At 37.7% G+C, this 288,358-nt stretch overlaps 2 protein-coding genes, 1 long non-coding RNA gene and 1 other non-coding gene across 5 annotated transcripts; 2 read left to right on the top strand and 2 right to left on the bottom strand.

Annotated features, from left to right (window-relative positions):
- The first annotated feature begins 4,913 nt into the window (after positions 1-4,913).
- SLC38A11 (solute carrier family 38 member 11) lies at positions 4,914-53,073 on the top strand. Of its 2 annotated transcripts, XM_040972045.1 has the most exons (12): positions 4,914-4,961; positions 5,428-5,542; positions 6,902-6,976; positions 12,126-12,260; positions 13,314-13,379; positions 16,565-16,671; positions 18,992-19,071; positions 36,458-36,528; positions 37,155-37,316; positions 40,082-40,194; positions 42,945-43,076; positions 52,732-53,073. In XM_040972045.1, the coding sequence occupies exons 1-12, from the start codon at positions 4,914-4,916 to the stop codon at positions 53,023-53,025; spliced, it is 1,398 nt and encodes a 465-aa protein (XP_040827979.1). In that variant the 3' UTR covers positions 53,026-53,073. The 2 variants fall into 2 exon arrangements, with proteins under 2 accessions (XP_040827979.1, XP_040827980.1); XM_040972046.1 differs by lacking the exons at positions 4,914-4,961; positions 5,428-5,542; positions 13,314-13,379 and having other exon boundaries at positions 6,916-6,976; positions 52,732-53,025.
- Positions 53,074-105,307: 52,234 nt separating this feature from the next.
- COBLL1 (cordon-bleu WH2 repeat protein like 1) lies at positions 105,308-239,242 on the top strand. The gene is made up of 16 exons (XM_040971998.1): positions 105,308-105,393; positions 106,081-106,149; positions 179,502-179,690; positions 190,828-191,029; positions 195,221-195,449; positions 196,181-196,219; positions 201,972-202,069; positions 202,179-202,415; positions 215,826-215,973; positions 216,387-216,461; positions 217,571-217,696; positions 222,783-223,017; positions 224,034-224,128; positions 228,836-230,397; positions 232,572-232,748; positions 238,089-239,242. Exons 1-16 carry the CDS (start codon positions 105,308-105,310, stop codon positions 238,173-238,175), a joined length of 3,654 nt encoding a protein of 1,217 aa, XP_040827932.1. The 3' UTR covers positions 238,176-239,242.
- LOC121150982 lies at positions 210,296-210,484 on the bottom strand. The gene has a single exon (XR_005883080.1). It is a non-coding gene; the product is annotated as a U2 spliceosomal RNA (small nuclear RNA).
- Positions 239,243-250,895: 11,653 nt separating the features above from the next.
- Positions 250,896-252,764, bottom strand: LOC121150874. The gene is made up of 2 exons (XR_005883036.1): positions 252,706-252,764; positions 250,896-251,661 (listed from the first exon to the last, which is right to left on the bottom strand). It is a non-coding gene; the product is annotated as an uncharacterized LOC121150874 (long non-coding RNA).
- Positions 252,765-288,358: the final 35,594 nt, after the last annotated feature.

Genomic DNA, 288,358 nt, shown 5'->3' with positions numbered 1-288,358 from the left:
AAAGGCACTCCAATTCCCCATGGTCTCCTTCTGCTAGTCAATCTTTAGCTCATTCCTCAGTGCTCCATTCACCCTGACTTCACACTAGAAATGTCACCAATTACTCTAAAAATGGTTACAATATGAAAGCATAAAGCAGTAATAATACAAAACCATGAAAATAAAAGATTAATTAGAAAGTAACATATAGAAGTTACCCACTAAAATTATTTTATAAGATAATCTGTAAAAAGAAAGGTCTGGTTCATCTTAAACTTTGCAAATTAGTGATCTAAATTTGCAAACTAGTAATCTATTTGTTATGATAACTATGCCAATTCCTCAATACTGTGGAAAATATATTTTAAAAAAATAATAAAAACGAAAATGACATCTTCTAAAATCCCCTTCCCAAGACTGAGGAAAAAGTGACTTCCTCATGGACATGAGTTGAAAGCTACTGTCTGTATTCTCACCCCAACTTGAACATAAATGTTAGAAAAGAATCGGTTTACTTCCTAAGTGTAGATGTCTGCCAGAGCCTTGATAACTCTCTTGGTAGTCCACTCTTGAAATATACCTACCTAGTGAATGAAAGTGACATTCCTGCACGTTTGGAATGTCGTCTACATAATTACATATGCCTATAAAAAGCTTAGATTAGAGCTCACTATATTACTGAAAGCCTGATTATCATGGCCCCTGTCTGGGCTTAAGACAGACTCAATAAAATTGTTTTTGTACATGTGAATATGCACTTATCCAACAAACAAAACACTATATAATCCAACTAAACTGCAGGGTTCTGAAATGTTAACTGTGTTTAGTACCGCATGGGAAGATTGGTAGTGATTCTATGTGTTTCTTTTTTGAGTTTTCTAATTAAGACTATCATAGCTTTGAAGTTACACTATATAATGACATTTTTACATTGAAAGAAAGATCCTTAGACTATCGTGGACAGTAGGTTCAGAAAAATACTTAAAAATATGAATAGAAGGGCCCGGCGCGGTGGCGCAAGTGGTTAAGGTCCTCGCCTTGCACGCACGGGATCCCATATGGGCGCCGGTTCTATCCTAGCAGCCCCGCTTCCCTTCCAGCTCCCTGCCTGTGGCCTGGGAAAGCAGTCGAGGACGGCCCAGAGCTTTGGGACCCTGCACCCGCGTGGGAGACCTGGAAGAGGCGCCTGGCTTCGGATCGTCATAGCATTGGCCGTTGCGCTCACTTGGGGAGTGAATCATCGGAGGGAAGATCTTCCTCTCTGTCTCTCCTCTCTGTATATCTGCCTTTCCAATAAATAAAAACATAATAAAAATAAATCTTTTAAAAATATATATATGAATAGAAGATCTGACCCTAGTTATCTCTTACTGTGTAACAACTAACCTCAAAACCTGAAGTCCTAGAAAAATAATAAGCATATTTTGTCCCACATTTTTGGTAGATCTAGATTTTAGGAGCAATTTTGTTCTGTGGTACTCACTCAAGATTTTCCATGAGGTTGGGGTTAAGATGTTGTCAGGGCTGTAGTCATCTGATATCCTGTGCGTGGTGGGATGTTCCCCTCTGCATATATCTGACTCACAAGACAGTGGCAGGAGGCCCTGGAGCATTGTCATGTGGAGTTCTGCATTGGCAAGTCGAATTTTCTCATCCATGACATTCGGCTCCTTCCAGAGTCAGTGATCAGAACGCAAGGCAGAAAGCATATTAAAGTGTATGGTTTAGGATCATATGTTGTTATTCCACAATATATTATACCTTTTAAAGAAAATAATATTTCTTTTTAACAATGTTGATATTGAGAGGCATGCACATTTATGTAGGCCTATAATTAGAATGGGGGTGTTTAGGTATAGAGGGAGGTGGATGAGACAAAAATTTCGTTTTTTGGCTTTTTTTTTCTCCTGTGTGCATAGGGGTGAAAGGGGAGGAGGCCACTCCTTGTCCTCAAACTGTATCAGCACCTGGGGATGGGGGATGGTCATTGGATGAGGCCTTGGGGACCCCAGCATGGGGAAGAGTGTTCTGAGGGTAATACCTGAATGCTTTTGATCTTTTGATAGTTTGCACAAGTTGTTGTTGGTTTCATCGCTTCAGGGTTGAGAAAATCTTCCCAAGGTCTATTAATTCAAAGTCCACTTCAGTGCATCCATAGACCCAGGAACATGCTGAAACTGTCCAACCTTTGTGCTTTCCATCCTCGGATGAGGCAGTTGACATACCCTATAGCACTAGATGAACTGGCTGTCTTGTCCCCCATTATGCACCTGGACATACTGCCCATTGCACAGGCATGAGCATCTGAGGAGGCCCAGTTGCTCTCCAAGGTCAGACTACAAATCTTATGATTTTCCCTGTGACCAGAGTCTAGCGGTCTAGTCAAAGAGTCCCCCCAGAAACCTCATCTGAGGTGACCCCAGACTTACGCCTATATGCATCACCAGTACAGGGTAAGGTTTGGTTTGTCACCTGCACCAACCAACATACATACCCATGGATGCAGCTGCCTGATCAGTTCCATCCTAGCCCCGTATCATGAACCAACAGGTGTTACAGCTCAGCCCAGCTAGCCTACCTCATACCCAGTTCTCACACATACCAACAGGTGCCTAGTTGGGGCAACCTCCAATAATCACTGCCTAGGGCTGCTTCATCCCCCAGTTTTTTGCATGTGCCAGGCTTTGCTGTAGCCTAGCATGGCCCAGCCTATATCCCATCTTGCTCTTGTGCACACATGTGGATGCTGCAGCTTAGCTCAGATTGACCTGCCCTCAAACCTGGCCGTTACATGTGCTTCTATTTTGTCCAGCCTGACCCACACCCAACCCTGTTTCTTTTATTCACCAGCTATAGGTAAAACCTAGAAGAGAAGTGCCCATAGATCCTCTACCAGGCATTTTCTCTGCCTTAATTCTTGTATCTGCACAGGGGTATTGACATGACCCCCAATCCTGGCATTTGCTAGCTGGTGCTGTAGCCTAGTCCAGCTGGCTCACACCTGTTCTGGCTTTTATGTGCACCAAGTAGGTATGGCAGCATAGATGAACCTGATCCAATCCTTAGACCACCTGCCTATAGTCCCAGCTTTCATGCTTAACAGTGGAAGCAGCAGACAAGCAATGGAATCCAAGAATTCCCCGATCAGGCCAGCTCCCAGCCTTGAGTCTCACGTGTGCCAATGGGTTCTATGACCCAGTCTGAGATGGCCTGTGCCCACTTTCAGACGTCAGCAGGTGCTACAGCCTGGCTCAGCCCAACTCTCAGTCTCAGATCTCACCAGCAAGTATAGCAACATAACCTATCCTGGCCCACCCCAGCCCTTATGTGAACTAATGGGTGTTGCAGTTCAACTTTACCTGACCTGCACCTGGTCCTGGCTCTCACTTTTGGCAGTGTGTCTTGTAGACTGACCTTGCCTGATCTGCACTCAGACCTAGCTCATAAACATTCTAACAGGTGCTATAGACCAGCCTAGTCTAACCTGCTTCCAGCCCTGGTTCTTGCACTCACCAATGAGAACCTTGGATCTCATGTGTGCCAGCAGGGGTAGTGACCCTGCTTGGCAAGGTCTGCACTTAGTCCCACCTCTTGCATGTGTCAATGTAGGGCTACAGCTTGACCCTACTTGGGCCCAGTTCCTGCAAGTGTCAGATGGGTTCCTTTCAGATGAGTTCTGTGGTCCAGCCTGGCTTGACCTGCTTTTTGCATAACCCAGGGGGTGGCACCCAGAGGTGAGCCCACAACTCCCCTACAGAATCTTTTCTCAGACTCATCTCTTTCACATTCTGGTAGGAGTTGCAGCCCAGCCTTATATAGCCCACCCCATGCTCCAACACTTGCAAGTGAGTACTGTGGCCTCACCCAGCCAGACATGCCCCACCCCCCAGCCCAGCTTTCTTGTGATCCAGCAGGCACAATTCCAGGGAGGTCCCCTGCAGCCCTTATCAGACTTTGAGTGTGTGTTCCAGTTCCTGATCCCAGCTTCCTGCTCAAGTAAGACCTAGGAGGCAGTGGTGACTGTACAAGGAATTGGGTTTTTGCCATCTTGTGGGTGGCGTGGTTTGAGTTGGGAGTTCCTAGCTTCAGCCCCACCAAAACCAGGGAGTCTGGATGACAGTTCTGTCTGTCTCTCTACTTGTCACTGTCTGCGTCACAAATACAAAAAATTTTAGTTGCAAGTTCATGGAAAATATGACATTAAAGATAAATTTGACTGGATGGAAAAAAAGCTTGAAACCCAGGCAGAAATTTTAATTAATATGTGCTACCAGGGAACTCAAAGTACTCTATACTTTTACCAAATTTACTAACATCCAAGGAAAGTAAGATGAGGGTCTTTTGCTGTTTATCTTCTTACAAGCACTCTGGGTCATTAAAAAGAAAAATCCTAAATGCCATAGCAGAAGTGTAGCAGGAAGGACAAGTTAAGCCAGGAGATGAGCTGAGGCTGCCGTGGGAATCTCACCTGGGCTCTGATGTCAGGGAAAGAATGCACTACACTGAGGCCCTCTTAACCCTTCCACAGGTTGGAAGGGGCACTGTGGATAGAACAAATTGTACTTGGCAGCGCTGGAGCTAAGCAGCTCTTCATGTTCTGAGCAAAGGGAGGTTGGGATGAAGGAGGGGGGGAAGGCGGGGGCAAAAAAAATGCGAGAGGCAGAGGCGGGGAGGGACAGAGGGCTGCCCAGGTCAGCAGACAGAGGAGAGTGCAACTGCCTGGACAAAATACGGTGGGAAGGAGCCCAAGGTGTTACTGCCCAGAGACCCCCCGGGCTGCAGCCTGCGCAGCCCAGGGAGGGGTCTGGGGGCTGCGGGCAGAACCTGGTCCCTCCAGCTTTCCCGCTGCCAGCGTCCAGCGTGGGCGAGGTAGTGGTAGAGGTTGGCGGAGAAGAACTGGGCGTGCTGCTGCCCTGGACCACCAAGCAGCAGCTATGGGCTACCAGGGACAGCTACCGGTCATTCCGGTCATTCCGCTGCAGGTAAACTGGCTAGGATAATCTCTGAGGCCACTTCCTTCTCCCTGGGAGCACATCTTGGTTTAGCACCGTGGGAAAGTTCTCCGGGAGGGAAAAAAGTTGTCTTGGTCTTTTTGTTTGCTTCCTTTTTTTTTTTTTTTTTTAGTTTGTCAGGCACTTCATAATGCAATCTACAAATTTCTTCAGATGGCACCTGGTGACTTCCTTTCTTAAATCCTGTCTGGGACTGTGTGTAACAGCAGGGCAACTGTAGTGTAGCCATTCTAAGATAGAGTTTGCTTTGAAAGAGCTGTGAAATTAGTAGCTATTACTGTTGTTCTTCTATTGTTATGTTTCTTGAAATATTATCCTTATTGACAATGTTTAATATTGCAAATAGTGTGTTAATACCCGGTATTGCATACTTGTCTGGCATTTTTCTAACCTATGAGTAATGTCTGTTTAATGTCTATTTCATCTATAAAACTAGAGAAATTTAGGTGATAGAGAGACCCTGGTTTCCAATCAAGAGAATAAAGGGAAAACTTACCAGTCTGCTGCTGTTTTTAATGTTGTCAACTCCATTATAGGTTCTGGTATAATAGGTAAGTGTTTTGTTTTAATTTTGAGTGAATATATAATTTTTGAGAAAAGTATGTTTGCTTGCATTCAGCATTTTTAAGGGAAAAAAAAAATCATAGTGAGAATGTTGGTAACTTTGTTCCCTAACAGCTTTCCGTGTTTCCCATAGTTACAGTCTGCCCTCGCCCGCTTTAAACTGAAGTTGAGGTTGTGATTCACACTCCACAGCTAAGAGCATTCACTGCGTGGGTAGATCAAAGTAGAGCAGCATATGGGAGGTGCTGAGATTTTTAGGCTGTATGGTCAATAGATAATGTTACTTAGTTTTGTTTTTTCTTTTGCCCAAATATACTTGGAATACCCTTAAATGACCTTAGAGAAAGAAGTGTAAGACCTCCAGATACCACTAATATTGCAGCAGCAAAATTAAATGTGAACATTTACCAATCTTGTGCAGATTGTGTCAATACAGTATTTCTTATGCATATTAATAGTGCTAAATTCTCAAATACAAACAGCATGATATACTAAACTTAAATATCTCTGATTCAGTAACGTCAATGTGTTAAGTACAAAAGCACATGATTTTTTTAAACAAAACATCGAATCATCAGAATGAAAAAAGAAATGCACAGCTCATGTTTTCCCCATGTATTAGAAACAAAACTTGTGAAAAAAAATTATTAAACGTGCATTGCTTTAGTTATCAATACAGATTTTTTTTTTCCAGTATTTTTTTGTTTCCATTATTCAAGAACATTCCCTCTTAGAAAAGGCAAAGACATTGAGAAATCACATTTGGTCATATTTTCATCTCAGTCATCACACACGTTGAGCTCCCTTTCACAAGCTGATGTGCTCCTGGATCTTGTATTTTGCGCATAGGTACACCTAGCTTTTCAATGAATTCGAAGCAGGTAAGGGCAAAAATTGGTTAGAGTCGGCCTCTGCTCAGAGAAGAACGCAGAGCTCCCCCTAGCTGTCGTTAGAACGAAGTGTCAGGTCTGGTCTGTGTTCCTTAAGTTTCTGCTTGGCTCAGTAGGAAGGGATGGGAGCCACCTCAACACATTCCAGGGTACATGTCACCTTCACCCTGACGGAACCTTTTGTGTGAACTAGCACCTACTTTTCACTTGCTGTTTTCTAATTTTTATTCCATCATCTCACCAACTTGCTCTCTGGACATATTCCTGAATGGATAACAATAGGCTGAAATATGTGTGAACGTTCTAACCTTTCAGTATTGTGCCATGTGTGTGACTTGTAACTGTCATGTAAACATGCAGATTTGCATAACCCACGATATAGATGAATTGGGAGGACACGTGTACTTTGACATGCTACTAATGCAAGGGATGGGGAATTTTATGCTTTCTTTCAAGGATTGCCTTATTCGATGAAGCAAGCTGGATTTCCTTTGGGAATACTACTTTTATTCTGGGTTTCATATGTTACAGGTAAAATGATATGTGACTCTTATTCCTGCAATTTTTATTGTGCCATGTCTACTCATACACACACACATACAGAGAAATAGAATTTACAAGTTAATTAAAAAGTGCATCAAAGAATCTTAAAGAATTTAAGTACTTATGTCTGATGAGATTTACTTGTTTTACTAATCCTTTAAAAAGATTAGGAAAAGTTGGAGAGCATCGTTGTTAAAAAGACTAAATCCTTTTCATGTGCCTTCACAGTTTAAGCAGAAAGTGGTGGGCGGGAATCACTGTAAGGGTAGATTAAGGCTGAGCAAAGCTTGTGCCATGACAGTGCAGATGGCAGGGCTTCGTGAGCAGGTGTCTGCAAACGAGTAAACTTTTCCTGCCATGTTTGTGCAGGTGGAGCTGAAAGCTGTACTTGTTAACCAGCAGGGTTCACTCCTCCCCACCTGGCCCCTGCCTGCCCACACTGCCAGCCTGCCACTGTCTTTCATTGCAGCCATAAGGTGCTTGTTTACCATGGCTTCTCTTTTTCTCCCATCATGCCTTATATAAATGCAGCTTTTTAAACTCAGTGATTTCCCTTCCTGCCATTCTCACCACCCATGCCCCGTCATCCACCACTTTGCTTAATGGCAAATACAGCATCTTTCCATACCCTGGGCAGGGAGGTGGTCACTGAGAGATATGGTCTACTCATTAACAGACACCATTATATAGCTCTGCTACCATGGTGACTGCTGTCCGTGGTCACACAGATGCTTTCTACATCCTAACACAGCAGCTGCCCCCACTCTGGAGGGATCTGTGAGGTTAGGATGTCCCTGTCCATTTCCTCACAGCTTGAGCCACTGGCTGAGCCAGCCTCTGGCTTCTCAGTGTGACCTGTGGGTGCACCAGAGCTTCCCTGGTGCACTGCTGGATGCAGTGAGCACCCCCTACAGAGGGCACCTCCTACAGAGGGCACCCCCTACAGAGGGCACCTCTGCTAAGCCCACCCTGTTCTTCCCCATCCTTTCCTCCCCTTCTCCTGGGAGCGTCCCACCCATAAATCGCTTTTCCAGAAGCTCTGGTTCAGCTCCGTTCTGGAGACCCAGATCAAGGTGCCATTCCTCATGAAATTTCAGGCTTGCCCAAGACCAGCCCATACCTGCTGTTTTGCCTCATAGTTAGGAAGAGACAAAATGTGAGGTAAACTCCAAACTGCCAGCTCCCTGCCACCCCACCCTTGAAAGCTGAGCTGCTTCTAGCCCCTGCAGCTCTTAATTCATGTGAGACTTCAGAACTAGAAGTTGCCTCTTTTCTTCAAAGATTTATTTTATTTTTATTGCAAAATCAGGTATATAGATAACAGGAGAAACAGAGAGGAAGATCTTGCATTCGATGATTTACTCCCCCAAGTGGCCACAACAGCGGGAGCTGCGCTGATCTGAACACAGGAGCCCAGCACCTCTTCCAGGTCTCCCACACGGGTGCAGCGTCCCAAGGCTTTTGGCCATCCTTGACTGCTTTCCCAGGTCGCAAGCAGGGAACTGGATGGGAAGCAGGGCCGCCGGATTTAGAATTGGTGCCCATACGGGATCCTGGCACATGCAAAGCGAGGACTTTAGCCAGTAGGTCATCATGCTGGGCCCCAGAATAAAATAAATTTGTTGTCCAAGCAAACATAAGGAACTAAAAGCAATTACCTCTGCTAAATAACATCAGCTGAGCTATGGATATTTAATAATTTGCATGCAATGTAATAATTGATCTTGGTAACTTGTGTTATACAACTAAATAAAAATTTTGATGTTTGCTATTGCCTAAATAATTAACAAATTCTTATTTTTCAGAGCAATGTATTTTGAACTTTTATAAAATACAAAAATACATGGTTTTTCTCTAAACTTTAATCACATTTTTGAAGCTGCTTGCCTCCTCATAGTGACACAAGTCCTCCTTGGACCTACTCCATAGTCAATAAGTTGCACCTCATCTGTCCTGCCTCTAGTTTCTGGATTTTCGAACCTATCGTTCTTCTGTAAGAGCTGCAGTTGTAAAACTTCAACCGTATCCTCTAACTCTTCCCCTGAAAACACGCTAACAGTTTCAAATGACCATGACAACAAGAACAGCAACAAATCATTGCATCCAAATTTTGTGTATGTTTTTCAGTATCCTCCAGTCAGTCATCCATGTGCTGAACAACTGGACCAGGTGCCAATAAGGCAAAGCAGAATGCTATCTAGTTCTTTATGAAACTCATAATGTAATGTGTCAGACAGATAAAAAGCATGTAATGGTAATATTTCTTGAAAAGCAAAAATAAATATAAAATATTAAAAAATAAATATTTGCGCATGAAGATGGTGACACTAGCAATGAACCTGGCCACAAAGGAGGAACATTCTAAAGGTAATGGATGTCTCTACTTAGTATTTATGGGAGGAAAAGATACGAATTAGCAAAGAAAATTAACAGTGTTCTAAGTAGATGAAAATGTAAAAATGTAAAAGTAAAACTGAGGCCAATTCGAGTGTTGGACTGATGATTATCAGTGAAAAGATGAAAATTAGAAAGATCTGCAAAAGGAAATAACGGAAATTTCATGTAATGGCAATCGTTGCGAATTCCTAAGACTGGCTGGAAATTGAGCGCAGCATATCTGTAACACTAAATCTTTATGAATTCATGAGGTAGGAATTCATATTGTACTTGTATGGAGAAAGTATTCATATCTTACTTATATGGATGGGGAAATTAACATCTTAGTAGGTTAAATGGCTCAAGCAAGGCTTGTATTTCCTGACAACAAAAGTGGAATTTTTGATTATGTTCATGGATTCTGGTGCCAGACTCTTCCATCACTAGCCCTTCTGGACACTTCCATCACCATCTCTGTGGGGAACAGCAATTTACTTTGCCTTCTCTGCCTCGCTTTATCTACTAAATATAGATAGTAAAAACATCCATCCATAGTTGTTGTCAAGATTAAGTGAGTTATATAACGCATTTGGAATGTTCTAAAAACATTTGAGGATATTTTGTAGTTATTATTGCCATTATCTGACTCTAAAAATAATATTTTTTATACAGCCAGAGTTAAAAATAAAATCACAAGCTCTTGTTTCTTTAACATGCCAGGCTTAAACATCATGATTTTCACACCACTCCTCAAAATTGATATTTCGTTACTTCATAGATAAAACTCAGTAAAGTGGAATCTTTTCTCAGGATCACACAGTAATAAATAGCTATTTCTACTGTCTGAAAAGGGTTTTATTTTTCTTCAAAGGCATTAGTGGGTCACCCCTGAATTTGAAGCCAAAGACATTATAAGATTTGTGCTATAGGCAGCACTTTGTGCAAGGGGAATACCCAGAATGTCTTGATACAGACGGGATGTCAAAAATAGCTTGGGAGACAGATGAATAATTGAGAGAACTGCCAAGAGGTCATTACAGTAATCTAGTCAAGAAACTCCAAAGCCCAATATATACAGTAATGCTGGTTGAGGATTAGAAATTAGAGAATATAGTTTAATATTTATGCTGTCATCATTAGTAGTTCTGATGACCAAAGGAATATAGAAAGTAATGGATAATGAGAAATCCAGGACTATTCTGAAGTTTCTGTTGATACTTTCTGTACCTTGGAGAAGTATGCAATTGGATTTTTAGAACAAATAGATGTTAAAATTTTTCACTTTAAAATTGAGATTTCTGCATACCCTCCTAAGTGAAATATTTATTAGACAGCTGGATTTATAAGTCTGGGATTTTGAAGAGATATAAGTTGGAGAAGTAAGTGTGGATTTGATTTAACAATTGAATGAAAATCGATATCATGATATAAGTGTTCCAAACAGCTGCCACTCAGGTTCAAGTGCCAGCTTAGGAAGGCTACTCTCCTTCCCTCCAGCCTCCTGCTAAGGTGTCCCAGGAAGCGGCAGAAGGTGGTTTAAGAGCCTTTGCTATCCATATGAGAGATCCAAGTTGAGTTTTAGGTTCCTGGCTTTGGCCTAGTCCAGCCCCAGCTGTTGCAGGTACTTGGAAAATAAACCAGTGGTTGAAAATCTCTCTGTTCATCTCAGCCCCTCTCTCTCTCTCGTTTCCTCTTACTGTCTCCCACCCCATCACTATATCTTTGAAATAAATAAATAGAAATACATTTTTCAAAGAAAGAAATTTGAGAGAGTGAAAATAGGGCATCATGAAGAAGGAGAACAAAAACATTCAAATGGGCAAGAAAACAAAAAACAAATAAACAAAGAGTAATACAAGTCCAAGATGAGCAGTGGAGGGGAGCAGCATAGGCAAAGGGAGTATAAATAGGAAAAATAAATTCTGAAAGAACAAATAATCGAAAAGTTCAGAGGGGACCACGTCAATTTTTTATCTTAGAGATATTGATGAAATTTAACTGGGAGTTTAACTGATGTGGGAGGAATCAAGGTGGAAACATTATAGCCATGGTTGTGCTTCCTGCTTTGCATTTTAATGCATGTACATATGATTCAAGGGAGAAATAGAAATTGCTGTTGTGGAAACACGAGAAAGATAAAAGAGAACAAGTGCAACGCTGTGCATTGCTGTGCGCCTATTATCACATCGGTGTCTATCAGTGTAAACAATTGAGTTAGGAAAAAAAAGAAAAGCTTTCAGTTACATAACCTGTGTGTTACATCTTCAATTTCAATTCTAAATTATTCTAAATTTCGAATGGAAAATCCTAAAATGTAAATTCCTGAAAAAAAAATCTTAGAGCACTCTGTTAATCATTTTTGTTCACTGAAATCCATTGAATTCTGAATGCGTGCATAGTTTTCTTTCTCACTCTTCACATATTAAATACCTCTGAGATATTTAACTATGTACATTGAGTCACTTTTTGACTGTAGGCATTGCTGTCTAGATTAGGAAAATGAGCAAGGACATGGCATTCTGACAATACTAGCTCACTAATTTCTGTCTGATGCAGTGCCTGGACTTGTAGGTTCTGTTTGCATCTTGACAGAAAGATATACAACTGAAGGTATTATACTTCCATGAAAATTGTATTATGATAGTATCAAATCTAGCTCTTTTTTGACTCTCCCCTTTTCTTAATGGTAATTCATTGAAAACATGAAAATCCTTTGCATTAAAAATATTCTGATATCTGCCGATTGTTTTGCTTGACACAGACTTCTCCCTCATTCTGTTGATAAAAGGGGGTACCCTCTCTGGAACAGACACTTACCAATCTTTGGTTAACAAGACCTTCGGCTTACCAGGATATCTCCTCCTTTCTATCCTGCAGTTTCTGTATCCTTTCATAGGTAAGATGATGAAGATACACACTGCAACGATTTTCCTAAACCTAGGCATTTCTGAATGAAATAGGTCTTTTTATTGTTTTTTTTTTTTTGATACAATTTAGTCAGTGGTGGTTTTAACAGTCATCAATTGTGAAAGGATATCAGCACTGAAACATTTTCCAAACTACATTTTTGCTTCTTTAAACATTTTCATCCTCCTTTTCTTCTCCTTTAGTTTTATTTTATAAACATTTTGCAAAGTAAAATGAAATGAAGAAAGAGGAGGATGGATGGCAAGGAGCAAGGATTTGTTTCATGTATTGTTAAATACATGAGACGCGTTTATTTAAATGAAATCACTTTTAAAAGCACTAAAAAGAAAATGAAGCTGAAAAGTATTATTACTGGGTTAATTTGGTGTTTTTTTCTTAAATGGTAAAAAAATGTACAATAGATTAAAAGTAAATGAAAGAAATATTATATGCATAATACATATTTTTAATGTAGGGATTTGTGGAAACCACGTATTTGGTCAAAATCCAATTTACAATTTGTTCCATACTAGTGAAGATGTTACTTAGCATTTCTTATATTGCTAAAATGTTAATAATCACCAATGACCAAATTCATCTCATTTTAAACTCAGTATTACCAAAGCTGTCATGAAGCCATGAGTTCTAACATCTTCACAAAACCTTAAAAATGTATTTCAGCTTAAAAAAGATAAATAAAAAGAAACCCTATGTTTCTGGAGAGGCTATTGTCCTATTGTTATTTTTCACTTTAGGTACTACATGTGTTCCTGAAAATGTGTTTGGAAACTAAACTTTACCTACAAAATTAATTGTATTTTAAATCCTAACCCAAACTCACTATTCAAAGTATTCTGGAGTAAAACTATTTATAATGTTAAAATGTTAAATATAAATTGGTATATGATATTATTAGTTATAATATATATTTGATATCCTATGAATATGTTAACATTTAGGAAGTAATAACATTACTTTGAGAATATTGAGGATGAAATATGTTATAGCTTGCTATTAACTATTATTTTAATTATATTTTTAGCTATGATAAGCTACAACATAATAGCTGGAGATACTTTGGGCAAAGTTTTTCAAAGAATCCCAGGAGGTAAGTAAAATAGAAAATTTGAGGAATTAAATATATTTATTTTACATGATTCTAGGTTTAAAAAACATTTTTCTTATTTATTATTTGAAAAGCTAAATGACAGAGAGCAATAAACAGAAAGACAGAAAGAGAGAGAGAGAGAGAGAGAGAGAGAGTGTATGTGTGTGTATGTGTGTTTGCATGTGTCTCTATCCAAGAACTGAGTCCTCAAACTGATGCAACAGCTAGGACCAGACATGAACGGCAGGGCCCCAAGCTTGTGGGCCATCTTTTGCGCCTTTCCAGTGGAGTATAAGGAACTTAGGCCAGCACTCTCATATGTGATGTGATATGTCCCAAGTGGCAGCTTAACTTGCTGTGCCAGAACACTAGCACCTAAATGTAATAAATGCAGCCATGATAGTTTACACGGAAAGAATATTTGAAAGTGGAAGAATTTTGTTACTTCAGATATCTTGCAATATCCCTGATCCAAATTACTGATTTACTTTTATATGTGAATTAACTTTGTGTCAGCTGCTGGAAAAAAATGTTAATATTATTCAAACACAGAGAAATTTTGTTTCAAAGTCCTTATGCTTCATATCACCAGCTCTATGTAGTTACGTTTTTCATGTACTACTTATACTTAATAAATTCTTACATAAGCAAGCTACTTTCCCCATTACTTTCTTCAAGTACCCTTTAACACACAAAAAGTAACTTTTTAGAATGTGTTACTATTATGTGTATTATTACGATAAAGGCATGTAGTAGTGCAATCACAGCCACATTCAAAATATAGAATAATCCTATTATTCCCTCGGATTTTCTGCATTCCCTCTTTGTAGTCAGGCATTCCCTCATCTCCAGCCTGTGGGAACCACTAATCTGATTCTCTCCACCCTGTAGTTGCGCTTTTTCCAGAATGCCTTGTAAGTGACGTCATACAGTGGGTAGATTTTGAGTCTGGATTCTTTCACTTAGCAGATGTATTTGAGATTCATCCATGTCTGTGGGTGTTTTTGGAGCTTGCTCTTTTATTGCTGAGAATTTTCACATGTTGAGGATGTACCACAGTTATCTGTACTCCAGTGGAGGGACAAAAGCATCTATAAACATCCTCAAGCTGAAATCTTCAACGTGGGCTGCAACCCTACTCCCTGCTGTATCGTGGTTATTAAAGTAATTCAGAGATAATGTATCACTTCTATTTCTTAAAGAAAGATTTTGAAATTATTTTAAAAGGCAGGATGTCAGAAGGAAATGGAGGAGGAGAGGAAAGGAGGTGAGAAAAGAGGGAGAGAGAGTGAGAGAGAAACAGAAAGAGTGAATATCTTCCATTAGTTTGTCCATTCCACCAGATGCCTGCAATAGCCAAGGTTACATCATGCCAAAAGGGGCCAGAAACCGCCACCTAAGTCTTCGGAGGTAATGGGAACCCAAACATTTGGACCATCACCCATTGTCTCCCACGTGCAATAGTAGGTTCCCAGTACGTTAATGGGAATCACAGAGCACCCAGAACTCAAACATGGTTACCTGTCCTGGGATGGGAATGTCACATGTGACAGCTTAACCACAGCCACCCCAATTCACTGTGACCTAACCACTAAAGTTGAGAATGTTGATGCAACAACCCCTTTTCTCTTAGTGCTTGAATCTTTCATTTTAGTGACAATCCAGGCACTGATGGGACACTGGTTTAAGTGTTGCAGGTGGCTTAACCCACTGTTCCACAATGCCAACCCCAAAGGGACAACTTCTTCCATTTCTCTTAGATAACCACAGCATTTATTCTTACTTCTGGGTAAGTATTTATTGATACTTCTGGGTCTAGATTATCCTTTAAGGGAACAGAGGAAGGCAGGAGCAGAGAAACTGGTTAGAAGTTGTGTGTTGGAAAAACATGTGTCTACTCAGTTCCACAACACCATCAACAAAGGTGACTCTGTCCTCCACATCAAGCAAGCAATGAAGTGTGCAGGAAATTCCAATTAGGTACCCTCTATTCCTGCTCCAGTTAACACTACATGTAGAAGGCCACAACTCACGCAGGTCAAAGGCTCAGTCCTCAACGCCCCCTCCTCATCCCCACCTTAGATGCCTGTCAAATGCCCCAAGTTAATTGGCCTATGCTTTGGATCCCACCCATAAATCACAGTTCCCACAACCCCTCAGGTGAATTAGATCAATCTCTTTGAGCAGCTCAGAGAACTCAGGAATCACGTGTTACATTTACCAGCTTGTTATAAGCAACATCACAGAGGACAGAGATGAAGAGAGGTGACACATGGGCGAAGGAGCACAGGGTTTCCATGTCCTCTCTGGGCACATCGTCCTCCAGGAACAGTTCTCAGCTGGTCAGAAGCTCTCAGAATCCTGTTTTAACTGATAGATATCCATGTGATGCTTAAATATAGGTATACACTGTATAAGCTTTGAATCAGGGTAAACATATCTCCAAAAACATTTATTATTTCCTGATGAAGAAAATATTCCAAATCTTTTCTTCAACCACTGTTTGACCAAAGAATGTAGTACATTAGATAATGCTACCGCACCATGCAATAAAATGCCAGAATTTCTTTCTCCTATTTAGTTGTAACTTAGCATGCATTGTCCTCCATTCCCTATCCCTGCCTCTCACTTTTTGTTCCATATTTCAAAAACATCATTGCTTAGATGGAATTGCTAATTGAGTGAATGAGCAAACCCAACAAACCTCTCTGTGCAGGTTCTTCTTGGCCTTTCTGTGTAATTTTCCTTTCCCACAGAAAAGGGGCAAGCCCACTCTGGAATGAGAAAGTCCTTATGATCTACTATCAGACAAAGTGATCAGAAAATTCCATTACAGCCATCTAAAATAAGACGACTAGAGAGTCTCTGACCTATTCTTGGGAGGCAGTTATAAGACAGAAACTACGGTTAAAAACTAAAATACACTTACAATATCACATGGACCGTTACAATAGTAAGAATGTAAAATATCACAACATCTTTCAAAATATAATTTCATTTTAAGTGACTTCTTCATTATATTTTTGTGATTTATTTTTATTTTTCATGGTTTAATGAAGTTTAACTCAAAATCATAGTCATCCAGGTAGTATGTGCTATTTAAGTGGTTTTATGATTAAATGCCTGAAATCGACATGTTATTTATACCTGTAAGTACTTAATAAATAATATTTATTGTGTTTCAGTTGATCCTGAAAACTGGTTTATTGGTCGCCACTTCATTATTATACTTTCCACAGTTACATTTATTTTGCCTTTGTCCTTGTACCGAGATATAGCAAAGCTTGGAAAGGTATGTTTATATTTTTAAAGATAGATAGCTACCACTTTTATGATATGTGTTCATTTTGTTGATCTACCATCTATTTGACAAAGTTCTTAACAATAGCAGTTTTCTTTAGTAAACTTATGATTGTGTCAGAGTAAGCTGGTTAAATCATTAGTTTCTTCAGGGGAGGGATGGGTATGCAGTTAACAATCATAAACTAAACATGCTCTTCTTCTGTTTTCCCATTAAGATAGATACCTTTATTGTTGTCAAACAACACAAGTTAAACTGGAATTTTCAAGGGTTTATTTATTTGTTTGTTTGTTTTTGGAAAGCCAGAGGGAGGGAAGAAGACACACACACACACACACACACACACACACACACACACGAGATAGAGAGAGCTCTTCATTCACTGGTTCGATCCCCAAATGGCCAGAATGGCCAGAACTGGATCAATTCGTAGCCAGAAGCCAGAAACTTCTTACTGTTGGTCCAGGGACACAGCACCAGTCATCCTCTGCTGGTTTCTTAGACACATTAATAGAGAACGAGATCCAAAGTGAAACTGCCAGGATGCAAAAACTAGAGCCTGCATGAGGCACCAGTTCCACAGGCAGTGTCTTTTTAAAAAATTTTTAATTTTTTAATTTTTTTTATTGCCCAGGGGGCATACATGGTAGTGTAATGAGTTAAGCCACTGCCTGCAATGTCAGCATCCCATATGGCTGCTCTGCTTCTGATCCAGCCCACAGGCAGTATCTTTACGTGCTAGACCACTACACAATCCCATAATTTGGAATTTTTAATTCAGTCATTTTATATGTTAACATGTTGACTGGTAAGTTTAACGTTTGGTCAGTATCTGTTTCTCATTGCTAAAGATAAATAATGAATTCTTTATAACAAAATCAAAATAATTAGTCAATTCATGACAGAAATTCATTTACACAGATAAACCTTTATCTGCCTGCATTTTATTCTCTTACTCTGAAGATGTGCTTGTATTTTGCGCAAATTACTGTTGGTGTTGATCTACATGACGCCAAGCATTCTGATGAAAAAAACTTAAAGCTGTTTACGTTCTGCTTCAATACTGCTCTTTGAAACTTTGAGCAAGCTCAATTTTTCCTCCTCCTGTGACATTTGATGTGCTTAGTTCTGAAGTCTCTTCTAGGTAGAAGTGTGAATAGAGGCAATATTCTAGAGCATTCCTTCCCTAACAGCCACCCAGAAATGATCAAGAGTGTACCAGAAGGGACAATTGATGAATTATCTGAATGAATCAACTGACTTTTAATTTGCATGATCAATGGTAGACATAAATACCATTCATATGTTCAGAGAACAGAAAATGAGGTATTCATGAAACAAAGTCCTATAATATTAATACCTGATTTTTAAAAATACCCCTTAAAATAAAAAAACTGCATTACCCAAAGGAGTCTCCCAACAGGGAAACAGAATAGTTGAGAACCTTGACCTAAAGTCAAGCTGCTTACATTTCAGTTCCTTTTGTGTCTCGGTGGAGCTGTGTGTCTTTGCGCATGTTACTTAATCTCTCTGTTCCTTGGGTGACTACAAACTTCTAATACAAACTTCTTTCTGTTTAAAGATTAGCAACTTAGAAAACAATTCTAATGGAAATCACATGCTGCAAAAATGATAATATGATATTATTTTTTCTTATTAGTGAAAAAAATCTAAAATGTGGTTAGCCACTGGAAAATTAAGCATAGAAACAGTGATTTTACTTTAACCAGGTGAAGTAGTGACAGAAGAGAAAGGAAAGAAAAAATAAGCCGAAAAGCACAAACCAAAGGGCAAAACCACAAAAACAAAACGAAACACCGCAGACCAATCAAGGTAGCAAGCTAGCAAGCGAGCAGCCACGGAGTTAAAGCAGAGGCACATCCCCCAGATGTGAATGGGGGGAGGTATCTGTACTGTGTGGCAGGGGAGAAGGTAAGCTAAAGACAGAAGCATAAGTAGTTGCCAACATAGAAAAAGCACAAGTTAACACTAAGACAGGACCTGAAGACAAGCAAGACATGATTTCACTTTCACTTTTGTAAACTGAAAGTCTTTTGTATTTGACACGGGGAAAATGCTTAGATTCAAATCTCAAGATTATAATTGTTATATTTCACATTTGCTCACCCTCTGGCAGAGGGGGCAAGACGAAGAAGTTGTATGTCTGAGATCATTAACTACTAAGAACAACTGCATATTTGGATACAGGAAATCTATGTGAAAATTCACCTACGTAAAAGAAAAAACTCCTATTATTATCAATAAAGTAATGCTTTCTAAACTGACAATAATTTTACATATTCTTTTGCAGATCTCCTTTATTTCTACAGTTTTAACAACTATGATCGTTGGAATTGTGATGACAAGGGTAGTTTCGCTGGGTCCATACATGTAAGTGTCTGTTGGTGCTATTGTTTTAAAATTTAACACATTTAACTTTTGTTGTTACATTTGTTGCTCTTTGGTTTATCATAGATATTTATATGACATAGAATAAATGTCATATGTTGTTGTATAAATGTCAAAATATAAAGCAGTACTTCAGGGACACCATTCATCTTTAGTATTTCAAAAAATGAGTGAAATAAATACAAACAAGATAATTGTACTTATACATTTTTCAGTTGCATCTTGCAAAGCTCATGGCATTATACCAAGTGTGTATCATCATTTTAATAAGCAGTCCTAAGTACTAACATAAGCAAGGGGTTTTGAACAGTGAAAAACAAGAGCATAATAGAAGTATGCATTCCAAGGAAGAAATTATTTGTGACAAAGTTTATCAATTTAGGCTGAAATGAAGGTAAAGTAATGTAATATTTTCTCTTAAAAACGGAATGTTGCCACATTGCAGTCCACCTTTACTCTCCTCTATGATTATATTTTTAAAATAATCTTGTGCTTAAATCATCCATCATTTCTTAGCCAGTGCTCATGGCGGTGTTAATTTATTTTTAATGTTATTATTTGGCCAAGTAAAATGTTGACAAAATTGGCTCCCTCAATTTTGAAAATATGGCTCATTCTGGGAATGTAAAACTGCAGGTTCTGTTAATCTGAATTACACAATGTGTATGCTTTATTTATAGAATGAATTCACTATGTATGTAATGGGGACTTTATGCTAATAGCTCTAAGAAAACGTATAAAATGTGTCTGCAATACAAAATTGTCTCCTGAATAGATAAATAGAGTAGCTGGGAGTTTCCATTAAATCTTAATTATTTCTTCAATACTAAATAAGAATTAAAAAATTAATTTGCTACAATGTCTGGCACAAACAATGTGATTTTTTTTTTTTTTTTTGATGAATGGTATCTGCGAATGAAAGCAGAAAGGAACCCTAGTGAATAGTTTTATGTGTTGGTGCAATCTTCTGGGTAGTTGATGATTTCCTGTTGATTGGTAATTATTCTTCAATGCTACTTCATTTTCTACTGTACAGGCTTATGAGAAACTCCTTATTTCACCAGGAAAAAAAAATGCAAGCATTTCAGAATTTTGTTTGGTAATGCAGGATCTCTTGTCTAATTGCATTTGATGAATCTTCTCTTTGAAGCAACAAATGCCTATTTTTAGAAGACTTAAATTTTTAAAGTATGCATAACTTCAATGTTCAAGATAATTTTTCTCTCTAAATAATGTAACCTTGATTCTTAGTTGTATTACTGTGTGGATCAACCAACAGGAATCTCTGTTCTGCTAGTTCTGCAGTCAAAGATCAGGATGCAGCGGGATCAAGGCCTTGTGTCAGTGTGGCAGAGGCAATGTTCCTGCTGCATGCTCATGTGGCAAAGAGAGAAAACAGGCTCCAGGTGTCTGCTCACACAAGGGCACTAGTCCTACTGACAGGACCCCGGCCGTAGGTTTTCTTCCAACTGTGATGGTCTCCCAAAGATCTCCCCTCTCAATAAGATAACTTTGAGAGCTAGAGTTTCAACATAGAAGTGTAGAGGGAAATAATTCAGGCCATACCTTTACTAACTCTGAATTGCACACGATTCATTTCAACATGTCTATTTATTCTTTAAGTTAGTAAGCTGAGTGTCTATTTCCAGGTACTGTGCTGCATCCTGAGAAGAAAATGGAAAGGAAGGTCATAAACCCATACCCACTGCATGCTGCTCGTGATCGTTACAGAAAAGGGGTTTATGAATGTGCACTTTAGAATGTGTGCATGTACTGAAATATCACATTAACATCCATGCATATGTATAAATTTACATGTCAGTTAAAAATGATTTTTAAGGATTTATTTATTTATTTATTTGGAAGGCAGAATTACAGAGAAAAGGACAGAGAACAATTTTGTGTTCACTGGCTCACTCTCCAAATGACTGCAGTGCCTGAGGGTGGGCCAGGCAGAAACCTGGAACCTGTAGCTTCCTCCAGGTTTCCCTTGTGTGTGGTGGGAGCCCAAACATTTGGCTCATCTTGCTTTTCCTAGGCCATTAGCAATGTCCTGAATTAGAACTAGAGCAGCTAGTACATAAACTTAAAAAAATATTTTAAAAGAATAGCAATAATGGAATTGAGAAGTCACAAATGAAAAATTGTATAACCACTGACATCAATAGATGATTTTAGTACTAAGGGGGTAAGAATAACATTGAAGAAGAAAAAGTGTAGAAAAGTAGGTTTGTAACTAGTACAGGAAAAACGTTGGAGTTTGATGCAGTTTAAAATCTGAATGCCACTTTCTAGCAAGAGTGTGATTGTGGATCAGTTATCTTCACCTGCCAAGGTCCTGGGTGATAACGCGATTTCACAGAATTGTGTTGTGTGAATATTACCTATGGCACTATATGATGATTTGGGCTGTGTGGTGATAGTATCAGGGGTAGATGCATATGTCCAAACTTTTCAAGATGTTAAATTACATGTGGAATATTTTTGTATATCAATTATATGCCTCCCCCTCAAAAAATTTTAAAAGGAAAAAGAAGGGATGGTATGCTGTGAAAAGTGTCAAGTAGAAGCTTGACAGGGGAATGGAGACAATGCCAAGGAAGGACACTCGATAGTCTGCCCAGATCAGCTAGGGCTTCCTCAAAGCAGAAGTGTGATCTTTATATTTTGACGGATGAATTTGAATTTTTCCAGATAAATAGAAGAGTTAAAGATCTTACAGGCCCAGTAGAGGCATATAAAAGCATGAAAAACCATATTCCATTCCAGTGATACTTACTTAGCTTCTGTTGTGCTGATGCTCTGTTCCACTCTAGTTTTTAAAAGCTGAATTAACAGTAATGGAAAGACAATCAGAATGTTAAATAGAAACCAAGAAACAATTTTTGCTAATACTTTGTGTTTGAGACAAAACTAAATTTTTTAGATTTATATATTTATTTGAGAGTTACAAAAGAGCAAGAAACGGAGAGAGATCTTCTATCTGCTGTGTCACTTCCAGATGTCCGCACCAGCCTGAGTGGAGCCAAGCCAAAGGCAGGCTCTTCATCTGGGTCACCCGCTTGGGTGACAGGGATCCATTCACATGGGCCGTGGTCCACTGCTTATCCTAGGTCATGAACAAAGAGCTGGAGCAGAAGTGGAACACCTGTACTAAATGCTGGTGCCACAGGTGATTGCTCTACCTGCTGCTGTGTCACGATGCTAGCCCCTCAAAATTATTTTAGCTAAAGCTTTTTTATTATTGCAAATAATTCTAGAAAAAAAATCATTTGGTTGCTACAAAAGATCTTATAGATCAATAAATGACTGATAAATGTAATATCATAAGGAAATCCTGTGGAGGAAAGGCAGCTAATGATAAAAGTAAGCAAATTCATCCACAATTCCATGAGGAGACGGGAGAAAAGCATTGAAAATACTACCTGAAATGTTAACAGACTTGTTCTAGGACATGCAGTGAATTCCATTCTTTAACAGTTGATCCTGTAAACCAGAATCTTGACTTAAACAGAGTAAAACCACCAGTACACGTTTTAAATGACACAACCTTTCCAAAATTGAGCCAGATTTTGTTATTTTAATGGCTGTTTTGTGATCAACTTGCATGATTCATGCCACACTTTTTCTTACATTTATAGTGTTTTTACGCATAAAATGTCATGTGTGATACTATGATGAAGACAGAGATTTCTGCTCTCAATGGGTACACAGCTTCGTGGAAAATAGAAAGCATACAGATGGTTATCGTATAGACTGCATGTCATGGGACAAAGGAAAGAGGAAGGGGAGTCCACTTCCTGGTGAAACTGCATGAACTGATTTTATGGCCAAAGCAATATTTATTTCTGTTGTAAGCAAAAATGTTGTCTATACTTACCTAACCTAATATAGTAGTAAAATAATATTTTATCTGAGCCTTTGAAGTTTTGCTACTAACATATTATTTACTTAACTCTCCCAATATTTACATGTTAAAGAAGCATGTTTTATTTTAATACAATGCCACTTTGATTTCTGTTTGAATACTGCAAACAACTTGTGTTTGTACTGAATTACAACCAGGCTAACCAGATCTGGTCCTCAGTAGTCAGCAGGGTAGCTAGTCAGGCTTCTTTCTGAAAATGTAGTAACCATAAACAATCAGGATCCATAAAGCATGAGAAAGTCAATACTTCATGTGTGATTTCTCTCCGTTTCTGGTTCAAATAAATGATCAGAAAATCTGTTGTTTTTCACCAGGCTTTTAAAGCAGTTTTTGAAAAAGATCTTTAAACTCACTAACAGAAACGACGAAGGCCTGTAATGGCTACTGGTATTGACCTTGTTACTATGGAAACACATTTTTAGTGGTTGTATTTTAAAAATTAAGCACAATTCAATTTCCTTTTCCATAAGTCACAGGGCCATAAATCCTGCTTTTTGATATTATTTCAGATATCTCACAGCCCAATGACCTTCAGTTCTTTTGGAAATTGGATTCGGTTTTCATTGTATTTTCCAACCTTTCGCTTCCTAAACCTGAGGTGGCAAGACAATCTAATTGTTTCCAGAAAGTGTGCAAGAATAAAAATATAATAACATAGTCCTTCCATTTTCCTAACTAGGATGAGAGCTTTTATTGCTATGAAAACCTTCATTCAGTTTCTCATTAAAACGCATGCTTTAGCCTTAGAACAAAAACAGTAACACTTTTCAAGTTTACAATTCTTTCTGCCTTCATATGCCTTCTCTTTTACAACATTTTGGTGAACATTACAGTATTCTAAGTGTAACTCCAGGAAGTGTGTCTACATTTTGAACAGGCATGTATGCATATAAATGTCCTTCCTCAAGAATCTCAGGACATTTTTGGATCCATTCCAACCCTGAAATTCTGCAGTTTAGTGCTTCATATTAAAAAGGATTGGAGGAGGTAAAAAAAAAAAGGATTAGAAGAAATGAGGTAGGGGGTAGGCAAAGAAAGAACACATAGTTGTGGGACGTTGTTGACCTCAGATCCCTAGCGTTTGTGGACATGTAAAAGACAATGACAACGTAACAGATAATCGAATTATGGGCAAGTGCCATGGAAACAGATCAAACATTCTTAGTTCAGACTGTGTAGGCACAAAATACTTCAGGGTAAGATAAAGTAATGATATGCTGCTTGGAAAAAAAAGTGCATAAGCATTAGGTGGGTCAAAGAGGAAGAGTGATGGTAGAGAAAGGCTGGACGGTACTGTTGGCAGAAATGCGTGAAGTCTATAGACGTGATGAACATGACAGCAGAAGAAGCTCTAAGAGAAAAGATGCAATGCCATGGGAGTGGGGAGCAAGCATATAAAAGTAAAGTTCTCCCCTTAATAACATTCTCAAAAACCCCCTCTTGTTCACATGTTACTCTTTAAAATATACTGTCATCATGACTTTTAATAGCTGTCATAATACCTACCTTGAAAAACTGCTGAAAATGGCACTGTACACACCTACTGCTTTGCCGCTCTAACAAAATACTGCAAGCTGCGCCATTTATAAGCAGCAGGAATTTACTTGTCATGGTTCTGGAGGCAGGCAGCCTGATCAAGGGACTGGCATGTGGTGTCTGGTAAGGGCTGATCTCCATAGTGGAGCCTTCAATTCAGCTTCTTGTGGAAAGGGCAAGTGCTATATCCTGACTGGATAAAAGGAATGAAAGAGCAAAAAAGAACCAAACACACCCTCTCTAACCCATTTATCCGAGAGCTATTTCCCATCCATGAGAGTCTGGCTCAATGGCATCCCAAAGATCCTATGTCTTAATCCTGTTGTACTACAGATCATTTCAATGAAATTTTGGAGGGATTCAAAAATCGATCCTAGCACCACCATCTCCCACTTCCCCACTGCCACCAGCTTAACGGCTTCTGTTTCGGAGAAGTAACTAGGGTTTTGTTGATTTTGAGCTGAATGTTTTTTACAGTATAACAAAAATGAGTGAAGAGTGTTTTTTAGAGATCAAGATAAAAGGCAAGTTTTATGTGCAAGGTAACAAATTTCAGATTATTTTTAATTACAACATAATAATTTACCTAAATGAAATAAAATTAGCATACGGGAGAGTTATTTGTAACTCTATGTTTGCTGCTGCTTAATTAATAATAGCTAAGTGTCTATCAGTTGATGACTGGATAAACAAAATGTGCTATATATTCCCTATAGAATACTATTCCTATTCAGCCACGAAAAGACAAATTCTGGTTAGTTTTTGTTGCTGTTGTTGTTTGTTTATTTGTTTGTTTTTGCAAAATGAAAGCAACTAGAAATCACTGTGTTTAGTAACATAAGCTAGTCCCTTCCTAGCATTCCATAAAAAAAATTTTTTTTTCTGAAATGTGACAGGTGACACGTAACACAAAAAGAAATTGTAGGATTAACTTTGGGATTACATTGTTGTTTTTGTCATGATTATATTTAAGTGGAAATGTGGTCCTGTGGTCTTTCTGCTTTGTTGGACACTGACATTACTGCCAAATTAAACCTGCAAATTTGGAACATATTATGTCTGTGCAAATATCATTAAAGAGATGGAAAAGAAGGAAGGATATTGAGAGAAATAGCAGGGGAGTGTGGAAGATGTGATTGTGTTCTTGGAACTGTACATATGGGATGCATAAAATCTGTTCTCTTTATATTAAAAAAGAAATTTCTTAAGCAGAAGTCATCATAGACTTGATGACTTTGATTTTGTTTTATTTATCAAAGATTTATTTTATTTATTTGAAAGACAAAGTGCCAGAAGGAGAGACAAAAATGAAAAAGAGGTCTTCCATCCACTGGTTCACTTTGCAAATAGCAAAGACCAGGCCAAAGCTACGAGGCAGGAGATCCACCTGCCTTTCACATTGGCGGCAGGGCCCCTGCATGCCCCACTTGCCCAGGCATATTATTAGCAGGAAGCTGGCCCATTGGCAGAACAGTAGGAGTCTTGAACAGGCTCTCTGATAAAGGATGTCATGTGTGCTTCGTGGCTTAAACCACTGAGTCACAACCCCGGCCCCCGAAACTCAGTTTTGCTTTCACAACTCAAGCAACAGTGTAAGGAAAGATGGACTGCAAATACCTGGGCAGAGTCTATCTTAGCAGTCCTTCAGTCAAAACAATAACTGAAACGATGTAAGGCAAGGTTTGTAGAAACTAGGAAAAGGGAAATTTGAATTCATTTTGGAAAACTCAACAAATCCACAAGCATTAGTGCGAGAAGGAGACATCCAGAGAGTAAGTGCTTGCTAGGCGATAAATGATGATGCCAAAGTTTTCAGCTTGAACAACTAGGCCAGCAAATAGTCCAGAACTCACCTCCAAAATGAATGAAATGAAAGATTGTGCTCATTCATTGGGCATCCATTAAATGCCCTCTGGGTTGGTCACTTTTCTAGGTTTGGGGGCCATAAAGATCAATAGCACATTCCTTTATGAAGCTGCCCTACAGCTTACTGAGGTTGAGATAGATAGAAATAATCATAAGAGAAAACATCAGTAGACTACCAGTAGTTGCAAAGGGCACTGTGGCAATGGAGAAGGAGGGCCTTACCTTCATTAAAATTGTTTACTAGGAAAGGCAAAAAAGCTAATGTGGAAAGTATACTTATAATTTTAACAGTTTGATATTATATAATCCATCAGGGAAAGAATGAGAGAAAAATGGTAAGTTATCTAGACTTGGGAGATTTACTAATATTCACAAATGCTGGAATTTCAACTCCAGGATTTGGGAAGATTTGTGTATAGATAAGATACTATAAGAATAGGAGAAAAAAAAAAAGGTAAAGACAAGAGCAACCCAAGCAAACTTTCAAGGGGAAATATTGATCTGGAAATCAAATCTGAAAGTTTATTTACATTTACTATAAACTTACACTATGTTTTATGTCTATTTTGTTGGAAAATAATATTTAAAAAAATCTAAAAACTCATAGTTATTACAAGTTTTGTTTTCCATTTGAAAGTCAAAGAGAGAAAGACCAACAGAGATCTTCTAGTTAGTGGTACCTGGGGAGTCAACCTAGGATTTCTATGTGGGTGTCAAGGCCCAGGACACGTAAGCCATCAATGATGCCTCCCAGTGTACATATAAGCAGGAAGGGGAAATTTGTAGTAGAGCCAAACTCATACCAACACATTCTATTACGGGAAGTAGTCACTCCAAACTGTAGAACATACTCTTGCCCTAACACACATACTCCTAACAAGTTCTTTATAACACAAAGATGAAATGCTACCTACCCCCATTTGTTTGGTGCCTATTACTTCAACTGAAATAAATAACATCAACTTTCAAAGAGTTGAACAAGGAATTGGAGTCAGCAGTAAAGAAAAGTAAGTCAAAGGAAGAACAAAGAGATGAGTGTCCCAAGTGGCAAAAGAGAAGTACTTGCAGGTTTTTTGGTGCTAATCTGTGCTAGTTTTTTGTATGACTCATATAAAAAATTGTGGTTTGGTTAAAAAAAAAGCAGCATAATGTTTCATTCAAATTTAAATCAAACTTGGGTTTTAAGAAGCAAATGTGTTTTAAAAATAGATTTGTTTAGTAGTTGGGATGATTCCCAAGTATTTTCCTAAGCAGCTTTATATATTTAAACCATTTTGTCTAAAGAATAGAGTTGAATCAGCTAAGCTGGAGTGGGAGGAAGTGGCTGAGAGATATTAGCAGATCCTGGAGCCTATACAGGACATGAGCAGATCCACCTATCCGTGATAGCAGTTGTGTTGTGTGACAGGAAATGAGGGGTCTTTGTGTGCCACCCAAAACTCTTACATGCCAGATGTGTCTGGGCTCAGAGATTACTATCTAAAGCGCTCACAGCAAACACGTAAGCTGTGCCTGGCTCACCAAATTAGAAGGTGCTCTGTTTAGCCAGAGTGCAGAGGAGAGGCATGTTGACCTTTGATCCTCCTGGAGTCCAAGTTCCAGAGTTCCTGGTTCAGAAGCAATCACTTGGAAGCTTTGTCTTCATGACTGTGAAGACCAGAGATGTATTTGATAGGAGTTGGGGCCTATCAGGATCAGGTAAATCTGTCTTAGTCCCTGAGAGCTTTGAGAAGGGTATCTGTGGAAGGCAAAAGCTAAAATAAGGTCTAGTTTTATTTTACTGATGCTTTGCTTCTTGGTAACCAAACTTGGAAATTGGTTGTTTGTACCTATACCATGTAATCAGTGGAATTCTCTCTGGTATAAATCAGAAAAAATTAGTTCTCCATTGCGTTCAAAGAAAATTATTCACAGACAATAGACTCTCAAGACTTTATAAATGTGAGGTCACTTAACCTTGCAAAAATAAAATGCAGCACCTATAAATAACACCTGAAAGTGAAATTCCAAATTTCCTGGTTTAGTAGCAAACCTTCTCTTTATAGAAAGGCGGTACTAAGTGTTCAGTAAACTAACTTAAATGTTGTCATACCTAGTATTTTAGCATGTCAGTAATAAAATATGTTCTTTCCCAGTCTTTCCCTGAAATTAAATACAAAAGGAAAACATTTCGCATTTGGAATACCAACCAAGTAATACTTATGGAATTGGGAAGTTCTATAGCAAGCAAGAATAATCCTTAAGTTGTGTGTGCATGTGCATAGATAGAAATTTTTTAAAATGTACCTTTCTCACCACGTCCACACCAGCAGTTGGTTAGTGAAGTTCTGAATGCAATTTAAAAAGCTTTTACTTTCAAATGATTAGTTCAGGATGCTGCCTGGTGATTAAATAACTGAGTAATTTGGTTCTTCATTCATTTGAAATGTCAAATATTGTAAGGTTAAATGCAAGAGTTCTTAGAAAAATATAGACGTACAACTATAGTTACACAGCTAAAGCAGCACTTGCAGAGCTTAGTTGGGAAGACTGATGGCTGAGTAAAAATGTAAACTGCAATGAGATGAGCAATGTCAAATTTTTTGAGGTTTTATAAAATTGTTTTATTTGCTTACTTGCAAGGCAGAGACACAAAAAGAGAAGGCAGGCAAACGAGCTGAGCTCCCGTTTGTGAGTTTACTCCCTAAGTCCCCAGAGTGCTGGATCTGAGCTGAGGTTGGAGCTCAAGCTGGAAGCTGAGAACTGAATTCAGCCCTACTCTGCCTCTGGGGTTTTGCAACAGTAGGAGGTTGAAATCTAGTGCTAAAGCTGTGAATCAAACCCGTGTACTTTGATTTGGGATATTTTAACCAGCATCTAAACAGTTTGGTCAAGCACCTACCCCATACAGTTAAATGGTAAAGATTGCTGTGATTATAAAAAGCAAAAATGAATAATTTTTTTCTGTCTTTAGCAACGAAATTGCGCTTATGTCGATTATCAAGATTAATTAGTTATTCATCTTTTTCTAGGTTTTATTGTGGTAACATATATATAAAACAATAAATAGACCATATTAATCCATTTTTGATGTATGATTTAGCAATATGAAAAACATTCTTGGGGAAGGTATTTGGTGCAGCAGTAACAATGCTTGGGGTCCCTGCATCCCATATCATAGTAACTGAGTACAAGTTTCAGCTCTGCTTCCAATTCCCAACTTTCTGCTAATGTAAATCCTAGGAGGCATAAGATGATGGCTCAAGCAGTTGGTTGGATCTCTGCCACTCACATTGGAGACCCAGATTGCTTCTGGGCCCCTGGCCTGGTGGATGTGGCCATCTGGGACATGCACTAACAGAGCCGCTCTCTCTCTCTCTCTCTTTTTCTCCCTCTCCTCTGTTCTCTCTCTCTCCTTTGCTGCCATCTGATCACTATCAAGGTTGGTGTTTTTGATTTTTTCCTTTATGGGACTTAGTTTCTTGTTTCTTTGTATGCTTCATTATTTTGTTCTGTTTTTATCAAGGTGTATATTAAAATCTAACAATGTGATAATGCTGTAAATCTGATTATCACTGTTTTCTGAGGACTGATTTTATTAAGCAGCATGTATGTGTGTTAGAAAGTCTCTGTGCCATGGATCAGCCAAAGGAGTAGTAGATTGAGGATCTCTTCAGGCCTTTTTCTGACCTTCTCTTTCTCTTTAGTGATATATGATGACCTTCTGATTGTCCCCATATATATATAGTTATGTTTGAAGGCCACATTTTCCAAAAAGATTTTATATACTTTTATTTATTGAAAAGGCAGAGAAGCCAAGAGAGAAAAAGAAATAATCCTCCTTCCATGCACCCAAATGCCCAAAATTGCCAGACCAGGCTGAAGTCAGAAGCCCAGAACTCCATCCATGCCTTCCACTTAGGTGACAGGAGTCCAAGCACTGAGTCCATCAGCAAGCACCTGCACCAAAGCAGAGGCAAGACACCACACAGACACTCCAATATGGGATCTATGTGAAAATGCCTCAAAACACTGAGCCACGAAGTCTCCCCTGAGTTTGCAATCTTTAATGCTGTCTCTCAAAAGGAAAAAAAAAACAGAATGAACAGGAGGGAGGAGTGCAGGCCTTGAGAATTCCTTGGACATTAGAGGAATAATGATTTATAGCAATGGAAGGAAGTGCAGCAGGAAGTTGGGATTCACCTTTGTTTCTGCAGCTTCAGGATCAGACACAGCAGTCTGACTGCAGGCCTCTGATATTAGGAGGGCGTGAACTTTTGGGGCCCAACTTGGTTTTCTCAAGCTGGATGGATGTTCCTCCTATAACATATGCATGGCTATCGGGGCCAGGTTACTAAATTGCACTAAGAAATTAAATAGACAAAATTAGCATCAGTTAATTTTTGTTTATCATCTGTTTCTTTGAGAGTCACAACTTTCAACAGACTCAAAGTGAGTTTTATCAAACTGATCCTGCCAATGCAATTGTTGCCTTAAAGACAGAGTTTTAGTGCATTCTACTCCACTACTTGCTCAAAATTTTTCATTTGTTTATTTCTTTTTTTTTATTAATAAAATTTATTTTGATATTCTTTACATACTTAGTTAGAGTAAGAAGGTTCAAGGGCTACAGGAAAGTGGATAATACTAGTATGTTTTCCATATTGTTACCTTCATGTTTAAAAGGGGGTATTAAGGGAGAAGGCCCACCCAATTTCCCACCCTCCCCAAGTCCCGGGCATTTGTTTATTTTGTATAAGGTGTCTTGCCAGGTTCAAAATTCATTTTTCCTCAAAAAAATTATAAACATTATGATTAAAATGAAGTTTTCATTTTTGTGCCTTTGTAAGATCTTCATACCAAATTAAAACGTGCTATTACTACAATCATAACATAGGAAAGGAGAAAGCAGAGGAGGTCTCATCTAACTTAACTATCCACTGTGTACCTTTTTCTTTATTTTCTTATTTAACCTTATGTCTGATATGTAACCAGAATTACAAATGTTGTCTCTGGTCTACAGAAGAGGAAAAGGCTGGTGTCCACTGATATACCTTCCCAAAGTCATCCAGCTAGTAAATCATGAAGTTAAGACTTAAACTCAGCCTGTCTCACTCAAAGCCCATTTCTCCTTAATTTTAGGATATTGTATTCCTTAACAAATTCTCATAGTTATGAGAAACATTGTCTTTCATTTTAAAAAATTAAGTTCTAGCTGTCATTTATTAATGATGTTAGCCCCTATTTGGTCTGTATTTAGCAAATAATCATGTTAAATAAAAGGAGAGCATGGAGGACAAATGAGGCTAAAGAGTTTTTCCATTCATCAGCAGGTGATGTCATTTGCTGAAGAGACAAGACTGACCGTGGTGTGCTAAAATCAGGTGTACTGTTTCTAATTACACACTGCAGTCATCCATGCTGATAAACACTGCTGGCTTCAGTGCTTTAGGGAAAAGGAATTCAACACCATATCTAACGCAAGAATTACCTGGATAGTAATTCATAATTGGGCGTTTCCTCTGAAGAAAACTCTCCTTATTTTGGCAATGGAAATGCTCATGAAGTTTTATGTTAATTCATGTTTGAATTTGAGTAGTCAAGAGAAAATCATTCTCCAGTAAAAAAAGTAATTTGTAAATTATTAAAAATATTTTTTAAAAGTAGAACCTATATTATAATTTGATGATTTATAGTAACTATGTTTTATTGGCTCATATCTTAAGATATTTGACTACTGTATAGTCTTTTTTCTTCCCTATACCTTTACTTCTAATTACAATTTCAATTGAATTCTCCTGGTTTGTTTTCCTTGTGCTTAATTTGTAAATTCAAAAATATTTAGCACTCTTTGTAAGCAGATTAAAAACATTTCTGTTTATCGTTAGATATGACCCCTGCATTCCTCTGCTTGTCATTTAGAAAGTACCAGTGGTAAACAATAGGCTGAAACAGATCAGCTCCACCAAAGAAACAAGAAATCTCTTTCACTAATTTCTTAAACTCTTTTAAGCCATTACAAGATAATCCTGTTTTCTGAAACAAAAATCACCTACATGATTCTTTTTAATATCTGCATTGTCCTTTGCAGTAGCTACTTGACACTAGTGGTTTTTAAAATTAGACAAAATTAGAAATTAATTTCCCAGTCATACCCTCCAAAATTTCAAATGCTCGACAGTCATGATTGGTTAGTGACAATCACATTGAACAGCAGAGACAGCAAACATCTCTGTGTTACAAATGGTACTATTATACAGGCTGTTCTAGATTATGATATGAAATAAACAACAACGCAATTGACCCCTGTCTTTGTCTGTTCTCCATGTCTTCTGTTCAGTGACCATTATGGGGGGTTACATTGTGGTGCACAAATATTTGTTAAACACTGAATAAACTAGATGACTAGAAAACATATATATCCAGTTTCAGCTGTAGACTGTTTAGGAAAATTCAAGTCTAAAATTTAGGCTCAATACAGAAAGATTTCATGTAGAAAACATTGTACATCACATTAAAATCAGGGAGAACACACTTGAACTTCATCTTTTTGAAATACTTTGTTTATTTGAGATTTGATTAGCAACAGCTATCATATTCAAAAGCTCATTATTTTTTTTACCAAAAGCAATTACATTTAAATTAGTTTGATTCATGCTGTTTAAGCCTTTGTACTGTTTTATGCACTGATATGTTGACAGAAAAAGATAGTATTGTAAATTATTACTCTGCCAAAAAGTTACATTCTCTATTATAACTTTCTGCCTTCCTTCCCTCATTATTTTATTCCACATATTTTCATTGTAACACATTAGCATATGAAATTTAGTTGCTCTGTGCCTCCCAATTCTAGGATTATACCATTTTTCACTCTTTTGATATATGTTATCAGCAATATGGCTTGACACTGAGGTGTTTTTCAATATAAAGTTAACATAAATAGTACAGCAGTGAACACCGTTATATAGTTCTCTGTGGACACGTGTGGCTCTCTAGCCTAGGCATCTATCTATGCATGCATTCATTTGCTAACAAGCTTTGTTGACCTTGCCTTTTACTAGTTATTACCAAATTCATTTCCAAATTGCTTTACAATTCCCCTGCCAATAATTCCTCATTGTTCTTTTCCAGTAATTTATCATTATTGATGTTGTTGGGTTAGTTGTGAAATAATTTTGTTTTTATTTAAATATCAAATCGTTAAAAAAAAAAAGTGAGCAGCTTGGTATATATTGCTTAGCTATTCCCTTCCCTAACCATTGTTATTTGAGCCAATTCAAAGTCAGGAGCCAGGAGTTTCTTCCAGGTATCACACATGAATGTAGGGTTCCAAGGACTTGGGCCATCCTCCACTGCTTTCCTAGGCCACAGACAGCGAGCCAGAGCAGCAGTGGAACAGCCAGAACTCAAACTGGAACCCATATGAGATGCAGCATTGCAGGCAGAGGATTAGTGTGCTAAGCCACCACACTGACACCTCCATAAACCTTTTAAAGTACTTTTGCTATATATTTTGGAGACAGTGTTATTGAACACCCTTCAGCCTTTGGTTACAGTATTTTCAACTTCAATCATGAATATGTAATTTACTGTAGAATTTTGGTGGATGTTCCATTCAGATTAAAGTACTTCTATTTTATTAATAGCTTGCTCAGTATTTTGATCATGTGCTTTCTGGTATTTTGTACTAGTCAAGCTTTTTTCTCCATTAACCTGTTAATCTGTTAAATTGCATCATATTGCTAAATGTAATATCATTAAACTATTTTAGCATTTATTGGAAAAATTCTTTTGTCATGCCTTTTTATCTTATAAATTGCTTCACTGCAGTTTGCTAGTACTGCATTTTACATTTGCACATTTATTTTCTGAGGTCAGAAGAGTCTATATCTTCATTTCTTTCCTCATTTGAGTGTCAAAGTTTTAGCAGTCTCAAAATACACCAGCAAACTTTTCTTCTTTTTTTCCCCTGTGGAACTGACTTTCTTGCAATTTGCTTTTCTCTTTGGAAAGTCATTTTTAGTTTCTCTTCCCTTTTCTCTCTATAGATTTGGACACATGTATTTCCTATGTTTACCATTTTTTCTGTTGTTTTCTGTTTAATAAAATTACCTTCACTAAAATGAACAGAGAAAATTCAAAATCATATCCTGTTATTGTTTCACACTCCAGGAATATACTTAAGATACCATACGGATAAGGGGAAAATTCAGGGAGAAAAATAAAGTAAAATTCTTACATTTTAATAATTATCCATGCCTGCAATGATGGACTTATGACTACTTACGAGGAACTATACTTTTGTAATAATTCAGGGGAATTCAGTGCAGGGTGGGGGGGATAAGGGAAATCCCAGAGCATACTGAATTGTATCATAAAATGTTAATAAAAAATGAAAAATAGAAAAGATGTAAGACACTGTCGCAGTCTATGCTGAAGGGAAGAAATCGATATTTCTCACATGCAAAAACCGAGACAGGCAGTTTTCAAATGCCCACAATTGCTAGCATTGCTTGTTCTAAACCATATTCTAGAAATCATGAACAAAATATGTAGGTTTTGCATATTATCATTGAAATTTAACAAGGTGTGTTGCTGGCTATTAACATTGACTGCAGTAAAAGTAGTCGAGCACCAGGTGGCAGCAGTTCCCACTGAAAACACTGCAAGTTGGGAGTAAATCATGTAGCAGGCCTTCCCAGCAAACTAGCATTTCTATAAAGTTACATTGTCTGTAACTATTCATTTCATATATGGCAAGAGAAATGACATGATGGATTTGTGTGTTTGGGAGGGGTATATATTTTTATGAAGAGGATGAGTGACAAACATGATGAGTGGATGGGTTTTCATCTTCTGCATTTCCCTGTGCTACTTAAAATATAGTGGTCCCTTCATGCTTCTCTAGAGTGCTTTTCTACCCCCTTCTCCTGGCTTCATGAATTCTTTTGGGATTCACTCTAACCCTTCCTTTCTACGGCATGCACCTTTAAACATTTGCCTACCTTCCATGAAATAGCAGATTACACTGCAAGATGATTGTGTACTATGTGATAGACTCCCCAAAATGTTACATGTTTTATCTTATTTAATCCATACAATAACTCAATGTATTATATTATCTCTTTTATAAATGCAGCAACTGGAACATAGGCAAGGGAAATAATTTGTCTAGGATCACACAGCTAATAAATGAAGTAGTCAGAAGAAAAACACAGGCTCCATGATCTTGGAGCTTGTGCTGATCGTATTTACCCATGGGAGTGTGAACCAGGCAGCCTAATCCCTGCCAATACTGGAAATATTAATCCTACTACGTTTCAATGGTTTCAGACTATTTGGAGTTGTGTTTCCAGAATTCCTGTGAGAAATGTGCGTACAGGTGGTTATATGAGACCACTAACAGTCACACACGGAATGATACATCCAAGTGAAAAGATCAAGAAAATGAATCTTGCCTTAGTTTTCTGTGCAGGACTGGTACATTAAGTTGCCACCCAGAATCGAGCTTTCCTCGTGTGTTATGTGGTGAAAGCAGTACTTAAATGTCATGTACTTTAATGAAAATTAAATTAGATGCAGCAGAATTCCCATAACATCCTCGTGGTTAGTTTCACGTCGTCCCCTTCCAATAACCTGTAGTACCAACTAAACTCCCCTTAGAAGGCTGAACGTGGGGTAACAATGGCGAGGGAGCAGAGCGCAACGTTAGAGCATTAACAGTTGTTGTGGCTGTCAACGAGTTCCTCACCTGGAGAATAACGAATGCATGTGTCCCCATGAAATTAACTAGCAAATAAATAAATTCACAAAATTGCACAATGGATCAATATTTTATATACATTAAAAAGAAAATATACAAGTATTTGATACGCATTTCAGAGGGCAAGGGTTAAGAAATAACAAGGATGTTCTCGGAAAATTCGCTTATGATTAAATTAGATCAATCAGACCCCTATTAATCCCTCACTTCAAGATATTCGATTTATATTGGTAACACCATGTCATATTTTCTGCTATGCTTATATTTGTTCAATAGTTTATCAAACTCTCTTCTAGACCCAAAACAGAAGATGCCTGGGTGTTCGCCAAGCCCAATGCTATTCAGGCTGTCGGGGTGATGTCTTTTGGTGAGTACACATGAAAGAGGGCTGTGTTTTACTTTGATAGCTGCATCACAGATGTCCTGTTTTAGGCGTCCAATTAGCAGCATATGATCCAGTCTATGGCAGTATATAACGAAGCCCAAGCTCTCTTCACTCATCACTGAAATTTGCTTTGATTTGAACAAATTTGTTTCTCATGTAGAGAACTTGTCAGAGAAATCTTATTTCTCAACTTGGAAGTCTAGCAAGTATTTTGGACTTTTTAAAAACCTTGCACACAAAATTTTATGAGGTCTCCAGAGCTGTAAAGCTACTTTGTGCTACAGATGGCAAAAAGACTTGAGTTAAAAATTATGATGCTCCTTATTCGTTTCCCTAAGATTAGAAGGGTGGTTAGGAAAAAGAAAATTGGAGAGAAGATCAGATTGATTTGGCTTATATCAAGAGTGACATAGCCTGATACGATAAAGGTTGTTATTCCCAGAATCTCTAAAGGAAAATATTTTCAGATGCATGAATAAACTAATATATTCAAACCCAAGTTCATTGACATTCTATAGTATTACACATATATTAATTCTCAGGATTACAAAAGGAAACCTAGTGCTTACTTTAACAATGATTTTTCCACTTTTTTTTTTATCATGCAGCATTTATTTGCCACCACAACTGCTTCTTAGTTTATGGTTCCTTGGAAGAACCCACAGTGGCTAAGTGGTCCCGCATTATCCATATGTCTGTCTTGGTGTCTGCATTTATCTGTATGCTCTTTGCGACATGTGGATACGTAACATTTACTGGCTTCACTCAAGGTAATGCAAGACTTAGTCATGTCATCCTTTGGTGCTCGTGTGAATTGGTGCAAGCATATTTATTATTATGCTCATTTTGGGTACTGGTACGCACAGTGTTACATGCCAAAGGGTCATGCTTACACCCATTCTCCTCTACACTCCTACTCCTCTGCTGTGGGTGCCAACTTTTGTCTTAGACTGCTAACTTCAGTTCCATGTTTTCTCCTTTCCGTTCACCTTTGAGCACACAAATTTTTGCTTTCTTCCCTTTTTCCCTAATGTAGTGTCACATTCAAAGCTTTCAAGTTCCTCCAATCTTCAAGGCTTACAATCTACTTGATTCTGATCCTCTTTTACATCTTTAACTCAGTCAACAAGTACAACTTTCTTGAAGTGTCCTGTTGAAGGACCTTCAACGTTATCATTACTGCAACTGCTCGTTGTTAAAATTATTTCTCCTTTGCTCTCTCTCTGACTCTCTCTCTTTTTCTCACTGCTGTCTCCCAACCCCACCTAGATAACTGATTCTGGCAAGTCGCCTGCCTTTCTCTCTCTCAACAAATTATCTGGGTGCTTTCATAAATTTCTCTCTAGTACATACCTTTTTTCTCATCTTCAGGTTGTTATCTGTAAGTCATTTCTACTTGAGCCATTCTTGCCTTGATCACAAAAACTTTCTGACAACACCAGCCCCATCCTTCTCTGCCTCAAATATAACCTCCTTCCTTGTACACACCTCTCCCCCCAGACTCAGCACCGAGAAGTCCCCTCTTCTATTTTGTTTCATTTGACCCGCAGTCATCTTTACAGGGTCATATTCAGGGTCAGGATAGTCTGACAGCTGGGCAAATGCTGTGATTCATGTATTTCACAGGTTGTGCAAAGCTAGTATCTTATTTGACCTTCAAATCCCCCTCTGAAAGCAAGTGGAATAACTAGTTCTTCCCTTCCTTAAAATGTGAGTAAGTGAAGTAACTGGCCCATACCGGTTGGCAACATGTTATGAAACAAGTCCAGTAACTTCCAAGTCCAGTTTTCCTTCCCTTCTCTCTCTGCTCTCTCAACCTGCTCAACCATAATCCACTTGAAGGTGACCCTCAGCCAGGTATTTCCCAGGAAGTGAAGAAAGTAGGCTTCACAGAGTGATGGCCAACACAATGCAAGGCCATCCAAAAGGCAATGCATACATGTGTCATTCGATTAGAGTAACAAAGTGACCCTGAATGTCCTGATAAGAATTGGCTTTGAAAATACTGCCGTGTATTGCTATTGCAACATAGCTTGCCATGATGAATGTCCCACAAATTCTTTTCTAGGAAGACCTTGGTTTGAATACATTTTCTGAAAAACATAAAAGTTTTTTTTTTCCTGCCACACTTTTCTGATTGTCTTTATGAGAGCAAATAATTCAAATACAGTCAAATCGTTATACAACAAAGTTGACACGTAGGTGTTTGATGATGTTCTTTTCTCCCGGCTATCAGTCCCAACACACACTCAAATTCAAGTTGGAAGCTGCCATGGTGACTCCTGGTCATTTCTTATTTGGCAAATCTGGCCCAAGGTATATGACTCCTCTTACAGTAAATTCAAGCTTACAAACCAGGAAGAATTCTAGATTCTTCTAGACAATGCTAGTGAATTTTGAACCTCCATCTCTTGGTGAAGGTTTGCAAACTGTGTGTCTTTCTGCCTCAGAGGGCTAGAACCTCTCCAATCAAGTTTGCAGCAACATGCTACCACTGCTGCTTTGTAGTGTTATCTTTTGATACCAAAAATGTACTGTGAATTTGTTATCAGTAAGTGGAGGAGGTGAAAAGATGAAGGTCATTTAGGGTATTTAGCTTTTTAATGTTGCAAAGTACAATGGTATTGTTTTGTTTCCTTTTTATATAAACAGTATAGTGGTGTGCCTTTGATCTACTTTTTTTTGGCCAGTTTAATTGAAAAATGTTCACTGCAGTTTTAAAGTCAAAGCATGTTTTTTCCAGAAATAAGCATGCTCAACTATTCACTTTCATCCGTGGTGTTTATTGACCCCTGCACCTTCATTAGTGTCCTGTACTGCTTCCTAGATATATGAAAATGTACAAACTCTAGATAAGAATTTGTACAAGTATGTGTGGCTCCATTTATATGCTCCATTAATTAGTTTGCAACTAATTAAATATAATGCTTTTGGGGGGAATTAGCAGAATATTCCCAGTTCTCAAATAGAGCCTATAACTTGGGCACCTCAGATGACATGAAAATGTCCTCGTTGTGGCCCATGATTAGCCGCTATAGCATGATATACAGGAAATCCAGCTCCCAGATGGACTGGTCAACTCTTCCTTTCAGGATTGTTCTTGAACTAAGAATAGTATTTCAAAAGGAAATTTGTTTATTTTAACAAGATATTTTTTTCTGATAATGAAGTCACTTACTTACCAGAAACAAAGACCAGAAGCAAATGTACAAAGCCAGTGTACAATAATATAAGATGTTGCTTCTGCTGCAGGAAGATAGTGAGCAAAGTATTTTTCAGAAGTTGATACAAACGTACCAAACACAATGAACATTTACCTTCATGTGGAATATCTACTGGTTTTCATGACAGTGAATAGCTACATAGTTACTGGATGCAAGAATTTATATTTAGATATCATAATCTGTTTTCTAAACTAAGTGAAAACCTATGTATGGTGCTTTGCTTGTATAACAAAAATACAACATTTCATTAGCTACATAGTTATCTCAAACATCTAGTATCTGTTAAATACATTTATTTTATTTTTCTCTAGGAGACTTATTTGAAAATTATTGCAGAAGTGATGACCTGGTGACATTTGGAAGGTTTTGTTATGGTATCACTGTCATCTTGACGTATCCAATTGAATGCTTTGTGACTAGAGAGGTAGGCAATGTGCTTTCCAGTACTCCACCCGGGTATTTGCTCTCCTCACTTCAATGTAGCGAGATGTGCAAATAATTCAACTCTACAGATTTATAAGTGAAGGAAAAGTGATACAATTAAAAAATTTTCCTTTTACTTATGTCAGTTTTAAAGATGAATGCATATTCATATATGTATAAGATTTTTTTTCACAATTTGGGTTCGGAAATTATGTTATGGTTCAAATTACCATAAGCACAGATGTTTATACAACTGCATCATGAATGAATGATAGCTGTCAACACTGCCCAGCTAAGAGTGCTGAATTTTTTAGATATTCTTAAAAAGAAATTAAAATATGAGCTTAAAACGTATTGTGAAAAATATTATCTTATTGTTCTTTTGTAAGTCAACGTGCATTAAAGATTAGACTGTAATTGGTTTTGCTATTTTTAAAAAGCTAAAATATCTTGTACTTTATCAAGAACCAAAGTGAAACCTAAGCCTTAACTTTAGTGGTTATATATTTCATTTATATAATTTACTTAAATATGGTAATAGAATTAAATCAACACTTGTATAACATACAATAACATAAACAATGACAGAAATATGTAATTTATTATATGTATGTATATTTAGCTACAAAATAAGCTTCAAATTATAGTCTATCTGGTTTTGCACAGGAAGACTAGCTGGAAGTGAGTAAATTTCTTTTTGTATGAAAGGAGATAACAAGGCTTGTCAGGAGCCTCTTCTGTCCTCAGCTGAGCATCCTCTGTCCCAGTCAGCAGTAAAACATGATCCTGTTTCACAGTGGTTCTTTCAGGAAACACTGAAAGGGCTTAGTCTCAGAATCTATGCCTCGGACTGTTTACGCAGGGCACCATGTGAATGAGTCTAATGTGTGAAGGGAAACGTCTACCACGCTTTAGATGCGCTAAGTAACGGTAGGCCCTTCAAGCCAGGCTAGTGCCTGCCTTCTGCCAGCACTGAGGAAAGAGAGACGCTCGGCAGAATGTGTGTTCTGTGCAGTCAGTGCTTCTGCTCGCTTACAAATGCCTGAGAACCACTGGCCTGACCACTGGCGACACTCTACCCAGGCTGTAGTGAAACACCGGCTGAACCAAGGGTAGTGTCAGAAGGCTGAGGGTTTAACGTCTAAGAGCCTTTCAGAAGAATGCAAACTACTGTCAGATGCAGGAAATGGTTTTAACTTCTGCCCAGCACTTTAGCTACAAAACGGATATCTAGATCAGCAGGAACAGATGGTGCACTCTCCGGTGGTTTCTGGTAAACTGCCTATGGGTAGTCTGAGTCACTTCACCTGCAGCCACTTCTGTCTGCAGCACTCGGAACCCGAGTCCCCTTCGCAGCTGCCGTGGCAGGAAGAAAGACCCAATCAAGACCGCTACTGGAGCAGCAGTCTGACACAGCAATATTCTATCTGCCTCACCCGTTCCGTTTCTGCTCTGTTTCTTCTTTCTACACACAGCAGCTGACATAAACATAATCAATATCATTCCTACACAAAGATAACCAGTTACATACAAGGCTGTCACAAAGGCTGTCTACCGCTAATATATTTCCCTCACTAGCTTCCTTCATGAAGTCACCTTTCACATATATGCATACCTATTGGAGGCATCTATCAGAAATAATTTAAATATGATGTTATAAGCACTAACAGTTATTAATATCACTATTACATTATTAACAGGTTTGTGTTAGTATCTGATGTTTGGCAAGTATGTGAGCATCACAGCCTATTAGCAGCCATGCTTTTCTTTGGATGCCCCAGCCTCTCACCTACTCCTAACCATGCCAGCTCTTGGCTGTTCTTTGAACAGCATCACCACTCTGTCCAAACCACGTTTTCCTTTGCTTTTAGTAAATACTACTCTTATTCATTCTCCTTTCTTCTCTTTCCCATTATTGTCTCATTTTGTAATTCTGGTCCAGATCTTACCTATTGTTTTTTAAAGCCCTACCTCAAGACAAGACAGGCCAAACACATTTCAGAAATTCTGTAAACCAGATTACTCTACGGGAGGCAGATCTAGATAACTAAAGCTTCTTTTGGTTCTACATGCTATTTGATCTTTTTTGTCCTGTCACAAACTGATCTCTGCTTCTTAGGATTGATTTTCTCTGAACAGGATGTTAATTCTGAGAGTCAGATGTTCATCTTCTAGACATTTCGTATTTGCAAATCATATCACAGTGTGAGACATACGACTTAGGTAACTGCTGATAGATTTCCAGATCTGAGGACTGGTGTGAAATGGCGATAAACTCACTTCCATTTTTGCCAAGGAAAAGTGAGAAAAAAATAGAATTCAATGTAACAAAAGGGATTTTGTTTACATGCTAGCAAAGGATATTACACAGCTAGTGTTATTAGAGGAAATGTGGTAACTCCTTCCTTAGAAGCCATTCAAATAATGTTAACAGCATGTGGACTTTGCTGGGCTCAGAGAAAAAAAGACTGTGGTAACTTCCCAAAGGCTTCCTGAATCTTGAGGAATGTATGCATTCAGACACTGGAATCCAGTATTCCTAGCATTTACTATGATTAAAGGAATATAATAATTCAACAAAAAGCATCAGTCTACTTATATACATGCATATGTGGAATACTTGGAAAAAGAATATTCATGGTGGTGAGGTCTGAGTATAATCTTTTTGGCATATGCTATTATGAAAAACTTTCTTACTAACCCGTGCATTCCTCTGACAGCTGCTCTCAAACCATTCTTTGTATTTTGCAGGTAGTTGCCAATGTGTTTTTTGGTGGGACTCTCTCCTCCGTTTTCCACATTGCTGTGACAGTGGTCATCATTATGGTAGCAATGGTGGTGTCATTGCTGATTGATTGCCTTGGGATAGTTTTAGAGCTCAATGTAAGTGTGTTTAAGGATTTACTTCCTTCATTCTGAAAAATCCCTTTAAAAACTGTGTATGACAAAGGTACCCTTTATAAAGCCTAGTGAAAATATTCTTATAATAGTAAGGGTTTTTTATTTTATTTTTATTGGAAAGTCAGATATAGAGAGAGGAGGAGAGACAGAAAGGAAGATCTTCCCTCCAATGGTTCACTCCCCAAGTTGCCGCAATGGCTGGAGCTGTGCCAATCTGAAGCCAGGAGCCAGGAATTTCCTCTAGGTCTCCCACAAGGGTGCAGAGTCCCAAGGTTTATGGGCATCCTCGACTTCTTTCCCAGGCCACAAGCAGGGAGCTGAATGGGAAGTGGAGCTGCTGGTATTAGAACGGCGCCCATATGGGAGCCCAGGCATGCAAGATGAGGACTTTAACCGCAATGCTATCATGCTGGACCCTACAATAGTAACTTTTTACAATAATGATACTATGCCACATGTAGGATTATACAGTTTTAAGGACATGGTTCTCAAGTCAAGACAATTTTGTTCTTTCCCCAGAGAACTTTAGCAGTGTCTAATGACTCCTTGGGCTGTTTCATTCAGGTAGACAGTACTATTGACTCTGTGAATTGAAGCCAAGGGGTACTGCTAAATCTTCCACAATCCACAGGATAGTCTCTCCCCAATTAAAAAAAAAAAATCTGATTTACAATACCAATAGTACTGAGCTTGAGAAACCTTGATGAAAGCATTTTTGCATATCTCATTAATATAACAGATCTATATGTATACATATATGTATAGAAATTATTGTAAATTAAATATATATGGCACGTATGCTGAGTGAAAATATGATTCATGATATTTACCAATATATGGGGGGGAAGTACTACATCCTATTACACATTCCCTTACTATGGACAAATTTCCTTTTTAAAAAAGATTTCTTTCAGTGGTAGAGAATGTCTGACCTGCTGGCCATACAAAGCCCACAGAATTATTTTGTATAATCCTGTCCAGGCAACTATGGGGGGATTCAAAACTCAGTATATCTGTAGCAGACTAATTTTTAAGTTGATAGTTTTGTATGGCCCACGAATGATGCTGCAGATATCCAAATGGCTCTTGGATTAAGAAGTTCCCTAGCCCTGCTAGGTCTTCCTTTTGTAGTTCTGCTACTACCAACTCAGTGTAGCTCTCATTATCATACATCTGAGTTAATCTGAAATTTCTGGCTTCATCTAACACACATTTGAGCCCTGCTTTCAATAAGTTAGCATCTTTTTCAAAAGAATCCACTTTCCTACCATAGCGAGTACAAATGCTTTTGTATCTACAGTCAGATTGCATGCCTCAAATGGGTGCTTATTTCCCGTTTACTTACTGAAGTGTACCTTCGGGACAGTTTATCTTGGATCTGTGAAAAAGTCATATCGAAGTTTTCTTATATCTTTTGCCTAATCTGTTTTTCTTTCCACTAATGATTATTTCCCTCAATTGTATCCAGATCTAACAAAGACTTCAAAGTCTACAGAAACTTCTAACTCATTTATTCATTAGCTATTTACTTACTGAATAATTATTCTGTGCAGCACAATGGAAGTATAATGGCCTCCCAAAATAAAGATCTCTATGCTTGGCTTTTTTTCTTTTTCTGCAAATGAACTTACAGTCCTATAATCATTAGTCAATGAAAGAGACAGAGGGAAGTGAATATACTTCCAAAAGATATTGTTGATAAAAAATGACATAATTAGAAACAGATTAAACTGGGAGAATAAAAGTTGGAAGAACTCATTAAGAATGAGTTCTTCATTCTATTTTTTTGAACTAGGATAAGTATCCCATTTGGCAAGATAAGAATGGAAGTGGATTCATCAATAGGAAGGCCATTAATTTTTTTCCTCCTAGTATTCTTATAAAATTTCTTATTAGAATTACATGCCATTTGTTATGTCTCGTTCCTGCACCACAGGGAGGACAGAATTTTTACAAGTGGGATCCCAAGCAGTCATTTACTTATTTCATGGAGTGCTGAAGCATAGCTGAAAGCATCCATGTGAGTGCTTTAGTTACTAAATCTATGGATATCATTCCTATTTGAAGTCCTAGACAGAAGCAGTGGGAGATCCAGTCAAGAACATACTAGTGAGCATGAATGGAAAATGGGGAATAGGCAGCTTTCTGAGAATTAAGTGGACTGGGGAAGTATATTTGCATAAATAGAAACCAAGTTTGCAAAGAGTAAGACAAGTATGAAAACTAACTACTCAATTTTAGCACTAGCAGGCTGATTCAACATCATATCCTATACCAACCTGGACTTGCGCAAATCGCTTGCTCCTACTTGAATGCACTAACATTTCAGTTATTTAGTATGTCTTTTTCAGCTCTTCTTAAGCTTACTTTACTAATCTGCATTATCTTTTTAGACAAGAATGTTTATACAACCATCTCCATTTTCCACAGTAGATTATTTCACAGTACTAAGAACACTAAAGTCAAATTATCATAGCATGGCAAGCAGTAATCTTCCAACTGTGCTGGGGAGTTGATAACATAATGGTTCTCAGATGTGTTTTTCTTATGAAATATTCCTTTCCAGATCACAAATTTATTTATTTACTTGCTTGTTCTTTTAATGTTGTAGGATTTTGTTAAAAGCAAAAACGCATATCAACTGCCTGAATACTCACTGCATCTTGATAGACTAAGTTACTTTTGTTTTAAGTTAACCAAGTACACATATATCACTCATAGATTTTTGTCAATTTATTACTTTCAGTAAAATTAATTGCTAATCTCTTTGACCAATACATAACAAAATTATCACTACCTAATCGTGTGAAATATCCTTCTTTGTATTTACAGGGAAAACTGTATTTAAGAGATAATCTAGACATTATACAATAATCAGAAAGAAATCTTTATGATTAGCTATTATAAAAGCAGGATCTGGGCCAGCTGTGGAATATTTTTACAAATATGAAACATAATTATAGATCTTTCAGTTTTTTATGCATCTGCTTACAAAGACATACATAAAAAACAATTTCAGAAGAGTAGTAAATTCTGTGATGATCTAATTATCTTTGACAATTACACTAGTTTTAAAGCATAAAGTAGGGATGAACAAAACCCAGTATTCCCATTTCCTTCCAACTCTCCGTGTTTTTCTCATCAACAGAAGTTGTTTGGTACGTACAATACTATGGTCAGGTCATTATTCATCTCCATTTTGTGTAGTCACTTACCATGTCGAATACCACAGGATCAGGTATCACTTTTTAGAAATAGAAAACACATCCTAGAACATCCAACACATTAGGAGTAGCTATTGCATGCTGTGTTCCACTTTGTAGTCCTAACGTGAATTAATATGTATTGCTGACACTGTGCCAGGTGTTTAATATATGTTATCTTCCTTGATCTATATTAGCTTTATAGAGAAAACAGGTATGGGGGATTAGATAGAGTTAACACTAAATATAAATGGAAGAATCAGGATGTGGGCGCAGTGATTTGAACCTGATAGCCTCCATTTTTAAGCATTATAACAAGCCTGAAACTTTCTAAGTATGAGATATTCAATTATGTAAAACAGTTATGCTTTTTTAAAGCTAAAAATAGTTATGCTTGGTTAAAGTTAAAAATCTGTGTATTGTCTTTATTCAGGAGAAAGGTGAAGAGTGACCCATAATACATTTCAATAGACTTTAACAAGGGCTTAAAATAAATACTAGGAGATAAACTGGAACTAAAAGCTTTTTTCTTAATAATTTTTGGTTAATACCTTTATCTAAGACAATAATTATAGTACTTTAGGAATTTGGTTCACAGCTTTCATTTGTTAAGTTTCATTGTCACATTTGTAATTTAGAAATTCTTTTTGTAAGATTCTGAATCATAATTAGGTGTGAGTTTTTTTAAGATTTATTGATTTATTTATTTATTTACTTATTTATTTATATTGGAAAGTCAGATGTACAGAGAGGAGGAGAGACAGAGAGGAAGATTCCCCATTTGATGATTCACTGCCCCCAAGCAGCCACAATGGCCAGAGCTGAGCCAATTCAAAGCCAGGAGTAATTAGCCTCCCCCAGGGCCTCCTACATGGATCCAGGGTTCCAAGGCCCTGAGCCATCCTCCACTGCTCTCCCAGGCAACAAATAAGGAGCTGGATGGGAAGCAGGACCGCCTGGACCAGAACTGATGCCCACAAGGGATCCTGGCGTGTGCAAGGCGAGGATTCCAGCCGCTAGTTCACTGCACCGGACCCAAATCACCTTATTTGGTATAATTAGATAATATAACATGTTATTTGATGCTCTTTTAGTTATTCACTAATACAAAAGCCCATTTGGAACTTTAATTCCCTTTTTTAAGTTGTGCTTTCAATAGACAACAATGAATAGACAGCAATATTTATTCAAAGGTAAATATAATCGCAGTTTTAGTTTTTATATTTTGTTCATATATATTTATTTGAAAGGCCGAGTGTTAAACAAATCTTTCCTTATTGGTTCACTTCGTATATGGTTTACTGCCTGAAAACCCTCAATGGAGTGACCTTAGCTACGTTGAAGTCAGGAGCCAAGAACTCATTTCATGTCTCCCACGAGTAGCAGGAACTCAGGTGCTTAAGCACTCAACAGTCTAAGCAGAGACCTCCTGAGCTGCAGGGAGTTTCATTCAAGGGATATTTCATTAGTCCAAGTTGATCATAAAGTGAAAGTTTAAAGGAAAAATAAGGACTCTTTCACTAGTTTTCATCTTCCTTGAATCATTTAAGAGATTTCTGTTCGTAAAAGGGGATTTATCTTCTTTTCTGCACTGCTTTGCCAACAAAATTCTTCAGCACCTTCTTTGCTTTCCATGTTATAAGCTGCAAAACAGTAGTGCTGACCTGCCTTTTTATTTTAAAAAAAAAAGTTATTTTTTATCTTTAACAAGTAGTTACAGCTCTATGTCTTGTCAAGCAATTTCAAAAATTATTCCAAAACCAAGGGTTTTCCCTCAGGCAGTTCTACATTAAGTAGATCAAGTAAGCCGCACTAATTGGTAGAGAATACATCAGAAGGAACAACACTGTCCGTTGGCTGAGGATCCTGAGCCCTAGCAAGAGCTGCAGGTGAAACTTTCCAATCACAAGTAAATACCAGATCTGTAGACAAGTTAATCAATATACCGGACCTCTTCCAGTAGAACCTTCAGCTATGTTATTCTCATTTCTAGTGTCTCAACTTAAGAATTGTATCATAAATAGAACGCCCGCTGCTTTGCACTGCCCAGCAAGTGAAGCTGAGTGAGTGCTAACAGCTTCTTGGAAGCATGCTGACACTTTTCATCTTGATAGCACCCTCTACTTTGCAGCTCCAGATGAATTAGCCTCAAATATTCATGTCTACTCAAAGAGATTACAGGCTCAAACAAATGTGCATGTTTGTATCTGAATTCCCCACCCCCCTACATCATTATTTCAAAGCAAAGGAATTTTCCCCCCCTTTCAAACATGGACTGAGTTCTACAGTATTTTCTGTACATGAAAAATATTGTCAATTCAAAGTATCATGAAAGAGCGTTATGAAGTCACATCCATAATTGATTCAGTATCAGCTGGCAAGTGGTATTTTCTTGATTGTGTGCTTTAAAGAGACTCAGTTGTACTCAGGTGCTGTGAATGGCAATATATTTTGGTATGTCTTGGTATTTCCTCTTATATCTATTACTATGGAAAATTTTACCATGCAGTGTATTCCACACTTCCTCAGACTTTTAGATAGTATCTGATTGTCTGACTTCAGAATGTTACCCTTAATTGCCATTTCTCTGAATTTTTATTTTTATGAAACATAAAGAGGTTATATTATAGGAATTTTAGTTGTAATACTTTGGTATTGAGATGTTACTTGAAATATATTAATAATGATATTGAGAAATATTATTTTAAAGGTGTAACCTTTTATTTTACGTAATACAAAATCAGTCGGCTGTAATTTTTTCAGCAAAGTCTGCCAAAATGAATTTTAAAAATCTTCTAAGCCATAGGAGATCAGCACATTAGACCGTTATCTCTGCTTTTACGTATATTTACAAACTTATATAATAACAATTTTTTAAAACAGAAAACATTTTGAGAAGGGAGGAGAGGAGAAGGGTGGGAAAAAAAGGAGAGGAGAAGGGAGGAGAGGAACTGCAAATGGCAATGAAGGAGCTGAGACTCAAACCTAGGCATCCTGCATGCGATGTGCTTGTCGCAATTCACATCTTAACTGCTGTGCCCACCTCTAACTACAGGCTCTAAAGGCTTATGCTATGGCTGAAGAATATATCATTTAGATACATCACATAACAGAAAAAAAGAGAAAGGCTACATGGTCATCACAACTAATCCAGAAAAATTATTTGAGCGAGTTTGGAATTCTTTCTTAATGGAAATGCCTCATGGAGGATGTTTAGCCAAGCAGTTGACACTTCAGTTACGACATCTGCATCCTGCATCAAGTACCTGGATCATCGACTTTCTTGCTATTGTAGATCCTGGGAAGCATTGTTAATATTTCAGTTAATTGGGTTTCCACCACCCACGTGTAAGTCTTAGATTAAATTTGTGACTCAGAGGAAGATGTGGGTTTTGGGAAGTGAACCAGGAGTGGAAGCCCTGTGTCTTTCTGCCTCTCAAATAGAAAAGAAAAAAAATTAAAGATTTATACACTTAAAAGATGAATAAGATGAAAGGAGACACAAATAAACAGAAAGATATCCTGTGTTTATGAATCATAAGAATTAACCTTCTTAAAATATCCCTATTATCTAAAAACAAACACAAATTCAACTTAATCCCTACTAAAATTGTAATGGCAGTCTTCATAGGAATATGAAAACAAATCCTGAAACTGGAATGGAATACAAAAATTCTGAATATCCAAAGGAATTCTGATCATGAAAACAAAGTTGGAGGCATCACACTTCCTCTTTTAAAATCGTACGAAGCTTTAGTAGTCAAATCAACATGGTATTGGCATAAAACAAGCATAGACCAATGATACACAATTTAGAGTACAGAAATACATCCAAACATATAGGGTCAAGAATGAAGACACAGTGGGAGAAAGAACAGCCTTTTCAGTACATGGCGCTGTACTGGATTTTCACAAGAAAATGATGAAATGGAACCCTTTTGTTATAGCATAAAACATACACACAATTCAAACTGTATTAAGTGACCTAATATAAGATTTAAAATAATAAAATTCCTAAAATAGAACATCGAAAGAAATCACTTTAATATATCCTTTTCAGTGGCTGTAAAAGCAAGATAATCAATAAATTGGGTTATAATAAACAAAATCACCTCTGCACAGCCAAGGAAACCACAAACAGAATGAAAAGGCAACTTATCTATTGCAAAAAAGTAGTTGTGAATCACACATCTGATTATGGTTTAATTTCTAAAATTTATGAAGAGCATTTACAACTCCACAGCAGAAAAACAGCCTGATTTTAAAATTCAGACCGGTTTGTGGCAGAGGTAAGCCAGCACCTGAATAAGAGCATCTTATACCTATGTGAGTTCCGGTCCTGTCTGCTCCACTTCCAATCCAGCACCATACATGTGCACCTGGGAAAGCAGTGGAAGGTGACCCACATGGTAGATCCAGTGAAACTCCTTGATCCTGGCTTTGTTCTAACCCCAGTCATTGCGACCATTTGGAGACTAAACCAGCAAACAAAAAATCTCTCTTTCTGCCTCTCTCCTTCTCCCCCTTCCTCTTTCTCTTCCTCTCTCCCTCTCTCTTTCCCTCCTACTTTCCTCCCTCCCCTCTTCCCATAACTCTACCTTTCAAATAAATCTTTTTTTTTTTATTGACTGTAGAGCTGAACATACATAAGAGTGGCAAGGTTAGTGATGTTGAGAAGATATTAATGAGGTTTTGGATAAAAGGGAATTTAAAGTCATTATTGGTAGGAATGCAAATTGGTACAAACATTATGGAAAACAGATGGAGGATCATAATAATTAAAAAAAAAAAAAAACTACCAAATGAGCCAGAAATCCCTACTCTGAATATATACCCAGAGGAAATGAAATTAAATCAACTTGTAAAAGTATCTTCATCCCTATGTTCATTGCAGCCAAGATATGAAAACAACTGAAATACTCATTGACAGAAAAATAAAGAAAAGGTGTCATGTATATGAAGATGCATATGAAGGATACTTCAGAAATTGAAAATGTGCCATATAAAAAGGTTCATGAAAATGAACTTCAAAATCTTTTGGAAATGTTCATTATCTTTTCACTTCATTTTAAAGTACCCTAAAATACAATAGTATATCAATTGCTTAATAATAGAAGAGCCTACCATTTTCCCCAGTATGGATGGATATATAAAATATTATTCTAAGTGAAATAAGCCAGAGAGAAAAAACGTATTACATGACATCACTTATATATGGGAGCTGTTTTAGAAATCACGTATACAAAGAAGCTAAAACGGTGGTTACCAGGGTACAAAGCAACAGAAAAATGAAAAAAAAAAATTGAATAGGGAAGAAATGGAGAAATGAAAACCATCAACGACAAAGAGCCAGTTGTGGGGCAGATACGTACAGAGGTCTCGTGTACAACAGGAGGACTACTTATATTTACTAAATCTGTATTTGAGGATTTTATTGTTGTTGTTACATGAGTAGGTTTTCACTGTTTTTGTCAAGGAAAAAGATAACTGTGAAATGATGTATTAATTTAATTCATTTTATAATCTATTATTTGTATCTTATAAGTTTCTAAAGACAATCATTTTATTCTGCTTTATTAATACAATATTTGTCAACATTTTGAATGTATTTTACTTACCTTATTCAATTCTCAACATAATTCACACTTAATGTAATTAGAAAAATGTAGTACTTAAAATGCCTTCACTTTTGACATGAAATTTACAAAGTCTCTAGTGAAAATTAGGCCTGTTCAAGGGGAAATTTTATTTTCTTCTGAAGTCAGTAACTCTAGGTATTTTTATTATGAATAACTCTATTATTCATTAGTTTCAATCTGACATCCCCTCTAAGACTGGATTTATCCCTTGTTAATGTGGGAGAGGATGGCTGAGTTACAATCCTCTAGATCTTCTGTCTATTTTCTAGGGCAATTACTATGTTTAGTTTTACTTGAAAGAAGATTTAGAAAGACTGTTTCATGACAAATGCCCTTAGGGTTATAGTATTCCTTTCCCACAGAGGACTGTATTCCTCCATAAAAGCTCAGATAAAGAGTGAAACAATATTCCCAGTAAAGTTTCCCAAAAGTTTTAACTTGTATCCAAGGGGTAATAACAGGATGTAAATAAAAACATGAGAAATTGCAATAGTTTGTCAAACACTAACCTTGCTGTCTGCTCTGTTTTCAATATTATTTTGTAGTTACCCTTGTCTTAAGTTTGATATACAGTTATACTATTTGACTTATCATTTGGAAATAATCTGTTGGTGAAGCAAATTCTATTTCGAAAACTTTCTTGGGATTATCTTTATTTTCTCAGTTTGACTCAATGGGACCTATCAAATTTGTAACAAATTCAATGAAACATACGTTTTGTAAATGTTTATGGAAACTGTTTAAAGAATGTCTCCATCCAGTAAAATTATCTTGTTTCTTGTTTCCAACATACAGGGTGTACTTTGTGCAGCTCCACTAATTTTTATCATTCCATCAGCCTGTTATCTGAAACTATCTGAAGAACCAAGGACACATTCAGATAAGATTATGTCCTGTCTCATGCTTCCCATGGGTGCTGTGGTCATGATTTTCGGGTTCATAATGGCTGTCACAAATTCTCAAGACTGTACCCATGGGCATGAACTGTTTTACTGCTTTCCTGACAATTTTTCCCTTACAAACATCTCAGATTCTCATTTACAACTGACAACACAACTTTCACTTTTAAATATCAGTAGCTTTCAGTGAATTGTTTGCTTTTAAAAACATGTCTTTTCTTAGATTTTTATACTACATCATGATATTCATTTGTTTTTATTGATATTATAAAATCATCACTTTGGCATTTTCCAAGACTTGGTTTTCTTTACTGTTGCAATATAGAAGAAGAAAAATATAATGCATTGTCCTTAAATTCTAATAAGTGTTTTGTTCAAAAAACTGTACTGTACTAAAGCTAATTGAAAAAGGAAAAGCAAGACCTTTAGCATTTGCTACTAATCCCCTCAAAGCATCATTCCTTTTACTTAATATGTCAGCAGCTTATTGTGTTTCAAAGTATGGAGGTGACAGTGAGTTGTGATTTGGGCTAAAAAACCTTTAGGGATTTTTTGAGGGAGGGGACAGTTTGAATTCTGTAGAACTGAACTGAAGAAAAACTGAAGCTGTTCAAAAGAATAAGTATCCCAAGAGCAAAGAGAAGCTGTCCATTATCATTTCAGGAGCATCCTTGTTTAGCAGGAAGTGGATCCCTGGAGAAATGAGCAGTCCTCTACACGTTAAGAGACATGAATAATAGACTAGACGTGCAGAGCACGCTGTATGGGGAATCAGAATTACTTCCCAACTCCTGATGCCATGGGACTATTATATGTAGTGCTGTTAAATAAATAATACAGGAGGAAACACACACACACACAAATTGTTCTCAGATGTGAGCCCAAGAGATCAGTTATGCATCAGATTCAGACCTGTTGAATTGGAAATGTTGATGGGAATTTTCTACCTGAAGCTGAATTTTGAGAAGACAAGGATGAGAGCCGCAGAGAGGCATTTTGTTCCCTTGAGAGTCCTCAGAGAGGAAGCTCTTGTTGACTAGATTCTTTGGAGGCAAACACTCTGAGTTTGTCGTGAAGGTTATTAGGAATCATAGTCCAGGGAGGAGAGCGAGGGAGGAAGGAGTGAAATTGCACTTCGGCTGATGAGGCTTCAGCCTTCCCCAAAGGCAGTCTACAGCAAATCAGATCCAATAAGAGCTGTCCCTATAAAGAGGAAAGAACTGGGCTTTAACATTATACCTCAGTTAGCCACAGAATGTGGGCATCTGGGGAAGGATGAGCGCTCCAGCTGGGCAGCTCTTTGCAGCTGAGCAAGCCCTAAAGCAACTGAGGCTGGAAGCTGTCTGCAGGGAGGTGGGGCCTCATGCTTCCTTGCAGAGGGAGAGGAGGTACAGCCATGTGCGCTTCAGATGCCCCCTGCTTTTCAAGAGGATGTCAGGTGGTCATGTCTAGAACAGCCTTTAAAAAGCGATAAAGGGAAATTTGTAACTATTTTGATGGCTTCTTTAGAATAAATATTTCCCATCATTCTATTTCTTGTCATTTCATTTATAGTTAAGATTAACTATTCATAGTACTATTTTAATTGTTGCTAAATAACAACAACAACAAAAAATCAGAAGCCGACTGAACACATACATGGTATGTTTTTGCAAAGCACAGGAAAGCAGATCCCACCAGGCAGGCATAAAATATAGTTCTACAATACTTAGAGTGGCGTGATGAGAGCTGAGTCATCGTATGACTCACACTGATAAAGTTCCGTTGATCACAGGAACCTGCATTCATTTTAGCAAGCAGAGCCATGTTTGTATAAAATATCATCTGAGCTACTAAATTCAATTACGCAATGTTGATTGTATAGCTTTTCCGTATGAAGCTGAAAACTTTTTTATGATTGATTTAGACTAATTTGCCCTATTTCTACATTGGTACATTGTTAGATGATAAAATGAAAAGAACATTTTCATTCCATATTAAGAAAAAGCCATGCATGCATTGCTGCTGACTGACAAATAGTGACTACATAGTTATTACAAAAATTCACAAGCGATGAGTTTTTCAAAAATGCAGAGAGAATATGTCAAGGATGATGTAATTTAGCCCTAATAATCCACTGTTTCATCTTTTTAGTGCTGTTTCAGACTTACAGCCTTGACTCTTAAAGCTGATGAAAAGTTCTTCCTAGAAATTGAATAAATCATTAATACCTAATAAATATTCTTTGGGGCAGTTGATTTTAGTCAACTGTGGAATAAAACTGCCTTTAGCCAATTATTTACTGCATTAGTTACCAAGATCTTTCAAATTACAATTGAATAAATGTTAGAAACCTCAGTTTTATGTTTTACAGGAATATTCATCTGTTTCTTTACTTTGGTACCACGTGAAACAGCACTAACCACCTGTCCCATCCTATTTCCTGTCTCAGTTTAAGTTTACACTGCACCTCACTCCTTCCCCGATACGTGCTGCCTCTGACAAAGCAACTGAGAGGCTTATAAACAGTGTTTGAAGCTGTTACCATGTTTAAACTTTTAAATTTCTCTTTTAAAAAAGGTCTTGATGGTGGAGCAAAAGTAGTTTTACATATAAATGCAGACATCTAGTAATACATTTCACTTAAGGACATAAATTGGATGTATCCGTGCAGTTCAGGAATTGGGTCCTTGAATCTTTCATCTCAACCCTAAATTGCATTAAATTCAGATATCAGAAAAGGTACACTGCCCTGTATGGACTATTTATAGTGTTGTTAAATAACCATAACTGCTTCTTATCTTTCCTAAAAGAAGTCTGAATTCAGGTTATATATCTAACAAAACCCCAGCTAATTCTCTGCTGGTCTCACATTATATACCTACCTACTTAAAGTTTTTTGTTTGCTTGTTTGTTTGTTTGTTTGTTTTCTTTTGGCAGGAGACAGGGTCAGGTAAGACTTCCTTCTGGTTTATTTGGTAAATCCCTGCTCAGGAAAGCAGTTGACAATTCATGTTCCTTGAGAAAGAATGTTTGCTACTTGGATCAGATATTGCCATGATGACAAAATGTAGTTCAAGCTTGGACCAGCAAGCGACCTTGAAGGAGGAACTACTCATAAACTCATTACTGACAGTCCTAGCATAATAAATTCATTGCAGCAACTGGATTAAGATATTTTCATAATTTTTTGCTTACTATAAAAAGTACTTAAAGAATTTTTCAGGGTTGGCACTGAGGTATAGTAAGTTAAGCCTCCACCTGCAGGGTCAGCATCTCAGACAGCTGTGCTGATTCATTTCCTGGCTGTTCTACATCCAATGTAGCTCTCTGCTTATGAACTGGGAAAGCAACAGAAAATGGCTCAAGTCCTTGGACCCCTGCACCCCTGGAAGAAGCTCTTGGCTCCTGATTTGGCTTAGCTTTGACTTTTGCAGCCATTTGAAGAGTGAACCAACTGATGGCAAACTCTCTCTGCTTCTCTCTATAAATCTGCCTTTAAAATAAAAATAAATAGATCTAATGAAAAAGGATTTTCCAAAACATGTAGAATAGATCTTAGACATTTTGAGGATATATCTTGACAGAAAAATGAGTATAATCATTCTCTGGCGTGGCGCTCCTTACACTGAAGCAGCTGTCAGAATCACCTGGAAATCTTGTTGAACCAGACTGATGAATCTCAACTCCAGATTTCTGACTCAGTGCCCTGAAGTGGAGCCAGAGAGTCTGCATTTCTGCAACACTGACGGGTGCTGCTGCTGCTGCTGCTGCTGCAGTGCACTCAGGAACCACATCTGAACAAACCCAGAAGTTGGACGTAAGAGAGGGCTAGGTGGGACCATCTGTTTAGAAGCTTGAACAAGATGAAGGCAGGGAAGAGAAGGAGAGTTAAGAACAAAGGGAAAAACAGATTATACCCTAAAGTCAACACAGCTGCAGGCCTGGTTCAGTGCTGGCCATCATGCAGGAAAGGATTGACTAAGCCTCACTGAGCCATCTTGAGATGGGAGAAAATACATCAATGCCTCAAAAGTATGCTGAGTTTCCAGGAAACATGAGTACACCGGGTTACAATGTTCTTGATAATATACAGATAGAAAAACATCAATGTGGCTGTCTTTTGTAAGATGATTTTATGTAATGTTTTCTCATAGACAATAAATATTAGCTATGTATTTAGTTGTGTCATTTTAGCCATTATTAAGTTATATTAATATGCTAATGTTTCATTTTAAAATAAACACCCCATATAGTATTTCCTTGATTCCTAACTCTCACCTGATATGTTCCTTAATCAGCGCACATGCAGACTAATGCCCTGACCTCTTTCTTGAACATTCTGCCTCAAGATAATGTGTATATCACTTCAAGAATTTTCTTTCTGAACAGATGTGTTGATAGCTTGATTCCTTAGGAACTTTCCAGAATTATTCAGGAGCTTAACATGGAACTTTCTTGTAGAAAGAGGTAGGAACTCCATTGCCTATATTCAAAGCTACGGTAAAAGGGCCTTATCATGCTATTCTTCCCATATAGCACATCATTGCAGGAAAGGGCCTTATATTTTTGCATAAGGAAAACACTTCTTTATACTAAAAATGGTCTGTGAATTTTTTGCCTCTTGTCCTGGGTTTTTGCCATTCTTTTGTCCAAAATGCCCGAACCTCCATTAAAATCCTGTTTACCAGTCTTCCCCATGTATCATCACAGAGCCCATCCTGTGTGTTAATTCTCCCATCTTTGAAATTCTGTAACTTGTGGTTGTACCATATAAAGGAGCCTTGCCTGCCAATCAGGCTACAGTTCCTTGAGGCCAGAATGTATCTTAAATTCTCTTTTTGTTCATATTAGTTCATGCGATAGTGCCCTGAAATGTATTACACACTTAATGATTTAACATAAAATCTATGTATAAAAAGAAAAAAAAAGATATAATGGCACTGGAAGCATGCAAATTACTTAGTTGGATTTTCCAGCTACAATAATTGTAATTTAGTGAAGATGCAATTTAACATTAAGCAATCATTTGTTCAGCAAGCTTTTGGAACATCAAACTGAGTTACTAGTTTTATGTATGATAGACTGAACTTTCAGATAAATTTTTAGAATATTCACAAAGCAACTCACGTACAAATCAACCAATACATATCTTCTCCCTTATTTCAATTGTTAGAGAAACATTTACTTATATCTTGATTATTGTTAATTCTTTGGGAGAAAAGACCATTTAATATTTAGCTTTATTTTGACAGTAGATGTTCCTATATCTTTTCAATTAATAAATAAAGATTTGACTTTATCTAATTTAGAGTTAACCACATTGAAATGCGTGATGTACCATAAAATGTACATTAGTCCCCTCTCTTAATATCATTTCTAAACAAAAAGTAAATCTTTAAATAAAACTAAGTCTATAGTCTAGGTACAGTTCTCTCATTGCTTGACCTTAGCAGACAACTGAGAAATATATTATAGTACCAAAAGGAAGAAGTGGTTCAGCACCAACTGGTCAACAACTGAAAAATGCAACAGGCAACATCTCAGCTGATCTCTGAAATTTGCAAGACTGAACATACTATTTCCAAGGCATGGTGGCAAACACATGTGTTTAAATTTTAGATTTTTGCTTTGCCTAAGGAGAGCAACTTCAGTTCCAGAACAGAGGCCCTGGTACATCCTTCTTAGGGTCATTTCCCAATATCTAACAACCTTATTGCTTGATTCTTTAGGTTCTAGAAGAGAAAATAACAAATATCTTCTTAAAAAAAAAAAGCTACTTTATCCCACAGAAGCAGATGTTGGATGATTTCTGACTTCCTGCACATAATTTTACATGATTATAAACTCTGAGAATTCTCTAAATTGTACCCTTTAACTACCATTCATTCCCTTATGTGAAAGATACAGATAAACCAGAAATTGAGTAATACAACTTTGGGCTTCATGGGGCCCATTTCTCAAAGCATTTCAAAATGACTACATCTTAAAACCTGTGAAAATAGACAAGGGAAGAAAAATATACCTACATGTTAAAAAAAAAAAATAAGGGAACTGTGGAGATTTTTTTATTCTGCTCAGTTGCACAATCTCAGTAAAGACACAAATCCTAGTGGAAAAGATAATCTGAACTGTCAATGAAGATATTTTAAAAAGAAAATTGGTAATTAAAAAATGTTAGCTTTAGGTGAGAAGTTTCTGCGGAATAAATAATTTTATTTCTGTAGGCTAAATGCCAGCTAAGGCCTCCCTGTCCCCCAGGTCATCTGGTTTAATTTCGTCTTAAACCCCATTCTTTAGCCTGGGCATACTCTCTAATTTCTGAAAGTTCTTCTGGCTTCTCACACTCCCCTTTGCTGTCATAAGTTGTTCTTTGGTTTTGTGTCTATAAAGCTCTAAAATACTCTATGTGAAACACAGACCTCCATTTTTCCATTATATTACACTCACCTCCAGGAGTGAAATATTTTATTGGTATTGCTGTCATCTATTAAATGTTTAGGGCAGTTACAAGGAGCATCACATCCCAGAACATGACCTTGCAAGTTTTCAGGCATCATTATCCCAGTCTGTCCTCTCCTCCTGTTTTCCACCAACTCTATATCAACATGTAGGTATTTCCCCTTGATTTCCTCTGGGAGGTACTAGGACTTCTCAACCTCACACTCAGAGACACTTTTTACCCTCCATTTTCTCTTTTACAAAACAAATTTTTTTCATAAAAAGCACAGTTTCTCATAAGAAAAGCCCAAGTGAAAGATGCCAGTAGATCTGTGTTCCTCCATCCTCTCACATATATCACTGGCTCGTGAGCTGAGTTTCTGGAGACTTCACTCTCCATGAAAAGAGAAGCCCAGATTTTCTGCTTTTCATAAAACTAGAACTTGGGTTCCTAGCATTAAATGGAAGCTGCCATATCCAGATGGGGAACTGAGGTTGACCAGTTCTCACTGTGACTTTCCCACAGCATGAAGCCACAAAGTATAAAGCTGTACTCCCACAGGATTCTACAACCACTGGCATCTTTCTGCATCACCCCCAGAAAGTTCTACAAACAACAGCTGTACATCTGCCTCCTTTGTTTGCCTTTTGGATAAATCTTGCCTTTCACAATTAGAGCAGGTCCAGCTGTGGTGGGTGGACAACCATCTCCTTTAGAAATAAAATGTCTGCTCATTCCTCCAACATTATCTATGGAATGAGTCTGAGGTTTTTCTTCAGCATTTCCTAAATATTCAAAGACATGTATTAACACTGCATGATCAGTGGCAGGCTAATACTGAGAAAGTGTGATTCTAAGACAGTGAGAAGTCTGCCCTCCATGACTTCTCCACCTTTCTAAACTTCAAGATCCTGCTAACATAAGATTCTGCTCAGGTATCTCTTCCCCCTGTGAAAGGTCCCGCAGCCTTTTTAAACCCATGGTAAATTCTCTTCCTCTGTAACCTACAGGTAAAGCTTTGAGAGAAGAATGAATACCCATTGCATGTTAGAATGTTCTAACAATTGGAACTGACCCATGATGGGAAGGACTGCTCTGCAACTTAATGAACCTTCTTGTGCCTGGAACAACCAAAACAGAGATTTCACAAACAGTTGTCGACAAAGTGGTTTGAAAAGTTCATGTGCAGGAAAACATTGAACTTGGTGATTTTAAAAACACCTTCCTTCAGTGTTCAGCTGCTAGTTTCTGCCTTGTGATTTATGTTGAAATAAAAGAGATCTGTTTTGAAACTTCTTTGTTATTTGCACATCTTTATTATAATGTATGAATATTCAATAGGTTTGGAGCATTGGTCATTCATTCCTTTACAGTGCTTACTCATGTTATGTAAAATAAGTGTTCAAAAAATACCTGTGGATTGGACCATGACAGATGATTTCGAAGGGTGGGTTAAAAAAGGGAAAAAGATAAGACAGAGATAATAAGGCAAACCCAGAACATCCTAAGGAAGTCCCAGATTTCCATAGTTCAGATTGCAAGCAAGGGTAACAATTCACTGGGACTTAGTGGGGCTCTTCAGCAGCCTAATTTATCCCTAACACTGAGCCTACATATGCAAATTATTGCTGCCAGTACAGACCAGATTGCAAAGTCATTTCTCATTTACTTTCTTTTCATCATATTCCTGCCCTCCTATTTCAGGGGAATATTATTATGAAATACCAAACTATTCAATCATAGTTACAAATAGATCCACAAATTACATATTTACCTTCTCTGATTGGAAGAAATACTGCAAGAGCACAAGAAAACCTACATATACACAAAGCAAAAAACACTGCATAGCCACAACTAAGCTCACAGGCATGCAATATCTGTTGGTGAATAAGAGCTGGGAAACAGTTCTGTTGCTTTACCCATGGATCAGTAACATTACCATTATCTGGAACATTATTGCCAGCTCGAAAGCCCTTTATTTCTTTTTCTTGCCTAATTACTCTAGCTAAGGACAATACCCTGTTGAATAAAAGTGTTGAATAGGGTATTGTTTCAGAACTTGAAAAGTTTTCAGACTTTATCCATTCAAAATGATTCTGGCTGCTATGTATGGCCTTTATTGTCTTGAGTTATAGTCCTACACTGACTTGATCCAAGATTTATGTCATGAAGGGGGGTTAGAATTTAATGAAATGCCTTTTCTACATCTAGACAGGTGATAATAAATTTTTGTGCTTCACTCTCTTGAAGTGCTGAATCACAATTATTGATTTGCATATGTTGAAACATTTTTGTGTCCGTGGGATGAATCCCATTGGATCATGGTGAATGATCTTTTTAGAGTGCTATTGGATTTGAATTACTAGAATTTTGTTGAGGATATTTGCATCTGTGTTAATCAAGATTATTGGCCTGTACTCATTTTTTTTGCAACATCTAATTTTTGTATGAAGGTACTTCTTGACATTTGTCATGAATTTGGAAGAGTTTCTTCCTCTTTTGTTTTCTGAAATATTTTAAGATGAATTGGTGTAAATACTTCATTAAATGGTGGAATTCAGCAACAAAGAATCTAGTCCGTGACTCTTTTTTGAAAGGCAGAGCAGATAAGGAGGAGGAGAGAGTGAGACAGAACAGGAGAGAGCGAGCGAGCGAGAGAGAGAGGCACAACAGAGAGGAATGAGATCTCCCATCTTCATCTGAATCCCTCCCCAAACGGCTGCCAACACACACATCAGGGGCCAGGAGACACAGGAGGCAGGAACTCCATCCTGGTCTGCCTAAATATCCAAATATTTTAGGCATTTGCTACTGTCTTCCCAGATGGAATAGCAGAAAGCTGCTGCTGAGTCGGACTCAACCAGGACTCAAATCATCACACTAATAAACAATGTCGGCTTCTTGAGTATTGGCTTAACCCTCTGTGCAACAAGGACAGCCCTCTTGGCTTTTCCTTGATGGATGTGAAGTTTTACATCACTTCTTCAATCTTAATATATAAAATTGTTATGTGTAAGTATTCTGTTTTCTCATGACTCACACTGGGTAAAGCATTTAAGTCCAATAATCTGCCCATTTTATTCCAGGTTATCAAATTTGTTGCCATGTGGTTGTTCATAGTAATATAATCATCCCTTATATTTATGTCTCCATTTTCATCTATAATTTTATGTATTTGAAACTTTGTTTTTCCTGATATCCTAGCTAAGGTTTTATTAATTCTGTTTATCTTTGTTAAATAATCACTTTCATCTTGTCAATGATTGCTTATATTGTTTTGGTCTTTGTGTCATTTATCTATGCTCTGAGTTTGGTATTTACTTCCTTTTACCATTTTTGAATATGATTTGTTATTTTCCACTTCCCTGAAGAAATTAATTGCTTGACCTTCTGCTGTGTTTGAAGTAAGAAGTGTTGATGAGTATAAACCTCTCTGATAGTGATGTATTTGTTGTAAACACATGGGGTTTAATAACTTCTATTTCCAATAATATACTGATTCTTGGTTATTCAAGGAAATACTACTTTTAACCTTAAGGCCTTCACTGTAAGAATGAGTCACAAAAAGGGATTTCCTTAAAAAAAAAAAAAAAAGAAAGAAAATGCTGGCATGGGTCAACCATTAACAATATAAAATCACCTTTATGTTGTAAGCAAAATGAGAACCAAAATTTGTATTTCATTTATTGCACCTGCCCTTCTGCCTCTGGGCTTTTATTTATTTATTTATTTTAGTATATTGATGGTATAATCCACTTAGGAATAATGTAAAGGCTTATTTTGGTACAAAAATTTTGGAATTCATGTATAGGAGCCTCTTCCGGGTCTCCCACACGGGTGCAGGTTCCAAAAGCTTTGGGCTGTCCTCGACTGCCTTCCCGGGCCACAGGCAGGGAGCTGGAAGGGAAGCAGGGCTGCCGGGATTAGAACTGGCGCCCATATGGGATCCCGGGCGTGCAAGGCGAGGACCTTTAACCACTTGCGCCACCGCGCCGGGCCCAAAAATAAACAAATTAAAAAAAAAAAAAAGAGGATTTTTTAAAATAAAAGTTGCCATGGATGGGACATCCCAAAGCCATGGAACTCTATCATAAAATAATAGAAAATTAATTTTTAAATGTTACTATGGATGCTTTGAGGAATCCAGGTTGAAGAGAACAAAAATGAGAGTGAGGAATGAACCCAGAGTCCTTTTGTATGAAGTAGATGGTGGTAGTTTAAAGTACTAGAAGGTAGATTGTATCTCTAATACATTTTGTTTTTATTTATTTTTAAACCTTTAATAGCATTATTTATTTACTTGGAATGCAGCGTTACAAAGAGAGGATAAATGGAGATTGGTTAGGAGGAAGGAGAGAGAGAGAGCTCTTTCATCTACTGGTTCACGTACCAGATGGCTGCAGTAGTCAGGGTGGGCCTGGTCACAGCCAGGAGTATCACCTGAGTCTCCCAAAGGGGTGCAGAGGCCCAACCCATGGGACATCTGCTGTTTTCCACGCTCACTATTTGACAGCTGAAAGGGAAGTGGACCAACTAAGAATTAAACTGATGCCTATAAGGGATGCTAGCATTATGGGTGGCAGTGTGCCACAAGCATGCCCAACATTTCATTTCAGAAGGGTTTATGCAAAGATCTGCTTTGTGGGAATCATCGTGCAGCAGAGATGACTGCTAAGACCTCACAAAATACCCCAACATCCAATCACTCTCTGTTTGTATAACAGTGTGTCTCTGTGCTAACTTCCCTGTACATCAACTTTTTCTTTCATAATATGTAATAAAAACAGGGCATGAAACTGTAATCAGAATTAAAAGTACTGGGAAATGCAAAGCTCTTGGAACAGAGTTTGCATATTAAAAGTATGAATAGATGCTAACCATTTTTTCTAATTTTCTGTTTTCTGTGTTGGAGTGACAGGGGGATAAATGAACGTCTTAAAAAATTTGCAGTAATCCTTTTAAAGTGCCATGTAAAAAGAATAAGAAAACAAGTTTATTTTGCCATACCAGTAAATATTGTCTATGATGAGCCAGTGTTTCCATTTATTGACTCTCGTCTGGCTGCATTATGAATGACTCCAGTCAGTACAATTCAGTTTAATTCGTGGTTGATTTCCACCCTGAACCAAAACTCAATAGCCTTCCAAGGACACAAACAGGGACTGCTTTTCCTTACATGGAGGAGTTGGTTGGCTCTTCCCCACTCTCCCTGTGTCTGAAAGAATCTCTAGCAGTACACATGTCTCCTTCATCTCTCCAGCTCCTGCCAGGAAATACTTTTGACTCCTTGCCTCCAGTAATCACTGGGCCACTGCCCATCTGGTACTAGCACCTGCCTGAATCAAGCTTCTGAATCCTGGAACCCAGACATTCATCTGCCATTCTCCCCGTCCAGAGGGAACTAGAACTTCCTGCAGCCTAATCTCAGGATTGTTTTTACAATCTCTGTTTTCCATCATTTGAGCAACCAGTTTCCTATATTTTAGTTGCTCTATCTGAAAGATTGAGAGTAATTTTCATTTATCAGCCTAAATATGAATGATGTTTATACAGTTACATTTGCATTGTTGATAATATTTATAGAGTTGATAAAATGGAACACCTGGCCAAAGATGTGAAGTCACAACTCAAAGCATCACACAAATATCTGAAGATGGGAAATCTTTTTGAGAGGCATAGCACACAATGGATGTTCAAAATAATTTTAAATGATGTTTTAACTTCCGTTATAAATGTAGTAGCTGCATCATTTAGAAAAAATTTGGGAGTGTTAATGTTTATGTTTATGACTTTTAGCATACATCTTGTGCACAGTTGTGTTTGAAGGTAGGTAGACAATGTAATATTTATGTTTAAGCCAACTAAATTTCACCTTGTTAGACCTGAGCCACTTCAGATTGTGTAAACACAGAATTAACATTAAATGTATGATACTAGATCTGGGCAGAGATGGGAAGGGGACACTGAGGAGCACTTAGTGAATACTTATTTGACCTCTTCTCCTACCAACAGTGGCAGGGACAGTTAATAAGGAGATACAAAGGGGATTTTTGTCTGGGATCTTTCTACAGGCCTGCAACAAGAAAAGACAGATGAAGAGAGAAAGATTTCTTCCGGGGCAGAAGACTATACCCCATAGAATACACTGAGACACTCAACTCCATTATTCTACTTTTATTCCTAAATAGTTCCTTTTCAAAGACACATCCCTTGAGATTTCCCTGCTTATCCAGGAGCACGAGCTCAGATTACACAGTGGCTGCCATCACAGCACGGTGTTACCTGGCTAGTCAAATCTTAGAAAATAGCTTACATTCTTCATTTTAACTGGTCCTTGCAAAGAACTCAGAAAACACAAACTAAATACTTAAGAATCACCCAATTTGAAAGAACTTGTCTCAAAAAATACAAAATATTCTGGAATTTGAAAGAATTAAAAATTTTAAAGTGTCCATTATTTAGCCACCTAATGTCTATTTTAATCAGCAATCATTATGAATGCAAGTATACAAATTATCTTTCTCAACTTTCTTTTTTTTTTAATTGTAATCTATTCTGTCACCTTAAGAGTCCAGGAAAGAATCAAATGAGTATCTTGTCCTCAATGAAAACAACTACTTTTGGTTTCACAAAGACTGCAGGTAGCCCTGCCTGCTGCAATAGACATTGAAAGGAGACTAAAGCAAACTCATTTTCCCATTGAAACAGAGAACTGGCAACTTTCTCTTAGTTAACTGAATTTTCCATAGCTTCTGCTTACAACAGCCTCAATCCTTTGAAGCCAAGGGCAAGTCCCATTTTAAAATGATGTAAAACCATGCTATACAAACTTGAAATCAGAATATGCTATAAAAATCTATCTTCACCTGGACTGAGCAGTAAAGTATCAAAAATTATAAACCTGGTTTACTCATATTGTTAATGGTCAGAAATAACATTTGGCCTTAAATGTTTTCCACTTTAATTCCTAAACAATTTCTCTTTCAAGACTTCAAAGACATATCTCTTGAGCTCTCTTCCTGCCCAGAAGTGTACAGCATTGTTTGTATGTTGTATATGAAAATATCAGGATGTTACCCACTTGAGTTTAGATCTTGCCAAAAATCAATTCTGCCAAATAATATACTCCACTGGAAAAGACTTTCTCATTTTAGCTTTCTTCCTTTCTCTTTTTCCACTCCTCCCCTCCACCTTACTTCTATTCCTTTCCCTTCTCATCTTCCTAATTCATGTTTCTTCATCGAACTGAAAACTAGCTCCTAAACGTCTTCAGGTTCTCATGTCCATTTAGACTGGCATGCCATTCCTTCTCCACAAAGCACCTTAAAAATATATCTACCCTCATTAGAAACCCCTTGAAATCTAGAATTCAACAGCACATCACACCATTACAGTGGTCCACTAAAAACCCATTATAATAGCTTAGCATCACCAGCAATTAACAAAAGTAACAACAGCAATATCATAGCAAAGAAAATTCATCAGCTATTGGAAACCAATGTAAAAAAGTTCAAAAATGTAATCTACCCACTAAGACTATAACCAGGTTTCTATTTGCAAAACAAATTTCTTTCAGGTTTATTGGGATAATGCAAATTTGTGTTATTCTGTAAAGTTTGGCAGTCCCTGAGAGAAAACTTTATATTTGCACAAACACAGGAATGAGGAAATAAAGGCCCAGGAGAAGAGGACTTATAATGCAATGGGGAAAGCTGGCTGGTGTTTTTCTGGGTTCCATGGTCTGTTTGGACTCTACGGCTTAGAGAAGCAAGGATATATAAAATGCTGCAAGACAATCTGGGCCTTTAACACTTGTAAATATTCTGTGTGTTTTCCTTCCATTGTATCATTCCCATTTCCTTTTTAAAAGATTTATCTTATTTTTATTGGAAAGGTAGAATTACAGAGTGAAGGAGAGGCAGAGAAGAATATTCCATCCTGCTGGTTCACTCCCCAAATGGCTACAATAGCTGGAACTGAGTGGATTCGAGGAGCTTAGAGCTTCGTATGGTGGGTACAGGGCCCCCAGCATGTAGACCATTGGCTTGACAAAGGCTATAAGACAGAGCTTTATCGAACTGAATTTACAGCAATATTGGCACACAAACACTTTTTCTTCTTTTTTAATTTTAACTGCTTCACATAAGGGGAATGAGATAATGTGGATTTTAGTTCAACACAGTAAGTGTCCCTTTGATTTTCTTTGTCCATGGAAGAAGAGAAGAATAAGATAGGAATAAGGATAGTACTAACGGCAGGATGACAAATGTTACCCCAGAAAGTGCCCCAAACTGTAGTTAGGACTTTGTCATTTAAGTCTCTTGGCTGATACTGTGTCATTAGGCCATATTTAAAAAGTCACGGTTTTAGTAACAACAACAAAAATTGCATTTTAGATTCATGATAATTAGGATGTGTCACATACTAGTTATTAGCTCTTTGCTTAAGGGAAAAATCAGCAATACTGATCTGTCAGTTGCCTAACCTGTGGGTATCTTCCTATCAAGCTCTCTCCATGAGAATGTTCAATGTGGGCTTGGAGTGTTAGGAATGCATAGTAAAGTATAGCTGGTATTATAACTGCTTGGTGAATTGGTTTATTAGGAGTCAAAGAGCCAAATTTCAACAGGTAATATTGGAAGGAGTATAATTGTATTTTTATTTTTTTATTTAAAAGACAGAGAAAGTGATAGAGATGCTTCCCATTTAATAGTTTGCTTCTCAGATGCTCACAGCTGCCACAGCTGGGATACCAAAAGCCAAGAGCAAGGAATTCAATCCAGGTCTTGCACAAGTGTGGCAGGGACTCAATTACTTGAAACATTTTATTTACTACTTTCCCAGGTTTACACAGGCAGAAAGCTGTAGCTCAGAGCAGTGGAGCCAGGACATGGAACCCAGGTATTCTGATAGGAGATATGGATTAAATACACACTGCAGGTCACTGCATTAAATGCCCACCAAGATGAATATAATTTTAGATTAAGGAAGCAACATAATAAAAACCTGGCATTAGGATAATTACATCAGATAACTTAGTGTGTGTTGAGGAAATTTTTCATTGGTTAGCAAGATTGTCATTCATGCGAAAGTTAGGTTGCAATCTGCAGATAAGATACACATTCGCAGTGAGATTAGAGAGGGTTAAAGAGGCCGTGTCAAAGAGCTGGGATGCCAATCAGCAGACAGCGTGGAACCATTGATGGTTTCAATGCCGAGGGAAACTAGAGCAAGGAGAAGGGCAGCAGCCAAATTTATATCCAAATACAGCACAACAAATGACTGAAGTATGCTAGTAGCAACAGAATTGAAAAGCAACACCAATGCTGCAGTGGCTTTTAAAAATATTAAATACAGAATGTGGCATCCATTAGAAAGTAAAAGATCAGGGAAAAGATGGCATCAAGGTAGGGAGCACAACTTTGAGTTAAATGTATTAGTGCCCAGGGTGGAGAATTGGGTGCAGAGGAAGAGAATCTCAAGGGAAAAAGAAAAAGATGCAAGGAAAGAGCAATTCAAAGGAGAAGAATGACAAACAACAACTAAGAAGCAAGATAGATGTTAATGTAAAATAAGATGTATAAAAGTGGCTATATTCTATGACATCCTTTAATCCATAGTAGGAATTTTCTCAAGCAAATTAGGAAATTTGTAATGCCTAGATGCCTAATCCTAGGCATGTACTAATCTCTGTGGGAGGCATGACTCACACAAATTTTGCAGCATGTATTTGCGGTTGTAACGATGTTAGTATAGAAAGTATGTAGATGAGTTTCTGAAGGAAAGTCCCAGTCCTTAGCTTTTCTGTTCTATTTAGGATGCAAAATTATTCATCTGGAAACATCTGAGCACAGTCTATCTTAGGGGCAGAGGGATGAGTTAACTTACCTCCTGGTATCTCTTTCACATTCTTATCCTGTCACCACGGGCTCTGGGCTTGGTTTCAGCAAATAACAGTCACCATGGAAATCCAGTGCTACAGCAGACTGGGGAATCATTGCTGGAATCAGGCACTTTGTCACTTAGAAAAGAACAGAGAGAAGGCACATAAGTGGTCTATTGACGAAGTTGTTTGCTTATCATTTTTAGCACAAGACATTTAAAACTAAACGGGAAGCACCTTGGAAAAATGATAAACCCGAATAGTCAAGCACTAACACAGTGCTTTTATCTCCATTTCTGAGGTTACGGTCATTGGTGTTTGGGCATTTTATGTATCTTTAAATTATGCATTCTTTTTTTTTAAAATCTTTTTTTTATTAACATTGTATTATGTGAAACAGTTTTATAAGCACTGGGGAGTCCCCCCGCCCCTCTCACACCCCTCCTCCCATAGTGGATTGCTCCATCTTGCTGCATAACCACAGTTCAAGTTCAGTTGAAATTCCTTCATTGTGAGCATGTACCTAGCATAAAGTCCAGCGTCTTATTGTCCAGATAAGTTCAGTGGCCTCTTGGGGAGACCTTCTCTGGTCTGAAGGTAGAGCTAACAGAGTAAAGTTCCGGTCAGTTAAAACCCCCAACAAAACATCAGCGTCGGTATACAATGTTATGGGATTAATTGGTATAGTGTTGAGTGAACAATATGTTAAAAAAAAAAAAAAAGTTCAATTCTTCCACACCTCTGGGTTTAGACAGTATCAGTGACAGGTTCAAAAAGTAACAATCAACCAAGCATAAATTACAGGTTAAATCCAGGCAAACATTAGATGTCTGACATAGTATTGAGTAGACAATATGTAAAAATTACATGTAAGTTCTTGATTACCTTCTACAACTATTTCAATGTCACCTCCTCAATTGAGGTGTGTAACGATTTTGGGGGGTGTTGCAGAGAAATCTCTCATACCTTGCTAATTGGCATTCTTATTTCTTCTCCTTTGAACCACCACTTTTTAAAAGATCTCAGTGGAAGCTCGATAGATACAATTATTTTCGTCAATGATTCAGTATAATTTCAAGGAAAATAATTCAGTAGAATGTTAGTTCACCACAGTATTTAATTTGGTACCTGTTTTGACGAAAGCATTTAATTAGTACTGATGTTAAAAAGGCACAGCTATAATATATTAAATTATCTCACATGCAGTATGTGACTCAGTCTAAATAGCTGAAGCACTCAAAGTATTTGCAAATAAATTTATATGAGAGAACTAAATGAAAGAAAATCTGTGCATCTCAATTTTTGAAATTTCATTGTATGTGATGATATAAGATTCCATTTGTTTATGTCACTTAAGCTAGAAACAGCACAAGTGTTAAATCTGGCACATAATGGCATCTAAAGCATTCTAACAGCAAAGGGTACTTGTGGTACATCTTCAAGTTGATAGGTATGTAGAACAAAACTAACCAATTTTCTTTCTTCCATCAAATCCATAGAAGCACCCTGCCAGTATCTGAATCTCATGCTGACGTTCCCAGCTGCTGAAATAATAATGCCTTCAATGTACATAGGACCTCCCTCATGGAATTCATTGGCATAAACACCAAAGAAGGGAGAAGGATATAGCTCTTATAATCTCCTTCCATTTTCCCACAACCACATATTTTATAGGCTTAAGAAGGAAAGGTGAAGTCAAGGTCACCTAGTTAGTGATTAAGTTTTCTACAGAGTCTAGTGTTCCATTTATTACCTTATCTTTATTAACTCAAATGTAACAGCTTATATTTTCAGTTTAAAATTTGTAAAGCACAAGTTACTTCTGGAACTTAGGTATTATGCCTTTCAAGCTGCTTACTTAATGAATGCATTTGCTCAGCACATAATGCCAACGTTTAAAAATTCATAGAACTGAGACTAGGTTGCTTTCATTAGCCCCCATTACAATCTCCTAAATTAAGTTACAAACTCAAGTGCAGCTGAAACTGCTGTGCAACGAGGTCTGCTATGACTAATGAAAAGCTTTCAATGTCTAATGCCCATCTCTGGAACATTCACCAGGAACTAATGAGGAGAGGCATTTTAATGTCAAAATTTAAGTATCTGGATTCTTTTTTAAGATAATTACAGTCTTGAGCTCAAAGAAGTGTGGGGTCCAATTATTCCTATTGCAGTTATCACTGATTTCAGTTAGTGTTACTGATTTTTAACTGTGTTACACCCCTTCTTCAGCATTATGACATTTAATTCTCCCTGAATCAGTGGAATAGAAGTAGCAATCTCAAAGTCACATGATGAAATCTCAATGTTATAAGATTTAACCTGATTTTGTTAATTGTCTCATTTAAAAAAAAAAAGGATTTCTTTATTTCTCTCCCTCTCTTTCTCTCTCTCTCTTTCTTTACAGGCAGATTTATAGGGAAGAGAGACAGGGAGAAATGTCTTACATCCACTGGTTCACTCTCTAAGCGGCTACAGTGACCAGAACTGAGCCAAGCTGCAGCTAGGAGCTTCTTTAAGTCTCCCATGAGGTTGTAGGGTTCCAAGGCTTTGGGCCATCCTCTACTATTTTCTCAGGCCACAAGCAGCAAGCTGGATGGGAAGTGTAGCAGCTGGGAACTAGAACAGGCACCAGTAGGATGAGGACCAGCCTGTTAAGCCACTGAACCAGACCCATTAATCTGATGTATATGTAACCTTTACAACGGCAGAGTGATAGTTAGCCTCATCTATCAGAATCAGTGATAAATTATATATAATAAAATGTAAAAACTTGCCATGGATTGGCTAATAACATTTTTTTCAAAGACTTATTCATTTTTATTGAAAGGCAGATTTACAGAGCATCTTTCACTCGCTGGTTCACTGCCCAAGTGGCCACAATGGCTGGAGCTAAACTCATCCAAAGGCAGGATCTATTTTACATTAAAATAGAAATAATGGTAGTATAAAAAAAAAAAAAACACTTTTATAAGATTTCTTTAAGATCTACCATTACTTATTCAATTGGATACTGGTCTTCATCAAACTGTAGTAAAAATCAATAATAATGATAATAATAATGAACATATATGTTTATAGACATATTACTTTAATACACCTTGTATTCTTATAAACATATTATCTACTAAATCTATGCACCAAGTTTGAGTTACAGATTATTATTCTTTTTAGAAACGAGGAAATTACAGAACAAAATGTTAAGAAAGTTTCCAAATTTTCACAGCCAACAAGTGAAAAGAAACCCAAACAAAGTTCTGCTGAATATGTGCCTTTTAATCCTGCATGCCCCTCCTCTCTATCACTGTACATTTTGGACTGTGATAGTCTAGTTCAATAACCTATGAGAAAGTATATCATTTTTCCAATTCACTGAATAAAAAGTTTAACAATTAAAAACAAAAAGACCTTAGTTTAGTGGGAACATAGACAATGACTATAAATAATTGAATGAAAAAATGGGCCATTTCATCCTTATGCAGTAAATTTTTAAGAAATCACAGATCATTAAAGCTATAGTAATAGAATACTCCTACTGGTTTGAAAAGTTATAAAACAAGATTCCACAACACTGTATTTACAACCACACTGATACACATAAGCATTTCTTTTTATTTTTTGTTTGTCTATTTTTAAATTTTAGCTCCCACAAAAAAGGGAAATAAGTCAATGTTTGCATTTCTGGATCTAGCCTATTTCACGCATCATGTCCTTTAGTTAAGTCCATTTTGCTGCAACTGGTAGAATTTCATTCCTTTTTAGCTGAGTAGTACTCCAGTGTGTTTATATATCACATCTTTAAATTCATTAATCTGATGATGGGTTTCTTGTTGATTTCAAATTTTGGCTATTGTGAACAGCAATACTGTAAACATGGGTGTGCAGGTATTTATTTGATTTGTTGTGTTTAATTCTTTTGAGTATATACCCACTAATGCTAGTTCATATAGTAAGTCTATTTTTAGTTTTTAAAGAAATCTCCATACTATTTTCCATAGTGGACACACTAATTCACAAGAGTATATAAGTGTTCCACTTTCTCTGTATCCTTACTAGCATTTGCTAATCTTTGTGCGTTCGATACTTTGGATTTTAGGTATTCTGACAGGGCTGAGGTGACATTTCATTGTGGATCTGATTTATATTATTCTAATGGCTAGTTATGTTGAGCATTATTTCATATAGTTGTTCAACATTTGTATTTCTTAGAAAAAAATCCTAAAATTCATATGCAATTACAAAAGACCAGGGATAGCCAGAACAATACTGAACAAGAAAAAAAAAATCAAGCTATTGGCATCACAATATCTGACTTCTAAGCATACCACAAAGCTGTAGTAATTAAAACAGGATGGTATTGACATGAACCCAATGCATAAATAAATGGAACAGAATAAGGAGCCCAGAAATTAATCCACATAGATGCAGTGAAGCTGATTTTCCACACACAAAAAATTCATTTATATATATATATATATATATGAATGACATTAGATCCTTACCTCTCTCCAAATGCAAAAATTAACTCCAAATGAATCATAACTCTAATATAGAAACCAAAACTGTTAAATTACTGGTAGAAAATACATGGAAAACTTCCCAAGGGAAATTGGTTATTTCCAAGGAAATGACTTCTTGGATAAAACCCACTTCACTCCCCAAAGCACAGGAAACAAAAAAAAAGCCATTCAAATGAGATTATATTAAACTCAGAAGCATTTTCACAGCAAAGAAAATTATAGAATAAAGGGAGCAGAATGGAAAAAAATACTTGCACATCACCTATCTGACAAAGGATTACCACTTAGAATATATTGATAGCTTAAGAAAAAAAAAAAAAACAGCCACAACAACAGTCGATCTAATTGGTAGATACATCATTTGATAGTTACATTTTTAAGTAAAAGTCTCAAATCAATAATCCTTAATTTAGTATTTGAAGAACGATATTTCACTCAATTTAGTTCAACAGATATTTATTGAGAGTCTGTCACATGCCAATCTTCTGGATGCTTACAGGAAATCATCTATTTTGGTGCTGCTGTAGACAAAAACATTCTTTGCCTAGATTTTGCATAATGCAGAAGCTACCGCACAAGCTTAGCTAAATCAGAGTTGCTTTTGCTTCTGTGGGCATGGGGAGAGTAAAGAAGAATCATGAAAAAAGCAGTTTTTGGATTCCATACTTTGGATACCACTCCAGTTGATAAGATCTTCTACCCCATGATTGCTTTGTGAAAAGCATTCCTGATTACTTGTGCAAGCTCAGCTACTATTCCTTTTTATGTTTCAAGTCTTCACATTTCATGCTGTTAAGCCTTTGAATTTGCTATTTTTCTCTGCCTGAAATGGCCTTCCCTGAGATAATCAATGACTAACTCCTCAAACACCTTAAGATTTTCTTAAGTCATTTTCTCACTAGGCCTTCTCTCACCAGCAGGAATAGCACAACTCTTTCATCATTCCAATTGTCCTACTCTGCTTCTTTCTGTGCTTTGGCATTTTTAATTTTCCATTATTGCCTTTGTCTCTCTTCTTATTTGTTTGCCTCTGTCGCTAGCACATAGGAACCTGCAACTGTGTCAAGCACGCAATTTATGCTCAGTACCATTTTGTTGAATAAAGAATAGCCAGATGGTTTCAAAGACGTTTGTTTGCCTCCAAAATAGGTTACGATGATTACAATAGATTTTGACCATTGATATTAAAATATGTTTTGAGATAAAAATATTTTTCAAATATTTTAGCTTCCATTAAGGACAGTGCTAAGCAAATTGGCTGATAAGGTTTTATTATAGACCGCAGGGGATAAGAAGCCCATGATCTGGCATCAGCAGAGAAAGTATCAGAAAGCCTTTCCCTTTCAGGAAATGTCATGGTGGGGAGGAAAAGGAGAGGCAGATATTGCTCCTTCATATGGCTACAGTCCTCAGGGTTAAAGCTGTTGAAGGGCAGAACATTAGGTTAAGAGCAGAGCCACAAGCTAAGCAGCTTTGGTCTCATGGCCTGAGACATGCCCTGGATTGTGGGTTAGCATGGAAACCAGCCTCCCACTAGCTCTAGGGAGGAGTAGGGAGACAGTGTTGAGGCATTGGAGACAAGCGGTTAAGCAGGCATTAAGACAGTGTTCACAGTTCTCCAAAGCCTGCCTGTGACATGAAAGTGATCCAGAGGTCCTTGCCTCTTTCAAGAGAGGACTGCTAGTAACTAAGACGACGTGGACGCCCACAGAAGTGGTTCCATGAAAGAAGTCAAAGTTCTTCTATAGTTAAGTGGGCACCCAGACTGAAGAGAGGGTGGATGACAACCAGAACAAATGAGGAATCTGTCTTACCAACAAGGATCAAGAAAGACTGTAAAGGAGAAACAATTAAGCTCTGACTTAGCAAGGATCAACAAACCACAATTTCCTAGCCATAGGAATATAATCACCAGAGAAAACACCCAAGGACTGACCACACTGACCACAAGTCACTGTTTATCACCATTTTGTGAAGCTAGGTTATAGACCAGCACAAAGACTGTCAGGAAGGAGGCTCTCACTGCTCTACTGAGAATCTTAAACTTCCCATGTGGACACTCAGCTATAAAGGTGGCAAGTACAGGACAAATATTCCCCCACAAAGAAATCAAATTATTTTAGTTAGAGGGAAACATTTTGCCTTGATTGGAACGTTGATGTGTAGAACCTGTCCCAATTAAGTCTACTGAATGGATAGAAGCCTCAACACCAATTTTGGTAGTTATAAATAAAAATCAACAAATTATTTGCATATCTGCATGATAATGAGCGAAGTTTCTATCCTACAACTTGAGAAAGCACCTTACTCTTTACCAACATAACCAATCCTGAATGAAAATTGCGTGACCCATCCAAAACCAAATCAACTACTAAATTCTTCACATTCTATTTCATAGCAATCATGAGAGGGAGAAAACAGAATTTCAGCTCTGTCCAGCATCTTAGGATGTACCATTATGCAAAAGATATTTAAATGGGAAAACAATGAGCATTTATGGTGATAAAAATGTTGGCTTTTCATGGTGGTTTCTTCCCTTAACTGAATTTCCCTGGGAATAATCAGTTAAATGTAATCTATATTAGGATCTGAATTTTTGCATTGATCACATAATAAAAATAAGAGCCTGTCCTTTGAAATAAAAATAAGGAGTTATATCCTGGTTTTTTTTTTTTTTTATATTCAGTGGCTGATTAGGAGGTTTCTTGCCTAAGCAATTAAACTAATGCCATAGCAATTATGTAAATTATAGCGTATAACCCTCGACTCACTTAGGAAAATCATGGTCTTGAAGATTTATTCACTTACCAAGACCAAATAGTCCATCCCTCTTCCAAGTGTTCTCTTTAAAATAAGACAGCTTTGAATGACTGAAGCCCATTGAAACATTAGAATTTGATCTAGATATTCCAGTTATTAAAGACACTATAACCACTTTCAACATGTACAAAAAATAAAAAGTATTTGATGAAGAATCCAAAGGAAAAACATATTTCATTGTTTTTTGATATGAAGTTTACTAAAAATGGTTGGATGTCTGCCCCATGAAAAATCATTTCTAAAAATACTAATTCTTACTGCTAATACTTCTCTCTTCTTCTGAATTTTACCATTTCCTACACTCAGTGATTTACTGCATTTTCTCTAATTCCTGTTCACACCTAGTTGTAGCTGCTCCTGAATGGTAGTGCTTCATACTTCTGCTACACTTAGAGGTTTTTTTTAAAATGGCTAAAAGTAAACTCAGTTATCAGAAATAGTAATAAGCTCACTGATTGCAAAATACTATTGTAAGTTTAGGATAAATAAGGAAGCAACAAAGAAATTTTATGTTCAGAGTAATGACTAATCAGTAGTAACTAATTATGTTTACAGAAATATAATTTTACCATTCATTTAGCATTACAGAAATTTCCAAGACTGAGTTAGTCATCAAATTTGAACAGAACACTTCCTTAAAATATAAAAACAAATGGTTTTTGAAAAGTTTAATAATCATTACTTTGTAGTAAATTCTCAAGCTTTAATCATAATATAGTTATTTGATCATAAAATAGTTATTTTAGTAAAGTGTGAAAAATATTTTTTTGTAAACTTTGACTATATATCTTTCTTAAAAATATTGAAAATGTGATTCATACTAATGTGAAATACATATGTCAGAGATTTACTTAGTTCACCAATGAGGGAAACAGAAGATGTTAAATCTAGTTTTAGGGAGATATCAAACTGACCAAACTGAAACTCAAAACTTCATTGTTTTAGGTAGGGATAAGATATTTTCCAAACCACTTAATCTTATAACAATAACAATAACAGGATCTCCAAGGATTACTTTTTTGAGACGAAGGCAAGCACATCCCACTTTATCTTCACATGTGAGTATGTTAATTAACCAGATATGCCTCTATTCTATGAACAGCATATCTACAATTATACAGAGCTGAGCAAACACTTAGACCAAGAAATTAACTTCAGTGAAAATTCCATGAAGCATTTCAAGTTAATTTTTTAATGACCCCTACAATTTCAGATTTTAGAAAATTCTTTTTATTATTTGTTTTATTTTGAGAAGAAACCAAACACAATCTCAACAAAGTTCACTTATAATATCAATACATTAGGGAAAATTTTTCTCTTCTCAAGGTCCCTAAAAAAAGATGAGGTCTCTGGCCTGCCAAGCAGTGCTGTTATTTACAGCATATAAACTCATGACCACATATCAGATCAATTTTCTGGGCTGGTTTTATCACTGTAGTTTTCACCTGTGTAGCATAACCTTTGTCCCTTCTCAGAGGACTTGTCAGAACTGATAATATGAGATTTCTTTTCATATATGGCACTTCCAGGAATGGCTGTGATTGTGCAATGTGTTTATAATTAGGTCCTGGAAAGGGGGGAGCAGGTTCTTGGTGAGAATGTTCAATTAACTGTTAGTCATAGCAAAAGGTGAAGACTCAGCAAAGTATGTTTTTCAGTTCTAAGGAAAAGATAGATTACTTAAAGCATACTTCATTTCAATTTGCACAAGTACTTGTAATTGTAAACTGAAGGCTACAACGGAGTTCTTTTAAAATGGAAAATATAGGCTTATCATATACCAGTCAAACGAAAAATTGAAAAAGAATATCAATACTTACAGTGTCTCATTTTTAAAATGATGCATTCATTTTTTAGTGGAAAGGCAAATATACAGAGAGAAGAAACCTTTCCAATTTAAAAAAGAAATCTAAAAAAGTAGTCTTGATTTTAGTACTATATAGCAGTTGTAAAAGTTGATTACTTTAAGGTCAACGTTCTATACTCACAAGTCTATGCCTTGAAACAGCAACAGTTAAGAGCACATTGTATGCTCCATATTTGTTTTTAATTGATACACAACAAATCACTACAATTTCAGCAGCCTGAAGCAGTATCTGTTGATTTTACAAAACTGTAGGTCAAAAGCCCTCACAGGTATCAGGCATTGGCTAAGTAACAATGTGTGATGCCAGTTTCCTCTATTGGAGTGCCTGGGTTTCATTCGTACTTCTGAGTCCATCTTCTTGCTCATGTAGACCCCAGCTGGTGACTGAAGAGTAGCAGCAGCAATGATGGCTGAAGTAACCGGATTTTTCCATCCTATGTCAGAGACTTAGATTGAGTCATCAGCTTCAGTTTCATGAGCTTAGAGTGCTCAACTAGAGTTAATACTCAGTGTCTCACTACATTGGGTTTTTGCCTGCAGGCTCCGAAGAAGCCCACTTTCAGATTCGCTTACACTGTTGAAGAATGCAGTTCCATGAGGCTGTGGAGCTGAACTCAACTGCTGGGCTCTCAACTGGAGTCCACTACTTTCTCTTGAAGGCCCCTTATATTCCTTCTCATGCAGCTCCCCTACATCTTCAAAACAGCACAGTAAACCAATCCTCAAATTTCAGCCATCCCTGGCTTTCTGCTACAAGTTAGAGAAATGATCTATTTTTAAAGATCTACTTTGGGGCCTGGCACAATATAGCCCAGCAGCTAAAAGTCCTCATAGTGCATGCACCAGGTTCTGTTATGGGTACGGGTTCTAATCCCAGCGGCCCTCCTTCCCATCCAGGTCCCTGCTTGTGGCCTGGGAAAGCAATTGAGGGTGACCCAAAGCCATGGGAACCTGCATCCACATGGGAGACCCAGAAGAAGCTACTGGCTTTGTATCAGTTCAGCTCAAGCTGTTGCAGCCACTTGGGGAATGAATTAGCGGATGGAAGATCTTCCTCTGACACCTTCTCTCTGTGTATTTGACTTTCCAATAAAAATTAATATAAATCTTAAAAAAAAAAAAGACCCTCCTCTGATTAATTAGATCCACTGAGGACAGTCTTCCTTTTTCTAAGATCAACTTATCAGTAGCTTAAGTTACAACTATAAAATGTCTTTTGTCTTCTAACAACATAATCACAGACCTGCTGTATCTTCATACTCACAAAGACCTGCGATATTTCATATTCACAGTCAAAGATCTGAAAATCTTATTCACAGTTGGTCATTGTAATCTTGATGTAGGGTTGGATGGTATTTTAGGATGCTGTCTGTCACACAGCCCTTACCACAAGCTCTGAGACTTTATAGCCTGAGTTTAGAGCAAAGCCTTCAGGTCATGAAGAAAGGAAAGGAGGAATCACATGGAGTTTTCTAGTTAACTTATTCTAATAATTAATAACATCAGGATGGAAAAGACAAAGTCTTCCATAGAGTATCACTCATAAATACTTCATATGGATCTTACTAATGTGTCAGTTAAGATAAAGAAAGAGATTATAGACAATGGAGATATTGACAATTCTGGGTCTCCCTGTTGAGTATGTTCAATGAAATGTCTATATTAATAGAATTTAAGTATAACTACTCACAGTATTTAAGGAAAGTATGGATTTTCTGAGATGTGCTAAGTATTCCAATACAGATTTTATAGTAGTATGGAGCTATTTAATACAGAACATAATAAGCAACTCAAATAGTATTGTGCAGTAGTTGGTTGTGCAGCCACCTGTGATGCTGCATTCATATGGGGCTGATCTGAATCCAGCGTTCTATTGCCCTTCCACGCCCTTGCTAATGTGCCTTGGAAAATATCAAATGATGGCCAACATATTGGGCCCCTGCAACTATATAGGAGTACAGGCTGAAGCTCCTAGTGCCTGGCTTCAGCATGGCTAAGCTCTATAGGAGGCCTTTTAGGGAGTCATCAGTAGACAGAAAATCTCACTTGCACGTGGTCTCTCTCCCTCTCTCTCTCTCTCTTACTCTGTGTGTAGGTGTAGCAGTATGTGTCTCTCTGCCTGCCTATTTGTCTCTATGTAACAATGACTTTGAAACAAATAAATCATAAGAAAAAAAGCAACACTTTACCTTTTAGAGCCAGACCTTAGGAAGGTAAAAATCAAGTTGTCAGAAGCTATTTGGTCACTTAAAGCAAGGGATCACAGAAACCTGAAAATAGTGACTGGTTTTGATTGTCTGCCAGTCATCAAAGTGTCAATAAAATACTTTAAATAAGACTGACATTGTTTAATTTTGTGTAATCAGGGCATGAAAATTCCCATTTTCTGAGTATTTTACACAAAGAATCAGTTTTCATCACTTCTGTTTCGCAGCAAACAAAATTTTGCAACTTTAACAGCAGTAATTAAATTCTAATTCTGATAAACAAAATACCTCACAGATGCTCATTCATAGTATCTTATTCAAAATATTACCAATTAACCTAAAGAACCTGAACAAAGCTTTCAAAAATATTACTCATGGAATTGCTTCTTTGCAGAACAACCACTGGGAGATAATAATAATAAACCAAAGTAACCAAAATTAACTTTCTACAAAACTTCTATGATTATCTATATCTAATCAAATGTTATATGTTATATTTTGTATTCTTTCATTATCTGGAAATATTAGACATGTTACATTAGGATAATATTTTTCCTCCTTTCCTATCCACTAACACATAGTGCATTATCTTGATTCACAATCACAGTTCTTGACTATAGCTCTGTTCTTAGCATAGTTTTAATCGTCAATGTTAGTTATAACCTTTATCAGAGTAACTAACTTCAACTAATTTGAGACACAGGTGATTGGGAAATTTTCATCATACCCAAGCATTTTAAAAGATCATCAAATATCTCAACCAATTATGATTCCCTGTACACATTCTTTTGCATTTTGATAAAGTAGCAAAAATAAATAAGCATGCTAGCCTGATCTCAAAATATAGATTTTCACTAATGAATAAAAACTATTGCCTAATCCTCAATTTACTATATTACCTAAAAAAATCTTCAGTTACTCTAGTAACTAATCAACTGAACTTAACACTAGTTTCAGATAATAAAAATCATAGAAATTATTATTCTAAATGTAATTTAAACATCTATTTTTATTTGAAAGTGAGGTTACTAAATTATGGGAGTTAATTATTGTTTTTTTAATGTCAAATATATTCATTAGTTGAGAGCATAATTGATATTTACTTTTTCAAATATTAAAATTATGTGATAATAATGTTAGCTTACCCCTAATTAGTAGACAGGACAAGAGGTTTAGTTTTCTCAAGAAACTATTCAACAATTCAGACTTTCAGTATAGTTAATAAATTTAAAGAGTCAAATACAGCACATTGAATATAAAACTATCTATCCATCACAGCACCTTGTATATCATAACTGTTTAGTATAAATACCTCTATAAGGCCAGTGTTGTCTGTAAACTGAATTTACAGCACAAATTGAAACACTCTGGAAATATTACACAAACCCAAATAGAAGTGCATTGATTTTGAGATTGGCAGACTGAATGGAGAGATAGATGGATTCTTCTCCTGTGACTACACGGTGATGATTTTGGTGATTATGGAGTAGATTTTCAGGGCTTTTGGTGTTGACTAGAGAATTTCTTCTTTGTGCTTGCCAAAAATTATACTTCACTGATATTAGTGGATACATATTTATGAAGTGGGGATTTGAACATGTGCAGGGACCTTTCCTTACTGCTTTATTAGCCAAATTATGACTCATGCATCCCTGGCCAGCAATTATTATTGATATGGTCAAATTCTACATGCTTCAGGCAGACTTCCTTAAAATCCACACCCATTCTGAAGCAGATACCTCTTGCTCTCCTGTCAGCCACACAATCTCTGACTTTACTCTGTCTTGTATTACATTTACTTATACTTATTGAAACACATTCCTGGGGTAATGGCAATAAGCCAGTTTAGTGCTGCAAATTCTTTTGCTTCGTCCGTCACAAATCTACTTGACACACATCGCTTTATTTCATCAATTCTATCTTCACGGTAAATTTTGGACAACAGTGTATGTCCTCAAAATGTGGGCTATAAAATCATGTCATTTTGCCAACACTACTTGAATAATAAGATTGTTGATTACCCTACTGCAAGTGGTTAATGCCTTTTATTGTTTTAAATAAAAAAAGACCACTTTTACTGGAATGTTTCACCTTGTGTTTCAATAAATACAAGCACTTCAAATATATTTTAAGGGCCTTTAAATATAATAGAACAGTATTTGTTCTCTTTAATATAGGGCATTTTGTACTCTGTGAAGTATGTGGAAGGAAAATACAACTATGAATTAAAAATGAGCTACACAGACAAGAGAATAAAGAACAGCAACAAAGGAAAACACTTCTTTTTAATAAGTAACCTATGCCAGAAGAGAAATTGCTGTGAATTTGTTGGTTTGCAAATTTTATTTAAAATGAACTTTAAAAAAAAAAACAGAGAATAGATGTTGTGAGCTAAGGAGTTGATTAGCATTTGTTAAGCTTAGCACCTGCAGGATATGGGCTTGAGTCTAGTGGCACCTGGTCTATCAGTCTCATTAGCATCCTATTGTTCTGCTAAGGGGCTTGGGGGGAAAAGTATATATGGCTGAATAAAGGGAGGCCTCAGAGACCTCTTCCACCATTACTGGTCTCCTATCGGTGTTTCATTCTCTGACCCTCGCCGTGTCCACATTTCTGGCTCTGCTGGCTGGTACAAATAGACTGTCACTAAATCTTTTTTTTTTCTCTTTTTATTTTTTAAGATCTATTTATTTTTATTGAAAAATTAGATTGAAAGGGAGAAGGAAAGACAGAGAAAGATCTTCCATCTTCTGGTGAAATCCCCAAATGGACACAATGGACAGAGTTGAGCCTGACATGCCTTGAAATCCCTGAGTTTCACCCTGGACTCAAATTGTATCCTCCATTGCTCCTTGGAAGGAAATAAACAAAACAAAACAAAAAAAATCTTTAAATCCTGACTTTTAATCATCTTCTGTGTGATGCCCAGTGCTACACATATCAATTTAACCCTTCTCTTAGTTGTGCAGTTTTCAACTTGAACTTTAAGATTCTAAGGAATTTCATGTTTATGACTTCTGATAATTTCAGTTCAGCTTAACTAAGATGTTTTGATAAACAATATGCATTTTGTTTCAATGAGGTCTGTAGGTAAGCATTTTTTTAATACTTGGGTAGTAGCAGACACAGAATCCTCATATTTATCTGAAGTCCAAATTAATAACATCAAAATTTATTCAAGCCTGAGAAATGAAAGGAAAAGAATTATTGCATTCTGTGCCTGTCATAATGGAGTTGTATCTAACAGGTCCGTGTAAAAGTGAGTGAAATCTACAGTAGAATTCCCTTTGTTTGACATGCCACTTATGGCTGAGTCAAATGCAGACTGTCAAGTTAGGCATGCAAAGAATTTGAGCAGAAGAAAAGTCCTAAGATTATGCTCTGAATACCTTACTTGAGCTACGTAGTTTATATCCAAGGTAGCAGTCTTATTCCGAAATCTTTTTTTTTTTTTAGTGTTTCTTCATATGCTCTTGAAATGATGTTCATTATCTTGCTATAAGTTCCTCATTAGCAAGTTAAGAAAGTTTATTCTTACCTTTTTTTAAAAAAAATGCCTGTTTGAGAAAAAAGATAGACCAAGGGTTCCTGACTGCTGATTCATTCCACAAGAGCCCACCATGGTTGGGGCCACGTGGTCTGGGTTGGATGAGGCCACAGCCAGCTACCCAACACTCAATGCAGGACTGGGTTGGATGAGGCCACAGCCAGGTACCCAACACTCAATGCAGGACTGGGTTGGATGAGGCCACAGTCAGCTACCCAACACTCATTGCAGGACTCTCACATGCGAAGCAGGAGTACAACTGCTTTCAGCCATCACTGCTGCCTTTGTGCACATTAGCACAATGCTGAAATTAGGAGTAACATGTATGCATCATAATTACTATACCAATTTCCCTCACATAAATGAATTATTTATTAGTTTTAAATTTTCTAGTTAATGAAATGCATGTTTTATTTATTGAAAATTATGCATTGATAGTTTGGAACACTTTCACACTGAGGTACCTAAAGAAGTTCAGCAGCAAGAATATAAAGCGTCGCAAATGCTCTGTTTAACCTCAGGCTTTTGGTTCCCTGGCTCTCTTGTCAACCCCAAGCAGTGCTGGAACTCTACCTTTGCTGACTCTTTTTTTAGTTTTGTTTGTTCAATGGTTTTCCATTACTGTGCTTCTGTTTTTGTTTTTGATTTTATTCCTTTTTTTTTTTTTTTTTTGGCAAAGTCTGCCAAACCATTCACATTTTGTCCTGTACATGATTTGTGTCATATCCCTTCTGAAAGATAGATGCAGGGCCCAGCGGCGTGGCCTAGTGGCTAGAGTCCTTGCCTTGAACACCTGGGATCCCATATGGGCGTCGGTTCTAATCCCAACAGCTCCACTTCCCATCCAGCTCCCTGCTTGTGGCCTGGGAAAGCAGTTGAGGAGGCCCAAAGGTTTGGGACCCTGCACCTGTGTGGGATACCCGGAAGAAGTTCTGGATCCTGGCTTCGGATTGGCATAGCATTGGCCATTGCGCGCTCACTTGGAGAGTGAACCATTGGATGGAAGATCTTCCTCTCTATCTCTCCTCCTCTCTGTATATCTGACTTTCCAATAAAAATAAATAAACCTTAAAAAAAAGAAAGATAGATGCAAAAAAATGATTGGATAGAAAATTATGAGGCACTTTCCAAGTAATTTAAAGAGCATCCTATATGTCTGTGTGTCTGGTTTGTGCCCTGCCAGTAAGCAGCTGAATGTCTGAGAATCTGGTCAGTCTGACAATCTCTGCCAAGTGGATGATGGTGATCTGTTCTCTTAGGTAAGAAACAGCAGAAAATCTTGTTTTGTTTCTCAAGACTGTGTGTTCACTTATCAGCTTTTCTACTTGTAAACTCAAGTTAATCACAAAAATGTCTTATTGCCCCTAGAAAACAGTCCTTAAGATCAAGGGCTTGTGAGATATCATGATTCTGTGTATAATTTCACTACAATAAAGACCAGAACTGGAGCTATCAACTTTCTGTATGTCTGTAATAGTGAAATGACTTGGCCTCTCATTGACTGATCTGGAATATTTTCATAGCTAAGGAAGGTATTACAATATTTGTCATGATGTCTCTTACAATAACAGATCTTGTTTTTATTGATTTATTAAGGATAAATGCCTATGGCTAAATGCTCAGAAAATAAAGGAAATGAAGTTATAAACCTTTAGAATAAATATATTTGAAGGATGTAAAAATACCATTTTCCCAGAAACTACTCAATTAGGATACCTTTTACATAATAATCAAGGTGAATTTATGAGTAAATTAGACTGGTTAGTCTTAGAAAATAACAACGTACCCTTTCCCCATATGGAGCATAATACAAGTATATCATTTATTTATTTGTTTGTTTATTTAGGATGTGGGTTTGCATTCTAAATAAACTAAAGTTTCTTAGCCAGGCTAAGCTATACTGCCCCCGATTTTCTCTGCCCTTTCTGGAAGCTTCTGGACAAGCAGACTGCATGAAGGCAGACACCAAGCTGCCGTTTTGGAGGCCAAACAAGACAAGCTACACACTTCTGTGCATCATATTCTCATGCTTACCCGAGTCTGCTAATACTCTTCACCTTCCTGGGTTGCCTACCTTCAAGAAAATACGGGCATCTGTCCTTCTCCAGCTTTTTAGTGTTCTTTATCCATTCCCACAGTCTGGGAGAGGTAAGCTTTTTGCACATTCTCTCCAGACAGCACATTGATTTAGTCACAGACTCTTCAAAGGATTTCTGTTGGTTTAGCAGTAAGGACAGGTGGTGTGCTTCTCCACTTGTTGAAACATATCCATTGATCTGGAGATCTAAGGCTTGTGTTTAAGATGCAGCCTCCTGTGTCACGAGGATCTAGGGATGACTCAGCATGAAGGCATACAGGTGTAGGATGTAACTGATTCTTTTCCTGTAAAGACAAGACATAAATGAATGAAGTTATGGATTGTGTGAGAATGAGAACTATTTGAATAAATACATATATCCTACAATAGTGAAATTACCTACAACATAAAATGATGCTCACATTTGTTAATTCAATGGGCACAAATTGATGCAGTAGGGAAACATAAAACATAATTAGAGCTCTGCCTTCCTGGTGCTTTCATTGAGCCAGGATGATACACATCAAACAATCATATTGTCTTGAAATATATAAGGAAACTTTCCAATGCTACTATGGAAACTACGGGGATGCTCTCCAAGGAAATGTTATTACATTTTGTTCAAAGAAATACTGTGATCCTTTTAGTAGATCTGTTGATCTCCTGATGTATTGGGAGTGAAGATGCTAAAATGTCTTTTTGGATTGCTGCATGATCTTGATAAAACCAATTTTAAAGAAAATGATGGTTACACATGCTCTTTGTCTACAAAAATGCTTCCTAAATAGTTTGAACTATTTGTTCAATATTGTCATATACAAAGTGATGTAACTGAACATTAATAGATTTAGAGACTGAAAACTGTAAGTATTATTGAAGAAAGAATCAGAAAACAAAGTGAGATATTTGAAGGAGAAATGCAGACATTGGTTTCAAAAGCTGGAAGTCTATGTTATTCAAAAAACAACATTTTACTGATAAAGGTGAAGCAGAAAACAGCAATGAATTAAATTTGAGCTTGTGAACTTCAATAATTAAAACAGAAAAATTAAAAATAATAACCTGTTTTACAATATAAGTTATAGACGAGTAATTAAGACACAGCCTCTGCTTTGTGACACATTTGGTGTCCAGGCAAGCATAATGCGGTAACTGCTATGGACAAGACAGAAATAGAGGAGAATATCATTGCTTAAGAAAAGTTGTAAATAGCAAATGACAAAAATGATGGCTGAGAATGTTTTAATGCAATTAACTGTTAAAGAGGGACCTGCTTTTACTGGCATATTCATCCTATGATCTTATCTACAGCACAAATAGCAAACAAAGTGACAGGAAAATTTCATTGCCACTGTTGCTATTCTGTCTGTTTTTGAAATATGCAGTGCTTAAAAAATCAGAAACATGAAAGATCTGTATTCTGAATTATGCCCTACTGTCTAAATGATTGCTTGATATTTGACAATCAGTTAAAATGTTCTTATGTAAAAGCTTACATAAAATTGGAAACTTTGATTAGTATTGCACAAGTTTCTTGCATACTTGAGAACTATAAATCTTTTAAATCTAACTCATGACTGTTAGTTCTTATGCAAAAAAGAGAAAAAAGAATACAGAAAACTCACCAAATATTATTGCATAATACCATTGAAAATGACATATACAAGGTGAATCCCTGCATTGAAGCATTCATAAATTTCACTGAGCATGTAAGAATCCTTGATAGCCCAATAGAGGACAAATGTGCTGTCTCCAACACACCCTCAAATCCATGGCTTGGACAGTTTACACTGAAGCGCATGAGGGAAGACATAAGAGAAACAGAGTGGGGTGAATTCTTGAGGGAACAGAGTTAGCTCACTTGTTCTTTATCTTAGAGTATGAATACTTCTGTATCACAAAGAGCCTAGTCTAAGAACATAGAAAGGGGCCAGAGACTTCAATAGGGCTTCAACTATAGTAGGGTTCATCCCTAATGCTGTTGTTAGGCTCATTTTATATTATTTGTATATATTGGAGTAGTAATTAACAACAACAACAACAACAACAACAAAAGTTGAGACATATGGGAGACCACATCATCTGGCAGGAGAGAGAAAATTGTGGTCTACTTGTTGTTTTTGCTGTATTGACTTATTGATCATTTCATCTTTGTATGCAACAATATAATTACACAGTCAGCTGGTCCTGAAAGAGGAGAAAAGTTATCTAAACTATATGTCAATTCATCGTGTTGTTGTTCCAGACATAGTGTAAAAAAAAATCAAAGTTTCAGATATGTACTTTCTTTCAAAACGTGACTGAGTGGCTAAACACCACAGATCATTGTTATAGTGAGGCCATTATTATCCCAACGTAAAACAGGACTAATGTTTGTATTACACTGGTTCAAAGAGTAAACATTACATGCATCAGAATTGGTCTGGTTTTCTTTTGTGATGTTCAAGTTCTGAATAATAACAATTATTCATAATTATGTTAAATACCAGTAATCATAATTTGACAGTTACAAAATAGTGGCAGTATGATTATGATTCATTTTCGTATTTATATTGCATACAGCAAGAATCTTTTGATGCAGGAGAATATTGAAGATGGCATGATTAGTGTCAGAAACATCTATACAAACTTACTACCTGCTTTAATTATAGTTTGCATCCTTGAGCTATACAGTTTTGCTTATTTATTCAACAGCAAGTATACAGCAATATAGGCAAAACTTTCTAAGTAGATAAATACCTCTTATGCTATAGCTCTACAAAAAAATTTATCATAAGCTTTCTCTCTTAAAGTACCTCTTTTATATATATATATAATGCATATATAACAATTTTTGACTAAGTTTTATGAAGTTTCTTAAGTGAATGTTTTGAAAAGAAAGCAGAGTTTAAAAGACTTTAAAACAAAGTTTAAAACTGCTAAGATTAAAGCTGCATATTTCCTTAATTGGGATAATAACAAAAAAGAAATACCTATATTTTAGTTGTATTAATGAAAAATCTTTGATTATAGCTATAAAATAAAATTATATATTTTTATAATTATTTTAGTCCAATATAAGACTAACGGGTGGAATTTGAGACATATCTTGGTAACAGAAGTCCAATAAAACCCCATCTTAAAAGAGGGTACGAAAGGATTCGGCGTTTCTCCAAAAAAAGTTCAGAAATTTGAGAGTAATTTACTACAACTAGCAATAACAGTTTGGGTAGTTTTTAATCTTACCTTGAAATTGTGTTTAGTAAAAAATGAGCAGCTAAGGGATGGCATTGTGGTTCAAAGGTTAAAGCTACTGCCTGCTAAACTGGCATCTAATCTGGGCACTAGTTTGTGTCCCAAATGCCTTACTTCCAATCCAGTTCCATGGTAATGGACTGGAAAAAGTGGTAGAAGATAGCTCTTAGGCACTTGCCACCCATATGGGACACCTGGATGATGGTCCTTTCCAGGATTGCACTAGGCCAGCAATGGCCATTATGGTCATCTGTACAGAGAATCAGCATATGGAAGATCTCTCCTTCTCTCTCTCGGTAACTCTGACTTTCATAGTAAACATTTTTTAATGGACAGCTAAAATTCATTTGACAGTATTAAGCCAAGAATTTTGTAATAACTGCTCACTTGCTAATAAGACATTGGAAAAGAACATCATTCTTATTACAAATTGTGTAGAAAATACAGTTGAAAGAGTTTTGAAGAGAAATAAAAAATGTAAGTGAAGGATCTATCCTTTGTTCATAAAGAGCCACAGTCTTCTTTTCTAGAATATGAAATGCTCTGAGTCAGCCTTTACTGTTCATAAAAAAAATTCATAATATCACCTAATAAGAACCAGTTATAGCACTGTGCTATCCTTCCTTATGTTGTGTGAGAAAAAGACATTAGTGGCTCAGCCTTATTATGCAAGAATACTTAAAGTGTTTTTACAATAGTAATTATAAGGCTTTTCATCAGTAAAATGAAGGTAATAATGTCAATCATACTGCTTTTGTGATTAGTAGAGATGATGTCTATAAATTACCTAGCACACCCTCTAGAACCCAGTAAATCTTAAATACTTGGTTAAAAATCATAATTCTCTTGATTTCTTTGCAGAGATAGAGATGCCTCAAGATGGTTTACTTGAAAACAATTCTAGAAAATAATCTAAAGAGAAAACAGTATGGAAACTTGTCACTTGTTTTTTGGCCATTTGATAACCAGGTTAAAAAAACCCTCAAACACAAAAAGTAGGTCCTGTTCTAAATTATACTATGCTGTTTAGTTGGATATCTGATATGCAATAATTAGTTAAAAAGTTCTTATATAAAAGTTCATGTAAGATTTTAAACTTTGATCACTATCTCACATGTTTCTTACACAATCAAGAACTATAAATCTTTCTAATCTAACCTAAGATTTGCAAAATACACAAACACATAAGAATTTTTTTTTTGAGTCTTGTGCCCTCGACACCAGCTGGCACCTTCTATTGTGGTTCATTTTTCATCTGTATTATTCACAATTGCATCAGAGCTTTCTGTCCCTACTTGCAGCTCTTTCAACTGCTGAACCAGACTTGCTCCCTGGTTAGGTTCTCTGAATGCAGCCATGATCTGCCAGCAGACAGCCAGCCAGGGAGAACAGGTATTAGTTCTTAAAAGGAATCTCCACCTAAAAAATGGACTGAATCTCCATGGAAAGTTCTTAAATGCAAATTACCCATTATTTCTCTAGGTTTTCAAATAAATAAGGCATTGATATTGAAAATTTAACAAAACTGAATCTGCTTTTCATCTCCTAAAGTTTTTCCTTGTATGAATCATACGCATATATGTATATATAAAATATAACTTGAATTTGAAATTAATGTATGCATATTACTGTTATCTTAGCCTTAAGGTAATTATAGTTTCCAGAGACAAAGATCTTTGCACAGTTTGCATGGTTAGTTTCTAATATACTTTGGGTAGTCAATGTGAATTGGTATGTTCAGAAGGTCATTTTTAGAGTATTTGTATTAGTAGCAATCAATGATATCCAGGGAGGAGAGGTAAAAATGGCAAATGTTTTAAGTGAAAGAGGGCCTGGCATTGAGATGCAGTGGGTTACACCACTATCTGTGATTCTGGCAACCTGTATGATAATGATTCGTGTCCCATTTGCTCCTTTTCAAATCCAACCTCTTTGGGCTAGGCCTAAGAAACCAGCAGAAGATTGCCTGAGTCCTTTGGCCCTTGCATCCACAAAAGAGACCCAGACAGATTCCCAGGGTATGGCTTCAGCCATGCCCAGCCCTAGTCACTGTGGCCATCTGGGGAACAAACTAGCAGATGGAAGATCTCTTTCTCCCTCTCTTCCTGTAAGTCTGCCTTTTAAATAAATAAATCTTCAAGAAATATTAAACAAAGAAACACTGAGATGAAGCAATGTAAATCCATTCAAAAACATTGTAAGAACAGTTTCATGTTAAAGCACTTGAAAGTGTATTGTAACTTCAATGAAGACATTTGAAGGATTATAAAAAACTTTCTGTAAAATATGTGTACTATGAAAAAGATTGTGATTATGCATGTGAGGAGACATGTAACTCAATAGCTAAAATTCCCGAGTTCTGCATTGAAGTACCTAAGTTTGGGATCCATCTCCATACCCTGACTCTAGCTTCCTGTTGGTGTATACCTTGGGAGGCAGGGGTGACAACTCAAGTAACTGAATTCTTGCCACTCATGTGGGAAAATCATATGTGATTTCAGTGCTTGGATTTGGTTCAGGTTCAGCCCTTACCATGGAAAGCATCTGGCATGTGAACCAGGGGATCAAAATTCTTGTTTTTCTTCTTCCTTCTTTCTCTTACCATGTCTCAAATAAAAATTGAATTAGAAAAGTGCAATCTATATATGGATTTTGAATTTTCTTCACCAAAATAAAATCTTTATTCTCAATTTCAGAATACCCTGACATATAAAAATAAAAACAAACTAGAAATTACGTATAATTTGGAATGTTAGGGCTGTTGCACATTGCTGGATACACGTTAAAAAAGAAAGAAGCATTTCCTTTCTCCAAAGAAGCCTGCTTTGCAGAGACAGAAATTTTCTTTTGCCCATCTTTGCATATGCAAAGCTCTCATTATTATCCCTTCAATATTTACTCCATTACAGATTTTAAAAACAATCTTCTATAAAATAAGCTTTACCTTTTACATGAGGCCATATATCTCAAGATCTTTCCTGAACCTTAGTAACATTTCATTCAACTTTCTAACAAAAACTTTCCCTATGGTTGGGATTCCATGTTGTTTTTCAAATCGACAACTCACTCGACCACTGCATGTCAACTCATGTTGTTTCCAGTCAGAAATGTTTCTGTACTTGCATGTTTTAATCTACACCAATTAACACCCATTGAGATTCTCTTTTAACTAAGCCGTCCGAAGGTTTGTCATTTCTCAGAACTTGTTAAGTACTTGCTTTCAGGAATACGAGCTGCACTGAGCACATACCGACCGATGCACAGCCCTCAGAACACGCACATGCATCCTGCCATACTCCAGAAAGCAAGCAGGCTGCTCAAATGCAGGAAAGCTACTTCATCCTTGTTTACAGCTTGTTAGTACAACGAGAAAATCATGGATATGAACTATACATTAACCAATGGAGCTACTGGCATATTTAAGAAGTCAAAAAACATCTTGGACCAAAGTTTAACTCAGAGGTTCTCATATTGTGTAAAACAATACAAAAGCTATGTGAGGAGTGAGAATCGATACTTTAAAGACCAAGTGATTAGGCTGTACAGGCAGATAGGGAATTCTCTGCTATTGATAAAACTCAAATTTCAAAAATGTCACAGGCTTGTTAAATTTAGGAATTATGGCCTTAGCAATGTATTTCTTTTAACCACTACTTTATACAATATTTTATTAACATAATTAGCGATAGTAAAAATTCTGATTTTATATTTATGTTTGCTGATTGGCTCTGCTCTCATCCTGGGTGTTTGAGTATGATTCATTACATACATCCTACGGGTCAACAGGGGGATTTAGTCTAGCTATTCTTCTAAGTTTTTATAAAGATTATATCTTAATCATGACAATATTAATATAAATTATTAAAGCAGGCACGAACCAAATCATTAATGGTATGTTTTGTGTAACCATTTTTTAAAGATTTATGTTTTATTGTTATTTAAAAAGCAGGGTTACACAGAGAACAGGTGAGAAATTTTTTTATCCACTGGCTCACTCCCTGAATGGCCAGAACTGAGCCAGGAGCCAGGAGGTTCTGCGGGGTTTGAGGCAGTGAACTATCCTTTGCTGTTTTCCAAGGGTACAGATAGAGAGCTGAGTCCGAATTAGAGCAGTAGGGAAATGAACTGGTGCTCATACGTGATGCTGATACTGCAGATGGAGACTCAGCTTACTACGTAACCCCATGCCTGCCCAAAGCCTTTTTTTTTTTTAATGAATGTAATTTTTTTTAAGATTTATTTTATTTTTATTGGAAAGGTGGATATACAAAGAGGAGAGACAGAAAGGAAGATCTTCCGTCCGATGATTCACTCCCCAAGTGAATGCAACGGTCGATGCTATGCCAATCCGAAGCCAGGAGCCTCTTCTGGGTCTCCCACGCTGGTGCAGGGTCCCAAAGCTTTGGGCCTTCCTCGACTGCTTTCCCAGCCCACAGGCAGGGAGCTGGATGGGAAGCAAGGCTGCTGGGATTAGAACCGGTGCCCATATGGGATCCCGGGGTGTGCAAGGCAAGGACCTTAACCACTGCGCCATCGCGCCGGGTCCGAATGTATTTTTATTAAATACTGAAATAGCGAATACAAATGGTAAATTTAAAACGAATGTGACTACCTTATCAGCAAACAAAGTGGCTAATGCAGTGTGATAGCTGTGTTTTAGCAATTTAAAATCATTACTGAAATTCTTTATGTATAATTGTAACAATGCAAATGTAGAAACTGGACCCTGAAAATATTCCCATTCACGAAAACAGATCCTCATTTTGGCACTGCACATTTAATATAGCCTTCTTAGAGTTTTACACATTTAAAACAGCTTTGGTAAACATGATTTAATTATAAACAATAAATATTGCTTGTCTAAATGTGCTAAATTTACTCACTAGGAAAGATAATATGATGCTTAGGCCTGGAACAGTGGTTCAGTGGCTAAATGCTTGCCTTGCAAGTATCAGGATCCCATATGTCCTGGTTTGTGTCTTGGCTGCATCACTTCCCATCCAACTTCCTGTTTGTGGCCTGGGAAAGCGGTAGAGGACAGCCCGAAGCCCCTACACTCACATAGGAGACTAGGAAGAAGATCCTGACTCCTGATTTTGAATTGGCTCAGCTCAGTCATTCAGCCAGTTGGGGAGTGAACTATTAGAGGGAAGATCTTTCTGTCTATCTTTCTCATCGTAAATCTGTCTTTCCAATACAAATAAATAAATCTTTAAAAAAAAGATGAAAGTGACAAGAAATGATAATCCTTGTACATTTTTTATGTGATTGCAAGTTAGCATAGCAATCATAAAACATATCATGCAGGTGCCCAAAGAACTAAAAGTAGTATTACCAGATGATCCAGCCATCCACCTTCTGAATATTCACTCAAAGGAAATGTAAACACCAATTTTCAGAGCTCTCTGTACTCCTGTATTTACTGCAGCCTTATTCACAATAGCCAAGATGCAAAAAATACCAAAATAGAAGAAAGGATAAAGAAATTGCATCATATGTTCATATCTGTTATTCAGTTGTTTTTTTTTTTTTTTAATCTGGAGGACATTATGTTAAGTGAGGAAAGGCAGCCAGGAGAATCCAAATATTTCCCTGACCTCACTCACATTTGTATTAAAAGATAAATAAATACATACATACAAAAAGAAATTAGAATTGTGATTACCACCAGTGGGCAAAATGTAGGTTAGGGAAGGGAATGAGTCAAAACATACAAACTTGTTGTTACCTAACACTATAAGAATCTGGGGATCTAAAAACATGGATCTCTGGAGATGTAAAGCAAGAGGAAGAAAAATCAGAGGGGAGGGCAACAGAGACAAAATGAATCATGATGCCTTTAAAAGGAGTTTGTAGTTAAAATATTAACAGCCAGTTTGATTTGAATTCAGACAGATTACAAGCAATTAATATAAGAAACATTTCTTTGGATATATACAAAGACAGAATTTATCAGTTGTTTGAAATTCAATTTTAAGTAGACATTCTGCATTTTAAATATACTAAGTCTCATATTAATAAGCATCCATTTTCTAATAAATACAATGAATATTTTATAAGGTTTATTCATTTTTCATTGGAAGGGTAGATATACAGAAAGAAAAGGAGAGACAGAAAGATCTCCCATCCATTGGTTCACTCCCTAAGTGGCCACAACAGAGCTGATGAGATCCTAGGCCAGGAGCCAGGAGCTACTTCTGGCTCTCCCACGTGGGTGCAGAGGCCCAAGGCTTTGGGCCGTCTTTGACTGTTTTCCCAGGTCACACACAGGAAGCTGGATGGGAAGTGGAACAGCAGGGATATAGACATGAACTGGCACCCACATGGGATCCCAGCACATGCAAAGTGAGAACTTTAGCCATTATGTTACAGCTCTAGGTCCTACAGTGAATAATTTCAGCACAGTATTTCTAAAGTCTTTCTTCGATTTAGCATTCTCTGATCTCTATTTGTAACAGCAAGACCTTTTATATAGTAATCTGCTATAATTATTTATAATCCAAATCTCAACTTACAGAATACAATGTTATATCACTGTCTTATTTCTAGAGAAGCAAAATTTATTATTTTTCTGAATTCTCTTTAAGAAATTGTGAATTCCATTATTGAAGCTACAATAGTTATAGGATGCCTACCTTCACTGAATTGACTTCACTGAAACTGAAAAAGCCTGCTAGTTCTGAGATACCTGAAGTAATTTTGAGGTTTTTTTGGATCAACTTCTATAACTGATGTCAACTGAAGCACAGAACTCACAGTAGCAGGACTATATTCCGATGCCACACTCTAGCCTTTGAGTTCTTCAACTTCCTCTAACATTGTAAAGAAAAGTCTGAAATATTTCAGGAAGAACTGGAAGCAAGCTCTTGGTGCTGAAATAGTATTAGTAATAGTTCAGATTTTTCTCTGACACTGAAAGATTTCAAAATTTATAGCATGCAGCCATGCCTGAAGTGATAAGGTCAGACTTGACCCAAATCAAAATATACAGGACTGAAAAGTAGCCAGATGTAAAACTGTACTTTTTTTCTTGTCGGTGTGGTCAGAGAATTCAGAAGTTAAATGGATGTGGCTTTATTCTATTTCTTCTAGCACTTTCAGAGGGTATATCTTAATCCCATCGTCACACCTTCATACCACAAATAATTATGTATTTACCTAGGATATTTTTAGATCTCTGAGAATGTTCTTTGTGGATTAAATTCGTTCAGTTTGTTTATTACAGTAGAAAATTTTAAAGAAAATACATTAGTATTACTATCATTGAAAGATGCTGAATAGGTTTGGTAACTGATGGAATGAGATTCACCTAAGGCAACCCTTATTGCTACTCACTTGTCTTGTTACAGCTGATAGATAAGGAAGCCCAGAAGACAATATTTCAGTCAACAGTGACCTGCATAGCCCCTGGTTGGTTGGCAGGACTTTTTGAGTGCCACTAGGGGCTAGACAGTCTATGGTGTCTATTATTACACTACTTCGTTTTATTTCTCAATTGACCTTATGAAATAGGTATTATTTTCCCTCCTCTTAGAAGAGCTTATAAAAAAGGAAAAATCAAGTTTATAATTATACATTATAAATTATATATAATACTTAATATATATAACTATATGTATAAAGCACATGTATAAATATGTGAGTATAGTGCTATCATCTTCTGCCTTTCTATCGCATCTTTCCACCAGGACAAAATCACTGAGGTAACCAATAACTAGTGTTCAAAAGTTTGAAAATCTTGCTCTGTGGTTTAAAAACACATATATACACACGTACATCATATGTATATACACACATATTTACACACAGACACACACACATATGATACCTATTACAAAAAGCTAGCTTCTTGGCAGGGTGCTCTCCCCATTATATTATCAATTTTTCAAGTATATATTTTGTGAAGTATTTTCCTGGTTTGGTTACCTCTGTTACTCTAAGATATTATTTTTCTTGATAGTGGACAGAGATACTAGCATAAACCATAGTTATGGCCGTAACAAATTCTTGATGGGGTGACTTCTGAAAAGACTTCAGAGGGATTGGATTCAACTCTATCCTGTTCTCTGTAGCTTTCAGAGCGCCTGGAGTGACTCTAAGTTCCCACAGTAAAACAAAAATATTAATATCAAAACTTCATTTTTTATATCATCTTGGCTCTCAACACTGCCCAAGTCTTAGGGCCCTGACTGCCCACTTCAGATTGCATCTAGATTTCTGATCAATGAATTTTTCTCCTGTTTTGTCATCTTGATCTTCATATTCTTTGGAAGAAACTGGATACATGCATTACTTTAAAGTCTTTCCAGACTGAAGCTGATCAGCTCAGACCAGGCCAATTGAGACAGCTACTATTTTGAAACCAATCTGGAATTCAGAGATGGAAAAAGTTTTCAGCAGGCTACTTATGCAGTTACACTGATTTGCTCTGGGATTACTTTTTAAATGTGTTATTTGGAGCACTGTGATTATACTATTTTAAGAAAATAAAAATGAAAGCCAAAAGAAATAGTTTTAGATTCTAGTTCTTTTACTAGTTTCAAAGTTTTAGATAGGGTATTTAATTTAATTTCTAAAACTATAAATAAGGATATGAGTATCTATTTCTGCAAACTCTCCAGGGCTCAAACTAGACTAAGTGACTGAAAGTCTTTGTAAGCTTCTTATAACAGGCCATCTTTTTACTAATAATGAACTGTAGTACTCATCATTGAAGGTGAGAAAAATGGAATAGATGAGAAAGAGAGAGACAGAGAAACTTTACTATAGAAATATAAAACTGAAGATTCCGTAGTTGATTAACTTGTTCAAGGTCAGCACAGAAGTCAAGAGTTTTCAGACTTGAGATTAAAGATTTCTTAGAGATCAAGCCTTGATCAAGACAGGCTCTCATTTGTTAGACTCTTTCATCAAGGGCTTCCATTACTTCACCGGACACTTCCTCATTTCCAGCAATAGTGTTATTGAGATAGTAAGAGGTAAAGCAAGGGATGTGAACTCAAATCTGTCTGCCTTCAGAGCCTGAGCCCTTAGTCATTGTGGTATTTGGCTAACCACACACACACTCACCTCCCAGGAGAAAAGATACATGGGAGCTATGATTATCATGTTTACTAAGAACTATACAAACAATATTGATTTAGTTGTTACATTTACCTTTAATTATAATATTTGTCTTGAAGCAATTTCATTAAACAAAGCTATTTCTGTCAATCTATATTTGTATACTCTGGACATTATATTAAACTTGTAAATAGAAATGATTAGTGATTTTTCATATATGCTTTTATAGGTAAGTCTTCAACACAAAAAGGGAAACAATCTTTCAATGAAGCATCAAGAGAATTTTTGATATGCAGCTATTTCTATATCAAGAAAATGGTAATATTTCAATAAGCATGTCAGTTGAATTTGTCCTTCTGTGTTAAAAAAATTGCTGCATAGTTTGTGAAGGAAGGTAAGATTATAAAAAGAAGCAAGAGGACAAACAAGATAGAAACAACAAAGATAAAGATGGTAGTGACTGAGAAAAAATCTGTTTCTGAATTCCTGTCAAAGAAAATATTTGGTATTTGGGGTCCAGCGTGATGGCCTAGCAGCTAAAGTCCTCGCCCTGAATGTGCCAGCATCCCAAATGGGCGCCGGGTATAATCCTGGCAGTCCTGCTTACCATCCAGCTCCCCACTTGTAGCCTGGGAAAGTAGTTGAGGATGGCCCAAGGCCTTGGGTTCCTGCACTCATGTGGGAGACCCAGAGGAAGTTCCTGGTTCCTGGCTTCAGACTGGCACAGCTCTAATGTTGTGGTCACCTAGGGAGTCAGTCATCGGATGTAAGATCTACCTCTCTGTCTCTCTTTGCTCTGTATATCTGACTTTCCAATAAAAATAAATAAATCTTTAAAAAAAGAAAGGGAAAGGAAAATTCACCATGAGGCATGATTTATGCAGTAAAAAAAGAAAATATTTGGTATTTTGAGATGATGTTCTTTGAGTTTTATAGAGAAAACACCGAATGCTAATAATACTTTCTACGGGGTGGGGGATGGGAAATGGAGCCTCTGGGACACAAACTGGTGCCCCTATGAGATCCTAGTGCTTGCCAAGGAAGTACTTAGCCATTGAGCCATCATGCCACTACCACGATTAGGTACATTTTTAAAAGATTTATTTATTTTTATTTGAAAAGCAGGCCCACACAAAGAGAGGAGAGACAGAGATCTTCTAACTGCTGATTCACTCCTCAAATGGTTGCAGTGGCCAGAGCTGGGTCAGTCAAAGCCAGAAGCCTAGCGCTTCTTCCAAATCTCCCACATAGGACTTGGGTAATTTGCTGCTTTCCCAAACACACCAGCAGGGAGTTGGTGGACAGTGGAGCAGCCAAGGCTCCCATACGTGCTATTGGTACCCAAAGGAGGAGGCTTAACCCAGTATGCCATGGTGCTGGCCTCAGTTAAATTTATCAAACATAAAATTTTTTTTTTAAAGATTTATTTTTTTATTATTTTTTTCATTGGAAAGGCAGATATACAGAGAGGAGAGACAGAGAGGAAGATCTTCCCTCCGATGATTCACTCCCCAAGTGAGCGCAACGGGCCGATACTATGCCGATCCGAAGCCAGGAGCCTCTTCCGGGTCTCCCACGCGGGTGCAGGTTCCCAAAGCTTTGGGCTGTCCTCGACTGCTTTCCCAGGCCACAGGCAGGGAGCTGGAAGGGAAGCAGGGCTGCCGGGATTAGAACCGGCGCCCATATGGGATCCCGGGGTGTGCAAGGCGAGGACCTTTAACCACTTGCGCCACCGCGCTGGGCCCAAACATAACATTTTAAGACTTCTGTTAAAATTGAACATCATGATGCAATATCTTGATCCTTACTATATAAAACCACCCATTCATAACACACACACACACATACAGTCTAGGAATATTTTAAAGAACGGGTCCTTTAGGCCATAGTGTGTGAAAGCAAAATGTACAGAAAGATAGTAATACCTGTCACACATAATCTTTCATTTAAAATGTATCTTTTCAGGCCTGGCGGCATGGCCTAGCAGCTAAAGTCCTCGCCTTGAAATGCGCCAGGATACCATATGGGCGCCGGTTGTAATCCCGGCAGCTCCACTTTTCATCCAGCTCCCTGCTTGTGGCCTGGGAAAGCAGTTGAGGATGGCCTAATGCTTTGGGACCCTGCATCCAGCTTTAGACCACTGCAGTACCGGCTGTTACGCTCACTTGGGGAGTAAATCATCGGAGGGAAGATCTTCCTCTCTGTCTCTCCTCCTCTCTGTCTCTCCTCCTCTCTGTATATCTGACTTTGTAATGAAAATAAATAAATCTTTAAAAAAACGTTACGTTTTCAGTGACTTGATTACAACAAAACTTGTTTAAAATAAACATGTAATGTTAATTACTACAAATAGCCTACAATACAGTTCAGACAATTTTTGGATTTTCTACTTTTTTCAGTCCTTACCTTTTAGTATATATGTGTGTGCATGTGCGTGTGTGTGTATAGATAGATGGATACAGATATAGGCATATATATGAGGATCTTTCAAAACTTCAAGGGAAATGTGTAATGAGAAAAAAACACAGGGGCCAATGCTGTGGTGTGGTGCTTAAAGCACCTCCTGGAATGCCAGTGTCCCATGTGGGCAATGGCAAGAGATCTGGCTGCTCCACTTCTGATCCAGCTTCCTGCTAATATTCTTAAGGAAGCTGTGGAGGATGTCCCTAATGCCTGGGCTCCTACACTCATGTGGGAGACTTGGAAAAGCTCTTGGTTCTTGGGAAGTAAATCAGTGGATAAAAGTATCTCTCTTTTCTCTCTCCTCTCTAATTCTGCCTTTCAAATAAATTCTTTTTTTTTTAATTGCATGAATTTCAAAATGTTTTCACACCAAAACAGCCTTATTTCTAAGTTTATTTTCTCATTAACTTTTTAAAGTATTTTTGCATATTTAATAGGCATATAAGCTGTTCCCTTTATACTTTTCAATAGACCTCTGAAATCTAGGATATCGTTCAAACAGATGCATACAAAAATAAACTTTCTACCTTGGAAATTAAGTAATCCTGTGTACCGTGCTTTCTTATTAGGATAAACTCAATTTTTCATCTATTCCATGTGAAGTAGTCTGTCAGCCAATTTTAGTAGAAAAATCCTTTTCTGATCCAAGTTCTTCTTGAGATTTTTCCAGAGGAGTGAAATCCAGGTTTCTCTTTCACTTCCACAAATAGTCTCAGGAATCCTCCTGTGATCAGGACCATGTCAAGCAACAAAGCAGAAGACACAGTTAGTCCTTAAAATTTCAACCCCTTCAACTCTGCACTTGAGACAAGGAATGATTAAAACACAAAGTGCCATGGGCTTTGTCCCACTAAACAGAATCCAACAGGGGCTCAAGAAAGCGCCAGGCTCCTTCCACCTGTCAGCCAGGGCAGTCCTCCTGTGGGATAGTGCCTGAGCACAGGCAGTCAAAACGCCTGGATGCAGCAAAGGCAGCAGAGATTTCTGAACAGAAAAAGTTAGCAAAAGTTTAGAAAACAGAGTAGTTCTGAAGCAATTTGGTATAACTCGAGGGGAAGTTTTATCTTTATGTAAAACAATGAATGGCAACAGTGATTACTGATGTCCTAGTGAGCTGTGTAACCAACAGACCACAGCAGAGGGACCATGGTACTACAGCAGAAGAGTATTATCAGATCTAGTCTTGGTTTTGAAAGTTGTCCTAAGTTACTAGAGTTAAGGTGGACTCAGTAATGCTGGGAAACAAACCAATATCTTCAATATCTCAGTGGTTTTCCCCATGTACATTTCTTCCTTGCTTTTGCAGCTTGTGTTGGAGGTTCTGAGATTCTCCCAGCAGCTGTGCTCAGTGTGACAGTGCACATCCTGGCCAATGTTCCTTCTCACCCTCGCCCCTGTGACTGCAGCCACAAGGGAAATGAACAGAACAAGGCCTGGCCCTCATGTGATTCTCCCATGAAAGGAAGCCGTGCCCATCTGTTCACATTTCACTTACCAAGGTCAGCCACATGCTACACCTGGTTTCACTGGATCGGGAGTCTGACCTTCTCTTATGTCTTTTACCAGAAGGAAGAAAGGAAAAATTGGGAAGCACTGAAAATACCTTCGGAGTGATGAAGATGTTATGAAAACACTACATTTGAGATTTAGGCTAACACGGTCTACAATGCTACTAGCAAGTCATACATTCAGTTTAAAACTAAAGTTTTAATCTAAATCCGGTGATTGAAAACTAAAACATTAAGAGGTTTCACTGTCACTCCATATTTGCACCACTGTCTGTGTAAGCAACTGTAAAAGCTAGTCATTTATAGACCTAAATGAATCATGAAATTATTTAACCTGGGTTATTGCTTCAAGATTAAAATGCTGGCATTTAGGTGAACTGCTTTCATTAATTATGCTTCAGTCACTTAAAAGGAGCTTTGTATGATTATGGTTCCAAAACTCTAGTGAAAATAAACCACTTTTTCTCCCTTCTCACATCTAAAGAGACAATGAAAAAACTGCACTCTGACTCTGCACTAAAAGCAACAAATACTGATATCTGCCCATTAGAAAATGGCATATTATTACAGGCTGGGACCTTAATTTCAGCAGTCTGTATGGTTGCTACAATGACAAGAGGCATATTTAGTCAAGTATTAATTCTAAACATCAATTTAGTTAGCAAATGATACCCTATCAAGGTGAAGGGCTGTCACCTGGCCTTACTACAGCAGAGACCACTCAGATGCTTCCTTTTTCAAGGTCTATCAGTAAGCTCTATGCTGCTCAGTAAATTTCACAGTATTTTCTGAAAGCATGCTTGGATCTACCAAAATAACCTGCACCTTAAAACAATCGGGCACTTGTGAAAATCTAAATGAAATATGCAAATATACCTCTTTGTCAGGTGTAAAGAATCATCTAAACAGTATGCACGTGGTACACTAGCTCAGGGCTCTGCGCGATTCTTTTATCCCAGGAAAACTTTCAGAAGGTGAATAAAGCCCGGCATTCCTTAGTTTATGGATTGCAGTAACGTCCAGTGCTCCAGTGCTCTCCTCACCGCTGTTGGTCTGAAAAAAAAAAAGCCTCTGAAGACAGGGCAAGCTTAAACCTGCTAGCCACGAAAAAGATCAGTTTCACAGGTAGGCTTTTAAAAGAGTAGTAATCATTCGTAGAGGTCACGTCAAGCAGGAAACACACACACAAAACCCAATTCTGGATGTCGAAGGTCAGACTGGCTTAAGCTTGCAGGCCGGTTCTTCGAGTTTCTCTTCGCACTTCCGCGGCCAGCTGGGTCCTTCCCAGGCAGGTACCCTTCCTCCCGCCCCACCTGTCCGGTCTAGGCGCGTCGGCTTCCCCAAGCGAGGCCCTAGTGGTGGGAATGGGAATACTCCTCCAGGGAGCTGCCTTTCTGTTTGGCTTCCCCAACCGGTCCCCCAAACACCCAAAACCCTGGGGAAGGAAATTCCAGCTCGTTCGTCGCCCGCCCCCGCCCCGGTCCTCTCTCCGGCTCGCTGCCTCGCTCGCTCCAATGCCGCCCAACTCGTCCTCACTTCTGGGTAGCCGGGCGGCGAAGGCGGCGGGCTGCTGGGCTCCGGGCAGAGCATGGGGCAGGGTGAGTGCGCGGCCGGGGAGAAGCCCGCGGGGCAGGGGCAAAGCGCTGAGTAGGCCCGGCCCCTGGGACGGAGCCTCGGGGAGCGCGCTCTCCTCAGTGCAAGTCCTGGATTGCGAGCCAAGCCGCCAAGCGCGCGGGCCGGGGGCGGAAAGAGGAGGAGATGAAGCTGCGAGAGAGAACAGGCGAGCCACTGTCTCCCTTTGGAAAGAAAGTAGGAGTCCTGGGTGGGAAAAGAGAGGTCCGCCCTTCCAACTTTTCCTCGGGAGAACTTTTCCCAGGGACTTGTGTTTGTTCCAACTTGGCCGGAGGAAGCCGGGGTGCCCTGCCGGCGTGGCGGCTGTGCCTGCGCGCCCGGCCCCGCTCCTCTTCCTCCTCCTTTCTCCTGTAGCCGGGGCAGCTCTACTCCCTCCCCGAGAGGCGCCAACCGGTGCCCCCCAAATCAAACCCACGGGGGCGGGGGCTGCCCGCTACAAGCCGCGGCCACGGCGCCCGCGGGCACAGAGCCGGACCTGCAGGTGGAAGCGCACCGGGAGGCGGGCCGGCCCGACGCTCACGCGGACCGGGCGGGCTCCTGACGTGCGGCCAGCCCCGCTCCGGCCCTGGGAAGGCGGGCGGCCCGCCCTGACCTCCCGCCTTTCCCACCCCAGCAGTGACGCGCCGCCTCCGAGCTGGAGCCCGCGCAGAGCCGCGCAGGGCGATGGACGGCCGAGCCTCCAGCGCGCACGACGCCCGGGCGGCGTCCCCGCCGCTCGCCACCGCCGCCTCCTCAGGGTAAGCCCCGAGCGCCGCGCCACCTTCCCGCCCGGAGGACACCGACGCCTCGCCGCCGGCTTCACCTGCCTGGCGACTCGCTCGCTGCTCTGCCAGCGGCCTGATTTCACTCGCCGTCCTACAAGGCGGCCGGCGACGCGGCGTCCTCCCGGCCTTGCTAGAGGGGGAGCCCGTCCGGGGTAGGGTCTCGGGCGGTGTTGGGTGGCTTTCTTACGGGGGGCTGCCCTGGTTGCGGAAGGCCGGCTGAATGCCAGGAATTGGGCTAGGAGTCCGGCAGCAAAAATTGTAACAAAGGGCTCCTTGTTGGGGCGCTTGGAGGAACGATGGACGATACCTGTAAAGGAACTCCCGAAAAAGAACAGCGACAACAGAAAGTTTCCTTTTTGTTGAAGGGCAGGGTCCCGGGCGGTGGAGCAGGGTCAAGGTGACTGGGGAAGGGGCTTTCTGAGAGCGGGAGGAGGGCGTCCGGAAGGTGTGCCAGCTGTCAGCCCGCATGACAGTTCCGGGAACAGGCGGGGTGCTCCCGTCTCTCGGGGGTGTGTGCGCCCGTGGCCAATTGCTGGTGCCAAATCCAAGCGGGTAGGAAGATTGTAATCAACTTTTCTTATTCTCACGTGTTTGAAGGAGAGATTGGAGGGGAAGAGGCCGTGACATGGGGAGTTAATATACAATGAAGCATGTCTTCCTGCCAGATATGCTAATCAGCACCTTGCCCAGCTGTTGGGCAAACAGGAGAACAGGTAGCGCTGCAAGGAGAGAACTGAGAACAACCTTGGTCTTAGTGAGCAGCTCAGACCTAGGTGGACTCTGGTACAGGAAACCCCTTCGATGACCTGGAACTTTCCTCCTTAGGATTCCCTTGACCCAGAGCGTCTTTTCTTCCTTAATCAGAAACTAGAAGCCTCTAGTATAGAGAATACGAACATTAGGAAAAAAACACGTTGCAGAAGAAAAAAACAAAATGAATGAGAGTTGTGTAGTTTTCCTGACTGAGTAGTGGCAAAGTCATTTTTCCCTGGAACATGACAGGCGTTTCCTTAGAAGCAAGTCATAGCGTGTTTGTTCATCAGAGACCATGCAAACACTGGTGGTTGCAGAGAAGAAACATGGAAAAGTCTCAGCAACATGACTAAGCTAAAAGATATTTAGTATAATGCTTACACAAAGGAAACATGTCGCCAATGAATTAATGCTTTCATTTTTCTCCAGTTAGCTATCTTCTTCCCACAAAAAGACTCTTGCTGTTGATTTCTCTCCTTTCCCTAGCTCTCTTGTTGTTTACACTGCTAGAGATTCTGCTGAGTATTCCCACCTAAGGATATCTGAGTTAATCAGGTAATGAGTATAAATGCAAGATCTCTGGCTGGACCTACAGGGTTGCATACATTGATTCTGGAATGCTGACTTATATCCAGGTACCACAAAATAAGATGGAATTAAGCTGACTTTATGAATGGATTAGGTTAAGGTGCTTTTAACAATACCCTCCCACACCAAAAATGCAGAAATCAAATGATAACTTTTTGCTTTAGAGTCTCTTCCTTTTGTGTTTCTCTTTATTTTTAAGTTATTCATTTGTTATTATTATTTTTGAGAGAGAGCTCTTCACCTTCGGTTCATTCTGCAGTTGTGGGCAGTACTGGAATGAACCAGACAAGCCTGGAGCTGGGAACTCCATCCAGGTTTTCTAGGAGGATGGCAAGGACCCAACTACTTGAGCCGTCAACTTGGTCTCCCCGGTTATGCGTTGGTAGAGGGTGAGGATCAGGTGCTGGGACTCGAAGGCAGGCACAGGTGTGGGGTGCAGGTAGCCCCAGCAGTGTAGGAACCACCCCCAGACTCCTCTAAACCTGTGAAGTAGCAGCAGATCAGTAAAGGTTCACAGAAAATGAACTTTAAACATTAATTTTGAGCAAGCAAAATGGAAATGCATGCATGATTCTTCACAATATACATTTTTCCACGAAGGTTTTGAAAGCCCCTCTGAGGTGAAGTCAGAAATCTCTGAGTTAAGGAGTGGAAAGAGCTTTCTAGTGACAAGCACTGTAGAAAAATGCCTCCGGGTTTACTTCGGAGAATGTAAGGCTAAACTGATAAGCTCTTTGCTTTGAAATAATATACGAAAGTGCTTTAGTTCCAGTCTCAAAGAGTCTCTTTAAATTTTTCATTGATTTATTTTTACTTGTTTGAAAGGCAGGCAAACCAGATCTTCCATCTGCTGGTACGTGGCCAAGTACCTGCAACAGCCAGACAGGGTTGGTCCACACTGCAGTAACGAGCCAGGGATGAACTCCTGGTCTCCTGCATGGCTGTCAGGGACTCCAGACTTGGCCCAATACCTGCTGTCTTCCAGGCTGAACATTCACAGGAAGCTGATTCTGAGGCTGAGCAGACACTCTTAAGCCCAGGCGTTATGGGATATGTGGGATATACGTCACTATGCTTCTAAGCAGTGACAAGATGCACCCCCCCAAAAAAAAGAGTATTTTCAAAGAAATGTGCTATTCCTTCCTCAGATTTAAGGAGGGACATCTGGAAAAACATAACATCCTTTGTGAAAACAATACTGTCATATTTTACTTTATTATATTCAGAGAAATTATCACAATCAGAAAAATATAAACACCAAAACATTACATCTTTACTTGTCCCTTGGCATAGTCCTCCAAACACCTGTTTTAGAACGTTTGGTGAATAGTCTATATGGCTTTGGTTCTTTCTCAAAACCCCAGAATATTAAAATGCTTTAGATTATAGGGGATAAGAGTAGTTAGAAGGTGGCAGGAAATAATCTTAATGTTAAAATTGTCAGGTTTAGGAGGTAAATTCCCAATTCTGAGGCCAATTGTATTAGGACCCAAATCACCAGTAGGGCCTAACTGAGGCCTTGTCTTATAAAATTTCCTCATGAAAGAATTCTTCAGTGGTATTTTCCAAATTTTACACTTGTAGCAGGACATTCCATTTTCCTTTATTTCTTTTTTCTTTAAAATTTAATTGTATTTGAAAGGCAGATCATATTTACAGAGAGAAGGAGAGTTGGAGAGAAAGCTATTCCATCTGCTGGTGGAGCTGAGCCAATCCAAAGATGGGAACTAGAAGCTTCTTCTGGGCTCCCATATGGGTGCAGGGTCCTGAGGTTTTGGTCCATTCTCTACTGCTTTCCCAGACCATAACCAGGGAGCAGGCTGGGAAGTGAAGCAACTGGGACATGAACCAGCATCCATATGGGATCATGGTGCTTGCAAGGTAAGGATGTAGCCACTGAACCATGGTCCGAGATCCTCTATTTTTATTTAATTTTTATTTTGAGATGGCATTTTAAAATTGTACTATGATCAAAAGCATAATGCTGCACTAAAGAGTTCAACAAATAGCAAAAAAGGTGATGGTTCAGCAGCAGAATAGACAAGGGATACACACAGTAATCAAATGAAAATATGTTCAGCTGTACTCATATGAAGTAGATTTTAAAGTCGTCAAAATCAGTAAAAGTGTAGTAGCATGTAATAACAATTTATCCAACGAAGACTTAAAACCTAGCTCGACAAAACAGTGCATTTGCAGCCAATCTGACAGTTGCAGACTTTTTCTTTTTTGTTTATTAGTTCCCACATGAAAGGAAGAACATGCGGTATTTGTCTCATAGCAGGTCATTTTCAAGAAATACAGTGCATCTTCGTGTTTTCCCAAGGAGGCTCTGAAGCCTAAGGAGACTAACTTTGTTGAAGCCCCAGAGCAAAGCTGGAAGGAAAACACAGGGCTTAACTTGCCCAGATCACTATGTTAATTGTTTTTAGTGTTTTCTTGCCTATGGAATGAGATGAATATCTATATTTTAATGAATTTCTGGTGTAGACGGTCCATTTTGCTGGGAGGTGGTGCCTTTAAGAGGTGAGTGGGTTGGTTAAGAGAAGTTAATGCGTGTCTGGTGGGAGTGGGTTTCTATAGAGTGAGTCTGGCCTTCTCCTTGCTGCTTTTGCCTTCCACACAAGTACTGTTTAACTCAAGGAACTTTGCTGTGGATGTATATGTCATAAGACAGCCAGGCAGAAGGCCCAGATGAGGGACCACACAAATGAGGGCCACTTTACTGTGTCTTGGCAGCCTCCAAAATTTTGAGGTAGGTAAATGAATTTTTTTTTTTTTTTTTTTTTTTAAGAAATAAAGTGCTTTGGCCAGATGGGTTGGCTAGCCCCAGCGGTGGGCTCCCAGGCAGTGGGCTCCCAGGCAGCAGGCTCCAGCCGGGTGGCTCAGCCCCATTGGCCAGCCACAGGCTTGGAGCCAGGTGGGTTGGATAAGTAAATAAATACATTAAATAAATAAAGTGCTTTGTTTCAAGTATATAGTTTTGGGATCAATCTGGTTGCTAGTTCCCTCATTGTTTACATGATACAGTTGTACTTTGAGAAATGAGTGATCATTTTGAGAAAAGTTGTTTTTTGGTCTCTTGGTTGCTGTGTTACAGTCTCAGTAACAGTTGTAATACCGCAATGAATACATTAAACATTTTTACATTGCCTTTATACATTTAAGCCTTAGCATCATGAATTCATACAAATTATGGAGGATGGATGGCAAGCCATTTTCAATGAGGTAACAATGCACCGAGTTGTAGGTGATTTAGGGTCAGCTGCTGAGAAGTAGCTGTCCTCAAGGGTTTCAATTCAGTGCTGCTCTTGAGTGTCTTTCATTTGGGTCTTCAGTGTACTGCCTCAGCATCTTACCGTCCAAGATTAGTGCCTTTTCTTACTGAGAAAGTATTCATTCTACATTTTTTGTTTTTTTCCCATGGGATTGTTTGTTAGCCTTTGAAGTGAGACAGAGGAATTAAATCTCAAAAGTCACTAAGTGTTAGATATTTTGATTTTTCCTGTGAGATTGTTTTCATTATTTCTTTATTGTGTTATACTTACATAAGTGCTTTTTCTAAATTCAGTTGTAAGAGATAATTTATTTTGGGCTCAAGAAAAAAAAGCCACATCAAACCAATATAGAGTTTAATCACAGTAAAGGAGTTTTGGCTGGTTACAGAAGACACTGTAGCCAATTAACTTGTTATAAACAATTAATGACTCTGTAATCACTAGGTGACTTTCTGCATGTTGTTTTCTGTATAAAATTTCTTTAAAAGTTGGCTAATCACCATGTTGGAGTTTTCTGTATTCATTTGTGATTCTATAAACTGCTTGATTTCCATATTGATTTTCTTTACTTTGCCCCCATAACTATGGAATTCAGTTGATCTAAGGAATTTTCATTAAAAATAAGAGCATATAATATATGCTTATAATACGTACTCATTCATATATGTGACTATTGCATATTTTCACATATATGAAGTTTAGCTGCTTTGATTTGCATAGAGATTTAGATGAAAATGATCCCTTTTATAATTGGTTTCTGCAAAGTGGTTTGTGTTTTTCTTTTGAATGGAGCAGCAAATGCTATTAGAGTACATTGACTGTCAAGTTGAAATGCTGTTTGAAGGGGAAATTGGCTTCTTTCTCTGCTGTGGATAATATGGTATGCTCCACTTAAAAGTAATTGTTCTCTGCTCTTACTTGGCTACAGTTATCTGTGGTCTGAAAACAGTATATAGAATATTCCAGAAATAAACAATTCTGAAGTTTTAAAGCGTGTGGCATTTTGAGCAGTGTGATTAAGTCATGGTTTCTCATCCGGACTAGGAATTACCCTTTGTTCAGATTAGTTACCCTATGAATGCTCCCCATCTGTCAGCAACTCACTAGCCATTTCCATGATCAGACTTGCTGTGGTATTTTAGTGGTTGTGTTCAAATAACACTTACTTTGCTTCGTAATGGTGCCCAGCCTCAAAAGCAGTGGTGCTGGGAATTGTGATCTGCCAGAGAGGAAATAAAATAAAATGGTGAAAAGGTGAAATTATTGTAAGACATTCATGTAACTTTTATTACAGTATATTGTTAGCATTATTCTTTCATCGTTGGTAATCTTACTTTGCTTAATTTGTAAGTTAACTTTATCATAGGTATGGATAGGAAAAAAAAACAACTCAAACAGTATGGCTGTGGTTTTAGCCATCTGCTAGGGAGAGTTCAGGACAGGGTAGGAGGTGCTACTGAACTGAAGTCACCGCAGTGTTCTGTCTTAGCACTTCACCGATTAAAATGACATTAATGACTTAGAAATTGCTGACATCAACCTGGCCGCTTAATCTACCAGGGCTCGTGTTCTTTACTTTCCTAAACAGATAAGCATTTTTTTTCTTTGAGTCTTTGAAATTTAAATGTCAAGGACTTAGTTGACCTTACTTTGAATGATTGTAATATTTGATTCTGAAACAAATCTTTGAAAATAGACAAGGGGAATAAAACCCCACATTTGCAGCTTTGAAGCTATGGAGTAAGTAATTTAGCAACTGCCTTTTTTTAAGCTTCTATTTGAGTGCATTATTGATTCTATAGTTTTATTGATTTATAAATTGAATTACTAGTAGGGAACATTTCCTGAATGCTTGGAAATTCAATGAGTTAACTGAGGCTTTAATACGAGATTTACCTAGTGAACTTCAGTACTCATTCTCTTTCACCCCTATCCATTCTGATTTAAATTGATTCGGACTGGAACAAGAGCATAGCTGGTTTTAAAGTGCCCTGGAGGTGACTCCGGTTCGCAACCAGCTTTGATAAACTATCTGGAATCAACAGCTGAGATGGAGATGATGTCATAAATGGGTTGAAAGCTGCTATTGATTAGTGTTAGGTATCTCCAAATGGAAAGATTGAGCATCATTTTTCTCTTCTAAAGATTCAGTTTAGGTGCTTCACAGCATTATTTTAAACTTTGTTGCTACTCATTTGTGAGGAAGAATATTGCTTTCATTATGCAGTTATGATCCCAGATCTGCTATCTTTATCAATAGAATCATTTTCATCCAGTCTGTTGGCTAAAATTAATTATACTGAGTAACCAAAGAAGATTTTTATTTAAACGACTTGGCACATACATCGTTTTTATTCTTTTAAAAAACTGGCATGGTAGCCTAGTCACTAAAGTCCTTGCCTTGCATAGATCAGGATCCCCTATGGACACCAGTTAATGTCCCAGCTGTACCACTGCATTCCAGCTCCCTGCTTATAGCCTGGGAAAGCAGTTGAGGATGGCCCAAAGCCTTGGGACCCTGCACCCATGTGGGAGACCTGGAAGAAGCTCCTGACTCCTGCTTTGGAATGGCTAAGCTCTGGCCTTTGCAGCCACTTGAGAAGTAAGCCAGCAGACAGAAGATTCTGTTTCTTATTCTCTCTGTGTAATTGCCTTTCCCATAAAAATGAATAAGCCTTTAAAAAAATCCATATTTTATATCTAAAGAGCTCAAACTTTTGTGTATATATAAAACCAGTGTTGAGCATTTAAATGGAATTTGGGAGCAAGCACTTAGTGTGTAACTTCAGGCACTTGTGTTCCACGTTGGAGTACATGACTTTCATTCCCACCTCTCGTCTCTTAGCTCCAGCTTTTCCAATACAGACCCTAACTGGCAGCGGTGATGGCTCTGGGACTTGGGCCTACTACTCACCTGGGAGACCTGTATTTAGTTCACAACTTTTGACTTTGACACTGGTCCTTGGGGGAATCTGGGGAGTGATCCAGTGGATGGGAACTCTCTGTCACTGCCTACCAAAAAGACAAATATTTAAAAATATGGTTAAATATTTGAGTTATGTCATCAAAGTTATATATCATTTTCATAGGTTTGGGATGGTTTAATTAACTCATACTAAACTGGCAGCTGTATTTGGTCGTACAGAGTCTGTACCTGTTCTTGCTATTTGCCAGTTATGAAATTACAACAAAATATCGGAAAGTAGGATTTGTTTTTACTAAGAAAAATGAAATTACTCATGCAAACAATGCTAGACTTCTCTTTCAAAGTCTAGTTTCCTTTGAATGAATTAGAGTATACTTAAATAGCAGTATTATGACTAATAAATGCCCAGTGCTATATTATTCGGTCAACTACTTTTCAATTGGTCAAAGCTAGGGATCCCTTATTTTATGGAAAGTATTCTTTAAGGTACTCAGAGATAGCTTCTTGTCTAAAGGGCTTTATTAAAGAGTATCTGTACAGGAAATAAAGTGTGTTAGATTAGAAAAAATTATTTTGAGGCTTGCTTAAAAACTTGATATTTTTGGCCTGGCGTGGCAACCTAGTAGTTAAAGTCCTCGCCTTGAACGTGCCAGGATACCATAATGGCCACCAGTTCTAATCCCAGCAGGCCTGCTTCCCATCCAGCTCCCTACTCGTGGCTAGGGAAAGCAGTCGAGGAAAGCCCAAAGGCATGGGACCCTGTACCTGCATGAGAGACCCGAAAGAGCTCTTGGCTCCTGGCTTCGGATTGGCGCAGCTCCAGCCGTTAAAGTCATTTGGGGAGTGAACCATCTGGTGGAAGATCTTCCTCTTTGTCTCTCCTCCTCTGTATATATCTGACTTTGCAACAAACATGAATAAATCTTAAGAAAAAAAAAAGGTGATGTTTTCAGTATCCCAGGGGGTAGTTTTGAGGATAAGATACCAAGGATCTCATTGGGATTATCCAGGCTTGATGCTTGCCTCCTTATTCTGATTTCCACTTTTTCAGACCTTGGGAGGCAACTGTGATGGCTTATAGTATTAAGTTCCTGCCTCCTATATTGGGGAACCTGGATTGAATTTTAGCTCCTGATACTGGCCCAGCCTGGGCATTTGGGGAGTTAACCAGCAGATTAGAGCTCTCTCTTTTACATACATTTTAAAAGTTATTAAAAATTGTTAGCCTAATTAATGGGCCAGCAGTTATATTTGTAAAGGTTAAAATGGTCCATAGTTGTTTTTTTCTCTTAAGTTAAAAATTATTTATGTAAGTTGAATAAATGTCATGTATTTCACAATGCATGTTTAATACAGTGATACAATTAAATGTGCATGACAGAAATTTGCCATTTTAAACATTTTTGAATGTGCAGTTCAGTGGTATTGCATACATACACACACACACACATACACATATATATATGTTATTTTGTTGAATCTGAGTTCTACATTTTGGATATTTAGTGTTTATGTGTCAGAAAAAAATGGAGATGATTTTTCCTCTGTTATGACACCAAAATCCACACAGAAAACTCCTGTAACTTCCAAGTTGTGAGGGTGTCTTCCTAGGAGCAGGCAATCGGTTTTGTAGCAGCAGACACCAGCTGACTGTTAATTCAGTTCTGACCTTACCTGGAGATAGCATCAGATCCCACAGCTGAGGGCTCAGTATCTAAGAGTACCCAACTTCAAATAGCAGTACAAAGTCCCCAGGAGTTTACTTGTAATTCTGCCCAAGCAACTCTAAACTGTGGTTCCCACAACCCTGGTTTCCTTCAGATGTCAGTTGTTGCTTGAATGGCTCACATTACTTGGGGAAACACAATGTACTAGTGTATTATAGTGCTTCCCCTTATAATAAGGTATATGCAGATCCAGAGAATGCAGCTATCCACAAGCTCTCTGACACCTGTCCCTCTGTGTTTTTATGGAGGATTCTTTGTGCTGGTGCAGTGGCTGATAGACTGGGTGGGGAGCCCTGCAAACCTGTCCATTCAAATCCATCAACATTTCTTTCTCAAAGGTATGGGGCAATGCGCTTCTGGAATGAGGAGGGTCCTTTGACTCTTCTGAGTTTTTTTTTTTTTATGACCTGTGTTGGTGAGGGAGTTATCAGCCAGTTATTGTGTCTGAAAACCAAAACCTATGTATCATATCAGCTTGTAAAGAGTTTAATTGACAGCTGACAGGTGCTATCCCATTGTAACTAGGGAGTCTAGATGGAGACCATATGGACTTCCAAGTCAAGAATATTTGTCCTCTGACTTTATAGAGAAAATTTTCTGGCCCCCTGAAGTTAAAAAGTTATTAAATGAAGTAGTTCATTTACAACAGGAGATTTCTATATATTGAAATTATGTTATCTGCACATAAAATAAGATTTTAATAAGAAATTTTACAGAAAGACAGTGGGACTGGTGCAATGGGGCTGGCATCCCATGAGGACATTTGTTTAAAAGCTGACTGCTGGGGCTGACACAATAACTCAACTGAGCAATCCTCTGCCTGTAACTACCAGCATCCAGTATGGGTGTCAATTTGTGTACTGGCTGCTCCGCTTCTGATCCAGCTCCCTGTGTATGGCCTGGGAAAGCAGTATAGGATGGCTGAAACCTTGGGCCAACCATGCATCCATGTGGGAGACTTGAAGAAACTCCTGACTTCTGGCTTTGGATCAGCTCAGCTCTGGGTATTACTGCCATTTAGGAAGTGAACCAGAGATGGAAGAGCTTACTCTCTTACTCTTTCTCTCTGTCCATCTGCCTTACCAATAAAAATAAATAGATCCTTAAACAAACAAACAAAAATACCTGGCTGCTGTTCTTCCAACCCAGCTGGCTGCTAATGTGCCTGGGAAAGCAGCAGAGAATGGCCTAAATTCTTTGGCCCCTGAACTCCTGTGGGAGAAATTTCTTCTCCACACTTTGTGGGAGACTATAGGCTCCTGGCATCACACTGGTCCAGCTCTTCCCATTGCAGACATTTAGGGAGTGAACCAATAAGATCTCTGCCTCTCCGTAAGTCTGCATTTCTAATTAATTACTCTTATTAAAAAAAAAGGCTTGGGTCCTTTATAGATATTTTAGAGCTGTAACATTATCAGGTATCAGACTATATCAAATTACTATGCTAGAAAAATTTTCACAAAATATAACTGTTGTGATGTTGAAAAACAATGGTGTCTAGGAAGAAATGACCCAGAGATAAAAGGAGTTCCTATTTAGTTATTTGAGTATATATCTATTTTACAAGTTAACTACTTTCTTCATAATTACTTAGCAAGTGTTATTATTGATAAAATATTTCCTTCCATTAAGCCTTTAGCATTCCAACACTACTATTATAGTTATGAGGCATATTTTTATGTCTTGGTTAACTTTTTCCCATCTGTTACAGTAAAAACAAACTAAGAGTATGGGAGACAGTATTTTCCCATGACTATTTATAAAGAGCCAAATGTCATCAATTTTGCATACAAAGTTCATGTCTGAGGAATAAATCCCACGGAAGAGGCTCAGAAAGACTGGCTAGTCTTTAGCATAAGGCTAAAACCAGCTTGGATTTTTGTTTCTGTTCTAGAGTTAAAGTTCACAACACCCTATAGGTTCAGCTGTTTTTGAAGCTATTGCTTCACTTGAAATGTAAAGTTCTGAAGTTTGAAATTTTAGTGTTTTAACAAAATTTTTTCCACTGGGATGGCCAGCTCAGTGTTAATACAATGAAGATTGTAAAGGCAGGAAGAAAAGCCTGTTAAGCTCAATGTATGGACAGTTGAAAATTTAATTGTATTTGTAGCTTTCAGTGAATTGTAGCCATTTATAGACTCTTACAAAGATCAACAACAGCCAAGTTTGGCAGGTAATAAAATAAGTTCTGTGGGTCCTTAATGCTTGTGGCATCCTGTCTGGGGAATATCCTGATTACATTTGTGCCTTTCCCTGCTCATTTAACCTCCTCAGGGATACAGCTACAAGGCAGGCCTTCAGGAACTTGAGGAGGAGGAAACAGTGCCCCGAAGAAATGGATCAGCTCAGTTCTACCCACTCTCTAGGAACAGTAGTGTAGTGTGTGGCTGTGAGATGGAGTGGAGGTACTAGGTGAGTGGGAAGACCTCCCTCTGATTCTCTTGCTTTCCTGTCCTTCAGTTTCCTTTTTCTCTGCTTAATTTCCCAATTTCATTTGTAATTACTTCACACTTAAAGAAAATTTCATTTTGGGGGAGACATGTATTTGAAGATAGTGTGTTTAAGAGGCCAGTCTCTGATATGTGGTTGAGAGTTTCGGTTCAAGATAAGGCTGTGATGATATAGTAATGATTCTGATTTGTATGTGTGGGTGTGTGTGTGGGGGGGTATGTGTGTATGTTGTGTGTTGACTTTATGTAGAACTCAAGAACAGAGGCATCAAAATATGTCTTTGAAATGATAACATGCTTGCAAAAGGTACCTTGCTTCTCAGATCATTTTGAGAGATTAGCACCAAGCAATTGTTATGCATGCTAATGAGTTTGTTAAAATACATTATTTTGTTTAATAGCCGGATACCACAGGTTCTGCAGTTAAGGCGTAGTATAATTGTCAGGAAGCAGAGTTGAGAAACTCAAATCTGGTTGAGAAATTTATCACTCATCAGCAAGGATTTCCATCTCTTACTCTGCCCATGTACTATTATTCTGGAGAAAGAGAACTAAAGAAGTATTAGATGAGTCCTAGGGGAGTAGTGGTGGTGGGAGCCAAAGTTTGAACAGCTGCTACACTTGGGTATCAGTTCAAATTGCTTGAAAAACAGGAAATTGGACTGCTCAGTGCTAAAACGCTACCTACTACCATTCCCAGGCTGGATGGGTATGCCATGGTCTCTAGACCTGTTGATCAGTAGTATATACGATAATTGCTAGCTATTAAACTTATTTAATCCTTTGTGCCAAAATGGAGTACTTGAGAGCAATCCTTTCTTTCATGCCTGTGAGTCACTTGCTGTATCACTGCTTAAACACAATTAAGAATGAAAAAAGGTTACCATCTTATGAGTTGGTATTTGTGTTTCCTGGTGTGTGGCAGTTCTTATTCTGTTATTATTGACCGCAAAAGTGAGCCTGGTGTTCTCCCATTGTAGGAGTAGGTTCTTCTTGCATTTTACTCCCACATAAAATGTGTTATTTGTCATTCCAAGAAAGCAACTAGGTACTTTATGTAAAAAAAATCGAAGGTTTTTTTTTTTTTTTTTTTTTTTTTTTGCAATGACATGGGAGCACAAAGCTTGGAGAATTTTAATGATAATTGAATCTGCATTTGAAGATCAAGAGGAAGACCAAGAAATTACAAAATGTATTCAGTGAATCCAAAAATAAAAACAAGGAGTTTCCGATGGGGGATGAGAGGCACTGGTGCTAGTGCTAGACTGCGCTTGCTACTGAACACAGTTTGAGGTTTGAGGGCTTTGATCCTTGCTGTTTACCTTGTAACTGGTACTGGTTGTGAAACACTTCTGTGATGTTGGGTTATTAGGAAGCATTTTGAGTCCAACACAGTGTGAGTCTTTCATTCTGAATTAAAGATTTTTTATTTTTATTGAGTAGACAGAAGGAGAGATAGACTTTCCATCTGCTAGTTCACTCCTCAAGCAGCTGCAGCGCAGAGAGCTAAGCTATTCTGAAGCCAGGAGCCAGGAGCTTCTTCCACGTCTCCCACGTGGGTACAGGGTCCCAAGGCTTTGGACCATCCTCTAATGCTTTCCCAGGCTACAAGCAGGGAGCTGGATGGGAAGTAGAGCATCTAGGACATGAGCTGGTATCCATATGGGATCCTGACACTTACAAGGTGAGGATTTAGCCATCGAGCCAGTGTGCCAGGCCCCCTTTGTGATTTCTCTATTGGTGATACCTTCTCATAGGAAAAATTTAAAGGAAAATCATAACAATGAAAATTCACCCTAGAGCCCAGCAGTGTGGCCTAGTGGCCAAAGTCCTTGCCTTAAATGCGCCAGGATCCCATATGGGCACCGGTTCTAATCCCGGCAGCTCCACTTCCCATCCAGCTCCCTGCTTGTGGCCTGGGAAAGCAGTCAAGGATGGCCCAAGACCTTGGGCTCCTGTATTCATGTGGGAGACCTGGAGGAGGTTCCCAGATCAACACAGCACTGTCCGTTGCAGCTCACTTGGGGAGTGAATCATCAGACGGAAGATCTTCCTCTCTGTCTCTCCTCCTCTCTGTATATCTGACTTTGTAATGAAAATAAATAAATCTTAAAAAAAGAAAAAAGAAATTCACCTTAACGCCCTTTGTTTCTGTCACCCAGTACCTTCTTCCATGAAACAATCTGTTACTAGTTCTTTTTATTCAGGTAGAATAATCTGTGTTGTTGTTGCCCAATGAAAATACATGCTTCCAATGCAATTAAAATTTTCTAGGAAGCACATTTCTAAGATTAATAGCATATAACACAATTATTATTATTATGGCTCTGTTTTCCCACTTTTTGTATTGTGCTTTTTTATTAATATAAAGAAAATAGTTTTTATGCTTTCCATTGGTACAGTCTTAAAGATAGTAATACGTCCTCACTCGCTGCTTCTTCCTCTTCTTGAACAATATTTGCAGACATAATTTTAGTCTAGTTATTATTCACTGGCTTAATTTGCCTAAAATAATAGTAAAACAGGTTAAAAGCTTGTAAGACCACATTTCTTTTGGAATATAAACACAGGCTAAAAAGTGACAATTATATTCCTAAGTGACCAATTCATTGCTATACTTGTTCTATATTAGCTTCCACATATAAGACAAGACATATGGGCCCAGCATGAGGGCCCAGTTGGCTAATCCTTCCAATGCAAGTTAGCTTTACGTACCCTGGGTAGGAAGTTAGCATTTTAGCATCCTTTCTGTAGTTTACATTTCACTGTGGAACTGAAGAGGCAGAGGCCATATGTTTAAGTTTTTTTGAAGATTTATTTCCTTGAAAATCAGTTACAAAGATGGAGAGAGGTGTGGGAGAGGGAAGATATGAGAGGAGGAGTGTGGGCAGAGAGGGAGAGAGATCAAGAAAGAGATCTCCTTCATCTGCTAGTCCTCTCACTTGATGGCTACAGTTGCCAGAACTAAATCTGGCCAGAGCCAGGAGCTTCTTCTGGGTCTTTCCTGTAGATGTTATGGACCCAAACACTTGGGACATCTTTTGCTGCTTTTCCCAAGTGGAGCATCAGGGAAATGAACTGGTGCCCATATATGGGAGGTTGGTGTCACAGGCAATGACTTACCCACTGTGCCGCAGTGCTGGCCCTGAGGCCATATTCTTGACCTCTTTTGTGTACATTATTTAATTTCCCACTCATATCTGTGTATATAATTACTGATTAGTGCATATATATTACTTGCAATACATGTTGTATGTATTACAGTAGGAGATAGAGATGAGAAGGAAATTGTTCATTGAAGTGGTAGAACTCAGTTATGCAATGTTTTGAATTGACTAATATTCATTTTTATAGCCATTAGCCAATGAATTGCTAAGAGACCATCAAATGCTATGCCATGCAAATGGTTGCTTTAAAGGTTTCTGTTATTGTAACCCATCCTTCTAGGAGAGTCTATTTTGGTATTATTCCCTGCAGTGATATTTTTGAAACAAGCATTTATATCTTCATTACTGTAAGTGAAAATTCTGAGTAATGTTTCCATTTTAGACTTAATAAAAACAAGATCTTAACCATCCTGGCCAAGCTTGTTTCACAAAACGCACAGGTTTTATTATTTAAGGCCTAAATATTTATATTTGATTGATAGTAGAATATTTGATTTATGCAGTATATTTATATATAAATTTTGAAAGTGAATTAATAATTATATTATTAATGAATACATAATAATTCTTAATGATTTGTATCAATTCCCTGAAATCTGAACTTTCAGCAGTCTGTTATTTTGATTCAGGACCCTTGCTTGTGGGGGAAATAAGCCTTTTGTTGTAAAGAATAATAAGCAAATAATAAGGAAAAGCAAGTAATGAAAGCTGTGTCCTTTTAGTTGATGAAAGAAGACACAGAAATTGTAGTGGTATTGTGAGTGTAGCAAATTAAATTTTCAAATAGATAGGTAAGAAAAATTATACCAGTGTTATCAAGTGTTACACTTTAAAATGTGTGTGACACTGTAAATATTATATAGAAAGAAGACTTGTTCAGTTATTCTCTAAGAATATTTTTGGCCAACAAGTTGATACTTCTCATTGTCCCCAAATCAGACAAATTCTAAGCTGCACATTATCTTTTTAAAAATCTTAAATAATAACAGCTTAAATAATAATAATAATGAACAGATGACAGGGCATTCTAGAAAGCATTTTAACTAAGCTGAATGCTCTTCATTTAACTCTGCCACCTGCCTTGTATTGCCTGATGCGGTGAACCAATGCTCTCGGCTCTCTCACATTTAACAGCATTGGATTTTGTTTCAGTCAAAACTGGTCCAGCCAGAAGTCGGACAGTACTTGGCAGGCACCTATTGTAGAGTGGGCTCTGAAAAAGAAGCCCTAAACGTGAATCTCTACTTTGCATCTTATTGGCTGGAACGAGCACTTGTTCCTCCCTTGCCCACCCTCAGTTTCTTGATGGTGAGAGATGATATTTATAGGATGAAACTGGAAGTTTAAGAAATAACACCAGTGTAAAGCAGGCATATGATTTAATTTTGAATATTATCTGTTGCTAATAACCTGTTATGGGGATGGCATTGTTGTACTAATTCAAAGCTAAAGAGGAACGTGGCACTCCTTGCTCTGATTTCCCTGTCTCAGGAAGTGGAAGGTGGGGTAGGTTAGTGTGTGTTTATTTATTTTAAGCTTTATTTATTTATTTGAAGGGCAGTTACAGAGAGGGGTAGGCAGAGACAGATCTTCCAAACACTCATTCATGCCCTAAATGGCCATAATAACCAGGACTGGGCCAGGCTGAAGTGAAGAGCTCCACTGGGTGTCTGACTTGAGTGCAGGGGCCTAGGTATTTGGGCCATTCTCTGCTGCTTTGCCAAGCACATTATCGGGGAACTGGATCAGAAGTGAAGTAGCCAGGACTCCATATTGGATCCAAATGCTCCCAGCAGTGACATAACTATATAGGCCACAGCCCTGGCCCCTGTTAATGATTATGAAGTCGACAGTGGAAGTCTCCATGCCAGATGAAGGGATCCTGTTCTGAATGCAAAATGAGTGTTATCCTTAATGAACATGCATTTCCTAGAGGAGGAAAATACCTCCATAAGATGAGAAATATGCTACATAGGTGACTAATTTCTATTGTTCGCTCACTTTCCCGTTGTGGAGGAGTTGTCTTTCAGTATGTCATTTTTCTTCTCTGTAAGATGAGAGTATGTGTGTCTTTGTGTTAACACTGCTTTGCATTGAGGACAATTTTCTGCAATAAAACCATGAACAAGTCCATCTTAGCCTGAGCAGTGGGAACCTGGGACAACTATTGTACTTGTAGGTTGTCACACATGAAGATTATTTTATTTTTATATTCAATTTAAATCTGGTTTATCATACACAGATACTTTTATTTTTATATTCAATTCATGTCTGCTTTCCTTCTATAAGCAGGAAGTTAAGGCATTACACTTTGCCACAATTGCCATAAGGTATGATTTTAACGATTGAAAAGAGCAAGGAGTACCTAGTAACCCTTGACCTCTGCAGGGTCCTGTGATTGCATCATTCACAGGGAGGATGAGCATGTGCAGAATTAGCCTCAGGGGGTTTGGAGTCGCCTGGCATTCTGCTTCTAAGAACTTCCAAGAATAACAACATCAGTATAGTGAGGAATAGAAAGAAGAATCTTAAATGAGACTAAATACTTGCTGTTTGCTTCCTAGGTTGTATTTTTTAATCATAGTATTAACATGCTTATCACGGAATACTTGAAAGAAATAGAAGTTGCAGGGGAAGCTAACCACTGCCTTTGATGTCTAGCAGTAGTATCACTAGAAACGTAGGTTTCAGTGCCTATAAAACTGTACTACATAATACAATGTAAGCAACAATAAAAAACAAAACAAAACAAAACAAAAAAAGAAACGTAGGTTTTATTTTTTCCAAAAATGTGCTGATCAAGGTACAGGTTAACTTATTTTCTGTAAAAACAACTTTCAATTTTATTAAAGTCTGGGCTAAATGAAGTTAAATTACAACCTTCTTTGAAGGTCTTTTAATATGCTAATCTGGATGATTAAGATTCTAAAATAGAAATCTAAGTCCTATTTCCAAGTTTATCAAAAGAATACAAATGTATGTCTTGAAATTAGTGTTCTGTTAGTTTAGGTGATGCTATAAGTAGAACATATTCTTCTAGATTTCATAGATTGCTAACTCTGCATAGTCTTTTTCATCCCTTTAATGTAGATTTATGTTGTAGGTTATTTTAGCTACTTAAAGTTCATTTAGAGATGTTTTCTGAAATAGTTGTATTGCAAACTATGTATATGTCTTTGGTGACAGTATTCTTTTACATTTTGGTGACATTATTCTGTTGAACATTTGGGTCTTTCCAATAAAATCATTAACTGGGAAAGGATGTGAGCTTTACTCTGGATGAAGGGATTGTTGAACTGAAAGACAGAAAAGTCTGCAGTGGTTTAGGAAACTAGTCTCAGTGTTTATTATTTAAGTTGACATTGTGAAAGCATTGTGTAGCATGGCGCTGTGATTTACCATCAGGAAACAGATGCACCAGGTAAGGCATTTTTAGAGGTAAATTAGGAAAAATCAACTGTTGAAATAAGGTAGAAAGTGAGCTGCTTGCATGTGTAATCACCTGGTTGGTTCCAGGGGATGCATTTCACAAGTACAACCTATGAGTCCCCAAGCTTGGACTTGGTTTCCTCCCAGAAATACTGGGGAAAATTAGGTCAAAAGGAATTCTCATTCTTAATCTTTATTGAGGTGAAGAAGAGTGAAGTGGTTGGGGTGAAGAATTTGGGCCTCTAGACAAAAAAGGATGTAAGTGGGATATTTAAATTTGGATTAGATAGAATTGGGTTTGAAGTTTTTCAATAGATAACCTATTGTAACAACAAGGAAAGAAATGTTGCTGATTGAATCAGCAGTTTATTAACTTATTTTCTACATTAATTGATACTTATTGAAAGTCAACTATGTGGCAGACATTGGGCTGGGCACTAACAGCTAATTGTATTGAGACTATTATACAGTATGTGGAAATTATTTTCATGGAATCAAATCACTTTAGCTGGAATGAAAACATGACTCAGTCTTATTAAAAATACACAACTTTGAATAACTCCCAAGGAGTGTAAACAATACTTTCTTTGTTTCAAAATGAGGAAAGTGCAAACTCTGAGATGCCAACTCTAATGCAGTTTCAAATACCTTTTATTTTTCTGCCTTTGGTAACATTATGTCTGGTCCTAATAGAATTTAACCTTTTTAGAAAGTTTACATGAATATAGAACATGTAAATGCCATATGCCCTCTGCCAAACCACACTGAAATGTTCTCTGAGATGCAGTCTTCTTATTAGTCCCTGGGCAGTTAGTTTGACTGTTATTAGCTAGAACCAAGAATGAGGATCCTTACTGTGTGGTTCTGAGAGGTGGTTGGCTTTTGCCTATTGTGATCCTGCTTGGCTCTCCCAGGTTTCTCCAGCTCAGCTGGGGCTGGGTCAGAGCAGATAGTTAGATATCAAATGGTAAGGGAGATTATTCTTCATCAGCTCTAGCTCAGGAAGTTACTGTTGAAATCTTCAACTTAGGCTTGACTATGTGGAGTGACAAGAGACTGAGAATAGCGTAAGTGATACAGCTGTGGCATTTCGGGGAGACATGGTATTGGATCCAGGCTCTGTCACTGAACAGTTTAGGAGATTTTGTAAACTTATCCCCTTTGCATCGTTTTGTTTTGTTTCCATTTTAATTGAGGATAAGCTAACTATCCTGTACAGTCAAACTTAAAATTATTGGGAAGCACACACATGTAAAACTATTAAAAACTGAGAAAGAAGTAACTCATTGAGCATGGTTTTAAAACTAGATGTCTGTATCTACATTATAACTTGTGAATGTCATTCATTCAGAAGGTTCACAAGACTGGTTAAGTTGCCTACTCTGTTTCTCTTCAGTCAGTTTATGGTTGATTTGATCCTTGGCCTAGGATCAGTATTTCCCCAAATATAAATAAGGATGTATTGTAACCCATTAATTCATGGCATGTGATTCTCTGTAAGGAGGTTCCCCAGACCTAAGCACTCATTAGAAGAATACAGTCATTAGATAAGGCAGTACCTGGCAAGATGTGGAGATAGTGAACACACAACGTGTACATTATAAAATTTAATTACCTCTAGTAGAAAAAAATTAACAAACCAATTATATTCTGTCACTGGACTTTATTGTTGCCAGTGGTTGCTGATGAAAAGACCTTGTTTCTTTTTTTTTTTTTTTTGGTGTTTTTTTAAATTAATTAATTAATTTATTTTTCACATTTTATTATTATTGCTATCATTTTACGATATAATTCCATATTCCCTTATCCCCTCCCCAGTTCCCTCCCCCCCAGTTCCTTTATATCATTACTAACATATAGTTCTTCATACTCAGTCATATAAGACCTTGTTTCTGACAAGACAGTTCCCCCTTAGTATGGGATAGATTTTGTTTTCTGCCTCCCCAGTCATGTCTAGGCCTCCATTCATTGTACACAGACTGTAAGTCGCTCACTGCCTGATTTCTACTTGGTCACATCATTTTCATGTCTGTAAACTAGAAATAGCTTCTTTACGTTATTAACAGTTTCTGAGAGCCATTTACTGACTGTCGATTATACATATCTTGAAACAAAATGGTCTTGTCTTAATAAGCTATGCTTTCTTCTCTGAATTCTTGAATGAATTTAGAGAATTCTCTTGGTTGTGGAGCGATAGAACACCTGTATGAGGCTGTTCTGTCTCCTTGAGCCTTGTGGTCCCCACTGCAAGTCAGCTCAGATTTGTTTCCACTTGAATTCTTATCTAATTAAAAACTGTCAACAGCATTCCTGAAGGCATGCTACTATTTTGATAACAAAGGAGACAGCACTTTTCCTTTTTTTTTTTTTGTTCTTACTTAAGGAAATGTAACCAGGTTACTACTAATCATAAATGACTGAATATTGGTGAGAACCTCAAAGTCTTGGAAAGGAAGATATGATCAGGTAACTGAGAAGCACATTAAAATGTGTTCACACATTGAAATGGTATATTTTCTCATAAATGTAGCCACTCTGATTAAAATCAGTGGGTTTTTGTTTGTTTGCTTTGGACAGCTTTAATGCTTATCACACTTTACTGTTTTCTGATTTTAGAGAACTAGGTGATTTTAGAAATCTGCCCAACATCACTTTTTGACATTGATGTTTTCTGAGAGTAATTATATATTTGACAAATATAAGAGCTTTTTGCCACCTATAATAAACTGCTATGGAAAGAGGAAGAATTTAGAATTCATAAGGAAAAAAAAAAGTAGCTAAACTAGTTGTTTCTTTATTTCTCCCCTCTGAAACATTAAAAAAAATTTTTTTTCCAAGATTTTATTTAAGGATGACTTTAAATGAGTCAGTGAAAGCATGGAGTTTCAAGATTACAAAAATAAAAGCATAATGAGTTTCTGAACAATTGTATTTTTCTTACCTTCACATTCACTTAGTTTGATAGTTTAACACATTTCCTGATACCACTAAACATTCGTCATGTTTTTCTCCTTTTCAGTTTGATTTATATATATATTCTCAAATTTTGCTGTTTTCCAGTCTAATAAAGGGTAATATCTATCTTTGTGTGTCCTAAACATTTTGTGACATTTGAAAACATAAAATATTTAATGTTCACTAATGTTTCTCAAATGAATTAAATTCATTTTATATGCTTTTTCTTTTATGTTTATGTATGCATCCTTCTCATTGATTCTTTTAAAGTTCTTGAATATGTAAAATTTACTGGTGATTTTGAATTTAAGTTTTCCACAGTTTTAGCATTTGTCCTAACACTTTGTTTGTAGAAGCATTTTTAGCATTGTAGTTTTCACTGGTATTTAGATCATCCCACTTACTTTTGTCTTGTTTAAAAATCTGTAAATTATCTAAGTCTTTAAAATACTTTATCTTTAAAGCTTTATCTTTAAACTTTATCTTAAGTTTACAGTGGACTAAATATTTTAAAGGAAAAGGCGAAGGGTTTTTCTTTTGGAATGAGATAAATTCTATTTTTTAAAGGTAATTGTCAATGTTATCTCATAATAGTACCTTTATTATATATTAAGTTTAGTTTTAGTCACATGTTTGCTGGTGACCTGTCCATTGAGCGTCACTGATTTTTATACTTTGCCTTGTCAATCAAAAATATTTTACTTGTGATGTGTTTATAATACATTTCAATCACTTGATAGGGCAAGTCATAATGGTCAACATTCTTTTAACTAACTTTCTTGGCTGTTCTCAGGCATTTGGATGTCCAAGTAAAATTTAGAATTGGAAATTAGAGTTAGTTGCATCCAATTTCCATATAAACATGTGGGAAGCTGGTATTTCTACTGTATTGAATTTTCTCATTTAGGGATATGTCCCAGCACTGTTTTCTCCACCAGATGTCTCATCTCTTTGCATAAAATACTGAATTTTACATTTAAGGAGGTATTTCTTCATAGTGTCTCTGTTGTGAGTCAGTCGTCCTTACAATCACACTAACCAGATGCCTAAAATAAAGTGATGTATTTTGTCATTACAGTGTTTTTAAATGATTCTAAAAATTTGGTCCCTGTGTATCCATATCAGTGGAGAACTTTGTGGAAATGCAGATTCTCACACTCATTCTAGGTACACTTAATCAGAAAGTCTGAGGGGCTGTTCAGCAACTGTATACAGTAAGCTCTCTAGGTTCAAGATTCAGAAGCACAAGTAGAGTGAATAGGGTATAAGCTTAGGGGTGACAAGAAGATCCCAGTTTGCCCCTTTGTTGCAGTATAATTTCGAATAGCTCATTTTAAGCTGTGATGTCCTTATCTGTAATGTGGGCTGTTATAAGAATAATCTGTGAATGAAGGCTACAGATACTTGGTAGCTAGTACTATCTTTTCAATGCTTCTGGTAAGAGAGCTGAAGTGGTATGCAATCTTAAGGGAGCTGGGACAGAGGACAATGGTGCTGCATCCTTTCAATCGATAATGTCAAGAACAGCATAAAATAGTGAGTCTCAGTGCTGTAAGTCCTCAGGGCACCTTGGAGACAGGCAGACACACAGAAGCCAGCTATGATAGAAAACAATCAATTCCTGGGTGAGGTTGTATGCAGGATTATTACAGTAGTCATTGAAAGTAAAATACAAACTTTTTAAAAAAGAAACAAAACACTTTCTGCCGTGTTTTTTTAGTTGTAAATGGATATTTCATAAGTAACTGAAATATAAGTTAAGTAAGGATTAATATCTTAATTCACATGATGAAGATTAAAATGCAAAAGTAAATACACACATACATATATACATAACACTTGATCAGCTACTAAGAACCTGAAAACAGTGTATTTTATTCAAGGTCTTAGTAAATTACTTTATGCTAGAAAGTGGACTAAAAAATGATCATGAAGTGATGACTAATACGTTGATGATTCTTACACAGTCTATAATGGGGAATTGAAAATAGCCAAATGATAGAGTACTGTTCTATGTCTGGCAAGATCTAGTTCCAGATTCCGCCTCCTTGAAGCTTTTACAGAACCTGGAAGGGTCTGTATTTTTTTTCTTTCAAGGTACTTCTGCCTCTAAATCTGTTACTGTAGATATTGTCTTCCAGTTTTATTTTCCTTAAGATCATACTTTTTCTACAAAATTATTAAGTCCTTAACAGCAAGACTTGTTCATCTTTTTATCATGGTAGCCCTTTACAATGTGTGGTCCACAATGTACTTTACAAAATTGCTTTGTCCATAATTATAATTTTGATGTCCTAGAAAAGATAGGCTCAATTGGAGAATTTGTGTTTTTTCAAACAGATGCTCTATCTTTCTTGGCTTTTTCTTTGGAACATCAGGCAGAGGAATCTAGGTGAGTGTCTGAAGCTATGTGAAAAGGAATAGTTTAGGTAGAACATTGCTTCTCGACCTTTGGGCTAAGATGAGGTATAATTTAGGCAGAACAATCCCTATACACCTTTACCAATCAGGGTGGTTATAATGCTTTGCTCTAAAATTAGCCATAATTCCTGTTATATGTTAATATTTTGTTTATTTTAAAAATATTTATTTCTTTGAAAAACAAAGTTACAGAGGAGATAGAGAAGTCTTTCATCTGCTGGCTCACTACATGAATGGTCGCAATGGCCAGGGCTGTGCCAGGCCAAAGCCAGGTGCTTGTAGGTTTGACAGGGCTCTGTCTTAAAGGTAGCAAGGGCTAAAACACTTGGAATCTGATCTGTTGCTTTGTCAGGTGCGTTAACAGGAAGCTGGGCCAAAAATGGAGCACCTGGAACTTGAACCATTGTCTATATGTGGTGCTGGTACTGCTATGGCAGCTTAACCCGCAGCACCACAGCACTGGATTTAGATATAAAAGCAGACTGGCAGCATTTTTTATACTCACGTGTGTTGGCTCATCTAATCCTTCCAGTAGCCCATAGGCTTCATGTAGGCAGAAGGAAATAGATGTTCACATGGTTTTCTTGTTGGTTAAGTAAGGGGTAGAGCAACGTTCTCATGCCGATTCTGTCTGATTTCAAAGCTCGTGCTCTTCATTCCTGTGCGCGCTGGCTTTGCTGAAACCTTTGTGGAGCGTGTGTTTCTCACTCCATGTCCCTATCAAAGATCAGATTGAAGTCCATTTCAAGATCACAAGGGATCTCCCTCCCTGCTCCCCAAAGATTAAATCAAAATCAGCTTGAAGATCACAAATAATTTCAGCATGTGCTCTTCACACTGTTTCTAGAAAACTGAAGCTGAAGCCATCACAGATGATTCTATCAGTCTCAGTATTAAACAGGATAAAATGGCAGATGTTTATCTGGAGAAATTTATATCAGCTTTATCAGCAAATTAACCAATTAAGACCTGGCTTAGGCTCTCATGTTTATTTATTTTTTAATAAGGAGACAGATGGTTAAGAAAATTTATTGTTGCAAGGTATATGAGGACAATGAAAATTTACACATTTCTGTAGAGTTAAGGGTAGTTTATTTTCAGATGAAAAAATCTCATTAGAGCATTTTCATTTTACATGCATACCTGCCTGATTTTTTTAAATATGGGAGGTAAATTCTATTTTTTTTTTTTTGTAATTAAGTAGGACATCCTGTGGAACATTTTTTGTTCTCAGAAGACATTTAAATCAATATATCATTGTGAGAAAAAGTGCAGCAAAAAGAATACTTGATAATTTTAATCTGTATAGACATATGGAGATAAACGTGAATGAAAATTCTAAAATTCAGTGTCTGTTGAGCACAAAGTGAATGAAGTGTTTTAAATCATACAGGCAATGATTATGAGACAATTTTTAGTGGTTTGCTTTATTTGAAAAGTGAAGTAGTAGGAGAGATCTACCCAGTGGTTCATTTCCCGAATAGATGGAACAGGTAGAACTGGGCCAGGCTGGAGCCAGGAGCCCCTGTATTCCATGAGGATGCAGAGGCCCAAGTGCTGCAGCCGTTTTCCACTGCTTTCCTGGATGCGTGGACAGGAACATGGTGGGTGAGTGGGAAGTGTAGCAGCCAGGACTTGACCATGTGCTCTGACTACAAGCAGTGACTTCATCTGCTCCGTGTTGGTAGCCCCAGCCAATGACTGTTGTAAAATTTGACCAATAATTATTAACGCCTCATCAAATGCAATGTCTTACGTTAAGTATTTGAGTATTTTACCCTTACACCCTTGCATGAAGGTTATTCTTTTATTTGTGTGTATTTATCAGATAAAGAAAATATCTGAAATAGTAAAAGAAGAAGCTACTTCTTAAGAGCAGTCCGCATGTGATTTCTTCCTATTGAGATCCATTTTCCCTAAGTATGTATTATTTTACAATATACTACATGAGATGATTATTTTAAAAAGTTTCATTTTTATTGGAAAGGCAGATATACAGAGAGGAGGAGAGACAGAAAGATCTTTCATCTGCTTGATCACTCGCCAGTGGCCGCAACCGCGAGAGCTGAGCTGAGCTGATCCAATCCAAAGTCAGGAACCAGGAGCTTCTTCTGGGTCTCCCATAAGGGTGCAGGGTCCAAGGCTTTGGGCCATTTTCAGCTGCTTTCCCAGGCCACAAACAGGGAGCTGGAAGGGAAGTGGAGCAGCCAAAACATGAACCAGCATCCACTAGGGATCTTGGTGTAAGCAAAATGAGGATTTAGCTGCTAGTGTACTGTACTGGGCCCCCTAAACTTTTTTCTAAGAAGCATGGGGTTTCTGCGTGCTTTGAGTTTGTCACACCACCAAGTGTGAGTAAATGATGTGCCCATTTCTTGTTGGTTGATCTTTGGGAAGTTAAATTCTCAGAGCTTTCTTCCTTTAAATATTAAATGGGAATTAAAGTTAGTCAGTAAGTAGCACAACAGAATAAACCACAATTTGAATGCTGACTTCTCATAATGAATGCTGACTCCAGACCTGGTTGTCTTGCTGCTGATCCAGCTTGCTGCTAATATTCCTAGGAAAGCAGCACTTAGGTCCCCACACGCCACAGGTGAGATCCAGATGAAGTTCCTGCCTCCTGGACTTTGGCTTGGACAAGCCACAGCCAGTTGTGACCATTTAGGGAGTAAATTAGTGAATGAAAAATTTTCTCTCACCCTTCTCTCTGTACTTCTACTTTTCCCTATAAATGAAATTTTTTTAAAAAGAAAATAAAACACATTTTGCTGTTAGTATGAAACCCTTGGTGGTAAGGCACTAAACATTGAGTTCCTTTTCCTGTTCTTTTTTTTTTTTTTTTTTAAGTTTGCCATAAAATCCTTTGAGAAAACTGTGTAATTGGAAAAGGTTGTGCTGACTTTTCTGGTTTGCTCATGGCAGTGTTCTTTTTAACCTGAGGAATTCCAACCGTCTAGTAGCTTTAGTTGTGACTCTGAAGAGTAAAATCCAAGTCGAACTTGGAGGCCCTAAGTTACTTTGCCGTTTTGTTGTTCAATTCTAAGACGGATGGAGATGCTAATTTCATAATTAGCTCATGCTTTTTGCTAATTCAATGCTTGAAAATCATCTCTAGAGTCAGGCAAACTGGTGATATTTCATTTGGATGATGATGTTATGATACTACATAATAGAGATGGTACTGTTTCTTTAGCAAACTAAGCAGCTATGAGCAAGACATCTTTTTTCACTGATAACTTTTTTGAATGCCTAGTTTCATTTTATAACCTTTGTACCATTTGGTTATCCCCATGAGGTCTTTTGAAGGGTATATGGTTGTTTGTTCAATGGTTAAGTAAATGCATGACTTTGAAATCTCTGGTTAAACAAAGATGCCATATGACACTGGATTTTCTTTAGCATATTGTTCTGTTTAGCTGTGGTAAAAAGAATTATAACTAAAATAAAAACTGTACACACTGAAGGTTCATAATACTGTATTAGTGTCAACATTTCCATATGCTAATCCATTTTGCTGAACCAGCTATACCAGTCTTCATTATAATTAGATATGTATCACTTTCTAAAATCACAGTCTGGAAAAGTTTAAAATCAGTTTTTTTAAGTTTTGGAAATTGCTGTAAGGAAGTCAGCAGTGAAATTTTTGAGTGAATAATCACCTTTAGTTTGTATACATGAAATCCATCTGCTTATACCATATTTCTGAGGAAATTACAAAGAAGTCTTACTAAGTCCTATACTGGTATACAGTGGGTTTTGTAATGGTATCATGCTTAAAACAGCTATTTTCATAGTTTCATTCTATGTTAAAGTAGATTGAGGGCTCTAAAAATTACCCAGTTATTGCCAAATGCTTATTATATACCAGGCATTGTACCAAGCACCTAATGTTTACTTCTGTAACAACTTGTTTTACAACTAGAAAAGATTAGGCAGAGAAATGTGAGTTCTTGCCAGATTTATGTATCTGGAAGGTGCTGGTGAAGGGGAACAACCTAGAACCTTTCTCATTCAGGTGGTGTGTCATTGCCTATTTAGGATCCCCAAAATGCTATATTTACTTCATTTGTATTTCATGTTTGTTCTGAAATATGAATTAATAGCTAATAAGGATATACAGTGCATATTGTAAAGTTTTAAGAAGACAGGAATCACAAATACTTAACATACTTTGGGCAATTATTGATTCTTAAAAATTGAATCAGTTAATGTTTTGTAGGTTTATAATGCAGACAAAACTTTACATGTAATACATTTTCTATTTTTTCTGTAAAACAAGCTATCTGGATTCTAATATTCCTGGTTGACTGGCCTAACATGTGTCAGTTGTTCTCTTTTCTTCTGGTGCTAGGTGTTGGTGAAAATAGGATATATCTCAGAGTACCTCAATCTGTGTGTCATGGTGTGATGTCAGAACAGAAAGCTTTTCCAGAGTTGTAGTTTGAGATGGGTGCTGTGATTCTATATCTAGCAACTGTGGTATTCAAGACAAAGAGCTTGTTATCATAATTTTAGTTTGAGGATCCAACCGAACATGTCTTGGCATATCAGGCTTACTTATGAACTGTTGAACCTCGGCAAAAATGCTACCACTGAGGAGTGTAAATTTGGCCAGCTGTGTCTAGAAGCTTCTGGAATTGAATTTGGAGAATGTAAGTGAAAGCATTTTCTTCCTTGAACTTCTACAGATTGTCTTCAGGTTCATGATTTATTTCTAGTCGTAACTTGACGGACACCTGGATGCAGTGTTTGGGTGTGCCATGTTTTCATTTATTTCTTGTTGACTCCTTCCTTCATGACTTTCGGGTAGAGATTTTTGAAAAATGAAGCTAATGTTTCTGGATGTCACAATACCTTCTTTTAAAAAAAAAAGATTTGTTCATTTTTATTACAAAGTCAGATATACAGAGAGGAGGAGAGACAGGAAGATCTTCCATCCGATGATTCACTCCCCAAGTGACTGCAATATTTGGCGCTGCACCAATCCGAAGCCAGGATCCAGGAACTTTCCTCCAGGTCTCCTACGCGGGTGCAGGGTCCCAAGGCTTTGGGCCGTCCTCGACTGCTTTCCCAGGCCACAAACAGGGAGCTGTTTGGGAAGTGGAGCTGCAGGGATTAGAACTGCGCCCATATGTATTCTGGCACATTCAAAGCGAGGACTCTAGCCACTAGGCCACAACGCCAGGCCCCACGAGAGCTTCTTAAAATCTATTCCTTAAGTCAAGGGAATTGAGAGAAACTAATGTACATTATTACATTTGAATATGAAGCGTCTAACTTGATATAAAATGTTGATCACAGATGATGGGATTTTAGTTCTTTACATTGGCTATGTACGTTCTATAGGTATAGAGATTCTCCTTCCACTTACTCTACCTCCCTCCCCATTCTCCCTACTTTATCCCCCCCATATTATTATGATATATAGTTCTTCAGCAACATACATAGTTAATTTTTAGATAAACTATATTTCATTGAACCTAAGACACCATCAAATTGATTTGTTATGCCACTAAAAGACAGACATATAGAGCTTCCAAAGACTTCTATTCACTTAAAAATGGTGTAATTTGATCAATTTAAATATAGTTTCACAAATTTTAGCAAGTGCATGCTGTCAAAATACCACCATTACAGATGAGATACAGTACAATTCCACGCACAGTGCAATACTACTTGGTTAGGTTACATTTAGTGTAGTTGAAAGGTATTTTAAATTTGCCACACTTTCATAATATCTTACAAAATCACTGAAGAGAAATACATAAACAAATAGCCTTAAGATATTTCTCAAACTTTATATTTAGTTCTGCTTTCCTTTGCAATTCCCAGTTGCCAGTGACCATATCGTCTCATTGAGCCTTGTCCTTTGCGCAGGGAAGAATGTGGGAGATGCAAGAGTTTTGCAATCAGTAATGCTCTATGGTTGTCCTTGGGACATTCTTGCAAGTGGATTACACTACTCAGTTTTTTTTTTTATTTGACCAGTTCTTGATTTTGTTTTTTGTCTCAATTGAGTAACTTGTCCTTGGAAGTCAAATAGTTTTTGTTGAACATCAGCAAGAAGTCTGATAAATTGATACTTAAAAGCATTATTTCTTCATTTTCCTTAACGTTTCTTTTCTAACAACTTTTGTTAAGGATGTAATGTTCACAAAGTTTCCACTGTAAAATGGACCTCTGACTTCTGCATTATAATAGAGTTGAACGAAATTTATCAGAAAAAATTCTCAAGTAATTTAGATAATACTGTTCTTGAAATCATGGTATAAACAAAAATTACAATATTATATCTGAAAAGAATTGGTTATTTTAATTTTAGAGTGTCTGTTTCAGTATTTTGAATTCTGGATTTATGAGCAATGTAAACATTTCTATATTGTTACAGTGTTCATCAAAATTGTAAAAATGTAACATCTTCATAATATCTACATAGTTTACTTTTATGAGTCACATGCTTACATATGTAGTTTTACATTATTTTAAAGTGTGACCTTTTAGAAAGCAAACTTTTTAAAAAATACTTTTTCTGGTGGCCATTTATTGTAAAGCATAGTATTTGATACACATTTATGGTTTTGGAAAATACCTCACTGGCTTTAATTCAATTTGAGCATACCTCTTACTTTAGGGAAATATTTTTTTAATGTGCTATCTCAAATATCAGAAAAGAAACTCAATACGCAAGAATGCACGTGTGTTCTAAGAGACATATTGATAATAAAATCTCACCATCGTAAGATGACTATGTAATTGAGATATGTACACTAAGCTTGTGAAACTCAAAAAAAGTCCATTTTTCTCATAACTTCTTTTTGTTTTAAAGATTTATTTATTATTTTTATTACAAAGTCAGATATACAGAGAGGAGGAGAGACAGAGATGATTCACTCCCCAAGTGAGCACAACGGCCAGTGCTGCGTCTGTCTGAAGCCAGGAGCCAGGAATTTCCTCCAGGTCTCCCACACAGGTGCAGGATCCCAAAGCATTGGGTTGTCCTCAAATGCCCTTGACTGCTTTCCCAGGCCACAAGCAGGGAGCTGGATGGGAAGTGGAGCTGCTGGAATTAGAACCGGTGCCCATATGGGATCCCGGTGCGTTCAAGGCAGGACCTTAGCCCCTAGGCCACGCCGCCGGACCCTCTCATAACTTCTTTATTCTATGTTAGTAGAAGTAGAGTTAATGATAATTTATTTTACTTTGAAGACAGGTTCCAAAGTGAAAATTTTAGAAGTAAAACGCAATAGATGATTTTTAATGAGCATTTGGCATCTACTGTAAAGAGGGTTTATTTTGTTAAAATTATTTGTCAGTCCATTTGCAATTCTGTGATTACATAGCTTTTAAAATGTAAGTATTTTCCTATTTTACATTATTTTTTGTTTTTATTGTTATTATTTTTCATGGTACAATTTTGTAGGTATAGGGATTTTCTCCCTCTCCTTTTGTTCCTTCTTCCCTCTTTGTTCCTGCAACATTTTCTCCCATATTAATATACAAACATATTGTATAAAATCTTGAGCTTAATATACATGAAAAGTTTATGCTTGAAAGATTATCATCATCAGGGTAAAATGCTGAATCTGAGTGTTTTAGGCAATAATTCTGTGGTGTGTCTAGTGAAAATTATTGAGAATTGTAAGCATCTACACTGAATGATTTAATTTAGGTGATTTACAAAAAACGGTTAAGTGTTGAATGTTCATCCTTGCAGTTAATCCACCAGTTAGGACACATGCATTCCATGTCAGGGTAACGGGATTTGGTGCCAGGCTCCATGCTGACTGCAGCAGACTCCGGGAGGCTGCAGCAGTGGCTCATTGATTGGGTTCCTGCCACCTGCACTAGGGTTCTGGATTGAGTTCCGAGCAGGGCCTGTTGCAGGAATTTCAAGAGTGAATTAGTATTTGGGAACCCTCTCTGTGCCTCACAAGTAAATAATACATCATGTCCTGTTATAAGTACATGAATATGCTTCTGTTTTAAATGGGTAAATGACAAATGTCTGCTTTGAAACACTTTTTTTTTTTTTTTTTTTGCGGGGGGGTTGACAGGAGAAGGGAGAATGAACATGAGCTCGCATCATCTGGTTCAGTTTCCCCTGACATCTGGGCTTGTACCAAGCCCAAAGCCAGGAGTCGGGAGCTCAGTCCTGATCTCTCACATGGATGGCTGGGACCCAAGTGCTTGAGTCGTCTCCCGCTGCTGCCCAGGGTACACATTAACCAGCAGCTGAGGCTGGAATCAAAGCAGAGCCTGCATTTTATAGTGAGAAGTAGCAGTCAGCAGAAATGACTTCAGAAATGATCATTTTGCTATCTAGACACATTTTATTATAATATGTAGAGATAAGAATTCATCAAATTTGATATTAAACGAGTATTCATTTCACTTATACTAAAGCCATTTAAAATAGTATATATGACTGTATTAAACCTATATACCAGAATATCAAGGTGTATGAACTATATAAAGTTTTCATCTCTGGTTTTATAGAAATAAATTGGCGAGGTTAATGTTTTTTTTCTCAAGATACATCAAGTACAAATTTTATTCCTATGTAATCAAATGATAGAATTGATCCTCCAAACTGAGAAAATGCTGTTTTAGACTAGAATATTTCAGTTTCTTTTGAAGATGACATAGTTGGAGATCACAGGATTCCCAGTGCTGGTTTAGTGCTGCTCGCTAATGTACACTGAGACTATTTAGAGAATGTTGGAAAAAGCACTGCATTGTTTAGCTATAAAAGAAACATTGTTCTTACTGTGTTAAGACTGTGAATGGTGTAACAAACCAGTTATTTCTGGTTGGAACCACTTTTACCGATCATCACTTTTTCAAATGTAGTGCTATAGAAAACATTATAAAACACTGAAGTTTTGTATTATGTACTTACAACAAAATTTTAAGCTTTTCTGAGTAAAGTGCAGGGTATTTAAATTTTTGTTCCATATGAGCAAAACTAGTTCAAGTTAGACTGTACCTTGGAAAACTGAACTCGGAAGATAGAGAACCAAGTAAATACAAGGTCAGAGTAGCTAAGGTAAGGAAAATGAGCTCGGTCATTTTCCCTAAAGGGCACTAACAGATTCCTCGCCCAAGCCTTATCAGTGTTAATATTTAATCCTAGCAAGAAGTGGCTGCTTGTTTTCAAGAGCAAAAGCAGTTGCTTTTTGTTTTTGTAGTAGTTGATAGTAGTCTTTACTAGTTGAGATGCACAGCTCCATACCTGATGTTCTAACACCCGCAGGGATGGCTGGAGAGACAGAAGAACCATTGCAGGTGCACTCAAACTCCACAAATCGTGCCATCAAGATCTGTATGTGTCAGTACATTCCTGTTTTGTCATGTAATCCAGCAAGGACATAGTCTTACCAAGTCAGAAAAGATCATAATGCTTGACACGAAGGTACAATGTGCTTAGCACATTTATGAAGCTTGAAAACCTGATTATTTTCCGTGCCTGAAGGAAAACATAATTCATTTCTGTAAGAATGAATTATATGGAGATGTTCTTTACCTAAGATGTTTACATTTCAAATAAATTCACCCAGTTGGAATTAATCAACTTTGAGCACTTGCAATAGAAAGGAAAAAACCAAAATTGCTGTTATAAACTATGAAAATAATCCTAATAGCCATAGACTAAGCTAAGAGGCAAATATGCATATATGTGGAATTTTATTAATTAGGAAGGAAAATGGAAACATACAGGAATTTGAGATTGATAAATTCAAGGAAAACAAGAGTCATAATACAATATAAGTGAGAATTAAAAGAGTTAGTAAATACAGAATTAAGCTGAAGACATTCCTATGGAAGGACAATGCAGACACCTTAAAAGTTATAAGAAAGGATACAATTATTTCATTGGATTTATTTATTTATTTGTTTGTTTTAAAAGATTTTTTGATTTATTGGAAAGGCAGATATACAGAGAGGAGGAGAGATAGAGAGGAAGATCTTCCGTCCGATGATTCACTTCCCAAGTGAGCACAAGTGAGCACAACGGCCAATGCTATGCTGATCTGAAGCCAGGATCCAGGAACCTCTTCTGGGTATCCCATGTGGGTGCAGGGTCCCAAAGCGTTGGGCCGTCCTTGACTGCTCTCCCAGGCCACAAGCAGGGAGCTGGATGGGAAGTGGAGCTGCTGGGATTAGAACCAGCGCCCATATGGGATCCCGGGGCGTTCAAGGCAAAGACTTTAGCCACTAGGCCATGCCGCCGGGCCGCCGCCGGGCCCTATTTCATTGGATTTAAATACCTTTTACTTCAATATACTAGAAAAATCTGAGGAAATAGTTTATAAATAACATTAAATTACTGCCTTTCTAGAAAACAAAGTAAATTATATTAAGAAATCAGTACTGTTGAATCAGTAATAAAAAGAAAAATAAAAAGAAAGCTGTGAAAAAGTTTCTCAGATGACTCTTCCAAAATATCTATGCACCCATTTATAGAGGCCAACTTATTTTAGGAAATATATTATACATTCTTTTTGGCTTTACAAAGCATTGAGGAAGAAAATTTGAGTTTATTTTGCATGGTGAGTACATTTTTGACATTTCACAGGTAAGTTGCACAAAATGAAAAAAAAAAAAAAAACCAAAAACCTTCTGGGTGTGATTGCAACAGTCCACAATAAAATTACTCTATTGGTAAATAGAATTAGTACAAGAATTCAAGAATGGCTAAGTTAGTAGAAAACTACTCACGTGTACTAATCAAAGCAAAATAATATTTGAGTTTCCATAGTGTGTTAGGAAGCAGGACCACATTTCAAAGTCAACTTCATGATGCACATATAATCAGTTCCCATTTCTGGGCAGCCACTGAAATTTCCTTCTGTGACTTACAGTGTTTATCCTAGCCTGCTGTCAGAAGTCTGCCATTCCTACCTGTTTGCAGTAACTGTTCCTCTCACTCGTGTTGAAATGACTCCAAGAAAGGAGCTCTCAGGCCAGCCCTTGAGTGCCTGGCTTTCTGTTCCGTGTCTGACCTCTGCGAGGCATCAACCCTGAACCATCCACCGTGCCAGTGGGGAGGTAGCTCGGGAGAGGGAAGTCCTGACTGGAAATTTCCTGCCAGTCCTTTCAGCATTGTCATGAGCTATGGCCAAGAGTGCATTTTATCTCATTGAATGACCATTTTTATTTTAGTGCATTATAATAAAGGTCCATTCAGTGGCTTGTTACTGTTTAAAATAAAAAGTTGACTAATGTATTATACATATAAAAATAATAATATACCAATAAGGAAGATACCTCAAAAGGAAATGCTGGGAAATATCTATGACATAATAGGGCAGTTTTGTTAGTGACAGCATTGTTCAGGAACTGAGTAGTATGTTTTCATAAATAGTTATTTCATGGCATTTTAAAAAATGCATGAAAAAATGGCATTAAAGGATAAATCTTAGTGTCAGAAAGTATGAAATCATGGTATTTTCTCCTCTAATTTATGTTTGCCATGATCTTTTGAAAACCTTCCATATTCACAGACTGAAAAGTTTTAACCCAAAAATTGGTTAAATTTTTAAATTCCATTTTCAGTGAAACCAAACACCCATGTATGCTTGTGTAGATACATACAGTGACACATAATTGAGTTCTCTAGAGACAAATTCTGGCCTGGCAATGAAAATTTTAGAAATTTAGAAACAGAGATGTTGAGTAAATGATTGTTTAAACAATATGAATATTAAATCAATAACAAAGGTTATAATTAACCATGACATATTAGCAGATTTATCATTGAAAGCAGACAGGAGTGCCCAGTTTCCATCACTTATTGCCCATTTCCCCGACCCCCACAAAGTTCTGGTCACTGCCCCTAGAGGAAAAAAATGGATTTCTCCTCCCCATCTCCACAGAGATAAACACCTAACAACATAGGGGAATCAAAGGGAGATATCTAGAATATTGTCTGAATATGAAAGTTAGCATGCATGTAATTATTAGAAAGGTTGAAATTTGAATCAGGAACACCACCAAATTCTGGTGCATTTAACTGGGAGCTAGATTGGAAACAGAATCACTAGGACTCCAGCATGGCAGTGTTTCCGGTGGCAGCCTAAATCCCCTGAGCAGCAATGCTGAACAGTGTTTGTTTATTTGAGAGATGGCATTTTGGGGTAGGGAGGAGGTGGGGGTGAGTGGGCAAGCAGGAGGTTCTCATGTGAGTGGCAAGGACCCAAGTCTTTGAACTGTCACCTGCTGCCTCCCAGGTATGCATTAGAAACTAGGAGCTGGAATCAGAACCGGAGCTGGGACCTGAACCAAGGCACCATTGTAGAATGCAGGCATCTCAAATGTCTTTCCTGCTATACCAGGTTTTTTACCTTGAATCTTCTTTTATATGAACTAGCAGTTGTGCTTAATGTTTACCAAGATGAATTAAAAATTCTATCTGCACAAAAGCTTACACGAAGATTTTGTAACAGCTTTGTTTATAATTAGTAAAAATTGAAAACAACCAAAATGTCCCATAATAAAGTAACCATGCAAACTGTGGCAAACACTATTCAGTGCATCATCATTCATAATTAAAAAATAAGTCACAAATGTGGAGAAACTTTAAATATGTAACACTAAGTGAAAGAAGCCGGACTGAAGATGCTACCTTTTATGTGCACCAAACAATAAGCATTTGGAAAAATTAAACTTTGAATACAGCAAAAGTATCAGTTTCCAGGGGCTTAGTTTGAAGAAGGGAAGAGCAAATAAATGAATTATGGAGTTTTTCAAACAATGGCACTAATATGTCTGACATAATAAGTAAACATAACGTGTCTTTATATACGTTTTTCTAAACCTATCAAATTGAATGGAACCTGTGAGTTTTAGTTAATAGTGATGAAACATATCATATTGTTCAATAGTAAGAAATGCATCATAATCATAAAAAATGCATATAACAGCAGAAACTGCATATGCATGTAGAAATAGGGGCAAAGAGTACAGGGAAAGAGAACTCTAAAATAATTTTTAAGATCTCATTAAAAAATAATTTGAGAGAATCTGTACCTTTGCCCCTTAAGTCGGAAGCATCTGCTTTCTTGACAGGTAGGCTCTGCAGAACCAGGAGGTATACCGTGAAGTAATGCACTGGCATGGGAAAGGAAATGTTAGCTGCTTCATTAAAGGGTGGTTCCAGAAGTTACTCATCTCCACTGTAGCAGTCACCTGTCGTCTCTGAGATTCACCATGACTGTCTTCATATGTGCAGTGCTTATTTCTGATCAGATAAATTGACTGAAACCCTTTTTTAGGAGGAAAATTATGTGTGGCATAAGGAAATGTGTACAATGTTAATTTGACAGAAAAATAGATTATTACAAGCTAGTTTATCCTACAAGGTATTAGATACAAGATTAGAACAAATAAAGGTTTTGCTTGACAAACTTAGTTACTTCTTTTATGGTTACTTGAGCACTTTAAAGTTATCATATATTACTAGAATATATTGAGAGGCAGAGAAATATGCAGTAACTTAAAATGGTTACTTCCCTTTTCCACAAGTTTGGGTGCTTGATCAAAGTTATTGTTCAAAATATTGCTAAGGCTCTAGGAAACGCATATTTCCTTATATTTAAGGTAATATTTTATACCATAAAATTCAAAAATTTAAAAATCTGAATGAAAAGTCTGTATTATAATCTGTATCCCTGCCTGAAGTGCCAGTGTTGCTCTTCAGAAAAAGAAGGTTCATTTAACATTGACACTGTGTCACTTATTTCTTGGTTTGGGACAACTTAGTCTTTGAATTATTCCTTTGCCAGTTTGCCTGTAATTTTGGGCTACCTTGAGTCCAGCCAGGGTAAAGGAACAAAGACCATTTAATTCTATTATTCTAGTTTACTTTTACATAAATACTTGGAATTGTTGCTTCATTGCTTCTGTATGATTTTTGTCACTGCATTCTATTGGAGAGACAGGGTAAGGTATGCTTATCCCACCTTTTCTGAGACTGGAACAATCTTGCTGTGATTGATTGCAATTCTAAGAATATTTTAAATTTTGTTTGCTGTTAGCATTTAATCCCATTCTCTATGTTGAGGCCTTGTTTTCTCCTGATTAGGTAAATTATAGTGCAGTTTCTCTTTCAGCTATGTTATCTGGCTCTTATTCATTGCTTTATTAAAATAGTTATTATGGAAAAACATAGCAAGTATAACTTGAATAGTTGTAAATGACTATATTATGTCAGAGTAATGTGTCTGCGACAGTTTTTCTTAAAGAACTTGTAGTGTCTGAGCAACTGTGTGAAGTTATTTGTTACTGCCACTGAGGGCAACTTTAGCATGCTTTAGAGAGGAGAAAAATAAATAATGGCTACTGCTATTTCCAGTTGATTTTAAGCTTGCCAAGCACAAATAATAAATCTTGGATTTCTGACCCAATTTCCCATAATAATAGATTATTCAATGTAAACTTTCATCATATTCCAGCCAAGTATATAATGCAGAGAAAGAGTTCTATAGTTTTCTGTCTATTCTAATTTCCCCTTAACTGAAAATATTTAGTAATATTTGGGTGAAGTTGTGTTTTTGCTGTAAGGAAAAAGAAGTCTTTGTGTAAGGAAAAAGAAAATGTTAAGTTTGTGTAAAAAAGAAAATAGATCACAGTCCAAAAGTATGGAATTAGAACTTCCAGGGATGACCAATGGATTAGTATTTCAATAAACCTCATTTTTATGAAAAAAAGGAATCTGATGGGATGAATGATGCCTGATGATGATAAAGTGAAGGAGCATAGACTTGGGTCATAGTATCTGGGCTTTAATCTAAGCTTTCATTAAGATGAGGGCTATGTTTCTTTAGTCTTCTCTTAAGTATGAGATATTTACCTAGTCAGTTCATGGGTTTGTTTTGTGAATTCAATGAGAATGTTCATCAAGGAATGCAATGGAATTGTCATTGAGAAACGTTGCATTCATTATGCAGGAGCCAGAGCCAAAGAGTAAAAGTAGCTTAGTATTTATTTCCTTAATTATGAGAGACAGAGATAATATGACACATACATAGAGCTTCCGCCCGCTATTTACTCCCCAAATGCCTGCCTGCAGGAACCAGAAGGGCTGAAGTTGGAAGCCAGAAATTCATTTCAGGTCTCGCCAATGGGTGGCAAGAACTCAACCACAGGAGCCATTACTGCCACCCGCGTGGGTCCACAAGAGCAAGAAGCTAGATTGGAGAGCTAGAGATGGAGATTGAACCTAGGTATCACACCAAGGCTTTCTGACGTGGGACAAGGGCATCCTAACTGGTGATATATTGCTAAGTCAAATACCAAGCCGTAGTTGAGAGCTTCAGAAAGATCATTTACTACTGTTCAACCTTGATAGTGCTGCAAGACTACTAATTAGCTTGCCTAATATGGTGGATAGTTTTTGGTTAGTGGGCATAGGTCTGATTACATGTCCTTAAAGCTGAGATACCAAATAACAGTGGATTTAAAGTGAGGCTTAGTTAAGGCAGTGCTCCTTATCTAAGGTCTAGCAGCCTTCGTTTGCTCCCTATTTCCCTTTAACTTTTCTCATTTGATGTATATGAAGGTTGTCATAAAGTGACAAAATGTTTTAGGCCCCATCTCATCTGTATCATTTGATAACATCATTACAAGCCTAGACAGGATTTATTTGGACATTCTAGTCTCTAGGATGAGTTTATGAAGGCATTGGATTGATTATAGAAATAGAAAATAGCTAGTAATAGACCATATGGTAATTACATGGATTTCTCATCATGTGCTCCCAAGAAAACTTACTGTTATTTGGCATCTGTGGCAGTATCAATCCATTACTGATACATAGACCATAAGAGGGGTTAAGCAGGAAACTGAAAAAATATTTATTAAAACTATGGTTAAAGTAAGTACTATACTCATATGTAAGCAACCATGATACTTTAGGGCTAAGGCAAGTTACCAAGGCAGATCAAATATGAGCACATTTCAGACTACCTTGCAAGCAGTATGGGTCAGCCCACTCCAAGTTGACTATCTTAGCCAGAAAAGCTGCTGTTTGGGCAAATGGGCAACTCTCTTGTACATCAGATTTGAACAAGCAGTGCTGAGCCAAGGGTGTGGATGTAATCTACAGTGGGAGAGCTTTAGAGTTGGGCAGCAATTCTTTTCAGTACCCTTAATGGTAAGGACGAGGAGGGATGAGTGAGTGAGTGTGTGTGTGTGTGTGTGTGTGGTATGAATAGCTATTACTAGGGGACTGACACTGTGGCATATCAAGTTAAGGCTATGCCTGTGACATTGACATCTCATATGGGCTCTGGTTTGTTTTGCTTGGTTTTCCACTTCTGATCCAACTCCCAGGAAATGGCCTGAGAAAAGTGGCAAAAGATGGCCCAAGTGTTTGTTCCCTTGATACCATGTGGTATACCTGTGTAAATCTCCTAGTTTCTGGCTTAAGTTTGGTGCAGCTGGGCTGTTGTTGCCATTTGAGTAGTGAACCAGTGCATGGAAGTTATCTCTGTCCCTCCCTTTCTCTCCTGTGTAATAATAAAGTAATTATTAAAACAGTAAGCCTGAATTGGCTACTATTTGGTGCAGCAAATGCAGGAGGCCTTCAGAGATTTTAATCTGTGTGGTGGCAATGAGTTTAGTGTCAGAGTGAAATAGAAAGATTGTTCCTAGTGGTAGCTTCCAAGTCATGGAGGAACCTTATGTCCCATGACTTGAGCAGGTTCTGCCAGGTGTCTTCATTTCCATACCCTTCACCCCCCAGAAAGCCCCTTCCTCTGCAGTGTTCCTATATGGCCATCAAACAGAAGGCTTAGCATTGCAATATTTTAAAGGAGCAATGCTTAAAGGGAATTCAGCACCATTTTTTCTCATAAGGAATACATCAATGGACACATTTGGAACTGTGAAGCAGTAAGTCGTCAAATCACGCAGCATCTTTTCATTTAGAAAACCTAGAAACTGCAAATTGTAAGCTTCATATCCATTATGTGAGAATTGTAGAACTTATGAGAACTCAAATCATGGTGATGGGCACAAAAGACTTGCTGAACATTATGACATCCTGTAAGTCTGCTGTAAGCTGTTTAGGCTTGCAATATCTGATTCCAGGCTACTGCTGATGGTCTGAATGGCAGGCAGTGCTTTGTAGTCTAAGGGGAGAGGATTCTCCTGTCTCTCTTACTCTTCCTTTTCCCTTCTACTCTCGGCCCATTTCAGCAGTTTTGAGCTAGCAGGCATGCCCAGCGCTGTCTAGTCTGGCAATGTCTACATGAGACAACTTTCAATCATATTGATATTTTAGTTCTACCTGAAGACTTCAACACACTTTCTTGAATAATACCTCATTTTCCTCCAGGCTTGTGAGTTGCACCAAGTTGTGAAATCTTCACAGGCAACATTAAATGTGAAAGGCCTTCAGTTAATATTTTCTTGTCAGACAATGCATGGCACCTTTCTCTTCTTACTCTGGAGGTCCAGCAATCCCAAGGGTCATTATGTGCCATAAAATTTCATGTTGGTTGCCTTCACAGGTTTTTATTAACTTTAATGAATTTATATTACTACCTGATTCTAAATAGCATACATCCACAATGGGAGTTTAGAAGTATTGATGATCTTAAGTTAAACAAAGCATATCAGTTGTAAAATTTTAGTTTTATTTCCACATCCATTTGTTTTTAAAAAATGGAAAACTATTTTGGTTATGATATTTAAGAACTTATTTTTTATGCAAACATTCTTTACCTTTTCATGTTGATTCATTTCATCTTGTGCAAGTCTTTTCTCCCATCCTCGCATTTACAAAGTCCATTCTTAAGTTGCTGCAATAGCCTGCAAAACATTAACATTTAAACTTAACTAGGTTCTAAGTGAGACTTTGCTTTCTGTCTCTCTCATACACCTAGGATAATGTCCACCATGACTCTGATTTTAATAAGACTCCACTAGTTGCAACTCTTAAATTATATGGTGTTTTCTTACATGGTATTAATTCCTAAATCCCAGCATATGGAAAAGTTAACATCCAGGCAAAATAGACTCCAGTTAAACAGCTTTTATTGGGACATGTTGTAGTCCACGTCATGTATGTCATAACATGTCGCTGTGGGCACAGTATCCAGAGGTGCTACCATTCATTCATTCACCCAGTACTGCTAGCTAAATCAGTATAATAATTTCTTACATTTGGGATTATGAAATGTTGAAAAATATGATTTTTGGTGTAATAAAAACCCTAGATGTTTCCCTTCAAAGTTAGTTTTAAATGCTACATTGGAATTACTTAATTTTTCCTTTTAAGATTTATTTTTATTGGAAAGGCAGATCAAATTTATGGAGAGAAGAAGAGACAGATCTTCTATCCACTTATTCACTCCTCAAATGGCTGCAATTGCCTGAGCTGAGCCAACATGAAGCCAGGAGCTTCCTCCAGTTTTCCCATGTGGTTGCAGAGTCCCAAGGCTTTGGGGCTGTCTTCTTTGCTTTTCCAGGCCACAGGCAGGGAGATGGATAGGAAATGGAGCAGTTAAGGTATGAGCCAGTGCCAATATGGAATCCTGGCATGCAAGGTAAAGACTTAGCCATTAAACTATTGTGCTGGGCCCTGAAATTACTTAACCTTGAAGCTACACAATTTTTTGAAAAATTATCAGTACACTTCCTTTTGTATCCTGGTCTTGTGAATACTTCAGAATATCTTAAAAATACTGAAGCATCTCCTATTAAAATGCTGTTATAAAACCATAACTTTAAAAGGGATGTTTAGAATAGTTTCCCTCTTGAAATAAACGTTGAATATTTTATATGTAGAACAAACTTCCCCTAGAGATGGAGAAGAGACCTAGAAGGAAGTAGATTTAGTGAAGATAGGCAATTGTGATAAGTATTTCTCAAAATTAACTTTTGTTTTCATTGGCTCACACTGTTGGCATTGATTTAATTGAAAGACACTAAAGCATCCCAGAGCCCTGGGGTCTGTGTAGGGGTGTGGGGATGATGAGTTGCCCAGTGATTCTTGGGAAGTAACTTCTGCTGTTGCACATGTACTGGACACTGGTTAGTCCTGCTTCATCTGTTTCCTTTTCCTCCACCTGCTTTGTTCAGGATGTGCACCTGACTGAACACTGGAATTAGCCAAACATTGTGAAAGTTGCTGGGTCATCAGTGTGCCAAAGGATCACTGAAATGTCAGAATTTTAAAGATGGTATTAACTCAGAGTTATGCCTATGTTTTCTCTCACCTGATTTTTGTTTATTATACCTTCTTCATTGCATCCTGCACTTCTTTCCTTTGATAACCTGAAATGAACTTTTAATTTATATATTTTTGAAAACTTTTTAGCAGACCTTTAACCAGATATAATAAACATCTCAAACTCAAGTGTTTGCTTTATACATAGCATAGCATTTGGACAAATGCAGTTTTCTTTTCTTTGTTTTTCTTTTTAATATCTGTGGAGTGACTTCTGGTTTGTATGGCTGGAACCTTACACTAACACTGTTAAGAGCAGGACCTGGTGCAGCAAGCTGCACCTGGGCTGTGCTTGACTTTACCCTTCAGGTCTGAGGGTTGGGCTTTTCCTGTCAAATTAGAAAGGCACAGTTTTGCTTATCAAAGGGAATACTGCTATGACTTCTCAAAGTCCCTCTGCCTTTTCAAAGTATGCATGACCTTGTGCTTGTGGGTAGTAAAGGTTGTTTTAATCATCTGGTAAAGCTTTCCATTGCATGCATTGTTGAACATATATAACACTCTCCGATCTGCAATTGAGAAACAATTTTTAAGTGACACCAGTGATTTACATACTTCATACTAATTTATAAAGGTATATACTTTTAGTCTTAGCAACTTGCTCTAAAATGGGTGTTTATGCTTTATTTCCAATTGTTGAGTGGCTCCTCTCTTTTTCTGTTATATGCCAGGATGTGACTTTTTAAGTATGTTCTTGTCCTATCTAGTTCTATTAATACTGGAAAGGAATTCACATAGAACTTAACGTGGAATGTAACAAAGTGGAAAGTATATTCAGATCATCAGTGATTTTACAGACGACTGATCTCACGTTTGAAAGCAAGTGATAAGTATCTAAAGTAAGGACATAGATCAAGGCACAGCATTATCATAATAGTCTTGTTTGCCTCTAATATTTTTCAACCAAGCAAAATCCATGTCAGAGTAACTCGGGAAATACTTAAAATCAAGTTGTAACTACATTTATCAAATTTGTGAAAAGGTCACTTTTGGTAGTGCCGAAAATCTAAGACAATCTCAAGTTCTTCCATTTTTCAAGTAAGTTGCCTCTGTACCCCCCTCCCCCCAAATAAGTTTTTTGTTAAGAAAAGGGTAGAAGGAATGAATTGCATATTTCCTATAGCAGAATTATATTCTTTTGAGGGGCATAGTCCACTAGGGTAAGTTTGTTTTGTTTGGTAGGATTCTCAGGGCTGGTAATCTCAGAACTGCTTTGAAAGTAAAACACAAAAGATAAGCTTGTCCTTATCTTTGTGGTGATCCTGGATCCTGGACTGGAGGATGAATGGACTTCTGTGGGAGGAATGTTCATGGGTAGAACCTGCAGGGTGTGTCTCCCAGTGGAATGTTCACTTCAAGATTCCAGGATTGAGTGGACCAAGGAAGGAATTTATCCTGGGGTGCAGCAGATTTGGTCACTTTGTCTTTCCAAATCTTGGTTTTTACACAAACTTGTTTAAGGTATGCATCTCAGCAGGGGAGTGCTCAAAGGTCTCCCTTGGCAGAGCACACAGCAAAGGTTCTGTGTTCAGTAGTACTGGATGGTTAAGCAGGGCTTGAGAAGTGAAGACAGTAGTTGACTTTCTCACTCAGGACATCTAACATTTGCGAAACTTTATATGTATAATTTAATATAGACACTGATTTTTACTGAATTTGAATGTTTGAGACTTTGAGGCTTGGAAGTTATGTAATCTGCTCTAGGTTTTATAGTGAGCAAGAGAATCTCAATATGATCCTAAGTGCTCTGAATTTGTACTTCTTTTAGTTTATTTTATTTTTATTGGAAAGTCAGATATACAGAGAGAAGGAGAGACAGAGAAAAGTATATTCCCTCCGCTGATTCACTTTCCAAGGGTGGCCAAAATGGCTGGAGCTGTGCCTATCCGAAGCCAGGACCCTTTTCCAGGTCTCCCACATGGGTGCAGGGTCCCAAGGTTTGGGCCATCCTCGACTGCTTTCCCAGGCCACAAGCAGGGAGCTGAATGGGAAATGGGTCCACTGGGACATAAACCAGCAACCATATGGGATGCTGATACGTGTAAGACGAGAACTTTAGCCACTAGTCAATTATTTTTGAAATGAATTTATTTATTTATTTGAAAAGCAGCATGACAGAGGAGACAGGGGACTTTCTATCTGTTTGTTCATTCCCCAAATAGCTATAATAGCCAGAACTACCAGAAATTAGGAAATCCAGCTAGGTCTGTAACATGGGTGGTAGGGGTCCATATACTTGGGCAATCATTTACTGCCTTGTCAGGAACATTAACAGTAAACAATTGGAACACTTGGATGAGCACTCCAGCGTGAGATGCTGGTGTAATAGCCTTGATTTAACCCACTGCATCATGGTGCCTGGTCCTGATCAGCAGTTTAGCTGCCCTCCACAGCCTCCTCATTCCCTGCCTAAATTTTGCATGGCTTTTTTTACTTTTATTTAGTTTTGTCTTACCTGTTACTGTGATCCTTAAAAATGAGACAAGTGGCTGTTTTTCTGTGCTAATGTATGTGTTTTCAAATCTTCATGTCTTATATAATTTTCATGCTTGTGCAATGATAAATTCAAACATCATACTGTATAAATTTGCATTACTCTTTCATTCTAGACTCTTTCTACAATGTTCAACATCTCTTGAATATTAAATATATACAGTAACTGGATTTCCATGTATTTCTCTATAGTGGTCAAATTTCAAGGCCATTTGATTCAGTTTCAAGTATTTTCTTCCATTTAGACAAACCTTTCCCAAACATGCTGCCAACCAAGAGTTCAGAGTTAGATTTGAACTCTGGCTTTCTGACGCATAGGGCATGGCAGAAGTAGCAGTTTCAAAAGTCATATCAGTGCTTGATCTATCTTAGAGAAAGAGAAGTCATTTTTCTAATTGTCTAACACAGGTTCTTGACTCTGTCTGGACCAGCCTCATGTCAGTCCCAACAAAAATTGCTCTGACCAGAGTAATGCTGGTCTGTAGGCAGTTAGGGCTTGGGTTACTGCCAATCAGTAGTAAAGTTGTGAGACCTTGCTAATTGGTTTAGGCAGGTTGCAACCTGCTTCTGTAGATTAGTCACCAGGACTGCTCAGTTGCACAGGAAGTATGAATTGTATGCTTCTAAAGCAATTGGCAAGGGTCTGTTAGAGCGGCTGATAATTTTACTCAGTCTAAAACCTTATCTTTTCAGATTCTAAGTTATTTTGCAGGTTTGGTCATGGAAATTTAGAAAACCCAATTGTAAACAGAATATATCATGAACCCAGTACTAGAATCACTTCAGGGTTTATTCTCCTCTTCAGGGTTTATTATTCCTCTCTGAGAACAGCACTTGCAAGTTAGGTTTATGAACCGTGCAAGCCAAAAGATTGGGAATGGAAAGTAATTGAGGTTGTAAGGGAATGGATAGCTCAGGTGGTTCAACCAGTAGCCTGTGGTGGATGGCATGTCATTGAGGCTAGTAGGGTATTTAAGGAACAGGGTCATAGTATAGAGGATGGATATGTGGAAAAACTATGTTATCTTCTAAGAATGGATGCTAATTGTTGAATTTCTTTGTTTTTTTTTTTTTTTCAAAGATTTATTTTACTTATCAGAAAGGCAGATTTACACACAGAGAGAAAGATGGAGATAAAGAGATATTCATCTCCAGTGGCACAAGAAGGGCTGGGCCCAGTGAAAGCCAGGGTCTTCTTCTGAGTCCTCCTCATGTCTACAGAAGTCTGCTGAGGACATGATGCTTTCATGTCCTGTTTTCCCAGCATGTTAGCAAGGAGCTGGATTAGAAGTGGAACAGCCAGAACTTGAACAGGCACCTATATAGGATGCTGCTGCCACAGAAGAGGCTTAACTGGCTGTGCCACCGGACCGGCTCCTTTTGAGTGTTTTTGATGAAACCATTTAAGCTTTCTCAACAACCCTAAATTTATAGCTTTTTAAAGCAAAAGCTGACTACTTTGTATAAGAAAAAATGAGGAACATCTCAACATAGTGACCAAAAGTCTACAAATCCACAGAGCTTTCTCTATATTGTTTTTGGAGTATTCCCGACAGCTCGTATTCCAGAAGGCATCTTACCAAACAGCGCAAGAAATGTGTGAGATATGCAGTCCTTGCATAAACACACACAAAATAGGTGCAAAGCATCTGAAAACCATGCCAAGTAAAGCAGGAGAGATCTAGGCAGAGGTCTGAGACAACCCTCCAGGAAAGGCAAGGATTATATCCTCATCACCACTGTTAGTACTCAGACTGCTGCTGCCTTCAGCATCCTGTCCAGCATTCCAGCCTCTTCACACTGCACATCATTACCATAGGAGCTCCTTGTTGAATCAGGAATAGGAAACTTTATCAAATGACAACAAACAAAATTGACTTTCTTTAACAACACTGCTTCATTTCAGATTTTTTCTGTTACCTTTGGCTGCCTGTTTTAAACCTGTTTGGTGGATGGCAAATATCTGTCCTTTGGGAGGGGGGAAGAGGATCTCTTCTATCCATTTATTTTTTCATCAAATATGTGTTGGCTATAACCTAGAACCTGATTCCGTTTCCTAGTGTTTTTTTTTTTTTTTTTTTGAGGATAAGCTTCACTTTTTAAAAATATTTTCTTTTTACCTTTCTTGGACTCAGACTCCCCAGAAAACCCCCAGGAACAGAAAGGATAATTAGATGATAACTGTGCAAGGTTTATTTTGTGTTTCCATAGCAACCACCTGTGGTTTCATTGTGTCTCACTTTGGGAACTCCCATTTCCTATGAAAATGTTTGGTGTAATTTCCTGTGTTAACCCCTCTGCAGAAAGTTATGGCCCTGCCTCTGGCTGCTTATGAGGTAGTGCCTTTTTGTTGTTGTTGTTGTTGTTGCTTTAAAAAAGCCAAAATCAAATAAGCCAAATCCAGCTCCAAATGTTGACCATTTCTATTGCATCATGGAGTTCTGCAGAAGTTTCTTCTGAATGTCCAAAATATCTTTTGGTCTTAATCTATTTGTGCTGCTGTGGCATTTCCAAGCACTGGCTGATTGTAAAGAACACTACTATCTTCTCACTGTGTTGGAGGCTAGCCCAAGATCTGGGTGCTGGCATCTGACAAGGGCCTTTGCTGTGTCCTCAAGATGGCAGAAAGCTGCAGGACCAGAGAATGAACTTACAACCTCAAGCCTTGTTCAAACCAATGGAGCCCTCATGACCTACCTGCCGACATGGTAGCCCTGGGGACTCTTACACATGAGTTTTGGGAGGACACATGTAAACCATGGCATTTTGCTTTTAGATCCTTATTGAGCATTTGAAAAATTATTTATTAGCTCTTCCTGTATCAACAAAATTAAAAAATGAAAGTAAGTTTATTTACCAAACGAAATCTGCAATGTGGGAAGGGAGAGAAATAGATACATATGTAAGGAAGTGTCACTTAGCATTTTTGTGCTCTGATTACCCACCATGGCCTGCCTCCAAGTGCTTAGCGAACAAAGAATAGGGAGCCAGAGTGCACAAATGGGGTGAAGGAGCAGGAATCAGGGATGTCTTCTCAGGGCAGTTAACATTAGAACTGACCCTTCCAGAGGAAATCTGGCTTCCTGGACAATAAGATGGATATGCAGCATAACCGTGGAATTTGGAAGCAGCTAAATAAAAAAATTAGATCTGTAGATCTGACTCCTGCTGTTACATTTCAGAAACACGAAAGGAAGTTGGAAGACTTGGGAAATAGCTAGGAGGCCTTCAAGAAAGGAACTTAATATTTAGTTAGAGATATAAAATGCTGAAACAAAATTCAAATAAAATCTGGAATTGTATACCTGGCAAGTGTGTAAAGACTGTTTTTGTATGCTGTGCACTGTAGTCACTCCCTATAAGGGAATCCATAATATACATAAGTAAAAATAGCATTTTAGCACATTGATAAAATCATGTGAATGGAGTTAAAGTTAAGTGTAGTGAATGCTGTGCAGTGAGAGAAAGTACCCTAAGGAAGGAAGGAAGGAGTGAAGATGGCCATGGTCTGCTCAGACCTGCTGCTTCTCCTTCCTGCACTCTGGTCAGCTCACCTGCACCCCATGGCCTTGCTCTGCACCTCCAGGAGTAGCATGATGATCCTTGCCTCCCTTTGGAAATACTGGATCATTCAACCCCATTCTTACTGCTTACTTACAGTAACAAAGCATCTGAAGCCATTGCTGCTGAATCCTGGATGTGATTCAATGTCTGGGATGGAGGAGGTTATAGTGTTTGGTTCTGGCCAGCTCAGACAGGAACATGAGTTGTGACCACGCTGATCGTCTGGACTGCCTTTGTCAGGGCCACAGTCCAGAGGCTGAGCGCCTGCAACTTGCTTTCTGAGTGTTCTGTGAGCCAGGCATTTCTTCTTGGATTATTGCTGTGCAAGTCCCAAAATATGTACATTATAATCACATTAGGAAAACTTCATATTCCTAATGCTGGGAGTTAGACAAGCTACTGAACTACTGATATTTCAACACTTTAAGTATAACCATTTTAAACACACCATAGGGAAGTTCCAAGTATTCCAGAGATAATATTATACGTGCAGTGGGTTTTCTTGACATCTCAAACATGAACATTTTGTTAAATATCATTGAATCAGTGAAGTATTAATGGCATGCAATTTTTTTTTTTAAGATTTTTTTTCATTACAAAGTCAGATATACAGAGAGGAAGAGAGACAGAAAGGAAGATCTTCCATCCGATGATTCACTCCCCAAGTGAGCTGTAACGGCCCATGCTGCGCCTATCTGAAGCTGGAAGCCGGGAACCAGGAGCCTCTTCCAGATTTCCCGCAAGGGTGCAGGGTCCCAAAGCTTTGGGCTGTCCTCGACTGCTTTCCCAGGCCATGAGCAGGGAGCTGGATGGAAAGTGGAGCTGCCGGGATTAGAACCAGTGTCCATAAGGGATCCCGGCGCGTTCGAGGCAAGGACTTTTAGCTGCTAGGTCACGCTGCTGGGCATGCAATTTTTATTTCCTAATTGTTATTAGAAAATACAAATATTTGACCAGAAATCTATTTGTGATATTAATAGCAGCCTCAAAGCCTCACTATTTTAATTATAGCAAAACATGTACAACATAAAGTGTATCATTTTGTGCACAGTGCGGTAGTGTTTAGTATAACTACAGTATACAGTTTAGTATAACTGCTCACCCACTCCACAACCTTTGATTGTCCCTAAAGGGAACCTGTACCTTAAGCAGTTGCTCTCCATTCCCTCCTGGCCTAATTCTTGGCAACTAGCAATCTGTTTTCTGTTTGATTTCTAGGTGAATACTTTGAAATCAAGGTTGCACAATAATGGGGATAAGCTGGTTTGATGTTTGTTGCCTAGTTTATAAACTGGATTAAACTTTATCAGTCAGTTTATAATAATTATTTTGTATCCATTTGGTTTTTCACTCAAGTGAGTTTTTAAAAACTTTTCAATTGAGAAGCTTAATTTGAGAGTGAACGGATCTGCTTCCAAAATTTTTATTTAGTATTAAGTCATGGGCAGTTTCACTGATTCAATAAAAGAAACTCAAGATTAAAACATATTCATGGAATAAAGTCCAGGCATTCTGCAATTTTCAATATTGAATATTAACAAGAGGAGTCAATATAGACATTAAGTTTTCATTTTTGAAATCTGTGGAATTCTAAACATAAAATATATAAGTAAAGGATAATTCAAAATTACAGGAATAAGTATAGTGTAAAAGGAAAATATACAACATTACAAGGGCAAAACTTTTTTTTTCTATTGAACTTTTCTTTCAGCTAAAGAAAAAAAATCTCCTTTAAAAATAGTGCAGCAGTTGGGGGCCTACATGGTAGTTCAGCACACTAATCCTCAGCCAATGGCACTGGCATACCATATGAACACTGGTTCGAGTCCACGCTGCTCCATTTACAATCCAGCTCCCTGCCGATGGCCTGGGAAAGCAGCAGAAGATGGATCAAATCCTTGAACCCCTGCACCCACATGGGAGACTCAAAGGATGCTCCAGTGTTAGGATTCTCTGTCTCTGTCTCTCTCTCTGACTCTTTCAAGAGTAAAATAAATAAATCCTTTTTTAAAGTGATACAGTCGCTTTGTTTCGTATTTACAAATCATTAATAATGTTATCATTTAAGGAAGGTTGCTTAGAGTTTCTGTATAAAACTACAGAGTGAGGTTTGAATATCTGAGTTTGACCTTGAGATGTGTTGAAAATAGATCTATTGTCTGTTTTATGTTTGTGTGGTTTTTGTATGATTTATTTTTCAATTTAAGCACTTTTACAGATAAAACTATTGAAACAAGGCTGGATCATTACATTTGGAACATGTTTGAAATTAAGCTTGGCTTCAGTTGAGTAGTTAAAATGTCAGTTCTGGAGTGAAACTATCCAGGTTCAAATCCCGCCCCTAGATGTATTACCTCTGGAGCTGACCCCTAAATAAATACAATTGACCTGTTCTCATCTGTGGTTTAATTAAAACTGTTCAGGAAAAACTACTGTACTTGCCATTATTTCCTAAAAATAATTATTTGTGTAATATTTATATTGTTTTAATTATTTAAAAAATCATGATTTTAAATATATGGAATTACATGAATGAGTTATATGCAAATATTCTGCAATCTTATATAACAGACCTGGGCTTCTGCAGATTTTGATATCTACAGAAATCCCTAGAAACGTGGTTCTTGTCCTGCGATATCCTTAAGTGTTTTGCAAGTAAGCAGAGTGCCTGTTTGTAGAGTTGTTGTGAGGAGAAGTACCTGAGAAGTGCTTTATGAAGCACCTGGTGTACACTGAAGTACACGCTGAACATCAGCTGGTACATAAGATGATGATTCCAAAGCTTTCTTTAATCTAAAAATTAAATACTAACCCAGGGGCTAGCGCTGCTGCATAGTGGATTAAGCCACCACCTTCAGTGCTGGTGTCCCATGATGACTCTGATTCAAGTCCCCAATCTATCACTTCTACCAGTTCCCAGCTAATGTGCATGGGAAAGCAATAGAAGATGGCCCAAGTGCTGGGGTCCCGGCTGCCCACATAGGAGATCCTAATGAAGCTCCTGGCTCCTGGCTTTGGCCTGGGCCAGCCCTGCCAATTGTTGCCTTCTGGGGAGTGAACCAAAGACAGACATACTCTTCTCCTACTCTCCTTCGTTCTGTCTCCCTTCTTCCTTTCCCTTCAGCTTCTCTACCTCTGTGTAACTTTGTCTTTCAGATAGATGAAATATATCTGTCGCCCAATATTCTGTGATTCTATGAAACAAATCATTTACCCAATATTCTGTGGTTGACATCAGTATCAATTTTACTTTTAATTGGCTTTACAAAACTGTTCTAACTTCTTTCTATCATATTAATATACTTTGTTGGGGGTAGGGGAAAGACATGGACCTTTATCGTGCTTTTATTGTAAACACCTAACAATAAGTCTTCACTGAAGCCTAATAAATCAGTAAAAGGAAGTGTGTTTTTCCATGTGTTAATCATTGTGATCTATGTAAAAGATAGTGAACCTTATTTTTGTACTTTTCATTTTAAGGTGTAAAAATGACTTTTTCTATCAAAATATTTGCTGGAATTCACACTAAGAGGGAAACACATTACTCACTCTGGTGAAATTCTGGAGGGATATGTGTGTACTTAAATCGTACGATTGAGGGAACGCCCAGGGAAGAATGTGCATGCCACAAGCAGGGCATTCTGTAGCGGTGTCTGCCCTGAAGCCTGACTAAGGGAAAGTAAATTACTGACTGGGGATTGTGTTTACTCCTTGCCCAAGACCTCACAACATGAAGGTGTGTCTCCCTGAAAACACAGCATCTGCGCTGTGTCTGCTGCTTAGCCCTGCTTTTTAGATTTCTCCTTAGCCAGTCAGACACACAGCCGGCACCACCCAGGGCAAACACTTGGTTTCTAAATAAGGCTCAAAGCTGAAAATACACAAAAGTGGAGTGGTTGCTGCATAAACAGGAGTACTACAGCTCTAGCCCATCCTTTAGAAGGATAATGATTTTAATTAATTTTAATTTCTGTTTTTATGGAGCTTAGAATCCAATATCCTGAGAGCTAAGAAAATTAGATTTTTAATTACTATTTAATTATTCATTATTTTCCAAGAGGAAGCTGCGCTTAAACAAATAGTGTAAAGTTCTCATGGAAAATGTTAAAGCTTTTTCATATAGCTGACTCAGAAGCCTTTGAAAAGATAAACATAGGATGTATCTTTGGCCAATCACTTTTAGATTTAAACCTTTTAAATAAAATGCATGGAATCAGTCTGAGAATTCTCTTCCTAAGTGGCCACAATGACTGGAACTGAGCCAATCTGAAGTCAGGAGCAGGAGCTTCTTACATGGGTGCAGGGTCCAAAGGCTTGGAACATCTTCTTCTGCTTTCCCAGGTCACAAGCAGGGAGCTGGAAGGGAAGAGGGGCTGTTGGAATTAGAACCGGTGCCCACATGGGATTCTGGTGCTTGCAAGGTGAGGACTTTGGCCGCTAGGCTACCATGCATGGCTTAAGAGGGAAGCTCTTAATGCAGCCTCACTTTCATCTGTCCAAAAGGGAAACAGCTGTTCCTTTGGACTTTAGGGGGGAAATGGTGTTGAAGCAACACTTTCTGTCGTTGTCCCTCTTCCTTCCTTCCTTCCTTCCTTCCTTCCTTCCTTCCTTCCTTCCTTCCTTCCTTTCTTCCTTCCTTCCTTCCTCCCTCCCTCTCTTCCTCCCTCCCTCCCTCCCTCCCTCCTTCCCTCCTTTCCTTTTCTCTCTCTCTCTTCTTTCTTTCTGTACAGATTCATTTTATTTTTTGAGAGACAGAGAGAGAGAGAGACAGAGAGAGAGAAAGATCTTCCATCAGCCAACTCAGTCTCTAAATGACTGCAACAGCCAAAACTTTGTCAGGCTGAAGACAGGAGCCAAAAACTCAACCTAGGTTTCTTTCAAGGTGACTCAAGTCAGGGCAGTAGGCTCTATCCTAGCAGACTTTCTTGTTTAAGGAAAGCAGAGCTTAGTTTGAACTGTGGAATTAGAATGATGTTGAAATTATGTATCTAGCCTGTACAAGGAAGAAAAGTAAGTCATGTTTTAAGATTTGGGGGAAAAAAAATCATGAGGGAAATCTCTTTCTCCTTGGGCACCTGACCAAGAATCACTTGACTGGCCCCCATTTCACATTCCCTTTGGTTTTGCCTCACAGCTTGTGTACTGTATCATTTTAGCTCTTTTCTGTGCTCTTGGAGTGAAGATCCTAGACTGGGTGGTCCCTTCTGTAATCACTGAAGGGTCTTTTCCGGTCTGGAGCTCTCCCAAGGGGTGAATGCGGGTTGGTTGTTTTAGAAGGACAAGGAAGCAGAAGTGAATGAATCCCTCCTGTGTCTCAGCTACTCTGCTCTGAGGGATTTCAGACTTCACTGGTCTCAGTAAGGGCTCTTTAATATTGTTAAGGTTGAAAGGAGTGGGGAATGGAATGTCCTTGGCTTATCTTATCCAGAAAAAAAAAAAGATTGGGATGCCCTCAAGGTGTGAACATAAATAAAGCAAAACAGTTGTAAGTAAAAGTTCTCTGAGCAAAAAAGGCTGTCTCTGTCATGGTTTGCACCATGATGGTGCAAGTACTTGTGTCCCTGTCACTCACATGGTAGACCCAGATTGAGTTCCTGTCTCCCGGCATTGGCCTGGTCTGTTTGGATTTGTAGGCATTTGAGGGATGACTCAAAAGATAGAAGGTCTCTGGCTCTCCCTCCTCCCTACCCTCCCTCACGCTTTGTTTCCTCCCGCTTTCTTTCTTTCTGTGTCTCTGTCCCTCAAATAAGTCCATAAACTTTTAAAAAGTCTCCTCACCCCTTTCTTCTTTCTTATGTCAGTGCTACCAGGGCAGGGCCTGGCATTTTGCACTTGATTTATTCCCATTGACTGATGTCGCTTGTCAGTCCCTTTTGTTTTCATGATAGTATTTCCAGAAGCAAATCTGATCGCATTACTTTCCCGATTTACAGACTCTGAATCATCTATAAGATAAAGTCTAAATTCCTTACCATTACCTATGACCTTTGAGAAACCTCTTGCTGTTTTTTTGTTGTTGCTTTTTGCTGTTGCTGTCCCATGTTGTTCATTCAGTGCCTTGCTGTCTCCCATAATGTAAGGGCTGAATTAATGTTCAATAAGTTTTCCCTCATTTCTCTGCCAGCTCATCCCATGTATTTGAGTCTCCTTGTTGTTGATGTCCTATTTGAGGTTCCAGTTATTGACAACTCTTGGTCACTAATTGTGAGAACAGTTTACAGCAGTTGAATTTGGCCACTGGTTTAGAATTTTCTGTTCTTTTTCTAGGACCACACAGAGTGTATGGCTAGGTGAAACAAATTGTTTGACGGTGTTGAAAGCTTAGAACATTTCAAACAAGAACCCAGAGCTCTTATTTCTTCAGAAAACTTGGGAAGTTTGGTGATGCTGACGCTCATTTCTGATTCTGAGTTTGATTAAGTTGGATCTTGGTATCTGTTATCATGGACCTTCTCTCCAAATAGCTGTAGGACCCCTGGGGTCAGTAATTTTTTTTTTTTGTTTTTTTTAACATTTAGCCCATTTCACTTCTGTTTCTGTGCCTTGTTGACCCGTTTGTTAAGGAATTTGTTCTATGCCATTTACAGACTGCTCTAGGGAGCAGGAATTTGAACTATTGGCTTAATTATTGGTTGAGATACTGTGGTTCCATATAGTAGTACTTGAGTTGATTCCCGGATCCAGCTCCAGTTTCCTGCTAATGGGGAGGCAGAGACTATGGCTCATGTGGTTGAATTCAACTCGCGTGGTAGAACTGACTTGGGTTCCCAGGTCCTGGTTTAACCTGGCCACTGTGAGCATTTGGGTGACTGAGCCAGCAACAATGACAGTTTGATCACTCTTTCTCACTTTTTCTGCCTCTGGATCACCTTTTTTAAGTTTATGAACAGTTGCTTTAGAAATTCATTTCTACAGCTTTGTTGAGCTCACTTATTTAGAAGAGTATGTCTCACATTTCTTTTTTTTTTTTTTAAAGATTTATTTTTATTATTTTATTTATTGGAAAGGCAGATATACAGAGAGGAGAGACAGAGAGGAAGATCTTCCATCCGATGATTCACTCCCCAAGTGAGCGCAACGGCCGATGCTATGCTGATCCAAAGCCAGGAACCTCTTCCGGGTCTCCCACACGGGTGCAGGGTCCCAAAGCTTTGGGCCGTCCTCGACTGCTTTCCTGGGCCACAGGCAGGGAGCTGGAAGGGAAGCGGGGCTGCCGGGATTAGAACTGGCGCCCATATGGGATCCCGGGCGTGCAAGGTGAGGACCTTAACCACTTGCGCCACTGCGCCGGGCCCTGTCTCACATTTCTTAAGCTTGACCATTATAAGCATTCTTACTATTGTCTACATTCAAATACATAGCAATATTTCTGTCTGCCTGTCCTTTAATGCTCTGTGCAATCCTTGGGTACATGTACAAAATGTTTCAGGAGAAAGCTGCTCAACTTCCTTAGGAAAGCATGCAAGAAAGTTTAAAATTAAATTACCTTAGGTTAAGCAGTGGCATCTTGGATGAATCGCTTTTAAACAGTAGTATATGTACATGTGTGTCAAACTATTAATTTATTAACTTTTTCTCTTTCCTGATATGTCTTTCATACTGGATTGAATTACTTATTTTTTAAGGAAGTTAAGGTCAAAAGTATTTTTTAGGGGCCAGATTTCTAGTGTAACAGAGTAGGCTGCCCCATTCAGGTGCACAAAACCTACTTCAGAGTGTCAGCTAAGTTTTCTGGGAAGCAGCAGATGATGAGTGTCAAGTCTTTGAGCTCCTGCCATCCATATAGAAGACTCACATGGGAGTTCCTGGCTCCTGGTGTCTTTCTGGCCAAGCCCTAGATGTAGCAGCCATTTGGAAAGTGAACCAGGAAACAGAAGCGATCTGTTCATTCTCTCTCACTTTTGCAAATAAATAAAACAAATAACCAAGCAATCAGTCTTTTGAGAAAGACTATCCTGAGGGTTAACATGGTAGCATAGAAAGCTAATCCTCCACGAACAGTGCTGGCATCATGTATGGATGCCAGTTCAAGTCCTAACTGTTGCACTTCTGGTCTAGAGTCCTGATGACCTGGGAAAGCAGTGGAAGATGGCCTAAAGCTTTGAACCCTTGAGTCCCTCTGACAGACCCTAGAAGAACCTCTGGGTTCGCAGCTTCCGACTGGCCCTACTCAGACTGTTGCAGCCATTTGGGAGTGTGAACCAACAAATGAAAGCTGTCTCTCTTTTTCCACTCGTTGCCCCCCCAACCCCATAATTGACTTTCAAGCAAAATAAAACCTTTTTAAAAACATACATGCATGGGCCCAGCGGCGTGGCCTAGAGGCCAAAGTCCTCGCCTTGAATGCCCCAGGATTCCATATGGGTACCGGTTCTAATCCCAGCAGCTCCACTTCCCATCCAGCTCCCTGCTTGTGGCCTGGGAAAGCAGCTGAGGACAGCCCAAAGCCTTGGGACCCTGCACCCGCATGGGAGACCTGGAAGAAGTTCCTGGATCCTGGCTTTGGATAGGCATAGCATTGGCCATTGTGGCTGCTTGGGGAGTGAATCATCGGGCAGAAGATCTTCCTCTCTGTCTCTCTTCCTCTCTGTATATCTGACTTTGTAATGAAAATAAATAAATCTTTAAAAAAAAAATCACATGCTTAAAATTAGAAAAGATACAAATTGGATTTCAAAAATTGGAGTTCAAATTGGAATATTGATGCCGTGTGATATTCTGAATTCGATCATGAAACAGACATTGGCATTTGTAGACAAACTGGAATCCCATTATAGTCAAGAGTTTAATAATTATACATTTTAATTTATTAGTTTTGACAGAGGTATATTGACACATAACACGCTAACTGCTAACTTCAAGGGTAATTGGCTCAGGCTTACATCGAACAATCTTTGCAAGTTTTATAACTATCCTACAAATCTGAAAGTACTCCATAACGCTGTTTTTGAAAAACTTAATAGGCCACAGTACTCCTATCCTTTAGTATTTTAATGGTTAATAGCATTTCCTTTTTTTTTTTTTAATGACTTATTTGTTTATAAGACAGAGAGAGAACGCACATGAGCTGGAGAGAGGTTTTCCATCTGCTGGTTCATTCCCCAAAAAGCCACAACTGGACAAGATCAAAAACAGGAGCAAGAAACTATCTGGGTCTCCTAAGTAGGTGGTACTTCCACTTCCTGTCTAGGGATAGTAGCAGTGAAACTGCTGGAACTTGAACCAGCATCAGCCCAAACATTGCTCTTTTTTATATGTAAATTAATCCCAAGATTTTCCCAAAGACATTTAATTATAATTTATTTAAGAATTTAAACTGGTACAGTTAACGGGAAAAAAAATTTTCTCACAGCTGACTCATCTATTTGACAAGGTATGTATTCTCAGTTTAGATTCTGATAGGGACAATGATAAATGCAGTGAAGAGAAATAAAAGGGAGTGTGATATGATAGCAACTGTCTTTGCTACTTAGATAAGATCCCTGAGACTCTTTATGAGCAGGTAGTATGTAAATGAAGACCTGAAAGATGAGGCAAGCTCAAGGGAAGAGAATTCCAAGCCCAAGCAATAGCAAGATCTCTAAGACCAAGATCAAGGGATATCAGCCATACTAAAGCTAGTATCCTGGGTTCTCAGCCAGAGAAGGCCTGTGTGTTGATAGCTTTCTCTCTTGTTGAGCTTCCTTTACCAGGATGAGGAGTTTGGGATTATTTACAGTAGCTGCAGGAGCCTTTGGAGATTTTAGCACCCAGAGTAAAGTGGTGGAGTTTCTTTCTTTAAATGATCAGTGTAGCATTTATGTAAAAGAAGATTGAATTGCAATATGAGAGTGGAGGAAGGGAGGCTGCTGTGGTGGTGTAACAAACATGAATGGTGGGTTGAACAGGGCTGTTTGTAATGTAGAAGTTCTGGATTGAACATCTGTTTTGAATTGAATATGGGAAGCTAGAGAAAGAAAAATAGAGATATATTCTTAGGTATTTGGCTTTAGTAAGCTACAAAAAAGTAGGTAGAGCTGTTTGAGACAGCCTCCAGGTCCAGCTCGGTCACAGTGGAACTCCTAGTGGGAGCTCATGTTCTCATAAAGACTATTACTTTATGCGAGTCAGTATTTCACATGTGAAAGTCAGTGCTTCTGTAATGACAATAATGGAGCACTTGATTTTGTGTAATGGTTTCTGTGGCTCTTATTTAAATAGTCTGCATTTGATTTTGAACATCCTGGAATGATCTGAATTATTGCTACACTATTTTCTTATTCATGAATGGAATGACAGTAAAATCTGGCTTTTCAGGTTCCACTGTATTTCATATCAGGGACTGTATACTCATGAGGCTATAAAAGTCCAGCAGCGGTTTCCGTTGTCTGTATTGAATTTTCCTTGGAGCGGAATGGTATTTGCCCTAAATTATTTGGGAGAAATCTTGGGACATTGTCCAGGAAATTACCAGTTTCATTTTCCTTTTTACAATTTTAAATGCTTGCTCTTTTTCTCTGAATTTTAGCATCACACAGCTAGCTTTAAAATTTTTTTTTTAACTACTACCCTACAAATAATTTTAAAAAGTTTTCTAAACTGGTAAACTAAAGTGACTTGGGGGTGTTGCTTAGGAATTCTGAGTAAATTTTGTGTATGTTGAGAAATTGCAAACTTTGTCTTTTTTATAAAGGGGTCAAAAGTAGTGAATGTTCCGGTTTTTTAATTGTCTAATGTGGAGTTGCTTTTAAAAATTACTGTGTAAATTACATTCCCTTAAGAAAAAAAAAGGGGCCTTTGAAAATGTTAAATCATTCCTGGAATGATTTTGTAAGACCAGTGATTTTTTTTTTAAACATATTTGCCAAAGTTAAGAAGTGCCTGGCACTTACAAACACATGATAAACAGTAGACTTAGAACTGGGCAGGACAGCTGGTTTAGCATTCTCTAAAAGTAAATAGCTAAATGAACATTACCATTTCATAGAGACTTTCTGGGAAAATTGTAAGTATATATTATTTGCCATACTTTTTAAATGGTTTAGCATTGTCAAATCATCTGCTGTAAAAACATGTAATAGTTTCCTTTAAACTATTAGTAGTTTAATTTTAATGTATCTGAGGACTCTCAGCATTTTGAAAAAGAACTAAAAATATATGTTTTTGTGAATTGGTTTATTATGGTTCATTTGTCTCAAGGCAGTCCACATGTGATGATGTAATTTATGCTTGTTAATTTTTAAGTGCAATCATTAAATTGCATACAGAACTGTCACTAGTCATTACTTAAAACTTTGTTTTAAGGCATGGTATGATTTCTTTCGAATTATGGTCAACATCTCTAGCAATTGTATGATAAGTTACTCTTATCTAGAGCTTTAACTTTTAGAATACATAATCACTGTCCTTTTTTGTGGGTAAATGACTAAACTGAATTTGGCAGAGAAATTCAAAGAGGACTAGAATTGAGCATTTTGACAGATCAGTGTTAGTGAACTAATGGTCCTATGGCACTTTTTTTCATAGACTGTCCTGGCCTGGGTCACCCTGTAAGGTGATTAAGAAGGCACGTAGTTGTATAATTTAATCACTCTACAGTAATTAAAAAATGCACTTGGTTGAATTTGTCTGACTTCATAAAATGCTACTGCAAGACTGTTTTGGTTCTTGAGTGCAATATTAACTCTGTTAGAATGAACCTTGACAAGGTGGTGTGTCCTGGAAGCTGTGCCTTGGCTGATGATTACACATGACTTTAGTAAACTAACTGAAGCGTGCAGCCTGGATGTTGAAAGCGCTGTGCTTCTGTGCTAATGTTATCAGGAAATATCCCTTTCTTTTAAAGAACACACTAAGCTCATCTCTTTCAATAGATGCCTGGCATTATGTATACTAGATGAATGTACAAATGAGTCTTGGGTGTGATATAGGCTGGGCATAGAATAACAGGTAGTGAAAATGTTCCCTTTAAACTCAAGCTGGTTTTCACTGATGATTTGATGAATTAAACAAAAAAAAAAAAGGAGAAAATAAGTTGGCTAGTGTTATGATGTGAAGTATTTTTTAAAACATAGCTTATTACTAAGGACATTGTCTTGGCAGGAATAAAATAATAAAAACCTTCTTAGGAAAAGTTCTAGATATTCAAGTTAGAAATTTACTTGCTATTTTAGATATCTAAAATCTGGAAAATAATTACTCAGTAGAAACAACATGGTTACATTATTGAAAATAGGGTTGTTTCTGAATACATTGTGGAAATATGACAACATAATTCAAATTTAATTTTCCCGTAGAAATAAATATATCTGATTTGTAATTTGCAAATTTTGCTTATAAAGGATTTTTTTCACATTTAAAATCTGTGTAGATCAAAACAAAGTACAGTGTTTGTGTTTTTTAAGATGTCAGAGTATCAAGTTGCTATCTCACTGGTTAATTGCTGTTTAAGCACACAACCAACCAAATCCGTTTATTCACATAGGCCATAAGATCAGATGGCCTTGGCTATACATAGGCCGACTTAGTGACTCATTGATAAGATGAGAATGTACCCCTGTTTGTCTTGTTTACTCCCACTAAGTATACATTCCTTAGAAAGCTCCTTATCAAACCTTACAGAAAAAGGAAAAACCAACTGTGAGTAATGTAACTGTTTAACACAAATTAACACATTAGTATTAGGAGTATTGTAACTTTCTGTTTGAAATAATTGCACATTCTTTCTTAAATCTTATCTTTTTTTATATCTTAATTTTAGAGTTATATAGCTCTAACTGTAACTGGGATGTTTAGATGCCTTCCTGTCACTTTTTAACCTTGTAAAAAGAAAAATCCATAGTAATTTATGCAGAAGCCATATATATGGAGATGTTTAATTAGAAACTCTTTCTAAACCTATTTCATGTCTTTTATAACACTTTTTTAGTGTCAGCCTCTTGTCAGTTTAGTCGTGAAATTCCCGATCATATGAATAAGTCCACTTATAATGTTGTGGGGTAACAGTTCTGGTTTGCAAAGAAGGATGTCTTTGAGCTCAACTTTTTGTTATAAAAGATGTTCATAATGCTCTTCTGTAGTGCATGAATTGAAATAAAACTATAGGCTTTGGTTTTTTTCTGAGTAACTTCGCAAACAGTGTATTATTGTTTAAACAACAGACAGATTTTTGGATAGTTTTTGGAAATCAACAAACTTTTTTGGTATCAGTTCTTTGTGTTGTTGGTGTCTCACCAAATACATGGAAGTAATAATCATTCAAAAATATTTAGGAAAGGGATTAATTAGTTTTGCTTTTGAAATAACACTTTTTTATTTTAAAAATTTTCTGAGTGAGAGATTTAAAACAATGTAGTAGGGCCCAGTGGAGTAGTCTAGTAGCTAAATCCTCACCTTGCATGCCTTGGATCCCGTATGTGCACTGGTTCATATTCTGACTGTTCCAACTTCCCATTCAGCTCCCTGCTTGTGGTCTGAGAAAGCAGTAGAAGATGGCTCAAAGCCTTGGGACCCTGCACCCACATGGGAGACCTAGAAGAAGCTCCTGACTCCTGGCTTCGGATGGGCTTAGTTCTGGTCATTGTGACCACTTGGGAAGTGAACCAGTAGCTGGAAGATCTTCCTCTCGGTCTCTCCTCTCTGTGTATCTGCCTTTCCAATAAAAATTAAAATAAAATCTTTAAAAATATATAGTAAAGATAACATGAATGGTGTTTATGAAGTTAAAAATGCAAGATATAGAGTGTACTGATCCTTTTATATGATCGTTACAATAAATACGTCCAGTTATTTTAAGATCACAAAGCCAATGTTTCAGTTGCTGTCTTAGCTCCTATTCAGAATAACTGAACCACACCTATTATAGCAGAATTTTTGTACTCAAAAAAAAATTGTTTTACAAATGGTTTTGATATGTAAGAGCTATTTTTGAACAAATTCTTTGAGCTGTGCTGACCACCACTGCCACTTGCTACAAATGCCTTTGTCTGTAGATCCACCTATTTCCTCAGGGAGAGTTTGTATAAAAGAGATGCCTGTGGATTTGTCATTTCCTTTTCTTGTTTCAAGGGAGGTGGAGTTGCAATGGATTTTATGATATCTATAATAGTTGACTTTCTGTGGAATTAAATTATAGGGCAGGTGGGGGGGGCTACGATAGTGTTTCAGTATATTTAAAGTAGGCTGACGGGAACAAAGCTTTCCTCTTTAGACTGATTGTTTTGCTTAGTTTGAATTTTGTAGATCGTGGTTCCAATGAGTCAATCTTTAGTGTGCACATGGCTCATCTCTTTCTTCTGGTGAGGTGTCACTCCAGAGAAAATAAAAATAGATTCTTGGGGATAGGTACATATAATCTGACTTTGGTTTTTCAGTCTGTCACTTTGAACATGAGGATCTTCAAGAAGTTCATGGAACATAAAATTAAATGATATGGTGATTTTGGTACAATATTCATTGGTTGGTAATTCATGCATAGTTTTTTTTTTATGATACAAGTTTTACATCAATTTTTTGAGGACTAGTTGTCTGAACAGGTTTTATTTTCCCAATTTCCTCATTTTTCATGAGCTAAATGAAGTCTTCTCAGAGTTTTAAGATCTTAAAATGGTTTTTCACTAGTGGTGGCTACAGAAAGTAGGGGGTATGGTAACACAGTGGTGGGGCAGAAAGGGAAGGAGCTTTGAGAATGAACTGCACTGAGCTTAAAAACTGAGATTTGTGGCTGAAGAAAAGGTAACTCCTCTCTCAGGAATGTGTTTCTTATTGTGTAATATGTAGGCACAGCAACTCACAGGGTTGTGTAATAGGCGGATGCCTACATTGTCTGCTGTTGATGGTAGATTTTCAGGGATGCTTTGGCAGTGCTCACTGATTGCTATCTAAAGTGAAAGGTGTAACCAAGTACCTTTGGTGACTTTTTATGGGGAATATATATTGTAAAATGATAAATATTCTTTGAATGCGTGAGCTGTAATGTTTATTTTCCTTCACAGAGGTGCTTAACATATACTTAGGAAGGGTATGTAGCAAAATGTGAGTTTTCAACCCTGAATCAGAGTTCTTTCCCACATACATTTAACTCTATGCAATTTCTCTTAAATTAGCTCAGTTTACTTACTACATATCGTAACCCTTTTTTTATAACAATACTATAAAATTTTATTTGTTGATAACTAGGGAGGGCTCTATATTATATCTTTGTGATAGTTTTTAAAGCAACAATGTGAAAGTTCAAGGGGTCTTAAAAAAATTCGTGGAGATAAGTGTAAGGTGAAAACAATGCAAGAATTTCAAAACCTTTGCACCAAGGTAAACTCACCTTTTAATTCCATTCTTCTACAATGATTTGACATACTGTCATTTTAATAAAGATTAATGATTCCTTGCAACAGATAGAAGAAGAAAAAGTATTTATGAGATTTAGATACGAAATCTTCATTACTGATTTTATATATATATAGCTTACAGACAAGTAGTCTGCTGGACAGCTAGCAATAATTTTTTTCCTTGAGCAGGATTCCTGGCTTCCTAAGAATCAGGGGAAAATAATAGAAAATAATACATGAGTACCTGCCATTTGATATTAAAAACATTAAAACATACTCTCTCAGATGCATTGGAGAAATTATACTTTAAAAAATAAGGAAACATATGACTCATGTATATATCTAAAGATAAAAATTGATTCAGCAGTATTTTATTGAGCATCTGCATTGAAAATGGTGTAGATGAAACCATAAACCAGTAGTATTCATGCTTCTGGGTATCACAGGGATTCAGAGAGTTAAAGTACCTGGACGCAGTGAGCTTTCATTCATCTGAATAACTCACTTTGCAGAATTGTGAACATTTACAAGCTACCTTTTGTATATTGTACAAATGGAGAGTGTTAACAGTTCTTTGCTTAAAAAACCATTATGTACCTGCAATAAATGCCTACAGCTAGAGGGTAAGGAGCACAACACTTCCTAAGAACTCTTTGGGTAGCTATTTTCCAGCCCATATTTGGTTCTTCATTTTGTTGTGATGCTTCATTTCTGATGATACCAAAATTTATGTACAATATTTTAAAATTTTGTATTAGGTGATTCCCTATTTCATGACTATAGATGATAGGTATGAAAGCTTTTAATTAAAAAAAATTTATGCTTTCTGGGGCCTGGGAGCGTGGCCTAGCGGCTAAAGTCCTCACCTTGAACGTACCGGGATCCCATATGGGCGCTGGTTCGCATCCCAGCAGCTCCACTTCCCATCCAGCTCCCTGCCTGTGGCCTGGGAAAGCAGTCGAGGACGGCCCAAAGCTTTGGGACCCTGCACCCGTGTGGGATACCCGGAAGAAATTCCTGGATCCTGGCTTCGGATAGGCATAGCATGGGCCGTTACAGCTCACTTGGGGAGTGAATCATTGGACAGAAGATCTTGCTCTCTGTCTCTCCTCCTCTCTGTATATCCGCCTTTCCAATAAATAAATAAATCTTTTTAAAAAATCGATTTAAAAAAAATTACACTTTCTGAGCATTCCTTTCACATATAGGAGAATAATTGCTACAGAAGAGTTAAAGTGATGGTAACTGGAAAGCTATGCTTCTGCATTTACATCTTTATTTTACTTAGCCATAATTCTGATAAGAATTACTAGTATAATTTCTGTGATATGTAATCCAATCCACAAGGCTCTGTTTTTTCCCCTACCCTTCTTACTGTGTACTACATGAAGAGATACTGCTTGGCGTATAGAAGACTAGATGGACCAAAAAAATGAAGTTGTGTGCCCTAATTTCTTAAGGATTTCTCAGTGTATGTCTCACAGTTGTCCAGCAGTGCTGAGTCTGGTGATACTGTAGAGGTTGTTGGGCTTTAAGGCTAGCAGGGTACAGTTAAATTGGGTAAAATAAATGAATGGATGTCCTTTGCATACGGAATCTGTTGTGAAGGCATACAGGAATGACATACCAAGAAAAGAGATATACAAAGATTTGTGGGTGAACGTCCAAACACTGTAGCCAGAAATTTGAAACAATACAACCTTTCATTAGTCGGTGAGTAGTTAAAATGTGTGTTTATACATTGGCTTACTGCAAGTAATAGAAAGTAACAAATAGTGGGTATGTGCTACCACATTGATGAACCTCAACTGCATTATGCTCGGGAGCAGAAATCAGACGTAAAACCCATATTGTATGATTTTTACTGTAAGCCATATTTACAATCGTAGACGTAGAAAGTGCATTAGTTACAGTCTTGGGCTGTGTGGGTTAGAGTTAGAGCAGGATGTTAGAATAAAAGTGAATTTGGCTTATTTAAAACATTTATAAGTAATATTAACATCAACAGAAATTCAAAGATATTCTGATACAGCCTCTTATGTTATATATGAAAAACAGAAAGTGACCTTCATTTAGATCTGGTGAATTTGAACATATGATGATGTTGTACCAAAGCTTTGCTTTGCATTTCCCCTAGAGAGAATAGCATTGAATTCATTTCTGTGTGTATTTGCCGTTTGCAGTTTCTATGTATAGTTTTAAAACGGAACTCTTTTTATTTTTAATCTTTTTAGAAGGTTCACTGTATGATGTAGATGTGTCTTGTTGAACATCTGACTTGTAAATATTTTCTGTCTGTAGCTTGTCTTTTATATGTTTAATAGACACTTTGACATAAATTTTAATTTTTGATGAAATCTATTGAAACAAAACATTTGATTTCAAAAACATTTTATGATTGTTTCTTTGGAATCATGAATGAGAAACCTGTCCAACAGACTTTATTTTAAATTTGTTTATTTATTTGGAAGAGTTGCACAGAGAGGAGAGGAGGAGAGAAAGAGATCTTTCATTTACTCCACAGATGATCACCACTGCCAGGTTCTCCCATATAATTACAGAGGCCTAAACACTTGGGCTGTCTTTACTGCTTTTATGCAATCCACTAACAGGTAGCTGAACTAGAACTGGGGTAGCTGAATTAGAACTGGGCTAGCTGGGACTTGACCCAGCCATGTGGAATGATGGCGTTGCAGGTAACAGCTTAATCTGCTATTTCACAATGTTGGCCTCAGTCTGATAGACATTTTGCTCCTGTGTTACCATCTAAACCATCTAAACCAAACTTTATGTTTGACATTTAGGTAACTTTTTTATATATGTACTATGGTCCTTACAGTTTTATTCTTTCAAGCTCTGAGAAGCTATGTCCAAATGTTCTAGATAATATTTGGCAAAACCTGTAGCTAACAGTTATTCTGTGAAGTTTTTCAATTCAGATGCTTTTATCTGTAAAGAGTGGGTATTATGCTTGTTTGTTCCAACACAGATTTAAAACATTAACAGAAATTAATGACTTAGTAAAATTTGGTTCGTTTATGAATGTTCTTGCTTGGCTAATCCAGTGTGCACTCCCAGTATTTAATTTGTGTATGAGCAATATATGTTAATCATTAGGATTCCTGTGTCTCTACTTCCTCACCTAGCATACTTTTGAAAGTTAAAAAAAAAAATTCAACCGACATTTTCTTTTTTTTAATGGAGGGAGAGTGAGGACTTCTCCAGATTGGTATTTTATTGTTTCAGAGAATGTAAGATAAAACGAGCTGTGGGTAATTTATTTTACTTAGTAATTTTTCTGTGCTTATTTTGAATCAAGACTTTTGACAAAGTGTAAATGCCTACTTACAACAAGGTTTATCATGTTTATAATACTTATACTTTCACTTGCCAAATAAAGAGTTCCACGGGTTGCGTAATTTTTCTCACTTTGTTAATTTAAAACAAATCTGAATTATACTATTTCAATTGTATTAGCTTTGTTGAACTCATTTCCCTATTTCACATATCCGCTTCTGCGAATAGCATGGCGGCAAGCATCAAGTGCACAAGATCTTATGGTAGATGATGTTGACATCAGGAGCTACTGAAATGTGCTCCGGGGAAGGAAGCTGTTGAAGAAGTCAGTGGAACAGAGAGCAATAATGGAAACATAGCTTCAGCCTACCGTCAAGAGAAATTGCTATTTTTAAAAAAATGTTTATGAATTATCTTAAGGTACTATTCAAAATAGAATAATGTCAGGTAATGGTTAGATGAAAAACATGTGGCACAGTTTCCACAGTTAGCTAAGCATTCAGTTATTGGATGCTGTTTTTTTCTGAAAGTTGTTACTGTTTTTTAGACTTTTTTTTTTCAAAGATTTATTTTATTTAGCCGACCGTGTTGCGTTACACAGAGAGGGATGGGGTAAAGATAGGGAGATGACGTATCTGCTGATTTCACCTCCCAGATGGCCACTCTGGCAGGGGCTGGTCCCGACCAAAGCCAGAAACATGCAGCTTCATCCAGGTCTCCATGTTCTTTCAGAGGCCCAAACACCTGGGCCATCTTGCCCTCCTTTCCCAGGCATATTAGCAGGGAGCTGGATCAGAAGTGGAATAGCTGGGACTCAAACTGGCACCCGTATTTCAGCATTGCATATGGTAGTTTAAGTGTTAGACTACAGTGCTAGCAGTGCCTGGACTGCTTTTAAGGTTGTTTATGTTTCTGATATCTTGAATGTACATGGATGTGGTTGCTTGGCCTAGGTGCTGGCGTTGAGACGATACATTTCGGAGTTGACAAGGTTCTAATGAGAGTATCTTTAATTTCCTTTGAGTGTTTACTCTGTTAGGTGTTAGGTAAAACTGGTGGCTCTCCGCCTTGGCTGTAATTTTTAATAACCTGGAGGAGATTAAAAAAATCCCCACAAGCCAGTTAAAGCTGAATTTCTGAAAGTGGAATCTGGGTCTCATTTTGTGAACTAATCAGATGAGTTCATTGGATAGCCATGTTTAGAAGCACTGTGGGAGATAGTGCCTGCCCACTCGTTGAACCCTCTCAGCAAACCCTGTGCATTAGGAGGTGTTGTCCAGCTTTGTAATTAAAGGTCCAGTGAGATTAAATGACCAAACAATATATGCAGGCACTGATCATAAGCAAGATATCTCAATTTTTAAAAATTTTTTCCTTAGTAATTGTAAATATATATTTTTCTATTAATTTCAGCTGTCTACTGTGTCTAAATATTGCTGGAAGATAATAGTATATATGTTTAATGAGCTAAATATTTTTGTTTTCATCCGAGTATATCACCCAGGTACAATCACTAGAAAGAAGTGAAAGCCATGGAATGATATGAAAGAAACAATATGGAAATAATAGTCTTACCCATTTTCCTGTAGCCCTTTAACGTTTTTACCCTACTAACCCTAATTAACTGTGTAAAGATTTTCAAATATAATTAAAATTAATTAATTAATTAAAACTTAAGAAATGAAAGCCATGGAATGAGTGTGTGTATATATATATAAAATATATAAAATATAAAGCATATATTTAAAAAGATATTTTAGTTAGAGCTTATGCACATAGCAAACATTCAAGAATAAATTATTAGCCTGTTGACTTTCCCAGAATGTGAAATACTCGTACAGATGTGTGTGTGTTTGTATGTGTGTGTGTGTAGATTATATTGAGGATAAGGCCCTATGTATATTAAAGACATGAAATGGATAAGCATGAGCCAGATCAGTTTATGAGATGTTTTTAGTAGCTACCTTTGCACCATGTGGTGATTTCTATGAATACATGAGAAGTATGGCAGAATAAGACATACTGTCTATTGGCATGACTTAAGAAGATTGGGTATTTCAGAGCAACTATCAGATTTGGTTTAAGATATACCATCTTTTGACCTGAGGTCTAACTTAACTTTAAAAAATTCTGGCTTTACTTACATGACCCATTTTCATATGAATTAGAATGCAGAGCAGGTTCTATCTTTCTAGGTAAATGGCAACTCAATTACAAAGCAGCTGCATCTATTTGCTAACCCCACTCTTAAAGGCCTACTGGTCTGAAGAAATTCTGTGTTTCTGTGACCCACTTTATATCATTGCTGTGTTCCTAAAATAAATTGAAAGGAAAAATTTGAGATGGCTGCAATACAACAAGAAAAAAGTGAATAAACATAATGGAAACTGCATTGAAATAGATTCATTGTTTAAGGAATAATTGACCATACTCTGGAAAAGGCAATAGATGAATCAGAAATATCAATCTTACATTCAGATGTCTGCTTGTTGGTTTTGAGGAATGTTTGTACCTTGTGTTTGCATTCTGTCACTTAATCTATGCATTGATGTGTGTGGCCGATTACCCTAGCTTTTTTTTTTTCCCTTAAGATTGTATGCTGTGTCCTAAAAATATGAATAAAAAACTGAAGGAACACAGAATAGAAGAACTTCTATGTGCAAAATATTAAAGGTTCTTGATGGTTGTGATACTTAGGGGTTTCATTGGTTGGTTTCAAAGAACAGGACCTGTAAGTGCAGTGGGTGCTTTAAAGCACAGCCAGGAGGGCAGAGAACATGTGAAATAGATTTACGTTGTGTTACAGTCCTCCGTGTGAAATTTTCGCAGGTTTGGGATCTGCTATCATCCTTACTCTGCTTTGTTTTTGGAAAGGCAGAGTGATGCAGTGTGGAGAAGGAAATGTTAGCGAGTGCCGCTGTATGCTGGTTCCCTCCCCCAAATACAACAGCCAGGCCTTGTCCAGGGATTTTAGAACACGGTCTGGGACTCCCATATGGGTGAGAGGGATCCAGACCCATGACCCATTACCTGCTACCTCCCCTCATGCTCATTAGCAGGAAGCATGGAACAGACAGCAGGGTGAGGATTCAAACCCGCACTAAAGGATGCAGGTGTCCCAGGTGGCATCTTCACTGCTGTGCTGAAGGCTGACCCAGCTCCTTTTCCCACCGGAGTTGCTTACTCTTGGGGTTGGTAGCCAGAGATATCAGAAGCAACATGAACCTCTCCATAGAGCAACTTCCAGCATAGCAGCCTATTTCCCTCCAACAGACGCCAGGGTCTCATTAATTCCCGGAAAAAATGACATGTCATCATCATTTGTTGCCTCTATTTATTGAAACTGAGTCAATCACTGAGTCCACTAACAAAGGGAAGGATATATACAAGGAGCTCATTGGGAGCCTTTGTAGAGGCTGTGTTTGGTAGTAATGTTTTATCTAACCTGGCATGTAAAGTATTAGTAAAATATACAGAATTATTAATATGTGTTTAATATTTTATATTAAATCTCTTATAGACCATTTCAGTTCAAATGTCGTGTTTTTCTTAGAAATATCTGATCTGTACTTAGATGCCATAAAATTCATAGTTGAAAAACAGATTTACATACTCAGGTTGTTCCAACGGTACTGAAACATTTTCCAGTAACTGAATCAAGGCTCAATTCTTAAATTGAAATTTAAAAAGCTAAAAATGTAGTTTGTCAGTCACATTAGTCATTTTCAAATATTCATTTGTTCAAGTGTTCAGTGACTACCATTTTGAACAGCAAAGTTTTACAAGTTGGTCTGCAAAATGAAAGGGAAATAAAGACACAAGGAAGTCTAATTACATATGTGTGATGGATATATGTACATATAGATATAAAGGTATTAATGACTATATGGATATATATCAGTGTACAAAATGAATATATTTACATTGTGTATATATATGTCCAGGACAGAAAGATTTAAGATGGCAGAAAAATGAGGTGTGATGACTGTGGGTTCTGGAGCTCTGTCGTATTGGGCAGCAACTCTGAAGTGGAGAATGCCTCACTGTCAAGGCTATTCTAGGTGTTAACACATAAAAGATTGAGTGTGGGAGACCAAAGCCAGAAGTGTCTTAACATTTCCTGTGTTTGTCACTCTGTTAATTTTTTCCTAGTGTGTGTGCCAACAGAAAGTCACTTTGGAAATGGAACTCATTTTCCAGGCTTTCATTTGCTATGAGCCTCATAGGAGATCCTTTCCTGACCAGGACCAGAAGTGTTCTGCAAATGGGCAAAGCTCCCTGGGAATGGGCATCCTGTCCTTGTCACTCTTTCAGCCAGTGTTTGTAGACTTCCTCAGCCGGCAGGCCCTGATTCCAGTACTGATGATTTTTTGACCATGCTAGATCTCCAAATTCATTCTGCAGATCTCTATATGATAGAGGTGAAGGGATGTGGCTTTATGTAGTTCTTAATTTGGAAATGAGCAAGTAGAGGTCCAGAAAAAATGAAGTGGCTTGTATAGAAATAAGGTAACACAGCGGCAGGCAAGTTATTCCTGGGCCTTTTACTGCTCAATACAATCCCACCAGGAGATGTAACATCTGTTGGTGTGGTTGGGCCTGGTATGGACACATCTGGCACCTGCATTTTTATGCAAATATCAGGATTTACCTGGCTCTTCTTAAGGCTATTGAGAGGCAAGTCAAGGAACAAAATTTGGGTTTCACTATCAATCAATGCATTTCTAATTAGTGAAGGATCAGGCACTAGATATGACTTGCATATTTTAAGTTCTGGCTACTACAAAATAGGAACAGCTTTAACGTACAGGAGGAGAAATGGAATAATCAGAAGACCCTTGAAACAGTCCAAGTAAGAGATGATGATTTAATGAAAATGGTGATAGTAGAAGGACTGGCAAAAAGTATACAGATTCAGGATATATTTCAGACATAGCCTATGCATCTTTGTAATAGATTGTAAGTAGGGGGTATGGATTAAGAATAATCAAAAATATGTTCAGGATTTTAGCTAGAATTTTCACTTAAGGATAAGTGGAGAAACTTGAGGGTGAAAATGACAATGGGGCATCCAGAGGAGAATCAACAATTTTGGCAGTCTAAGTCTTGAGCTATCTGTGGGGCATTCAAATGGAGATGACTGAAATTACTAAATATAAATGTGAGAGTTCAATAAACAGATGAGGGTTGGAATTGTGAATGAGAGAGGAGCTGACAGAGAATGTTTAAAAATATGTGGTTTGGAGAAATTCCCTAAGGTGCTGATTTGGAAAGAGGGCAGAGAATGGTCCCCAGGATTTTCCAACTTCCAAAGGTAATGAGAGGATTATAAACTGAATTTAGCAGTGAAGAAAGAAGGAAAAAGTAAATCCAGAAGTTCAGAGAGGAGAAATCCCAGCAGAGATGGTTTGGGGGTTGACCGAGGCGAGGGAATGAAGCAGGTAATGGTCTATTGGATTTGGATCCCTGAAAGTCATTGGTGATCCAGCCAGAAAAATACCTATCAGGGCTCATGTAATTCCTTGTGTTTTCATTGTTGCCTTTCTTTTGAGGCTACTTTGATATTCACAGCCTACTTGAAATTAGGCATTTTCAAGGAAAGGGAACGAAGTTTATTCAATGTTGTGTCCACCTTGGAACAAATTTTAGTTGTTACACCCAGACAGAGAAACTGAGAAATTGTTTGGGAAATATAATCATCACTTTACATTTGAAGTGAGAATTTTAAGGGCCATTCAGACATTGAAGGTTTTACAAGGTGCCTCTTCGGTGGTTACTGCTGTGAACTGAGTGTTACATAGCCCTCTGTGTGTGCTGAAACAGGCTGCCTGTGGAATGATTTTGTGGTCTTTAGACTAGAATACTTTCAAAGGTTATTATTGTAAGACTTATAATTCATGTTTGCATGTGTTAATACTGAAACTGTATTTTTGTATAGTACTTCTCAGAATCTATAAGAACACATCAAATTGTGTTCAGTGTAGCAAGCAAATGAGATCCCATTGGATTTAAGAAGCTTATTAATAATTTAAATATATCTCACATAGTATTTAAAGTTTTTATTTGAAATCAAGACGAGAGATTTGATTTAAATTCTGTTGTTTTTTTGGAATTCCCTTTATTCTCTTTAAAATCTGTTTTTAAGGGCAAGGATAATCTTAGTAATGGAAGTAATGATTGCAAGGAGCATAATTTTGAAGTGCCATGCAAATCACAAAAATGATTTTAAAAAGGCCAGTGGAACTAAGAGAAGAATGCTAACAGAATTTTAAAATAAGTTTTTGATATTTTCAAAATGGATTGTTTTAATGTGTGAAATTATGCCATAATTATCGCACAAAAATGAATTTAATTCTATATTAAGACAATTTTAGGAAACGAAGCCCTAATTTATGTAAGCAATGATATAATGTCGCTTGTTTTACGGTTTGACTGTTGAATATCTGCTCTGATTGTAGAGGTTTTCTTTGTCACATGTGTTTCAGGATAACCCAACTTTTCCTACCCTGCAGTGATACGATTTTTTCAGGATGTCTACTATTTTTACCATCAATTAGCTAAGGGATTATTTTAGTGATACTGAAAATTATTTATCAGAATAGCCATTTAGATAGCTTTTCTTTGAAACGGATATGTAGTTTATCAAATAATCAAACAGTTCATGATTCATTACCAGGTATATTAGGAATGCCATCTATAGCATTCCTGCAGAGTCATAAATAAAGGGAAAGAGATAAAGTTGGTGACAAGCGGGGAAAAACAGAAGAAATTCTCTGAGTGTGGGAATTCTCTATGAGAGGTGGGAATTGTCTGGGTGGAAAGTCAGAATATACTAGATTGGAAATAAAATGAAGGAGCTAGAAGCAAGAGCCATTTGTGAGAGCAAGATATTAATTTCATCCTAAGACTTTAAAGATTTTTGTAATTTATCAAAGAAAATGTGACAAATTTGCCTGAATGTGACAAATTCTTCTTAATATATTACACATTTTTATGGAATTAAGTCATGTTAGAAAATTGCCTATGCATATGGTAATATGTATATATTTACTTTCTTATTCCCGTTTCAGGAGAAGACCGAAAGCAAAGGCACCACTCCCACCAACTGACACTAAAAATGTCGAAGTCTCTTCAGCTGAGGATTCTGTAGAGTCGGCTTCTTTCATCATGGAACAGAAAGAAAACATGATAGACCGAGACATTGAACTCTCGGTGGTTCTTCCTGGGGATGTTATCAAATCTGCTACTGTTCATGGCAGGTATGCCTTGGAGGGACTGAAATCCTGCAACTTCCCTTTCTTTTTGCACCACTGCTAATCTCTGTGACATAGCCCTTTATATTTTTTCTTAGAGAAAATACTTCATCTTTCAGTTACTTATCTGTTTTTTTTTTTAACTGCTGAAAAGGAATGAAAGCTTTTCCATCAGTGTTGTGAATCTGGTGCTTTCAGTGCCACCATGCTAGTGAAGAGAGTTAAAATTTGAAACTATTTCATGACTGGTTATTCTATATATATATATATTTTTTTTTAAATAGGCTTTCTTAGAGGAATGCTCAGAGTGATACTGATTTAGTAAGCTTACAAACCCAGCAGTGTTTCCTTTTCCTTGTGACGTGTCCTACTTTCAACTCTGTGAATTTGAGTTTTAAGAAGGTGTCACTACCCAAAATATGATATACTCTTATATATTGAAAGAGATATATCTGTTTGTAAAAATTAGTAGAATTAATCTAAAAACCTCATTGTTTAGTTTACTTAAAATGTGGATAAACTACATGGAAATGTAAGATCAGACTGTAGCCCAGCAAGGTGTAAAGATGTGATATATGAGACAGTTTTAAGTACCTGCATAAAAGTTGGAAAAATGGAGCAAAGCCAAGTGTAACTTTCCATTTCATTCTGAAGCGGAAAGTTACATGATTTGTTTTCTTGATCTTGTTCTCCTATCTGCCTTTGTTTGCTTGTTTCTGATCCTTATGTGCTGTGGAGAAATGTTATTTTAACCTTAATATATAGAGTATATGTGTGTGTGTGTGTGTGTGTGTGTGTGTGTGTACAAGTGTATATGCAGAAAATAAGAGTAAGTAAGGGTGTTGCTTTCTTACAGTGTGGTTTTGTCTAGAAAACTCATGTAAGATAACCTTATTTTCAAGATTTATATTCAAAATTATGACTATCTTCATAGATTAGTGAAAATAGGTGAAGACAAAATAGTTCAGCTTTGGGGAATATGAAATAATTCAGGTTCTGATTGCTTTTAAAATTTTTCTTTAGGGCTGAAAAATTTTCTTAAGAATAGAACTTCATTTGAGTGTGTTTAGTAGAGACTTGGTTTAGGGACTTTATGGTAGTCAGATAAATTTTGTTATTTGAGAGGCAGGGAGAAGTGCCCATGGTACTGTGACTGCACTGAGCCTGCAGTTCAATCCAGATCTCCATGCTGCCTCCCAGGTGCGCGTTAACAGGAAGCTGGAAGCTGAAGTGTGTGCATATATACCCAGTGTGGAGTCAACTACAATTTTTACAGCCACAGTGACATTGAAATCTAGGCTCTGCGCTAGGAACCAAGACATCTCAAGCTACTGCTTAACTCTTAGGCCAAATGTCCTTCTGTATTTTTTTTTTTGTAGTAAGTGTTTCTGATGATAATAATAATATGAACTTGAATATCTTAGGCGTATGATTCTGGGATATTTTAAGAATGTGATTTAGATAATCTAAGGAATGTGATTTGGGATATTTTAGGAATGTGATTTTAGGATATTTTACGACTGTAGTTAGGATTATCTTGAGTGTTATGGCTATTGCTTGTCTGTTGTTTCCACTCAAAAATGTAACAACATAAAGCAAACATTCAAATACAAAAAAAGCTCTGTTTTTGCTTTTTTCTGTTTTTGTTTTTGTTAAGATTTGTTTATTTTTATTATTAAGTCAGATATACAGAGAGGAGAGACAGAGAGGAAGATCTTCCGTCCAATGATTCACTCCCCAAGTGAGCTGCAACGGCCGGTGCTGTGCCGATCCGGAGCCAGGAGCCAGGAACTTCCTCCTTGTCTCCCACATGGGTGCAGGGTCCCAAGGCTTTGGGCCATCCTTGACTGCTTTCCCAGGCCACAAGCAGGGAGCTGGATGGGATGTGGAGCTGCTGGGATTAGAACCAGTGCCCATATGGGATCCCGGTGCATTCAAGGCGAGGACTTTAGCCTCTAGGCCACACTGCCGGGCCCAAAGTTCTGGTTTGAAACACATTGTTTGTTGTGAAGATTCAATGACAAAGATGAAATCTAAATGATGATGTGACTATGAAAGAAAGAGGCAGTTTGAGTGATCAAAGACTTTTTAGAGGACTAGAAAATGTAATTTTACATAAACTTAGAATTTGAAGATTTCTTAGATAAATCATACACCCTAAAGCAATTCTAATATGCTTTTTAAGCCCATTCTCTTTGTCTTAATATATGTTATTTTAAAGTATCAACACATTGTCCTACTTAGAAAATCTAAATACTTTGTTTAGCATTTTAGAAATAGCCTTCTCCAGGATATTTTCTCGGGGAGAATTTTCAAAGCATCCCCTGCTTTCCCAGCTATCTCCTGCACATTTATGTCCAGAACGTTCCATTTATGGAACTGTGAGTATACAACTTTATCTTCAGAATAATAAGCTTGTTTGTGATTTGATTTTTTTCAAAGAGCTTTCTCAGATTTAGGGAGCACAACGAAGTTGGAAGTGGCAGCAGCCTTTTTGCTTAGACGGAAGGCAAACACTTCTCATCCTGACTAGGTGGCGCTGTGCTAGCTCAAGAACGTTTGGTGTCAGAGCTCAGTGACACTGCCTTTGTAATGACTGAAAGCTGCCCCTGCTGCTTGCTTCTGTGATCTGTGTGCACACTGAGGGCAGGTGCAAGGGAACATTCTGTCTGCCCTGATGTCAGGGATGACTGACTTGCAGGAAGGAAGAATTCCAGTATTGCACTTATATTTAACATGTTAGAGATATGTGCAAGATCATACGTATACATACATAGATGTGCGTGTGTGCATATATACCCAGTGTGGAGTCAACTGCAATTTTTTTTACCAGGCAAGACATCTCCGTGTCCTGCTGTCCAGGAACATTAAAGCATTTTGATGATACCAGAGGCTGTTGCCAGCCAGCCCACCCTGAATAGTGCCACGCTTACACAACCAAGTAATTGGTTCTTGTTATTCATTTTTATTGAAAATGGGTGTATAGCCTGTCAGATGATATACAACAAGGAAATATGTGTGGGGACACTGGTATAATCTTAGAAGCCCTTGTCTTCGACGGCAATGTCTGCTCCAAACATAGTTATCAGTCATTGTGTGTGATTTCCCTTTTCCTCTTTTTTATCTTTGAGGTATTCTTTGATGTGAGAGTCAGTCTGGAATATTTAGTAAAAGATTGACATTAAGCCTCTTTGTAAGGCTACCAGAACATTCTTGGCTAACATGTTATAGGAAGGAGTCAGTGTGATTTATAATATAGGAGGACATTTCTCTTTTTACATCTTTAAACTAAAACAGCAATTTACTTTTTTTTCTAAATATCCATTTTTTAAATTTTTTTAGTGGAAAGGCAGATTTGCAGAAAGGAGAGACACGTCTTCCATTTGCTGATTCACTCTCCAAGTGGCCGCAATAGCCAGAGCTGAGCTGATCTAAAGCCAGAGCCAGGAGCTTCCTCTGGGTCTCCCACATGGATTCAGGGACTCAAGGACTTGGGCCATCCTCTGTTGCTTTCCTTGGCCACCAACAGGGAGCAGGATGGGATGTGGAGCAGCTGAGACGTGAACTGGCACCCATATGGGCGCATACAAGGCGAGAACTTTAGGAACTAGGCTACCGTGCCAGGCCCAGCAATTTACATTCGGCAAATTTGAGGATATTGTGAATATGAACCATAGAACATCAAGCTTCAAGTCCCAACTAGAAATGACTGAGGGACAGATTGCACATGATATGTGGCTTGATTTTGCTGTCCTGCAGCACCCGCTTCTAGAGGGTATGTGGAGATCACTCCCATGTTGTACTGGCACCTGATGGATGGGTCGGCCTCAGAACTCTAGTCCCTTTTACATGGAGTACAGCGCCACCTATTGGAAAAATGGCAGAAAAGGACAGTACTAGATTAATATGGGTTATTTTGTTCGAAGGGTAAGGCCAGAATTTCTTAAATTCACTTCATACTTTGACTTCTTGAATGATGAAGATTGTCAGCACATTTATAGAACAGTTTATTATTAATAAACATTTGGCCTGGTGCAATGGCTCAGTTAGCTAAAATCCTCCCACTTCAAGCACAGAATTTTATGTGGGCACCGGTTCATGTCTTGGCTGCTCCCCTTCAACAAAACCCTGCTTGTGGCCTAGGAAACCAGTAGGGGATGGCCCAAAGCCTTGAAACCCTACACCTTTGTGGGAGACTGGGAAGAATCTCTTGGCTTCAGATCCACTCAGCTCCAGGAAAGATCCATCTCTCTGTCTATCCTTCTCGTTGTAAATCTGCCTTTCCAATAAAAATAAACAAATCTTAAAAAAAAAAATAAGTATCACTAAAGTTACATAGCACAGTATAAGTTTTGGTTGAGATTTTCATTCAGCAGTGGCTACTTAGAAAAAAATTAAACCTTCACGTTTAGGGATTTTAAAAGTTCAGAGAAAATTGAATTAGGTATTAAGCGTTTTCATAAACATTTTTGGAATTGATGCATGACTTTTCACATGATGCCTTTTCTATAAGCTAACCTAAGAACACTGCTTGAATCTTTAGTTGCTGGACCTGGAAAAAGGAGCTCAAGGCTCTAGCACTGCCCTGTCATCCCCAACACCCCCAAGCTAGGTAGCAAGACTTCCTGTGTGCACTGCCGGCACTCCGCTAAGGACAGTGGTGAAAGTACCCACGGGTGTCTCCCTGACACTTGCTCCTAGGGGACCACTGTTTTCCACATGTATAACATAATAATGACCCTTTTCAGTATTGTTTTAAAGTTTTATTATTACAGTGCAATAATTATTTTATAAAGTTAGAAAAGATAGATAAAAAGTTTACATACACTGTCATTATTAGGCGGACATGTTCTACCAGCACTGTGGTATCTCAGCATTTATTCCTGTGCATGTGTAGGGGCTCACAGATCTATGATGTGGCTCAGTGTCTTGTTACCAAATTCTTTCAGTCAAACATTTCTGACTTTGCTGTCCATGGAATAGTATCTTTTGTCCATTTTTAGTTTGCCTTGGTTGCAGTGAGATTTTCTTTTTGGAGTATTTAAGTATTTGTTTGTACAAGGGATGTGTGTGGTTTATAGGTTTACACTTAAATCGCAGGCATTTTTAGGAAGGTAAATATTTGTAATTAGCTCTAAATATATATGCAAGAATAATGACAGATTGAGTTCAATTTATAGTAGTGACTTTCAAAAACAATTTTCTTTTAATCTTAGTGATATCTGTTTAACATTTGATATATGAACTTCTAATTTCAATAGCCATCTGATCTGTGATTAATTCTTCAAATCCTAACTCTAGGTATTACTTTCTTCAGCATGTTTTTGGTGCATGGCCCAATAACAATTCCTCACTTGAGATTAGATTTGTTTTTATATATATGATGCACTTCATTTCTTAAACATATGCATGGTTTGCAGATTGCTTCATTCCTGAACTTGCTACTGACTCAGGTGGATTAGCATGAAATGAGTAAGCATTTGTAATGGTTGAGAATACTACTTTCTAGATTCTATATTGAGAAACTCCATTGGGTTGTTTGAGTGCATTTATAAAGTAAAGAAACAATTAATTCATCTTAACAGTTTGATGCTCAGTTTTGATGAATTTTTTTAAGATTTATTTATTTGACAGAGTTAGAAGGAAAGAGACTGAGAGATATATTCCAGCTGGTGGTTCACTCTTCACTCTCCACATGGTCACAAAGGCCCGAGGATAGACCTGGCTGAAGCAAGGAACCAGGAGTTTCTTCTGGGTCGCCTACATGATGACAAGGGCAGGGGTACTAGGGATGCTTCCCACTGCTTATTCTAGGTCCCTAGGAGAGGCTGGATGGGAAGTAGAGCAGCTGGGCATGAACCGGCACCCATATGGCATGCTGGCGCTGCAACAGTGGGTGGCTTTAACTACTATGCCGTAACCCCAGCTTCAAAGAAGAATTTTTATAGAGTGAAACAAAACTGTCTTCTGGAAACCATTAAAGAAAAATCCATAATATTGTGACAAAGAATACTCAATTAGGTAACATAATAAACCCAAATATCAGGTATTTTGTAAGATACAGCAGAAGACCAAAAGTTTTTGAATTAAATGATGCTGATTGGGTTCACCTAGTGCTTTTCCAGGTCTCACATTTTGCTAAGGTTTCAGAAGAACCAAACATGGGCGTTCTGCTTGAGGATACAAAGACCGCTCTCCCCAGACAATGCCAATAACAGATCCTGCTCACCAAATGCTGTCAGGTGCATTATCTCATAATTGATGTCCCTGGCAAAGGTTTGGCAGCCTGGTAGAGGATTCTAAGCAACTTTATTGAAGAAATGGTTTTTTTTCTGTGGATGCACCTTGTGGCAAGTTCATACCCACAGCAGTACCACTGAGTACCGAATCTGCTTAAATCTTAGTGCCTCGTTTTTATCATGTTACACTTGCTGGTAATCCATGTCACCTCTTCTCGAGCTCACTCTCAAGTGATGAGGAATCAGTTCAACATTTTATTTGTCTGAGGCCGTGTTTGCAAGATAGCCCTCCTTGACACCCACGTCCAAGCTGTGTGTGAAGACAGCATGGCTTTTGACACAGTGAAGTTTGTATTATTATCATTATTATTTTAGAAAAAGCAAAAACAGAACTTCTACAGTATAACTTTATTTAAAACATATTGATCTCCTTGAAACCACTGTATTCTCTCATGGGTTAAGCACTCTATGCAGTATTGAATGATTTTTTTTCTTTCTCATTTTATAATTAATATAATTTTATAATTAATGTAATATAATTTATAATTTGTATGACAGAGTTACGAAGAGAGAGGGATAGACCACAGAGAGAGTTATCCTCCATCTGCTTGTTCACCACCCTAATGGCTGCAACAACCAGGTCTGGGCCAAGCTGAAGGCGGGAGCCTGGAACTCCATCCTCAGTGGAGTGGTCCAAACACCTGGGCCATCCTCCACTGATTTCCCTGGCATATAAGCAGAGAACTGGACTAGGAGTTTGACAGCTGGGACTTCAACTGGAGCCCACAGGGGATGCTGGTGCTCTAGGCAGAAATTTAATCCTTTATACCACAGCGCTGACCCTGACTGTTTGTTTGTTCAAGCAGAATTATGTAAAACAATCACAGGTTCCGTCACATCCATCATTCCTCTGACTTTGTGATATGCCTGACATTGTATTAAATCCTACAAATAAAATCGCTAAGATGTGAACCCAGATACTTCACATCTCTGCCTCAGGTCTCTGCTCCTTAAAACCTAAGGAAGGTTGACCTGAATTCCTATTCCTCTTGATGTGAAAAATTTGATCTTTGTGATTTTATTGTAAATGCTCCAATATTTTTCTATTAATAGCACCCCACACCGCCCACTCCAATGGCTCTGATCATTTTATCTTAAATTCTTAGTCTGCAATTTGAAAATGCCTTCACAAGTATCTTTTTTTTTTAAAGATTTATTTTTATTATTTTTTTATTGGAAAGGCGGATATACAGAGAGGAGAGACAGAGAGGAAGATCTTCTGTCTGATGATTCACTCCCCAAGTGAGCGCAATGGCCAATGCTATGCCGATCCAAAGCCAAGAGCCTCTTCTGGGTCTCCCACGCGGGTGCAGGTTCCCAAAGCTTTGGGCCGTCCTTGACTGCTTTCCCGGCCCACAGGCAGGGAGCTGGAAGGGAAGCAGGGCTGCCGGGGATAGAACCGGCGCCCATATGGGATCCCGGGCGTGCAAGGTGAGGACCTTAACCTCTGCACCACCGCGCTGGGCCCTACAAGTATCTTTTTGACTTAACTGCTCCCAAAACTTCCATTGCCTTAGTAATGGTTTCCCAGTCACCAAGAAAGACAAGTAAGCTTTCATATGGCAAACTGCTTACATGGGTATTTGGGGCCTCTGGCTCCCTTTGGCAGAGCCCTGCCACTAAGCAGTCTCCCTGAAAACTCTGGCCTGTTTCTGCTGACTGATGCTGCCTTTTGTCTCTGGTTCCTTCTTTCTGCATTGGCTTCAATTCTATCAGCCCCCTATAAATTCTGTCTGCACTCTGACTAGTCTAAGATAAAGCTACCACCCTCCTACATCTTTGCAGTAGCCTTGTAACTATTCCCCCAGGCTGCTCTGAATTCTAGCAGTTAGAGTATCATTCTTTGCAAATCCATATTACTGCATGGAACTCTTCAGTGACTTGTTAGCTCCATAATGTCTCAGATCTTCACCAAAAGGTCTTTAAATGCTACAGGGTTATCACTGTCTCTTCGTTCGTGGCTATTTTCACCCTAGCAGACTGGTTCTGATTTTTCTAAAGCAGGTACAGCTTATTCCTACCTCAGGCTTTTGCATTCCTGGCTAAGTTGACAAATGCAATTGCCCTGATATCCTGTTCCTTTCAATTCTCTCTTCTAATGTCATCTTTCAGTTAAAACATTACTTGGCCACTTTTCCTTATTTTCTTTATCATAACGTTTTCCACTCTCGGGTATTCTATATATTTGTTTCTCTATCTTATTCTCTCTGGAACAGTGTTTTGCGAACTGTAGCTTGCATTGGAATGGGCTGAAGTGCTATGCCCCAGGCCCAGAGTCGCTGCAAAGTCCTGAGCTGTGACCTGGGGCTTGAGAAACTGTTTCCAACACATTTCTCTAATGCTACTGACCTGTGTGTCACACTTGCTGACCCCAAGTGCCAGAAATGTTCTGTGCAATGCAGTTGCCATTCGCCACATACCTTTTGAAACCTGGCGCAATGTGTAAAGGTTATAAATAAGAAAATTTATTTTAATATTCTCAGCAATGATTAAATTAGAAAATTAATGCATCACACATAGAAATACAAGTAAGGAATATCTAAAGGTGATATAGAGTTCAATTTTTTAAAAACCTTTTCATCATGGAACTTCAGTTTTTACAAATATGTTCATATATTTGTGCTTCACAGGTTAAAAATGTGACATAAAATGGCAATAAGAAGAAATCAGAATTACTGTTTCTTCTTTATTAGTTTACTGTATATTTCTGGCAGAGATTTAAAAGACCTTTACATTTAAGAAGAGATATTTCAAGTAAAGTTTTAATGTTTCACAATTATTAGTTGACAGTTAGAGAAGGAAGAAGCATGCTCTGTCCATTCACAGATGGTAAACAACGACTCTCCATGTTGTTGGCAATGAAAGTTCTCTCTTCTTCCACTTTAACTCCATTTGTGATGTTAATCCTTCTTTATTTACTATCAAATAGATTATCATTTCTAAATCCAGAACTGGAATATGTACCTCCAAAGGGCTGCCATCAAATAGATATTGCCCCCAAAATGTGCTTCCATGAAACTAATAAAGACATTGCAGTATGTATTTTGAAGAATGAAAGCAATTCCAGAGAAGAGTCTCTTGAAAGACTGAGCATCCTTGGTTTGTTTGTTTGTTTGTTTTTCTTTGTACATAAAGAAGTGAAGTTATAGCTATGTGAGAAGGAGAAGGGAAGTAAGGGAGCATAGGAAAACATTTCTTGATCCTATAAAGAATGGAATAGATCACAACTACCGAAAATAAGGGAGAGGTAGGAGACTGGTGTGAAAATCTATATAATGTGCTATTTCTTTTTTTTTAAAAAGATTTATTTATTTATTGGAAAGGCAGATATACAGAGCGGAGAGACAGAGAGGAAGATCTTCTGTCTGATGATTCACTCCCCAAGTGAGCTGTAACGGCCCATGCTATGCCTATCCGAAGCCAGGATATAGGAACTTCTTCCGGGTTTCCCGCATGGGTGCAGGGTCCCAAAGCTTTGGGCCGTCCTCGACCGCTTTCCCAGGCCACAGGCAGGGAGCTGGATGGGAAGTGGAGCTGCCGGGATTAGAACCAGCGCCCATATGGGATCCCAGTGCGTTCAAGGCGAGGACTTTAGCCGCTAGGCCATGCCGCTGGGCCTAATGTGCTATTTCTTAAGACCACAGTGTCAGACAACCAATTCCTCTAACTTGTACAGGAGATTATTTTTCTGGAAAAACTGAGTAAGAAAGGTGTCAGACTTGGCAACTGTACTTAGGAAGAGTACATTTGAGGTATCAAAACGAAAGATATAATGAGTAGAAAATGGCCTGTAAGCCAGTATCAAGGTAAAAATTAGAGAATCATTTTTTTGCTGATACTTGCATTTCATTGGTGGATGAGGAGGTGAGGGAGAATATGAGCATGTGGTTACACCAAGTCCTTAATCCCACACTTCACCCGTGGGAATAATGGTTTTTCAATGTCCTGTTCTTGAGTATGAACTAACAAGACCACTAAACATTTGAGGAAGTATGTGATAATAAATGTTTTCTCGGTTACTTTCTTCAGGTGGATAATGAAGACATTGTTCTTAATAGTGTGAATTAAAAACAATCTGTATCTAGAATTGGAGTTTGTTGGAAAGGGAAGCAAAAAATTGGGCAATTTTTCTGAATCTCAAGTTAGGTATGCAAATTTATATACAGATTGTCCCTGTATTAATTATTGAACAATCACTACTTGAAATCATTTGAGGCCTTTTTGTGGTTACTTTTTTTTAATTGTCTGTCACAAGAACTCAAGGACTTATTCTGCCAAGGGCTCAGAGGTAACAATAGTAGGCTGCATGAATCATACAGTCTAACTCATATCTATTGCACTGTGATATTATAACATAAAAGCTGCCTGGAATTGGACAACAAATGGGCATGACTGTCTTTCCACAAAACCTTCTTTACAAAAAAAATGACCTATAGGTCACTGTCTGCTCATGCTTGGTCTGGTCCATCTAAGGAGAGATCCTATAGGAATAGGTATGCTGTCAGACTTTGCATTGAGGTTATTAGGCTGGGAAACATTAAATGGTTTTTTTTTTTTTTTGAATGGATTGAAAACTTCTACTTCAGTCTTACGGCTTGTGTGGGCTTGCTCATGTAGATATTTGCCGTCTGCTCTGTAAAGCCAAAAAGAAAATCATTGTCTTTCCAAATGCTGCATTTTCCTAGAACTTTGAGATATAACTGGTTCTAAGTGAAGCACTGCCTCAGTTGCAAACAGTATGTTGAAGGAATGCCTGTTGAACTGAGTACCTGAAAATGCTAACGTTCACATCTTACAAAATTGATTTGTGTACTTTTATAATAAGCATTCTTCTTGTTTTACAGTAAGCCTATGATGGACTTGTTGATATTCCTCTGTGCACAGTATCACTTAAATCCATCAAGTTACACAATTGATCTGCTGTCAGCTGAAAAGAATCCCATTAAATTTAAGCCAAACACACCGATAGGAATGTTGGAGGCAGAAAAGGTGGTTTTAAAGCCAAAAGTTTTGGATAAGAAGAAACCTACACCTATAATACCAGAGGTAAGAGATTCACTGCAGATTTTGGAGTCTTATGGCTGAAATATTAAGTTTGTTTTTCATTTATCTATAACTCATAGTAAAAATGAAACAAAACTTGACTTTCTGAGCGAATTGGATGTGAATAAAGCTGTTATGTTTTCTGATGATACTTTCTTGAGGATCCAGTTGGTATTGATGCGTAACTAGACTTTAGATACGCACTTCAGACTCTAGATGCTTTAAAATGATCCATGAAGCTTCTGAAATATATTAGTGATCTGTATTTTAAGCTGCTCTTAATTTTTTTAGACTTACAGGAAAGCATTAGAATTTTAAATGAAAGTCCCTGTAAGTGTTGCTTAATGTACTTTCTTAGATTCTATATACTTGAAAAAAAAATCACTTGCAACTTAATGTCTGTATTATTAATTGATGGCATACAATGCTTTGGTTTAATGTTTGAATCTTAGCAAAATTGCAGAAATATATAGATATTAAGAAATAGGCTTTTATTATGAACACCAACCATTTTTCACTTATGAAAACATAGAAATGCTTGCATGTTAAATATATAGGTAATTTATATGACTTCTCTACACATTCTCACCTTTTCATGAAGATTTTAATCAAACATTGACAAAGTTTTAAAAACAATATTGAAATTTAATAACTTTCTGAGGGTGCATGGAGGTAAATTTTTTATTTTTATTTTTAATATTGTTTACATATTTAAGCGGGATACATGCCCATGTGGGCCTCTAATTAGAGTGGGGAGGGTCAGGTGTGAAGGAAGGTGGATGGGACAAATATTTCAGTTTTTTTTTATTTTGCTGGTTGGCTGGGGGATAGGAGAGGATTTTCCTCTCCTTTTGTCAAACTACATCCACATCCCTGGATGGGGACAGTCATTTGATGATGCCTTAGAGACCCTGATGTGGGGAAGAATGTTCTAAAGTGTTACTTGAATGTTTTTGAGATCTCTGAGACATTGTCGGCTTCATTGCACCAGAGTTGCGAAAATCTTTCCGTGGTCTACCATCTGACTAATGCCCACCTCAGTGTGCATACACAGGCAGAGACACTTACTGCAAAGCATGGCCACAAGAGTTGTCCAACCTGTTCTTTTTTCCATCCTCTGATGAGGCACTCAATGTCCTCTGCCAACCTAGATGAGCTGGCTGTCATGTCCGCTGTGTGCATCTGGGCAGGTAGTTCACCACACAGACATCAGCAACTGAGGAGGACTAGATTCCGTAGATGCACTCTAATGTCAGACCACCTATATTCTGATTTTCCCTGTGGCCAGGATTTGAATCCAGAGATCTGCTTGGGGAGAAGCCTTGCCTGGAGGGTGGCCTCAGACTTTAGAGTGTGCCAGCTTGTGCAGGGTCAGATTCAGTCCCTTACCTGCACCAGCCAACACACATACCAGTGGATTCAGCTACCTGGTCAGTTCCACCTCCAGCCCCAAATCTCACTAACTGATGGGTACTACCTACTCAGTGTGACGTGCCCCACCCCAAGCCCCACCAGGCCTACCTTCAGCCAGAGCTTTTGTGTTTGCTGGCATGTGCTGTATCCTAGCCTGGTCCAGTTCACATCTCATCAGCTTTCAGGTTCACCCATGGGTGCTGGAGCTTAGCTTAGCCCACCCTGCCTTCAGATCTACCCCACAGGCACAGGCTCACAGGCACTACCTTGAGCAATCTGTTCTGCCCCCAAGCCCTGGCACTCATGCTCACTTTCACCATCAGGAGCTGCAGCCCAGCTGGTTTTCCCACAGTCCTGGTTCCTAAACTCAGCAGTGGTAGCTACAGCCTAGCAGAGGAGTCCACCAAACTTCCCTAGCAGGCCTGTTCCCAGACCTGTTTCTCTTGCATGTACTCGTGAATACTTCAAATCAGCTTGGCATGGTCTACCTGCAGTCTCAGCTCCTGCTGGCAGGTGTTGCTCTTTAGCCCTGCCAGATGCAGCCCAAACCCTGTCCTGGCTGTCGTGCATGCTGGTGGGTGCTGGAACCTGGCCCAACCCAGCCTGTCTCCAGTCCTGGCTCACAGAAATGCCTACAAATGCTGTAGTCTGACCTGACCTGGCCTGGCCCACCCCCAGCTCAGGCTCTTGTGCTATGCAGAGGGAGCCGTTGCCTAGTAGGGAAGTTTTCCAAGTTCTCCTACCAGACCTGCTCCTAGCTTTGGATCTCAGGTGCTGTGGTTCTAAGTGACATGGTCTACTCTCAGTCCCAACTTTTGTATGTGCCAGTGGGTGTTGCAGCCTTGTCCAGCCTTCTCATCCCAGCCCCAAGCATCAGGTGGGTTCCTGTCAGGTAAATTCCAAGGTCTAGCCTAGCTTGGCCTGTCACCAGGTACTGCTGTCACGTTGAGGTGAGCCCACAAGTCCCCTACAGAATCTTCCCCCAGATGCGTTTCTCCCATGTTCTTGTAAGTGCTGCGATCCAGCCTTACATGTCCCCTGCCAACTCTGACACATTCAGTGGGCACTGCTGCCTTGCCCAGCCTCGTATGCCCTCCAGCTCGAGCTTTTGAGAGCACCAGTGGATGGTGGTTCATGCTCTTTAGCCCATCCTGGGTCTCCCACATGGGAGGGTGCCTTGCCCTGACCTAGATATGCTCTCCAGTCTTTCTGCTCTAATTCACCCTGTCTCTGTGGGAGCCCCTGGAAGTCATTCCTGCCCTGTCAAACATGCCCTTAACTGCTCCCACTCCAACATGTCTGCAGATTCCCTTTCCCAGGCAGTTTACCATGCCCCTGCTTGGGGGCCAGAGTGGTGTGTCCCAGCCCAATATTCCCTGTCTTACCCACCACACAGCTTAAAAATAATAATAATAAAGGAGGAAGAATAGGCAACTATGCTGGTACTGGTATAGTTAACACAAAGTTGGCATTATGTTAGCCCAGAGTGCCTGCCATCTTTTGGCTGCTTTTCTCCCAGCAATGGAACACTTTCCTAGGTACAAGGCAACCTAGAGAGGAGCCTACAATTGCTGAATGACTTTCTGTAATATAGGATTGAATATTAAATATTAGCCTATTAGGCTGCTTTCTGTATAGGCATATCATTATTGCATGTTCACATTGTTTATCTACTTGCAAATAGCTTTATTTTGTTGTGAAATGAGATTTTCATTTTGGGAGCAAATGTCTGAAAATCTACAAACTGTAGAGTTTACTTAGCATGAGCCCATGTAGTTGAGTTTCATTTGACTCAAAATTTAATCAGTTATATCAAAATGATTAGATGCTTCAAATCTGGCAGTTATTTTGAATTATTTGCAGATACCTGAATAAAGAACATGTAATGATTTTACTGATATTTTAAATGACACCATAATTATCATAAAAACAGCCATAAAGAATAGTTATAATAGCTAATATTCATTTACTGATTAAGCACTATGACCAGTTACCAAATCTATTTTCATGGATGATCTTACTGCATCTTGAATTGAGAAGAACACAGAAATATTAGTGGTTAAAAAAAAACTCCCTCTCTAATTTCAGTGATTTACAAACCATGTGAGAGAGAACATGTGTGATTCTGTATTGTTATTTAGTAATTATGAAGTAAATGTTTCGAGGAATGAAATACTAAGTTTTGGGCCCGGGGCAGCAGACTAGCAGCTAAAGTCCTTACCTTGTTCACACTGGGATTCCATATGGGCACCGGTTCTAATCCCCGCAGACCCACTTCCCATCCAGTTCCCTGCTTGTGGCCTGGGAAGGCAGTAAAGAGCCCAAAGCCTTGGGACACTTTCTCTATGTAGGAGACCCAGAAGAAGCTCTAGGCTCCTGCCTTCGAATTGGCTCGACTCTGGCCATTGCGGCCACTTGGGGAGTGATTCATCAGATCGAAGATCTTCCTCTCTGTCTCTCCTCCTCACTGTAAATCTGACTTTCCAATAAAAAAAAATAAAGTTTAATTTAAAAATACTGAGTCTTTTTCCCTTTTGGACTGACATCTACATAATATTTTCCTATACTAACATTGTGAATTTAACCTGGATTGTCTTATCAGCAAACTCATATTTATTTCTAAGAATCTGCTTTGGACTTATGAAACACGAAGAAGAAGAGAACTTCACCAAAAATAGAACATTACTGTTTATGATATGAATACTTAATTGTATATTGCTTCATTGTTGAAAATGTCATAGTAGTAAATCAAGGTGACCGTATGGCTCTATTGTGTTTCAGAAAACTGTGAGAGTAGTCATCAATTTTAAAAAAACCCAGAAGGCAATAGTGAGAGTGAACCCGCATGCGCCGCTCCAGGAGCTCACCCCTATCATCTGTAGCAAGTGTGACTTTGATCCATCACACACACTGTTGCTCAAAGATTACCAGTCTCAGGAGCCTCTCGACTTAACAAGATCTCTCAATGACCTGGGACTAAGAGAATTATATGCCATGGACATCAGCAGAGGTAAGTGAGGTCTGTTGATTCATTTACCAGGATGTATAAATGGGCATTGTTCTTACACAGAGGTGTTCTCAAGTTCAAGATGGAAAGTCCATGAATCCTACTGAGAGAAGTAAATATATATATATATAGAGAGAAGAGAAAAAAATTACAAATCAAGTTAAATTCAGTGATTGAAATTAGAATGAAAACATGTCTTTTTAGCTTTCATCTAGATTTTATGGTTTTCTGCCCACAGGTTTTTTTAGTGACATTTAAATTCTTTATGACTTTGAGGTTTGACAGAAACTAAGTTTTTATGCATAAATTCATTGTTCTTTTTAGGGGTAAGTTACTACAGATTCACTGTAGTTTCATCTGAGTCAATTATTTAAGTTTGAATGTTGCTTGCCAAATTTCTGTAAAAGGTTAGCCCCAAAGTAAACTGGCGTATGAAATTGATCTAACTCCCAAAATTTGTAAAATAGCTTGCAGTATTCATCTACAGAAATATTAAATTTTGGTGATCTTAGATAATGTTGATTTATATGATCTCATAAAATATGCAAATGTGTTGATTTAATATAAATCTCTTTTGCTGAAAGAAGTGAAAGTTTGGTGAAGGGGACAGTTACATATTCAGTGCTTCGAAAGCTGGAGTTGTTTTTCACAGGTTGTGGTATTTTGTAATCTGTAGACTACATCAGCAATGTCTTTACAGTCCATTTACCCTCTTTTACCCCCTCCTTCTGTAGCTGCTTCTGCTACTGCCTTCAATAAATCATCTTTACAAGGTAAGATGTACATTAATACAAAGAAATTATAGCATAAAATTGGGTAAATCACAAAAATAAGCATCTACTTTAACCTGTTTTGTTTTTTAACGTTACTAATCCATATGTCCTGTAAGAAATTTTAGCTTAGAAAAACTGGTTTTAATTTCCTTAATTTGTAGGCCCTCCTCTCGTTTTCTGAATTGAATTAAAATAATTTTATTTCAGTAAATGTTTAAAAAAACCATATGATCCTGAGATCATAGCAAAGCTGTATTTTTCTCAAGCAAGAAAAATGACTTTGTTGAAATCTTTATTTGGTAGATGTTCCACATGGTGTGGAAGGATATCGAATTTTCATCCAATGATTATGCAGAATGGTGATGACATGTTCATCACAAGGAAGCTTTGCAGCCCTGAACTCAAGAACATTCTGTAGCGTCATGGAAAACGCTTATGCTAACACCAACTTTTAAAGCGTAATAATGTGTTTAATATAGTATGTGGAAAAACATCTTCTGTGTAATAATCTGGGAAGAAATAGGAGAGGGGTTCAGAAAGTTCAAGCAAAATGAACATTTCATTTGAATCTCATTTTTAATGAACTTATATGTAAAAACTTAATATATAAAACCTTTAAAGAACTTACATATGAAAGCATATATAAAAACCTTTGGAAACTAACAGTGAAAGTAACTTTCCCATATTTATATGATGAAATTCTATAACGGTCATTATTGCTTTCATGTAGAAAAGCTTTATTAAGATTTTTGATAATAAAGTCTAAAACTTTTCCTTTTGAAAAAGGATGTGTTCAGATAATTGATTACAGTAATAATTACTGTCCTACTTTAAATAAAAACTTTAGTAAACTTTACAAATATATATATATATTATACATTTTTGGAATCCTGTCTTTGCTAGTTTTTGAACCTTATTGATACACTGCATTCCGAAACTTAAACCTGCATAAATTTAAATAGCATGATTCTCTATAATCAGTGGCTAGCATAAAAATTGCCAAATGAAGAAAGTTGAAAATTTTTATGATCTCAATGTGGATCCTAGCTACAAAACAGAAGAGGCATTTTAATTTTTTGGTTTAAAAATTGATTTGATTGGTTATAGAAAGAAAGGGAGGCAGGAAGAGAGAAGAGAGAGATAATACTCCATTGCTGATTCACTCTCCAAATGGCCCTGAGGGCTGGAGATGGACTGGTTAGAAACCAGGTATAAGGACCTTTTTCTGGGTCTCCCATGAGATTACAGGGCCCCAAGCACTTGGATCATCTTCTGCCACTTTCCTAGGTACATTATCAGGGAGCTAGATTGGAAACAGAGCAGCTAGGAGAAGAAACAGCTGGCTGCTTTACCTGTTGTGGCACAGTGCTGAGCCCCAGAAAGGCATTCCAACTTTTCTATTTCTTCTTCCTGTATCTGGTGGAAGGAGGAGATAAGGGAAGAAGCCACACCCAGCCATCCAATAACCTCAGTACCGGGGTTGGGGAATGAACACCCAGTATTAACCCAGGGTCATGACTGTGGCACATGCTTTGAGGATTCTGCCCATGTGGTTTCTATAGTTCTGAAATGTTGGTCTTACTGATCCAAGGACACTATTTTTTTATTGATTACATTGCATTATGTGACACAGTTTTGTAGCACTGGGATTTCCCTTCCCCCGGTGGATTCCTCCATGTTGTTGCATTACCACAGTCCAAATTCAGTTGAGATTCTTTCATTGCAAGCATCTACCAAGTATAAAGTCCAGCATCTTATTGTCCAGATAAGTTCATTCGTTTCTTGGGGAGACCATTTCTGGTCTGAAGGTAGAGCCAGCAGAGTATCATCCCGATCATTAAAAGCCCCGACATTACATCAGTAACATCTTATAATGTTATGGAATTAGTTGACATGGTATTGAGTAACCAATATGTTAAAAGAGAGAGGAAAAAAAAGAATGCAAGTTCTGAACCACATCCTGTAACTTCTACATTGAGATTTCAATTATTAGTTTATATATAACTGGTTTCTATACACCTTAAAATGGCTATGGATTACTATTCAGCTGTCTCATGTCTATTTTAATTTTAGTATTTAGCAGTTTATAGCGTTGAAGCATGATTTTGCTGAACCTGGCTGTTTTTCAGGTAGTCTAACTCTATAACAAGACATGTCAACAGTTTAGATGAACAGTTTTAGGAGGGGTGTGCAGAGAAATCTTCAATACCCTAGTGAGGAGTAACTAATCTTTGTCTCCCACCTAGTGAGATATAAGTGCATCCCTACTGACAGTTTCCTTTCTGTTTCTAAGCTTTCCTTGTTGTTCTCTGTCTGTTCTAGTTTTTTTTTTGTTTGTTTATTTGTTTGTTTGTCAGTTTTGAGGGGTTTCTGGAGCGATGCTGATGATCATTGCCAGTGAAGGTTGGGACCCAAAGTCGGAACCAGACAAGGACCAGAGAAAGCTCCTCTTCCTAGTTCCGAAGGAAGTTTACTGTCCTTCTGTTTCTGCGGACCGCTCAGTGCTCCTGGTGGTCGTTCCGATGACCTTGGATCCTGCAGGGCAGGATTTGGGCTTCTTGCATCCCAAGTGTTAGATCCAAATGGGGGTGGGTAACCTCAGAGTTCTTGGCCTCTGAAGGCACACCATTTCCCCGTGGCCAAGGACACTTTCAATGTCCATTGGCTGACATAGTCAACCTTAAAGTCTCCATTCACTTTTGGACTCATTCAGAGTATTAAATGCTTTGATTTCTAATATCTCATCCATTCATGGAGCTGTGTGTTTTATTGAGGCTTTTATGTTGTGAGCTATAGAGAATGGAATAATAAAATTAAGGAGTGTCTTTCACAGCATCAGCATCCAAAAGGTCATTCCAAGTACTATCATAGAGTAACTCCTCTTAGCCCCCCTACTTTTCTGGTATCAGAGAACATTGCATGCAGTTGCTTCTAGCCTCTCTTTTAGAAATAGGAAATACGATGTTTGAGTTGCTCTTCTAAGTAAGCCTTTGCTGTCTCAGACTGAACTCTGGTTTGTAGTAATTCCCAGTTAGAGCTGGGTGCAGATTTAGAAGTTAACTAGTGTGAGTGTTGTGGCGGTGGCCTTTGCTAGGTTTTGTCCAGCTTCTTGTGGATTCTTTGTGTGAGAAAGAATCCAGCGAAGAGACACAGATAAAGGTCAGCAGAAAAGTAAGATATTTATAAACAATGGGTCTCCCGAGTGTACCCAAGGACTTGGACCATCTTCTGCTATTTTTCCAGGCCATAATCAGGGAGCTGGGTGGGAAATGGAGCAACTGGAATACAAACCTGTACCCAAATGGGACCCTGATGCTGCAGCCAGATACTTAGCCTACTGTATCATGACACAAGCCCCTACACACTTACTTTAAGTGAAAGCAATAAGAACATGTATTTATTCCAAAATTAGAATTTGTCAGATGTTGACACACAGTGCTTTGTTTCCAGTGTCATTGAAGTTACATAATTTGCCATAAAGCCCATGTTTCTCTGCAGAAGAAAAATTTCTCTGCAAAGAAAAATTTACATTTTTTTAAATTTTAAGAAGCCACATCATTTGTCTTAGAGTTATCACAGCAGTAATTTTGTTAATTGCATCCCGTGGTGTCACTTAACATGTTTCTTCCCCGCCCCCTTTATTTCCTGTAAATTGATTGTTTGAGAGACTTGATCAGGTCTCTAGGTGAGATGTTTTGCAAGAATACATTATAGGTGTGTTATGTATTCCCAGATTTTTTTTCTGATGTTAGCCCTCTATTGTCATTGTATCTTGTTCATTATGAGTCAGAAATGGGTGCTATTTTGATGCAATATTTTTTTACTTATTAGCTGAGATGTTCCCCCCCAAAAAAATGGAAACCTCCCAATTTCAGCCATTTGACTGTCAAGATGGAATTGAATCATAATAACTATAATAGAAGCATGTGTGTGTGTGTGTGTGTGTATGAGAGAGAGAGATTTAGTTACAGAGAGAGGAGAAAGATGTTTCATCTGCTGTTTGATTGCACAGATGGCTTCAGTGGCCAGGGTGGGGCCAAGCTTGAGTCAAGGAGCTACTTCTGGGTCTCGTGTGGGTGCTGGTACTTAAGGACTTGGCCCATACTACACTACTTTCTCAGGTACATTAGCAGGCTGCTGGATCAGAAGTGGAATAACTAAAACTTAAACAGGTACTGATTTGCATTGCCAGCACTGCTGACAGAGTCTTTACGTACTTTGCCACAGTACCAGCCCCCTGAATTATTCTAATGATGCCCAAAGTGTCCTGCTTTCTTGTTAATAAGAACTATATCAGGCTAGGTCCTGTATCCTTCAAGCATGACTCCAAGGGTCTTGGATGGCTTGCTCTCTGCTGTATCTAGGAGTTCCAAATTCATCTTGTGTGTTCCTTGACCCAACAAAGATTCAACCATTCTCAAGCACTCATGGTTCCTAATACTGAGAAATGCAGTCTGGGCCGTGGCAGCTTTGCTCTATTGGATTGTCAGTCTATAGGCCCGTTCAGTTGACACTGAATACTTTCTGCGGAATTTTAAAGAAATACTGCACGTGCAGCCTCAGTGTTTTTGCATTTATTATTCTGCTTGAAGTGAGGCTTCTCATCGAAGGTGCCAAGAATTCTTGGGTAAGGAGGACTGTCGTAAGTGCAGAACTGGCCTACACCATCAGTAGCCTTTACCCCTAGATGCCACAGCAGATCCTCCCAAACTCATCCCCAGTCTTGACGGTGAAGATGTTCCCAAGACACTGTCAGATGTCCTCGTGAAGAACAGTAGATTAAAGAGGCAACGTGTTTGAAGCATTTTACAAAGAGCTAGATACAGTCTTCACTTTAGGACTGTAGGAAGCTGTCTAGGAACCCCCACGGTTTAAATATTGTACAGATACTCAATAGCCAGTGAGTATTCACCCGTGTGTTTTCTACCATCTCTAGATTATTATAATATCTGATAATATTCACATGATATGTACATAGCTGTTATACTCTATTGCAGGGATGGGGAAGTATTTTCTGCCAAGGCCCATTTAGATGTCCATATCAGTACTCACAGCCCTTACAAGATTACCAACTTAAAATTAGCGTGTTGTATTGTAGAGTTACAGATTTTCGAATCCTGCCTGTGGTTGCCTTGGTAGGATCAGACCAAAGGATTTCACAGGAAGACCTTACATGATACACAACAGGCCAGACATTGCCCCCACCCCTGGAGGGAATGACAACAGAGGCCTGTGTGTGGTGATTACAGATGCAATTGCTTTTTCAAATGCCAAGGATGGTCGAATCTAAAAATGAGAAACACAGATGTAGGAGACAAACAAAATATAACTGACATTTAAAAAAAAATTCATGATAGTAAAGGCTGAAATTACATTAATCAGACAAAGGGACAAACAGTATGGCAGCAGCTTCATAACATGGAATTTGAAACAAGCCTTTTACTTCTGTCCTTGAAGTGTTGGTAATTATGTGCAAGACACAGACTCGGTTACGGTGCATTGAGTTCATTATCTTTGCTTTGTCATTTTCTGGTTGTTGCTCCTGTGTGTATCTTAGTCTTCTGCTGTGAAATTGGAACAGTATCTGCTTGTTACTTTGAGAATTTAATAAGATTTAAGGTGCCTGGCTTCTAACTCACTTTAGTTAGACCCTTTAATCACTAAGTGTTTCCTTAAAGGGAAGGCAGTGTAAGAAAACCTCAGGAGTGAGCATTCATCCCCATTTGTGAAGTAATATGTTATTCTATTTTAGAGTCCTGCCAAATACCACAAAACCTGGACTTCATGAAGGAGAAGGAAAATAAGGGGTTTTTCAGTTTTTTCCAACGCAGCAAGAAGAAGCGAGAGCAAGTAAGTATTCTCTTCTGAAGCATTTGCAAGAGTCTTCAAATCCTGTTTCAAATTGTGTTTTGTAATCTTCAAATCACACGTAATTATTACCTCTCAATTCTTCCCTTAGACTGCAAGTGCCCCGGCCACCCCTCTGATAAATAAACACCGCCCAACTTTTGCAAGGTCCAACACCATTTCCAAGCCATACATCTCAAACACGCTGCCTTCAGAGGCACCCAAGAAGAGGCGGGCTCCGTTGCCACCCATGCCAGCATCTCAGAGCGAGCCGCACGACCTGGCACGCATCCAGGAGAGGCCAGCTTCCCGCATGGTGAAGTCCACGAGTGTGGATGAAAATGATAAGGTGTGTAGCGGTGCTGTCGTTCGAGGATGGGGAATATCTGGTGTATTCTGTTTTCCCACTTGTGACTTTTTTTAACAGAAAATCCATAGAAGGTTAGTAGTGGTTACAGGGTTTAATAGGAGGAATAAGTAATTGCTAATGGAATTGGGATTGGAAGAGTCTTTCTGTTTGAACATTTCTCTGATGCAGTACAAAAGAAGTGTCTATTTTAAGTAGCTTTTATATTCAAGCAAATCCTATATCTGTATATGTCAAGGCCTGTTTTACTGAAGCTCATCCTGGAGAACTTGATGCATAAATTTGGAAACGGTCATACTGAAAGCTTTTTTATTAACTTTCCTTATATTTGAAAGACAAAGGGGAGGGGAAAGAATAGAAAAAGAGAATGACTTTTGTCCTATGGTTCAGTCCCCAAGCACTCAAAACACTGAGGCTGGGCCACACTCAAGGCAGGAGCCTGGAACTCCTTGGGGCCCATGTGGCCGTAAGGGACCACGCAGTGCTTAGGTTTTGAACAATTTTCCAAAAACCAGTTCAGTCTTTATGCTGTGTTCATAGATTTCTAAATGCATGTATTTTCCCCTGCATGAGTTTCTTTGGGGAGAATCCTGTTGTCTGGTATACAAATAATGTCCAATTAAAAAAATACTTTTGCACACAGTGAATTATATTTACTTACCATGTTCAAAGCATTGTTCTAGCTGGGTCTTTGTCTTAGAGTTGTTGTTACTCCCCTTTAATGCCAGATTTTTCTGAGTATACCATTTATAGGGATCCAATTGCCAAGTACTTTCATGGCTACACAAAGTGTACATTTCTTGCTTTACTCTTGTAGAATATAAATGCTTTTGAAAATAAATGTGATTGAACCTGAGACCATATAAACATTTTGTAATGTTTGGAACACCAATAATATTTTTAAAATTTAGTTGAAGAATTAAATTTTCCTCTTTGAAACTTGGAAAGTCAATGCTCCAGTGGATTAATAATTACTGTTAGCTATGATTAATAGGATGGCCACTGAGAGTTACCTGGAAAGTCATCTACTGAATTGTCTTAATTCTAAGATTTTCTTGTCTATGATATTAAACTCATCTCAAAAATCAGGAAGATCTTTTTTCAGATGCTAAAAGCATCAGTCTTGTCCCCATATAAGTTATTAGGCATTTCCTGTTTACACTCTCAGATGTGAAGATTCTGTGCATCTGGGCACAGGCAGGAAACAGAGACCAGACTAAGTGAAGGAGGCAGGGCCGAGTCAGAGGTCCAAACCTTCCATCCTTGTAGCTCTGTTACAGCCTTCCTCCTGTCGGTTACATGTTCACAGTTGTTGGATATTCCTAAGTACTGTAAAATGTTTTAGGAGTATTCCTTCACGGTGTAAAATACCATTTCCAGAAGTGTTATATATTCTTAAGCACTGCAAAACTATGTTTTAAGAATAGAAATTATTATGTTCTTGAGTAACTACCAAAAGGACTTGTTTTTCTTTGTGTAGAGAGAACTCTTGGCCCCTGCTCACGACTGTGTAACCCAGCTGTCCTCATGCAGTCTTTTGCAGTGAGCTTGCTCTGTGCTCTGGGCCCTGGAGCTTTCCTCTGTCTGTTCGGTAGTCTGCTGTGCTCCCAGTGACCTCACTGAGAGCTGCTGCTTTGGGTTCTTACCCTCTGTGCTGTGACCAGCTGGTGCCCCGTGTGTGAAGGAATCCTCTTTCCTTCATTCTTTTCTTTTTTAAATATGTTGCCTTTGGCAAACTACACATCTTAATAGAATTTTGCTAATTATGGTTTCCTTTTGATCTGGACATCTGGATGGTTCTTTGATGTATTGTGCAGTGAGACCCAGAATTACTTGTTTTTCCTGAGAAAAGATGAAAAACTTTAAAAAGATTGATTTATTTTTATTTAAAAATCAGATCTACTAAGAGAAGGACAGACAGAAGGATCTTCTGTCCACTGGTTCACTCCCTAAGTGGCCACAATGACCCGAGTTGAGCAGATCTGAAGCCAGAAACAAGGAGCTTCTTCTGGGTCTCCCATGTGGGTGCAGGGTTCCAAAGATTTGGACCATCCTCAACTGCATTCCCAGACCACAAGTAGGGAGCTGGATGGGAAGTGGAGTTACCGGGACCTTAACCAACACCCATATGGGATCCCAGGCATGCAAGGTGAGAATTTAGCCAACAGGCTATGGCGCCAGACCCAAAGAACATTTTTTTAAATTATTCATTACAAAAATTCTTAATTATGACTGTGGTTAACTGTGTGTGTGTGTGTGTGTGTGCATCACGTGACAGTCTGGGCATCCCAGCTTGAATTTCCTTAAGGGTTTAGTCGTGTTTGATCAGCCACCCTTGGTGTTGTTTTATCTTCTTTTTAGTCTAGAGATAGTTCTTATTGCCCCTTTTGGTTTTGGAATCTTGGGTTTTTTGTGGTTGGTTGTTTTTGCATGATACCACTTCCTTTGTCTGGTCTTGGCAGTAGCTGAAACCAAGGTGTTTTCCCGTATTTCCTACAGTCTGTCTGAGAACACATCTATTCTGTATTGAGTTCCTGAACTCTCAAAATGCTTGTAAGTCCTAGCCCCAAAGATCAGTGAAAGTGACCTTCTTAGAAAGTGTTTGACACACAAGGCAAGGAAATGGAGATGAGATCGTCTTAGCTTTCAGTTGGACCCCAACCCAGTGGCTGGTGTCCTTATAGGAAAAGGAAACGCAGAAGAGAAGGATCGGTGTGGATGGGATGGTGACATAGAGAGCAAAAGCACAAAGAAAGATATTCCCTAAGCATTTATAGAAGAGCTGGATCTGTTGAAATTGTATGGCTAAACAATAATGTGTTAGTTACATATGAGAAATTGTAGTTCATTCTTGAATTGAAATTGTTAGTATAATCAGATGTAGATACTGAGCAAATTATGCAAAACAGATTTTTTGGGTGAATTTTACTGCTTAGTTGTTTTAAACTGAAAAATCAGAGATAGTTATTGTAAACATATTATAGCTGATTGAAAACTTTTTGATTTTAAAATTTCAGAAAGTTAATTACTTAGTGATCTAAATGAGATTTTATTGAGAAAAATATAAGTAACGTAAAAGTCTGACCAAATAACTGTGTAAGGACATGAATAACTGTGTATATGCTTTTATCCCTTTAATTTCTGTTTGCTTTTGAGGAATATTTTTTTATTGATTTTAAATTTACAAAACACAAATTATGAAGTTGTAATGCAAAAGTGGACCACAAGGGTGCACTGTTTAACAGATGTACAGCAGTCTGATTTTTCAATTTTTTTCCCCCAAAGCTTCTGTCAATTAAGCAGAAATAAATTTTTGGAGGTATATTCAATATATTAAAGTAGAAAATGTTTAATTCTTATAGGCAAGGTTATATAGAGCTGACAACATAAATATCAGCGGTACATGACTAATTTATACAAAAAGCAGTTTTCCTCATTTTGAACTTTTGATTTTCTTTCAGATATTCTTTTAAGGACATAGTGATCTGTTTGTCTTAGTCAAGGCATACTGATAAGTGACTTCATCTGGAATTTGATACTGTCTGGCAGTCCCCATTTAATAACTTGCCTCGTTCCTCTGAGACATTTCCTAATGCCAGCACATTAAAATATTTGGGTAGTGATTTTTGAGCTTGTTCTGGAAATAGTTTTAATAAGGTTCTTGATTTTCTGACTTAGTTGTGCAGTTTCAAGAGTGGTTTCAATAAGACCCAAGCTAGGGACTGGTGCTGTGGTATTTTAATATCCTGGAGCTGGCCTTGGGTATAGCTGGGGAAGTCTCCATCTGTGATACTTGCTTCAAGTCCCTGCTGATTCTGCTTTCTCATTTAACTCCTTGCAAATGTGCCTGAGTGTGCAGCAGAGGAAGGCCCAAGGGCTCAGGCACCTGCACCTGCTCAGGAGACCTGAGCGAAGTTGCTGGCTACTGGCTTTAGCTCTGCCCTAGACTGGCTGTTGAGGCAGTTTAGGGAGTGAGCCAGCAGATAGTAGATCTCAATTTTGGTCTCTCTCTCCCATCCATCTCCCTTTGTCCATCTCCCCCCTCCATATAACTCTGATTTGTAAGTAAGTAAATATTTTTCTGCAATTTTTTGGTAGGTTTCATTTGAAAGTGTTCCAATAGAAAATATTCTGGAAGTTGTTCTCGGTACCTCTTAGGCATTTTGAGAACAAGATACTTGCTGATGACTTACAGCATCACACAACGAGATACGTTAAGTCAGGTCATCTTGTGATTAACATGCATTACTATATAGCATATAAGTAATTATTCACCATAAGACTGTCATTTTGAAGCAGAAAGTAGGAGGTGAAATGGTATTGACATAAAACTAAAAGTGATGTACAATTCTGAAGTCGAAGCTAAGTCCTTCAGCGTACATTGTGCACTGTGGCTGCTGACCACTGACCATTGTGCTCTATGGAGAGCACATTTAGTCAGAAGCCAAAGGACATTAGTCGTGGTGACCAAGAAGCCTCTTGAGTCTGTTCTGCATTTCAGCAAGAGGAAGGAGAATTGGATAACAGTTATGGGAGATCTTGACCACAGAACTAAACAGAAAGCTGTTTGGAAAATTTGACAGTTGGCTCGTCGGAGTGGCCTTGCTTCTTGGAATCGTGTGAGACAGCATCATGTCACTCTTCCCCTGGCTCATAGCGTGGCACATTATTTCCTTTAGGGCATCAGATTGCAGCTGAAAACACATTCCGGTGAGGAATGTTTCCTCGGTCTGATTTTGCATCCTGCTGCAGACAAGCACTCAAATGTTGAGAAATCGCAATATTTTTGCCATCTGGTATTATGCAAGTGAAATTTAATATCAAAAGTATAATATCTGGCTGATTTTTTTAAAAAAAAGTTTTACATTTTTGACTTTTTATCCAATTTTTTGCATATATTATGGTTTATGTATTGTGGTTTACAAGCAGATGATTTATTGGCATGTTTATGACATTTGCAAATAAATGTTCTTATTTTTACATAATGTGGTTTAAACCTAGTTACTTCATACAGAATAATTAAGATTATATTGCTATTTTATTATGTACACATGTGTGTATGTATAAATACATATACATATAAACACACACTTCTTTTTAGTTTTTTATTCAGATTGTTTTGCATAGTATTTATTTTCCATTCCACTCTCTTATTATAATATAGAAAGTGGACCGCATACACATAGAATTCTACAATTGCCTAGAAACAGTGGTTACCATGGCATTTTTAGTTGATATACAGAATACAGCTATCTGTATTTCCAAAAATATGACTGCTTTCATTCAGTGGAGAAATGTACCAGCACAATATAATATTAAATATGCTTTTCTGTTTAAGGCCTTCCCAGCTAAAGTGCATACTTAGCATTATAGTTGTCATCATATTTACAAAGGATCATATTTACGCTAGCAAAAGCAGTGGAGTGAATGCTGCATTTTATGTTTTTGTTCTAGGTGGGAGTTCTAAGCATATTACTTCTTTATTCTTTATATAAATCTTCTCCATTATGTTTTAGATTTTTTAAAAGATGAATTTATTTACCTTGAAAGGCAGAGTTAGGGAGAAGTATAGAGATCTTTTGCCTTCTGATTCACTGCTGAAATGACTCCAATGGCCGGAGCAGGCCGAATGGAAGCCAAAAGCTTCAGCCAGGCCTCTCCGGTGTGCAGGAGCCCGTGCTCTTCGTCTAGCTTAGACTGCTTTCCCAGGCATGTGAGCAGGGAGCTGGATCAGAAGTGGAGCAGCTAGGGCTTAAACCAACACCCATGTGGGATGCTGGCGTTTCAGGCCATGATGGAACTTGCTGTACCACAATTTGGATACCCATGTTTTAGATTCCTGACGATTTTACCTCCTATCAAAGAACTGTGTTCACTCTAAAGTTGTTAAATTTCAAAGCAAAACAAAGTTCTAAGAACAGTTGGTCATTTGTGGAATTAACGTGAATTTCCCTTCTTATCTGTACCTTTCTGAAGCTGCATTCAAAATTAATACAGCAGCATTGATAATAGTGCTGGGAGACTTCCTGCCCCAGAGCTCATTGTGTGCAGTGAGCTTAGCCTCCTTCCCACCGTGATGCTTGGAATGTCATGGTGACAGATGGGGTTATAGAGGCCAGGGAAGCGTGTGAGCCTCTCCTAGAGCCATAGTGATAAGCATACAGTGTCACTGTGATAAAGCCTGCCAAACAACCTTTGACCCTGTCTGGGATGAAGTGAGTTGGCCTCTGTTTCTTTCCTTGATTGCTGCTTTGGTCCTGGGCTAAATTAACCTCAATGTATTGAGTTTGTTAAGCAGAGTATACAAATGTTACCATTGACTAATAATGATTTTTAAATGTTACCATTGACTAATAATGATTTTTAAATGGAATGAATTAGAAATACAGTTCTGAAGTTGAACACTCAGAATCCTGTGAGTAGGTTTAATTTTAGTGGGGTCCTAAAAAGGTACAAGCTAATGGTGGTGGTGATATTTAGGACACCTGTAGTGAAACCAGTTCTCCTTGCTTCCTCTCATAGTATTTCTTGCAGTAGATTAACAGCAGCAGAGCTAGGCAGAGCAGACGACTGCTTCTATAGAGCGACTGAGAAGCTCCATGCCCCGGTACTACCATCCCACTTTCCCTTCCCCTAATTATAGGTGTCTGGTACGTGACACCCAACTTCTGTATTTCACATTCTTTCACTTTGATGTGAAAGAATTATTCTTAGATGAAGTTGACCTAGATAACCAAAGTCTTTCAGTATATCAATGAAAATCTTAAGTCAGGTTTCTACAGAGAATAAGAAAATAGAATATATAAGTCCCAGATTTTTCAGAAATGTGGAGAAATTGCCCCACAAAGAGAAAAAGTACCATTATTACAACAAGGAGACTCAGAGCATGAGAAATAAGCTTCCATGGTCCCATTAAAAGATAGCATTTTACTTTTAAAACTCCATAGCAGCTAACTTACTTTTATTGTCTAAGCTATAAAATGCTTTAAATAGTCCTCCATCAAAGGTAAAACCTTTATCTTCGCATCACAAAAATTTTAGTCATTGAAACATAATTCATAGTTATAATAAATTTGAGTAAACATCATATCAAGTTTAAGATGAAGTAGGGAGGAAGAAGGAGCTGAGGAGGAACGGAGGGAGAGAGAGAGAAAAAGAAGAGCAGGAGAGGGAGGGAGGCAAGGAAAAGGAGAGTTATCTGTCATCTCCTGGTTAACTCAACAAATCCCTGCATCTGTCAAGGCTGGGCCAGCCAGGAGCCAGGAGCTCCTGGGAGACAGGAATCCAAGTCCTGGGCCATCCCGTGCTGCCTCCCAGAGGCAGGCATCCCACAGAACAGCATGGCCCCTGCACCCTAACACTCACTCTTAAAAAAAAATGGTGAAGGATTCTTTATGTTCTGTCACTAACCTCACCCTTCTACACTTGTACAAAACACATTTTAACCAGAAGTGACTCCAAGATTTCTAATAGAAACATTTCACCACATTCTTGAGGTTGTATATTCTGTTCATACCCATTAATGCAGTTTTATCTTATTTTTCTTTTTGTATTTCATTCTTTTATGCAAGATGTTGATTTCAGTGCCTAATGTCTTGATACTCATTCGTGATTAAAAAGTGGTCCACTGATTAATACAGAACTGGAGCTCTGATTCTGTTGAATGCCATTTCATTGCATTTGCTTGAGCCAGTGCATTCGGATGTGAGCGGGAGTTCTCCGGATCAGATCTCCCTGGAGTGACTTTAAGCTGGCCTTGTCTCTTTGGTTTGTGTATTCTGGTTTTCCTTGTCCTATTTCCCTTTCACAGACCATAAAATTTGGCGATGTGCATTCCTGTTAGAGAAGCAAGTTTCTCTGTTTGCAGGTCGACTTATCAGTGATTGACTGAACTAAAGCAAATCATTGAATATCTCTAATGATTAAACCAAAGCAATGTCTCCTATTAACTAGAGACTGTTTTTTATCATTTTGTGAAAAATAATTTTAGCTCAAACTCTACTGAAAAACATGTTATACACTTGATCTTAGCCAAAAGGCCGAGAAGTGATAAAAAACATATTGTAAAAAAGAAATTGCATCTAGGTGATAAAGCTAAAAGGGGTTAGGAGGGGACCTTTAGTTGTAATTCTCCTGAAATTTACTGAAGAACTGTTTAATTTTATATACAATAATTAAAATGTTTGCTCATCACCAAATTTAATAGACTGGCCTTATAGTAAAACTCTTTAGGTTTGATGAAGTGACCTGAGGTGACATACTTGTAGAGGACTTTAGACACACAACAAAATTCTGCAGTGGACTAAGAAGTTCCTGACCTTTAGATACTGATATGGTGTAAGACTGGTTATGTTGAGATTAATTCCAATAGAATCCCCAGCATCACTGTCACCAAAGACAAAATATAGTCTTAAATACTTCCCTTTAGACATTCTTTTAATTTTAGCATAAGGAATTCTCATTTTCTTATTTTTATTTATAGAAAACTTTCACATTATTTAGCAGGTTTATTACCTGTAATAATGCCGGCAGGTTTCTATGGAGTATAACAGTATGCTGGATGCTGTGTTCAGTGCTTTCCCCTCCTTCTAAGGACATCCCTGGTTCTCCTTTCATACATGAAGAGGCAGAGGTTAAAGACAACAAATGACTTGTGTCTTGGGCCAATCTTTTTGTGTTGAACAGAATGTCCATTTCATTGCTAACTGTCATGGCAGGCTGCCTTCCAACTTACAAACCTTCCAAAAGCCTCTTGGCAAATAACGCAAATTCATATTCAAAAGCACTGGGTAGTTTAATTTCAGAATCTATTCGAAGACTCTTGGGAGGAATGTATGTATGAAGGGTGCATACACTCCCACACGAAGTTGAAGAATGTTGCTGTTTTGGCATCACTGGCCTCTCCAGTGTTTCTTATTTTTAAATATTCTGAATGGGCAAGTATGGTTTATATTACCTCAGTAACCACCATAGAGTAAAGAGTCTGCTTTATAACATTAGTCATGCTTGGGTTTTAATCCTTTCCAGTCTTCTGTGTTAGACCTGTCTATTCTCTGTATATCCAACACCACATGCCAATTTTTCTGCATGACTATCTATTTAGAAATATCTAAGTCTTCCAACTTAGATACCCTACCTTTTCCTACAGAAATTCCTCAAAGAAAAGGATGTTTGCAGTACACATACAAAGAAAACTAACAAAATTGATAGAAAATAAAATAGAAGGATAAGTTTATTTTAGTGCAAAAATGAAATCATTGGATGTAAGGGACTTGTAAAATATCCATTACAGCTGTGAACATTTAAGCTAGTGCTGGAGATGCCAGTTAGAATGCCTTTGTATCAGAGTGACTGGGTACTAGTCCCATATGCACTCCCAATTCCATCCTTGCTCATGCGCACACCTGCAGGCAACCAGTGAGGCTCAAGTGACTGCGCCTTGCCTCTCACGTGGGAAACCAGAACTGAGATCTGCCTGGCTCCAGGCTGGGCTTTTGGGAATGAATCATTTACTGCAAATTCTCTCTGTGTCTCTCAAAGTTCACAGAAAGTAGTATTATGATAGAAACTACTCATGAATTTCAAAACTTTGTATCAACTAATCATTTTTATTTCTATTTTCCATGAACTTTTGAAAGACTTATATTTATTTGAAAAACAGAGTTCCCATCTCCTGCTTGACTTCTCGGTTCCCCACAACAGCTGATTTGGTCCTGGGCCTGGCTGAGATCAGGATTCCCACTCTCCATCCGGTTCTCCCACATGTGTACCAGGGACTCACCTGCTCCCAGGAAGTGCACATGCTGGAAGCTGCGTCAGAACGTGGCTGCCCCTTCACTCAGGCGTTCTGAGCTGGGATGTGGGAACCTCAAGCAGCATGGCTGCCACACACCAAATATTCACCTCCCCAGTGAACTTTTTATAGTACTAGCATAGAATATGTCTCCTACAAGGCTCCGGGTTCCTCCATTTGTTTTAATAGTAATACTTCAGTTAACACAAAATAGCATCATATATGATTTTTGTTTACCTTTGGATATTTCTTAGATTTTTAAAAATTTTCAATGTTTCTTTATTAAAGGAAAGAATTCTTGACTTTGCATTGTAGAACAAAACATGTATTAAGCCCTCTCCTTGAGTGCTAGCTAACACAGATATCACTCCCATCTCAAAACAAAACCTAAATTCCTGCTGATTGTCTAAAGTTCCTGTTTTTACTATTAAAACCCGTTGCCTTTAGACTATTTCTAAAGCAAGAATTGAGTTTAAGTTTTAACTGATCTAGTAAGTTTAAATAAACACAGAATGAAATTAAGTTATGACAGAATGCATAAGGCCACTACAAATCATTCAGTAAATACCATGTTCTCTTTTAATAACATTATTCTTCATCTCTTTGATCCAAATTGTGCTTGAAGAAATTGCACATCATTTACCATCACACAGTACCTGCAGAACAGAGCAAGCTAAGTGAATCTTCCAGAATATGTTTAATAAATATAATACCTCCACAAATGCTCGTGGCTCTGTCCTTCCTTTGTATGTTGCCCCAATTGTTTATAGTTAATTACTATTTAAATAATTGTAGCATTTATAAATTTCAAGTTTCTTTATCTAGACTAGTTAAAAATTCTTTATACATGGAAGTTTAAATGTCCTATAAAATAGAAGCTTATTTTAAGACTTCTAGGCTGATAAATAAAATCAAGGTATATTGTATCTTTGAATCATGAATAGGTTCACATAAGGTTTTCAGTCTGCATGTACAAATTCTTTTAGCGTCTATGATGTCTGCTTCATTATAGAGAAAATTTGACTTTAACCCCTTAACAGATGTTATTGCTTGAGAAACTCATGTCATGACTATATTTATGGTAATGAAAAAAATGGATAAATGATTGAGAATTTGACCTAAAGGTGAAAAAAATTATTATATGATTTATAAAAGCAGTCAAAGCGAGGGGACAGGGAGAAGTTTGACTGCAGCAGTTTATTGACTTGGTATGGGAGGAATTTAATACTTCAACTACTTGTAAAATTATAATGTCCACTTTTCTTAGATGTATTTAGAGATCTGCCCAGTTAAGCAGTTGCCAGAACAGACCTAACTATTGCTCTGTCCCTGTAAGGTGACTCACCCTCCTCACACTGTGAGTGGCTTCCTTTACTCTGGCAGAAAAAGTATAAAATACTAAGTTTGTTCTCTTTGTGTATAGCAATGTGTAAAGACCAAAAGAGTTCTCATGAATTCAGGCATTGCATTATTCCATTTTCATTCACTCCACAAATATTTATTGCAAAGCTTCTATCAGCCAAATACTGCTCTAAAGTTTGTGGCAGTGGTAAAAATGGGATGGAGCGGAGCCTGGTAGCTTAGCAGCTAAAGTCCTCACCTTGCATGCTCCAGGATCCCATATGAGCCCTGGTACTAATCCCGGTCGCCCAACTTCCCATCCATTTCCATGCTGGTGGCCTGGGAAAGCAGTCAAGGATGACCCAAAGCCTTGGGACCCTGCGCCTGTGTGGAAGACCTAGAAGAAGCTCTTGGCTCCTGGCTTCAGATTGGTGCAGCTCTGCTGTTACAGCTGCTTGGGGATTGGATCATTGGATGGAAGATCTTTCCCTCTGTTTCTCCTCCTCTCTATATATCTAACTTTCCAATAAAAAATTTAAGTATCTTTAAAAAAAATAGGATGAGGGAAAATCCGTGCCATTCTAGTCAATCCTAATGGGAATGGACAAGAAATAAACTAACAAGTCTTTTTGAGAGGGTTTTAAATGCTAATTATAAAAGTAGATATAGGAAGGGCACCAGAAGTACTGGGAGTCCTGGATAAGTTCATTGCAAACATGATGTGTGTATTGACCTCAATCAAATTAGATAAATATTGAATAACCACAAGAAAGAGCATTCCAGGCACAGGAAACTAGCATGAGATGTGCTTCTTGTGCATTGAAGAGACAGGAAGAAGGCCTTTGCAGTGGAATGAGAAAAGCAATGGAAACATCTGGTTGTCCCTGACCTCGTAAGTCCCTCTGAAAAATTTGGTTTCTCTTTACCAGCTGGGAAACCATTAGCAGGCTCTAAACAGTCTAATGTGACTTATATTTGAGTCAGATCCTTTGTATTGCTGTTCTGAAAGTGGACTATAGGAAGGCAATATAGAAGCAGAGGCCAATGAGAAGGTTCTTGGGGTTTGTGGTTGTAGCCAAGCTGGATCTCTTGAAAGGGAGGAACTAGGAGCATGGAACTGATGTGGGCTGAGAAAGAGTGAAACACAGCAAATAGAAGGATGTCCTGCTGCGCCAGAGCTAGAGAAGATTGTAAGATCTTATGGTAGTGGAGGTTGGAGAAACGGGACTATCAAGACCTCACTTTTAATAATGCTCCATTGAGTTAGCCTTAGACATTAAAGGCAAATCACAAAAGGGTGGAAGGAGGAACTTTATATTAATTTGCATCATGAGAATGACCATAAGTGTTCAAGAGTGTGTCTTAGGGCTGGGTTATACCAGCATTAGTGAAGAGGTATTTTAAAAAAGCAAAAAGAAAGCTGAAGAGCAAGAGTACAGCTGAGTGGAGAAGAAAGAAGAAAGGGGAAAAAAGACAACAATTTTGCTGTGTTTAATGGTGCTAACAGGGCAAATAAATTAGTTCTGAGAAATAACTATGCATTTGTTCATGGTCAAGTTTATTGATGATTTTGGTAGGATTAATGTTAATGAACCAGGTGATAAGAAGTCTAATTGGAAAGGCCAAAGTGGGGGAGGGGGGAGACACAAACACTGCTGTTAAGCAGTTTTGTTGTTCAGAGAAAGAGCAAGCTGACATGGCCACTGGCTAGGAGGCACCGACCAGCTGCTGAGACAGAATGGTCTGAGAGTGTGCTGACAGCCCCCTGCTGTGAGAGAGAGCAGTACATGTCTGATTGGTGACCTCAAAGGACAGTGCCTCCAGCAGATAGAGAGACTTTGTGTTTTTCAATGATACAGAGGTGTTGAAAAGAGATGGATGGCTCAGGCAAGCTAATATTGTATACATAATCTTAACCTTTTCCATCTTACTTTATATATAGTATTTTTCCAGGATTTATTTGCAGGTTTTTTAAAACAGTATTATATATAAAACCTTTATATTTTAGTTATTTATTTGCATGTCTGTCTCCCATCATAGGCTAAGATTATGTGAAGGGCCACATTTTATTTCTCTTGTGTGTCCATCCCATAGCTCAGCTTCCACACACAGCAGATGTTCTATAAATGTTTTCTTGAATAGATGTCTGTTATGTTCCATTTTGGTATATGATGTGTGTGACAAAGTTCAGTGTCACCCTAAAGGTTGCTACTAATTTCTAAATATAGGACTATGTCTGGTCATTTTGTTTTCTGCAGAGTCCTGGTGGAGCAGACATCATGAGGACAGGTTCACTCAGTAGTACATCCACAGGGAATTCATCTTTGAAAAGGATGAAACGAAAAGCACCTTCCCCTCCCTCCAAAATTCCCTCTCAACAGAGTGTCGAGAATAGCACTGTAACTGGTAATGTTCCTTTTCCCGTTGACGTTTGATTAGGGCTATGTTTTGTTTAATATTGGCAGTAGACATTAGGTCTTTTGATTAAAAACTGCGACTAACACTTAAGGTTTATAAATAGTCCTGTTTATTCTCACTCAACTCTTTTAAAAATTATTCCCGCTGCATGATCCTAAAACATTTTAATTCACAAATTTATTGATTCACAAATTTATTCAAAAAGATACTGCTATTCCAATATTGACTACGTGTAGGAATGAGAATCTAATTGAAGCTTTGTTGCTTCACAGCCGGTTGGTAAAATATCTTCTAACAAAGTTAGGATTTAGTGCTTTTTGAATTCCATAGCATTAATTCAACCACGAAGTAGCTGTGTCATTTGTGCATGTGCAAGCCATGAGTTGTGTTGTTTATTCTAGTCCCGCAATCAGAGGATGGAGTTCCTGCAGACAGTGCCTCAGAAGCCAGCTCCCCAGCAGCGCTGTCCAGCCCAGGTATGGCACCTCCACTGGCAATGTTTAATTCCTAAAAAAGAACTTTCATGACAATAGAGAAATGAATATGAAAGAGAAATGGACTCTTTGGCCTCCTTTCCCAAATTTTATGCCATCAACGAATTAACGCTTCTCCCATCTGGTATTACAGTGTAGACCATGCTGGTGGCAGAGAGCACAAGTTAAGTTCCAGAATGATGGTTTGAGAACTCTCCTCACCTTCTGGTTTTTTCCTTAGGCATTGTCAGGTTAACATATATTAACCTGTTTCCCAAGAGTAATGACACCTCATAGTTAGAAATGTTCTTCGGTGTGTTTAGAAGAAAACTTACATGAAAGTGTGAAGGCAGTTTCCTGATGGGACTGTGAGTACAGGGTATTTAACACTAGTTGCAAAAATGTTACAATGAAAATTTTTCTGTCATGTGGCTCTTATTTTAGATACTTCCAGAAGAAATGACATTCTAGTGAAAAAATAAAGTATTTCAAATATTTTTTCAATAATAGTTCTCTAGTAGTTGCAATAGAAATAAGTATGATAAAGTCTCTTAATTCTTAGTGTTAAAATTAGACAAAAAAAAAAGATATGACAAACCAGTAATGTACAAAAGCAGGATGCTGCTATGCTGATAATTATGAAAATTAATTATTTAAAACTTTATCTGATTTTTATCATGTTTATATTCATCAATATCAGTAACATTTATGAACAACCACATACACTTGATTCTTTCATTTTAACTGGTATTTTAAAATTTGAAATTTGAATATATATGTAAGAATTCACCACTCCTGTTTGTGATTTAAAACATTTTTGATAGGTAACTGATAACAGAAATATATCAATGACATTATTTTATTCCATAAGGAAACTTAGTGAATAGCATTAACAGGATAGAAAAATTAGCAGACTCTGAAGCGTTAGGACAGTATGTGCATGCTTTTCAGACTTCATTTGAAGCTATTTCTCTTTGTTCTTTGATCTCTTGTTAATGGCATGGGTAACTGTGAGATAGGAAATCTGATTTTTTTCCCCAGTATTTTCTGGTCTCTGCCTTTATCCCATTGTCTAAGTGCCGTTTCCACGGATTCTGCTTCTTCGGCAGGAGCCTCGCTGGGCCCCGCATCCCCCCGCCAGGAGCAGTGCACCACACCCACACTGATGGAGGAGCCCACCCTCTCTGAGGGCCCTGGAACACCTGAGGCAGCTGTGCCCTCGGTAGCATCGTTGACCTGTAGGTGGTCAGGCCTTTCCTGGCTTGTGTTTCATGCAGATTAAGATGCTCACAAATACAAATCTGATGACTTGTTGAACCTTGGGGTACCAGTTTTTCCTAAATAAATAGAAGTTCCCTATTTTCAGTTAAAGCTTCATTCATACTTGGAGTTTGCTGTTTTTATCTAATCATATAGATAAATATGACAACGTATGAGGTGAATGAAATCAGTGATTCTACGGGATTACCATTTCTCTTCTGTTTGATTTTCTGCTTTTGAGGAGAAACTGAGCTTTGTAATTTCAAGATATATATATATATATATACATAATTAATATTTAGATTTATTCTTTATTGAGTTCTTTTGTTATATATGGCTTATTTTCTGCCACATTGCTTTCATTCTAATTTTTAAGGTCTTTGGAATTTTAAATATGTTAAAGTTTTAACTGAAAGACAAATTTCAGAAGAGAGAGAAAGAGAGAGCTTTCATCCATCCACTGGTTCACTCCTCACATGTCCACCATGGTTGGAGCTGGCCCAGGCCAAAACCAGGAGCCTGAACTTCACCTGGGTCTCAAGTGGGTGGCAAGGACCCGAGCACTTACATTATCTGCTGCTTTCTCAGTGTATCAGTAGGGAGCTGGATGGGAAATAGAACAGCTGGCCAGTACCGGAACCGGGGCTTATATAGGATGCCTACATCAGTCGTGGCAACTGAACCTGCTATGCCACAGTGCTGGCCCCAAATATTGAAAAATATCAGAAGTATAATTAAATTTCATAATTGAGCAACACTTTAAGCTTTTTCATAGTTTCACCTAGTTTTTATGAGTGACTGAGAGAGTCTTATTGCTTCAAACCTGTTGCTTATCATTTGTGTGCCATCCCATACTGTTTGTGGGAGTGCAAAATTTTGTGGCCACCTAATAACCAATTTGGCAGGTTGCTTCATTGGCAGTTGCACACATGACTTGATAACGGACCTGCATGTTAATTATCGAGGTTCTGTTCTAATTGCCAAAATGAGAAACAATCAAAATGTCTCTAGAATGAGGATCAGATAAACAATCTGTTGTCCACCCCCTAACCAGAAGGCGGCACTACACCTGACCATCAAAAAGAACAAATAATTGATTGTTGTTGCAACTAGACAGAATTTCAAATATGTCATTGATATGAGGAAGCCAACTTGCAATGGCTTGAATATTTGCATTTGTGTAACATTCTAGCAAAGGCAAAACTGTAGGATGATAGTAAACAGAGGCTCATGTTAAGGTGACTGCTGACTACTGGAGGAATTAAATGACTACAGGGAGTTAGTGGACATTTTCTGTGTCCTGACTGTGATAGTATTTACGTATTTATACATAGTATTTTTATTATTTATATATGTCTGTCAAAGCTACAAAAATTATCTTCCAAAGGTAGAGTTTGCTGGGGAGAAATAGTGTCTGTCATTGTCAAAAGAAAAAGGTTCTGACAGAAGCTACGATAATGTATGATCTGACAAGAATTATTTTGAGGAACAAACGAGAAGAAAGGTAGTGTATATGAAGAGATTTAATTTAATACAATTATCTTTCAGCAAAGAATAATGTTTGTCAGGCGATTTTGCCACTTTGATGATTTCTAGAAAAAATACACAAGATATCTAAGTCCTCATGAAATCTTAAGCTTTAATAACCTCACAGATAAAATGCTACACTTCTGTGGACCCAGCGCATTGGCCGAGTGGCTAAAGTCCTTGCCTTGAATATGCTAGGATCCCTTATGGGTGCTGGTTCTAATCCCAGCAGCCCTGCTTCCCATCCAGCTCCCTGCTAGTGGCCTTGGAAAGCAGTTGAGGACCGGCCAAAGCCTTGGGATCCTGCACCCACATGGCAGACTTGGATGAAGTTCCTGGCTCCTGGCTTCAGATTGGCTCAGCATCAGCCGTTGCAATCACTTGGGGAGTGAACCATTGGATGGAAGATCTTCCTTTCTGTCTCTCCTCCTCTCTGTATATCTGCCTTGCCAATAAAAATAATAAATCTTTTTTTAAAAATGCTACATTCTGTAAAAATGTCTTTTGAAAAGTTATTTATATTTCTTTTATGTGTTTCACATTTTATGAATTATATTGGAAGAAAAATTTTATTTTTGTTTCAGTCATTTTCTGCCTTCAGTGGGACTGAAAAATTGAATTATTAACATTATCTAAAAAAATGTATGTGTAAATAAAATTTCAGTAATTATATTTTCAAACAGATTTTGTAAGAGCTATATTATACTGCATAAGTTGTTTAAATCTTAAAACAGCTCCAAGATTTTGGGGTACTCTCTTCTTTGAACATGAATATACTCCCTGTAGTGCTTATGAATCTGAAATATGACAGTTGTAAATACTACATTTGTGAAACTTATTCATTGTCCAAAGTACCTTCTTTAGTGTCTTTTTTCATCACAGTACTAAAATTTGGCCAACATATACAAAGCAAAGTTGATGTAACATTTTCAAAGCTTAGGGAACATCTGTTCTTTTCAGTCTGAAGATTCCCCTGAATGATTAGAAATTTTCTAGTCACTGCCTTTTCTAAAGCTTTTAATAATATGAATGCTTCCCTAGCTAAAAAAAAAAAAAAAAAGAAAAAAAAAACCTATGCACGCAAGCCTATAGTGTGCTTATAATTACCAAGCTACAAAAACAGAAAAATAATTTTAAAAAAGAATCTATAGTTATTTTTCCTTTTTTGTTGAGACCAGTTCTTACAATCCCCTACTTAAAGATACGCCTTTTAAATACTTGCCATAAGAGAAATAGAGACAAGGTGCAATAATTTGAATAATGCTGCTTCAGTTAATGTAATATTCCCAGAGCCTTCATATGTTCACACACCGAGGAGTTACATAGAAAATCTCATGTGTTTGAATGACTATGTGCTTTCATTGTTCTCAGGATACAACTTGCAAAATGTGTACATACCTCAGTATTGTGTTCTGTGATAGATACAATTGTCTACATTGGTATTGTGATTACTATACATTGTAATAGAGCAGCATTTGCCAAAATGTGTAGATTTGAAAGGTCACTTAAACTAAGCTGCTACTTAGTGTTTTTTTCTATGAAGTGGTTATTATTAACTATAAAAATCTCATTACAATTTTCCATCATTTTAATATTAGAGAAAAAAATGATACTTTTTTGTCCGCATGCCTGAGATTAACATTAGAGAGCTGTCTTTTAAGTACATTAAATACTCTTTAAGTGTGTTACTTATGTTGGATTTTGCAGGTGATGGTAAATCAATATAATTTGGTGCTATATTAGTCTTATTCTCCTACCACACACACACACACACACACACCACTCAGGGTAAAATTAAACTTCATAGAAATGTTATTGTAGAAATAGAAATGTTTAAATTTTACTTAAGCAAAAGTCTAAAGACTTGCTGTTGATATAAATATTTATTATTATTACTATTATTGTTGAAGGACAGTTAAATAGAGTGACAAAGGAAAGGGGTCAGGAAGTAAGCAGGGTAGAAAGGTAGAAGGGAAAAAGGTAGAAAATGAAAATGTGTCCATCATTTAGTTTACTCCACAAATGGCTCCAAATGTTGGGGTTGGCCCAGGCAGAAGCCAGAAGCTCCATCTTGGTCTACCCAATTGGTAGCAGGAACGTACTAAGGCCTTGGGTCATCTTCCACTGCTGTCCCTGGGGCATTAGCAGGAAAATGGATTGGAAATAAAATAGCCAACTGGAACCAGCACTCCTGTGGCAGCTTAACTTTGTGCAGCACAGTGCTGACCGCTTTAGTTTAAATTTTGACATTGAGTATGGATTGTAACTTCTGAAGATGTGTCTGCTTTTACCTTGATTTTTGTCACTAAAAAATAAAATGTATATTTAGACAGCAAAATTTTGGTCACGGTTTTTGAAAGGAATAATATCCATGCATACAGAGAATTATATGGGACACTAAGATTAAGTAAATGGAGTAAAGAAAAGCTAGGTGGAAAACATTAGGTATAGTATGCTTCCACTTAGAATTAAATAAACTAGCCAAAAATTAAGGAAAGGAAATGTTTGAACTTGGGTGTCAGCTTATGTATGCACATGTGTTTCCTAATAATGCACAGGGAATATTGATTGCTAGTGGAACTTGTGTCTGAGTGTCAAACTGCAGGGGAAGAAAAACTTTAATACTTGTTCATTTCCCATTACTTAAGCATTTAGATTAATGGCTCCTTTTTCATACCTGATTGTACATTAGAATCATCTACAAATCTTTATAAGTTCTTGTCTCCCACGCTTCAGAGATTCTGATTAAGCAGGTGTAGAGTAGGTTGTAAATGTATTTTTAAAGATGGGTCAGGGAGTTCTTTTTTTAAAGGTTTATTTATTATTTTTATTGGAAAGTCAGATCTATAGAGAGAAAGATCTTCCGACTGCTGGTTCACTCCCCAGGTGACCATAGCACTAGAGCTGAGCTAATCAAAAGCCAGGAGCCAGGAGCTTCTTCAGCGTCTTCCACATGGGTATAAGGTCCCAAGGCTATGGCCATCTTCTACTGCTGTCCCAGGCCACAAGCAGGGAGCTGGGAGAGAAGTGGAGCAATCAGGATACGAACTGGCACCCACATGGGATCCCAGTGCGCACAAGGCAAGGATTTAGCCACTAGGTTATTTGCCAGGCTCACAGAGATTTCTTAAATATTGTTAGTGCTGATAGCTACTGAGTCAAATTTTATGCTACCCTTGTAGACAGTACAAAAATACCTTTAAGTAAATTAATTAGCATTAAATTTTGCATGTAGTGCTATATGACTAAATTGAAATATATATTCTTAAATATTTAGTTGGAAGTTCATGAAATCAGATTAAATTAACCTGTGGATAAAACCTACAGTGTTAGCAATTGTTTTTTATGATTATAGCGATCTCAGATAATCTAATTATGTTTATGTGATTATTCATAATTAGAAAATTTTTACTGTTTCTGAACTAGATTTTAAAATACTGCAGCTAATTGTTATTTTTAAGATTCCATCGATGTTAGCATTATGTGTGATGAATGAGGCAAATTAATATTTAGGACTGTATCTACATTTCTTTGTAGCTGGAATAAGCTCTGATTATAGCCTTGAAGAGATAGATGAAAAGGAAGAACTGAGAGAAGTGCCTAAAGATGAAGCTGAAAATATTTCTCTGAAGTCACCAGATAGTTCTGTTGTATCTACTGATGTAATAAATGCACTGAAAAATGATCCTGACTCAACCCCTGGCAATGAGCGACAAGAGTCCTTGCAAAATGACAAGGAAGAAAAACAAAAAACCGGAACCACTGATGGACAGTAAGTAGTTCGAGTGCCAGAAGTGATGGTGGCAGTTCAATTCATGAAAGACTTCTGAAGTATAAATCTAATATTTTAAACACAAATCTAGTTGGCTTTTGGTTTAGTCTCTCTCCCTTTCACCATCAAGACAAAATTTGTTTTGATAAAGCAAATGTTTCCATAGAATTGCTCTCAAAGACAGTAAAATCCAATGCTACTTGTAACCCTGTTGCATAACTTACACATAAATTTTTCAAATTTATTTAATCAGTTAATTGTTCAGCTCAAAAATTAAAAGAAAAAGTTGTTTTGCCTATTACCTGTTTGACCTAAATGTTACATTTAATTTTCAATTCTCACCAAACATTCCTCGAAGGTTTTCACTGGTTGGTGTGTGATTGTGATTTTGCATTGTTCAGTGTGATGTTGAAATCACCACTATATCCTATTACAATTCACCCTGTGCCGAGATGCACTTCATAAGTGGTCTGAAGAATTGAAACCCACATTCCACTCAAATTTCGTTTGAAATGTAGCACCGTCAATAAAAATGAAATTAGCTAAACAAAATAAACCATCTTCCTTAAGAATTTGCTATGATTTGCCTGGGCTTATCTCAAAATTAAATATTACACAAAAAACAGTCATCTACACCCTGATTTATATGATTACTTTTCCATACACAAAATAAAAATGTTCCATTTAATTTCCTTTTTCTTTAAAGGTAAGCAGCTGAATAACAGTACTTTGGAAAAATGTCCACTTTATTAAGGTTCTTACTAAGCTTCTTACATTTGTTTTGTTTTGTTTTGTTTTGTTTTGTTTTGTTTGGAATAGGATCACCATTCGAAAGATGATGTTTCATGGCTGCAGTTTCTTCCCAGTTGTGTTTCTCCTTTTGCTTTGAAATTTTCAGTATCTGGCAGAAAAAGATGATTATTTCAGTCCATCTGTCTTTGGAAATTGTTGTCTGTTTTCTCATCATGTGTATGTGTTATTTGAGAATTATGGACATACAATATCATGTCTTCCAGAGAGTCACACACTATTGTACATGACACAAGCAATGGAGGGATAGCCATGGACACTGTAACAAACTTGAAGTCACTGGGCCCAAATCAAGAAAATGGTGAGTTATATAAATCCTGTTAACCTAACTTGCATAGCCTTGTGATGTGACAAAGATCATTCTTAACAGTTATTAAATCAATTAATCTTATTTGTTGACTCGCTTAACAAACATGAGTGTTATGGATGCTGTTATTTTGGGGCCCAGTTTACAAATGATTGAGCTACAAAAATGTTAATCCAGCTACACTTGTAAGTGATGGCTCCCTGGATTGAATTCCATCAGTATTGCTCCAAAGTGTGCCCTTAAATACCCTGTATAACACCTTAGTTGCTAAATCTTGGAGCATGTCTAAGTAGAACACTTGAAGTTGTGTTCAATAGATGCATCTGTTTGTGATTCCTTTTCTTTTTATTCATCTAACTCTAGCCCAGCCTATTCTGTTGCCTAGATGTTGTACCTTAATTTAAATTTTTGTAATTTTCTGGCTGATCAACGGCATACTAGATTAAGTCTCCACCTGCAAAGCTAGTATCCCATGGGTGTGTTCAAGTCCCAGCTGCTTCAATTCCAATCCAGCTCCCTGCTAATGTGTCTAGCAAAGCTGCAGAAGATGGCTCAAGTCTTTGGGCCTCTGTACTCCTGTGGAGACCTGAAGAAGCTTTTGGCTTCCAGGTTCAGATCCGCCCAGCTCTGACCATGGCAGCCATTTGGAAAGTGAACCAGCAGGTGGAAGATCATTCTCTCCTACTGTCTTGTCCTCTCTCTGCAAAAAAAGCAAACATAAGAAACGTTTGCAATTTCAATGCCTCAGCCTTTTTATATTGTGACCATATTTATCATTTCTAAATCCCTATTGCCAAATCTAAACTATTTCTTTTCTTCACGTTTTAGTTCACTCAATGTACTTATACTGTGTTTGCTTGGAGACCTGTTTTTTGTTTGTTTTCCACCAAAATCCCCTATTCAGAAGTCTCCAGCTGAATCACATCATTCCATTTGTCCTGCTACTTGTTTACCAGCAGCCATATAGTTCTATCTTCCTGATTCCTTAACTCAATTGGACACTCTTGGATCTGAGAAAAAACTAATCTTATCCTTTGAATTTCGCCTGTACCAAAAAACACACTGAGATGTTCTTTATATCCTTAGGATTGAATTTCAGAAAAATATTTCTTACAGTAGAAGACTCAAATAACATTCAATGATGTGTAAAGGGAATAAGAAACTGGCTATGAATTTGCATGATATAATACTACACAAAATTAAGGTTCTTTGAAAACATAAAAATACAATATTCTTATTTTGATAACACATGGATTTGAATATCATATGTTCATATTAGGGTATTTTTAAGTTCATGGATGAATATGTATTATGAAATATAATGTGTATGAATGTCAAATTTTTTTGGTCAAAATAAATTTGCATTCTAATTTCCATTTTTCCATGAACCTTTGAAGTCCTCTTGTATGTCTGTTTTACATATGTGGTATGTTTTGGTTAATATGATTATGCATATCTCTAATTCATTTTCTTCTAGTTTATTATCAATCTGAGATACCTCACTGAGAAAGTCTAACATTAAATCATTTCTTTAATTTTCCTGCTGCTGTTTCCATAGTATAAATTTATGATGACAGTAACATTTCTATTGAGGAATTATTTAAACATTTCTTTTCAAAATAACAGCTTATTTTTCACTAAAACTTTGGCTTCAGATGAGTACTAAGGTCCTGAGTACATTTACATAATATTTGACTTGTGGGTAGTTTGTATTAACCTCTTTCAACCCTCGGTGATTTTTAAAATAATTTTTGTTATCCTTAACGCAATTTCTTCTGTTTACCTTTTTACTTGCCTATAACCAGTGACAGGTTTTAACTGGAGAAGGGTAGGAAATGGGAACGCTACCTTCTCCCTCTACTGGCCAACATCAGAACATTCATACACACCTGGTTAGTGTCATTGCCAGTTTGGAATGAGGGGGAATTAACCAATAAGCCATTCAGTGGTTATTAACCAATAAGCCATTCAGTGGTTATTCCAAATTTCTAGGCCTGACCATTATTAGGAATAATGATGAAATATGAAAGAGGAATTCAAAGTCAGGCAATGGGTAAATAAATGCTACTGACTAAAAATAGGAAGAACAAATTTAGAGTTCTAAAACCAAACAGTTTGAATTAATTATAGAGGAACTTGATTTTGAAAATAAATTAACATTGATTTATATCCTTTGGGAAATTTTTTTGCTGTGTAAACTGAGAAATACCTCTAATCTTTGTAAAATGAGACATAGGAAAATAATATGTTTTTATATTCATCTCCTGTTGTAAGGGAGCATTTCTTAAATTCTTCTGTACTCCTAACAATGTTTATATAAATCTTAAACATATAGTTTTATATAAACATTAAAAATACTTAGAAACCAGATGAGATGGAAGAGGAAGCACACTTGAGCATATTACACAGTTCCTCATCATATGTGCTCTTAATTTCATAAATCACAAAACAAGTCACATTGATGATGAGTCTTCTGATCATCAGTTGCATTTATTTGTGAAAAAAAATTCGTTTTTGTTTTTTCACTTTTCTTTCTTTCATTCTTTCTTTCTTTTTTATTTCATTTTATGACACAGTTCCATAGACTCTGGGATTCCCCCAACCCTTCCCCATGCCCTCTCCCAATGGTGGACTTCCACCTTGTTGCAGTATTACAGTTCATATCCAATCATTCCGTCATTGCAAGCATGTACCATGCATAGAGTCCAGCGTCTCATTGTCCAGATAAGTTCAACAATTTCCTTGAGAGACCATTCCTGATCTGAAAGTAGAGCTGGCAAAATATCATCCCCTCCAATGAAAGGCCACAACATAACATCAACAACAATTTACAACATTATGGAGTTAATTGACATGGTATTAAGTGACCAGTATGTTAGAAAATGCACGTTCTTAACCACATCCTGTGACTACTTCATTAACATTTCAATTTTAGCTTATACACAACCAGCTGCTATACACTTTAAAATGGTTATAGGGTACTATTCAGCTGTTTCGTGTCTATTTTTATTTTTATATTTAGCAGTTTATAGTATTGAAGTATGATTTTTACTGAACTTTGCTAATTTTAGGATAGTTCAAACAGGCTTATAGCTCTGACAAGGCATATGTTAACACTTGAGGTGCAGAACAGTTTTAGGAAGGGTGTGCAGAGAAATCTTCAATACCTTAGTGAGGTGTACCTAATCTTTGTGTCCTGCCTAGTAAGGTATATGTGAGTCCAAGCTGACCGTTTCCTGTCTGTTCTAAACTTTCCTTATTGGACTCTGTCTATCTAATCAAACATTTTTTTCCAGAGGGTGTGGTCCAGAGCAACTATGATGGTCATTGCAAGAGAGGGTGGGGATCCAAAGTTGGCACTAAGTAAGGACCAGAGAAAGCTCCCGAGTCCTGAAGGAAGTTTACTGTTGTTTCTGAGGACCGCTCAGGGTTCCCAGGTGTTGTTCCGATGACATTAGATCCTGTGAGGTTGATTTGAATCTTACTACACAATATAGATATTGCTATAAGCAACAGACAAAATGAGAAATCTGTAGATTTCTTTTTTAATTATAATCAAGTTTGCCTGGTAACATCCCTTTACCCTCCATACCTACATATATGTTCTTTTTTAATGCAGATGTATAATATGTGCCCCTTAACATTTAGGCAATATACTTGATCCTCTCCTGTTATAGATATGCCAGTGAATACAGTTTAAATAGATACTTGATATCCTTTACTGTTTATTCACAATACCTGCATTTCCCTGGAGGCAAGCACCAGTGGTGACACCTCATGTAAGGTGTTTGACTGAAGCAGCACTCCTGTGAGTCTGTTGGTTCAGGATTAGGTGTGTGGCATGTGCTGTGTATTCACAAATCAGGGCTTCCAACCAGCACCTCAGTCTAGACCTTTGTCATGTTGTTGACTGGAAGTTATTGCCTCGTTGCCCTAGATACTGGCACATTATTTTCATTTTCAGGGTAGAGGGAATCTGGTTTCTGTGTTTGGGTTGTGACTCTAGAAGATTAAGGATACCTTTTTCCCACAGAGAGAAATCCAGATCTGCATGATCATTTTTACATAGTTTGAAATCACCCATGTCGTGCCTCAAACCCCATGTCCTCTCCAGGTCTCTAGTGAGAACAACCAATTAACAAGATAGTACCTTGGATTCAGTTTTCACTTCATAAACTAAAGGGGAACATAATGAAGACTGACAACATTTACAGATATTATTTTTCTTCTAATGTTGGTTTTAAAGTGTGAATAACTAGAAGATTAGATAAAGTCAAAATGCAAAAAAGAAAAACCAGTTTTCTTAATTCATCAGTTTATTTTGTCATTATTGATGCCTGAAAACTGAAACCTTTCCTTGCAAGAAGGAACATAAACTACCTTCTATTGGGTGCTGGTTTGGGCAATAACACTTCCTGCCAAAAGTGTAACATAAAGTCTATGTAAAATATGGGTGTTCACTATGTTATATCTATTAGAACTGAGGTTTGAAGGCTTGCATTAACATTTTGTAGTCATATTCAATTCTGTGAATCCAAGCCCATGATAATGTCTTTGTGTGCAACTTCAAGACTTTTAATGTTTCATGAAGTAAAAATTATTCATAGATTTCAATCCAGCCTATTTCTGGCTGGGTAAGTGTTAAAAAGTGTGAATTCTTCCACCTTTTTAATATTTTCAATCTGATATTTTTTCTCTCAGTAGTTCCCAATGGAGTGGCTGTCTTTGCAACAAATATAGAAGATAATATTAAAAAAAGAGAAAACAGTGTGGGAAGTGTTGACAAAAGTAAAGATGTAGACATGGAAGTCAACAGACAACCAGACCATCCAGGATTTAAAAGTCACAGTGCTCTAAGTTCCAAGGAAAATGACCTTGCAGCATCCCCAGGTCAAAAGCCAAGTCAACCTACTGCAGAAAAGACAACAATGCAAGATGCAGCTATTCAGACAGCCCCTTCTTGTAGCAACTTCACCGAGAATCACCAAGATCAAAATTTGTCAACCTTCAAAGTCGATGAAATTGTACAAACTTCAAATAGCAGATCAACTCAGCACTTGGCCTTAAGTCCACACGATTCTGCTGATATCTCAAATGAATTCAGGAATCAGGATACCCTAGCTAAACATTCAGAAGGTGAACAAGCCATGAAAGTTCCAGTTTCTGCACACAACAATGAGGATCATTTGTTGCTCACAAACGAAAATGTTAAAAGTTCACCAGCTTCCTCCCTAAAGAATCCTCCACTCTACAGACAGGACTATAATCCCAAGCCAAAACCTTCAAATGAAATCACAAGAGAGTATATCCCCAAAATTGGAATGACTACTTATAAAATAGTACCTCCCAAATCCCTGGAAATATCGAAAGATTGGGAATCAGAAACCATTGGATATAAAGATGATCAAAAGCTACCTAAATTAGACAAAAGACATGTGAATGAGAATGTGAAAGAAACTGCCATTCAAACAGAAGGCTTAGTTATTTCTGAAGGCCCGAAGGCGCCACCTCCAGATCTCAAACCAAAGCCAAGCTTGAAAGCAGAACATCAGGTGCCCAGGGCTGTGAACTCCCCTGTTGGGGCCACAGCGAATCCTCTGAAACCTCCCAGAATGACTAGAGACTCTGGTCTTGCTCCTTTTGCACCAAATTTGGAGGATATACACAATATTTTGGAGACAAAATTTAAACCTCGGATTTCAAATCCCCAGGCCAAACCAAGTTCCTTTTTCTTGCAGATGCAGAAGAGAGCTTCAGGTCAATACGTGACTTCTGCAGCTGCCAAAAGTGTTCCTGCTACTCCTACCCCCACCCCCAAAGAACTAGCCAATAAAGAGGTGGAAAGGGATGCGCTGCCTCCTCCAGAGCCGGCTCTTTCTCCTTTAAGCAATGCAACACTCTCTGCCCCACAGCCCCAGCTGATAAATCCCGATGGTGACATCATCAGTCAGAAGCCTACTGAAACTTCCCTTCCTCCTCATCCTCCTCCTGTGGCTCCAAAACCTGTGTCTCTTCCAGCTAGTCAGGCAGCAGCACTAAATCTGAAGACTTTGAAAACTTTTGGTGCCCCCCGACCTTTCTCCAGTTCTGCTCCTTCGCCGTTTGCTCTCGCGGTAGTGAAAAGGTCCCAGTCCTTCAACAGGGAGCGTGCTGAGTCTTGCAGTGATAATGTGTCTGCCCCACCGCCAGCTGACTCCAGGGAAGGCGCATTTTGTTCTGCAAATATAGTTGAGGATACCGCACAACTTGATGTGGTTGATAAGGTAAATGTTACCACTTTAAAAATAAGGACTTTGATTCAAGCATCTTAGTTTGGAGGTTAACCAGCTTGTTAATATGTTCATGCATTACCTTTCTCTGAATTCATTAGTTTGATATCATGCTCTTATATGACAGAGTGATAAGACATGGAATCTGATCATTTACTCTGATAACTATAGTTCATATGACCTGATGTCGAGCATTATAAAGTTTACATTATGTCATTAACAAAGGGTTTAAAGTCTCTTTGTAAATTTGTAAAATGTGCTGGTTTATAATTTTAACTGATCGTAACTTGTTTTCAGCTGTTCTGAAAGCTCTGAATTATTTTCTTCAACTTTTTATTACTATATAATTGCAAAATAAATAAGCTTATGATAAAGAAATATAAACAGTGTCGAAGACTAAATAAAATAACTATATTAGCTATGCATTTTCCATTATGTTTCTTCAAGCATGGCTTCCCCCAAAACTTTGCCATATTAAGTTGAGAGCTAAAGTTTTAATTGTAATTTTATTAATTGGCCTTATTTTGTTAATTCAGCACCAACTTTCTCAGCTGCATGATGCTAACCAAAACATCATTGAACCACTGTTTAATAATATACCCAAAAGAAATGCTGTTGACCTAGTATGTAGTCAAATAAATCTTGTATTTGGCTAGATCCAGATAAGGAAAGGAAAGGGTGAAATTCACAATCTAAATCTTGTTAATCCATGTGCATTTTTAAAGAAATACTTTGTATACTCTTACTCTGATGGTGTTTCAAGAGTACTTTTATATTTGTATGATGGTTCCAGAAATATTTTATCCTACTTTTCAAACATTCCTAAAGGAAGAGAACTTTATCCTCATTGCCAAGTAAAGATTTTTACATGACTTTTAAATCAATATTTATGTTGAAAATTATTTCAGCATATATATATATTTGTAATCTTGATGTAGCATCAGAAAGAGATATATGATTAAGAGAATAATTCTTTATTTGAGAAAAATCCTGTATTTTTTTCCTGAAATGGAATGCCATTCCCTAAAAATATGGAAGCTTGATTTAGATAATGCAATTTTTCAGTCATTGCTGGAGCCCTCTGTATGCAGCTCATTCTTTGTAAAGATATTTGTTCAACATTTTGGAAAAAACATTTTTTGGAACATTACTTGATAATGTTAGTCAGTTAAATTAGTTACTAAATATCCCTTCCTAAACAGTTTAACTAAGTTTCTGATTGTTCAGTTTGGAAGTTGTTAATCTTTATTTTTAGAACCATGAAAAAATGTAAAAAATGCTTAATTGGCACTTAATCACCATGACCTCCAGAATTATAAAATAAGTTATTAGGTTTAGTTATTAATTAATATTCTCCTATTAAAGGATATGGTAGATCCAATCAGCATGAAATAACCAGTATTTGATAGTGCTGTACATTTAAAGATAATAATTTCATAGCCTAATATGTTAGAACCATGAAAATGTTTGGCTTTTCATTTTGTGAGTTTGATAATTTGTTTCATTCTTCTAGTCAATTCCATTTGTATGAAGTCAATGAGCTGCCGGACACAAGCTAACTTTTAAGAAAAAAAAAGTTTAATTATTCAAGTTCAGTGTACAAAAGAGCATAATGCAGGCTGGGCAAGGACTGCCCATGGCCACATCAGCTCACGGCATAGGTAGCAATGGCAGCAGCAATTTCAGAGTGATGGGTCACGTCTTAAACTAAGAACAAAGAGTAGGTGGCATCTCCCATATCCTTTCCCAGGGCATATTCCCAAGGGGATCATCTCCCAACAATGCTACCATTGGGACAGAGTCTTTAATTATAGATTTTTTTGAGAATACCCAAGTCAATATGCAAACCATAACACCATATGTTGAAAAGCCCATCCTTACTATACTCAAGCACGATAAAACTACTTTTGAATTCATGAACTGGATACCGTTTTTCTTCCTTAGCTCCCTGAGTTCATGAGAAGGGAAGGGAGTGCCCACAACCCTCAGCTTAGCTCTGGCAGCAAAGATAGTTCAGTGGAGGAGGAATCATTGTTGTATCTGAAATGCTGAAACGCTGATGTGGAAAATGATGATGATTTTTAAAGCACCGTTGGTTGAACATGCTTTGCAAAAACAGTCCATTCTGTCTTTGTATTCATATAAATATTTTGCATCTACTTTTGTAGGAAAATAAATCTGCCCATAATGAGCAAAATTCCAAAGAACCAACTGCAGCTGACAGCCCATCCTTCACCCTTAAGAGACAAAGCTCTTTGACGTTGCAAAGCTCTGACCCAGAACAGATCCGACAGAGTTTGCTGACTGCGATCCGTACTGGGGAGGCTGCGGCCAGGCTGAAGCGGGTAAGTTCTGCTGATCAGATGAGTGAGTGTGGACTTATTTTTAACATTGCCAAACTAATACTCAGGGAAAATGTATTTTTTTCCCCTAGAATTTAATTCTAAGTAGGGAAGATGCCAGAAGTTTCTCTTTTGTGTCAAGGGTCATTTTTGAAGTTAAGCTGAAAGAGTCCAGAGTGTTTCACATAGTTGAAAATATGTCAGGTCTATTTTACACTTGCTGGGCTAGGTGTAGAACACAGGTTTAGTACATTATTTTATAACTCTATATATAACAAGTGTCCTGAACTCTTATTTTAAGGAATTACGTTAGCACAGTTGAAAAAAAAAATTTTTTAAATACCTCTCTATATTCTGGAAACAGTAGACTGGTGATATGAACCTACATGTTTTCAGTTATAGATCTGACAGTGACCTAAGTGACTTTCACATGTGAAGTGTCAGGGAGCTTTGTATCTGAAGCTGAAAAGGAAAGCGGAGAGAAAAAGTTAAAGAGATGTGCATAAGGCCTGATGCAAAGTTTCATGTCTTTCCTACGAAAGATGTGGAGCTTCTTGCTGCAAGGAAAGAGTGCTGAGAGAGAAGGCAGTTCCTTTTCGTGGCAAACACCACATGGTTGTTGCAGGGAGTGCTTTGCACACGATTTCCCCCCTTGTGTCTTCTTCATCCTCTGGAAAAGGTTTGAGGAAGCTTTAAGCAAACCCGCATCACTTGGATTTCCCAGAGGCAGTCTTCACCTGCTCTCCCTTCATGGTCGTTGCGGGAAAAGCCTCTGCAGTCAAGGGAGTATACACATCTGTTCTTCCACTGAGTACCCAGGCACCTCATTTTACCAAGAGACCTGTTGAATACAACACTTAACTCACAAGAAGGGAAATCTGCTAAGGAATCAGAATGCTGCTAGGATGGGGGGAGGGGAAGAGGAAGCATTACAAATAAAGCAGTATTCTAACTGACTGAATTTAGCAAGCTGATTTCTTTGGTATGTTTTTATGGAGCCAAAAATGACAGCATTTTTCTTTTGCTCCCAGAGGCCATGGAGCCAAGGCAAAATATTGAGTGCTCTCAGGATGAAGGAAGCAGGAAGGAATAATTTGGAGGTTTGGTCTGAATTTTAGAGAGTGTGAGAGTGTGTATTTAAGTGATAAGAAACATATAAGCTTGGGTTAGTTTTGATTACTGAAATTGCTATTTCACAAGTCATAATCAATTTGTACTTTTGAGGGGGAAAGCCATTCATGTTTATAAAATACACATTCTCATTTGTGAAAAATTTTTTTGAATTTTGCAAGTTGAGCGTCTGTTTCAAGCCATGATTACCAATTTAAAGCATTCTTAATTCATTTAATTTGACACATATTTTTTAAGCATATCAATTTCACCATTTTGCATGGGTACAAGGATGAATCAAATGAAGTCTTCATACTTTTACAGCTTGGTTCTTGGAGGCAGTGCTACTTGGAGACCCCAGGGAGAACCAGCTATCCAAACCAAAACTGATCACAGTGCCATTGTACTAAGTCAGTGAATATGTTAATCACTTTCAGTGAACTGATTATAGAAGACTGTGCATTAGATTGAACATGGCTTTTGGGCCAACAGAATTATACAGGCCAACAGCTTTATTCTCTGTGTGTTATGGTCTCTGTTTTGGCAGTCGCTTCACATGGAAGAAGGTCATTGTTTCTGGAATGAGCTGGATATGAATCAATACAGAAGGCAGGCTTCAGTGATGATCCTGTAATTGTGTCCTATTTAAAGCTCATTACGTTAGGTTCCATTGAATATACAATGTCTCTGTGTAGGAAGTTATTGATAGTTCTGAATCTGTATTGCCAACTCCTGAGGTTTTTTCAAATTAAAACTTTAAAAATAGTTCATTTTATTTCACTAAAATTGTATACAGTCAATTTCATGATATTAATAGTCTATGTCTAACATGTTTATTTCCAATTAAGTACTCTAAAAATTATGTTTTTATGTACTGGGACTCCAGTTAAGAATGCCCCTGGAATAATGTTTAATAGTGTAGAATAAACATAACCTTAGTTCCCCAAAATAGTAGAATAAATAGCATGATATACAAAGAATGAATCATTGTACAGCAGTAAAATGGACACAAGTCCTGCCAAACCAGACAGTAAATAAAAGTGCACAAAAATACATATAGGTCAAGTTTGATAGCATTCAAAGCTGTATCATTTTGTGATGCATACTTAGGTGATAATTCTTTTTGAAAACAAGAATTAATTACTAAATAGTCACTGTTTTACTTTCACTGGGAAAAGTAAAACAGTTGTTAAGGGCTTAATGCAGTAGACAGGCACAAAATTTACAGGGGAAATAAAAACTGAAGTAATCAAGTATAAGTATTATCTTACCGCAGTGTATTGTAAATATCCAAATGAATAGAAAAGTACACGGTAGAAGGAAAAAAAAGTACAAAGAAAGGTACCATCCTCAGGTGTGTGCAGATCTTCCACCTCTTACAGGTGGTGGCTTATTGCGAAAGGTGAAAACCATAAAGGTGGGCACCTCATTTCTTGTGATTGTTGTTAAGTCACATGTTTCTGTGTTGAAGAGTTCTTCCTTCTCTTAAATTCTGACATTTCTTTTATAGCACAACAATTACACTGCCAAAAAAAATCTCCAGTGATTTTGACAGTGGGTTTAAATGGCTCATCAGAAAGTTGGCTCTGTGTTTGCTTTTATCTTGGCACACAACTGTTCAATTTAACTCCAGGCACCAACCTGCCTTATGGCTCTGGTTAGTACCTGAGAAATTAGCCTTCATTACATTGGTTTATTCACATTAGAACAATTATCTAGTTGATTGCTTTAGTGATGAAAGAGGTTTTTGATGCTTCTTAAGGGCTTTCCTGTTTCTATCCCCACTCAGTCTCCATGGATTCTCAGAAATTAGCCTGATCTTCATATAAAGACTCAGTTTTCTCGCTGTGTACTATTTAAATTATATTAAGATTTAAATACAAATAACATTATTTACAGAGAATAAGGCAGATTAAATAATCCATTATCATGTCCTGTGTTTACACAAGAATTTCTCTTTTGGTGCTTTCAGTATTTAATGATGCATTAAGTTATTAATGATAAGGCTATTACACTTTTATAAATAGTATGTAGGTTTTTAAAATTAAGGTTGGAAAGTAAACTGATGAATGGTGTTTAGTAGTTGATATTAAGTGTTTCTTCACTACATCAAATTTATCTTTGGCTAGATAAGAGCCTGGAGGGAAGGAAAAAACTGGCTAAGTCACCCAGAATCTTGCTGATTTGTGTTTTGTTTTGAGGGGGGGGGGTGGTCTTGTTTTTTTATTAATATTTCCTTGGCTAGAATTTGAGTAACCAAAGACTTTCCAGTTGGCAGCTCTTTCTATGTATATTTAAAATAAAAAATCACATAGTTTTATAGTTATGTTTCATATGTAAATAAGAAAGCTATGAAAGTATTCTTACAAATTCTTTAAACTTTGAGGATTAAAAAAATCACAGGTAGATGGATATTCATCACTGTAAATTCTTAAATGTTATGTTTAAAGCATTTTGATTATTATAATCCTCATTGATAAAAAAGTGAGACTTTTTAACAAATAGTTTTCATATCTTAATAAATACATATTGAACAATTAAATAATTAGAATAGTGTGGCATTAAAATATTTCTCTGCTCGAGAATTTACAGAATAGCATTCTAATGATATATTCTCAGAGTTTAAAAGTTTAGTAGAAAAAAATTTTAAGATCCAAGGAGATGAAATTTTTCTCCCAAACTACACTTTGGATAGGTTGCTGTATAATCTTTCCGACTGCTTTTGTAGAATGAATATTTTTTTTAATTCATAAAAAAAATTAGCTCTCTGCAACTAATTCCTGAACTGTTTATCTGAAGCCTTCCATCTTGTCACATACATGTATCCTGTTCTTTTTAAGTTACGTAGCATTGAGAGCATGGACTACCAAGTGGACATTTGGCTGTATCCTATAGATGGCATTACAGAGAGCATGCTTTCACTTGCAGTTATCTAGAGCCATCAGATGCTTTTGATGCACCTAAAAAGAATTTTCTCTTCTACTTTACAAAAACTTATTAGAACTGCAATTTTTACATGAATTAGTTAAACAACTCTTTTCACAAACTTTTGGGTTATGGTCACGCAATGAAAAGTCCTTACCTATCTTTTGTTGAGTATACTTGAGAAGAAATTTCCCATGACTACTTAAAAAGATACATAGGAGTTATTTCAGCAGCATGATTTCTTCTCAAGTGTTTTATTTCAGGTGTGTTGTGTCGGTCATGCTGCTCCGTCCTATGTTCATTTGACACCAAGAAAATTCATTAAGATAGATGACCATATGAAGAGAATGAAAGGCACAAGGAAATCACACCCAAACTAAATTTGTCAATTTCACCTTGCTTAATCTGGTAATAGGCAGGCAGACTATGTAGCTATTTGTATTTTAGCTCTATTATTGTATGCATTTGACAGCGTTCACAGTGTTTGATTACAAATTATAGTCTACTGATAGAATTTTTCACAAAATAGTTTTATGCTTTTATGTCATGTTCCTTAACATTTTTCTAGCATTTCAAATTACTGTATACATTTACAGTTCAAGATTCAGATTATTTTACATTCTTTCAAAGTGCAAATTTCAGGCTATTTAGGATATTCTTGTTCAGTGTTTTTTATTCACCAGGAGTTTTTCAATACCAATAAAAGGCTTTACTAGTAGAAGTAAAATTTTTTGTTTTGCTGTTGTTTTGGTATAGTAGTCACAGATTTAACTATTTTTAGGTCCTTAATATGAATGTGCTTTACACACCAAAGGCTGGATTTTGTTTTTTACTGTGTTAGCTTTTATTTTTAATAAATAAATGACCATGGGGGTTTGAAGATGGGGAAGATATCAGGTTGTGTAGACCACCAACACAAAAATTATGGAGATTCATTTATGAAAATCCATCACTTTGGTGTTTGTTTTTTTAACATTCTGCAAGCATTTTTGGGGAGCCAGGATTAGTCTAGCTCAACATGTGCTGAACAGCTTGGCCTGTAGTCTGTCTGTGCTCTTGTCCTCTGTGGTTGATATGGTATTTTTGTAAAGACTAAGATGTGTTAATGGACTATTTAGCTTGTTTGTTGTGAAATAACAGCTCCTAATTTCTTGTCAGCATGATCATTTATTCTTTGTTATTTGAAATTTAATGACAAATCAATACTGTGTTTTCTCATTTACAATTGACTGGAGGTTAAAATGTAACTGTTGAAAATTGAAAATGAGACAGCTGTCCCATTTTAAACTGACGGGTTCTTTCTCTTAGGTTACTGTTCCATCAAATACGATATCTGTGAATGGAAGGTCTGGACTTGGTCAGCCCATGTCCCCTGACGCCCAGCACAGCTGTTAAGTGCCACTCTGTCGTACTACGCTTCGCTACTTCGGTTACACACACCAGCCACACGCCAACGGACAACATTTGAAAATGTATATTCAGATGTACACTAATATATTCTCTATCAAAGTAGATGCTTTGATGCCAAAGGAAATATCAGAATTTATAATTTATAATAATTTTTTGGTCTTTTTTTGTCTTGAATCGGATATGCTGCTTTGGAACTTTAAGACTTATTCAAATCAGAAGTAATCACCTTTATTGATTTATTTTACTTACAAACACAGTCTCTTAGACAAAAGGATAAATTAAGATTCCTAGACAGATAGTTGACGTATATGTTGCTAAGTAAACCGAGGTCTGACATTTGTTGTCTCAATGTTACAGTTTTATTGAAAAACATTTATAAGTTATATTCAAGCCTATCTTGTGTTGAATAAATCTAGAAAACTACTGATATCAAATAAGTGTATTCAGTTTGTAATTATTTTTATGATGAATCAGTGTGCAAGACGTAGCTTATGCATTTTTATTTAATTATAAATCAGTGTCAAATTTATGGGAAATTCATAGTCTTTTAATATTTTATTAACATTGAATATTTTGTAATCTTTAGAGCTTAAGTTGCACAAGAATTGGAAATATTTTCTGTATATACTTAGAGCACTATCATTCCACATACAGATTTTCTGTGCCAGAAGCCTTAAAAACTTCCTGTGAAAATGTGAATTACTGTGACAGTCACTTCACATTTGATGTATAGAGAGCAATGGCGGTTGATTTACATGCACATTGGAAAGTCTGAAAGAGTGTTTGGAAATCCCAGGATCATAAAATAGCCATTAATGTAGTTTAAAGATCATAGCATGTATTACATGGAAGCTAACACTGTTAAGCAAACCCAGCACCCAGCTTGTTCTGTTCACTTGTAACGCTCCTGGCCGTAGAATATTCTGGTGTCCTGTTCCTATACTGAGAATGTTTCCTTGCTTACCTTTTCTGAGAACTTTATTTACATAAGCAAAAATTAAATTGTTTGCAATAAACCTACTGAGATATCTGCCTCTTTAATAAAAGAAAGTTACATATTTGAGGTGTTTTTTTTAATTAGGTAGTGTCAAACAACATAGTTGTGAAACTCGCCTGTTGAACATATTTCTGTGAGCCCTTGAACAAACAAGCAGTCGGAGCCACCAGGTTTCATAAGCCCCAATTCCAGACACCTTGTCTGATCACACGGTGTGCGTAGCCGGGCCCTGACACGTGACCAGGTCATCTGCAGTGCCACCCGCTGCCGCTGCTTCCCTTCGTCTTAGAAGCACAGACCTTTGATGCTTAAGTTACATCATCAGAAACCAGTAAGGAGAGGATTGGAATTTTGAAAATTGTGTTTGAGTAATTGATTAACTGGTTCAAAAAATAAATAACTCTAGCCTCAAGGCAGAAACCAGAATATTTGGACTAAAGACTTATTTTTATTAAATAGTAGGTATTGATTGATTAGAAAAACAGAATGGGAGAGATTTGATGTGCTGCGTCGCAAGCCCAGCGCACACGACAGGCAGGGACACGCTGGCTAGACAGTTCTCTGTGGGTGGCAGGAAATGAAGTACTTGAACAGTCATCTGCTGCCTCCCAAGAGCGTTAGCAGGAACCTGAATTAAAAGTGCAGTCGAGGAGCCACTGCAGTGGCTAATTAGGCTAATCGTCCCCCTGCAAGTGTCAGCATCCCCATATGGACACCAGTTTTTGCCCCAGCTGCTCCAATTCCGATCCAGCTCTATGCTGATGGCCTGGGAAAGCAATAAAGGATTGCACACGTCCTGGTCCCTGCGCCTGCATGGGAGACTCAGAAGAAGCTCCTGGCTCCTGGCTCCTGGCTCCTGGCTCCTGGCTCCTGGCTCCAGATCAGCTCAGCTCTGGTGATGGGGACCATTTTGGAATGAACCAGCTATTGAAAGGCCCTTTCTCTTTGTCTCTTCTCTCTGTATTCTGTTTTCATGTAATAATAAATCATCAAAAACAGGTTTAAATAAAAACAACCAAGACAAACATTAAGATTTGAATTTATTTTAAAATTTATTCTGTATATATAAGTAAAGCAAGAAAAATCATAGGATGTTTTCAATATATATAAGTCTTAAATTATGAAAGTGTAAAAATTACTATAACTCAGGAAAACTACTTAGTTCAAATATGAACACCTTGAAAAAACAACTTAAGGAAATCTCAAGCTCAACAAACATGAAAAATATTTTTCACTGATATGGGAGTAATAGAAGTAAAAAACAGGAAATTTCATAGCACTTGTGGAAAAATCTAACTTTCAAAATTGCAGGTGTTGTCATAAACATGAAACAGTGGCAACTTGTATTTAGGGACTAAAACGACTGGCATAACCATCGATTTTGCAGTATCAAGTACCACTAAATGTTCCTCCCATGTTATGTTTAAGTATAAATGCGTGTGAATAGGAAGACATAGGAAATGTTCATGGCAGCCTGTGTTAAAGCAGAAAAGGAATCTTGACAAGGATTCTGTCCAATTCAGACATCCATATCACAGACTTCTGTTTAACAGTCAAAATGAACAAGCAACGGCGTTTCATGCGTTTCAGCAGGGATACATCTCAGAACTGCAGAGTGATAGCAGCTATGTACAGCACAAAGTTTTATGGTACCAGTTATGTAAGTTATAGAAGTTAAGCAATAATGTAGATTATGAATGTACATGCAGAAAAAGTACATTTACTGCCAGATATCTCTGAGAACCAAGAGGGAATGTAAAATTGAGATTTTTGTACTTGATTCTAGTATACTTGGAAAACAGTTTATATTTGATGTCTTATAGGCTAAATAGGACTCAGTGGGCTGTATATGAGTATGTTTTAAAAGTTAATGGTAATCAGGCCCAGCATAATAGTGTAGCAGTTAAAGTCCTTGCCTTGAACCTGCCGGGATCCTATGTGGGTGCTGGTTCTAATCCCAGCAGCCCTGCTTCCCATCCAGCTCCCTGCTTGTGGCCTGGGAAGGCAGTCGAGGACGGCCCAAAGCCTTGGGACCCTGTACCGCGTGGGAGACCCAGAGGAACTCCTGGCTCCTGGCTCCGGATTGGCTAAGCTCCAGCCCTTGAATCCTCTTGGGGAGTGAATCATCAGACAGAAGATCATCCTCTCTGTCCCTACTCCTCTCTGTATATGTTTAAGTGACTTATGCTTTGACATTTGAAGTTTACTGTTATAGACTATGACTGAATAATAAACTAAAAACAAATAAATTTTTAAAAAGGTTAATGGAAATGGAATTAAAAGATAAGCTTATTTTGGTGGAAAAAATATTGAAATCCAGAAGAGGTATCTTCAAAAAGAGTAGTATGAAAAAATTTCAAATTCCATAAAGTATTCACACAGTTTAGTACCTTGTATCTTGTATAAATTTTTGAACTACTATCCTCTATGAACCATTTGTATACATGTGACATAAAGTGTTACCTTCTCCATGATGTTTAAGAAGAACACAGGCAGTGCTCTTAAGAAATTTGTTAACAAGCAGTTTCCAGCTGTCAGATCCTCACATAGCAGCAGAAGTAACAGGGCGGTTTGTGGCTGTTGGTTTCATATTCTGCTTAACTGCTACACATTCTGCTCTTCCTCTCCAATCAGGTTATTTCGAAAAACATGTTTTATAATTGTTAAAATTTCCTATAAATTAAACGTTATTAAATACCATCCATTGTCTCCAATATTCCGTTCTTATCTCCAGAGATAGCGGTTGTCAACATGATACTGCCTCACAAAGTTCAGTGAGTGGAAAAAGTTTTGAAATTCAAATCAATACAGAACAGTCTTTAGAATGTTCATAGAAAATGGGTATTATAAGATATCTGTGCATGGATTTAAAAAATTTGCATGAACATACTTAATTCTATTTTCCACACACTTTTTGAAGCCTTCCTGCATTTTGATGTGAATCTCAACAAATATGTCAGGTATGTATTTATACACTTTATTTGAGTTTTTGCATTTTTGCCTTTTTATTAACAAAAAGCCATACTAATACTAATTAGCATCTGTTATAGGATCATATTCTCAAGTAGCATTCTTTTAACACATACAGCTCTATGGCATTTCACATAACCACTCTCCAGTTGTTTGTTTCTTGCTGCGGTACATAGTCCTGACTGAAGTCAAGGCATTTGGGCTCACATAATGGGTCTGCCCGTTACAAGCTACAGAAGCTTTGGGAGATTACTGAACTCTGATTTTTCTTTAGAAAATTCAATTTTTCATTTATTGAAGGTGAATAAATTTCATGTGTGTCACATATGTTTAGAAACATAGTGATGCTTCTTACCCTATCCTCCCACCTCCTTTTTTCTTTTGTACAATGACAAACTTTCTACTCACTTGAAAATCACAGGCCTAACCTCCAACAAAGTAAAACATTGAACTAAACATAGTGTTGTAGGAGAAGTGTAAGGATTAAATTCTGACCCACAAAGTTTGTTAAGCTCACTTATCTCCACCACTCCATGTACTGTCAGACCCGGCTGCGGCCACCAGGCACTGGCAACGGCAGCCACACTCTGCCCTTGGATCCAAGTTCTTGAAATAAGTCCAGTCTTTTTACTGAGCTGACAGTTGCTTAACCTTGAAACTGAGTCTAGAAAGCCAGCTCATTTTCTGCCCACTACAAGTGGATAAATATAAAAGATGCGAAAACCAAACTCATTTTTCTGATTTTGATAAATGAAAGAGAAAGGAATGTGGCTGCTACTTGTTACAATGAAGGTGTAGTCAGATTGGTTTCTCAGATTATTTTTGCTTGTAAAAATAGCTAATATTTATTTGCATGTTGGTGTTTGCACAGGGCTTTTACATTATTGGACCTAGACTTGGGATAAAACACTTCTTGCAGAGGGAAAAGTTTTAACTGTTGCAGCATATCTTATCATTTTCCAAAGAGGAGTTTTTTCCTCTTTTTTAAAGATTTATTTACTTTTATTGAAAAGGCAGATATACAGAGAGAAGGAGACACAGACAGAAACATCCTCCGTCTGTTGATTCACTTCCCAGGCAGCCACAATGGCCAGAGCTGAGCTCCTTCAGATCTCCCACATGGGTGCAGGGTCCCAAGGCTTTGGGACGTCCTCCACTGCTTTCCCAGGCCACAGGCAGGGAGCTGGATGGGAAGTGGGTACACCAGGATTAGAACCAGTGCTCATATGGGATCCTGGTGTGCAAGAAGTCTTTAGCCATTAGGCTACAATGCGGGACCGTTTCATCTTTTTTCTTATGTTCCTACCTTGCCCCTTGTGGTAGATTAAATGATGTTTTCAGTTCTTTACCTCTCCTTCCATCTATGATTAATTCTAAACATAAATTCAATATATTCAATTCCATATACGCTCTGTCAAAGTTTCACAAGTTTTCCAAATCCAGCACAAATGTATCTCAGATCTCTTGTGCAGCTCCCAAGCAGCAAAAAGCAACTCTTAGTATTCTTTTGTCAGTTAAGACAAAAAAAAAAAATCTTTACATCAACCTCTCTCACTTTATCTTTAGAAAACAGATACATGTGATCCCACATATATGTAAGCATCTGTAGTCCTCTCAAAAATACCTTGAGCTTGTCTGCTTCAGAGGGTTGAAAAAATACAGGATACTGAATAAAATTTCAATTAGGAATACTGGCATTTAAAAATTATGGGTGGGACATTGTGGATCAACTGATTACGTTTCCTATTGAAATGACCACATCCAGTATTGTACTACCACTTTTAGTCCTGGCTCCTCCACTTCTGATCCAGTTTTCTGCTAATGCTTCCTGGGAGGTAGAGGATGGTGATTCAATTATTTGTGTCCATGCCCCCTATGTGGGAGAAGCAGATGGAGCTATGGGTGCCTGGCTTTGGCCTGACCTAATCCTCGCTGTTCCAGGCATTTGGAAAATGAACCACCAGATGAAAGTGCCCTCTCTCTTCCTATCTGCCACTTTCATTTTGCCTTTGAAGCAGATGCAAAATGAAGATATTTGTAAGTATTAATACAACTGTATTCTTAGGGCCCGGCGCGGTGGCGCAAGTGGTTAAAGGTCCTCGCCTTGCACGCCCTGGGATCCCATATGGGCGCCGGTTCTAATCCCGGCAGCCCCGCTTCCCTTCCAGCTCCCTGCCTGTGGCCCGGGAAAGCAGTCGAGGACGGCCCAAAGCTTTGGGACCCTGCACCCACGTGGGAGACCCGGAAGAGGCTCCTGGCTTCGGATCGGCATAGTATCGGCCCGTTGCGCTCACTTGGGGAGTGAATCATCGGATGGAAGATCTTCCTCTCTGTCTCTCCTCTCTGTATATCCGCCTTTCCAATGAAAAAATAATAATAAAAATAAACTGTATTCTTAAAAACTAACTTGACATTTGCTATTGTGTGTTAAATCTGACACCCATGTAATGTCACTGAATATCCAGAAGAAATAAAATAAGCAAATGCATTTCTCATATGGCAAAGTGTAGGGCCAGTATCAGCTAAGCCAAGAAGTCAATAGGTGGACCCGGTGCGGTAGCCTCACAATTAAAGTCCTCACCTTGCACAAACCGGGATCCCATATGGGCATCAGTTCGTGTCCTAGCGGTTCCACTTTCCATCCAGCTCCCTGCCTGTAGCCTGGGAAAGCAGTCAAGGATGGCTCAAAGCCCAGGGACCCTGCACCCATGTGGGATACCTGGAAAAGACTCCAGGCTCCTGGCTTCGAATCAGCACAGCTCTGGCCATTGTGGCTGCCTGGGAAGTGAATGAGTGGACAGAAGATCTTTCTGTCTGTCTCTCCTCCTCTGTATATCTGCCTTTCCAATAAAAATGAAAAAGGTAAAAATAATCAAAATAACCTTTTAAAAAGAAAGCATCTGGTGACTCTTTGGATGAGCATAGCCCAACCTTTGTATTCCATGACTTATAATCAGATAAATCCTCAGTCAATGGAAACCAAATTGTTCAAAAGTTCACAGTGAGAAAACCCTTCGGATGCCAACTGTTGCTGTGCTTAAGATGCCTTCAAGTCACCAGAAAAAGATATAAGTCATTCTGGTAATGTCCTTATTAAATGCATAATTATTATACTAATTATAACTAGCAAAGTCTCGGTGATCTGTGTAAGGGTTATAACTGTATATGGTTTTAGTTCTTTGTGAGTCTGTTCATAATGAAGTCAGCAAATAGATGACTGCAACACTTCCTACCTTCCTGATGATTCCTACCTTCCTGACCAGCTGCACTATATACTTGTGAGTAGAGACGATCACTGGATCCATTTCCACCGATTAAAAACATGAGTCAAGTTAGGGTACATGATGTGTGGCAAATAGAATTTCACAAAAACGTTCCACTGTTAGCAAAATGTATTGAAACCTGTTAAGGTTCCATCTTGACTGTTAATAATGCAGTCCTAGACATGATCAAAACCAACACTTTCAAGAGAGAAGGGAAAGGTAAGGAGAATAAAGTTGGGCATGGACCAGCTGTCCACTCCTTCCTCTCTCAGGTTCACTTTGCTATTTTACACAGCTGCCTCACTTGGGTGGTACTGGCACCAGAGACAGCTGCTGATACCCGGACCCATTTCCCTTCACATTTTTCACTGCCTTATTCCTGTCATAAGTGAATGCTTGAACAGTCAACCTTCAAAACACTTCTCAATTCTTTGTACTAAGTATCTGTAATGGATCACACTGCTAACTTTCCTAACCTGATCTCTGTGACCTAAACTTGGGGGAAAAAATCAAAAAGAAAATATGTGTTGTGGCTTGAATGTCCCCTGCAAAGCTCAAGTTCAATTTTAATTGCTATTAACAGTCCTAGCAGGTAGGACCATGAAGAGGTGATTTGATTAACAGCACAGTCACTGTGAACAGATTAAAGCCATTATTCCAGGAATAGGTATCAGAAGGAAAAGTTCATCCTAAAAAGAATGGATCTGGTTCCTTTTTCTGTGTGTCTCCAAAGTTCACTTACCATTCCACCATGGGATAATGTGTTGTGAAGACCCTTGCCAGATTCAAACACGCATGCTCTGGAACTTCCCAGTCTCTGGATCCATTAGCCAAATAAGCTTCCGTTCTTTGCAAATCCCTAGAGAGTGGTATTCTGTACTTGGAGCAAAGCATGGACTCAGATCACAGTACTTTTCTTCAGACCAGTTACTCTATGTTGAAACTTGATGAAGATTGATTATTTGTACTTGATCATTTGCCAAATCCCAATAAATAGTAATTAACTATCTCTTGGAAGTTTACTTGAGTCCTTAGAGGAATAACTCTGTCCTGTAAGTTTAGAATCAAAGTCAGAGAGAGAGAGGAAATGGATGTTGAAATATGAATTAAGCTTCAGTTAGGCATGAAATGCCACCAAGGACCATCTAGTGAACAGGGATATAATCTGAAATGTTAAGGATGTATGGGTAGAAGGCTCCAACATGACTATTAGAGGACAGGTGTTTTGGAGTGGCAAGTTTATTTATTCAATGAACATATGTTGATCATTTTCCTTCCATAATGAATTGCGTTGGATGCTAACGGAACAAACGTAACTAAAACAGAATTCAAATTCTCCATGGATTATAAACTAGCAAAGGTTCTTAGAATGCTGGCTAAAAGAAAATTATGCTAGAAATGTTAAGTTGCCCATTATTCCATTAGGTCATTTGTCTTTTCTCAATTTTTGAAAGCTTTTGATGTTGGTTCATTATCTGTATACATGGCATATTTCTTTTTCATGTATGAATCTAAGTTTTCCTTTAATGAAAAATTCATGTTAACATGGCAATACACAAATGTTCTCTGCTGTGACTAAAACTCACGTGTCTTATTTAAGAAATAACTCTCTGTCCTGAGGTTAGAGAAAGTAAGTATTCACTCGTATTTTGAAAACCGCAAGGATTTCTTTATTAAATTTAAAATCCGAACCCATCTGAAGTAGGATTTTTCTGTGATGTGAGGTAACAATTCATTTTCTTTTTTGCACCCTATTTCCCATCTCCTTTTCCCCTCAGGGATCTGACATATTCGGTAACCCCCAAATGTATAAGTTACTTTGGAGGCCCTTACTCTTCCATTAGTCAGTACCTTTATAAGTAAACTAATATTGCAAGGGTACTTCCACACATTCATGGAAAAATGGGGGATACATGACTATCACAGGTCCTTGAAGACTACACATCATAAACTGTCTTATAATATTCCTTATAGTATTCCTTGATATGTTGAATAAAGGTCACTCCTTTTCATCTCTTTCAAAAATGTCTTGGCTCTTTACTCTTCTGTCAATAAACTTACGATTCATAGTATACGACTGGCATTTTTTCAGAAGAGTTAATGTATCTGACTAGTAAACATGAAAAATAGCTGGACCTTTAAAAACCAAAGAATATAAATGAAGACCCAAGGAGATACTAGATGACTGTATTGCCAAAAATCCCAAAGTCCGGTAGTATGAAGTGTTGGAGAGGATATAGTTCTATGTAATGTGAAACACTGCTGGCAGGAATAGTGAGTGTTGCAAACTGTTTGAAAACAAAATGAAATCCAATGAGATTCAACATTTGCCACTCTTTAGCTTTCTAGACCTGGTTCCCATCTGTATCCACCCTTCTCTGTGTTTTTGGAAGCTGGTTCTTTCACACTTACTTCCTTCATCGTATTCCCTTGCATTGTGCCTTTTCTTTGGGTTCTACTATTAACTGAATCAGACATAGAGAGTAGAATTCCAGGCTGAGAAAACTTATCCTCTAAGTAATAAAAAGGGGGAAAAAGATCTAACGGTTAATAGAAGTGAATGTGCCAAGAGTGAACAAACGAGTAAATTCAGAAGCTTCTGGTTCATTTTCCAAAATTTGAGTATTAGCTGATGAAGTGATGATAGGGATGTTGCAAAGGAAAGAGAAGCTGAGTTAAAAACTGATGCCGTTCTTTGTAGAAGCACAGAAGGCATAAACAAGAGAGGACTTAAAAATCCAAGAGATTTTTCCATCTCAGATTTTCTTAAACATTTCAACTATAACCTTTTAAGGTAATGTGAAGAACTATAAGCCATTTCACACAATACCCATAATAGCTACATTCATGTTAAACAATTCAAAGTGCCGTCATTTGGGGGTTGGGGAGGGGAGCTCTTCCCCGTGCTTACTGTGAACTAGCAATTGAATATGAGAACAAAGCTATTACTTTTCAGATAATGGTTGGACATTAGATACATCTTTAATTGTAATATTAGCTTCTCAAAAAGGTCATGGAAAACATACTTTGCTTCCCTGAGCATTTTGAAATCCCCTTGCAGGCATTATAGCTGATATTATCCGTGTGTGTGTGTGTGTAGTCGTTGTAGTAGTAGTACTAAAGAAACTGCACTTCAAATCCTAGTGATTTAAATCACATCTTGAATATAAATCACCCTTAAATTCAGAATACACTGTGCTAATCAACACTTCCCTTAAATATTTAAATAGTATTCTATTTCCTGCATTTAATAAAAAATTACCCATCATTAATGATTTCAGTCCTGAGGATTGAGTTGCTAATCCCAGTACTCTATTTATACAATTATTTTTCAAGTATATTGTCTATTTTTATCTTGTCCTTCAACTGCAGTATAGTTCAGGGTTGTCTATTTTTAGTACACTCAAGTACTACACCATGGAAATGCTTTAACACTTTACTATATAACTACAGTGGACCCAGGCTACACCTTTCCAGTAAGTTGCATTGGTCAGTAAGTGACCAGTGATTGGGTGATCTGTGTCTTTGAATGTAATGTTTGATCCAGAGTTTCCTACTTCACCTGTCATTAAAGAAAAATCCATGTAGTCAAGAGTAGGAAATTGGCAATAAAATATTTTACTACATTTACATTTTAGAAAATATCTTAAAAACCATGTCTAAAATAAGATAATACATTTCATACTCATGCTAAAGATAACATAATCATTTTCATAACCCTGGGTTTTGGCTTACTCTTTAGATAGTCTTGAATGGGATCCTAAAATCGCTTTATCTAATTTTTTGAAAAAAAGAATCAGAGAAAAGGTTTACTGTTTGAAAATTCTTTGACAGCCTCTTCTTTTATACATCCTGGTCTATGTGAGCTGCTTGCACAAAAAACCTATGTTCATTTAAGTTGAGATTAAAGTATGGGCCATCAGCATGGTTTGGGACCAAATGCCAAGTGTGTCGATGAGTACTGTGTTAATTTTCTTAATATTCTTACAAATTAATCCAATCAGCTCACTGTAGAAGGCTGAAAGATGGCATGCTGGAATGAGACAGTGGTTGTAGCGTGAATGGGGATGTCCATCAAAGTCATCTTTTGCACCCTGCAAGGGATAACAGAGCCTGCCTCTGACAAGCACTTGCACATTTGTCTTTTGATGTTTTTCCCAGTAGTATTTGTTATCAGAACACAGGACCCTTGAGGCTCACGGAGAGTTGTGCTTTAAAGATTGTAGCAAAATGACAATTCGATTGCTTTCTCAACATTTTAAGTGATCATAAATAAGTGAAATGAAAAAGGAAAAACTAAATGATTCCAAAGATGCCTGTCCGACACATGTTCCTAATATGAAGTTCTACTTGTACAAAAGGCGTCTAGACTCAGTCACCAGGATGTGGGGTAGGAATGGTCAGTGTGGCTTCCATTGGTTGAAATACTGGGAGAAAACTCCACATGAGTGTTTAGAGAAATCTTAGATCAATGTTACATTTCTCATATTGCATCTCCCCTAGGTATAGTAGTTGGAAAATTTTCTGTTCAATTGTTTAATTAATGATTATTTCCCTATTGATTTTATTCTCCATGAGTATACAGACCATATCTACCTTTAATCTTAATCCGTTGTCGATAATCAATTTATTATTGTGGCATTAATGGTGTCTACCCTTACCTATACGCTCTTGTAATTTATTATGGTGACTAATTAATTAATGCATAGTAACCATGAGTAATATTACAAAAGAGGAGTCTTAGACAAAATTTATCATATACTTATCAAGCAGAAAACCAAAATGTGATTCCAGACACTAAAATTTTTCATCTTTACATCTTGCCTTTCATATTAGTTGTATAATAACTGCTTCTTGAAATAATAATAATAATACGTGGATTTATGTTTTTTTATCTTGACTAAATGAGAGATCATTTGAATTCTTCCTCTGTATTATCTCTAAAAATGCCACTCAGATTTCTCTAACAATGTTGTATGAAAATGGTGGTAGCCAACAGTCAAGCTTCACATAAGTATTGTAGAATTTCTAAGAAGACCTCAAAGAAATTTTTGCTGTTCAGATTCAATTTGGTTAAAATTGTCATAGTTTCTAGTTAAACACATTTTACTGTAAATTCACACAAAATATTGGAAAATATGGAATATTTACTTAGTGTTAATAAAAGATGATTTCAAACTGAGAAATTCCTATGAATGACTTTCTTAATGGATTTTTTGAAAGTCTTCATCCAGTGTCCACATATGGAATTCTGGCTTTTAGATAACTACACCTCCTCCTTGGGTCTTTATTACCCTGTCTATGGAGGCAGATAACTCTGACAACATTCTCTGAATTTGTATTCATCATGTATTTTAAGCTTTGTTTGATTATTGTTTCTGTTTAAGAGATTTCTGCAGGAAACTGGCAAATTTTACTGTTTCATTAATGATATAAACCTTATAAAATCTTATAAATCTTATAGAAATACAAGACATTAATTGTGTATGATTATAATACAATAGCTTGTCTCAACATTCTACTACATAATAAAATATAGTAATGTATAAGATGTGTTGTTGCTTTTGGTTTCACTCATTAAGGCAGAGGATCTTGAGGAGCACAGGGAGGGAAGGGATTACACTCTGAACCAAGACAGCAAAGAGCTGCATTCAAATTCTGGTGATTCCAGAAGTTTTCTTCTCAAGAGTGTCAAGTTCTTCATTTCCAATACTAAGTTCCTTTTTCAAAGGTTTGGTGTCTTAACATATGAGGGTATGTCAAACAGAATGTTGCGGGGGAAAGGAAAGGAAGGGAGAAATAATTTTATTATTCTGTAAAAAAATTTTAAAATGTGTGCAGTTTTTCTATTATATGCATTTTCATGAACTTTAGGAAGATTCTGCTTATGCATGGATGTGAAGGACCAATCATACCAATATTACAAATATCAGTGAATTGTTCTAATACAGTCATTTTAAGGAGAAAAATAACTCTCCTTTCTCAATATCCAGATTCCATTTAAGTGATACTATCTCTCTATGAAGAAATAGAATGAGCTATGGTGAAGTGACTTGTGTAAATGATCTCATTCGGGAGGCACCAAGGGGACAGAGGCTTGTCACTGCCAAGTAAGTCACATTTAAATTCCCTCAAGCCTTGGGAAATAATGTGAGGGAAAGAGCAAAAATAGCACAGTCATTCCTTTGGATGAAGTCGACTTGTGGGCCTCTTGAGAGCGTCGCAGCAGCTGTGTGTTCATCTGTATGCAAAGAGAAATAATAAGAATCTTCTGTATTTGGCACATGGTGCTTTTCTCTATATCAGTGCATTCATCGATACAGTTTATGCTGAATCTATCTGTAAGGAAAGATCCACTACACACACTGTCCTGTGAACGGCCAGAGATGTTTATTGAAGATGTCTTTTCTGCCCGCAATACAGAAAATTGCAGGAGCACACAGCCATACTTAACCAACCAGAGTGAAAGTAGAGGCAGCTGGATCTGATTGAAACCGTGGCAGGAATTGAGATTGACAGAGTTGCAGGGCTAGGAGGTTAATGAATCCATAGTCCTGCCTCCAGGCAGAACTGTCCTAAACCATTCCAGGCAAATGACAGCTCGGCCTCTTGAAAAAAAGAAAAAAAATCTCTGTACCAGGCTTCAGTAACTTATTCTTGTCTAAATGTTCTTTTCCTCATAAAGTTCTGAGAGTAGTTTATGTCCATACTCTCCTCTGTTTAATCTCCATATTGATATATATAAAGTATTTATTAAAGTATATATGTATATAAATGTATATCTATGAAGTGTGTGTGTGTGTATATATATGTATGTATATATAGTAATAAATGGGGGGCCATGTCAAAGATGATGATGAGAGCCTTAGAAATGGCCCACAGACATGGCTATTACGAGAGAGCTTGTAGAAAACAAAACTTAACAAACCTGTTGTATACTTTAATGATCTGAGTTTCAGTAGTAAGTCCCACTAACATGGCTCATTAAATGAACTCTTGTTTTGCACTTCAGAGCAAGAACTATGGATTTGGAAACATTATCCTGAGCTAAAACACAATCCAAAAATTGGTTCTTCCATAAAAAGAAGTGCAAAACCAGTCACAAATGGGCCCAAACCGCTTTCCTGCCTGTTTCGTGTTTAGCACTCCAACTTATGGCTGCTTTTAATAGTGGATGACAACCTGCCTTTTGCCTCTGGAAACTGGGGATGATGGGTGTGTTAGTGCTATGGAGAAGAGAGTAGGAGATTTGTGGAATAGCATATCAACTCTGTCTATAACTTACCAGTCATGTGGGTTCCAGGAAACTACTTGATCGCTGGGCTTCATTACCGTCACCTGTAAGGAAGGATTCACAATATTTATTTCACATTAGTTTCGGAAGACAAAATTGTGTAATATTGGTAAAATCATTTGGGAGCTAGAGGCCTGAAAATAAATGTTAGTTGGCTGTGAATCTTATCTGTCACATGCTGTCTTTCCTTGTTTCTGTTTCTTGTAAGTTCTCAGAAATGACTGAGGGCAAGACAAACCTACCTCTTGTGAATGTCACTACATTTTTTTTAAGATTTATTTTGTTTTATTGGAAAGGCAGATATACAGAGAGGAGGAGAGACAGAGAGAAAGATCTTCCATCTGATGATTCACTCCCCAAGTGTCTGCTACAGCTGGTGTGAGCCCATCCGAAGCCAGGAGCTTCTTCTGGGTCTCCCAAGGCTTTGGGCCGTCCCAAGATCCCAAGGCTTTGGGCCGTCCCTGGCTGCTTTCCAAGGCCACCAGCAGGAGCTGGATGGGAAGCAGGGCTGCCAGGTACAGAACCAGTGCCCATATGGGATCCCAGATGCTTTCAAGGTGAGGACTTTAGATGCTAGGCTACCATGCGGGGCCCGAGTGTCACCAGATTTTGTCTCTACCGTATAAGTCAATTGGGCAGAGGAAAAGGGACTGCAAGAGCAAGGAGCCCTTCTAATGGCAGCTTAAAGCTGCTATTTGGTGTTCAATTTGAATTTCTACAAATCAGTACAAGTTATATTTTTGCTAAAGAAAAGTAGATGGAACTCAAGTTGTAAAACACTACATTCAGTTTACTAGGCCATTGTAAACTTCGTGCAAAGGATACAAAATTGATTCAAAGATTGACTACATTTTATTTCATGGAAGTAAGAAGGAAGACTATCATTTACTGTTCAGTAGAAGACACTACTGTCTGTAGTACCTAGAATATATTTCAATTAAACAAGCATGTTTACCTAGATAAAATAAATAAATGTAGAGATACATAAGCTATAACTCAGAACTCTGTTATCCAGAGGCAGCCATTGATAACATCCAGATACATTTTGATTTTTTTTTCTGCACATTTGACAGGACTGCTTTCAAGTCCAAGTGCTGTCACTTGCTAATTTTTTAGCAAGTTGTTTAATTTCTTTGTCACTGTATCTGTAAACTACTACCACCTTCATGGAGTTACCATGAAGATTAGAAAACTAATGCATATAAATTCCTTTTACTGTACAGGATACATTGTAAGATTTTGGTCAGGTCCAATACTGCTACTGCTGTTATTTGTATTGTATTTTTAATGGAAAATAGGAGTACCAGAAGAGATGAAAGTTATAAGTACTTTGTTGCTTCCTGGGCTAATGGAGTCCATATAATAAAGAAGGCAACACATTTTTACTTAACAGTAGCATTGACTACTTCATATTTACAGTGTAGTCCCAGCCACTATGATGCCATAACTTATTTAATTCTTATGAGACAAACCTATGACACAGTTACTACTATTATTATTGTTCTTTTTTTTTAACATTTATTATTTTTTTTTTATTGGAAAGGCGGATATACAGAGAGGAGAGACAGAGAGGAAGATCTTCTGTCCCATGATTCACTCCCCAAGTGAGCGCAACGGCCGATGCTATGCCGATCCGAAGCCAGGAGCCTCTTCTGGGTCTCCCACATGGGTGCAGGGTCCCAAAGCTTTGGGCTGTCCTGGGCTGCTTTCCCGGGCGTGCAAGGCGAGGACCTTAACCATTGCGCCATCGCGCCAGGCCCTATTGTTCTTATTTTATAGATGGCAAACACAAGGGAAAATCAGATTAAGTCACAAGTAAAGTCTAAGCTGAGTGGCACATCTGGGATGTCCATTTTTCTAAGTGGTTACAGGAGACATTAATATGTAGCAAGCATATGCGTAGATCTTATGGTTAAAGCCAGATATTCTGAGGTCATCAATAATTAACTATAAAAGGGCTAGATAGATAACTAACAAGAGAAAAGTAGAAAATAAAATGTTTCACAATGTTCCCAATTGGTGATTTATGCCCAGTCAGCAAAGTTACAGGACCTCACACTCTTTCCATTTCTTCTGAACTTTTTCTAGGTAACTGGAAGTGGTTGGGCAGCCAGCAGTGTTCTAGGAAAAATAATCCTTTCTGACTCTTGGAAACAGAGTGTGTTGTAAGAAATATCTTTGGCATAAAACAAGGCTGGTGTGGGTTTGAAAACATAACTAGATAAGCCAAACCTTTTAAGTCTTCTTTTTCCTTTGAAATGAATTCCAGAATATGTTTTATGTGTTGAAATCTAGCATTCATTTTTATCTTTATTTCCACATGATATTCCATTGAGTTAATGTAATAATACTATTGAAATAAACAAGATCCTCTCTATTCCCAATTGAATAAGAGGGTGGTTCCATGTTATCCGAGTTGGTCTACTCATCCATTGTTAAACAGTGAGGGGAGAAAGGTGGATGAAGAAAAGGCTCTAAAAAACCATGGGGTGGGCAAACGACATAACTAATTGCTGCAAAGTTTTAAGGAAAATGGCTATGTTCATATACATTGCCAAGGAAAGTGTAAATTAGTATGTTTCTTTTAGAAAACAATTTGGCAATACTAACAAAATGTACTATAAATGTCCTACCATTTGGCACAGTTCTCCCATCCCTGGGATTTTATCCTGAGACAATAATTAAAGAGAAAACATATATAAATGTTGCAAGAATTCAAATGTACTGTTAATTACAACTGAATCCTCAGGAGCAAACTGATTGTTCAACAATACACAACTGAATAAATAGGTACCTGCTCAATATCTTGCTCCTTCAAGAAATTATAAACATGAGCTATATATAGCATATAAAATTAAAAAGCTAAAAGCAGAACACTTTGGAAGTCACGGTGTTAAAAGTTTGACAACACCATGCTGGACTTTCTACCATTGTCTACACCTACAATGCCAGGATACACTTAACTGGTAGAGTGACAGACCTGTGACTGAAGAACTATACTGTTGTAACAGTATAGGGGAAATCAGTGGGGTAGGGAATGGAGAGCATGGAGGGGAAATCCCTGAACCTACTCTGCAACTGCATCATAAAAAATAAGTAAATAAATATGTTCTCTATATTTTTTTCTTCTTTTATTTCCTTGAGTGTCACTTGGGAAATGTAGCACAATTATAAACAAGAAGAATATATGAAAAAAAGTGACTTCTTTGTCTTGAGAGGAGCAGGTAAGCCTTCCTTTCCCCTCCTTCGAAGACAAAGTGCCAGTTTGCCAAGGAGGGATTTGCTTAGGACATACATATGAGTTAGTCACCAACTGAGAAAAGAGATTGTAGATGAGATTCTGGAGTAAGGTCTTCAATTTATAGGAATATTTTACTTCAAAAATTAGGTTATGGGCCTGGCACGATAGCGTAATGGTAAGGTCCTCACCTTGAACGTGCTGGAATCCCATATGGGCGCTGGTTCTAACGATGGCAGCTCCACTTCCCATCCAGCTCCCTGCCTGTGGCCTGGGAAAGCAGCTGAGGACAGCCCAAAGCTTTGGGACCCTGCACCCACCTGGGAGACCCGGAAAGAAGTTCCTGGCTCCTGGCTTCGGATGGGCGCACCACCAGCCAATGTGGCTGCTTGGGGAGTGAATCATCAGATGGAATATCGTTCTCTCTGACCTCCTCTCTGTACATCTGCCTTTCCAATAAATTAAATAAAACTTTTTAAAAAATTAGGTTATGCCATGTCTTGAAAAAGAAGACAAAGCACCACAGTAGACACTACAGCCCCTCTCTTTCCTCGGCACCAGCTGACCTTGATGATCAAGAACTTTCTGTCTCCCATTTTGTTAGCTGTTCAGCTATTAATTTTTTCTCTTTGTTGTTTGTTATCCAGAGCTGATTCTCTAATGCACAATGCACCTTTTCTCTCATCCTGTTTTGTGTCACTTAAAGATACCATGGCTAACTAGTTATATTTTCGTTGTTAGTACAGAACAGAAGACTAACTCAATGCTGATTTTAAGCAGCATTTTAGTTGCTGAATTTCTGAGAAGCACTAAATGATAATGGCTCTGTGTCACTAAGAATATCTTCTAATTATTCTCATCTTGCTTTCAAATTTTCTGTTGCAAACAGAAGATAGGCTTTGAATGTCCGTATAATTATATAGTTTAAGTAGATGGTTCCTGGGGAAATTAACTGTTATTTTCCACCTACCTGTTCATAAGAGTTCTTGTCATTTACTTTGCATAGTGGGATCTTACAGTTGAACAGTATTTATATTTTTCTGTTGTGTTGAAGTAAAACAGTAAGGTATCCACTTTGCATTAATGCTAGTCACTCATTTTTTGTCATTCATTTGCAAATTTTTCCATTACGAAGTGGGTCAGTGCCTAAGGTGCTTCTGATATTAATAAATATTATCAAATGGATTTTTATTTTATTCTAAAGTCTTGATAATGGACAAGGGATATAATTTTATTCTTTCAAATTTGGACATTTAACTCTAAAAATACAATCTTAGCACAGAAATGCATGCTTCTCCAAATGGGAGTGTAAGACCATGGGATGTTCCTTCTGTTTAAGGGTGATGTGTCACTCATGCCTGCTTAGCTGTGACAGGGGACTGCTCCAGCAGCACTGTCATGCAAAAACATGAAAACGTTTTGCTCTTCATTGAACAATTCTCAGTTGGAATACTACAGAAAGCAAAATCTTACCTTTATCACTCTCTGCTTTTCTGCTCTGGAATATGAGGATTCTTCATTTCTAAACCACTTCTAGGTGTTAATATAAGTCCACAATAAAGATGATTATTTTATATATTAAAAAACATAAAGGATACCACATTGTGGTAAAAACAGAAAGATGTTTTCAAGACAGACATGTGTAAGTGACTTATGCTTTGACATTTGAAGTTTACTGTTATAGACTATGACTGAATAATAAACTAAAACAGAAGTGGAAGGTTTTTACATCTGTACGGAAATCAGGCCCTGAAAGCTTCAAGGCAAATACTGGATATTCCTACTACCATGATGGTGGAATGAGAGGGTGCTCCAATAATGTGACTCTTTAGAAAAACTCAATATTAAAACTTCTAAACTCATAAGAAGTAAGCTTATTAGGTTCATGTCACACACATGTCATTTGCAGCTTTTCTTTAAACACCATAGTGATTCCTCCACTAATGCATGATTCCATATGCAAAACTTGTATTTCCACAATTTCTGAGTAACAAAGTCTGTTGTGTAAAGCACAATATATTTGTAATCTTCTTATACTTTATTAAGCAAGGCTGAACAGCCTCAAGGTCAGTCAAACTAGTTTTTGGCTTCTGTGCAAAGTTAGCCTCAAGCTATTTCAGGAATATCTGGCTGCTAGAGTACTTGAAGCCAAATTTGTAGTTCATCACTAGCAAGCATATACGTTTCAGATGTTAACTCTATCTAGCTTTTCCATTCTTATTTTTCATTTAATTTGTTTTGAAATGCTTAAAAATGCTTTAAATGTTTAAAAACCTTCCTATGTTAAAAATCAGAAATATACCCTAAATTACATGTAGTGCATACTGGACTACAAATAAAGACTACATAATTTGCATAATCATTAGGGAGCACAAAAGACTAAAATTATGAAGCAGGCAATTCCTTAGTTATTACGCTGGAACAGAAAAGCAGAAACCATTAAAATAGCATGATTTGTGAACACACACTATTCCTCACATTGATATAAACAAGGAGCTAGCATGCAAAAATGATGCAATTTTAACTTAGGGTTGTATTTGAGGTAATTCATTTGCTTATAAACTAAATCTCGGTGTGTATATCTGTATAAAAAGGATATGACACTTTCATAACTTTCAAACTTTTAAAAAAGTATACTTATTTGAGAGCAGAGAAACATAAAGAGGTATTCTCCATATGCTAGCTCATTCGTCAAAGGGCAACAATGGTAGAGGCTAGGCCTGGGGTGAAGCCAGAAACACAGTGCAGGTCGCCATGCCAGGTTCAGGATCTCAATTCCTTGAACCACTCTGCCTTCTCCCAGGACCTGCAGCCCCAAGAAGCTGGAGTCAGGAGCTAGAGCCTGGCATTGCCCAACTACCCCAATGTGCGATATGAACATCTGTGGCATAAGGCTAGTTGCCTACCCCTATTTCAATATTTAAAATGGCATACTGAAGCTAATTTACGGTGCTAAACCTCATGAAAATATTTATGGCTTATATACTAATACACAGTGAAACATCTGTGATTTCTGCATGAATCAACCATATACTGCTAAATCTAGTACCCTAATACATAATCATTAATTTACCTGCAAATATTTGAATATGCTTAAAATATCTGTATTAAATCAAAAATTTTCAACAACTTTGTGGGAAATGCACATGAAGGAAAAACTATACCTTATTTCATAAGAATATTTGCACCAAAGTAAACTTACGTCTTCATTCCATTTGCTGTTAACATTTTGAAGTATGCTCATATGATTTTTCCAAGAATTATAACAATAGTTTGGATTCATTGTGAGAATTTATATACCTTCAAAGCACACTTTCCCTAAACTTCCTCAACAGTCCTGTAATTTTATTGCTTCCAAATAATCAACCATTCTTCTATTAAATTAGCCACTGAGTTGCTATAACTTTCCATTGATTTTCTTTGCTGCATAAAGAATTAACACTTAAATTAGTTCTTAGAACCGCTATTTTGTTATCATAGATTTTGTAGATAAGGAATTGAGGTGACACAGTGGAAATATCTGATCTGTTCTATGACATCTTTGAGGTTGGCTAGGAAGCCATGACGCCTAAGAAAGATTGAAAGACTGTGAGATGTGACTAAGTGAAAGCTCCGGTAGCTAAACTGAGTTGACTGAGAGATGAGAACTCTGTGCATCTACACATAATCTCTCTTAGCAATCACGTGATATGACAAGTATAAGGTGGTTGCATAGCATTCTGGGTGAAAACAGGAAATAATTTCAGCAGTTATTTCAATTTTGCCGAGTAGGATCAGACAAGTCCAAACTGCAGCCCTGAAACCACTAGGATTTGAAATTCCTTGAGCCTCATCAAGGCCAGATAAAAACTTTGAATTCTGCTAACTTCAGTAAGATCCTGTAAGATTCAGTAGGGCAACCCACCAATTGCAGCAGTTTATATTCAAATCAGCCTCCTGATTGCGCACACACAAAAATAAACTCTGGTCCACAAGCCAGAAAAGGATAACAGTGAGAGAATATGGTTTGGCTCAGATAGTCTATGGGAGAGCTAAAGAAACAAGCTCAGTAAATGGGCTTATGTAGAGATTAGGAGGCAAAAACTTCATGTAAGCTCCTTATCAGGAACAATGCCATAGGACCTTGCCAGTGGCAGTGCAGCAATGGATCCTCACTGCTATTGCTGCTGCTGGTGACAGGAACACTTATCACTACCATGCTTACCATGCTGTTTTGCCTCCAGACAGCTTCTAACTGTCTCTGCACATAGCATCCCATTGACCAAACCTGAGAGACATACCTGCTACTAAGCTTCTAGGGTGATAAGAAGTTTGAGTGAAGTTTCCTTAGAGAGACGTGAGGTTCCTTTGAGTGAAGGTTCTTTAGAGAGAAGATTCCTTAGAATCAAAGGTTCCTTTGATTCACTCCCTTTACACAACAAAATAGTTCCCAAAATGAAAAGAGGTTTAAATTATGTGTGGGCAAGGTATAGCAAATACACATTAGGCATATTTGCTTTGATTATTTGATAATTAACAAGATTACATGAGTGCATCAGAAATAGGAATTAGTTCAAGCAAGTATCTCCATAAAAATAGCTCAAGGTTTGATCCCTGGCATTAACTCTGAGTAAATCATTTAACCTCTCCAGGTTTGCTGTCACAAATAAAATAAGAGTTTGACCTTAGACCTCTGTTTTCCATTAAAATTTAACTTCTAACTTCTTTTTCTTTTTATAAAGTTGTCGTTACCACTATTTGGAAAGGCTCATCCACATGGTGGGGCCGTATGTCTAGAACTTGGCAGTACCCACTGCACAAGTAAAGAAACTCTTAATGAACACAGTTGACTTTTTTGAAGTCCAGTGGGTTGTTTTATGTGTGTATATAAACAGTCATCATTATAAAACACCATATAAAGCTGGTTAAACTGAATGACTTCATATCTAATCTTTCATTATGTGAGCAAAAAATTTGGGGATATTTTTAGACATAGTCTTTTTTTTTTTTTTTTAACTTCAACACAGCTTCATTTTCTAGAATAACCCATAGACTAGGGAACAGCAAGTTTGGGATACATCCTTCCTAAGAAAAGGGGAAGCCTTGGTACAGAAAGTTTCTTAATGAAGAGCTTTCGGGATTTTTCCTTAAATTCACCTCATATGAGTCATTCCTTCCATGGCCTAGATATCACCTCTGAAGACGATGCAAATTTTTAAACATGAATTCTTTTTCTCTCCATATTTGGGAAGACCACAACTGCTAGTAGAGGAAAAGCTGATGGCACTCCAGACTTGTCTGGTTTTCTCTTTCACAGTGTTATCTTTTGTGGAAATTCCCAAGTGAAATTCTTACAAGGATTTCTCTCTGATCCATCTCTTGGCAGCAAATATTGAACCAAGACTCAGTGTTCCCAAAATTTTAATCCCAGTGTCTCCCACAGTCCTCCTATGTGAATGGGACAGAATTTTCATAATAAAGTGCTGTCTTGGGAGCTCAGAGAAGCATGAGGCTTTTGCCAAAATGTGCTCATTACAATCTAAATCCCCAAGAGGAATTATGAGCATTAAGTTGAACAATGCAAGTAGGCATTAAGAAATATCTGTTAATTCAATAATATGAAATTTCCCACACTTGGGTATTTGGGGTTTTATTTACTCTTCTGAGTCAAATATGTATTAAAGGGAAATTCCCAAGAGATTTGGGTGTGACCACTGAGTCTGTTCCAATCTGTTCCAACCAACATCAGATGAAAACAGGGCTTCATTCACTGAGGACTGAATGCTGTGGGAGCGGCTTCATGATTTCAGGGACACTCAGACAACAGGGATATATATTCATGAGTTGCTTTTTCTTCAACCAGCCACATTAACGTCCCATATTAATTCCACCAATGTTTGTATTGTATCACACAGGCACAATTAAAGAACACTGATTAGTTGCAGATTTACTACAAATAGTCAGTAAATTTTGTGAGTGATTTTATGTTACTTGAAACTTGTTCACCAAAATTGAAAAATACAAAGCTGAAGAGACCAGTAACAATAACTTATTTAATGAATTTAGTGCATTGAAATTCTTTATATGGGGCCAAGCACAGAATGAACAGCATAACAATGAAATAGCCTATGTTAGTTTTATGGTAGACAGATTTTTATTGTATCTACTTCCTAGAGGAGAAAACTAAGGTACCCCCAAAAAACTTCAGTCACATTGCCAACGTACAGCAAGTACAACTTGCCAGAAATGGAACTCAAGTTTGCCCTCAGGTCTTTAGGTATTTTCCTCACGAGCTCATGGGATTAGCTACATAGCCACTCTCTGCCTCTTTACTAAATAAATAAATAAATAAATAAATAAATAGTGTTTTATGTATTTTATCTAATGATAATGTTTTAAACAGATAAATTGTGTTTTATCTGTTTTATCTAACACATAACTCTTTCTTGGATTCTTAGCACCTATGCCTCTTCTCCACTCCTACAAAACTGCTATTATTTTGTAAGCACCCCCTACAAAGTTTAGTCAAATATATTCTCCCTAAACTTTATATATATATATAAGTTCATGTTTGGCTTGCCTGTGTTAAGTTATTGTGCATGACACCATTTACCTTTGTGGTATGCATTGTGTAACTGCTCTATTCCCAAGTTTCTAGTTAGCTCTCTAAGCCTATGACCACTTTAACTGTCACAGTCTGGGATTGCCTTCTTGGGAAGTCTGGGCTACGGAGACTGGAAAAGCAGTGGATTGAACCTGATATCCATTGCTGCAGAACAGCATAGCACCAAGGCTTTTCCCACACTATGCCTTCATGCCACTGATGCTCATTTGACTAAGAACACTATAGAGAGCTGGCAGTGATCTGTCCCATGTGGGCCATGGGTTGCCATTCTTGCAGTGGCCAGGTTTTGAAGTGCTATCTGTGGGTACTAGATGGTACATGTGTCAGGAGCAAGCCACTCTGCTCAGTGCTGTTTTACTGGCTTCAAAGACAAAATCATAAATGTAATTCCCTTTCCTTTCCTTAGGTTAGCCATGTCTGTCTCTGCGCATTGCTTCCTAAAGCTGGGGAAGAGGTGATGCATATAGTATGAAACTGACCTCCCTCCCCTCTTATTAAATGTGCTTTTTAAAAATTAAAAGTCGGTAATGGGCCTGGCACAGTAGCCTAATGGCTAATGTCCTAGCCTTGAACATGCTGGAATCCCATGTGGGCGCTGGTTCTAATCCCAGAAGCTCCACTTCCCATCCAGCTCCCTGCTTGTGGCCTTGGAAAGCAGTCAAGGACAGCCAAAAGCCTTGGGACTCTGCACCCATGAGGGAGACGTGGAAGAAGCTCCTGGCTCCTGGCTTTGGATCGGCTCAGCTCTGGCCATAGCGGCCACATAGGGAGTGAATCATTGGACAGAAGATCTTCCTCTCTGTCTCTACTCCTTTCTGTATATCTGAATTTGCAATAAAAATAAAAACAAATCTTTTTTTAAAAGTAGGTTATGTCTAGGTAATGTGATACATCACCTTACTTATGATGCAGTTCTATTTACATGTGGATAGTTGTTCAAACTGATATTTCTGCATGGGGATAATTACTGAAAAGTATTAAATCCTTGTACTTCATATTTCCTTCAATAATTATTTTAATTATATATGGATTACATTTTCCATTCAAAAGACATAGTATGGCTGAATGGATTGAAAAACAAGAACTAGGGACTAGCATAATAGTGTAGTATGTTAAGCCACCTCCTGCATCCTGGTATCCCCCATGGATGCTATTTCATGTCCCTCTTTCAATACAGCTCCCTGTTAATGTGCCTAGGAAAGCAGTAGAGAATAGTAAAAGTATTTGTGGCCCTGTCACACATGTAGGAAACCCAGAAGAAGCTTCTGGGTTCAGCCTAACTGGAACATCTCTCTCTCTGTCTCTCTAGCTCTTTTTCTCTCTCCATAGCTCGTTTTTTCAGATAAATACTTTTTAAAAGTTCCAACTACTTGTGGTGTGTAAGAATCCAACTTTAGATGCAAGGGCATATACAATATGGAACTGAAAGAATGGAGGAATATATTTTATACAAATTGAAATTGAAAGAGATCAGAGATGGTCATTCTTTACTGGGCAAAATAGATGCTAAGCAAACAACATTATCATGGAGGCAAAAAAAAAAAGCAATATCACATAATTTGCTGAAGGGTCTGTTCACCTGACATACATAACACTTAGAAACATGTAAGTGTATGATGTATTAACAGAAGAGCACTTACATATATCAAAGAAACATTGAAAGCATCAAAGTATGAAATAGCAGCAACAAAATAATGGTGAGAAATGTCAATAGGCCACTTTCAATAAGGAGTAGTTCAAGTGTACTGAAGATCAGCAAGGAAAGAGAGAACTTGAACAGACTCTGGGCCAATTGGATCTAGCAGATATATATGGAACATTTCTCCAAACCAAAACAGAATACATTACATACATATATCCCAAGTATACATGAAGCAATACCCAAGATAGATCACATGTGAAACCACAAAGTTCATCTGAAAAAATTTAAGAAGTTGTAATAATACAAGGTCTCATTCTTGACCACAACAGACTAAACCCAAAAATCCATAGCAAAGGAAAGATGGGAAAATCTTAAAGGAACACAGAAATTAAACAATTTTCCTGAACAATCAATGGGTTAAGGAAGAAGTAACAATGGAAATTAGAAATTTTTTAAAGATGTTGCGGCAAAAGAAATATTTAGCAAACTGAAACAGTGACCTACGGTATGGGGAAAAAAAATGTCTGTAACCCTTATACTGATGAGGGCGTAATATGCAAGATGCATAGAAAATTCCTACTACCCAAAGCAAAAATAAATACCCCAAATCTAAAAATGGGAAAACCAGAAACAGCTTTGAATAGGACAGTTATCCGAAGAAGTGACAAACTAACCCACAAGCTTGGGACTAGATGCTCCACATACTAATTATGTGGGAACTGCAAATCAAAACCAAATAAAATATAAAATCTCACGAATTAGATGGCCATTTACAAAGCAGTAAAATATCACTGTCAAGGCAGTGCAGAATTTGTAAACCTTGTGCCTCACTAGTTGGAATCGAAAACTACTAGTTACTATGAAAATCAACATGAGGTTTTGTCAAAAAAAAAATTAAAATTAACCTGTAATCCAGCACTCCCAAGTAAACACACACAAGTTTTAAAAACCAGAATCCCAAAGATATACCACATGTTTTCAAAAAGTTCATGGAAATTGCTTATTATGAAAAAATTGTGTCTGGATTTCAATATTTTTGAACCAAAATGAATCTATCTTTTCATTGATTTTTTAAAATTGTCCATTGTAGCTTTATTCATGGGTGCCAAGAAGTGGAAGTAGCCCAATGTCTACAAAGGTATGAATGAAAAATAAATATGGTGCACACAGTATTTATAATGGACTATTATTTGACTTTTAGAAAAATAAATTCTCATATATACCACAATATGGACACTAAGGCAGATGAAATAAACTAGCCACAAAAAAGATGCATAAACTCAGTTATCAGAGGTATTTAAAATGTTTAATCTTTAAGAAACATGATAAAATAATGGGATTGCTAGGGAATGGAGAGAGGACAGGAAATTACTGTCAATGGGTTCAGATTTTCACGCTTGCAAGATGCAAAGTGTTCTGAAGAGGAATAGTGGTGACGGTGCACAACATGTGCTTGCTACCACTGACTGAACTGTGCACTTTAAACGTGATTAAAATTAGGGCCAACATCCCATATGGTTCCAGTTTGTGTTCTGACTGCTATACTACTAATCCACCGGGATACCATATGTGCACCAGTTCTAATCCTGGCAGCCCTGCTTCCCATCCAGCTCCTTGCATGTGACCTGGGAAAACAGTTGAGGATGGTCAAAGGTCTTGGAACCCTGCACCCCTGTGGGAGACCCAGAAGAAGTTCTGGGCTCCTGGCTCCAGACTGGCTTAACTCCAGCCATTGCAGCCGCTTAGGAAGTGAATCATCAGCTGGAAGATCTTCCTCTCTGTCTCCTCCTCTCTATATATCTGAGTTTCCAATAAAAATAAAATAAATCTTTTAAAAAAAGACTTAACCCCCAATATCTGTAAGTATAACTTTATTTGGCAATAGGGTCTTTGCAGTTATACTGAAACTATGATAATGCCATTAGGATCACATTATATAATTGTTAACCAGAGGGCATTTCAGGTGAATGGATAAAACAAAGAATAAATAGAATTTATTTGTGGACTTTAAGAAGACAAATAACTGGAGCCTAGGTTGGGAAAAAGTGGCAAATGATCCCAACCTGGAAGCCAGGAGCTTCTTCCAGGTCTCCCATTTGGACCATCCTCAACTGCTTTCCCAGGTCACAGGCAGGGAGCTGGATAGGAAGCAGGGCTTCTGTGATTAGAACTGGCACCCATATGGGATCCTGGTGTGTTCAAGGCAAGGACTTTAGCCACTACGCTATCGCACTGGGCCCACCATCATAGAATTTTAGGTAGTCCAAGAAGTTATAAAATCTTTGGCTATGTTTTTCTGTAATATAGCAAAGTGTGCAGTGTTACTGCTACTATCATTATGTTTTGATTTCTAAATCCATTGATGACCAGAAAGTTAAATATTTGAATTTATTTGTTCATTTAACATTAAGTACTTAAGAGGTACCAGTTACTGAATTGAGCACAATGGATAAAATTACTGTGAAGGACTAGTCCTTTTCCTCCAAACTTTGGCTGTTGTAACAGTAACTATAACACTTAACTGTGATATCGCCAACATCAAGAGCTCTGAAAACCATTTCGAGAGTAATTAAACAAGCTGATTTGTTCTGAATAGTACATAATAGAACTGAGATTCAAACCCAAGATATGTGATACCACACAGCTTTGTTTTGTTTTGTTTTTCACTGATGAAGTAAGGATAATGTTACTTACTGAAGCTTTTGTGGAGGATGAGAAGATGAAGCACATTGTCCAGATGTCTTGGCACATTAAACCTTACTAGTGCAATAGCCGGTCTTCCTCTTTTTCCTGAAAACCACTGCTCAGATCCCTCCTGGCAGTTAAGTTACTAGTTCTGGTTAATATGTTAAAGCTCATGAAAAAGAGCCAGGGTGCAGTTTTTCATATTTCCCTCCCCTGATGCAGGGACCACGGAGACTGTATGTCCTAAATGGTCAGGTTGCAGATGATAACATTCCAGTCACCTGGGATCCCAGAGCATTGATGTGGGACGGGACATTTGCTGATGCCCGGTGGGGACAGATCTTTGTTTTGTGAAGGCATTAAGGTTGCAGGTAAACTTTTGACAGCATCTTATCTTAGTATGTCTTAAGTAATATACTTCTTCATAAAACATGTTCTACAAATGTTGATTTTTCCCTTCCTTTTATCAATAATTTAAGTCACAAGGTTATAGGAAACAGTTATAAATAAAAAATACTCTTATTCTGGATTCTGAAACAAATCAAAAGTTCCTACAGCAGCTGTGAGAGTCTCTGTGTCCTATGGAGGGCTGACATGGAACGTCAATTTTTGAGAAAAAGTCACCTCTCATTAAAGATCATTTCTCTTTTCTCCAAGCCAAACTAAGTTTAAAAATAGCAAAAGAACATTATAAAAATATGTAAATGCTAAAAATCTGAACTTGAGGTTTCAGTCACTGTTCTTAACATAACTTCAAGGGGTTTCACTCTTCTTGCAACAAATAAAAGTCTTTCGTGAAAGAGTCTTCCTTTTACAGAAAGTAAAAGACAAAAATTCTGTCTTATTTTCTGTAAAAAACAAAAGAAAAGAAAAAATTGTAATGTGGAAAGAAAGGTGAAAATAAATTCAAATCTAAGTTTTCTGCTCAAATTCAGATGCTTGGCCCTACCATTCAGTTTCTTGATGACACATTCTCATTTACTAATGTACTTCACTTGCCACTTTTTCCCAACCTAGGCTCCAGTTATTTGTCTTCTCAAAGTCCACAAATAAATTCTATTTATTCTTTGTTTTATCCATTCACCTGAAATGCCCTCTTCTCTTTAATTGGAGAGAAAATTTGGAGTCTGTTTCCTGCAGTTCTTTTGTCCTCTCATATTTTCTTCTGTAGTGCCTGGTTACTTTGTCTGTTTATTTGATCTGAATGCTCTTGAGGAGCAAGGGGACCTTTCCTTATACTCCACCTCTGTATCTCCTAAGCTCAGGAAGAGCCCTGCATACACCAGTAGCTGTAGATGAACACTTCCCGGCTGACTGGTTTGGAAACGTGCAGAGATGGATGAATAATATAGTGTGAGCACGGGGAAAAGAAAAAATGGAAGTGATTTGAAGTGCATATCAGTCACAGAAGGCAGAGGGAATTGAAAAATCATTTTTTTTCCTGTAAGGCTGAGTATTACCAATTATTGGCCATTAGTATTACCAATTCATAGCTACTTCAATACAACTGCCCCATATAGTATGGAAATATATAATGAGGTACTAGAAAAACTTTCCTCCTTGGAACCGTACCATGTGTGAGAAGGAGGCTTTATAAATGATATCATTCATCAAGTACTGAATTCTCTGTTGTTTCTTCCACTTTTGAAGAGCAGATTGATGATCACAAGCTGATTTGTGTTTTGTCATTTCACCCAAAGTGTCTCCCATGCTACAGATGGATGCAGCACGGAGAGGTTGTGTGCAACCATGGTGTGTCAATTTGTTAATTATGTGATACACACTCATGTGAAGTGCCTTTGGATGAATAAGTTAAAATAGAATTAAAATATTGGGGTAAATTTTATTCCTAGCTGAAAAACAATATCATGGATAATGTTAAGATTATTCTTTGATGTTCCTGAATTTGAAAGGTGCTACAGTAGAGCCAAGCCATGAACTGAACAGCTTGAGAAGGTGGTGGCCAGGGAATGGAACGGTTTAATGGGCTCGGTTTATTCATTTAAGTGTTTCTTGAATACGAGGCACTATTTTAGGTACTGAGCAGATGCAGATATACCTGATAGATTTGTTCTCTACAACCATAGAAAGTGTATTCAGTTTGGTGAGATAGGCACTAAACAAATGAATGAATAACCAGGTTAACTTCAGGCAATGGGAAATGCTATGAAGAAAAACAAAACAGGGTGCGAAACCAGGCAGATAAGGGAAGATTATTGAGGAAAGACTGTGGGGAGGTGGCACACCCACAAGTGTTGAGGAGCCTAAAGGACACAGCTCTGATGTGGAGAGTGGATCTGGGCACAGGCTTAAGGCTCGGGTAAGCACCTTGTTTTTGCATCTCAGGCATAGTGTGAAGACCAGCATGTGAAGAAAAATAAGGGTAGGAGTATGGCAAGAGAAGTGACAGGGGTGGGGCAAAACTGTAGGCTATGGCAAGGGGTCTGGGTTGAATTGAAGTGAAAAATGAATGACTTGTTGTCTGCTTTAGAGACAAAGGTATTACCTATGCACATAATGCCTTCATGCTCTGCCTGTTCCAAGTCAGAACTTTAGGTTCATTATTCTTGTAACTGCTACTCTGACAAATCCACCAGTTTTCAAACAGGAAAATTTAATGTATTTGGAGAAAAAATGCAAACTTGAAGACATTAGCCATTCTGCATAAATGTATCTTGTAAACATGAGACTATCTTACAAGCATAGTGTACTGGTTGTCAAACTGAAAGCTAAATATGAGGATGAGAAAAGTGATGTGCCTTTTGAAGCTTTACATACTTGGTTATTATCTTCATGCCAGGTGACACTTATCCACTCGGAACAGAAAGCCTCACAATACTTATAGGCGCTCTCCAATATATGTCAATTTCTTTTAAAATCAGAAGAGAAAATGAGCTTTTAGGTTGAAGAAAACAGGTAATATCATCATGTGACTACTAAGCCAATCATGAAATATAATTTTAAGCACACATTGTCCTTGATTTACCATGAGCTTATATTTCAAGAAACTTCATTAATGGAAAATTTCATTCACAAATTCAGACTGCATGTAATATACTCAACCTATCAAACATCATAGCTTGATAATACAAGTTATTGTACATGGTCAGCAGTTTATCCTCATCACTGTATGTCTGACTCACAGACACGGTGACCAGCATCATGAGAGAGCATCTGTTATACACTGCTAGCCAGGGAAAAGATCAAAATTCAAATTCAAAGTATGATTTATACTAAATGTTTGTCTCTTTCATGCCATTCCAAAGTTTAAAAAAACAGCAACTTCTACCTGATTATGCAAGAAAAATAAAAGCACTTTAATAGCTGATTTGAAGTGATGCAGTTGACATCTATCACACTTCTCAACGACTTGTAATTCAATTTACACTTAAAGCAAATTGAAATTTGGCTTGGAAGTTACACCTAAAATGTTTCATAGTAATAATTTATAAGAAATCCAGTGTTCACCATGTTTGCCCACAGTTTGTTTTGCCATATAAGGGAAAATTGTCTGTGAAATTATATCAGATTTTAAGCAGCATTGTAAGGAAGGTTTCAAAGTCACTGATCACAGAATATTCTATTCAGCTCATCAAATTTGCCTTGGCCTAATCCATATTTACCAAGTTACTTCCATCTGACTGTTTCCATCATCTTCTATCATTAAAGGGAGACAGTACTTCTCAGTCTTAAAACTCCCAGAAATAACTCCCTGGGGGAAGTAATGACTACCTGCCTTTCCGACTACGCCTTCTCTGACCACTTTGAGGCTTTTTCTTCTTTCTGTACCCTAAATATTTCTGCCTGAGGTTTGTCCAAGACTTTACTTTTCATACCCCTGTCTCTGATATTCTTACTCTATAATTTTAGTTATTTCCACTCTAGGGAAGAATCTCAATGGGTAATTCTGAAAGTTTCAAAACTACAGTCTCACATTGCAATTTCCTGTCGTTCATTCAGAGAAACTGCAATGTGGGCCTAACATATACAAAACCAAAGCATGATCTCCCTACACAGGCAATTTAATTTCTTCATTTTCATCAATACTTCTGGTGCTGAACTTTGAAGGTTTCTGAACTTCTTTATTCCTTTTGCCCCATGCTCAATATAAGCACATATGCTGGGCTTTTCATATCTCTTCTTTTGTTAAAGATTTTTTCTACTTAATTATTTGAAATTAAAATTGCAGAAACAGAGGGAGACAAGTACAGAGAACTTCCATCTGTTGGTTCACTTCACACATGGCCACAATGGCCAGAACTAAGGCAGACAAAGCCAGAATCCTAAAATTCCATCCAGGTCTTCCCCATGAGTGAAATGGGTCCAAGCACTTGGGTCAAAGTCTTTGCCTTTCCAGGTGCGTCACCAGGGAGCTGGATCAGAAGTCGAGCAATCAGGACTCAAACTGGGATGTATTTGAGATGCTAGTGTTAGACGCATAGCTTAATCTACTATGCCACAAAACCAAACCCCTCAATAACTTCTTAGATAGTGTCCTTACTGCCAAATGAGGATATATTGAATTGAGTCATTATTCCACAGCATGGTAGATTTCTCTTCATATATTCTTTAAAACTTATATTTGCTTCTGATTCTTTGTAGAAGAATGACCAAATTTCTCAAACTGGCATTCAGATATTTAAAAATCTGCCAGACTTTGCAAGGTTTTTCACCATTGCTTCATGATTTTTAATATACTTACAATTGAACTTTATTACTATACTAAATATTTTTCCAAACGTAAGTATTGATATTATGCTCCCTTCATATATGACTGAGGCCATGTATCTGGACTACAGGTTGAAGTATACATGAGATTCAAAACTTAGGTCACATTCAGCCAGCTCCGTGAGCTTTAGCTGGTAGTTCCAGCTAGTTTTGATCTCTTTTGATGGGCACCAAGAAGTAATAGAAAGAGCATTGGTTTTGGAATTTCAAAGTCATTCTTTTAGCTTTGGGATTATAGAAATGCTGTCTAACTAATTTATATTGTTATCTTATCATCGATAAAACAGTAACAATAGAGTTCACCCATAATTTGAAAAGAAGTTCTGTGTAATGTAATTGATGTCACTAAGAAAAGCTGGTAGAATGACATTCAAGAAGCCAGATAGTAGAATAGTTAGCCATAGATACAGAAATTTCCCTCTATGAATCAGGAACCTTAAAGAGTAACAGACAAGATAATCACAGTTTTGCCTTTTTGGAGCTAACAGTCTTTAGGGTGTCAATTCATCACAACTCAGAGGCCAGTCCTTTGCTAACTCATAACTTGACTTAGAATGAATTATATCAATGGATGCATTTCTTGTGCAAGTAACCCTTGAGACTGGAATATGAAACTAGAATAACAATTTCTTATTTACACTGATGATTTAATTGTCAATCAATCTGATCCTTCAGGGTTGGTCTTAGCGGGTAGCCATAGAAGTCAGAATGAGAAGGGAAAACGGTTTAAACCTTCAATGGCTAAAATTGCCACATAAACCCATCTCTAAAACAGAAAGATGTTCATTCTTAAAGCATATCCTAAGGAGAGGAATCTGCTAACCAGAACAGCAATGACCAAGAGCAAGAGACAGAAGCATGATGAATATTACTGATGCCTCCCCCACAAAGGTGCAAAAGCCTTTGCAATGTCAGAGTTAACTGAGGAAGACATCAAGGAAATGGGGGGTAAAGAATTTCAAATACTTATAAAGCTTCTTAGTAACAACAAGAATCACATGCAAGCTGAACCCCAACTGAACTCACTGCTGACCTCTCAAGGGAAACTCTACAGGCCAGAAGAGAGTAGAGTGACATATTCCAGATTCTAAAAGCAAAAATGGTCAGCCCAGAATAACTTACCCAGCAAAGCTGTCCTTTGTCTTTGAAATTTTTGAAATAAACTTCTTCCACAGTAAAGAAAGGCTCAAAGAATTTGCCTCCACTAGACTTGTCCTACAAAAGGTATTTAAAGATTTTCTGTTGACAGAGTAAATGAATAGCATCAAAACAAAGGTTAACATGGGGAAAGTCCCAATAAAACAACAAAAGAAGACTAAACTAAACAATGAACAACCCATTGCTAAAATGACAGGTCCAAATTACTACCTATCCATCCCATCCACTTGTTGCCTACAGGAGACACATCTCACCAACTAAGATAGGCAAAAACTGAAGGGATGGAAAAAGATATTCCAGGGTAATGGAAAAGAAAAATGAGCTGATGTATCCATTCTTATATCAGATAATATAGACTTTGATGTGAAAAATATTAAGAGATGAAGAAGGATACCACATAATTACCAAAGGATCCATTCAGCAAAAATAATTCACCTTACTAGTTTCTTAGGATGTTTTCTTTTCCATCTATAATTTTACTTGGTTTTTCTCGCTTGCTTTTCTTTGCTAAAATGGCTGAAAGTTTGGTCTGCTCAGCTTCTTAGAAATTGCTCTTCCTTGTTGCAATCTGTAGTTTTTCGGTTTCAATTCCATTTTTTTTTTTTTTTTGCTGTGACTTTTATAATTTCTTGCTTTCTGTTCATTTAAATTTTTTTAATAAGTCCTTGAGATGCATGATTAGATCATTTATTTGAGATATTTCTAGTGTTTGCAAGCACCTGATATTAGAAATGTACCTCTTGGGCCTGGCGGCGTGGCCTAGCGGCTAAAGTCCTAGGCTTGAACATGCCAGGATCCCATGTGGGCACCGCTTCTAATCCTGGCAGCTCTACTTCCCATCCAGTTCTCTGCTTGGGGCCTGGGAAAGCAGTCGAGGGCGGCCCAGAGCATTGGGACCCTGCACCCATGTGGGAGACCCGGAAGAAGTTCCTGGCTCCTGGCTTCAGCACTGGCCATTGTGGCCACTTGGGGAGTGAATCATCAGATAGAAGATTTGTCTCTCCTCCTCTCTGTATATCTGACTTGGCAAAAAGAATAAATGAATCTTGAAAAAAAAAAAAAAAGAAATGTGCCTCTCATTACTGTTATAGCCACATCCATGAGTTTTGGTATTTTTTTTTTCATTTCTTCAATTTTTTTTCTTATTAATTTCTTCAGTAACACATGGGTTATACAGGAACATCGCTTTCTCCAAGAAGGTTTTTATTTTCTTTTTCATTTCTTCAGAGACACACTGGTCATTCAGTAGCATATTATTTAACTTCATGTTGCAAGTTTTTCATTTTTCTTTCTGTTGTTGATTTTGTTTGATAGCTTTTCATTTAAGAGGATGTATTGTCACTGTGTAATACAGAGTTTCATATCAGATGTGAAGATACAATGCAGTATGCATCTCTACTTTCAAATCAAAGATGGATTCTAAATGAAACTGTTAAATATATTTTGATAATAGGATGTTGGACTCTCTGTGATTGTCCACACTTCAATGTTAGAATACACTTAAATAACAGAATGATGAACTTATTACTGTTTATGAAGGATTATACTATTATAATAATATTGGGGGATCCAGTGGGGGAGTTTGGGAAGAATGGAGGGGAAACCCTAGAGCCTATGGAACTATATCATAAAACAATTACAAAAAAAAAAAGAAAAAAAACCATGATAATAGAGAGAGAGCATCCAGCCAATAAGATCTAATAAACCCTGAAATAATTTTCCTCTTTTTTCCTTCACTTACTGAAGGATTTGCCAAAATTTTTTTCCAAATATAATAAGTGTAAAGAAGGAAATACTTTCCATAATCTCTGTGGATGATTTTATCTCAAAGTGAGTCTGAAGGTGTTGTTGAGAGGAAGAGATGGAACCTCAAATTAATTTTAGCAGGATTGTTTTTTTTTTGCCTCTTTATGTGACAAAGAAAAATCTATAAATAAGAGAGATTCAAGTTAATTCAGAATCTTGTATCAGGCAAAGTAGCAGTCCAATGGCAAGAAATAAAAGTCAGTTATTTAAATAATTAACTAAATGTATTTATTTGAAAGGCAGAGGAATGGAAAGAGAGAGAAATCTCTCAGTTGCTCTAAGAGCTGAAGCTATTCCAAGCCACTGATAGGAGCCAGGGACTGAGTCCAGATATCCTATGTGGAAAGCAGGGACTCAACTTGAGCCACCTGCTTCCCCCCAAGGCATTAGCTTAACATTGGAGTGGAAGCAGAACTGGGACTTGAACTTAAATGCTGCTAAATGCAATGTAGGCATTTCAAGTGGCAACTTGATTGACATATGAAACATTCACTCCTTAACATCTATCCTTAAATTTTGTATTTCATTTCTATTAAAGTTTATGTTTGTCAATATATTATTGAAACTTCTGAACAACTGAAATAAGGCTTTCTATTAGAACATGATCTATAAATAACACACCTTGAAGTAGAGCTTGAGAAAGAAAGAAATGACAATTTTTATCATTAAATTAAGAGGGTACATCTTATCTGAAAAGCATCTATACATTGGATAAGAACCTTATGAGAGACACGTTGAAGGATTGGAACGTGGCATACGAAATACAGGCCATCGATAGCAAACGATTTAAATAGTACTAGGTTGGCACCTGAAGGGAGGACGAAATTTTTATCATGATTATGATCCCATTGTTTTGGTAGTGAAGTATCCAGTAAGAGAGAAATTCCCAAGACCTATTGACTGATGCTAAGCAGAAACCAAAGTGCCATTAGGACAGTCTTAATAAAAATGTTTCTTCAGCTTTGTCCACACTAATTATACAAGTCACGGAGCCTATTGTGAAATTGTAGACTATGTTGTGACTGTTATAAGCCATTAATTGTTTTTCTTTTATGTGCATCTATCTGCTACGAAGCTTATTATAAAAAGGATTCAGGGTGGCTTGCACAAAAGCAGCAAAATAATGGTAAGTGACACCACCAGCAGAAAGTATACAGAGGGAAGTCAAAGTCTATGCTGAGAACAAGGAAAGGAAACTAAAGGCAAGAATTTTTCTCATCTACATAATACAAGATTTAGAGATTGACTTACTTGCAATAATTGGGATAGAGTAGTGATATAGAGCTTCTTACCAAGCAATCGATCTTTGCTGTACAAGTACATTTGATTCCTTTGAAAATCCCAAGATTCTTAGAATATAAAGCCAAGAGAAAATCTGTAGGGAAGAAGGGATACATTAGCATTTCTGAGGTTATAGTGTCCTATTTCCTTAGGTCTAACACAGGTACATCACTATTTGAAAACTGTTATATGGGACTCTGCAACAGCAGAAGCGTGTCTCATAAAAGAATTTTCATTTCAATTTTAATCTTGCCACTGTTTTAATCCTTTCACTATTTCTTCCTGTCTGTTTTAAAAACCCAATCCTGGTGTGCCTTTAAGACATTCTTGTAAAGGCCAATCCTTGTATTTATTAGCATCCCTGTTTAAAATAAGAGATAACTAATTTGTTCATACCTCAAAAAATAGCAATGAGAATGACATGCAGACTTTGAAAGAAATAAAAGAATATAAAATAACCATATGTTACACTTTTATATTAAAGGTTGGTGGCAGGATCACTGAGGGCCACATGGAGCTCAGAGGTCTAAGAGCATGTGCATTTTGGTCTAATAGAGCAGGCATGCACAGATGTGCTGAGAGGCACTCCCTGAAAGTTGTGCCTCTACAGCGGTAGAATATAGCACACTCCCTGGAGCACAGTTGTGGCTTCCTTTTGCACTTGAAAAAATGATATCCTACTGAATGTAGCTCATAAAAACATCAGGCTGGCAGGCATGGAACCTGGAATTTCTTCTCACAGAGCAAGAGTAGCACAGGCAGGAGTATTATAAATGGGCTGAAGCACATTTGGCATTAGCATGAATTAAAAGACATAACTGGGACATTATAGGAATTCATGGTACAAAAATTTTTACATAAACAAGTCAGAGAAATTGATGTTGGTGTGAGAGAAATTAAGAAATAAAATGCAGGCAACTCTCTCAACCCATTGTTTCTTCTTGAAGTTTCACTTTTAATTAGGCTCAAAGATTTTTTTAAGTGGATATTAATGGAAGAGGGAAACTTTAAAAAGTATAACTAATGAGACCTCACACAAATTGTCCTATAAAATAAGGACATAGCCAGTTTGCAACAACACTATTCCTCTAAATATTAAATTGTTCCTAATTTTCTCATATTCTTTATATTACTCAGGAGTGGATTTTACCGCTCAAAAACATGATTCTTGAATCAGATACAAGATGCTTACGGAATCCTCACAATTATTTGCTAGACAAGGCAGCCATCACCAAGGAAACTAAAGAAGTTAGGGGGGATAAAATGTACTCTAAGAGAAGATTTACTGAAGCTTCCCAGCCTCACCCTAGGAACATTTGCCAACTCCAGGGAGTGGCTAAAAGGTTGAATAATTATTTTTATGTCCTGTGGAGGCTGTAAAGTGAGGACAGACCAACATACAGGAAGGCCCTGGCTAATGGTTCGTGATCTGGGAATAATGGTGAAAAGGAGAGAGCTAAGTATTTAGAGGACCAAGACCTGAGGTCTGAGCCTTCTCCATACAAGGTAACTGCAGATTGCCAGGGCTTCCAGGAGCCAGACAAGAGAAAATAGAATCCTTTATAAAGGGAGCTAGCACTAGGGCAGGTGATTGGCACAAAAGTTGTACCACCAAGTTGTGAAGCTTGCAGCCCATATTGGAGCACCGGTGTTGAGTCCTACCCATACAATGACAGCTTCTCGCTAACAGGAATGGTCTTAAGAATGGCTAATGGCTGTAGTAGTTGGATCCCTGCTAATCACACAGAATTAGATTTAATTCCTGGTGTAGGTCTTTGGTCTGGCTTATCTCCAGGTGACGTGGGCATTTGGGGAGTGAACTAGAAGATGGCAGCTCTCTCTCGTTCTCTTTCTCTTTCTCCACGCACACACACACATTCTTCCTCTCTTTTACTCTCAAATAAAACTTAAAAAAATAAACTGTATCTATCTCAGGCCACCCAGTATTTTTCTTAAGATTCATTTATTTATTTTGAAGATTAGCATTACACACACACAGACACAGAAAGAGAGAGAGAGAGAGAAATAGAAGAAGGAGAGAGAAAGAGAGGGAGAAATAGAGAGAGAAGAGAAGACGGAAGAGGCATTCATCTCTGCATAGGCAAGGCAAACACCTTGGCCATCTTCTTCCTCTGCCTTCCTGAGGGCACTAACAGGGAGATGTATGGGAAGCAGAGCTTCCAGAACATAAACTAGCATCATGTGGAATGCTGGTGTCTTAGGCAGAAGCTCTACTACCTATAGCACAGTGCCAGGGCCTCCAAGTATTTCTAAAAGTTGGTTTGCAAATCAGTGTTAGGCAATAACTAAAAATAAATAATTTGGTGTCTAAATAGATAACATGGCATGAATGAAGTCTTGCCAACAGAGCAAAAAATAGCAAGATACCTACGAGGGCTTAAAATATCATACCTATTTTCTAAATAAAGCTATTATTTTCAAGGATATAAGAGATAAAAGTAAAAATGTCAGCAGCTCTTAGAAATTTAAAAAGAGCCATAAAAATTATGCACTAATAAACAGTCTTATGAATATCTGAGATTCAGCTGAGGAAAGGTTTTGTATGAGAGGGGCAGGTGCTTGGCAAGCTACCCTTTTCAGATAGTTAAATCCCATAACACAGTGACTGGGCTCAACTCCTGACTCTAACCCAAGTTCCAGCATACTGCAAGGGCATAACCTGGGAGGCAACAGTGACGGCAAATGTGGCCGGGTCACTGACATTGACCTAGGAGACTTGGACTGATTTCCTGGCCTTTGGCTTACATCTGGCCCAGCCCTGGGACCTCCAAGCACATGGCAGATATCTGTTCATCTTCCCTTGCCCCACCACCTCTCTGCTTTACAAATAAATGAAAAAAAAAAAAAAAGGCTTAAAGGAATAAAAAGAAAAAAAAAATGTTGGAAAAAATACATAGAATAAAGTGTGGTGAAAAATTCGGTAATACATGAGAAATGGCAAAACAATGGGAGGAACAATGATAAGATTACATACATTTTATATACGTATTTTATATATCACTAAAAACTGTGGGGAAAGCAGAAGAAAGAGTGAGGGGGGAAATGCTATTTGGAAAGAATGGTGAAGACATTTGTAAATTAACAAAAATTAAGGCACAGATTCAAGACTGCTTGTAAACCACAGGACACAAAGAAAAACAAAACAAACAAAAAAGAAATCTTTCCCTGCATATATTAAAGCAAGTCTGCTGGAACCCAAGAAAAAGAGGAAACTAAAAGCATTGTAGAAAGCAGGAAAAGTTACTTTCAAAACAAATAAGAGACTGAACTTTATCTCTCAATATAAACAATTAAGTCAGAGCAATAGAAGAATGTGTTTTAAAAGTGTTGAAATAAAGTAACACCAGCCAATATTTCTGTAGTCAACAAAACCATTCTTTAAATACAAATGTCAACAAAAAAATCTAGCACCTCTTCATCATCATCACAACCTCAACAAACTGGGAGCTCACTGAACAAAGGGCATTTATGAAAAACAGTGGCTAAATTCATTCCTAAATCTAAAATGTTGAGTATTTTCTGACCAAGATTAGAAACAACACATGAGTATCTGTTCTCACCACTTCTATTCCCTTGTTCTAACCTGGGAAATCAGAAAAATGAACAAGCAACCAAGTAAATGACACCTAGGATGAAATGAAGAACTAATTTTTTCATTTGCAGATAACATGTTCTTGTATATACAAAACCCTCAGGAGTACACTAAAAGCAGCCACAAACAATTAAAGCTAATAATCAAAAATGGAGTTAGAAAGATTGCAGGATCTAAGATTAATATACAAAGACCAATTTTATTTTGATGGCCTAGGAATGAATAAAAATGAGATTAAAAACTTCCATTAACAACAACAACAACAACAACAACAAGCACACACAGTATTTAGGCATAGATTTAGGCAAAGTAATTTAGATTTGGCACAGTGGCTCAGTGGATAAAGTCCTCGTCTTGCATGCCTGGGATCTCATATAGGCAACAGTTCATGCCCCAGCTGGTTCACTCCCCAAGTGGTCAAAATGGCCAGATGATCCAAAGCCAGGAAACAGCAGCTTCTGATGGGTTTTCCACATGGATGCAGGCTCCCAAGTGTTTGGGAAAGCAGCAGAGGCTGGTAAAACACCTTGGGAGCCTGCACCCATGTTGGAGGCCATAAGAAGCTCCTGGCTCCTGGCTTTGGATCAGCTCAGTTCTGGCCATTGTGATTACTTGGGGAGTGAACCAGCAGATGGAAGATCTCTCTGTCTCTCCTTCTCTCTGTAAATCTGCCTTTCCAATTAAAGCTAAATAAATCTTTAAGAATGATTCAACATTTACAATGTGCAATATACAAAACGTTGGAAGAAACTAAAAAACATAATTAAGTGATAGCATTCCTTATTCATAATTTGGAAAGATTAATGGTATTAGAAGAAAACTGCTCTGCTACTTAAACCACAGATTCAATGCACTCCCTATCAAAACTCCCTCTGACTTCTTTGCATTTACTGATAAGACAGCCTGAAAACTTATGTGAAAATTTAAAGGGCTGATAATCACTTAAAATGTTTGAAAAAGAACAAAGTGAGAAAATTCATGTGATAATTTCAAAATTTCTAAGCTTATTACAAGGTTACAGTATTCAAGTAGAATGTTACAGCAAAAGAAGAACTGTACATATAGAGTTTTTTTTTTTTAATAAATCGTCCTATTTGTGGCCAATTGACTTTTGATAAAGATGCCAAGACGATTCAGTGGGAAAAGAAAATTGCTTTCTAGATCTGATGCTGGGCAACCATATATAATCATGGAAAAAGAAGGAAGTGGACTTCACCACAGCATATGCAAATGGTAACTTGAAATGTATTGTTAACTAAAACTGTGACATTGTTTGAGAAAAAAGAGGGGGTAAAGTTTGGAACTTGGCTTAGGGGAAGTCACCTAAGATGTGACATGGAAATCACATGTGTGAAAAGAAAAAAGTAACCATACTTTATCAAAATTAAAGTTTTATTGACTCAAAGATACCATCAAGAAAGTGGACGGGTTTGAAAGGGGAATATTTGCATCCAAGGAGTCTGATAAGGATTTCTGTATATGGTAGGTAAATAATCCTGAAAGCCAATAATAAAAGGACAAATAGCTCAACTGAAAAGCAAAGAGTCAGAATTAACATTCCCCTAGACAAGACACACCAGTGATCAACACGTACATGAAAACATTCTCAGGAGTCCAGCACAACAGCCTAGTGGCTAAATCCTTACCTTGCATGTATCAGGATCCCATATGAGCTCAGTTTGTGTCCTGGCTCCTCCACTTCCCTTCCAGCTCCTTGCTTGTAGCTTGAGAAAGCAGTTGAGGATGGCCCAAAACCTTGGGACCCTGCACCTATGTGGGAGACCCAGAAAAAGCTCCTGGCTCTTGGCTTCAGATCAGCCGATCCTTATGACCACTGTCTCTCCTTCTCTTTGTAAACCTGATCTGCCTTTCCAATAAGATATTATTACATCTTTTTAAAGACACAAATCTTTAAAATAAATAAATCTTTAAAAAATATTTAAAATAATTAAATCTTTAAAAAAGAAAACATTCTCAGTATAAACTGACCAGTTGGGAAATACAACTTAAACCATAACAAGATAAATCCATAATGAGATACTGATTTGTTCTTGGTAGAAGGCTTACAATTTAAAAAGACAATAATAATTGTCAGGATATGGAAAGCAAATGTATTGATGTTGGAAAATTAACATGAATCAAGTACTTTGGAAAGTACTCTGGCAGTTCCTTCAATAATTGAAGATGGAGACGACTTGCAACTCACTAATTTTAAGGAAAAACGAAAACATGAGTCTAAACAAACTTGGACACAAGTTCACAAAATATGAAAACAACAGATAAATGGATTAAACAAAATGTACAGAAACACAATAGAACACCCTTCTGCAAGGAAGAGAATGAAGTTAAGGTCCTCACATTATCTGGAAGTATGGTCAAATTGCTAATAAGTGTCTTTTGATAAGTCAATGTTATATGCTGTAATTTCTGATGTGATTATCAAAATAACAGTGAAGATGTGAATAACTTTCAAGATAACAGAAAACAGCACACTTGAGCTGAATAATTTAAGGAGTTTAAACAAAGCACCACTCTATGAATATATGGGAAAATTTAAAGAAAATAGAACAAAATAAAACGAAAAAAATGTTATCAAGAATGCTGAAGGGTCTGAGACTTTATTCACCTTGCCAGATGATGGTATTACTGCAGTTCAGAAGGTACAAGACTACTAAGTCAAAGCAAAGAATAGTTTTATCATACACAGAAATAGCAGTATCGAGCCTATTACCACCAAATCAAATTTCCAGGCTTTCCTTTCTATTGGATAAAATGAAGAGAGGCAGCTAACACCTGCACATGAGTGGACTGTGTGGCAGAGTAGGGACTGTCCAATGAAATCGGTGCCACATAATTGTTATATCTTATCCTGGATGCTTCCCTTGAATCAACACAACTAGAAGTCAGGGAACAAGGAAGTATTTTGATGCTATCCATGTTACAGAGAAATTTGATTCATGGATTTAAGTATAAATACTTGTAAACAAAATACTAGTAAAATTACTAAAACGTATAAAAAAACGAATAGAGGTCATTTTTTGTGAATGCCAGTTAAAATAATCATTTAAAAATTCAACATATTCAAGAGAGAGAATAAAAGCCACATAACCAATCCATAAGAGGCAGAAAGACAGGTTAATAATGTTTACTCCACATTGTGACAAAAACTATCAGCAAATAGAGAGGATGAAGGCACCTTTCTCCTTAATAAATGATATCCATACGGTTAGTATCTGTCCCTTTGAGGTTAAGATTAAGACGCCATTGACATTTACTTTTAGCATTGTACTCAAATGTGTAGACAATGTGATAACATCATAAAAACACAGAAAATACATAAATAAGAGTTAAAAGGATTAATAAAGCTCATCATTCACAGATAACATAGCTTCAACTGCAGAAAACTTAAAAATGTTTACGGGTGAGTTTTTTTTTAAGATTAATGTGCAAAAGCAATTATGTGGATAAAAGCATCATGAGAAAAAGTTTAACTGTTTTCTTCTTTACAACAAATGATAGAAAATAAAAATTTTAAATGAATTCAACTTAGCATAAAATATCAAATTGTTCACAGTGTTTCTAACAGGAGATATGCTAGGTATTTTATGAAGACAAGTATAAAACATAATTGCAATGAGTTAAAGAGATAAGTAATGGAACGAAACAGTAATTTCATGGGACCCTATTTTTAAAAAATATTATTTCTCCCCATGTTGCTTTACAGGTTCAATCCCATATAACCAAAATCCAAGCAGACCTTTATATGACTTCAGAAGTTAAGCCTAAAATTAGTAACATGGTCTTGAAGGAGAGAATGAAAAGCTGTGCTCTACTAAAAATTAAATTTTATAATTAGAATAATTAACAAAGTGACATAGACATAGATCTGATCAATAACGCCATAAAAAAAAAACCTATGGACAGTTGGCAATTGAATTATAACAAAAATAGAGGTGTGTAGTTGTGAGCAAAAATAATCATTTTAACAAATGAATTTGTGATATTATGTAGAAAAAAATAACTTGTAGAACTTCATATCAAAAGAAAAATCAATCTAAGGTTGGCCACAGATTTAAATATGAAAGGAAAATGATAAATTTCAAGACTTTATAGGGAAAATTGATACTCCGGATATTAAAAGATAATCATTTGATATTCTAAGAATTTGTTTATGGCACCATTAAGAGTTCTAAAATGGGCCCAGCGCGATGGCGCAGTGGTTAAGGTCCTCACCTTGCACACCCCGGGATCCCATATGGGCGCCAGTTCTAATTCCAGCAGCCCCACTTCCCTTCCAGCTCCCTGCCTGTGGCCCAGGAGAGCAGTCAAGGACGGCCCAAAGCTTTGGGACCCTGCACCCGCGTGGGAGACCCGGAAGAGGCTCCTGGCTTCAGACCGGCATAGCATTGGTCATTGCACTCACTTGGGGAGTGAATCATTGGACAGAAGATCTTCCTCTTTGTCTCTCCTCTCTATATATCTGCCTTTCCAATAAAAATAAAATAAATCTTTAAAAAAAAAAAGAGTTCTAAAATAAGAAATACTGGAAAAGAAAAGATACTCAGAAACCTATTATCAACCCAGAGCTAGAAAGAATGTGAAAATCATAGGAATTAAAAAGAAAATAATGAATAATTCATCATAAATACAGCAAATATGTCCCCCAGAATTCAGGCATTTGTTCCCTAAAGTCTCATGTTAATAAGGTAGAAACCTGATCTAATTCATGAATATAGTCGTAAAAACTTACAAACAAAATATTAGCAAGTATATTGATTAAAAAAGAATGAACAGGGCTCATTTGGACTCTTTGGGAAGTGACTGGAATGCAGACCCACTCCACCATTGCCAGCTTCCTCCAGATCTCAGTCTGTGTAGTTGCCTGATCCTGAAATGTGACCTCTAAACAGCTGCAATAAACCTTTTCCTTCCCAAGGAATTTCATTAAAGTAACAAAAGCTGACTAATGCAAGATTCTACTTTGTGTTTATTAGAATGTCTACTGTGAAAATCCTAATAAAACACTAATTGTCAAGGATGTGGACCACTGGGAAAAAATGCATTATATATTGCTTTTGATATGAAAATTGGTACAATAAATTTGGAAAGCTGGAATTTTCTACAGAAGTGTGTATAGGCCACGGCCTTACAAAGTCATATATACCACCTAGCAGTACATGTGCATATGCACTAATTGCACAAAATACAGAGTAGCAATGTAAATAATAAAGAGAAAATAGTGATCTACTTTTAATAGAATGAATAAATTCATTATTTTATTTACAAGCAATAGAAGGAACCATGAATAGATACTGTAGGCCCAGAAGAACATCATAAATTTAATATTAGGGGCCAAGTAATAAAGGATCATACAGTAGGATTCCATTCCTATTATGATCAGATCCAAAAAAACCTATTCAATTGTGTTTAGGCATGAATATTTAGATAGTTAAACTGCAAATAAAAGGGATTTGATTTCTAGGAAAAGCTGCCTTGGACAGAGGGCAAGAGAAGATCTATAGAAGATCTATAGAAGACAATAAGGCATTTCATGATGAGGCATCAGTATTTTCCTTGTAATAAGCAATCATCTTTTTTTTTTTTTTAAGATTTACTTATTTATCTTAAAGGGAGAGAGATTGAGAGAAAGAGAGAAACATTCTATTGGAGAAGTACCCTGTTGGTGCACTACGCAAATGGCTGCAACAGATAGGTCTGGACCTGGCCGATGCCAAGAGCCAGGAACTCTATACTTATTTTCCATGTAGGTGGCAGAGATCCAAGTTCTTGGGTCACCTGTAGCCTTCCAAGGCACATTGGCTGGGAATTAGATTAGAAGAGGAACAGTCGGACCCGGCGCGATGGTGCAAGTGGTTAAGGTCCTCACCTTGCACACCCCAGGATCCCATATGGGTGCCAGTTCTAATTCCAGCAGCCCTGCTTCCCATCCAGCTCCCTGCCTGTGGCCCGGGAAAGCAGTCAAGGACGGCCCAAAGCTTTGGGACCCTGCACCCACGTGGGAGACCCAGAAGAGGCTCCTGGCTTCAGATTGGCATAGCATTGGCTGTTGTGCTCACTTGAGGAGTGAATCATCGGACGGAAGATCTTCCTCTTTGTCTCTCCTCTCTGTATATCTGCCTTTCCAATAAAAATAAAATAAATCTTTAAAAAAAAAAAAGAAGAAGAGGAACAGTCAGGACTTCAAAGGGGGCTCTTTTTTGGAATGACATTGGCTGAATATGCTGCACAATAAGGCTGGCTCCACATCGTAACATTTTTTTAAATGAAATTTTTCCTGTATGTGTGTTGTCTTTACCAAAACAAAGAGTTAAGAAATTTGATTTGGGAATCACCTTTGTGGAAAGTGGATAAAAACTACAATGATAGTATTCTCTACTGGCACCAATTCCTGTCTAGGCTGCTACTTCCAATCCAACTCCCTGTAAAGGCCTAAGCAAAGCATTGGAAGATGACCCAAGACTTAGGGGTCCCTGATATTCATGTGGGAGATTTGGAAGAAGCTCTTGGCTTTTGGCTTTGGCTCAGCCCAGCTCCCACAGTTGTAGTCATTTGAAGAGTAAACCAGCAGATGAAGGTCTCCATCTTTTCCTCTCTCTTTAAACACACATACACACACACACACACACACACACACACACACACACACACCAGGAAATTTGATTTGGTAAACAAAGAGAAACAAGAAAACAAGGAAAGGCATTATTCCTGAAGCGGTTTAAGTCTCAGGTTCCAGAATAGAAGCAGTAGGATGAATGCAAAAGGGCAGAAAGCATAGACCATGGGGAATGCGCCAAGAAACAAACTGCTCCCTTTGCAACTTTACAAATGCCAATCCAAAGGGATGACGGCCACCAGGGATTGGTACTGCTCTCTGGTACCAACATATCTGCTTTATTGTTCTAGAACTCTTTTGTCAGTTGCAGGGAGGAAGATCTCCCGCATTAACTTCCTTTTCATAAAAACTGCCTGTTTCCCTGGTTTGCAAGAGGGCTACCTCTATTTCACACCTGTCACACTGAATGGGAAAGAAGTGTGTGAGTCATCAACCCACTGCCTCCCAGGGTGCAGACTAACAGGAAGCTGGATTGGAAGTGGAGTCTGGCCTTGAATTCAGCCAGTGTTATGGGACATGAACGTCCCAACCAGTATCTTAACCACAATGCCCAACACCTATCACTGAAGGGGCTAATTCTAATAATTCTAATAATCCTTGGTATAGCTGTTCAAGGTATGACTGGCAATAAATTCTACATTTATCGTCAATCTAAAGATTAAAAAAAATCTATTCTTGGGAATCTGTTCTTTTACTACTTGAAACTGATAAGTGCAGGAACAGGAACTATACATTTTACCGATGGGGTTAGAGAAAGAGTTTGCAAATGGATCATGCCTGAATGATCTGTAGTTGAAATGCCCAGAAAGATCAGTAGTTGAAATGCCCAGCTCTTCCTTAAGAGTTAGAAATCACGCTGGGAAGTGGGGCAGGACAAGCTGTTGGGAGACAGTATGGCCAGTGGCTGAAAGCACCTGCAGTGTCCACTGGTCCTTCTCTGCAACAAAACTCAGAGCCTGCCTTGAGTACATGTGTGGGGGAAGGGAAGGGGAAAAGAGAAGCAGTTGTGAAGAGTGAAGAAGGATCCATTTTGAACCATTTTCTCACCCTGCTCTCAGAACATCTCAACTGAAGATAAACCCATTTTTAGGATAAAGAGCTATTTGGGCAGTTTTAGATAAAATGGGGATAATGAAGGTAAATAAAGTTTTCTTTAGTTGAGAACATGTGCAAATACGCATCTCCCCTTTATTTTGCTAGAATGACCTCAATATAATTACTTATTTTTCACATCAAGCTTATTTAAAACCTGTATGTGGAATGCAGACCATAATGGAAGCACTGAATGTAAATGAGAGCTTTGCCTGACAAATAGCATCCGAAAAGGTAGCTATATCTGTGATCAGTATGAACTGGACCACTGAGGGTGGTGGTGTCCTGGCTTGGCCACTGCACCATAAAAATGCATCTGAGAGATGACACATTCTGGGCTTGCACTTTGACTTTTTTGGGGGAAAAAATGATTATCATCTGCTCCCTGAATTAAACGTGTTTTGTTTTGACCAGCTGAAACTTTAGCACTGCCTGGATACAGCCAATGGTCGGTGTCCCAGTGGGGAAAGGTACATGGAGATGGGATTGGGGCGTGCCATCCCATCAGCAGGCAGTGTTTATCTTTTCCTGGGCAGAGGTTGACACAGATGAAGAAAAATTGGCTAAGTGGATGCAGGGGACAGAGGTTACTTAATTTGGTCAAAGAACATAGTGTATAAACCATTTGGAAATGCACAACAGTGCATGGGGTACACAGACAGGTGTGGGAAGCCCAGAACTTCCCAGGAGGGCTGCTGTGTCTCCCAGGCTAAGCATGATGTCATTACTTTCTGACAGTCCACGTCTTAGGGAAAGTCGCTTCCGGGTTGCAATTTTGAGTGCTGTGGGGAGCCCCCACTTCCTGATGTGTAAAATGAGGCAAATTACTAATTTAGGGGGCTGTGGTGAAGGTGGAATGGGAAAAGGCAGAGTAGGGACTCAGTGAATTAAAGCTGTTTTCATTAAAACAAAATAAGCTTTGCAGTTCCAGACAGCTAGAGGTTTCCGCATGCCTTACTGCCAATTCTCAAAATCTCAGGAGTTTTCTCTGATCCTGCTTCCTGCTCTCATCCCCCCCGCCCCACCCCCGTTCCCAGGTCGGCGCCCCAATCCTCGGCCGCACAGTGGTGAAAGAGGCACTTGGAGCAGGACCAGGGCCAACCTGGCCCCCAAGGACCCCTGGCCTCCTGGCCCGGTAGGGCCTGTCATGGCGGCCCAGCGAC

Source organism: Ochotona curzoniae, unplaced genomic scaffold (genome assembly GCF_017591425.1).
Source record: "Ochotona curzoniae isolate NIBS_2020 unplaced genomic scaffold, NIBS_Ocur_1.0 contig_2210, whole genome shotgun sequence".
Taxonomy (NCBI): domain Eukaryota; kingdom Metazoa; phylum Chordata; class Mammalia; order Lagomorpha; family Ochotonidae; genus Ochotona; species Ochotona curzoniae.
Note: the sequence above shows the minus strand (reverse complement) of the source record. Positions and strands in the feature narration are given on the sequence as shown.

Bases quoted from the DNA above. Each gene is read 5' to 3' on its own strand.
- SLC38A11 (XM_040972045.1), top strand. From the start codon at position 4,914: ATGGGCTACCAGGGACAGCTACCGGTCATTCCGGTCATTCCGCTGCAG. The intron at 40,195-42,944 runs GTAGGCAATGTG...TGTATTTTGCAG, and splicing joins AATGCTTTGTGACTAGAGAG to GTAGTTGCCAATGTGTTTTT. The intron at 43,077-52,731 runs GTAAGTGTGTTT...TCCAACATACAG, and splicing joins GGATAGTTTTAGAGCTCAAT to GGTGTACTTTGTGCAGCTCC.
- COBLL1 (XM_040971998.1), top strand. From the start codon at position 105,308: ATGACAGTTCCGGGAACAGGCGGGGTGCTCCCGTCTCTCGGGGGTGTG. The intron at 179,691-190,827 runs GTATGCCTTGGA...CTTGTTTTACAG, and splicing joins TCTGCTACTGTTCATGGCAG to TAAGCCTATGATGGACTTGT. The intron at 216,462-217,570 runs GTATGGCACCTC...CTTCGGCAGGAG, and splicing joins AGCAGCGCTGTCCAGCCCAG to CCTCGCTGGGCCCCGCATCC.